This window comes from Camelus dromedarius, chromosome 2, assembly GCF_036321535.1.
Source record: "Camelus dromedarius isolate mCamDro1 chromosome 2, mCamDro1.pat, whole genome shotgun sequence".
NCBI lineage: Eukaryota > Metazoa > Chordata > Mammalia > Artiodactyla > Camelidae > Camelus > Camelus dromedarius.
In genome coordinates this window covers 40,584,423-40,872,780 of record NC_087437.1, presented here as the reverse complement: position 1 = coordinate 40,872,780, position 288,358 = coordinate 40,584,423, and the positions used below count along the sequence as shown (strand labels likewise).

The following is a 288,358-nucleotide window of genomic DNA, read 5'->3' as shown; positions in this document are numbered from 1 at the left end:
TTAATTAAGTGAGAGAACCAGGCAGACGTTATAAATGGATTAAAGAAGAAGTCAAGGAAGCACAGATTTAGAACCAAATTTATACAGAGCAAAGGAATGTTGAAATAAATGAGCAAATGGAGGCGAAACTGCCCTTTTCTTGGAGGAGAGGAAGGGTCATCCCTCTCCTGGACAGAATTCATTTGCATATTTATAAATAAGAATTGGTTTGCATTGCTATCAGTCATCTGCAGTTTTCAGATTAAAATAGCTCCCGTGGAATCAGAATCAGACAACCCAGAAGTGTGCTTTAGACAAGGCAGGCATAGTTTTCCACTGAAGCATAAATTTTTTCTTACACATTTAGACAAAATCCTTCCAGCCCAGGAAATTTACTCACTGGCTTCTCCCGTGGATGACTTGGATGACCTCAGAAAAGCAGATTACAATTAATACCTTAAATATATAACAATCTAGGTTGCGTTAATAGCAATTCAGCTTCAATTGTATTGTATTCAATTCCTTTGTAGCTCTGCTCCTATCAAGCTCCATCCTCCTTTTTTGTTATTGTCTCAAATTACATTTTTCTTTTTACATTGGGCTAAGAGGAAAACTTCGGTCTAACTGCAATTTGCTTAGCAGTTGCCACACAGATAACCCAAGTCTAAACTTGACCCTGTCTAATTTTCATGGAAGGACATTAAATTGTATCTCATGATGAATTAAGTAACCAATACCAAATCTGGCAGTCACAGAAAGAGTCCGGAATCTGAAACTTAGTTTCAGTTTTCTGGCTAAGCAGGTGTGTGATTTCTGAGCTGTGGTTTTCTTATCTGCAAGACAGGGAGGGCAGATTTGTTCTCAAAGCTTTCTTTTTAGTTCCTATGACTCTACATCTCACGTCAGTCAGCTGCTTGCTGTTTTATATTACTGTGATAATTTTACGTGTCAACTTAGTGAGGCCACGGTACCTAGATATTTGGTTAGACATTATTCTGGATGTTTCTTTGAAGGTGTTTTTGGATGAGATTAACATTTACATGGATGGACTTTGAGTAAAGCCGATTACTTTCCATAACGGGGGTGGGCCTCGTCCAATCAGCTGAAGATCTTAATAGAACAAAGACTGACCTCCCCCAAGCAAAAAGGAATTCTGCCTGAAGACTCCCTTTGGACTTGAACTGCAACTCTTCCCTGAGTCTCCAGCCTGCCAGACCACCCCATGAGATTTTGGACTCATCAAACCTCCATAACTGTGTGAGCCAATTCCTTAAATAACTCTGTCTCTGTTTCTCTTTCTCTCCCTCTATCTATAATAACCTATATAGAGCAAGAGAACCAATATATATGCCACATCCTATTGGCTCTCTTTCTCTCTATTTTTCTCTGGACAACCCTGACTTATACAATTACTATGAACAAAAAATGGAGAGAGTTGTTGAAAATGGGCATCTCTAGACTCCTGTGAAATCTGATAAAACCAATACTTTCTGCCCACTCAGGACAGAAGAACAAAGTTTTGCATACAATGTCTACCCCTTCAAAGGACGTTGCAGACTTCTTTCATAAAATTCAGCACATTTATTGGGTAAAAGAAGAAAAGAGCATGTTTGACAGTGAGAGTCCAGGTCTCTGATCATGGATGTTTCATATGTTGACCATGAAGTGGAGTGGGCAGCTGTCGCATAAGTGACCTGGAAAGTCAGGAGACTGTAAGTGCCTTCCCAACTTCCTGGTAAAGTCTGGCTTTCTCCCCAGGAACCAGAAAGGTAGGGTTATTATCCTTGATTTTTCACATGAGACAGGATGAGAATCATCAAGTTTGAAAACACTCCTTTCACTCATGGATTTATTAAGGCTCAGGATAAACAGATGGGATGAGGCTGAAGAAGCTGTTTGGGAACCAAGGGACTCTTTCCTTCTGGCAACACATCAAGACCATTTAGATAATGACACCAAGAGTGCTAGTAATCCCTTATGGACCAAGGGACTCTTACAGCACGGCTTATTTAAGCACAAAACATGCCACAAAGATACTGGGCTCCTGTGACGTGCTACTAGGCTCTATTCACACTTTAGTGCTTGAACAATATCCTTACACCCTTTTCTATCTTTCTAATTGTCTCCTTTTCTTTTCTTTTTTTTTTTTTTTTTAAACAAATAAGAAAATTGAAGGGACAGTGGAGTCAAGTGACTCGCCTAAGGCCACAAAGATAGTACGGAGCGGAGGTGAGATCTAACTCAGATTCTCTGGCTGTAAGCTCCTTCTCTTTCTATTGCATCTGCAGCCTCTCTCCAGTGGCCCACCCTTTCCCTACCACCCCTCCTACTGAGTGGCCATGGACAAGGGCATGATGTAGAATGCCAATGTGAGAAGACAATATTGCAATGAAAAAGAAGGAAAGAAACACCACTTCTCAATGCAGCAATCACTGGCAAGGGAAGCAATGTTGCTGTGAAAATAGGGTGCCCACAATGCCTTATTGGTGGGAAGTTAGAGATCACACACACACACACACACACACACACACACGCACACACGCACACACGCACACATGCACACAAGACTGGTAGAGTCTAGATCATGGAACCAACAGGATCATCTCCATGACTGTTTCTTTTTTTTTCCCAGGGGAGAGTGTGAACAGATAGTCCCTCACTATCACCAATTATTCAGTTAAGCTCCCCACATTTGGGGAAATCCTTGGGGTCAGCACATCCAGAGTGCAACGTATGAGGCTCGCCCTGGGAAAACCACCTTAGTGAGTCTGGTATCTTGCCTGCTGAGTTAAGTGTCCATGACTGTTTCTGACTGAGGAAAGTTCCCCTAAGAGTCCTCTGTGTGAATTGTCTACATATGCCTCCTAGAGAAAAGACTTAGAATTTCACATTATGGGTAAGCTTGACAGTGAATATGTAGGTTTTTAGTCGTCCAGTGGAATTTATTAAGCATCTATTATGGTCAAGACTCTGACCTCAAAGAAGCTGGAGAGGAATTCCAACATAACAGAATTCCTGGGTTCTGCCCTCCAGGAGCTTTTTTATCCAGACTTACCAAGGAAGATTAAAATTAAAGCTGGAAAGAGGTACAACCAGCCTGCCCTACTAACTCTAAGGGAAAAGTGTTTCATTTCAGCTGGGGAATCGAGAGAAGCTTTATAAAGTAGATGAAATTTGAGCTGGACGTTACAGGCTGAGAGCAACTTCAGCTGGTGGAAAATGGAGGGAATTGCCTTTCTAGCTAAGGAAACAGATGTGGAAGTGTGAGGGCATATGGTGTTTAGGGGAGACGGGACCAGCTTATGTGACCAGAGCAGAGGCAAAATAAGGGACGTGGAGGGACATGAAGCTGGCTCTCACATGGAGTTTTGAATGCTAGGATAAGAAATGTGTGGTAGACGTGATTATGGTTCCCAGCTCTCCACTCTTCCTGTAACAGAAGCACACACCTCCAGTCACTGCCGTGTGGTTTCAGTGCCTCCAGCGGGAGTTTACATTTCTGCCCCACTGACACTGGACTTGGTCGTGTGACTTGCTTCTGCCATGACATGTAAATCACATACGCCATGGAAGCCTTAGGAGCCATTCTTTGTTTCCAACGTATCCCTTGCTTTTTTTGTTCTGCACCAGAATGGCTTATCCCATAGAGGACCTGCTTCTTTAGCTGAGTTCTGGAATGACCCTTGTAGCAGAACCATAGTTGACCCCACAATGCCCCATGACTAACTTGTAATGTAAGTAAGAAAGAAATTTTTGCTGTTGTAACTGAAATGTTGGGGTTGTTTGTTGCCACAGCAAAACTGACCAAAAAAAAATTTTTAACGTTATTCTGAAGATAATGGGTTTTGGAAAAGACAACAAAAAATTTCCCTTCTCCCCTCCCTGGCAGTCCCATGAATTTCAGTGGTGAACAAAGCCACATTTTAATTCCTGATTCTATTCAGATTCCATTGCTTTTTCCATATCAGAGATATTGGGGGAGAGAGGATAGAATAACAATTAGCTTAATACGCACTTTTTGTAGCTCCTGGATCAGATTCACCTGGAATCTATGTAAATCTGATAAACTGCACTGTGAGCATCCAGCACTTTGTAGCTGATGGCAGCAAAAACAGCACTTCCTTCCAAATTGTTAAGGATTTTGCCAATTCATCAAATAGGAATAAAGATTTCAATTTTAGACTTGAAGCTTTATTTTCCAATGATGGAATATTCCATTCAGCCTCAGCAAAGAAATAAATGGACAGACGTTTCACGCAGAGATGACCACAAGAGAAGTGGATAGTGCCAGCCACGATGCTGAAATTCTACGCTGCCACCAACACAAGTAAACTCAGAGCAGTTTAACTTCCATTAGGTTAATGAGAAGGATTTGAGAATCCCATCCATTTGTTAGTACCTCCATTTCTGATGTATCACCTAATTGAGCCCCAACAAGGGTCATAATTCATCACATAGTGCGGGAGGGAGCATTTTAGGTGGAGAGAGTAGGAGCTTGGATAACACCAGTAATAGTGACGATCATAAAGAAATGAAAAGAGAAAGAGAATAGGCTCTGGATTCAGTTCAACCTCAACTGCAAAGATGGCTTGCAACTTATTAGTTATAGATTCTGGGGAAAGCTGTTTTTTAAATCCCTGCAACAAAGTTTCCTTATTTACAAAATGGATGCAATAGTAGCTCTTGGCTATAGTGATCATGAGGATAATATAAGATAATGAGCTTAAAGTACTTGGCATACGTAGTAGATGCTCAAGATACGTTGTTGAAGTTTTCTTTATTCAATGCTTAGTTTTTAGCTGCTTGTCAGCTGAATGCTTTCCTAACCCTATCGAAATTCTCCCCATCCCTCAGTGTCTAGATTTACTATCTCATCAAAGTCTTCTCCGACTTCAGTGTGTGATACTCTACCTTGTCTAAAACAGCAGTAAAGGTTACGGATGTGCATTTTTGAATTTATTAATTAATTCATTCATTTATTCAAGAAGTATTTCTGGAGTACTTCCTCTGTACCAGTCACTGTTCTAGGTGCTGGAAATAGAGCTGTGAACAAAGTCTTGCTCTCACTGAACTTATAGTAGGAAGAGTAGGATAATTAATAAATAAGTAAATAAATATGCAGTAAGTCAAATAATGATAAGTGCTACGAAGAAAAATAAAACAGGACAAGAAAAGGGAGTACCAGAGTGGGAAGGTTATTATTATATATCAGGTGGTCAAGAAAGGCCTCACTGAGGTAATAATGGAGTAGAGAGAGTGAGCCATGAGAAACCTGTGGGATGACATCTCAGGGTAAAGGGCATAGCCAGTGCAAAGGCCCTGAGGCAGGAGATAGCTTGGCATGTTCTAGGAAGGACACTTGTGTGGCTGAGCAGAGTAAGCCAGGGAGAGTGGTGGGAGATAAGGTCAGGAAGGTATGATCTGGTAGTTGATGGGAAGGACTCTAATTTTCAGTCTGAGTGAGTTGGGATTCCACAGGAGGGTTTTGAGCAAAGAAGTTACATTCTTTTACTTATATTTTTAAAAGGCTCATTCCATATGCTGTGTTGAAAAATAGATTTCAGAGGAATAAGGACAGAAGGAGAGAGAAAGTAAGGGACTTTTTCAGAAAGAAGTGAGAGACAATGGTAGCTTAGACAAGATGGTAATAATGAAGTGATGAAAAGTGGAGTCTGGACTGATTTTGAAGAAAGAATAAAAAAGATTTTCTGATAGATTGAGAATGTGATGGGAAAGAAAGAAAGAAAGGAGTCAAGAATGATTCCAAAGTCTTTGGTCTTAATGACTGGGAGGATGGGGGGACTGGGAGGAGTAGATTTGGGGCTGAGGGAGAATCATGTTCACTCTGGCATCTGGTGAGCTATCTATTCCATACCCAAGTGGCGATCCATTAGGCAGATGGATACGTGAGTCTGGAGTTAGAGGGAGAAGTCTAGGCTTGAAATACAAATTTGGGGGTAAAAAGCACAGAAGGAAATTTAAAGCTGTGAGAAAGAGTGTTCAGGGCTTGGGGAAAATGAGGAGGAACAAGGAAAGGAGACAGAGAAGGAACAACCAGGGAGGAGGGCTGAGAGTGGTGTCCTGGAAGCCAAGCGATGGGAGTGCTGAAGAAGGAGGCAGTGATCAGCCGTGTAAAATGCTGCCAATAAGATGAACAAAGTGAAGGCTGAGAATCGGCTGTTGCATCTGGGACGGTGGAGGTGGCTGAAGATCTTGATAAGAGCAGTTTGCAAGGAGCAGTTTTGAGAATGAAAGCCTGAGGTGTATTTAGGAAAGACACTGGAGAGAGGAATGGGAATTACTGGGTCCAGAAGGCTCATTCAAGGAGATTTTCGGTAAAGCAAACCAGTAGCTACAGGGGAAAGTGAGGTCAAGGCAGATTTTGCTTTATTTTTGTTATATACGTGGTAATTCAGCATGTTTATATGCTTCTGGGAATGACCCAATGGAACATACTGTTGATCAGGAAAGAAGAGATAACTGCTGGAAATATATTCATGAACAGGTACACAGTGGAGGAATTTGGATTTTACAACAAATTTTTATTACATTTTTTTGTTTGTGGGTTTTTCTGAGGGGTAATTAGTTTTTTTTATTTATTTAATGGAGGTACTGGGGATTGAACCCAGGACCCTGTGCATGCTAAATGTGCACTCTACCACTGAGCTATACCTCGCGCCCAGAACTTGGCTTTAGATAGGAACCCAGCTAGATCATCCAGAGCAACAAGAAGGGGAGGACGGCATTTATGCACAGATAGAGTTAGCTGGGAGAAGTGGGTGTTGGGAGAATAGGGGAATTCTCTTCTGAGAGCTTCTGTTTTTTCCCTCCAGTGGAATAGAAAGCGGTGAAAGAATGGAGGAGATGCTGGAGGTTTGAAGAGAGAAGAACGTGAAAAATAGTTACCTAAGGAAGTTGAGGATGGAATGGATCTTGACAATGGAGAAGGACTGACAGCAGCTCTACGGACCGCCTGACACCGGGAGTCATGAACTTAAAATGAGATTTGCTGTTGTGGAAATTGTCTCCAGCCACAATCAGCTGCTGGGTACAGGTGAAGACTAGGAGGGGAGCTGAATTTAAGCATGGTTTTACCAAGCTGATGCCATGAAAGAAAAGAAGGAAAAGTGACTTTAAGGGAATGTGAAGAAGGACAGGGAATAGAAGTGAGCAGTTGTTAATGACAGACCATGGAGTGTGAGCTGAGTAGAAGGTGGGGGGAGTACAGAACCTGGAGGGGTGAGAGACAGTGACAGGGATGGAGTCAACCTGGTGAGGCTGAAGAATTGTTGCAGCTTGAATGTTAGAGAAAGCGGTCTGAAAAGATAGGGTCAGTTGGTCTTAGAGTGGGATGCACAGAATGGCCACATTGAGGGTATGACTATATGAGGGTAGGACAGTCACTCATTGGTACTACCTGGGTCTAATGTCCCCGGTAAGCCCTTAGAGGAGAGGAGCCATATCTCATAAGTCTTTGCCTTTCTCCTCAAGCATCCAGCACAGTGCCGTGGGTTTAGCAGGGGCTTCATTAATGCTTATGAATAAGTGTTGAGTAAAAAGTTCAGTCATTGAGGACTACAAAAAAAATCAGGGCAGTGAGACTCAGATTTTCTATTATAAACTACCACTTTCTGCATTTCTACCCCCAAATTATTGCCAAGTCATTGGGATCAGCTAAAGGGGATCCCTGGCCTTAGAGGTATTAAAGTCACGGTTTCAATTATTCAAAGCCAATCACAGAATTCCATGGCAGGAGGTCATTTGTACTTCGTGAAAGCATGAATTTGGGCTCAATGGTTTTGAGCTTTAGCTGGTGAGGGTGACTACCTAGTTACTTGATGTGTACATCTCAGTGTGTCTTGTTATTGATAGCTATTATTAGATTTGTAGGCACTGTCTGGAGGAAAGAAAATAAACTATTTGTAAAAATTGCTTAAAATCGAAAGCAGTATTTTCATTGGGGAACCCATAGAGGCATTTGCATACAAACCTCAAGGATGTAAAAATAACCACATTTCACATCCATTATATTCAAATGGACTCACTGCTTTAATCTACATCTTGGCATGTTGCTAAATACCCAGACCAAAGAGTACCAGGCATTGGGCGAAATTTTCTTCAGCCAAAACTAGCAATAGTGACAAGCTCAGGGAAACAACAGGAAAACACCTTTTGGGGTCATGGGCTGGGAGAATGAAAATAAATCAAGGTTTAAAAAAAAAAAAAAACCACACCTTGTCAGATAAAATGTACTGCCTTCCCCAGTACTGGAGGGATAATTGGGAGGCTGAGGCTTATAATAATCAGTCAAATCTGATCACCCAGCAGCTTTGGCAAGAAAGGGAATGGGGACTTAATTTAATGTTTTGGCAAGAGCCTGCTGCTTTCCACTTGCCCTGCTCAGACAGACAAGATCTTCAGAGGAATCCAGCCTAACAGTATCCCTAACCCTCACCCCCATGTAGTCCTCACCCCAGTGTGGTTCTCTGCAATCCACAAATCTCACTGAATGAATTCCTACAACCTCCTTAGGCAAAGATATTAGTATCTCACTTTGAGGTCATGAGTCGGAGGCTCAGAGGGTCCAAGTCATTTGCTGAAGGACATCTAGCCCACACCTGGCAGAGCAGTGATTCAAACCACATCTTCTCCATCCGGTCACGCCCTTTTCACACCCCAACCAGCCCTATCTTGGTGAGAGTTTGACCTGAGGGGCACTTGGTCAGCTCACACGGGGCATTTGTCCTCGCTCACAGATGGTGCATTTCAATCAGGATCGCCTTTTGGGAGGGAAGAACATCCCAGAAGCAGATTTTCAGCCTTGCCTTTAAGAGGCCCGTGTCTTCCAGTGTTACGTCCCATACCTGTTTCTTCCCCTTCTCCGTCCCACTGCCCTCCATTACCTCATGTCAGACTAGCACATCTAAGCTGAACATCCTGCCACTTGTGCCTTTTTCTTCCAAACTGGTTTTCTCACTGATGTAGAGTCACTCTTCTAAGATGCTAGCTTCATTACTGATTTTATTCTTTTCCATTTAAAAAAAAATTGAAGTATAGTCATGTATTCCTTTTCATATTTTTTCATTCTTTTTCATTGTAGGTTCATTATTGACTTTAAAACATTCACCGGCTGTTGTTCTCAGGATCAGGTACAAACTCCTTGGCTTGGTATTCAAGGCCTTCATAATTTGGCTCCAAACTATTTTGTAATCTGTGCCCCACTTCTTCCCTCCCTGTCACCGCAAAGTGTGCATCTTCCCATGTCTGACCCTTTATGTCCTGTGTTCACTCTGCATGTGGTGTCCTCAGCCTTTTCTTACATCACTATGTCCAACTTCCATTCTTTCAAAGCTGAGGTCCAGCTTATCTCCTCGAGCCTTTGTCAGAACATTCCAGGACCTGGTAGTTCTTTCAGGGCTAGTGTCTTCTGTTTGCCCCTCCAGATTCACTTTCCACCCTCTCCAGCCTCCTCCTGACCCGAGAAGGGAGTGCCGTGGACTGGCTCCCTTCCTCCCCAGATCCTGATCTCTCTCTGTGGATTTCCTCCTCCAACACTCACTGCTGTAAATAGCCTGTTTAAAGAATTAAAGTCTCCTCAAATTTCCTGCTTCCTGCCAAGACCCTGACTGACATCTTTCCCTTCCTCTATATACTCACAGGGCTAATTTATTGCTTTAAGCCTTCATATACCATATCAAAGCCTGCCTTGAATTAATAGCTATTTTCCTCTGTAAGTATCTGTTCTCCACCTGACTAAAGTTTCCTGAAGGCAAGAAATATGTATTATATTCCGATCCATGCTTGACTGTCCCCCCATCCCTTACTATCCCAACAGAACTTTGCACATCTTTTACTATTACGTGTCCCTGCGTAAAGGAAACCTAAATGGGTTCGGAACAGCAGAACTATTTAAAGCCTAAGCAAACACACACTTGAAAGTATAGAACTAGAAGGAAATAGGTAGTTGAATGATGCCAGGAGTTGATATATTGCACCTTCCTTCTCCAGGTAATTGGTTCCATTTTAGTCCTGCTCAGAATTAAGTAAATTGTTACAATAACTCAAAAGACCTCTTCACTGGCTTCAGTTTACTTATTTCCTGGCCAGCGAGGGACAGCTACAAAGGATGGTATTCACGTTAAGAATGTGACAAACTTTCTGTTCCTTAGAAATGGCTTCTAAAACACCTGGGCAACAATTTTCCAGAAATAAAGGTGACTACTAATGTTGTTATAAAAGGTGAATTTACCTCTAACCGCTTTTGTGAAGACTGAAGTAAAAAGTATAAAATACCTAGCTTAGTGCCTGGAACATGGTATTACTCAGTGGGGTAGCGTCCTCCTCCCTGATATTCAGATGCATGTACATTACATATATATATATATATAATTATATTAAAATATAGAGTTACATATACAAAGAGTACATAGATTTAATTATAAATGTGTTACATAAATTATAAAATGTAGCATCAACATAATACAGATTGTGCTTTTGGAAACTTAAACTAAGAACAAAATTTATACGCTTTTAACTATAATAAGTATGTCATACATTAAGGGAAATTACCATTTCCCAAAATTCATAAGCAAAAGAATCATTGCCTTAGACAATTTGCTGAAAATTAAATGCAATCTGGACAGTGTCTTTGTGGCTATTGTGAAATGCAGATATGGAAATGTTCTCATTATTTTAATTGCCCTAGGCATTGGAATTGGCTACAAACTTAATCTCTGTAGATGTTTTAAAGATGTTTTAAGGAACAAGACCAGTGAATCCATTGACAAGGAAAGAGAGTTATAAAGAACCAGCTAAAAAGTATCTTTATTCCTTGTAAAAAAAATCTTGTAAGTAATGGGAAATTGAGAAATGGGTTACACTGAATCCCAGCTCTAGATTGGATTGGAGTGAACCCAGCTTTTTCAGATCGCCTCCATCTCTGTTTCTTTCTCTTCCTGTTTTTCTTATTCCTCTGATACTTTGTTTCTTTGGCTTTGCTTCTTTTTAAATTTGTTTTTATTGAAGCATAGTTGATTTACAATATTATATTGTTTTTTAGGTGTACAATATGATTCAAATTTTTTAATAGATTATACTTCACAAGTTATTATAAAATACTGGCTATAGTCCCTGTGCTGTACAAAATATCCTTGTAGCTTATTTATTTTATACATAATACTTTGCACCTCTTAATCCCCCTGCCCTATTTTGCCCCTCCCTTCTCCCCTCTCCCCACTGGTAATCACTTGTTTGTTCTCTATGTTTGTGAGTCTGTTTCTATTTCATTATATTAATTTGTTTGTTTTACTTTTTAGATTCCACATATAACTGATAACATACAATATTTTTCTTTCTCTGACTTATTTCACTAAACGTAATACCCTCTAGGTCCATCCATGCTGTTGCAAATGAACAAAAGTTCATTCTTTTTATGGCTGAGTAATATTCCATTGCATACATGTACCACATCTTCTTTATCCACTCATCTGTTGATGGACTCTTGAGTTGCTTCTGTATCTTAGATACTGCAAATAGTGCTGCTGTGAACATTGGGGTGCATGTGTCTTTTCAAATTAGTGTTTTCATTTGCTTTGGATATATACCCAGGAGTGGGATTGCTGGATTATATGGTAGTTCTATTTTTAGTTTTTTAAGGAACCTCCATACTGTTTTTGATAGTGGCTGCAGCAATTTACATTCCCACTAACAGTATACAAGGGTTCCTTTTTCTCCACATCCTCTCCAACATTTGTTATTTTGTGGTCTTTTTGATGATAGCCATTTTGACATGTATGAGGTGATATCTCATTGTGGTTTTGATTTGAATTCATCTGATGATTAGTGATCTTTTCATGTGTCTGCTGGTGGCCATCTGAATGCCTCCTTTGGAAAAATGTCTATTCAGGTCTCTATTGGGCTCTGCTTCTTTGCAGTTCTTCTTGTTCAAGGCTTCTACTGTCTGGTGGGTCCCCTGGATTCCTCTCCACTCTACTGTTGGCTGAGTCTGTTCTTCTAGAGAGTCAGTGGCCACCCCATAGAGCACATCTGTCAGACCAAGCTCCAGTGCCAGGTCAGCACTAGCACAGAGATGGCTGTTCTGGTTAAGCAGCTGCTCCAGGCTCTGTCCCAGGCACATGTGGCCAGGGGATTGATGTCATGTGATATTTACATTTGAGAAACTCCTCCAAGTGGTCTGTGGATGCACTTGGCACCAGTGTAACTGGCCAAAGAAAATAACCATTCCAGGAGAATGGCCTTTGCCGTCACTTCTAACTCTAAGAGTCTCTGACTGCCAATTCAGAGTAAGACTCAGCATATCCTGGATGACTGTTGCATGCCAGGTATTCTCCCACATACTGTCTCATTTATTTCTTGTAGCAAACCAGGCAGTGTTTTTACCTTAGTTCATTGACTCTAAGATGCCACTAGTTGTAAACTGAATCGTTACTTTATGTACCACTAAAATTGAACAAATATTGCCAGTTAAATTCTGACACAATGCCCTCTTATCACTAAGCTTTTTATTGTGCACATATCAAAAGAGCATTCTTAGACTCATACAGATATAGCTTTTTGTTACATACCATTTTTGTATATACACTGAAAGGAAAGTAATAGCAAAATAAATTAATTAAGGTGTTCTGAAAACCTCTTCCCTATTGGAGTCTGACTCTTCTGGATTACTTTTCCGTTGAGTTGTCCAAGAAAGCTTGTGTTTTTGCACCTTGATACCGTCCTCCAGTCCATCAAGCACATTGGTGATTCTGCTGTTCTTTAAAAGGTGCTCCACTACTGTCTCTGAGATTTTCTTTCATGCTGCTGATACTCATTTTTCAGTTTTGATTCTAGGACACTGGTTTTATGCTATTTGAAGTTGTGGAAAATTTTCTGTCCCCAACAAGGACTCACAACTCTTCCTCTGATTGTTCTCAAAGGGTCAGAAGGAGTCATCCAGTCACGGCACCACAATAACAATAAGTTCACACACTCAAAGGCCGTAATGGCCATGTCACAACCGCCCTCTACCATGAAGACTCCAATTGTAAGATGTTTACATGACAAAAGTTATCTTAGAATCAACAAAATAGGATTATTACCAATTTATAGGTGAAGTTAAGGGTCATTCCACCTGGTTTGCTATGGGAGAGGTGGGAAGAAAATTAAGTTACTGAGCATCTCCTTGTTTGGGTATTCTAGACACCTCCTTTGTGTCAGGTCACTTAATGCTTAGAAAAACTCTTTGAAGTATATGTTGCTTTTACAGATAAGAAAACTAAGGCCAGATGGTTAAAGAACTTGCCCGTGACTATAGGTCATCAACTGGCAGAGCCAGAATATAAAACCAGGTCTTTCTTATTCGCAGCTAGGCCAGTCCATAAAGGTTGGAATGGGAGTAGAAGACTGGATAAGAAAGATGACTATTATTTGGAGAAAGCATTCTTTAACAGACAGCAAACTATATATCAAAGATACACATAAATGAGTGGATGTAGCTCCCTGGTGTCTGAGGTGTGGAAGTTAGTGCTGCCTGTATAGTGGGAGATACCAGCCCCTAGCTTGCTGCCTCTTGTACCCAAGGCTTTCATGGGGTCTCATCCTTATCAGCTCTCCAGGGCCTGGCACATATCACACAGAAAAGTCACACTACGCTGGTTATATCCTGCATTCATTTCTCACTGTATCATCCAGCCTCCGGCACATCTGACTGTGGCTACTGAGTCCAAAGCTCTTACTTGATTTTTTCCGTTCTTTTATTGTTGTTGCTGTTGGTGGTGATGGTGGTTTATTTGGCCCTAAAGTACTAAAAGGATTTCATTTTTTTAGGAGGTATCAAAGACATAATTTAACTGATTTTTCCTTTCATTTCATTCAACAGACAATAATGAAAAAGGAAGTTATCTAGTATAAAAAGAAATGGAGGCACGACTTTCAGTGTGTTGTACCTGAAAGTAAGATTTCCGCTGTGGGCAGAAGCTTATGGCTGGAATATTCTGGGTTATTATTTCAGATTATGTTGTTGCTATGAGCTCCTCAAACTCTTGGCAGGCACCCAGAGGGTTGTGTGCCTAAGATGAAAAGGCAAAGGACAGGAAGTCAGAACAAGATGGGGCAAGAGCTCTCCATGACACAGGTGGGTTGATGAGGTCCACTGTTCAGTTCTAGTTGACCAGATGTTCCCAAGGCATAGCTGTAGGAGGTGGGACCACCTGCTGTTCTATGAAGTCACCACAGACAGTTTAATTCCCAGCTCCATGAAATGCCCTTAGACAGAAGTCACTGGTGTGGACTCAAGGTTGCTCACCCTGTCCTGGACTCCCTTCCCTCCCAGAACAAGCAATTCACAGAGCAGTCTCTGTCAAGGTCTGTGAGATGGGTCAATTTCAACAGCAACAGTAAATAACCACCAGGTATTAAGAACATACGAGGTTTCAGTTGTTTCACACATTTTATCTCATTCAAGCCTCACAACCATCCTATGAATACTTACTATCACCCCCATTTTAAAATAAGGATACTAAGATTTGGAGTGGGTTAAGCAACTTTCCAAAGTTCACACAGCCAGCAAACAGGTGAGTTAGCACTTGAATCAAGGTCTGAGCGACTGCCCAGACTGTCCTCTGTCTGCTGGGCTGCACTGCCTCACCATTTGGGTACCCAGGGCCTGGACTGGTGTTACCTATGATGACCAAGCAAAGAGCCCTACTCCAGGAAGAAAAAATCCTCACTGCTGAGTTAGTATCTATGACTCTTGGCATCTATTTCTTTTGTTCTGAGTTTTCACTGACCCCTATGCAGGAAATTCTTCTTGAAAGGATTCAGCTCTGCATTCTTGGTCATGCTATTATAATGTTCACCAGATTACTTGTTATATGAGTATTTAGCAATGAGTTTACCACCGACATTGCAGTTACTTGTGCTCAGGCTTGTTTTACTCTCATAGGTTATGACACTATGAGGAGCAAGAATCTTATCTTTCTATTCATCTTTCCATGCATTTAGTAGACGCTCAATAAATGTTTGTTGCAGAATTCATGAGTATTTGTTATGTCTAAACGAACGCTGTTGAAGAGTGGATAAGAATTTTCAGGTGTTCACAAATGGCATTCCCTTTGGTAGATCAAGTCCCAAATTGCTGAGCAGTTTGGAAACTGCTTAATTGGTTTGGGCACAGCATCATTATTTCCAGTAGCAAATCCCATTTTTACGTTCCTTTTTACCTGCCAAGAACTGTGTTCAACTTGTAATTTTTTTCTAATCTATTTAGTAACCCTGGATATAAATTTTATTGTTTTCATTTTTAAGATGAAGAAAGTGAAGCTTAGAGAGGTCACGTCATCTGCCCAAGATTACAGAGGCAGCGGGTGGTGTTGGGCTGCTCATCCTAGGAGGTCTGCATTCATCCCCTACATCCTCATACATCTCATAACCAAGGTCTAAGGCAAAAATAAGAACCCCAAAGATTTTTCTGATATGTATTTTATGCAGTGAGTAGCTTTTCTGAAAGCTAAACTGTTTTACCTTTGTGTAGCATTTTAGGATGTATTAAATGCCTATGCACATATCACCTTACTTGATTTTCACCCAAGCCTTATAAGATCTCATCTTTATTTTTATAGTCCAGAGAATTTATAATTTTACTGGATCAGAACGATTGGAAAACCTACCCCAGGACACATGGACAGAAGTAGCGCAGCCAGAACTAATCACAAGATTTTTGTGGTTTCCACTACATGACTCAACATCCCAAAGATAGCAAGGAATCCCAAAAGACTGAACGGAGAAGCAGTCAGCAGACGGGCTCTAGTCTAACACTATGGAAACAGAATTGAAAGTCAAGTATGTGCTAAAACATAATGCTTCAAGCATGCACACTTAAAGAACATATATAGCAAACACATTTCATTGGTGATTGGGCATGGTTTCCATGGCAGTATGACTTATTTCCAGTAGAATTTGTCAACTAAAATAGGAGGTTTCCCCTCATTAAGGAAAACAAACAAAAAGTTCATCAATATTTGTTTTTCCATTATGCAAAGATCACAATGTTTGGTTATGGCGAAGAGACAATAATTCTTACCACAGAACAAACAGGAAATAAGGTCACCATTGTTTGTCTAGAACAAAATGGATTCCTGTTGGTCTCAGGGAGCAGCAGCAAACGAAGGACACCGGCTGCCCAACGTGCTACGCCAAGGCCACTTGCAATGCCAGCAAGTGTCCTAGAATACACAGAAGTTCACATTGGCTTTCCTCAAGTGGAAAAAAATTTTAAGAGAAAAAAGGATTTTTTATGGGCAGGAGGACTTAGCCTTGAAAGGAGCAAGGATGCCCAGAACTAGAAGAAAACAACAAGAATGCAAGCTAACATTTATTGTGTTCCTTCCCCATCAGACATCACTCTAAGGGCCTCCTGCAAATGATCTCAGTCTCTCTTCCCAATCATCCCATGAGGTCAGTACTATTACTATTCCTAAATTACAGATGTGAAAACCGATGCACAAGCTGGTCAGCGTCTTGCCTGAGCTGGGAATGGCAAAGCTAGGATTTGAGTTCTGGAAGTATGGCCCCAGACCTACACTTTAAACCACTCTTCTATGTAGGCAAGGAAATAAAAAGGAGAAAGTTTTGTGTCCAAGATCCCACAGTGACTTAAGTGACTGAACTTAAGGTCTTGGACTACAGGTTCACTGGCATTTCCATCAGGCCAGCTGGCTCCTCACGCACAGGCCAAAGTGTTCGGAGAAGGAAGAGACTCAGGAGGAGCAGAGCGGTCAGGGTGCTAAAGGCACCTGTTTTTCTCATGCTTTTTAAAAACACACTCACCCCTCTAATTTCCAACGGTTCTCTTCAAAACTCCCTGGATAGCCCAAACTCTGCTAAAGCTACTATAAGGATGTGCCCCAGTTTTGGTGGGGCTACAATTTGATTATCTGATAACTACTGAGCCACAGATTTGAACTTGAAATTCCTTTGCCATGCAGCGACTGTTGTGTTTGGAGGAATGGGGTTTGATCCGCATTCCTTTTAGTCAAGGAGTGATGATGTTGTAAAATAGCTGCATTCCACACACCCGCTATCTTCTCTGACCTCGTACAGAAAAATATCTTGATTATAAACGGGGACATTGGCAGCTACCTGGTGAGACTGAAAGCCAAAAAAGTTTGTCTATGAGCTTGACTGTGAAGAGAAACATGGGGGAGGCAGTTTTGCTTAGCGATTAATAATGTCACTTCTGTAAGTGGGTCAAATCTCAGCTCCAACATCTACCAAGTCAGTCATCTTGAGCAAGTTACGTAACTCCTCTAAGCCTCGGTTTCCTCGTCTATTAAATGGGGCTAATGATACCACCCTCACAATGTTGTCAAAATGAGGCAAGATAAGCAATCTAAAGCAGCTCTAACAGCAGCTGGCACACTCTCAGCCTCACCCCCTGCTTCCTTTGCCCCCTGCACTCCAACAATACTGACGTTCTCTCAGTTCCCCAAACGCCATGTTCTCTGAGCCTTCACTCTGCCTGGAAGGCTCTTCCCCTTTTGTCCTCTTGAAAAAATCCCTCCTCATTCTTCAAGTTTAGCTCAAGTGCTTCATGACTCACCCAGGCAGTCCTACTTCTCTCTTCCATCCTTCCATGGTTTCTAGTCTTTCACTGTAATAATACTTATTGAACTGTAACTATTTGCCAGCATGTCTTTGTCTTCACTCTGTTTCCTGAGTGTACATTAACCCTTGGGGCCCAGTGCAGAGCCATTGCTTATTGAATGAACTACATTCAGTAAGGAGTTATTGAATAGATGAAGAGGCAAATACTGAGTTTCAGTATAAAGTCCAGGCTTATATTTAGTAAAATAAGAAAATCTTCTGCACGTATGAGCAATCTAATTTAATCAATCAGGAAGGCTCTAACCATAAAATCTAAAGTTTATTCCCGTTAGAGTTTTAACTGAAATCCAAAGCTTTAGAAATTACAGTCCAAGCATAATTAGACCCAGAAGAGATTATAGATCAGTTTGTGACAGGAGATTCACAAAGCCAGTGGAAGGAGGCTAAGATCATGACCCAACTTGCACCTGAGAAATTCGACAGGATTCAAAGTCATGTCCCAAACAGCAAATTGTCATTGATTTTTTGCCACCTAGTAACTATTCTGAATAATAATGCCCTAAGAGACATGAGTATATAAAAGCACATCAAGAATAACTAGGAATTATCTTGCACACTAAACTCAAGGTCTATGGAAATAGTTATATCCCTTTCATTGTTCCAAAGGGATATCCAGTTCCTGGACGGTTTCACCGTAGTGGAAATAGAGCTAACAGCTAAGTCTGGAAGCCAGCCCATTCATCCAGTTCAAAGCTTCTCTGGTCTAGACTGCTTTAGCAGGCAGGATACCAGCAGACTGATAAGGGCAAATATTTCCACATTTTCTAAATCAGAACTGAGGGACTATGCACTAGAAAAAAAAAAAAACAACTGAAGACTCACTGCAGAATGCCACCTGCCACCTCTCATGTAGCCTGATGACCAGATGGTGTAAAGTTGCATCAGCTCACAACCAGTGGAAAGAGTGGAAGTCAGTGGTATCAGGATAAAGACCAGGTATCCCAGAGGCTTCTGGGTAAAGGCCCTAAAGAGAAGAGGGAAAGACAAAACTTAGTCTGAGATAGGTCCCACAAGAATTTTTCACCTGTAGCTGGATTAGGCAGGATGTCTCAGGCTTGGAGGGGACTCTGAGGTTACATAAATGCTTTTATAGGCTACATTTTCTTGTGTAGACACCATCGGCAGTGTCATGTTTGGAAGGTAGGTGTGTGTGTGTGTGTGTGTTTGTGTGTGTATGCATAAGAACATCACTATATATTCTTCAAGCTACAGGACAATCTGATACTCTTAAAAACATCAATACTGGAAAGGCAGAAGTGTATCCAGACTGAGACCGGCAGAATCCAGTCTACAAGGCTTCTTGTGGCCGCCTGAGGGGCAGCTGTGTATGTGTGCCTTTTGCAAGATGAAAACCTTGGCAATTCCAGAAACTGATGCCTAATTCCATTTCACTGGTGTTAAAAAAATATTTCAACTCTTATACTCTCACAAGTACAATGAATTGTGTACTGGCCACATGTGGAGGCAATGCTGTGATGGTCTTACACTTCAAGTTAAGGTCAAAAAAACTCCAGCTGTGAATGCAACATGTGGATTCTAAATTCTCTCGTCTATTAATTTCCCCTGCCTGGAGAAGCTAATGTCAACTCAATGTGATACTTGCTTTGCACAATAAAGAATCCAGTTTACATTTCTCATCACTTTCCCACTTGGTTGTTTTTAGGTTTCATAGGACAGTGGTTATCCTCCTCCATGGGGTGGGCACTCGATGCGATTGATGCTTCCACTGTTTACTCCCTCACTGATTCCTCCCCAGAATGGAGTGACTACTTTTCCTAGTGGCTCTGGGAGAGGAATCAGTTAACAGGAGTTCAGTCCTTTCCTCTCTCCGTCCTCTAGGGAATCAGCTGCTCACAGACAGAGTGTTCTGTTCTGATTCTCTTATGCTCTAAGTTTTGCAGTCAGAGAGTACCATATGGGGAGGCTGCTGGCTGTCTAGATGAGCTTGTGACCGGGTGGGTAAGTCTGCCTGATTCTGGGGTGCTGTACTGGAAGCTCCTTCTTGCTGCACTTAAACCACATTCACCATGTAGCCTTTACCAGCAAAAGAGCTGATATGTTGGACTCCATCTCCCTGACCATTCTGTATCTCCCAATTGATTCAAAACTGGGTCAGGGACAGGAGGTGAAAGACTTATACATGGAGAACTACAAAACATGGACTAAGGAAATTAAAGATGACTTAAAGAAATAGAAATATATTCCATGCTCTTGGATTGGAAGAATCAATATTGTTAAAATGGCCATACTGCCTAAAAGGCAATCTATAGATTTAATGCAATCCCTATCAAATTACCCAGATAGGGTAATTTGATAGGGTACCCAGTTTTTACAGAACTAGAACAAATAATCCTAAAATTTATATGGAATCACAGAAGAACCTGAATTGCCAAAGCAATATTGAAGAAAAAGAACAAAGCTTGGAAGAATAACCCTCTTAGACTTCAGACAACATTACAGAGCTGCATTCATCAAAACAGCATGGTATTGGCAGAAAAACAGACATATGGATCAATGGAACAGAATAGAAAGCCCAGAAATAAACCAACAGACCTATGGTCAATTAATCTTTGACAAAGGAGGCAAGAATATACAATGGAGAAAAGACAGTCTCTTCAGCAACTGGTGTTGGGAAAACTGGATAGCAGCATATAAATCAGTGAAGTTAGAACACTCCTTCACATCATACACAAAAATAAATTCAAAATGGCTTAAAGACTAAAATATAAGACAAGACACAATAAACCTCCTATAAGAAAACATAGGCAAAACATTCTCTGACGTAAATCTTAGCAATATTTTCCTAGGGCAGTCTACCCAGGCAATAGAAATAAAAGCAAAAATTGACAAATGGGACTTAATTAAACTTATAAGCTTTTGCACAGCAAAGGAAACCATAAGCAAAACAAAACCTACATACAAAATGGGAGAAAATATTTGCAAATGATGAGACTGACAAATGTTTAATTTTCAGAATATATAAACAGCTCATACAACTTAATAACAAAAAACAAACAACTCAATCCAAAAATGGGCAGAAGTCCTAAAGAAGCAATTTTCCAACAAAGACATACAAATGGCCGATAGGCACATAAAAAATGCTCAATATCACTAATTATCAGAGAAATGTGAATCAACACTACAATGAGGTATCACCTCACACCAGTCAGAATGGCTGTCATTCAAAAGTCCATGAACAATAAATGCTGGAGAAGGTGTGGAGAAAAGGGAACCCTCCTACACTGTTGGTGGGAATGAAGTTTGGCGCAGCCATTATGGAAAACAGTATGGAGATTCCTAGGAAGAGTAAAAGTAGACTTACCATATGATCCACCAATCCAACTTCTGGGTATTATATCTGGAGGGAACTCTAATTTGAAAAGATACATGCAACCAATGTTCATAGCAGCACTATTTACAATAGCCAACACATGGAAACAACCTAAATGTCCATCAACAGATGACTGGATAAAGAAGTCGTGGTATATTTATACAATGGGATACTACTCAGACATAAAAAAAAAAAAAAATAATGCCATTTGCAGCAACATGGATGGACCTAGAGATTGCCATTCTAAGTGAAGTAAGCCAGAAAGAGAAAGAAAAAAACCGTATGATATAACTTACATGTGGAATCCGAAAAAAGAAAAAAAAGAGGACACTTATGAACTCATTTACAAAACAGAAACAGACTCGCAGACATAGTAAACAATCTTATGGTTACTGGGGAAAAGGGGTGGGAAGGAATAAATTTGGGAGTTTGAGATCTGCAAATGTTAGTGATTATATATAAAAATAAATTTAAAAAAACCAAATTTCTGCTGTATAGCACAGGGAACTATATTTAATACCTTGTTATTCAATGATCTTTAATGAAAAAACATGAAAATGAATATATGCATGTATATGTGTGACTGGGAAATTGTGCTGTACACCAGAAATTGACACATTATAACTGACTGTACTTCGGTTGAAAAATAATAATAAAGCACCTGTGCTTAAAAAAAAAAAACTGGGTCAGGGAAAGGAAGTATACTTAAAGGCTTCCTAAAACCCCAATAGGTTTGTAGACACAGTTGACATTACCCAGTGTTTTACTACGTTGTCTTTGCCACAGCAGGACAGATGGCAGTGTCTACCAGGCCTCTGGTCCTTCAGGAAGACACCCAGTAATAAACTGGATCTCTAGGATAAAAGCCCTCTGCAGTGAAATCTGCAGTGTTTACTGATTTCTGTGGTGCAAAAACCCACACAGTGGCTGATTTCAAAATACTCTGGGGACGTCATTGAACAGAATTGGGAGGAAATGTACGAAATGTGCTCCCTACAGCCACTAAAGAGCCAGCTCAGCAACTTGGTGCACCTCTCCAGAGCCAGAAAAAGCATCCTTTCAGAGAGGCAGATGGCTGTGGCACCTAGCTAGACACCCACCTCTCAGCTGGAACTCCTGTTTGGTGATAGTTTACTGCCCTAACTGAGAACTGGCTGAACTGCAGGGAAAGGCCAAGCTTTTGTGGCCATATTCAGGGGCAAGTTTTCTATCAGTTCAATAGATAATTAAAAGAAACAAGATGAGAACAAGGTCACCTTGCAGGTGGCCACACCAGGAGCCAGCCCAACCTGGATTAGAAGGACTGTCTTTCTAACTTCTTGCAGTTATACACTCCTTGGTCTTACTTTGGAGTTTGATAATCACTTCCCCATCACATGAGAAAGGTCATTTTTCTATCTGTGGCCCTGATTTCTAAGCAATAGACATACTCGAGTTAGAATTCTGCATACTAGTTGGGTGATCACAGGCTGGTTGCTCTCACCAATCTGATTCTTACTTTCCATATTTGAAAAAATAGAGATTGTGATATTTTCATAGACAATTGTTGGAAATATTATAAATGATGTTTCTAAAACAGCTAGGATGGTGTGTGGCATGTGGCGGGCACAGGGGTGCAGACACAGCCCTAGGAGGTGGAATGGGGAGACCTCCAGTCAGTGCAGCTCCTTTTGATTGCCTTCCTATTTCCTCAATTTGTGATGTTTACAAATTTCATCCTCTTTGCCAGACTGCATGCCTATTGTCCTTCTAACTCCACCTTCTTCTGACCTCCCTCTCAGAAGTCACCACTCTCAAGGAGCCACAAGAACTGTTTGCAGAAGTTTGTGGAGGCAGGGCCCTTGCTCCTAGCAGTGGGTAAAGAAATGTCCTTGACATATTCTATATTACTAGCATTTTTTTCATGTTTTAAAATACACATTCTAAGTGCATGCATAATATTCCATTTAGTAGACAAACCGTATTTTGTCATAATTTTCTTAACTAGATCCTTAATTAGGTTGTTTTCTATCTGTCTATCTATCTATTTATTATTGTATTATTTAATTATTTTTATTTTGGCAGGGAGGAGGTAATTAGGTTTATTCATTTACTGGAGGCACTAGGGATTGAACCCAGGACCTCATGCATGCTAAGCATGTGCTCTACCACATGAGCTATACCCTCCTTCCACCAAGGTTGTTTTCAATACTTCACTACTCACTAAAAAATACTTCGTTGAACATCTATGTGCAGAAATGTTTACCTACATTCATACTATGCCTTTAGAAGAGAATACACACACACACACATATCTTCCGTGAAATGTTAGTGTTTTTATATATAGCAAGCAAGAAATGTCTGCCTAAAGAAACACCTTTGAAGCCATTTCAAGTCCTACCAAGGAAAGCCGGGCAGTTTGCTTAGGTCAACCCACAGTGATCATCTAGATCAATTTCCTCCTCCCTCAGTACTCTCCCATTATTTTCATATATAATTCCTAAAATAATCCAGTAAATCCAGAACAAAAAATTACCTCAGGATCTGTAAGTTTGTTCTTAGGTTGGGTTCCCCAAGAAGCACTGTGAAACAAAGATTCAAGTGCAAGCAGTCTACCTGGCGGTGAAGGAGCTGAAAGGTGAGAAGGAAGCCAGTAAGGATGCCTACGGAGCCAGTTACCACCGTGGGTAACTGAAACTTCACTACGTGGAGGCAGTGTCAATGTGCCTCCTCAGAGATATCCCACTCCAGGCACGTGGTCCTTCCTTTTAGTCACTAACTGAAAGGCCCTGCTGGAGGGCGTGAATACCCTGGCACTTCCTGGGGCATAGGTGAGCAACATGGCCACTTCTGTGGCCAGGGAAAGCCCTCAAGCGAAGGAATGGAGCATGGGAGCTGGAGGTCCACTGCCACGCACTGAAGTTGTAGGGCCGAGAGCATGTGGGTGAGAGACCAGCAGCACCTGCTAGAGGCTACCCTAGAACACACAGCTGAGTTCCTGGAATGTGGCTGTCGCTGTAAGTTGTGACAAACCAGTCCCTAAATGAGGCCGTTCATGATCTGAAATCCATCTTCTCCATCCTATTATACACCTATTGAACACTGGATGAGCTGTGTAAACAGATCACACACAATAGGAGAAAGTAGGTATGACTTCACATCTAGGAAGATGACAACAAGCGTTCATAGACGGCCTTTTAGTCTGCCAGTCTTGATAAGCACTTGAATACACAGGTGAATTCAACACAGTCCCTGCCTGTGAGGAGCTTACTTTACAGGCTGGTGGAAGACCAGAAGGTGGGATCTGAGAGCAGAGGAGACCTGTGGTCTGCTGTCCAAGCAGATAACCTGAGAGGCACCAATACCCCCAGGAAGAAGTACCTACTTGGTACATCTAAGTGGACAGGACCTTGGAGACCCTCAAAGAGTTCCCCAGCCCCAGTGTGAGCCTGAAGTGGAGAATGGTCCCACACAATCCCCAGAGGGCCTGCAGGGTGAACATCATGGGCCTAAGAAAGGCACGAAAGCAGCAGAGAAAATTGTTCGGCATGAAGGGTGTTTGTTATGACATTGAGGAATGCTGGACGTGACCTGGGGGCAGGATGGATGGCTTAGTGGGCCCTAGTGCTAGCAGATGACAACTAAGAACCAGATGCCTCCCCTCCCACCCCAAAGTCCTCCCAGACCTTGGGTGGAACCAGGGAAGTTGGGAGTGAGGCATTCTGGACTGACTAAGAATTCTACATCTGGCAGGATGGGATCTTGTCATACAAATTCTATTGAGTTATAGATAAATGAAGCAGGAATATTTCTTCTATACTCAAATTTGTGGATAAAAGCTGTACTCACTGCTCAGTGATACCCCTAATGCCATGTTGTTTTCATCCACAAATCTCCCAGACCAGTGAAGTAAAGAGGGCATAGTTCCTGGAGTCAGATAGACTTTGATTCAAGTCCTAACTCTCTTGATTCCAGTCCCAGGATGTGTGATTATGGGCAAATGAACAGTATTTAAACGCCTCATGTAAAATGGTGGTTAGTGTAAGGATTAGTACAATAAGATAGAAGATCATTTCCTGGGGAGTCTGGGCAGGGGAGGCTTCCCCTGGGGAACAGGGTGATGCTGAGATCCCCGGCTTCTTGGGCTGCAAGATGATGTCACCATGGCTCATGACAGAGGGGTCAGAGCCCTGGCGGGTGGGCCAGAATGGCTCTGCCCAAGCTTATGACATTGTGAAAACCTCATAGACTTCATGGAGACATTCCAGATGCACAAGCTGAGAGGGGAGTTTGGAAAAGACAGACTCTGCTGGAGGAAACAGATGGCACCGAAAAATCTTCTCCGAGGAGCCATTGCATCATTCTCTCCTTTGATTCTGCAGATGCAATTATACCAACTCCCAAGGAAGAGGGAATTTGCTACAGATCAGCAAGCTTTTCCAAAGAATAAAAAAAATCTACATTTATATGTATATGTTTTATTCTTTGGAAATTTGTTCTTTGTATATATATCACTGGTTTTAAGGGGATGAGTGAGTATTACAAATTCTGATTTTTCATTATGAGAAATTCTATTTGAATGTATTATTTTTGTACACATGCTTATGTGCCTAAAGATTTAGGGTTTTACATAACATGCCATTTTTTTTCCTTTTCAGATACATCCAGATGTTTTTAGTCTATGCAAAGTAATGATGGATACATACCACATTTTTCACTTGATTTGCAAGAAGTATTTATATAAAATAAAAGTTTTAAAGATATAATTCTTTCAAGATTTGTTTGTTTTTTTACCACACCTGGAAAATTATTTTCCTATTATTTTGCTCTTTGGAGTTAAGACACCCAAACTTCAGAAATATTGTTAATCTGGGACAAATCATGTCTCAGAAATTTTGGAAGCAATCACCTTCTGCAGTATCTGGTGTATAGTTAGTGCTCAACAAAAGTTATTTCCCTCCCTTCTCCCTGCATTGCCAGGAGCCCTCTGGGAGAGAACCCTACCTCCTCACCATTCTTGTATATTGGCCTTCCCATTCCTGTTCCTGGTCTGCCTCCAAAACATGAAACATCTTCTGATGTTTCTGCTTACACTGCCCCAGGTGCTGGGAATGCAGGGAGGACTCCACCTCTGCCCAAGACGCTGATAGTCTAGGGAGGGATAAAGACACGCAAACCTTGGACAGACCGTCAGTCTGACACTCACCTGTCTAGATTTAATTCCACAGTTTCCTGAGACATTATGCACCCTGGCCGGCTCCCCCTTTCTTCTTCCTCCGTCCGCTCGATTCGATGATAGGGTCAGCCCCTACAAATGAGGCTGGTCTCACACAAATCCTCCAAACTGCTAAAGATGAATAGCCCTATGGTTAGGCTTGCTCGATTTCTGGAAGAGGCTTCTAAATGAAGGAGCATTTTCTCTGGACTTGAAGAGGGTGAAACTTTCTAAAAGCAATGACTTTAAATTGGGGAGGGGGGTAAAAAGAAAGGAAAAGAAATGCAATGGATCTTTATGTTGCAAAGATATCTGCCTAATCAAAATTTAGATTAATAAAAATTCTCACCCCCTTTCTATTCACCCATCAAAGCTGTCATTTAATAAACATGTTCAGAGTGCCTGCCTTGGACCAGGCACTGTATCAGCATTGGGTTAAGATGAGTTGAACATGGTGTCTGCCCTCAAAGAGGTTCTGGCCAAGTGGAGAAGAAAGGAAAGCAGCAGATGACTAGAGGAGAATGGGACGAGGGCAATGGCAGAGTCGCCCACACGGAGCTTCTAGAATTCAGAGGAGGAGCCCCTCAATCAATTGGGAAAATTTGCTTTTTCATAGTGTGCCCTTGCCAATTAATCTCCATTATTGTAAGAGCAGTGGTCCTGGCAGAGAATAAGAAGTTATTTTTCCTGATTCTAAATAGTTTGGCTCCTGAGTGAGGTGCATGTGGTATGTCTTAATATTTGCAGTCTTCTTGCTATACCTGTAAAGCCTGTCGATACTGATCTCAATCTGCAAGTCTCCTGGACTCTGTGTTCTGTGTCCCTGAGGACGTCTCAGGATGTGGCAACAGCAGGACTGTCAACGGCATCACCAAAGCTCCTCGGGATGGAGCCTGGGATTGGAACTGTTTGTCCACAGTGAATGGAAGGCTACCCCCCAGGATTTCCAGACTTGGCCCATTGGTACCCCCCCTAACAGTTAATGGTCATCATTGCCACCTCCTTGCCTATCACCAGCCCCAAGCTGGATCCAAGCAGAAAAGTCTCCATCTCCTCTAATCCTGCCTTTCAGAGCCTGTTTATTCTCATAGTAAGATGGTGAGTTGAGGGCCTGAAGAGATGCTCTCAGCTGGTTCCAACTCAGAGGACTAAGCAATGTGGCATGTCCTCCTTTTTTGATCCACCATTGCCCTGTCTAAAGGAGGAAGCTGACTCTTGTGCTGCTGGGGTGGAAATAGGACTGGAAGGAAAGATCCAGGAGAGGCCCTGTAATCTGTAGCAGAATGGCAAGGTTGTGGGGAGGGGACCAGCAGCTCAGAGTGCGCCTGGTGGGGCAGAGTTGGAAACCACGAGGAAGTCGCATCAATCAGGCAGAATTCAGTGCGCAGAGGAACTACATAGGATGGTGAGATTTAAAATGCTTAAAAAAAAATTCATCAAGTTCTTAAAATAACATTTAAAAATAAATAGAAATCAAGCTTAAAATATTTTATGCTTTGTAACTGACAGTTGTTGATAATTTTTTTGGTAAGGATGAAAACTCATTGGCAAATTCTGGGAGATGCTGGAAGCATCCTCTCAGATTCTACAGAGGAGTTGTTTATGAATTTAGGGGAGGAGTGAGAGCTTCTCAGAAAACAATCTTCCCTCTGATTGAAGAAGGTTTTTACACTGCTGTGTGACTATCGTGTGACCACAGTGTTACTTTTTCTGGTTTTGCTCTGTGGAAGGAAAAGAGAGGCACCCCTCCAAGGAGGGGAAGAGAAGTGATGTTGTGTTTTTCTCGCTCTACTCACAGTTCCCCAGTTTAATGAATGGCAACATGACTAAAATAACAGAGAGCAACTATGGATTGCTCTAAGAACAATTATGTTACTCCATGGCAGAACTAAGCCATGATTTCAGTGGCAAATCAAATACGGGAGAGAAAAATGCCAGGGTTGTGCCTACAGAAAGATATAGGAAATTTTAGAAACCATAATCAACGAGGCTTAGTAATAAGGTGCTAAAAATATACATAGGTGTTTATTTTTTAAAATCTTGCTCTAAGGGAATAGCATGTTTAAATATAGTGTTCTTTAATGTTCTTATATATTTTTAATAATATTATATTTTATAAGATTATAAGAACCCTGGGTAGAAAAGCAGGGTTTCTTTCTCAATTCACTTGCTTGCTATGCAGACTTTTGACTAAAACTAAGATACCTCAAGTAACCTCACATCAGGATATCCAAATTTCAGGAACACTCTGTAAGTGAGTTGGGATTAGCAGACTCTTAAGTGATGAATTTACAACCTAAATACAAAATACAATAAATGCTTATCTGAATAATTATATGTCAATCTCACAGTGACCAAAACATCTTAAAGGTTGAACTTAAAGCACTGCAGGAAAACCATTCCTACTGAGCTCTGAAAGCAGCTGACGTGAAAGGTCTCTGCAAAAATTTTGGAGGTCAAAGGTGGGCCTCTATGGGATTAACTGTCAGAGTTAGAATCAAAGCCAAAGCAGCCTCTGATAAACATGGAAACCCACAACCCTGAGGATAATGCTGTGATTTTTTTGGTTGTTCTGAGATATGAGCAGATAATTCAAAACCAAAAATTGGGTTCATTTTTCTGGAACATCGTATCTTGAAAGAGATTTGATAACAAGAAAGCTACATACTCCTCTCTTCTCTCATGGCCACTTGCTTTAGGAATCCAGCCGCCATGCTGTGAGGGAGCCCAGAAAAGCCCAGGCACAGAGACCACACTGGGAATCACATACAGGTGCTCTGGCCAACTGAGCCCAGCTGGGGCCCCACAGCATCAACTGCCAGACGTGCTGACTGGTGGCACCTCAGCTGATGATCCCAGTGCCTAACCATCCCAGACATGTGGGGCAGAAACAAGTTGTCCCTGCCATGCACTGTCTGAATTAACTGACTCACATAATCTGTGAGTGTAATAAAATAGTTATTCTAGCCCAATGAGGTTTTTTTTTGGTGGGAAGTAGAGGGGTAAGGGGGTAATTATGCAGAAATAAAAACTGCAATAGTCAGTATCAAGTCCCCCAGACCAGAGACCCTCTGTTACAGTATCCAGAAAATAAATCTCCAGTCTTCATTCAAGATGGAGGAGAGGCACATACCAGTCATTTGGATTTGGGGAGAGGCTCTCCAGATCTAACTGCTTCTTCAATGCACTTTCAGTCAATCTTGTTGTCTTTGATCACACACATGCCCCCACTTTGAAAGGTCTTGGTGCCATCAAATCCTGAGCCCTTTGAGGGGTCTGCTAGATTATTTTTCCCCTCACTTTTTCCTTCTGCCAGCTCAAGAGTCAGCTTTCTCTGGTCTCCTAAGGTCATTTGTCACTCATTCCTTCAATTCCCCAGCTTCCAAAATTTGGTTGCTATAGTCCTCCCTTCCATTTCTTTTCCTTGTGAGTTTATGCTTTAAAAATCATCTTATTGATGTTTTAGTGGGATTTTTGGAGGAAATGGAATTAAATGCGTTATGTTCAATTTAGCATCTCTATTGGAATTTTACTTAGATTTTTAAATATCTTTTCTGAATATGTCGACTCTGTCTCTTTTTACTTATTTAATTAAAATAAATTGCTCAAGAGTACTGGATACAAAAAGATGTGTGTTTTACTGGAAAACAGCAATGACAAAAATTTCAACAACAAAAACTTTCCCACTCCCTTTTTCAAATACTTCAGTTCTCTGAGAATTGTTCAGATGCATGTGAATCTGAAATCTCCCCCTTTCTCTAGTTCTGATCCTCATCATTAAAGAGCTTTTGTGCTTGGTCTTTGTTGCATATTCATAAGAAGTTATAAAAACATAGGCTCATCCCTCAATGAGAAGACAACCTAAAAATAGAAAACAATATAGAGAAAACACAAAGACTGACAAAGAGTATGCCATGCTTGTGAATAAGCAGATTGGATGAAATATTTATAGAATAAATGGGCCAAGGGTTGAGTACACCAGTGGGTGACTTGGTCCCTGAAGTCAAGAGAGCTTGGGGGTTTTGCTGTGGTCATAGCTGTGACCACTTATTAGGACCACTGACATGCTCCTCTGCAGACAGGGCCCTGAAGGCTGCTGCTTCTGCTGCTAGACTTTTCTTGAAAGGGGAGAGTCTCTCTCTCCTGTTCTCTCTATGCTGGCAGAAATGAAAACTCCCTGCAGGACACTCTTCTCTGACTTCTCAGCCCTGAGTCACATCCCTTCTGTTCCCTGATGCAGGTCTTCCTCAGCGTCTCCTCTGGATGGCCACCCAAAGGGCCACAGGGAGAAACCAGCTTCCATAAACTGAGTTGGCCAGCACCTCCGCTGCCCTCTTCTTGATCTGCTAGCACTGGGCAGCCATTCTGCTTTACTCCTACCACGTGCCTTCCACCACAAACTCCAGTTCTTCTCTACATGGGAACCACCCCTCCCCTCACACACATTTAAAAAAGAGAAAGAAAAAAAAAACCCTCATATATATTCTTATTTTAAAAGAGTTAGAGCAGAGACTGGTGTGATTTTTCACGTATTCACTCTAACCAATGGATGTTCAAGCGTTCTGTGATCATGAGAAAACCACAGCTGTTAATTTACAAGAGTTTACCTTGATAGATGGGATGTAAGTAGTCTTTAAACAAATTGCATGTGTTCAAGCAGTTAGTTTTTTGAAGTAAACTTAGAATTTCTTTAAGTGTAACTTTAAGCTGATGTGACTTATTAAAAAATAATTAAAAGTAATGCATAAAAGCATTTGTGATAATTATATGCATCTGTGAGCATACATGTATACAAACACTTTCAAATATTTTACAGTATTTATTTAATCAGAAGTCTAAGCGATTCAAGGAGTATAAGAATAGGTAAAAAAAGGAAAGACCATGAAGACAAAGAAGACTGAAGAAGGTCTGTCAGAAACGAAAAGGAGTGAAATTCCTTAAGACCAGTCAAATATAAGCACCTGATGAGATAACTAACAGCCTATAATCAAGGCACAAGAATGTGACAGGAAGTATGTCAGCTTTGTGTAAATTTCAACATTGACTTCATACATACACACATTTCATTCCATCTGACACAAGGGTACTTCCCTGAGGCAGATAAGACACTCCTTTATATGCTACTGCACACTTTTATAGTGACTATTAACAGATCAAAGGGGCAGATTTTGTTTGTTAATAGAATGCTTATACCTCTGTTTTTTACCCACAGTTATGCATTGATCTCTCAATAATTCTACCATTGAACCTGTTAAGTGTAGTATTGCTTACTGTGGACTGAGATTTTATATTGAAACTGAGATTATACATTAAAACAAAACTGTTTCCTCTACCCTCATGACACTTTTGACATCAAATATGTGGCTTTTTCCCACACTAAGCAATTCTCCAGTTCTCAGCAAAGTGAGGGTCCTACTTTTACCTCAATTCTGACACTAACTACCTGAAGTTAGCCCAGACCTGCAGGTTAAGGTCTCAATCCCACAAGAGTGCTTCTCTACTTCAGAAGGTTTACTTATTATTACTGATTTATTAAAGGATGAAAATACACAGTCAGATGAAGAGATACATAAGGCAAGGTCCAGAATAGTCCCGACCCAGGAGCATCTGTCCCTGTGGAGTCTGAGGCACACCATCCTCCCAGCATGTGGATGCCGTCTTGTTCACCACCCGGAAGCTCTCCAAACTTCCTTGTTTAGAGTTTTTGTGGAGGCTTTATAACTTAGGCATGATTGATCAAATCACTGGCCATTAGTGATTAGCTCAGCCCCCAGCTCCTCTCCCTACTCCAGAGGTTAGGGGGTGGAGCAGAAAGTGTTAACCCTCTAATCATGTGGTTGGTTCCTCTGGCAATCAATCCCCCCATCCTAGGGGCTTCCCAGCAGTCACCTCATTAACAGAAGCTCAGATGTGGTTGAAAGGGTCTTATGAATAACAAAAGATGTTCCTTTCACTTTTATCGATCTGGAGCTAACTCAGAAATGGGGACAAAAAACTAAATATTACCAAAGATGCTCCTATTACTTTTATCCTTTAGGAAATTACAAGGAGCTTAGAAACTCTGGCCAAGAGCCCAGGATGAATGGCCAAAATATGTATTTCTTATTATACCATAATATTATATACATTATGTTCAAATGACAAATATAAATAAATTAAAATTCAAAAATATTTTATGAATATGTTTATAAATCTTTAAATTCAGGTTTGACACTCCAAAATAAATGTGACAATCATCACATCATAGGCAAAACGTAACAGTTCTTCCTCATTTCTCACTCACTTTCCAATCCCTCCTCAGAGGCAAGCTCTGGTGTATGTCCTTCCAGTACTTTTGTATGCGCTTGCACATATATGAGTGTACAAACATTGTGGTAGGTGGAATAAAGGCTTCCCAAAGATGTTTACATCCTAATCCTGGGAATCTGTGGATATGTTAGATTATGTAGCAAAGGGAAATTAAGGTTGCTAATCAACTGACTTTAAAATAAAGAGATTATTCTAGTGTGGGATCACAAGGGTCTTTAAATGTGGAAGAGGGAGGCAGAAGAGATCAGAGTAATGAGATGTGAGAAAGACATAACCGGCCGTTGCCAGCTTTAAAGACGGAAGTGGGCTAGGAGCAAAGGATGCAAACTGCCTCTAGAAGCTGAAAATGATGGGAAAACAAATTATCCCCTAGAGTCTTCAAAAAGGCACCCAACACTGCTGACATCTTCATTTTAGACTGATGAGACTTACTTAGGAATCTGGTCTCCAGAACTTAAGACAACAAATTTGTGTTGTTTAAAGCCACTAAATTTGTGCTGATTTACAGTAGAAAAAGGAAACTAATATGTTGACTTTAGGAGTTCCTCAATAAATGGCCCACCCAAGATCCCCAACAGGGAATTCAGTGTCAGTAAACCCGACATACACACTCAGTTTCCAGTCAGCTCTTCCCCCGTTCCTAATCATGAGCAGACGGACAAGGATCCCCAGACATCTGATGAAACTCTCATAAGGACAGATAAGAGAACAAAACATTTTTTTTTTAAAGCCTGCATGTAGTCCAGTCTGTAGGGCTTCTGGATTTCGTGAACTGACAAGCAAAACTTGCCCTTCTTTCCCACCAAAATGCTGAAATTAGTTTCTTATATTTTCTTCCAATTCTTATGATGTTTCATTTACATTTTGGCTCTTAAATTCTTTCCATCTACAATAAGCCTGAGCTGATGACTGCAGTCTTCTAAGGCATTTACAAATTATCAGTGCCATTATATCATGATCTCCCCCTCCTTGAATAGTTCTAGCCCTCAAGGTTTTGTAAGAACAAATAGATTAATAATTATGAAAGTAATCTGTAAAAATAAATTTTTAAAAATATTAAAATACACTACTCAAATATAAAGTGTTAGGACAATGACAATAATGATTATCAATATTTCCAACAGCCCTAGTCTTTGCCAATCATTTTGTAGGTACCTCTTACCATCTAGGGATGGGATTATCTCTGTATTCCTAACTTTCTTTTGTTCCTTCCTCATTTCTGAAGCTCCCAGAATCCCAGGGAGGAATTCTGCATTGCCTGGAAAGGCCAACTTTGCATCATCAGAAACAGGTCTAGGCAGTGCAGAAATCTTGGAACTCTCACCATGACTCCAGCATCACCATTTGTAACAACTTTGATAATGGTGGAGGCTGCGCCACACAGACACAAGCAGATCATCCTCTGGCTCCACCCTGCTGGGGTGTATTTACAAGGCCAGTATTCCAAACAGAAGCTCCATTCACTTCATCTCTCTTTCAGGCTTCAGAGAGTGGCAGAAACACACCCTCGGCCATAGTTGAACCTGGGTAGGCTTGTTAATCAAAGTTTCTTCAGCTTCATTTAACCACAGGGGTGTGTTGAATAAAACTCCAGAGTCAAGTGTTGGCTCAGCCTCCTTGAAAGGAAAGCAGTGAAACAGGAAAGGCATCCAACTGAGATAAAAGCTAAGCTAACAAATGATAACATTTCCAAAACAAATCATTGGGCTTGGGTGCCCTGGAATGAAATAGAAGAGGAGGGAGTGTCAGAGAAGGGAAAAGGCTGAACTCAGCCCTCTGGTCAGCAGAAGGCAGGGGGCTGACCGAAGACCTTGGTAGAGGATGTGTGTCTTTCTGACAGGTTTTCCAAGAGCCCACCCTGCCTGTATGGTTCTGCTCTTCCTGTTTTCCCCAAATTTCCTGTCTTCTTCACAAGGTACGTGCTGAGAGGACATGCTACGCTGTTGTTCCATGTTTAAAATTACTTTCACTGTTTTGTCTAAGAAAACAATCTGTTGGAGTGAGGCACAGAGTAGATTGCAAAGAAACAGTTTCATCCTTCTCACGTGGACAAAAAGTGATGAGAAATGTGGATCAGATGTGTTGATGGAAAGCTGTTTGATGACAGAGCCAAAATCAAGCCTGGGCCTCTTAGGTCACACACTTGCTCCTATATCCTGGTCAAGCCTCCACCAAATCACTGGGATAGGACAGACATAGGTGATCTCTGAATCAGTGCTGAAGAGACACAGATGGGCCACTGGAGTGTGCTGCAGGAAACCACCTCAGCACAAGCTTTCTTGGTACCTTCTTTGTATCGGGTATTGTGCTAGGTCAGAAGGGGCATAAAGATATGCCCCCAGGGCCACATCATACAGTAGATGAAATGGAAAAAGCAGGAACATGAGACCCAGTCATTGAAGAGCTTCAACAGGATTTGGTAACTGTCTTCATTAATACTTTTGGTTTCAAGGATGAACTTGAACTAGCCTTGAAGTGAGAATGGATTTTATTGGTGCTATATTATGGAAAACTAGAGTATTGAAAAGGGCAATGGAGTCTCAAAGTCAACTGGAACCAGGGACTTGAATGCTGCCAAGAACTATTTTTCTATCTGAAGCATCTGCATCTTTCTTTCCGCCTTTCTCTGTTGACCATCTTTGCTTCTCTAGCAGGGCATTCAATAGCATTCAGCTATTAGAGAGAGACTGTATTCTTTCTTGATTCCAAATCTGAAAGAGCTGGGAAGAGTCTCCATGATCCGTCTCGATTCGTGTTCCCACCTCTGACCAACCTGAGATGAGGGAGCAGATCCATGTAAGAGCACAGAGGCTGCAGTGGGAACCTCACAGCTACCCTCTTCACCCTCTTCGTCCTCTTCACTGGGGTAAATGCTTTGCCTCCCATACTCACGTTGGTTATCTGGCTTCTCTGCTTTTCTCATAGAGTCTTGTATCCAGATGCCCCTCCTCTGCCCAGCTCTTTCAAAATGATAAGTGATTTGAAGGATAAGAAGCTTTCAAAGTAAGAGAAAGACAGAAGATACACAGAATGGGTATTTGACTGACTTAGATGATCAACAGTATTACGCTGCAGGCAACTCAACTATCCAATGGTACAGACTGTTCAGCTCCATGATTTCTCCCTATTTTCTATTTCTGGTTCTCTATTTCACTTCTTGATAACATTACTTTTGGGGACTGAGAAAGTAGATGGGTCAGTCTCATTTTGCTTCCAAGTACTAGGCCTGATTAAAGAGGACTGACTGGGAAGGGGAATGACTAAGGTGCAAAGCAAAGGTTTTTCTTTTCCTATTTATGGATTTTTCTTCATCCTCAATAAAGCATTAAAATTTTACGAAATTAACACAGTTGCTAGGATTCTAAGCAACAAAGTGACAGACTTCCAAGTTTAGGAGGCCAAGGTATGTCAGATTGCTTATTATTCTCTAAAAAGGTCTTTCACTATGGGATAGCCCTTTTTATGTCACCCTGTTGTCCTTTTATTTACACACTTGGCATTTAAACTGTAGCAGGAAATGAACAACTCTACTGAGAAAAGTATATGTCTGTGTTCACAATAGCATCCATTGCCTAACTGCTTTGGCCAGTTCCCAAGCTCCTGAGTGTGTGTCTAAGATGGTTGTGCCTAGCAACTGAGAAAGGATATAACCATAAATTAATATAGCTGTTGGAGGTCATAAATGATTTAGGTAAGGAGTTTCTCTCTATTAATGATGTAAAATCTTCCCCAAGGTTTTGAAGATCGAATTCTGTGGGTCAGGTTATGGTTCTTTGCCAGTCAGGGTGCAAGTTTCATGATGTGTTTTTAATAAACAGCTCATACTAATTTTCTGCAAAAGCCATTCATCATCAGCTTCCGAAATCAGCAATAAAGGAAAATTTCCAGTGCCCTTTAAAAATTTATTTCTTTTTATACATTAGACAATGAGCCAACTAAATGAAATCAGGAGAATCCTTCCGACGAAATAACAACAATCATAATAAAGCAGAAGTAGCAGTCACGGTAGTGGTGGCATCACCCGGCAGCACCAATACCAGTACCACACTCAGGGCACCAGTGCCACTGCCACATGCAGTTGGGCATTTCAGATATGTAGTGACAGGCATCATGGTAACTCCTATGGGTTTGCACTGTGGTAACCCTCACATACCCTACCAGTCTCCTTCACAGCCCCATTCCATATTCCCTACACTTTTCTTTATCTTAGACATTCCCCTCCTGATCCACTCAAGGGATCCTTTTAAATGTGGGGTCCAGCTACCTTAAGCAGAGGGCAGCGGCAGGACTTATACTTCCTGGCATCTGAATACTGCATTTCTTTCCTGCGTAAACTTTTATAGCAATTGCTTTATTAGTGACCTACTTTTTGTTTATTAAAACACATTTTATAGATTGGTTTATGTAAATCATCACACTGTATTGAGAAAAACCTGAAAGTTGAAGGACAAGAGTTTCGGGGGCTGAGATAAATCTGAAGAACTATTTCTGCCTGTGGAGCCATGGCCAGAGAGAGAGGGCACAGGTGAGATAGCTTACTATGCTTAAGGGTTAGGGGAAGGCAAAAATGCGTTAAGAAGGATTAAGAACTACAGTGGAGGAATTTGAATGCAAGGTGGGATCACGAGTAATGTATGGCAGAGAAAAGCAGAACAAAACTCAAGGCCACACATAGATGGAGTATCCCAGAGTACCTTCTTTTCACAATGACTTATGAGTGTTTGGGGAGTAGGAAGCATAGTTTATCAGATTCAGCTAGACAAGATCTATTTAATTAAACATTGATAACAAAATCAGGTGAAGCATTTATAAAGTTCACTTTTATCAGTTGTTTCTGAATATTAAATAATATCTTTGATCCTAAGTCAGGTAGTCATTAGGGCTATTCACAAATTCAGGCATTGCATTTCACCTCTCCTTTGAAATGTGATGTGATCATGTGATTATCTTCAGCCAGTGATTTGTGAGTGGTGGCCTTACAAGTCAAGGTGCAGATTGTCACAGTCCCTTCCTACTGCTGAAATGATGCTGAAAGCATATGTCAAGATGCCTCTTCCAGTTCAAGTCCCTGAGCATCTACAGTGGACTAAACCTTCTTCTGACTTGCTTTGGACATGTAGCATGATTGAGAACTAGGATTCCAAATTGAACAATTTTGAGAGTGAAAGGGACAACAGGCACAGTTAAAAATGTATGGTCATCCTAGCAAGATCTAAGCTTGTGTTAAGTCACTGGGACTTGGGGGTTGTTTCTCACTGCAGCATAACTTAGCCTATCCTGACTGATACATCAAGGTTTGTGTAAACAACAGGCAATAATCTATCTCAAGAGAGCCAACAGATGAGCCATACAGTTCTCACTATAACTTTCCAAGGCTGATAAGGTGAGGTCAGCTGGAGTGTCTCTGACAAGTGAGTAAACTTTGAGATCCAGAGCTCTTGGCTTCCAAGAGAAGACTCTCCTTCTTTGGATCTTGCAAGGAAATGCAAGAGGAGGAGCTGCATTAAGGTCAAAAGTGACTGACATCAGCAAAGGGTTAGTATTGCCCAGAAAGACAAGCCTCAGTCTTGCCTATATGATTCTATATGGTTCTACTTGAAAGTGTGACACCAAGTTTCCCCCAGAGAGCACCTGAGAGCCAATTTCAGCTAGAGAAATATTTAATTTGGCCAGCAGAATATTATAGAGAGGGGGAAAAAAAGAATTTGCATGCCTTGAGGTTAAGCACACACTCTTCGTTTTGCCACTCTCTTTGGCTCCTTTCTGTTCTTATATTCTATTCTTTTCCACGCATTCACTTCAGTTACATTTTCTGCCTGGTTCTTGAAAACATTTGAGTTCAGACCTCTTCAGAGAGGCATTGTGCCCAAGAAGGAAAGACTACATAGGGCCAATGTGCAGGTGCTCAGTGTGACACAGGGAAAAGCAACTTCACTGAGAATATCTTTAGCACTCCCCAGCACCCACCATCGGCTTGGCCTGTCTCTTTGCCATCTCCTCAGCCAAAATGATGCCCAATCCCAAAATCAAGTTGAGCCCAACTAGGTGTATATGAAAAACATCTTGTACATGCCATGGAGTACGAAAAAAGAGGGTAGTCATACATCTGGGAACAGCCAGTAACATCTTCTGCTCTTGCTAGTATATGCAGGATGACTTATTCCTTCTTTTGTGGTTACACAGGAGAATGGCAAGGGGAGACAGGCTTGAAATATTACCAGAATCAAAGCAGGAGGTTCAAAACCTCCTATTTCACAATTAAGCTCCAGCAGCAATGAGTGGACCTAACATCCAGATATTGGTTTCTAATGCCATTCTTTCCTAAAAGGAGCCAGGACTCCTTGGAGAGATGGCTGATTGTAGGTCTGAGGCAGAGAAAACAGAAGATGAGTCTGGAGCATCTTGTAGTACCAGCGAGTAAGGGAGTAGTCAAAAAACAAAAGAACGGGGTCGAGTCAAAGGTACTTGGAGCCAACTAAAAGAGCTTCCAATGGTCAAAGTTGAAACCATTTGAGTAATAAAATTAATAACATAATTATCAGATTATAACCAAAGTACAAAATAAATATACATCCATGAGGCATACTGATATAAATAAGGGATTGAATAAATAAGTGGGAAAGAAGAGACCATTCTTCCTTTATGAACAATATCATTAAACATGGATACTCCCAACTTAAGAACTTAATACTATACTCTCCTGAGAGTGGGATGAACTTAGTGACATGCTTCCAAAGGGTAAATGGAAAGGGGAAAATAGTTTTTAATTTTACAGTGAAGAAATCTGGCAAATGTTATCTTAAACATGTGATGAAGTTTAGTGAGCATCAACAGTGATGCCATTTGGATCCCGCACGTACCCTCTGAAGTGAGGATAAGGACACTTCACCTCTGTAATGTTCTTTCTACAAACCCATAACCCCAGTCTAATCATGAGAGAAACATCAGACAAACCTGGATTGGGAGACACCGTACAGGACACCTGACCAATCATTCCTTAAGACCATTAAGGTCATGAAAAATAAGGAAAGACTGAGAAACTGTCAGAAGTCATAAGAAAATGGGGACACACAATAATTAAGTGTTCCAAGTACCCTAGCTTAGATACTGGAACAAAAAGAGGTGATAGATGAAAAAACTGGTGAAATCAGAATGACGTTTGGAAGTTAGTTAGTTATGTACCAATGACGGTTTCTAAGATTTGAAGCTGTAAAATTAGAATAATTATTCTTCATAATTACTAGTCTTTTCATTTGCACAGAGATCTTTTGCATATGAATCTGAAGGCACTCAGTTCCTTTATTATCTGGGAGGATGTAAGGAACCTTGACTGTGGACTGAACTCGCCAGAATCTTCATCGCTGCTTGGCTGCCCTCCGGCCAGAGGAGGCAAAGTCCCAAGGGGAGCTCTCAAACCTCTCACAAAACTTCAGCCCTGATGCTGACAGCCTGGTGCCCATGTCCCTTGCCCTCACCTGACCATACTTTTCTATTTGTGGGAAGACATTGAGAAGTAACCCAGAAGGGAATTTGAAAAAGAAAATCAATAGGAATGTCACTGATAATAGTCTCTGCCTCTACATGGGGCACAAAAAAAGTTAATCTGAAGGATAAAAAATGGGGGTGACGTGGGAGATGATGAGGAAGCGATCAGGAGTCACTGCAGTCATAACACCAGACCATCCAAAGAGATGTTTTTCAATTTACAGTGGCATTTGCTCTTTGATTAACTTGAGGCTAGGAAGCAAGTCATTTTCCACTTCACTGGTGATAAATCAATATTTTTACTCCAAAGGACGGCTTTCATTTTTTTCTTTCGCCTAAATGAAATTCTTAATTGATTAGTGTTTAACAATGTAAAACATTCAAACAGAGGTGTTAGGAGAACATCTCTCATTTAGGTCAAAGCAATACATGATCAAGAACGTGTTGGCTGACCGCAGAAGTTGTTCTACGTGTGGGCACCTGCTCCTGCAGTCAGAGCCCGGCATTGCCTGTTACAGATAACTGAAGAAGATTCTCTCAGAAACCTTCTGAAGGGGAGAGGGGATAAAGCAGGTCCAAATTCTCCAAGTAAATCCTCAAAACAACTCTGGAAATTGTAACTATTTCCATTTCAAGATTGATATGGCAGGCCAGTGAATAAAGTCAGAGAATAAAAAAGGACCATGAACATCTCTCTTAGAACACCTCTAAATAGATGGGTTAGGTTTTCAATAGAGTTTTAACAAATCTGTTTTAGTTTGAACTATACTTCTATGGAGGGTGGTTTGGCAGTGTCTACTGAAATGTAACTGTACGTACCCCATGACACGACAATCCCACGTCCTAGGACTTACCCTACAGATACATGCATGCCAGCAAACTGTGCGTGCGCACTGTAACCATCTCAGTAGTGTTCAAATAGCATGAGCATGGACGCAAACTCAATGCACACTGATAGTAGACAGGTTAAATCCATTTATGGCATATCCTTCAATAGAAAATCATGCAGCCATTAAAAGAAAGGCCACTCTTTCTGCTGTGGAACAAGGTACAGTAAGTGAAAAAGAAGCTACAGAACAGTGTGAATATTGTATAAACAGCATACATATATTTACTTATATTCATATATTTTATATATTTATAACATTTCTCTGGAAGGATACACAAGAACCTGGTAACAGAGTGTCCCTGGGGAGCTAAGTGGCTTCAGCGATGGGTAATAAAGACTTACTTTTCACTTTAGCCTTTTGAATTTTGTACCATGTGCATGTATTACTTGTGAAAACGATTGTTTTTAATGTTTTAAAGGGGTTTATGCCGGAAACCATGAAAGTCCTAGAAGAAAACATGGAAATAAAGTTCCTTGATATGAGTCTCAGTAATGAAGCTTTTGGATATAACACCTAAAGCACAAGCAACAAAATAAAAAATAAGCAAGGGGGACTACAAGTGGGTGTGGGAGAGCCTGGGCCCATCTCAGGGGGAGCTATCGCTCTCCTCCCTGCTCCCCAGGCCTCAAAAGACCGAGCGCCAGTGTCGCCAAGCCTTCCTAATTTATGTGAAACTCTTCACTTTTTAAAAAAAGTATAGTTGATTTAAAGCGTTATATTAGTTTCAGGCATGCAACATAGTGATTCAAAATATTCATAGATTATACTCCATTTAAAGTTATTATAAAATATGGGCTATACTCCCTGTACTGTACAATATATCCTTATAGCTCATTTATTTTATACATAGTTGTTTGTTTCTACTAATCCCCTACCGCTATCTTGCCCCTTCCCCCTTCTCTCTCCCCATTGGTAACCACTAATTTGTTCTCTACATTTGTGAGTCTGTTTCTGTTTTTTTATATTCATTAGTTTGCTTACTTTTTAGATTCCTCATATAAGTGATAACATACAGTATTTTTCTTTCTCTGTCTGACTTATTTCACTAAGCATAATACCCTACAGGTCCATCCATGTTGTGGCAAATTTCATTCTTCTTTACGGCTGAGTAATATTCCAGTGTGTGTGTGTGTGTGTGTGTGTGTATTTATATACACCACATCTTTATCCATTCATTTGTTGATGGACATTTAGATTGTGATTAATATACAGAAATCTGTTGCTTTTCTATATATTAATAATGAACTATCAGAGGAGAAATCAGGAAAAAACAATCCCATTTAAAATCACATCAGAAAGAATAAAATGCCTATGAATAAATTTAACTAAGGAGGTGAAAGACCTATACTCTGAAAACTATAAAACACTGATTAAGGAAACTGAAGATGATACAAAGAAATGGAAAGATATACCGTGTTCACAGATTACAAAAATTAATACTGTTAAAATGTCCCTACTACTCAAAGCAATCTATGGCTTTAATGCAATCCCTGTCAAAATACCCAACACATTTTTCACAGAACCAGAACAAATAATCCTAAAATTTACATGGAACCACAAAAGACCCTGAATAGCCAAAGCAATCTTGAGGAAAAAAGAACCAAGCTGGAGGTATCACACTCCCTGACTTCAGATGATGCTACAAAGAAATCTCTCTTTTATGTACTGGCTTATATTTTTAAAAAGCCACCAAGCTTCCCAAACAAAAGGTATCTGTGGGAAAGTTCTACCTAAATGCCCCATCGTGGGGGGCGGCAGAGTCGAGCTGCAGAATTTCAGTCTGGAAGTTGAGTTTGGCAGCCATCCTTCTCACATTTTCCAGAATAGTTCCAATTTCATGCAAAATAAATAACTAAATGTGATTTAATTTCTATGCCTTTTATAGGACTTTTCATTTAAATAAATCCACTAATCAGAAAAACAAAAGCCTTTCCCAGTGCCAAGGGTACATATTGTACATTTGTGCCCCGCTATGCTCCCTACGCCTGGCAGGTTCCTTGCAGTTGAGAGGCTGCAGGTGACTAAGACAGCTCTGATCGGGAAATGAGAGATGTGAGAGCGCCATCCTTGTCGCGCTCGCCCTCTCACGAACAGAGACGGCTGCTTGACAAGGAACAACTAATCCCTGCTTTCTCTCTCCTCACCGGTCCTTGGTAGGGGCGTCACGGTGGCACTGCCTTGGGGAAATCTGGGCTCACTGAAGAAAGCCGCAAAAACTGACAAGAGTGATGATGATCCCAGAGACCCACATGAAGCATCTGTCTCGTGGATGACCAGGAGGGAGAAAAATGCACTTTCGGATGAGAGCTGTGCTAGGCTGGAAAGCATCATTCGTGAACTTGAGCAGAGCATCTCCTACCCACTCATGGAGGACAGAACAAGGACTACTGATGAGTAGACAATATAGAAAAAAATGGTAGTGAAAGAACTAGCCTTCAAGTGGCGGCAGGGTGGCAGGCGGGGCAATGAGGATATAGCTAAGCCCTCATCCTTCACAGAATTCTTCACAGAATTCTAAGGGTACAGCGAAAACAGTCATGTTCTAGAGGAAAAGCTTCCAGTGCCAGTCCTGATACTAACCAGCTGCTTGATCTTGGGCAAGTCACCTCACCACCTGGTGCCTTTGAGTCCACATTTGTGGACAAAGGGGATGGACTAACTGACCCCCAAGATCCTCTCCTGATCAAGAGGCGGCACAGCACAGAGCAGAGACTCCAGAGCTGGAGCACCTGGATCTGCATCGTGGCTCCACCTCCTGCCAGCTGTGTGACTTTGGGCACATTACTCATCCTTTCTGTCCCAGAGTAAAATGGGATAAAAGAGGTACCTACTTCATAGAGTTGCTGTGCTAATTAAATGAGATCACATACGCAATGTGTTCAGAAGAGAACCTGGCATATAGAATATGCTTAATATGTGTTCTACTAGAATGGCAGCCACATGCGAGCAGGGATCTATGTCTATGTTGATCACTGATGTGGTCTAAGTGCTGACAGCATTATCTGGCACATAGTAGACACTCAGTAAATAACTGTTGAGAGAATGAATGAACTACTACACACCTATTAGAATGGCTAGAGTCCAGAACACTGACGACGCCAAATGTTGGATGAGGATGTGGAGAAACGGGAACTCTCACTGATGGGGGGAATGCAAAATGGTACAGCCATTTTGGAAGACAGTTTGGCAGGGTTTTGTTTTACAAAACTAAAAATACTCTTACCGTATGATTCAGCAAGTTATGTCTTTATTTACCTGAAGAAGTTGAAAATTTAGGTCCACACAAAAACCTACACGTGGATGTTTACAGCAGATTTATTCATAATTGCCAAAACTTGGAAACAACCAAGATGTCCTTCAGTTGGTGAACGGGTAAATAAGCTGTGGTACATCCAGATAATGAAATATGATTTGGCACTAGAAAGAAATGAACTATCAAGACACGAAAAGACATGGAGTAACCCTGAATACACATTATTAAGTGAAAGAAGCCAATCTAAAAAAGGCTACATACTGTATGACATACTATATGCATTCTGGAAAAGGCAAAACTATTTTGACAATAAAAAGGATCAGTGGTTGCCAGGGGTTGTGGGAAGAGAGGGATGAATAGGTGGAGCACAGAGGATTTTTAGGGCAGTGACAGTATGTTGTATGACACAATAATAGTGCATATATATTATTATACATTTGTTCAAAGCAATAGAATCACCAAGAGTGAACCTTAATGTAAACTATGGACCTTGGGCGACAATGATGTGTTAATGTAGACTGTAATGAATGTACCACTCTGTGGGGGTGTGGGTGAGGGGAGGCTATGCATGAGTAGGGGTGAGGGGTGTATGAGAAATTTCTGCCCAATTTTGCTGTGAATCTAAAACTGCTCTAAAAATAAAGCCTATTAAAACAAACAGAAGTGAGTGAATAAACATTCTGACTCTACAGTCTCATGATCAGGGCTTGCATTTGGGTCTCCTGCCCTCTCCTCACACTGAGGTGTCCCTACAATGTGCTAACCGTGCAGAGCATGTTGAAGAAGTAAGAGAGAATAACAAAATATGTAAATTGCCAAAAAAGGCACTTAGTTACTGTAACAGATTGCATTTTCCAAAAATGGCTACAGGAATATTGTCAGCCCTACATACTCTTCTGGAACCTTGCCACTTGCCCACCAAGAGAGGGAGTCTAGGTGCCCTCTGCTCGAACATGAGCAGGCCCCCTGACTGCCTCGACTAGCAGAGTATGGTGAACGGGTTGCTTTGCGACCTTCCGAGGCTAGGTCATAAAAAGCAATACAGCTTCCACCAGGTCTCTCTCTCTCTTGAAATACTCAACTTGAGACACTGAGCAGTCATGTAAAAAGCCCGAGGCTGCCATGCTGGAGGGAAGCCCGAGCTAGTCCATGTGGAGAGACCCCTCAGAAAAGCCATGAAAACACCTGATGAGAAAGACGCTGGCCAGCCCCCAGCTGCTCCTGATTCCAGCTCCAGCTAGAGCTGACTGACCGTAACTGCATGGGAGACCCTGAGCCAGAACCAGCCGGGTGAGTTGTCCCCTGGTTCCTGACCTACAGAAACTATGAGAAATAATAAACGCTTTGGTTTTAAGTCACTGTTTTAGGATGGGTTTTTTTTCTGCAACAATAGATAAACCAGACAAACTGCTTGGCAAAACCTAACTAAGTCTGGCTCATTCAGACCACTTCTCTCAAGCCCCAAATGGCTACCTAGTCCTTGAGAATGTTGGGGCTTTTCTGGCAGGAATCCAAACACAACTTCCCCCAATCCAGCTGGGAATTCTCCGGGCAGTACACCAAAACCCCAAGCTCCAGCTCCCACAGTTCAAGCCCAGAGCATCATGGATTACTCTAGCCTTGGCTGCCAACCTTGCTGACCCTTGTCAAATTACAAGGAAACCTTCACTCTTCAGCTGGGACCCTGTTTTCTTTCTTTGCTTCCAGTAACTGCCAGGCACCTCAAACTCCTATCTCATTGGCTCTCTTGGAAGGCTTCACAGTTCCTTCCTTTTTTCATCATTCACCCTATTTTCCTCAAGTCTCAAGATGACAGTAACTTCAATGTTTTCTTTTGTCATTAATATTTGACTGATTTTGAAAGTGAACACCTATAAATCCTACATTCACACTGATAAGCATAATAAATAGTGGATCCAAGGAGGATAAGGTACATTTATCGTGATGAGGAAGGAACTATTTATCATAACAACAATTCAGGGTGTATATTTACACATTTTAAAAGAATAAACTATACTTTGGGTAATCCTTTATAATAAAATGTTCAAGGAACCGTTCACACAAATCTCTTCCTTTGATAAATGCAAGTCCTGCCTGGTTTTCTGGGACAGAGACATCAAAGCTCATGTCGGACTTAACACATCTTGGATGTCTGAAGAGGAGTATCCAAAATTGAAATTAGAAAGTAAGAAAGTACAATTCCAAGGTTACCACAGGGGACAAGTCAGATCCGACTTCTCAGAAGCGGCTTACAGCATGGAGGAAAGAGCCCAGAATCTGGAGACAGAAGCCAGGATTCATATTCCAGCTCTGTGACTTACTAGCTAGATGACTTCAACAAGTACCATTTCCTAGGCCTAATTTTTTCATCTGTAAAATAAGACATTAATAAGTCTACTTTAAAAAGTATATAAAAAGGATTTTTAAAAGGTGTTCAAGCAAAAACTTGTGAATAAATCTTCATCACAACATTATTTACAAAATCCAATAGGTGCAAAGAATCCAAATGTCCATCAACTGATGAATGGGTAAACAAAATGTAGTATATCTATACACTGGAATATTAATCAGCCATAAAAAGGGAAGAAATACTGACACTTGCCACAACATGAATAAAAACATGTGAAGTGAAGAAGTTAGACACCAAAGGCCACATATTGTATGATTCTGTTTATATAAAGTGACCAGGATAGGTAAACCCAGAGACAGAAAGCAGCTCAGGGGTTGCCAGGGCCTGGGAATAAGGAGGGATGGGAGTGACTCCTTAATGAGTACTGCATGTCTTTTTGGGGTGACAGAAATGCTCTGGAACTAGATAGTGGTGATGGTTGCACAAGACTGTGAATGTTCTAAATGCTACTAAATTATACACTATATAGAATGATGAATTTTATGTTATGTGTGTTTTAATGCAACAACAAATAAAGTATGTAAAGCACCTAGCACACGTGCCCCCTCTCCCCTGTCATTACACTGAAAAGAAATCAGCAGGAGCCTGGAATGGTTTGTCCCAACCATTCCATCACAAATGGAGATTCCCATTACAAAAGTCCATATCAAAGAAAAGGACAAAGATGTCAGAGATTCTGTTCATTGCTTTGGGTCTAACTGGGGCATGTATATTTTGCAAAATCTCCCTGGTGATTCTCACGTGTGCCCCTAATTAGAAACTTGTTTACTAGATCAGGCAGCTTCCCACCAACAGGCCCTGACCCAAAACTCTGCTTCATACAGAGTCCTGTTTATCACCTGAGTTCACCTACAGTGAAGTTCTCTCCAGCAGAGACACATAGCTCAAAAGACCCTCCATTTAGGAACACTTTCAGGAGGACAGATAAGCCCCTTGGTGGCCCAACTAAATGAAGCTACCTATCTCAAGTGGGCTGAATTGCAATCAAAACTCTATCATTGGCTTTTATCACTGTGAGAGACAGCCATTAAAAAATACTTCTAATTATTTTGCAGAATTGCTACTGAATGCCTTCTGTAGTGAATAGTCGCCCCCAAAATGATACGTCCAAATCCAAACACTGATATGGATGAATGTGACCCTACTAAGAAATAGGGTCTTTGCAGATGTAATTAAGGATCTCCAGATGAGATCATCTTGGATTTAGGGTGAGCTCTAAATCTAGTGACTGGTGTCCTTACAAGAGAAACAAGAGGCAGTTTTGAGATACAGAGGGGGAGACCACACAAAGACACAGAGATCAGAGACACACAGGGAAAAGGCCACGTGAAGACGGGAGCAGAGATTTGAGTGATGCATTTACAAGCCAAGGAACTCCAAGGATTGCCTGCAGCCACCAGAAGTTAGGAGAGAGGCGTGGATTTTCCTTCAAACCCTCCAGAAGGAACCAATTCTGCTGCCACCTTGAATTTGAACCTCTAGCCTCCAGAACTATGAGAAAATAAATTCCTGTTGTTTTAAGCCACAAATTTACAGTAAATTGTTACAGCAGTCCTAGAAACTAAAACACTTAATCTCTTATATCGAACTTAATATCAGGGATTAGACATCAAATTTCCTTCTAGAATTCCGTACAAGGAAGCAGTGTGTCTCTCCAGATAAATATGCATGCTCCCCCTCACCCAGCAAGGAGCACAAGGGCTGTATCCTGACACGTTTTGCACTTTCCTTGCTGGAAAGCGCAGGCGGAGGCTAGGGCTCAAGTGCTGTGATTATCCATGCTGGATTCTTGCTATCAACTTCTTCGTGCTTTGCCATGTTTCTGTTCTTGCTTTCATTTTGAATTTTTTTATTTGCATATTCTCTGTATACGTAGTTTTATTATAAATCACCTTTTGAAAAGAGATGGCTATAAAATTAGAAGCAATAGCAGAGTGGCTAAGAGAGTGGGCTCAGGAACCAAACTTCCCAGGTTCAAACCCCAGCTCCATAACTTCGAGCTTTGTCTGGTGGGGCACTCCATGCCTCAGTTTCCTCATCTGTGAAATGGGAATAATATTAGTATGTGCTGTATAGAGCTACTTTAAGGATTAAATGACTTAATCACATACAAAGTACTTAGGAAATGCCTGACATATAAAAAGTATTCATTCAATAATGTCAGCTATTAACTATTACTTGTCCAGGTTACTGCCTTAGTTAAAACTCTCTACCAGGGCTTCACTGCCTGCAGGATAAAGTTCCAGTTCCCTATCACAGCACACAAGGCTTTCTATGAATGGCTTCTTCCTGGGGCTGCAGGTGTGTCCTGCCTGATCGTCCAGCAATGCTGACCACATTGGCACACTCGGCTGTCTGCTGCGCTCGGGCTGCCCTAGCTGACTCCTACCCAACCTTCCAGACTCGGCTCTGGGTTACTTTCTCCAGGAACCCAGCCTGTGCCTCCCCATCTGTGATACATGGTCTTCACCCTGGCTCCCTGGGCAGCCCAGGCCCACCTCCACCTCCAGTGAACCGCTTCCACAACCTGTTAAGGGTGACTTGCACGTGTCTCCTTCGTCCAGGATGTATCTGAGTCTCCTGATTTCAGTTGCCTCTGTGGGCAGAGAATGAAAGCACTGAAGCCCTTTGGAAGACTGAACTGTTTGGTAGTGGTGAGGGAAGGATCAGTCTGAGGTCTGCATCCTGACTGACAAGACTGTCCCTGGAAGGGGTGAATGGCACCTGACAATTTAAAGCCCGGAAGGTGCCACAAACCCCGTCCAGTCTTATGAGGCTTGGGATAAGAGGCTAGCTTTTCCGTCAAGGCCTTTGCACCTCAGGACTGGTGTTACTCAGGTGGCTAAACGTCATTCTGCTTTTAGCACCACTAACCCTGCTTTTGAGGGAGTTAAAGAGTAACAGCCTCTGGGAGACAGTTTCCAGATGGCTTTGTTTAATCAAGTTTGGAAGTGTGACATTCAGTCCTCTGACAGGTTTGTCCTCATGCCCCTTTTTCTCCAGCTTATTGAGGTATAGTTGATACAATTATAAGATATTTAAAGTGTACATTGTGGTGATTTAATATACATACACACAGTGAAAGGATTCCCACCGTCCAGTTAAGCAACACATCCATCATCTCATATATTTACCTTTTTTTTTCTGTAAGACATTTAAGTTCTACTTTCTTCACAAATTTCGGTTTCCCAACACAGTGCAATCAACTCTAGTTATCGTATTTTACATTAGATCCTCAGATCTCATTCATCTTATGTTGTTGAACCCAAGTTCAGGTGTCTGATGCACAGTGAGGCCAAACGAGCTGAACCATAAGAGTTTGGAGCAGAGAAAGGTTTACTCCAAGGACCACGCAAGGAAAACAGGCAGCTTGTGCTCTAAAGACCTGAGCGTCTCGACGGTTTCTGGGGAAGCGACTTTATAAGCAAAAGTTAGGGTGAAGGTTGCAGGGTATGTGACTTTCTTCTGATTGGTTGGTGGTGAGGTAACAGGGTAAAGCTTCCAGAATCTCAGCCTTCTGGTTCCAGCCAGTCTGGGGTCCATGTGCTTGTGGTCAGCCATCCTCACTGAGCAGGGGTCTTAGTTTTTGCAGAACAACTCAAAGATACACATCAGATGAACTAGCAGTCCTGTGACTCTCTTGTCCTATTCACTGCTTGAGCCTGCTCTTTGGAACTCAGGGAAGGCCTAGGAGACTAAAGGCTTTTCTTTCTACAAACAAGAAACAGAGGAAATGGAGGGTCTTTTGCACCTGGGAGGGCCCTACAGGGTCCTGTTCAGTTTCACTTACAGTTGAAAGTTTGTACCCTTCTACCAATCTCTGCCTAATTCTTCTAGTCCCAGCCCCTGGCAACCACTTTTCTACTCTCTGTTTCTATGGGTTTGACTTTATTCTCTTTCTCTATTGTTTTTTTTTTTTTTTCAGATTTTACATATAAGTGATACCATGCAGTATTTGTCTTTCTCTATCTGACTTAACTCACTGAGCATAATGCCCTTAAGGTCCATAAATGTTGTCACAAATGGCAGGATTTCCTTCTTTCTTATGGTTGAGTAATATTCCCAAGGACCTCAGCTCTGAAGCTCGGTGCTGGTGGTGGTGTGTGTGTGGGTGTGTGTGTGAGAGGGAGAGAGACAGAGGGTAAATTGGTCAAACATTGCCCTGTGGTATCATGGAAACATCCTCATTTGAGAATCAGAAGATACCAAACTCAAGGGGAAAACTTGAGTGCTAGTTGAGCTGGTCCTGTGTAAAACCCTACTCACTGCCCACTTCCCCAGCTTCTCCCCACAGAGTTCAAGGTGTCTTCTCCCAGGACCCCCTAGTCCTACCAAGAGCAGGATACATGGATATGAAGGCTGCAGACCTGGTGTGGAAGGGCCTGTGTACCTCCGAGGGACGGGCCTGAGCCCGCATGTACATGGAGGGGAGGCAAAGCCACCAGGCTTCAGGTTCCCAGACTTTCCCTGGGGCCCTCCCAAGGCTGCACCTTCTGACACTCCCATTCAAGGAAGCCCCTACTGGTCTTTATGCCTGCTATTCAGATGAAGGAAAATCAGGAGTTATTCAGATGCAGAAAATGAGGTGTTGGAGGGTGAGTGGAAAGGGAGCAGAGAATAATTTCTCTCAGGACAAGCCTGCAGCCATCAGCCAGTGTGGAAACAAAATGGAGCCTGGAATCAGGCAGTCTGAGTTAGTGCCTGGGGTAGGAAGAGGAAGGGAAACGGGAACCTGCTACATCCAGGTTGGATTTGGAAGGCCCATGGATGGGTAGCTGGTGCCAGGCTCTCCTCTCTGCATCCGACCATGAAGGCTGGGACCGTGCACATTCTCTTGCGTGCAGAAATCCTGGCGCATCAGCCTCTGCCCCAACCCCACTGGACATCACCAGTGACAAACAGGTTGACAGTCAGTCAATCAATGGATATTTCCTGAGCACCTAGTGTCATGCCCCTTTCCAGGTACTGAGGACAGAGTACAAGCCTACATTACCTACTGAGAAGAAGATGTTGGTGGGCCAAACCTAGTCAAAAGGGGCACCATGGTGCGGCAAGGAACTCAGGTTCTGTCTGGATTTGATTCTGCCTCTTAAATCTGTGACCGTAGGAAAGCCATGTAGTGCTCTGTGCCTCAGTTTCCTCATCTGTAAAGTGGGATAATATGAATGGCAGTCTCAGAGGGTGGCTGTGAAGTTTAAATCAATTGAGTAAAGTGCCATGCATAGTGAGAATGTAGCTCCTATGATCCCAGACACTGCTTTTACAAAAATGCTGGGATGGTGCAATGATTGCACTGCAGAGTATTTTAAAGAGGCCACCAAGGGGCCTGACAGCTTGAGTTCCATCAGTGGCGACAAACTGCTGCCTGGCCTCAGACAGGGCAAGTCACTAATTGTTCTCAGCCTCCATTTCATCCCCCCAGCCAGGGACGGCAGAGGACAAGTGATGGCAGCTTGCTCAAGAGGCACTGGGAGGTGATATGAGGTAACTCCCAGCAGAGACAGGGAAAGCAGTTCTGTGTTTGCCCTGGAGAGAGAGGGTGTGGCAGCCTGATTACAGTGGGGCTTCATCTGGCTGGGAGCTTGGGGCCTCCAAGGTTGTATGTGCTCGAGAGTTGCTTCAAGGATAGCGTCTGGTGTTGCCTTGGCATGATTTATTGAAAGCTGTACTCAAGTTAAACGAAGAGTGAAAAGGTTAATTACTGAGCACCTAGTTTTTGAAATATATAATTGGCTGTTTTTGATGAAGTTGGGATAGGAACAACCAAGGAGAGAATTCAGTGTCCTGCAAATAAAACTCAAGAAGACTTTTGCTATTTGCTCTGATTTACCATCTCTGCGCAGTCTGAAATAATATGTGTCCAGCCACCAAAAAAAAAAAAATGCCCTTTACTGTATTTAGAATACCTGTACTGATCAGTACAGTAGCCACAAGCCATGTGTGGCTATGGAACACTTGAAATGTGCCTAGCCCACGTTAGATGTGCCACATGCGCACAGCCTGGACTTCTAAGACTTAGTGTGAAAAAGTGTAAATATCTCATTAATAGTTTTGTATTAATTAAGTATTAAAATGCTAATATTTTGGCTATACTCGGCTAAATAAAATATATTATCGAAATTAATTCCACCTGTTTCTTTTTACTTTTTTTTAAATGTGGTTGCTAGAAAATCTACTGCTACATATGTGGCTTGCATGATATTCCTACTGGGCGGTGAAGTTTAAATAGAGGATGGTGATTGGGATCTGCTTTCCGCAGCAGTGGTGTTTGACCCATTAATGATCCTTTTTCCTCAAATAGCAAGAAGACTTTGAGATGGAGGAAACACTGGACTAAGAAACTGCAGATCCAAATTATTTTCACGTCAGTCATCAAGTTGCTGCATGGCCTTGATGATAACAATAATAGCAGCAAATGTCTCTATAGGATTTTTAATAGTTCAGGCATCGTTCTCACACGTGTCCATGTCTCACAACAACCCTATGAGATGGGAGCTATTATTAGTTCCATTTTCCACATGAGGACACTGAGGCGTGAAGAGATAAAGAAACAAGCCCAGAGCTCACGGATGGAAAGTGATGAAGTAAGACAGAACCCAGGGAGGCTGGCTCGAAGTTCTGTGCTGTGGACTATTTATTGCCTCTCAAGTTATATAAAGCAGCTTAAACTCCACTTCTTTATCCATAAAATAGAGCTAATGTCTGTTCTGTCTACGTTATGGGATTGTAACGAGGACCAGAGGACGGCACAGGTGACCACAGACTGTAGACATGTAAGGTGGCAGAAGCTTAAGGAAGGAAACTACACTGAAGGAGCTCCCCTCCTATAAGGCATCAAAATCCAGACCCAGTTCTTTCACAGTGTTTTCCCAGAGGCCTCCAGATGGAACTCATTTTCCCTCTTCCTGTGCTCCATAGCAGTCTGCGATGCATCTCAGTCCCTCACACACCTTGTCTTTCACTGCATGTGTTTGTCCATTTCCTTCATGACACTTAAAGTTTCTTAAAGGCAAACTGTCTTGAAGATCAGTGCTTCTCAACTGGAGGTGATTTTGCCCCCTGGGACATTTGGCAATGACTGGAGACATTTTTGACTGTTATAACTTGGCGGGGGTGTCACTGGCATCTGGTGGGTAAATGTCAAGGATGCTTAGCAGCATCCTTCAATGCACAGGACAGCCTTCCTCAGCAAAGGATTATCTGGTCAAATGTCAACAGTGCTGAGAGCATCATATGACCCACTGTGGTTCAGACATGCATGAAACAGCAGGTACTCAATAAGTGATGAAAGATTGATTGAGTGAATAATAAATATTATAATCACTTATCTGCCTTGGACATAACAGTTACATACAACTAGTATGTTAAATACTTACTACATGCCAGGCGCTTGCAAAGACAGAATCTCAAAGATCTAGCCATCGTCTCGAGGAGCCAGAGTCACAACAAAGAGACTGTCGAATAATGTGGCAAATGATGAATGCCATGGTCCTCAACAGCTCTGGGCAGGAGCACCACTCAGGAGCTTGTAAAAAGACAGATGGCCTGGCCAATCGGGATGGAATTAGTAATTTTTTCTCAATTTTTTACTCTGAAAAATTTCAAACACCAAAAAGGTAGAATAATGGTATTATAAACACTTATTTATAAACATATTGACATTTAGGTAGAGAGAGAGAAAGAGAAATATGCACACATACATATTTTTCCTGAACCCTGGGAAATAAGATGCAGGCATTATGATCCTAGCTAAACGTATCAGCATGTGTAAGATAGACTTACTGATTTAATAAGTCTGGAGTAAGCCATCAGCAGTTTTAAAAATTCTCCACTTGGACATATAGCCAAAGTTGAGAACCCTTGCAATAGAGGGATTATGGGGACCAGACCACTCTTGGGAAAGAGGGAGCCTTTCTGAAGGAGACAAAGCCAAAACCAAGTTTTGAAAATAAGCATCATCCAGATAAATAAGACGTAGAGGGAAGTTCTAAGCAAAGGTAATGATGCAAACACAAATTCAGAGGCTAGAAATGCTATGGTGTGCTTAGTACTCCTACAGCACCAAGGTGTTCAAGGTAAGGCTGCAAAAAAGGGAGACACCATCACTAAGGCCTGAGGGGTGGGGCATGAGGAGCCATTGAGCGTTTTAGGCAGAGGAAGGATGTGCTCAGATCTGGCTGCCAGGTAGAGAACAGGTTGAGGGAGGAAATGATGGGGGAAGGTGAGACCAAGTAAGCTATTGCATTAGTCCTAGAGAGGGACTTGGGAGTCTGCACAAGGGCAGAGGTGGTCTGCAAGAGGAAGAGAGAAGGATTTGAGGGGACTTTGTTTAGGAGGTAATCACAAGCTCCTGGTTCCTCACTCCCTTCTCCGTGCGCTGGGCTGCAGTGTTCCCATCTACAGGCTTCCTTCTCCAAGCCTCTAGAGCTACCAGGAACCGAGACAGGGTGATAGAAGGAGCTACTGCTCAAAATCAAATCACTCTTGCTAGGGTCCCACTTCTGACAGCTGCCCAGCTCCCTGTCCCCATGGAATGCCTCGCTCTTGGAGTCTGAGGACTTGCCTTTTTCCTGCCCTTGAGCCTAAGTCAGCAACCTGCCCAGGGACACACAGGCCATCCAAGATGGGAGCCCCTACTAATCCTCCTCCCTTTGTCCTCCTCCCTAAGGCTTTTCACCTGGATCTCTGAGTTCCATCTGCTCCCCAACTAACCACTCCACTTTCTGTGTACCACTGGGCCCCTCATGCATGCCGGCTGTGCTCATGGGAAGTAAAACCTGTCGCAGTGCCTTCAGATGCTTTGCTCTACCTGCCATAACGGACATTCCACTGCCCCACCCACTCACCACCCCGCCGAGTGCCTGCGTCTGCATCCAGGGCCCTTTCCCTTTCACTTGCCACAGCCCTGGTGCATTTCTCCATTTCTGGTTTCCATTTCCATTTCCTCATCTAGGTGTGCACAAGCAAGAGGCTTGCTTGAGTGATCCTCTGGCATCTTGCAAGTCAAACATTGATTCTGATTGGTGATAACATCAGAGCACATGCAGAAAGTCCATACCTTGGCTGTGGCTATCCTAAGACTTAGGCTAGCAAGCACACAATTTCAATATTCAGTGAGAGCGAAGCCATCAGACAGGCTTGTTTCTCGTCAATGTACCAACAAAATATGCATTGGTTGGTTGATTGCACTGTTGAATAATCTTTTGCTAAATATCTCATTAATGCCCTCTTACACTCCAGCATCCTGGTTAATTCTTCACTCTGTTCATCTTAAGTATATTTATCCCTTTCATTTCCCTCAGTTCTATTAACTAAGGCAAAAATGTCTCCAAGCCCCCTCTAATTTCCAGAGAGCCTACAAAGCAGCTACCTTTAAAGAAGTCAAAACAGACAAGAGATGCCACTTGAGTACAAATGAGGTCAGTCCCGGCCCTGGGACTTGTCTCTTCAAGTTCTGTTCTGTTGGCTGTGCACAGAATGAATTCTGGCTCCCAGCTAGCTGTGGTGGCCTGGACCCAGGGACACTCTGTCTGTGGGCAGATCACAAGGGCCACAGCAGGCTTCCTTGTCAAACTCCTCCCAGGCAGGAGGTTCTGAATCCCAGGACTCCCAAGGTGGAAAAGACCTGCAAGTCACATAGGCCAGCCCTCCTATTTCACACAAAAAAGCAACAACAACAACAACAACAACAAAAAACCCCTGAGGCTCAGAAGTACAAGTGCCTTCTCCGAGGTCACACATCTCACTGGGCTGTGCTTGTCTGCTCTCTGTCTGACCCAGGAATTCCACTTCATGGACTTCATATCACAAATCTGCTCTCACCCAGGCACAAGGATGTACAAGCAAGGTTATTCACTGCAGCATGCCGCACAGGGAGGACCGAAACAGCATCAGTGTCCACCAGGAGAGGACCAGCTGTTCAGTGGAATACTAAACCCCTGGTAGAGAGGATGAGGCAGCTGTCCATGTGCTGGTGTGCATAGGTCCCTGAAACAGGTTAAATGAAGAACACCAGGTGCTGAACTATGTGCCCAGCATGTTCCTATTTGCACAGAAAAGGAGGAAGGAGCACTAATCCACTGCGTATGTGTGTATTTGCTTATCTTTCTGGGAGGTAATGCTATGGCCTTGTTTGCCTGGAGAGAGGGAACTGCATGGCTGGAGATGAGACGCAGAATTTTCAATGCAAAATTTTAAAGTTTTTGAACCATATTAATATGTATTTAAAAACTTAAATAAACATATAGGCCATGTGGCAACCTGGAAGCCAGTAGCTTATCCAAGGGGGCACAGCTGGCTGGAGGGCAGAGCTGCTCCTGGGGCCAGGGCTCCTGATTCCTTTTTTTTTTTTTTAGAAGGGTAGGGTGGTCAGGGCATATAACAAGTTGAAAACAATTTACTTTAATCACAGTAGTAATTTTACCTAAAGTTTTCATTTTTCTTTCTTCATTTGAACTTCCTGACCTCTGAAAAGTGAAGGATAATTTTCAGTCATCTGAAAAAGTCGTCTCTAAAACCTCTGAAATAATGTGATGTATGAGACTTGTTTCAATCAAATATCTGGGAGGGGCATGTGGTAGGTGGGGTGGAGATGAACAGCACTGGCCGTGAGTTGCCAATTGTTGAAGTTAAGTGATGGGTCTATGGGGGTGTATCACACTATTCTCTCTACTTTTGTATATATCTGAAAATTTTCAGTGTATAAGGTTTTAAAAATCTGGGAAGGTGGAGATAGGCATTTCTGTGATACAGTTCCTGTGTCTTTTTCAAGTGTTTCTTTTTCTGTTGCTTGAAATATAGACTTCCAATATTACATTAGCTTCAGGTGTACTACCTAATGATTTGACATTGGCATATGTTATGAAATGATCACTGTGATTAGTCTCACAACCATCTGTCCCCATATAAAGTCATTACAATATTATTGACCCTATTTCTTATGCTGTATATTACATCCTCGTGACTTATTTATCATGTAACTGAAGGTTTGTACTTTTAAATTCCCCTCACCTATTTCACCCAACCTCTTTGCACCACTCCCCTCTAGTAACCACCAGTTTGTTCTTTGTATCTATAGTCTGTTTTCTTTTTGTTTGGTTTGTTGTATTTTTTCAGATTCCAAATATAAGTGACAACATACAGTATTTGTCTTTCACTGTCTGACTTATCTTACTTAGCATGATACCCTCTAGGTCCATCCATGTTGTCACAAATGGCAATATTTCATTTTTTATGGCTGAGTAATATTTCATTTTATATCTATATCTATATCTATATGACATTCATTTCATATATATATATATATATATATATATACACACAACATCTTCTTTATCCATTCGTCTGTTGATGGGCACTTTGCTTCCATATCATGGCTATTGCAAATAATGCTGCAGTGAACGTCCAGGTGCATACACCTTTTTGAGTTCATGTTTTTGTTTTCTTTCGGTACATATTCAGAAGTGAAATTGCTGGATCATGTGGTAGTTCTATTTTTCATTTTTTTAGGACCCTCCAAATGTTTTTTCATAGTGGCTGCACCAATTTACTATCTTACCAAAAGTGCAGAAGCATTCCCTTTTCTCCATAGCCTAACACTTGCTATTTGTGGTCTTTCTGATGATAGCCATTCTGTCAGGTGTGAGGGGATATCTCATTGTGGCTTTGACTTGCTTTTCCCTGATGGTTAGTGATGTTGAGCATCTTTTCACGTGTCTGTTGGCCATCTAAATGTCTTCAGGCCTCCTTATTTTTGACCTGTACATACATAAAAGTTCTCCAAAACATTTCTTAGAGCCTGGAAAGAGAAAAATTCAGAAGAGGAGGGAAAAAACTGAAAACAGAAGAAGGGGATCGAATGGAATTAGGTGGTGGGAGAAGACAACAGGGGAGAGGGAAAGGAAGGCAGGGAGGAGAGTGGGAGGTGGGGGATGGGGTGGGCCAAGTCCTGCGAGAGCTGATGGCGGACTTGGAGTCGGGGTCCCTCACGGCCTGGGCATGACTGGAGTGCAGCAGTGGCTCTAACTAGGGCTGGTCTGCCAAGAGCCTGTTGCCAGGGGTCAGGGAGGGGCAGGATGTTGCCAAGCTGCTGCCACAACCTCTGCAGAAGGGTCTTCAAACACAGCAGACCACATCCAAGCCAAGGAAACATCTCCACATACGTCACCCATGCTCCTTGGACATCAGGTCGCCTCACTTCAAACCTTACAGCGTAAACCCTCTCTGAGCAACTGCACCCCACCAGGCTGTGTGAGTTCCAACCAAACCACAGCCTCACCAAGATGGCTGTGCGTCAATCTCTCCAGCCTCCTGAGAGGGCAACACCCTCCGTGTGGCCCTTGTTTCTCACCAGAGTTCTGCCAGAACCTTCTGAAGGCAGTGACTGGGGCAGGCCAAGGGCTCTGCCAGCTTGGCCCTGGGCAGGGGTTCCCGCTGAGTCAGCCATGCACTCTTCCATTGTCTCAGCCTGCCCCACAGTGAGGAGGGCACCGCTGGAAGTACTGCCCTCCTCAGCTCTGACCTTCTTGACCTACTTGCTGTGAGTTGAGCCCTGTGCCGTCTTCAATCTCCCATGATGGGGAGTGAAGCTACAGTTTCCTAAAAGCTAAAGCACAGACCCCAACGCCTGCCCTCCACTCTCACCCTTTGAGATCATGGCTCCTTTGTTCAGTCTTCTTTGACTCATTTGTAAAGTACAGAAGCAACTTTCTGCTTCTGTTTAGACAAGCTAATGCAAATATGATGAGAACTTAGAAGAGACCTCTGCCCTCCTGTGGCCCAATTCCTGCTCTGCACTCAAAGTCATGTCTAAGCACTGAGGCTGAGGGGTCCCGGGGGAACCTGCGGGTGCTGTGTGGCTGCCCTGAAGTCCCACATCCCAGTGCAGCCTGGCTCCCACCAGCCTGGGTGCCCTACCCCTGGCCAAAACTAAGTCACAGGATCTGAGGCACAGGCCTACTGGTGACAACAAAGTCCCTCAGCCTGGGGGGGAAGCAACATCAGAGCTTCAGATGGCTTGCCTTAGTCAATGTATCATCAGAAAAGGGGGGAAGACATCAAAGTTGTTAGTCTGATATAGGAAATCCCTAGGTGCAGTGATGACACAGTGATTCTTCAATGAACAAGTCCTCAGGAGCAAAGCGCCTGCACCAAATCAGCTGGGCACAGAGCGGGTTGTGGTCCCCCAGACCCCTCCACTCCAGGGTGGTGTTGCAGGGCTGAGAGGAGGCCAGGATGTGGTCTCAGCACAGTGTGGCCTCTAAAACGTGGCCAGGTGTCTCTGAAAGGAGAAGCTCACGTGGCGGTCCCCAATAACGTCTCACAGGTCTTGGGAAGGTGCACTTCCTTCGTTCCAACAGGGTGGGAAGGAGAGACGGGGGCCCCATCACAGGGCCATGGGCAGGGAATGCACATCCAGGTGTCATTCCGTGACTACTATACTTTCTTCTGATTATATTTTTTTCTAATGAAGCTGGTCCTTGGAATCTACTGTGGGAAAAATTTCATTCATGAATAAACGTGGAAAGGAGGAAGCACTGGCTGGTAATACGATGCAGAGTAATTGTGAAATAAGTGGAGAGAATGGCATCTAGCAATTTTCAAGCATAGCACAGGGTGGTCTTAACTGCAAAATGAACTCCATCTCCCTGACAACATCCCCACATTCTAGGATGGACCACATCCTACAACAAAGCCCATTCTTGCCCCATCATTTTTCGAGCCTCGATTGAGCCCTAAATTGGGAGTACTTAGTCCAATACCGGTCCTGGGAGAGCGGATTGGCATCGTTCGGATTTTTGTGCTGTGGTGCAACCCTGGCAACCAGCCTAGTTCTAGGAAAACTGTAAGGGTGAGGCTCTCTGCCTCCATCAACCACCCACATGATCTAGGCTCAGCCACTTCCCCCAAGAAATCCTCAAAATTCTCTCCGGCTTAGACCCACTGTTTGGAAGTGCCCCACAGTGGATCTGGTTTGGGCCACCATGTTGCTCCAAGTGGTATTTGTTTTCTATAAGTTTGGTATCCAGCTGATAGCCAGGCATTTCCACATTTCACTCTGAAACTGAAGAGTTTCTTGGGAAAACATGAAGAAACTAGATTCACTAAATTGAGGTCAGTTGGCCCCACTATCTACCAGTGGCCACCCTGTTGACAGCTGTCTTTTCCGAAGCCAAGTCAAGACCTAAGCTCTTTAGGAAGAGAAGGCCCAGATCTAATTTAGCAGGGAGATGAGATGCCAGCTCATCAACACTGCACTTCCAAGTCCCTTATTTCTCTCTGCAGACATCTGCTACTTTTGGCTTCAACATTACAATAGTGTCCGTCAGTAATAGCAATGAAGTTCCTCCTGAGGCTCCAACATTGGACAGACTTGTGTTTATTCATTTTGTTTCTCTTCATTACGAATGGCTTTGATTATAATTAGTACATTCCATGGAGTGCAACTGGGTTTCAGAATCTTTATATATACGCAGTAAAAATATTTCCTTTTCATACCAAGATACTTGATAAATTGATGTTTAGTTGAAGTATAAATTCAGCCTCATAAATAAATATAATTTGCACACAGACGGCAGGTTAAGTCTGGACATCTTCACCGGGTAGGAGCCTGGGGCTGGAAGATAGAGGGTGAGAAATGCCCTGGCCCCTTCCCTTGTTGCTGTTGGCTTGAGTGGCTATGGTTTAGTAAAGCACCACTGATTGGACTCACTTTCTTCCAGAGCAAGGGGGAAGGCATTGCCAGTTATCAGTTAAGGAGCTCTGCTCTGAACTTTTGGCCACGTGCACAAACAACAGGCTAGGCAAATTAGATGGTAATTAATTCCTTTTCCATTTAAATTGCTACTTTAGCTGCATATGCTGTGTGGTGACCAGTTTGGTCTCCAAAGAAGCTTCTCCTGATGTTTGTGGGTGTTGGACTTGAGGAAAGAAGGCAGCATCCAAAGCATTTGGGAATGCCAATCCCTTTTCTTAGTCGCACAACTTGCCTCGCCCAAGAACAGCAGGACAGCGTGGGATCATACACCCTCAAGCCCTTCCGATCTGTGCACTTCCTACCTTATCTGATGTGTGATCTCCCCACCTCACCCCCATTCATCCTACATGTTGTTGAAAGATCAACCTTCCTACAGAATTGCTCAACAAGGGAAATCTTGTCACTTCTCTGCCAAAAACCTGTGATGGCTTCCTGTCTGAATTACAGAATGAGGTCTAAACTCCTTCTTGATGAACTTACTTGAAACAGTACATGGCAAGAGAAAGTTCCCGTTTTTTCATGGTTGTAAAGCTGAGGTCTGTCCCTCAGCCTATGGCTGGGAGGTTTCTCCATTCCCGGTAGATCACTTTCCCAACACATGTCCACTACAGGCTGCCATTTGAGGCAAGGCACGGCTCTTTTAAGGCAGGGTTTCCTCTTGCCTGGTAAATACTATTGGCTACTAGGAGAGTCATAATCATCACACGTGGAAATCTGATCTGGCATGGGTATGAGAAGGGGGATTGATTAATGGCACCTGTTCCTAGTAATTGTCATTCAGTTAAAAAGCCAAGAAAAACAAGTGTGTGTGTGTGTGTGTGTGTGTGTGTGTGTGTGCGCGCGCGCGCGCGCGCGCGTGCGCGTGCACTCCAGGGACAAAGCAGGAGGCAAGCGCAAGCTGAACGATCAAGGCCACAAAAGCAGACTGAGGGAAATTTGAAAGTGAAGCAAGCTCAGACATAAACCACTTCTAGCCCCTTGCTTCAGAGGCCTGGCTCCGCGGGGTGAGCCCAGTCCAGATGCCACAGTATTGGTGTGCTGGGCTCCCCACACCTGCCCTCAGAGGCCAGCCTGCTTCCTCATCATCGGGAACCTGCCGCCCCCACCGCGCCTGGTTCTCTATGTCCAAGTCCTCCCCACCCAGCTCAAACACAAAGACCTTCTTACTGCAGGAAGAAACTGCTACCTTCCTCCTAACCCCTAACAAAGATTTTATTTCTTGCCGCTGGGTTCATCTAAATCAGAAGCCCTCAACTCTGGCAACCCATTAGCATTGACTGCTGAACTTTTATAAAATATTGATGATCTCACCCCCAAAAGGCTCTGATTTTAGTTGGTCTTGGGGGGAACCTGTGCACAGAGCAGCCCAGGTGACCCCAGTGTGCAACTAGGGCTCAGAATAACTGACTACAGCTGCTCCTCAGCCAGCAGAATCTCAGCCACAGAAGACACTCCTCTAATCCATGTGTTTTTCTTGAAATTTCCCAAAGGTTCCTCTCTTAGAACAAAACAGTGGGTTGAGCCCTTGCCACTCCCTCTGCCCCACTGGTCTGAGGACACCAAGCCCACCCCTGTCTCAGGGCCTTTGCCCTCTCTATTCTCTCTGCCTGGAATGCCCTTCCATCACAACTCCATGGCTTGCTCCTACATTCCATTCAGGACTGAAATGTCACCTCCTCAGAGAGGCCCTCCCTGATGTTCCTGGCTAAAAGAATAGCTCCTATGACTCTCTATCCCTTCCTTTGCTTATTGCTATTCATAGTACTTCTCTCTGCCTGATAATATGTTAAATTTCTATTTAATTATGTTTTTATCATGTTATCCCCCACAGAATGTAAGCTAACTATGGGCAGGGACATCTTCACTGTGGTATCCTCAAGTCCAAGGAAGCTCCTAGAATATAGATATTTGTCATTTGAATAACTGACTGATTTAACAGATGAAGAAAGTGAGGCACAAAAGGAGGAAGTGATTTACAGAGTCAGGGAAGCTGCCTAACATCTTGCAAGACACAGGGCGCCCCTCCCCAACAAAGCCATGATGCCCGTGGTGCCGAGTGGGGAAACATTGTGCTCAGGATTGGGTGGGGAGGTTGGGAGTGAACAGGAGACCTTAGAGGTGGACGTGGTATGAGGACCCATGTGCAATCAGGAGGCAGGCGGGAACTGGTGAGAGAGGAAGGTAAATGCCTGGATCCATCAGCTCCCGGCCTAAGACTGCTTTAAGCCATGCTCTTGTTTTGAGCCTAGTGTCCACCCATAAGTTATGCCACCCCAAATCATCTTTAGACATTGTCAGATGTCCCCAGGGGGACAAAACTGCCCTGGTTGAGAACCACTGGGGATCTACCCTCTCCTTTCCGGGAACCTCAGCCCCACCCGACAGGAACCCTTCTTAAAGTTCTGGGTTCCATCTCAGGGTAAGGGTGCTCCTAAACGCGCACATCTCCTGTCTCACTGGACTGTGGGCTCTTCATCCACTATCTTCCTGACTCCCCATGCACACTCTTTTGTACTGCTGTGACTGTTTCTTCACACAGAGGATCAAGGGGCCTCCAGGGGAATCGGTTTCTAAAGCACTTGGCAACCTTTGAAGCAGAAAGGACCTAACTTAGAAATAAGTCAAAAGTTTAGAGATTCTGCCTACCACTGGCTGCCATATAGGTGTGATGATATTAAGCCATAATGCAGATTGATTTGTAAATAACCCTAATATAGTTCTAATATTATAGAGAAGTCTTTTGAAATAAAAGGCTGACAACTCTCTATTAATCACTGCAGAACACTGACTGAAAGGTGCAAAAGGCAGGAAGGACAGAGGGCAGGAAAGCAAGTGACTTGATTGGCAGTTCAGACAACAGTCCCTGAGGGGCACCTGCCAGGATTTAGGACGATGCTATTTAGCATTTAAAGTTGTTGCTATCTGTCCTTCAAAGAGAAGAACAATCATTTTTTTGGTTTGGTTTGGTTTTCTTTCTTTCTGGTTTAAGATTCAGCACATCACCCAGGTTGGTGGATTTCACTGAAATATTTTCCCCAAATGACCTACAGTTTCATTTTCTAATATGCTACCACCCGCCCACAGCATAGAAGTCGACGATTGATATTCTGTAATTCTCAGTAACTAGCTGAAGCTTTCCTGTGCACTTCAGTAATACTGCTGCTCATTACAGGTTAAAAAAAAAGTGATCATTATGCTAGTGGAAACTCAGTTGCAGCTCTAAGATGATGTAACTCTAAATTGTAGAAGGATTACGAATCCATGGCTAGATTAGGCAAGTACAGGTCAGCAATTTCACATTAAATTGCTTATTGCAAAGTGGGATTCTAAGATCCTGTAAAGCAAATTCAATCTACCTTGAAAATAATTAATGAGATGCAAAGGCCTGGAGATGGAAAATTTCTTTGAAATTAATTATTGCTGCTGAAATCTAGCCAGTCTCTCTTCAGCAGCAAGAACAGTCTGCAGCTAGAGATTTCATCTCTTTGAGTACTGCTGAAAGGATCTGTTGGATTCTGATCTAAAATCAGTTCGACATGAGCATTATAGGGAGAAGCCTGTGCTGCACGAGGAGCTGAATAGTCAGAGGGTCAGATGAGTTTCAGAAAGCACAGAGGAGAGGAAAATAGAAATCAATATCTGAACGGAACAACCAAGTCGGATCTGGGGAACTTAGCCCAGTCTAGTAACCCAGGTAACTGTCAATTCCTGTGTGTGGATGAGGAGAGGTGACTGTCTCCTTCCCTCCCCACAGCCAGCACACCCTCAGTCACTGAAGACAGACAGAATGGAGTGACACATCCTATTTCTAACGTGCAGTTTACAGCATCCTTCCTTGGGAGCATTCCAGGCGCTGAGGCAGAAGTTGTGAAGTCAATTAAAATCATCAGTGATGACTGGCAAGGGAAATTGGACAACAAAGGGGCTGGAAGCCCAAGCCCACCCACAGGGTTGGGTCTCACATCCCACCAGGGAGAGGGGTGAGGTAAGGGCAGGTCATTTCACTGCACTGAGGTGTGCTCTGTCCTCTAGATCAGCTTTCATCGTCCACACTAAAGATGGCAGTGGTTAGAGCTGGTTCTGCCCACTGTGCATCACGCGAGGGAGAGGATGTGTTGGGTGAGAGCAAGTCTGCATGACAACACAACTGAAGGAACAAGTGAAAACAAAACACCCAACAACCAGAGGAAGTGTTATTGGTTTGTGGTCTTTCTGCTTCTGTAGAAACAGCCAAAGCAGTCAACATTTGGAGAGCAATGGGGACGCCACCCCCCCCACACACACACACACCTTGTTACTGCTTTTGTGGCTGCAGCTGTGGGTAGAAATGACTCACTCAGGCTACAGACAAAGCTACAGCTCACAGGATAAGCAGGGAGGGAGGGACAACAGCGAAGATGGATCTATCAGCAGATTTTCTTCTTTAAAAAGCTGAGCCTCATATACATACACTCAGCCCAAGGGGCCACAAGCCCACACCCTCCTGTATGTGCATTAGGAGAAGGCCCCTCTCCCCCCAGGGCACACAGGTTGGTGCGCAGACGGCAGGCTGAATTTTAGGGAGCAGCCACTACAACATGCACACACCCCATGACCTTTCATACCAATTGTGTACCAGCAGGAAATGGCTGACACATTCAGATCAGGTAATTCAAGGAGAGTTTAATAAAGGTGCATTCACTAAGGTGTGGGCAGGGTGCAGAGAAGGAACTATGAGGGACAGCACAGAGCTCCTAGGCAGAAGGGATGAGGGTCAGGGGACCACTGGAACCTGGACCAGGCGAGAGCATCACCTGACAGGTGCTGCGACCTCTGGAAAGCAGCCAGCTGAAGGCAATCTCGCAGGGAGGATGCCAAGGAAATCAATATCCCAAGTTCACTCTGTTCCATCCCTCCAAACTCCTCTGGGACTCCTCATTGGCTGAACCCACCCAGAAAGCCACAGGTGAAGGGAGCCCATTGATGTGGCCTGAGTGGGTCAGCCTCCCAGGCAGCAAATTAGGTAGAGGACGGAGAGTGGTTCTGGGGGCACACATTGGAAACAACCACCATCCAAGGTAGGGCAACGCCAATCATTTATTCATCTTTCAAATATGTGTTCAGAGCCACCTCCTAGGCTCTGGAGTTTTGTTGTTATTTGTTTTTTTTGGTTTTGTTTGTTTGGTTTGGTTTTTTGAGGGGAGGAGGGTGTATTTGATTTTGTTTTTGCTTGTGAATCAGAAATCTCCTCTTCCAAAAAGTAGATCCAACAATCTTGGGTAATTCCACTTTGATTAGAGGGGGCTGATGTTATCTTGAAGGCTCCTGACAGGGCGCATTTTATGAGTTTGTCTGCTTTATAAAATATTAACCAGAAAAACATTAAAGTTTGCAAATCCAGCAACAGACTCAGAGGGACAATATTATTATACAATTTTTGATATGTTTTTAAAAACATGAAAAGCACATCTGACAACAAAAGGGAAAAAAAGCAAGAGGAGTCTTTTTTCTCCTTTCAATGGAAACAGGGTGGTATGGGTTTGTTTCCTGCGGGCAGGGTTGATTCACTAACGATTTAAGGACAACTACTGAGTGTTTTCCTTTCTCATTTACAAATGGAATAGATTAAGAAATTACTCAGTCTCTCTGTGTATCTTTTAATGGAAACCTACTTCTCTATATGGAGGAGGAGAATTTGTTTTCCACTGCATGCAGGGGCTGGTTGACCTTTTCAGCTTCAGAGGGTGAGAAATGTGGTCGACACAGTTACTCTTTTCACACAGTCGACCCATGAAATCTGCTTCAACAGAGTAACCAAATTGTCTAGACTTTTCTCAGAATTCAGAACTCATTACCTTAGAATTCTCTTCTCTTCTCTTCCTCTCCCCTCTGCTCTCCCTCCCTCTCTCTTTTCCCCTCCTCTCTTTCTTCATTCCCACCTGGCCCCCGCCCCTGCCACCATCTTCTTAGCACCTTTTAAGTAGACAAAATGCAGCAAGAGATAACATATTTACTAGCCCACCTTCTCTCTATTTGAAAATATGAAGCAAACTATAGGCTGGAAAAAATTATTGGCCCAAATGTGACAGGCAAAGAGTTTCTATTTTCTCATATTAAAATACTAGTAAAAATCAATAAAAAGCAATGATAAATAAATGGACAAAGGACATAACCAGGCAGTGCACTCAGAAATCACAGCGACTAAACAAACACGGGGGCACTGTCCAGCCTCATGTGCTCATTCATTCATTCACCCATTTGTTAAATACATATTTACTGAGCACCCACTGTGTGCTAGGCAAGATCCTGGGAACCTATAGATGAACAAAATACCTTATCTTTGGGGTTCCTATTTTATCATAAGAGATCTAAAAACAAGATCCATGGAGTAGGCTGTTGTGTTCAGGGAACTATAAGCAACTAAAAGCTTAAGGTAGGAAGAGTAAAGATGTGTAGAAGAGGACTCGGCAGCCATAAAAGAAGTGAGAGCTCAAACCATTGCCATTTTTGATGAGGAAATTAGCAAATATTTTTAATGATTACACTTAATGGTGTAAAGCAAGAGTGAATCCGATGACTCTGTGACTATTTAAGTAGTAGTAATCATGGCTGTTTAATTCCATTTCAGGAGTTCCATATTGAAGGTATAATCTGTCAGGAAAGTTATATGCCATAAGAAATGTACATATCATATAAAAATATTGTTATATACAGTAGCAAAAACCTGGAATCATCCTAAACGCCCAACAACCACAGAAACATTCAGTGAATTATAGTAAATCCATTTGCCTGAATATTCTGCATTCATTAAAAATGCTTATATTAACTGAAAAAATGAAAATTACATTAAACACACTAAATAACAATTATTTTAAAATACGCACAGAAAAAAAAACTGGGAAGCAATACATTAAAATGCTAACAGTGATTACTTGCCAAGTATCTTTTCCTTTTTCCTGTGTCCCCACAAGTTCTTAATAGAATGAAAAGTCAAAGTTGTATAAAATAAACAGTTAACAAAGAAAACAAAATCTCACCCATGTCAAGCAGCTCTCTACTAGTTTGAATTCAAACAATGGGAAAAGCAGGGCTATCCATCATGTGTCCTGGATGGTGGGCCTGTCTCTCTAATCACTGTAATTTTGACCAAGCCCCTTACTCTCTAGTTTTGTCTTTGGAAAGTAAGAGAGATGCACTAAATTATCTTTAAAGCTCCTGCTGCACCCAAAATTTAAGAATCTTGACATCCTAGGAGGAAGAGTATGTGCCTCAATTCACTGAAATTACAAACAGGCATTGAAATACTTCTTCATATAAGTCAAGTGCAAAATATCAGGTGGAGAAGACAGAATCAGAAAACAGTGCGTGTTGGTCTCATCAGACATTTCTCAGAAAGGATTAAACAGTATCCTTTCCCCCTGAATTCATTACATCCTCTGGTTCTTGTTTTTATGGAAGTCTTTATGGAAGAGCAAGCTTTATCGATTATTTAACACGTCAAACTATTGTTATTCGGCCACGTGGAGATGGTGCCTTTTGTGTAGCTTGGGGTTTCCTGAGGCCAATGCAAAACCCATCTCTCTAATTTACAGGCCCTCTTGCCTTCTTTTTATGGTCACTCACAGTACAGCATACTCGGAGCCTGCACACTCTGCGATGCAGGTCTCACATTGGAGATCACCCAGGATACAGAATCTACCTAATTTCTTCAGGCTGGGAGGAAGTGCAGCACTAGTCAGGCATTTCTCAGCATACCTGTGCTTCAGGCCTGGAAATGCTCTCAATTTCTTTTTCCAATTAGAGAGGTTTAAACATTGCACTGGTCTTTTCTTAGGATCCACAGCGAAGTCATCTCTTGGATTGAATGAAGGCTGATGAGCTTTGCTTGATCAGTGATTGCTGAAATGAAACCTGAAATACCTTCCATTTCATAGGGTGGGGGCCCGGGTGGGTCAATCCTGTCATTTGTACAATGGGAGGCTTACACTTTTTGCTTTCAAAGGTCCCTTCTGACTCCTTACTTTATAGTCTCACTATAGAGCATCTAAGCTGTGAAGTGCTGACCCACAAGCTACTGGAAGATGCAGAAGTTAGAGCCTGGGGGGGTTCTGGCTCTCAGGGAGGACCCACTGTTGTTACTCATACCCCTGAAAACAGAGAAGCAAATGGCAAAATACTCTGGCAGCCGTTCAGAGCTTCCAACGTACAACTGCTAAAGGTGACAGGCCACAGGGTCTCTAAGCGTGAACAACCTTGTCCACACTTGCTTCTCTTTTTCTCATAGGAGGGTTCCTAGGGTCAGAGGATACCAAGGTTAAGAGAGATGGGCAGGAAAGAAACTAAAATACCTGAAAGGAAAAAATTTCCCTGGATAGTTTCCCAGACATGGAGAAGGCAGTTAATAATGACTACATGATGAATCCTTGGAGAGCCTGAGGTCCCACCAGGTGGGGATTTACTTCTGGTCAACACTGTGCATCTTTGGGAAGGTTACAGGTTCAGTCCTGGGCCCCCTTCACTTCCCAACTACACATTATCCTTCAGGGTCTCATCCAGTCTTCAGGTTTTAAATATCATCAGACTGCGGACAACCCCCAAATTGATCTCAGCCTCATATGTCTAACTGCTGAGCTGACAATGCTACTTGGATGTCTCATAAGGCATCTCCAACTTAAAGATCCAAAGAGAACTCTTGATTTCCTGCCTTTGACTTCTAAATTTGGGGCCCCCTGGAAGCCCCAAAGTCATTATTGACATCTTCCTTTTCCCTCATCCTTCACAGCCATTTCCGCTGTCAGTTCTATCTCTGATGGAAATCCACCCATCCCTTAGTCTCCATCACCTCTGCCACCACTGAGGTTCCAGCCATTGTCACCTCTCATAGGGGTGACACCAACGTCTTCCAAATTATTCTCTCCACTGCCACTCTTGACCTCCCCCCAAATCTATTTTCCACACAGCAGCCAAAAGTTCTTTCTTAAACATGGTTTCTGTTATTCCACTCACCTGCTTAAAACCTACATCTGGTTTCCCATTGTACATACAATGAAATCTAGGTTCTTTCCATGGTGTCCTCGTCATGCATGGTGGGGCTCTGCCCTCCTCCCCACCTCACCCAGGGCTGCCTTCCTCTTGCCCAGCGCACTGCAGTCCCATTGGCCACAGTCAACCTGCTGGGTTTCACCATGCCTTATAGCCTTTGCCCCACTGTTCCCTCTTTCTCCTCCTCTCTGTTGGCTGACTCTTTCTTCTTCAAGCTTCAGTGTCGATGTGACTCACTCAGAGAGGCTTTGCTGATCACCTATCTGAAGGATGCCCCGTCTTCACTTCTATCTGTGATAGTGCCCTGTTTATTTCTTTCTTAGCACTTCCTAAAGCTTGTAATTACTTTATTTGGTTACTGTTCTACACCTTGCCTAGACTGTAAACACTAAGGGAGCAGAGGTTATCTTCTTCTCTATGTTTTCACATCCAGCATATGATAGGTGCTCAATACATATTCTCTAAGTTAATCAGTTAAAGAAGACCATTAATTATTCATAAGAATTGATGGCTAGTTGTTAGGAAGTTAGTCTAATAAACCTAATCTGATTTGAGGAACACAATTCACAATTTTGCTCCCTCCACCTCTGTACAAGTAGAGGTCCAGCTGCAGGAAAGGAAAAACAATGCAGCTTCATTTTCTGAAACCAATGCTTAAAGGAACAGAAAGGTCTATTCCTTTTTCAGGAGGGCAGCTGAACAGTTTCCTTTTCTATAGCTTCTCTCCTAAAATGTTTTGATTTCATAAGATATAGAGAATAGTTGCTATAATTTATGTCAGCTGCTCTCCGTTTTGTAATCAATTACATTGTAGCTCAATAACATTTATATATACTATTAATATGTGTCAGATTGATTTTCTTGTAATCTTTAATTACAGCTCAGATAACATAGTTGTCCATCTTTTAAGTTAAAGGAAACAATACATCAACTGGATAGACTATTATGCAACCATGTAAAACTATTATTATATGAACATAGTAACAAATAGCAGTGCTTATGATTCACTTTGAGTAAAAAGCAGAATACATATTTGCTCTGATTTGTAATCAAAACTATCAAACTATGTATACAAATGAACAAGTACTAGTAGGGAGCAAGGAAAAACACTTTGGTTTTCCAGCCTAGTGAATTTATGCATGATTATTTAAAAATTGTATTATTTCTTGGTACAATATTAATTGCATAATAAAGTCAGAGGGCACACCGGCTATAAATATGATTGCTGGTGTGTACCTGCAGTTACTGTACTGACTAGAAGCACATGCGGTTAGTCTGAGAAAGTCTGGCTGTGACTATTCCCGATTATCTGGACTGCCTAAAAACTGTGCCCTTCTGTTTAATGTCTTCAGCTTTAGTGCCTGATTAAACCATTCAAATATTCCTATCAAGAAATGGCAGCAAGAATGAGCTTCTTCAGAAGTTACATTTCCTGTTTGTGCTCCATGTGGCTATCCATGTGAAGTGTGTAGGTTATTTAGGGAGGAAGCAGGGAGGATAATGCATTTAAAGTAAGTGTAACAAAGTAAGTTACAGAGAATGTGGTGGATTTGGATGTCCTATGTGGAACCACTCCCAAGATATATTGTTAAATTTATGCTCTTTAAAAAGTAGATATATGTGCATTAGGCTATCATTTGTTTAAAAATAACAGAAAAGAAAATCAGAGAGGAGGGTATATATTTATATGTATATATAGTGAGATTTTCATAAAGCATATATGTGCATAAATATGTAAGTTATATATCTATAATGTATGTTACACACACACACACACACACACACACACACACACACACATTTTTAAGCAAGAAGGTATCTGGAAAGACAGACAAACCCCTCACTGGTGATGATGACAGCCTCCAGGAAAGAGTGTGGATGGACTGAGGTGCAAGTGAGGTTTACCTTTAACTATACAGCATTTCACAATGCTTAAAATATTCGCCATGGACCTACACTATCTATTCAAACAGATGATTTAGTCTTTGTTACTGAAGATAGAGAACTGACGGCCAACAAACCGAAATAACTGCATATGGAGTGAATTATGTTAGAGGTTTCATGAACAGATTTTCTTAAATACTAAAAAATAAAAATTAAAATAAATGCACATGGTATTATTAAGTGCCATCTAAATCGTGTGCTGAGCATTCTGTGAGGCACCATGGGGCAGGATGCATCAGAGAAGTGTGTCACTGTCTGCACTGGTCTGCTCGGGCTGCCATAACAAAATACCACCAGCTGGGTGGTTTAACCAACAGATTTTCTCACAGTTCTGGAATCTGGAACCAAGATGCCAGCAGATTTGGTTTCTTCTGAGGCCTTTCTCCTCAGCTTGCAGATGGCTGCCTTCTAGCTGTGTCCTCATGTGGCTTTTCCTCTACGTGTGTCCATCCCTCACATCCCTCCGCACATGTTCTAATCTCCTCTTTCCATAAGGACACAGATTGGATTAGGGCCCACCTTAACAGCCTCATTTTAATTTTATTACTTCTTTGAAAGGCCTTTTCTCCAAATACAGTGACATTTTGAAGGCTTCAACATATGGATTCAGGGAGACATAATTTAGTCCACAGCCCTGTCCTTGAGTTTTCAGTTGAGTCAGTGAGCTAAGCCATAGATGCTTGAAACAATGTTAAAGGCAGCAAATAATTAAATATCAAAGTGAATAATAATATAGAAGCTAATGTGGCATGATTTTCTAGAGATTTCCAGACAATCTCCTATTTTTTAAAAAAAAATTCAGAACACACGAGGGAGAAAGCAACAGTTAGTCTTTGCCACTGGTGCTGTGCACAGAGCAAGGGTCTACCTTCCCTGAGTTTGGGAAAACAATTAGTTCACTAAATTATAATACAGTAGGCATGTTACCAAAGCAACTCACTAATTCAATCAATTTAGTGGAAAAATATTCTCCCTAATGCTATTTGAAATTGTCTAGGCAAGAGAAAATTAGATTGTCGGAAGGCGTTATTTGTTACCAGTTATTTTATGACAAGAACAGGCAAGTGAGATTCATACATATAAAAATACAAGAACTCCTCCATTCAGGAGGAAGTGTTATAAATCATCCATGGTAATCAGCTCAGGCAGCAGATACTGAAGTAAGTGCCCCCACGAGATGCTCAGGTCATTTCTGGCCTTGTGATAGGTCAGAGAAGGGAGTCGGCAAGTCCACCTGATGGAGTGTTCAACTCCGACAGCTGAGCCTCCCAGTTGGTTAAACACTTAGGCGTTACTTTAACACCCCGACCTATCTTCATTCTCTGCTTTCTCTTACCCAATGTCTCCTCCTTTTCTTTCTTTCCTACTTTTTGTCTCATTTTGTACACCCTTTTTATAGGTAAAAAAAGCGTATGACCCAGAACCACACCAAGGCAACCAGATCCACGTGATATGATGGTGAAACCAGTATGTGACTCGCCACAGACGGGCTCCTACTAATATTCTGCTCAACGTACTCTGTAGATACTGCGAGGGTTTGATTAGGCAGTGCATGTAACAGCGCTGTAGGAGCAGTGAGGCCCTCTTCCAATGCTGGCTATTACTACAGTGGAGGAATAAACAAAATGGAAAACTGAAACAAAAACCAGGTTCATTGGAGCTGGTCGGCAGGCCAAGCCCACTATAGCCACTGGGTATCCTGAGATTACTAGAGCCAGAAAGATGCCTTTGTTCCCTCAAATGGTGACACACAGTGAGTGAAACGCTCGCTGATAAATATAGCGGGAGTAAATATACGTTTTGTGGAACAAAGAGAATTTTGGTGTCCTCTTGCTTTTTTAAAGTCAGTTCTATATTAGTGTTGACCCTTAGGTTTTCTACAAAATGCCTATGTTGTAGACATCTCAAAAGGATATAACATGAGACAGAGTAAAATGATATTTTTGGTGCTCTGAATTCCAGGAACACAAAAAAGAGACCCAAGAAACTCAAGTGCCAATCAGTTCCTCAAAACGATCAATCACTTGGGGCAGATTACATAGTGGCTCAAACAGAGTTTAAAAGCAAAACAAACGATGGTGCTGGTGTCCTGCAGGTTGACTACACAGGTCTCCTTTCCATGGTCACAGGCTAACAGCAGACTCAGTCTGCCCTGCTCTCTGTCCCTGGCAGCAGGGCTGCCCCCTGACTGCTGGTCCCTGTGACAGATGCCAGGGCAGGTGACTCTTCAGGACAATTCTCCAGGCCATTGACCCAGGCTGGGTTTTCCCTGAAGCACAGAATCCTAGGGGAAAATTCAAAGAGAGGTTGCCAACTCCATTTTTACAGTTTAAATCCCTGGAGGAAAAATATCACAGGTGTTTGAAAAAAAAAAACAAACCCAGCAACATCAGACCTGTTTTTGGATTAGCTGAGCCAAGCTCTTCACACAGGTTGTTTTGTTTGTCTGTTTCTTTGCTTCTCCCTGCTGACCTGACTTAACCAGTCAATCTAAGTAGCAAAACTCCATCCTGTCTGAAGGCTCTGTCCGGTTTTCATTAGAACACCTATTTGTTTCAAATGAGAGGCACTTGGACCACTCCCCTTCCTACAGGGAGGCACCTACATCCAATCTGGGATTTCCCAGTTACTCCAGGAGTGAGGAGGAAGCTGGGACTGGAACGCTGGCCCAACATTCCAGCCACTGCCTGTCTACAAGATTGCACCAGCTCCCACTAAGCCGAGCCAGAGAGAGCATCTGGAAAGCGCCTGGGCAGCACGAAACTCCACACTGTCATCACTTGTTCTTCCCTCCTCTGCTTTAGTGCTTCCAAGGAGGGGAGGCTGTAAGGAAACTGAGGCATCAGACCTGCTGTACAGCAACATTATATTCACATCTAGGCAGGGCTCCCGTGGGGATGATTGTGCTCTCCTGAAACTTTCTCAAGCTTCCACTGGGCAGTTGTAGGAGGAGACAGCCTAGACACAAAGGGGTTGGGAATTGTAGTCCCTGGTTGGGAAGCTCCTTCCCAGACATCTCTCTACTGTGGAAAGGAAACATCTACCTACAGCTGCCACATCTCCTCATGCCACATGCTGGAGAGGAGGCTCCAAGGGAACCTTTCATGGATACTGGAGGTGCTCACAAGAAGTGATGCTGTTACCTCACCCTCAGATGTATGCTTGTTGAGCTATGGGATCTAAATCCTGCTCTGACATTGCGTTCCAGGGAGGGCCAATGTGTGATGACAGAATTCTTAGGATATCTTGACAGTCAACTGATGGGGAGAGGAGATAACCCTGAATCTAGAGACTGGCACTTGCTTCTTGTCTGGATATTTCTAAAGGAAGGTTATCAGAATGAGACAGAACTATAATGTATCATGACATGTAAGGAAATGATCATTGGGACAGCCTCAGCCCAGGCCCCCAGGACTCTCAGAGGGTGTGGGACAGACCTCGGGGGTTCTGATGACATCATGCAAGGAGCATAGAAACTGCAGCAGGAGGGAGGAGACATATGGTTGTCAAGGCAGCCACTGGGCCACGTGAAGTGATGCCCTATCAGGAGAGGAGGGCAAAGACCCAGACCACCAGCCAGACCAAAAAGAGACCCAGTTGTCTCTCACTGAGGGATTCTTGGTACCAAGGGTGGAATGAGGAGGGAATCAGACAAAATTTGATGCCACTCTCAAAAAATACCTTGAATGGTATTCGTGCAAAACCAGGCCACCAGCATCAAACAGAACCATATCAAAACAGGGCTTGTTCAGGGACATCTCCCTGCCACACTCATGTGGCCAGTGATGTAAGATGACCTCTGCCTGCACCATCTCTCCTTCCAGCCTGCTAATACCCCAGAAGATGGAGACCTAGTAGAGGAGAGGGCAGGATGTGTGCATCTCCCCTCTGCTTCCAAAATCCAGAGGTCACTGCTCCGGCCTGTGCTGCAGGGAGGAGAGAGGATGAGCTTTAATAGACTTTGAAATTGAACTGGACTTTTCATTAGCAAGAGTGACAAGAAAGTTATGGAATCAGCTGAAGATGCTGTTAAGAAACAGGAAATGGAGGACTTATCAGAGCATAGTTTAAAGAGGTAATTGCAAAAAATAAAACTGTTATACTCCACTGAGTTGAATCTCCTCAATAAATTGTTAAACCCATTTCTGAATCATTACCTGTTTGTATTTGCCTGATTAAGGACTAACTTTCTAATTTCAGGGGTGGAATTAAAAGTAGGTTCTTTTTTCTTTAAATAGAGACCATTAATTCAGGGAATATAGGCTGGTAAGCACAGGTAAACCTACCCAAACTTTAAATCTGCCTTCTCCAATCTCCAATCTCAGTCCCAATTTGGGGGATCCCAGAGGAGAGTGGGGTTCTCAGCCAGAGAAGAATAAAGTTTCTTTTCATTGCAAGCAGGATCTCACACTTACAGATGGTGAAGAAGGGATGGAGTGGTTCCAACTGCCTGTTATTTTTCTAAGAACACTAGGTCTGCTTCCTCCAGTCAGAGGAAAGGACACCATGGAAGCTCCTCTCAGAAGGTGCAACATGGCAGCACAGACAGTGTGTGACCCGAGACCACCCTGGAGAGACTAGGTATAGCCCTGAACCTAACTCAACAAGAGCAGCAAGGTCATATCTTGACTAATTCGGCAGATGTATACTGAGCACCCCAGTATGTCCGGCAATCTTCTGCTTCACTGTTGGGCTGTGTCAGTGAACAAGCAGAAAAATTCTTACCCTTGTAGGGCTAAGATTACAGTGAGGGGAGAAACATAAACAATGATCATATAACATATTTTTTTGAATCAAGTGAGGAAGTAGGCTGTGTAGTTACCTGGGGGAAGAGCATTTCAGACAGAGGCCCTGAGGGAGGAGCTTGCCTGTTGTTTTGTGGGTTTTGTGACTTTTTTTTGAAGAAGAAGAATGAAAAGATCAGTGTGACTGGAGTAGGCCTTGAGGGGAGGGGAATTTAGTAGGAGATGTGGTCAGAGAGGTAAAGTGAAGCCCATCACAAAGGACTCTGGCTTGTACTCTGAGTGAAACTGGGAGCCATCAGAAAGTTTTGAACAGAGGAGTAGCATGACCTGATGCTGACAAAAGGATCATTCCAGCTACTTGAAGGATTTGATGATACATTCTAGGGAGGGAAAGTGTGGGTGTAAGGAAACCTGTTAGAAAGCTATGGCAATAATTCAGTTAAGAGATAGTGGGGACTTAGGGTAGAATAATGAGAAATTGGCAGATTTGTGTATATTTTAATGTACAGCTAACATGATTTTCTAACAGATTGTATGTAGGGTATGAGAGAAAGACAGACATCATGAATGACTATAAGACTTTCAGCGTGAGTAACTAGAATATGGAGTTGCCAATGATTGAGATGGGAAGCCTGCCAGGGGAGCAGGCTTGAGGGAACATATCAGGAAGTCGGTTTTGATCATGTTAAATTTAAGATGTCTATTAGATAGCAAGGAAGAGATGTTGAGTTGACAACCAGCCAAATGAGTCTAGTATTTAGGAGAAGGTCCAGGCTGCTGGAGATATAAATTTGGGACTTATGGGAATACGGGTGGGTTTTAAAACCCTGAGACTAGATGAGATCACCAGGGCCAGTCCGTGTAGACAGAGAAGAGAAGGGGACCAAAGACTGTGCAATGGGACACTGAAATGTTGAGTCAAGGAAAAGAGAAGAAATCAATAAAGGAGATGGAGAAGAAGGGACCAGTGAAATGTGAGAATAGCCAGTGGTGTGCTGGTAATTATAACTATCAGTTCACCAGGAAAAAAAAATTCCTAATACGTGGTGTTTGCCAGTTTCCATGATGTAAATATTCCCACCATGGCCAATTACCAAGGTGACATTAACCACTCATGGAGTTTCTGAAAATTTAAAAATCATCATCTCTCATTAACCAGTATAAGCCAGCTTCACTGTAACACTTACATGACTGTTATGAACAACTATAAATCAGTATATTTGAAATCCTAGATAAAATGAATAACTTTCTTTCATTATATAAAATATGGCAAAATTGACACAGAAGAAATAGAAAATTTGTATAAACCAATTGCTATTAAAGAAATTATGATTGCAATCAAAGCTCCCTTTTTCCTCCCCCAAAACATCATACCCAGATGGTTTTGTGTATGAGTTTTACTGAACTTTTGAAGAATAGATAATTACTCTCTAATATAAGGGGTAAAAGTAAAGCTATCAAACTAACTTTATTAGGATTGTAGAACCTTCATAATAAAATTGGAAAAGGGCAATATAAGATTTAAAAATTACAGACTGATTTTACTTCTGAACATAGATACAAAATGCAAAAGAAAATGTTAGTTACCTTATTTTGGGATACCCCAGAAGCAGACCCTAAGATAAGGATTCATGGGCAATGATTTATTTGGAAGGGGACTCAACGAAATACCAGTAAGTGTGTGAAGTAAGAGGATGAAAGAAAGAAGCAAGTGCATTTTCAAGCAAGTTACTATTATGGGCAACTTGCATTTAATCCATTAGGTTAGCAGGAACCAATGTAGAACACATGTCTCAGTTTTATCCCTCCCAAGGGGCATGGAAATAGGGTCCTTTATCTTCTCAATTCCATCAGCCATTGGTTGAGGGCTGCTCCTGGGATAGGAAAAGTGTTAATTCTCTGGTACTTGCAGCCTGACCTGTACAGACAGAGGAGGTTCCAGTGACTAGAGAAAACTCTCAGGCCAAGAATCACAGATACTGGTAGTTGGCTCAGCATGCACAGAAGTGGTTCATCCCAAGTGGATATGAGCAGGGCACAAATAGCATCTACTACATTAGCTAACTGAACTGAATAACATATTACATATAACATTATCATGATCATGAAGGGTTAAACACAGTGATGCAGGGAATATTAGAAAATCTATCAATACCACATTATAGTGCTACCTATGAAAACCCACACAAATATCTCAGTGGATGCATAAAAGGCATTCGACAGAGTCCAACACCTATTCATATTTTTTTTAAAGCTTTCAGGAAAAGAACTTATTTAGCTTCCTTTTGGAGCAGCCTGCATGCATAGATATACATTTCCTCTGCTATTCTTTGCCAACAGATCAGATGCACACGAACAACTTCATATGATAGTGTCAGGAGGTTATCCATTATTGCCTCGACTCTTAGTATCAAGCAGATTTATAGTGAACTGCTGCCCTTCCTTACAAAGAGTATCTATGATAAGAATGAAGTACTCTTTAGCCAAGAAAACATTTAGAAACCCTCATCACTCTCCTGTCACACTCAGAGTATGTGCACTCTTTTCTGTATTTGTGGGTTGTATTAACACTTAAATTAGAAAAAAGGTCTTTCAAAAAATACCGAGAATCTGGCTGTCCCACCAAATTTATCACTCCCATACTGATATAAGTAGCCTTCATTGTTTACCTGGTACATAGTCAAAATGACAGGTCAAATCAATAGCAAAAGAACATATTATTTAGAAGATGGCACTGGGAAAAAATATCAATATGTAGAAAAAATTGAGTGGAATTCCTACTTCTCATGATATTTTTTAAAAAAATGCCTCATGTGGATTAAATACCTAAATATGAAGGTAAATACAAAGAACTAGGCATAAATTTCAAATTCTGAGATTGGAAATAGAAAAAGCATGTTTGCTACCATTCCTCCTATTACACATTGTACTGGAAGTGATAGTGCAATGCATAAATAAGTAAATAAGTAAGTAAGTAAATAAATAAATGTATAAGTTTGGAAAATAAAAGTGAAACTGTTGTTATCTGCCCATGATACAGTAGTGTAGACTTTTAGAATTAATAACTTAATTTAGCAAAGTTACTGGATACCAAGTCACTATTTTGAAAATCAGTAGTATTTCTATATATAAGCAAAATAATTAGAAAATATTTCAATTGCCTAGGAATAATTTTAACAAAAGATGCTCAAGACCTGTACCAACATTAGTGAAATAAGTAACAGAATATCTAAATAAATGTAAGGCATGTTGTGGATTAGAATACTCCATGTTGCAAATAAAATGAGCCTCCCCAAAACTGATCTCAGTATTTAATGCAATCCAACTTAAAATTCTAAGTAGAACAAGATGATTCCAAATCTAATAAAGAAGTGCAAAGTGTCAAGAATAAGCAAAAATCATAAATTATTAAAAAGGAAGTAATTGAATAGATTCAAGACATATGAAGACACAGTTTTTAATAGAACATAGTATTGATTTGGGGATAGATAAATAGATCAATGAAATACAGAGTCTAGAAACAGACCCCCACACATGTGGATGCTTGGAGTATAACACAGATGACACTGCAGAGTAGTGAGAAAGAATAATCTTTTCAATGCTGAGTCAATTATTTATTTAAATGTTTTAAAAAATGAAATGACCCCTACTTCACCTTACACAAAAATCAATGCCAAATGGATTGAGGATCTATCTGGAGAAAATAAAACATTAAAATTTAATGAAGATAATATAGACTAATATCTTCATAGTATGAGATAGAGAAAGATCAATTAAACAGATACAAAAAAGCTCTAATAACAAAGGAAGTGATTGAAAAATTGGACTAAAGTAAAAAAAAACTTCTATTCATCAAGAGATGCCATTAAGAGAATGAAGAAAACAAGCCACAGAGTGGGAAAAGACATTTTCAATTCATATAATGAAAATGTATTAAGAATTCCCATAAATCAATAAGAAAAAGATAAACAACTCAGTAAAAACAAAGTGATCAAGGGACTTGAAGAGACAATTTACAAGAGAAGTTATCTAAATGGTCAATGAATGAAAAGGAGCTCAATTTCATTAGTAATCAGGAAAATACAAATTAAAACTAAAATAAGATGTTGCCATACATTTACTAGAATGACTAAATTTAAAAAAAACTGATCATGCCTAGTGTTAACAAAAATGTGGAATAACTGGAACTCTCATACACTGCTGGTAGAAATTTAAATCAATATAACCACTTTGAAAAACTCCCTGGCATCATTTACTAATATTGAATATATGCATATTCTATGACCCAGGAATTTACTCGAAAGTACATACCCATAAGAAATGCATACATATGTGCACCAAGAGTTATGTCCAAGAACACTCATGCAGTGTTATTTTCAAACTAGAATCAACTCATGTCCATGAATAAATTAACTGTGATATATTTATATAATGGAATACTATCCAGAAATTAAAATGAACAGAATACTGCTATACTAAAAATGAATCCCATAAACATAATTTTGAATGAAAGAAGCCTGATACAGAATGTATATTGTATGATTCTATTCCTATAAAGTTCACAAAGAAGAAAAATGAAATGATATTAGAATTAAAGGTTGTTTTAGCAATGTTTTTTAAAAATTATTTTATATTCCTCCCTTTAAAAGGAGGAGTCTAATTCTCCCCCTCTTGAGTGTGGGCTGGACTAGGAGATTAGCTTCCAACAAATAGAATAAAGTGAAAATGATGATGTGTGACTTCAGAGACTAGGTCAGAAGAAGTCACTATGGCTCTTCCTCCTCTCCCTCTTCTTCCCTCCACCCTGCCCCACTCCAACTCTAGGAAAGTTAGCTAACACATTCTGAGCAGCCTTAGGGTGAGGCTCATTGGTGAGGGACTGAGGCCTCATACAACAGCCAGTGAAGAACTGAGGACTCCAGTCAATAGTCGTATGAGTGAGCCTTCTGGAAGCGGATCACCCAGTCTTAGTAAAGTCTTCAGATGACTACAGTCCTTGATTACACCTTGACTACAGTTTCATGAGAACCTGAGCTCAAACCACCCAGCTAAGCTGCCCCTGGATTCCTGATACTCAGAAACTATGAGATAATAGATGTTTATTATTTTAAGTCACTAAGTTTGGGGAAATTTGTTATAGAGAAATATATAACACCATTGTTAACTTTAGGGAAGAAAGAGGGGTTAGTAAAGAAAAGGGAGCAAAAGGGAGACATTCATAATGTTCTACTTGTCTTGAACAATGAACATAGGAATGTTCTCTTTACGATAAACCATTGAGCTTACATATGATTTGTACAAATTTTTATACCTATGTTATATTCCAACTATAACACAATCTAATATTTTTGGTAAAATTCAATTATTCTATTCAAAAGATTTTTTACAGTGTCATTAAAAAGACACGATAGACAAAATTAACAGAGAGGTGACGGTCTGAGAGAAGATGTTTATAATGTTCATGACTAACAATAGATTAATATCTAAAATACATAAAGAATTCTGCAATACAAACAGGGAAGTAGTCAAATACTAATAAAAATTCACAGTAAAGGAAACACAATTATTTAATAACTATGTAAAGAAATGTTCAACCTCACCAGTAATCAGAGAAACTCAAATACAGCAATAGAAAGATGCCACTTTACATACATAAGATTGGCGAAAAAAAAAAAAAGCAGATAATATGAAGTGCTGATAAGGATGTGTGAAAAGAGAACCCTCTTACACTGCTAGTGGAAATGCAAAGAAGAGCAGCCATTTTTAAAGCAGCCAAGCCTACAAAGCATGTGTGTACTTGACAACTGTAATTCCACTCCTGGATGTATAATCACAGAAACTCTCAGACAAGTGTACAAGGAAACATGTAAATTAATATTAATTGGTTTGAAATAGTAAAAAGTAAGAGTCAACAACCACCAGAGGATTTCATAAGTAAAATTCAATAGATGCATAAGAAGGAAATCTACGCAGGTATCTGACAGAATGAACTAGAGCTGCATATTGCAATGAAAATGAAGCTCAAAACATAATTCTGAGCTTTTGAATAAGAAACAAATGAGTTTTCTGACAAAATGCCATTTCTGTATATTAAAAAAAACAAAACAATACTATATGTTTTCATTTATATACATATATGTAAGTAGACATATGAATAGTAAAATAGAAAAATATTCATAAATTAAGCAAGAGTGGGTATCTTTGAGTGATAGAGGAAAGAAGGGTTGGGATTAGAGAAAAAGGGGAGAAAATATTGAAATAAAGTATAAAAAAAGGAAGGAATTTCTTTGAACCAATGATGATAATAAGGCATGGACTCAGGAGACAGGGAGGTGTGAACTTAGGAATAGGTATAACATACTCAATTCTGTGCTCCAGAATACAAGAGAAGAAAAAGAAATCCAAGAATGGTGAACTCGTTTTAGACTACTTGAATGGGAAATTAGCTTCAAAGCCATAATGAGTTCATTCCTGATTGCCCTAGTCTCTGCCATATACCTACTAGTCGGCTCCTTTCCCAGCAAGAATAAAAGAAATAAAGGTGCTCCAGACCCACCTGCAATGAGACTATATTGGATCCTATTTGAAAGGTAGTATCTTCTAATTCTCTACCCACACACTCATCACCAAGAGAAAAAACAAACAAACAAACAAAACCTTACTAGGAATAGTAATATTTAAGTTTAATAACACAATTTATTAGTCAGGAACTGTGCTGGTACTTTACAAGTGCTATACCTGAAAAGTCTCACTACAATCCCACAAGTTAAACTCCTTATTCCATTTTATAGATTAGCAAACCAATGTTTAGAGAATTAATTTTCCTAAAATCATAAAGCTGGCAAACAAATAACCTGAGCTTCCAGGTCTGTCTGGAACTGACTGTGCTGTCTCCACACTGCTCTTGAGAAAAGAAACAGATACAAGCCCTTTGGGACAGAAGAATCTAGACATTATCTGACTAAGGGATAGAAAGCAGCTCCATATTTAAATGTTGTTGTTTTTTTTTTTTAATGTATACCCAGAATTGGTGCATTTACAAAGACAGTCTCGGCCACAACCCTGACAACAGCTGCTGGGAAAGTGGGATCAGGAACAGCTGCTGTACTTTGTGTTTCCAGACACCCACCCCACAGCTGCCTACACATAACTATGTCATTTGCTGCATCAGGACATGGAGGCAGAGAGCACCTCCACTCATTGTGCTTCCCCCACACTAGTGTGCTGAGCCTTCCTTGGAGCCAGTGAATCATAAAATTAGACAATGAAGGACCTGTGCTCTGTTTCTCAGTGATGACTGCTCACAAACACTTCCTTCTCTATTAGTCAAAACAGAACCTGCCCACATTCTACTTAGCCTGCCGTCTAGGTAAATATCTTCATTCTCTAATTCCAGTTTTAAAAACTAGCATTGTTTATATGATCTGCTTTACCCACACAGAAATAGCTGTTTCAGCACCAAGGACAGCAACCGTTGGTTTACTAGGTTCAAGGGCGGGGGACAGTAGCATTCTAGAACCACACAAAGTTTAAAGAAAATGTCTTCAGCAGGTGAAAGGCACTTAAAAATATTGTCTGGAATAGTGTCGACCATCTCTGCCTAACTGACCCACCCCTACTTTATTTCCAAGTTCATGAAATGAAAGCCATTAACAACTGTTTTATGCAATCCCTGATTCTCTAAGGGCTTGCCAATAGCACCCACCCCAGTGAACTGTAATTTTCAGTGTACTTCTCCACCTCCTCCATTAGATAGTAAACTCCTGGAAGGCAGATATTGTATCTTCTATATTTTTATCCCTAGTAAACAGCATGGCATTTGGTACATAGAGGCCCTATAAGTGGTTGCTTAAATAAATGAGATCTAGAGCCTGATGATGAGTCTAAGTGAAAATCTAGAGGAAGCACAGGTTTTAAAACTAAAATCAAGGACTAAATGCCACTATCACTTCTTTGGTCTTCTTTGGCTTCCTCCCTAACCCCAAGCCTTCCCCACCTCATTCACTTAGGCCACAATCTTAAACTGAAAGAAGAAACATAAAACAATCCTTTTTTTAAGTTGAAGTATAGTCCATTTACAATGTTGTGTTATCTTCTGGTGCATAGCATAGTGATTCAGTTATATATATATATTATATATATATATTATATATATATATATTCCTTTTCATATTCTTTTTCATTATAGGCTATTACAAGGTATTGAATATAGTTCCCTGTGCTATACAGTAGGACCTTGTTGTTTATAACAATTGTTTTTATCCATTCAAAAAATATGGTCCAGGAATTGAGCATGGCTGAAAAGATAGTGAAAGGGAATTTCAGTCTCAATGGGCCAGATGCTTAAGGGGGATAATTTCACTCAAAGTAATGTTAACTGTTGAAATCAAAAGAGAAATCATAAGAAGAAAAAGAAGGAGGAGGAGAAGCATATACGAGTGCTCCAAGCCAAATGAGTCACAAGCAGGTATTGAAGTCAGAGTACAGATTCAAAGTGAGTAAGATGGAAGCAAGAGCAGGCATAAGTGAACATCATTATCTTTGAACATGGAGGCATAAAGGAGAGTCCAAGTCATACTCCATTTGTGGATGTCATCTATCTAGATAGTTTAAGAGAAACTGAATGCAAATACATCTTAGTGTAATTTTTCCAGGAAAAAAATTCACAAATAACCCCTGGCATAAACACAACTTCTTACCAAAGCACTAAGTCATTTCTACTATCACTAAGTAGCCCCAGACATACTTTAGCAGCAGTTCAAATTTAATATGACTTAAGATATTTTAAGAACTATTCACTTAGTTTTGCAACAGCACAGAAGTGCTCTCCTTTAAAATGATGCACTTTTCCATGAAAAATTGGTACTGAAGTATTAAAAGAATCATGAACTCTAATGCAGATTGTTTCAGAGTGAAGCAATATGGAGAAGAAATTCTACTCTTTTAAAATTTTTTTTTGCAAATTCAGAGTCTCTCATGAATGCTCTGAATTTTCAACTATTCATCTGAGAAATAAACAAAAAGCATGATAACTTAATTTATTAGAATTTTATTTCATTAAAAAATCTCCATTGAAAGAGAAAAAATTTTTGCATGGGCATATGGAAGCTTTGACAGGTCATCCATTTGAGTGACCATAACTTGCCATAGTGATATCAACTCTATTAACATATTATTATACACTGATGATTGGAGATGATCCTTTGAATAATGTGTTCTACTACTAGTAACAAATACTTAAAATATGAGTGGCTTAAAAGATTTATCAGTTAATTTTTCTGTCACATAAAAAAATGCTCAGCTCTAGGTAGGAAGTCTGAGGTTGAACTGGCAATTCTACAGTCATAAAGGAAACAGAGTCCTCCAATCTTTCTGTTCCATCATCCCTACACATAGTCTCCATTCTCAAGATCACCTCCTGGTCCAGAATGGCTGTCTGGGCACTAATGATTACATCCTGATTCAAAGTAGAGAGCAACGTAAAACAGAGAAAGACAAGAAAGTCACATATCAATTGTCAGTTCACCTTTCAAGGAGATTTTCCAAAGGCCTTAGTGGCAGAATAGACTGAGTATAGACTTTAATGGCAATTTTCCAACCAGAACAAAAAGAATGTATTGTTACTACGGAAATAGAAAATGGATATCAAGTATGTGAGTAGCCCCTGTTATCTGGATAAGGGAAATAGAGCTCAAAGTGTGTAGCTGGCTTGCCCAATCTCATACAGCTGGTGAGGACAGATTTCTAGACTGGTGTCTGGGCATCCATTCTTTTCTTTCTTCTATTCTCTTAACAAAACCCTGATTTTCTGCAGGTATCCATTCCTCCCATACATGGTACCCTTGTATTGACAGAAGCCTTCCACACATTTAGCCCCAGAGATGGGCTTGATTCATTTAAAGGCCATCTCATCTTCCTTGCTATAATTGGCTCCATACTAGTCACATGATGTCAACTGGGCTAATTAGATGCAAAGGAAGTTTTCTCATGGCTTCCTGAAAAGCCATTGCTTGACCTTCTGGAACAGGTCCCCAGAAGCAATACTTTTTCTCCCTTTTTAATTTTCTCGTAAGTAGATATACGATCTAATTCTAGGACAACTCCTCAATATCAGCATGAAGCTACCATGCAGTGATGACAGATAAAGAAAACATCAGGAAAATAAAGAGTAAATGTATTAAGTTATATAAATTTTACCTACCTTTGGATTATAGGTAGATTCCCTCTTTATTCACAATGATTTGAGTTTGGTGGTTCTGGTTGTCAGTTTGTCAGACACATCCGACATTGGTCCCTACTTGTTTGCCTGCATGATCCGAAAAGATTTTTTTCTTTCTATAATGAGAGCCATACTATTAACTTCTTAGGGCCAGACAGTACTTTGAAAATAACATACAAATGGCCATATGAGTAATAATAAGTTTTTTCCTGGATTTAGGCTAACCCTAAGGATACTTCCATATTTAGCTATTCACCACAGTAACTATAATTAAAATTTCCTTTTTTTCCTGCTTTTGCAGAAATCCATCTTTGCATTCTCTATTGAAGCTTGGTGTCATAGTAAGGGTCACAGCATGTCTTCTCTACCTCAACAATCATGTCAGCTTTGCTGCTTGACACAGATCATGCATCTTTTGACTTTCCATTGCTTAAGTCTGAATACATTCCTCATTGTGTCTGATCTCCAGCTTCTATAACATGTCAGCTGTCTCCTTAAATGTTACTTGCTGGTGCATATTTAAGGTAGCAGTCTAATCAGCTGAAATTGATGCTGCTACATTTTTTCCTGGGGGAGTTTCCATCACAAATACTATTGCAGCTTGAGTGAACATGCCGTGACTAAAGTCCACCAACAGGTTAACGTCTCTCAATGCTGGCTTTTTAGAATTGTATGCAAGCCATCTTTACTGATGGCTATTTACACATTCAGCAGAGTTTGTTGATCCCATGCTTATCATAATTAGACATTTTAAAGCTTTTTTGTTGTTGTGCTAAATATTTTTATGATTAATAGTTAAATAAGGAACAGACCATTAGAGGGTATAAGCAGATGTGTCAACAAATGCATAAATATTGATTAGAGTATTATTAATGAATTTTAGCCAATTGATAGACATCTGCTATAACAGTATATACATAAATAGATAACAATCTCTATAATTGAAGTTATTCATTTATATCAAGATTGAAGAAAGCAATTAATGTAATATTTATTAATAAGGGAAGGTAGCAAATTTGCTCAAAATGAACCTTTTCACATTTCAGTTATCAATACAACTTGCTATAGTCATAACTGCCTATCCAAAATAAGGTACTTGAATCTCAGAAATACTGATGAGTTATACATTTGGAGTTTGTTCCTTACTCAATGGCTTTACACAGCAATTGTTTTTATAAAGGTAAATGTCTTACTTGAAACTAAAAATAGTAAATTTGGGCAGTAACTGTTAATAAATTTGCTACGAGCTGTTTCCAGTTTTCTAACTGTAGCCTAATTAAGTTCTTTATTAAAAACATACACTACCTAGTACACATTAAAATAGAAGCATAAAATACTAAAATCTAAATGCATCTCAGCAATCATTTAGTGCAATTCCCTTATTTTACAGATAAAGAAGTTGAAACAAGGAAGGTTAAGTGATTTGCTCAAGGGTTTAGATCCTACACCTCCTAATTCTTAGCCTGTGATCTTTCTATTAGCCCACAGTATTGGGTAATTATTACTGTTTATAGATGTTTACAGTCATCCTTAAACATGAACTTCTATTCATTTGCACAATTACAACTTTTATTAGAGTACGAAGTCTACGTGGAATTCCCAAATGGATTGAGATTTCTGCAGTATTTCCAGGCCAAGAAACAAAGTTCTCAGGTTCAACCTATAAAAATACCTAGTGATAAGATAGAGTTTGTGCCATGAATACAGATTTCAAAGAATTCAAACAGAACAAAATGCATCTGACACTAAATCTATCTTGAATGTTACTCAATCCATGTCTGATGATTCAGAGGTACTAGCAAAGTCTTGAGAGTCGTCATTACAAATATTAACCAACACTGAAGTATCAATTCACAGATGTACTGGCCAGCATAAATTCCCAGCATATAAAGGCCAAAATTGATTTCCCAAATTTCTAAGAACCATTAAACTTTCTTGAATTTTGAAAATGAAGGATAGCTATTTTCTAAAAAGAAACCCTATAAACTTTTCAAAAGGTAAGAAGTAGGCATAAATGATGGCTACTTGTTTATATTTTATATTCAAATCACTCTGGTAATAGAAATTGACTTGGAAACAGAGAGCCAAGCATGCTAAGACATTTTAAGAAGTTCAGACATAACTGCCTGGTTTTAAATATCTTAGTGTTATCTCCAAATCATTTTTCCTAGTATTAAGAAAATTAAAGAGTTCTATTCAAAACATTTATGAACTTCTGACGCTTAGAGACCTTCAGAGATAAGGTCCTCTTATTACTGTCTACTTACACATTTACCGATTACTGAAGGCAGCCAGAGGCGTTATTATTTAGTAAGTAGCTACTGTGTGACAGGCGCCATTTGGCACTGTATGCCACTAACTTGTAAACTTCCCCTCCAATACTATAGGTCTATATTATTATCTCCTTTATCATATGAGAAAGCTGAGGATCAAAGAGGTTAATGTTTGGCTCAAGGTTACATGATAATTTGGTGTCTATCTGTTCCCAAACTGATGTTTTTTACCTCTGGATTTTCCAAGGGGAATACTAGTACATGCAGTACGTTATACTGCAGAGCATAGTTTCTCCCCACATGACACTATCCTAGGACACTGAACATGTTTCTAAAAATAACTCTTTCCATCATAGAGGCATCCATCTGGTCTTTCTCCAGCTATTCCAAAGTCATTGTTTCCAGTTCTTAGCACCATGTATCTAAAAGCCACTGCTGCTGCTTTTATTCCTGCAACTGGAGGTTTGGGATAGAACCTTTTCCAAAGCAGATCTGCTGCCCTAAGTGATTGCTCTGAAATCTCTCTTCCTCATTAAATGATGCCAGCAATGAAAAAAATAGTAATGATTTACATTTGGATTGTAAACTAGAAAATGCTACTAAATCCATGATCTTTTCTTTGATCACAATAACCTTGTAAGGTGAACAAGGTAAATATTCTCATTTATCCAATAAGAGAAGTTGAATTTCAGATATGAGATATGGGACTTGCCCCAGGTCAAAGAGATGGGATATGGCACCAATGAATTACAAATCCAGTGCTCTTTCTGTTATCCCCAGGCCCTTCCCATTATGGCCCATGTATGCCTGAAATACTTTGTAGAATAAAGATAAACAATATTTCCAAGGAGAGAGAGGTAAAGTGGGAGTGAGAGAGAATACAATAATACACTCCTACTCTAATGGGCTTTCTGGAAGTTGCCTCCCCCATATCCAATTCCCATTTCTTGGTAGCCACGCAGTTCATTCAGCCCCCATATGATTGAGGGGAAGTAATCTCAAGTCTGGCTTCAGGGGTGGCATATTAATGGCATAATCCAAACATCTGGCTCTAACTTTTGATCAGAAAGGGGGCATATGACCTAATCCAGGCTGATGAGACTGGAGAGGGGTTTGCTGGGGGCTCATAGGAAAGAAAGGCATTCTCTCTTTCTGGATAGCATATGATTCAGATGTGAAGCCTCGAGCCCTGGTAGCCATTTTCACACCATGAAAGAACCTCTTTCTGATGACTGTGTTAAGCCACTGAATCAAACAAATCTTAAACACTACCCTACATAGGATTGATCGATTGATCTATCCATCTTGTCCTAAAAAGGGTCTAAGGCAGACATAGGGTTATAAGAGTCATAAATTCCCTTTATTTTCAAGTCAGTTTGAGTTAGGCTTTCCTTTACTTGCAACTAAATGCATCTTCACAGATACATGCATGCATACATTTATATATTCTTGGGTAAAAATGATTTACCCAGTGATCAGTGGCAGCTCCAACTAAGCCATTCCAATGCCACTTCTTTAGAACATAAATAACTACAAGCCTGGACCATTACCTTCTGTCACTTTTCAGACTGACAGCTGGCAGTAATTTGACAGTCTTATTCCTTCTCTTCCTTTGCTAATTTCTTATGGCACTAAAGTAAAAGGTAGTTTCACCAAGTCAAACTTAATTAGCACATTTAACATCTTCATTAAGAGTTTTTGAGTCCAGCAAGGTGACAGGTAGAGTTAAAGGGAGCTGGGAATCAGGTATGATATTTTGACAATTAATAACAAGAAGACTGATGTTTGGTAGCTGAGGTCACTGGGTAATTAACTACAGTTGATAGCATCTCAGAGCTAATGAGATGGTATCTGGGGGAAAAACTTAATAACATGTACAGCACTGAGCAAATGCAGAGTGGTGCTTTCAAGAACAAATTTAATCACTATTATCATTGTCAATATGGCGGTTCCTAGGGGCATATCAAATCAGGCAATGCATTTTTCATCTTTATTTAAAAATAACTTTAATGGGGTCAGATAAGAATCTCTAGGCACAAGACCATGAATACTATGAGATTTTTTTAGGGATCTCATCACTTAAAACTGCATTTCCCCAAGAATGTTCTACTGAATAGTAATCTCAAGAAGAAAAGAATTCTGTGAACAATAAGTTTTAATTTCCATTGTTTTCATCTACCTAGAACCTATTTCCTTTCTCCTAATAACAATGTCTTATCCCCACTCCCAATCCATGTGGCTTATGTGGTAGTAACCCCACCTCCCAGAACCATGGAGGGCAGAGGGCATAGAACAGCCAATTATCACATTCCATTTCCCTGAACTTAGCTATTAACTAAGAAATGGGCAAATGACTTCAGCAGTCCAATGTCAGCCCTGGGACTTGTGCTGGAACTATTAGAAAAGAGATACTCTCCTTCTATTGGTTGTTAACCTGGTAAAATGTAGGTGTTGGGGTCACTGGTGGCTATTTGCCACCCTTGAGGAGAGCTTGGCTTAGGATGAAGCTAACTCGGAAACAAACAGAACTGAGAAATGGTGACAGACTCCCTTGTGATGTTCTCTCAGCTGTTCTCTCAGCACGTGGACCCAGCTGTACCTCAAGTCCCTAACTTTCCAGTTACATGAGCCTTCTATTAGAAAGTCATTCACAGGGAAGACTGAAAAGGCCAGGTCACAGCCATGTTCTCCTTGCTGCCTACTCAAGGTCAGATCACAGCTAAGCTGGCCAAACTGCTGGACACAAATTTCTCCTCACCTCCACCTGGTCTTCATTCACACACATCATCCTAGGGTCCACATCCAAAAAAATTTCTTAGTTCTAAGTAACTCAGTTTTAGGCAGTTCTGTTTTTCCTCTTTTTGTTTATCACAAAGGTCCAGCCTGGTCACTGTGCACAGCCGGCTCTTGGGAAATATCTATTTGATGTTGATTTAATGAATTTTCCACAGGGTGGATGTTCTGAAGTTCTCCTTGAAAACGCGTGCATCAGATTCTACCACTAATTTGGTTATTCAGAGTTTATTTTGACTAATTCAGTCAACAAATGACTGCTATCTATGACCTTCCTGAACCCCATCTAGTCAGCACCCAACAAGTGTTAACCATTATAATTTTTATTTTTAAAAGTCTTCTGGTCTTCTTGACTGGGCTGAAATCATCCCCCCAAAAGACAGTTTTGTACATGCATCTTTCCCATTTTGTTCAAATAAACATCTCCTCCAATAACTGTCCTAAATCCAACCAAGTCTCATCAGGGGAGGTCTCAGGGCATAACAATTATTTCCACCTCTCACATCACGGAACGTTGCTCTCCCACCACACACACATAAACACAAGCTGTACAACTTGGGATTTCTTCATCTTGTAATTCACTTATCCTAGATTTAATTCTCAAAATATTTCATGGTATTCCCTTGACTAGATACACACCTCTCTCAAAGCCAGAGGTCACATCACCTTTTTGAGTAGGGCAAACATTCTATTGTTGCTCTCCTTCACATTGACCCCTCTTTTGTTTTACGAGGATTCCTAACCAGCCAAAAGCATTGGCGTGTGTGAGATGGTCCAAGTTTTATGCAGAGTTCATTTACTAAAGATTCAGGCATGTTCAAGCCACTTATAGAATTCAAAGGAGATGCGTACTTGCTTGTTAAACCAGCCATTGTCAGCATCTGTTCTGGACAAAACAATTAAAGTTTTTAAGCTATTGTGAGATGGGATTATTTGCTTCATTTCCCATTATAGCTTAAAGTACTTGTTCTGATGATACATTAATTGGTACAAATGTTTCCTAGACTAAACCTAGTGAAAAGAACAGCAGCAGACTCAGCCAGGGTAGGGGGCTTGAGAAGTGGGGAGTGGGAGGAAAGATGTCGCCACTGTCCTGCAGGGCCATCATCATCTGCATCACCGTATCTTCACATCAGAAGGTAGAGATCACAGAGGACAGAAGGAAAAGCTCAAGACTGGAAACAGACCTCACGGATGAAGCAAACCTATGCAATTACTTGTCAGAAGAAAGGATAAAAGGAGCCATTCTTATTTCTCATAACAGCATTTTTATAGTTTAGATCAGTGCCTCCTATTTAATCACCATTTTAATAGACTCTCAAGCCTCTATTGAACATGGATATATAAACATAGATCAAAACAAGGAAAAAAATCAGTGTATATCTCCTGTGCAATAAGACCGGGCTTGGCGAGATAATTAAAAGTGGGGCCTGTAGGGTCAGAACCAGTTGGTTCAGGACCTGATCCAAGAGGCTGAGTCATGTTTCAAGATCTGGAAGTTCACTGGTAGTTGCTCCAAATCACTTGGAGAAGGTGTCCCAAACCAAGCTGAACACAGAGCCAACAGCCAGTGCCCAGAGTGATCAGCCAATCTGAAGGCAGAGGGCTAACAAGAAGTGGGATGACTGAATCCTCCAAGAAAGACATATGGATTCTTGCCTTGAATCATCTTAAAGGCACTCCTAGTACCTGACATAGACAATGAGACAAAAAAACCTTAATGCAAAGATAATTAAACACTATAACATTCTGTGGAAGAAAGGGGAGGGAGCAGCCAGTAAACTCTCCCTCCCTGGGGATTCTGAAAACAGACATCTGTGGTTGAGGATTTAGGCCTTCCTCAGCTGGGACCAGGACGAGACAGAAACTGGAGCTTCATTCCCTTTTCCAAATTGTCTCATCACTTTCATCTGATGCACTGGGAACACTTTATAGAGTCTTTGGTCTTCTTAAGAGCTTTAAGAAATGAGTAAATGGAATGAAATAGTCTCATTTTCTAAAAGTCATTGAATTAAACAGGAGAAAGCTTATACACAGCAGGTGAATACGTAAATTTAAAAGGCTGACAATAAAATAATCACTGTTTTACCTGATGGATGCTTCCTCAGAGGGTAGTGATTTGCCTGCCCATCTCATGAAGGGAATCTGCTGTGGACATAATTGGCCCACCACCAGTATAATCCGTCCTCCACTTGATGGCAATAGCATGGGCTGCTGAGACAGGAGTAAGCGAACAATCCCATTAGTGTGAGCACCATTCCTCTCCCTCCAATTTCTCTCTGGTGCTTATTGACATTTTGTTCTGTATTCAAAGCTGCTGCTGTGGCGGCTGCCTCCACAACCACTGCTTCTGTTAGCAGTGTGGCCTTTCCTATATCAGCAAGGGGGCTAAAAAGACCACCCGAGGCCCACAGCCATCTCTATGTTGCCTGTTGTTGTAATGGGTCATCGGGTGGTGGCAATGGCAACAAAATGAAGCCTGCTACTGTCTTAGGCCCAGGAACCCTGCCACTGGGCCCAGAGACTCTTCATCCAGCATCACCTGTTCCCCTTCTCGGTGCTGCATAGGGTACGGCTGCTCACCAGGACCATTCCCCAGCAGCTCACAGGACAACCCCATGACTCCCGGCACACTGAGCTGAGTGTAGGGGAGAGCTCTTAGGAGAAATCTGCTCCCATTCCCTCATTTTTCTGAAGAACAAATGGAAGCTCAGAACAAGAAACTGCCATGGCTAAACTCACTCAGGTAGGTGAAGGCATCTTCTTGTTACCAATAACAGTAAGACTAGCCTTTATATTGAGCAACTACCTGAGCTGGGCCCTTTGTATATGTTGTTTCCAGTCTTCACCACAACTCTGCAGTTAGGAATTGTTATCCCCTTCTACAGACTGGAATACTAAGTGTCAGAGAACTTGAATGATTTACCAAATACCACATCACTAATAAGTAGTTTCGTGTGGATACAAGCCTAGGTCTATGTGACTCCAGAGTCCCTGCTCCCTCTCACCTTGACCTCGCCAGTATATGGGACAGTTCTAGCCCCCATCTCCTTTAGGCTCCAGAGCAAGACTCTCCCACACTCAAACTGACCTTATATCCTCCCCTCAGTGGTTTCAGAAGAAGCTTGGTCTCCCAGGAAGACTGTATAATCCCACGTAGTGGATTCAGGACATTATGGAATCAGGACATTTCAGCTGTTGGCACACATCTGCCATAGCAAAGCCAAGTCTTAGGAATTCCAGTGTCAGTGTAAACAAGTAGTTTATTCTTCAGGACCAATCCTGCCTTGCTTTGTAAGAGTGACTTTCTTAGACTTCCTGGGAAAGATTCTAGGCTTACAGTCTGGCACTGATCCTGGTTTACCCTTTGTGTTGACCTTGACAAGTTATATAAGCCCTCTGAGCCTCTGTTTCCTGGAGTGTAAAACAGGCCAGTAATAACCTGAATGTTATAAGGACAAAATTATATAAATATTCTAATACAGGGCCTAATGTTTAGTAGGCCCTCAAGAAATGGTTATTTCCTCTCCTTTCCCTTGCCTCTGTTCTTCTCTGCCCCTCTCCCCCAGGCTCCATCTCTGCCCCTCTCCCCCAGGCTCCATCTCTGCCCCTCTCCCCCAGGCTCCATCTCTGCCCCTCTCCCCCAGGCTCCATCTCTGCCTCTCTCTCCCCCAGGCTCCATCTCTGCCTCTCTCTCCCCCAGGCTCCATCTCTGCCCCCCTCTCCCCTAGGCTCCATCTCTGCCTCTCTCCCACCCACTTTCCCTGACTGGGCCTGTCTCTTTCGATGCTTCTGCTATCACCAAAGTTTCCTGGCATCCTGCGTCCCCTCTGCCGCTATACTGCCTTTTCCTTCTGTATGATACAGAAGGACGGGTAGGTCCGAGGGAAAGAAGCTAACAGTGGCCCCACTGGCCTGGGGACATTGGATATGGGAGATCCTGAGAAGAGAGAAAAGATCGAGATAACAGAATCAAAGATTATTAGTGATAGAAAAACTATATATTTGGTAAGGACTTTCAGCGTTCACTGTGTCTGATTCGACTCTTATTCCAGGCAGATGGAAGTATTCTTCTTCACCCACTGCCTGTAACTGCAGTTGAGTGGGGCCATGTTCTGGCCAATGGGTCACGGGCAATAGTGGTATGCATCACTTCCAAGCCAGATCATTTGGTTGCTGGTGCAAGGTCCTCCAGCTTTGGTCCTGCCCACTAAGGTCAACTCTGAAGTATCATGTTTAGATGGGGCACCATAAGATGGTATAAAGTGACTCACACTTTATGGAGCAGAATCCACAGTGACCCACAGTGGAGACGTAATGTGAACAATACATATTGTTATTTTAAGCTACTAAGAGTTTGAGCATGTCTGTTACCACAGAATACAGTGGTTCAAACCCTGGCTTTCCTGCCACAGCCTCTTGAAAGAGTGTTTTTTTGGAGCCCAAGTAGCAAGTCAGTGACCATACAGATCTTTTGGAAAAGAACACTGGACTGAGAAACGAGAAGCCTGTGAAATGAGTTTGAGACCTGGCTCATCTAGCAGTTAATGATAGGACATTAGGTTATTTACAGCCTCCAAGTCCTCACTCTTCCCATCTATAAAATAAGAGTTGGCATACCCCCAAAATGTGGGACACACACCATTACTGGCACTTTAGATCCTTGGTTTTCAAGATTGGCCCAAGAACCAGCAGCGCCAGCAGCACTGAGATTGTGTTAGAAATTCAAGTCCTTGGGTTTCACCCCAGACCTACTGAATCCAATTCTGTACTTGTAACAAGATCCCAAGAAAATGCCTATCCCTGTTAAAATTAGGAGAAATACTGACAGTGCTAGGACTCAGCACTAAATGACTTATAATCACACAGTGAGAGAGCCATCCTTTTCCACTTGTCTTTCAATGTTTCTGATTACTTCATGGAGAAAGTCTCAGGTTGAGGCCAATGTGTCTTTAACACCTCTTTAACAGTTGCTAATATTCTTTTTTAACAAAGAGAAAGCAAGCCTCAAGTTCCTGGACAGGCAATAGTATTTAGCTTGACTATAATAGCATTGTTTTATTTTCATTGTGTTTATTTAAGTGATTATCTCATATTTATGGCAATCTGATGCCAGTTTTCTATTTAAAGTAGTGATAGACACATCTTTAAAATAAATTAAGTGGAAAAGTGAACATATTTAAAGAAAATGCATAATAAATGGGAAGAAGTATTTGTTAATGTCTCCTTCCAAACTCCATTGGTTTGACACTCCTGACTTCTTTCCACAGCTTCATCATTAAGGAACTTTATTCCCGCTGCTCGGGGTTGGGGTGAGGAGAGTGCTGTACCTCAATGTGAATTTGGGAGGAATGAAATGAACATGCTCAGGTCAGCATCCCCCTTCTTCCTCTTGGAATTTAGATACCCAGAGAATAATTACTCATAGATAATTGGCTTATAAAATTCCAGTCCAATTGGTAGAATCCTAGCATTGCGTTGTTTATTTAATATATCTTTCTTGTGGGCCTATGAATGCTGGGTTCTGGTTCTGTGTCCTTTCCTCTCCTTTTGTTGCCCAGAAGCCACCTCTCCCTCTGGAAGGATCTTGACCAGCCTCTGGCCAGGTTGTTGCAGTGTTTCTGGTTTCTCAGTTTCTGACTCTGTTTAGAGGAAAAAAGTCAGGGCCCTGATGAGCCTGGGATCCTTCTAGAAGAAAGCGTCAGGTATCCATCATCATGAATCATGAGATAAAAACAGCTGATTGTCGTTAATGCGTGTGGCCAATCTCCTTGTGGCCTAACTATCATCCATGTGGGTCAGTTATGGAGGATTTTAGTGATTACCCTGCTAATGACATAGACTTTTGGCAAAAGGCCTTAGGTAAGAGGTCACTGCTCCTTCCTTGGAAAGTAGTAACTTTTGGGCCCCTGGCATTTGTTTCTGTCAGTTCTGCACCACTCAACCAAACTGGTGCCCTTTGCTCCTTGTTATATCACTCTATTTTGTTTTCATCATGGTACTTATCTCTACTTCTTTGTTTACCTGATTAGGGTCTGACTCAATCCACTAGACTGTAAGCTCAAGGGAGAGCAGGAACCATTCCTGTGTGGTTTGTGGCTGTATCTCAAGTGTCTAGAACATGTTGAATAAGTGAATCAACATTTCCATATTCCAATTGTTGGAAAAAGAAAACTAGGACGCATATTTTCAAGATCTAATTAGCAGTCACTCTGTAGTATCATTGCTTAACCCTGGCACTGAGATATGCATCAACTGTTCCCGCTGTGTGTGGCTCTAAATGCTCTATTACATTTTTATCTACTGCATTTCTATTCATTGGTTCATTAATGCTCTGTCTACAGCTGGAAAGTGTCTGCAGTAGCTCATAAAGGCAACAGTCAACAGGCAAAAGATAAGAGCTTGTAAGTAAAGGAGTAGGACCCAAGGGAAACCTTATCAAGAAATCCTGTTAAAGTGCAACTTTCTATTGCAATCTATGCAAGATCTGTCCCCCAAGCTCCTTTCTCTCCTGTTCTGGGAAAGGTGACTTGGGCATTGAAAACTAGCTTGAAAAAATTATTCAGAGTCCCAGAGTAATTTCTCGTGAAACTGTCCAAAATTTTCTGAAACTTACACTCATCCAAGTAACTGCTCATAAAAACCATTTCTGAGGGAAAATTAAATTATTTCATGCTTATTCTTTCATTTCTCATGTTTCCTCACAACACAGAGTACGTAGGAGTCAGAGGTAGCATTTCACCTGTCCTGGACATTTTTTTTTAATGGTATGTATCTGGACTTTTGGTGTCCTTAAATATAAAGAGGTCTGATTGACACTTGAGGAATATTAAAAGGAAGAATACCAGGAAAGTGGACTAGAGTCTGCTTAGAGGTAGGGGAGTTCCTCAGTGGCTCCTGATTTGCGTGAAGATTTTATTGAGTTTATATGCAGTGGATTAGAGACGCATATCATTATTTGAGGTGTTGATGACTAACTAGAAATTACTCCTAGCTGCTGAATATTTTTTCTTTGAAATCAAACCCATTTTGAATTGTCAACCCAAATCAGTTTTACCTAGGAAAGGCAAAAAAGTCTAAACCTGTTGTCCAGAAATACAGCCACAAACTTATGTCAGATATAAAATACTCATAACCACTGTGATTGTGTCTGGTGTTGTTCTAAAAATGAAAAGCCAGGGGGAAAAAAAAGAGATTTAATCCAGAAATCCATCACAGAAGACAGTGAAAATGTAAAAACACAGCACTCAAAACACCACATCCCTTGAATTATATGCACGCACATTGACTTAAGGAAAAACACTGACATTTTAGGAGCTGCCCATTCTGTGACAAATCACATCTTCCTATCCCTTCATGTCCATAATGCATCTGGTCTAGAATAAATTCAGGGTTTTCTTTAGTCCATTATGTTAATAGCTTGCATTTATTTACTCTTCACCTTTCATGCTATAGCTTCTCATACATTATCCCATTTGAACATTAAAACTAGCTCATGGAGAAGGCAGACATTCTATTCCTGTTGTAAAGATAAGGCTCTGAGAGCTTGAATGACTTGCCAAAGATCACACAATAAATAACCAGCAGAGCTTGCATTAAGACTCCAAATTTCTGAGTCTTTAACTCTATGCCTTTCCTGAAATGTTTCACAGCTTCTTGGGGATCCCAGGAGGTCTGATGTACCCTGCAGGACTCTCATAAGCTTGAATTACAGGGATGTCTCAAGACTTCAGACCTGGATGTTGGTCCAACGCAGTAATGAGCTTAAGCTAGGTGGTCTTTCCCAGACTGTCCTGGCATTGATTAGTCATTTTTCTGGGGAGAACCCAGGCCCTCTGAGCTAGAATCCACAACCTAAAGGTAGATTTGAACTGCTCCATTCTAGGGGAGGGGTGAGGTGTCAAACAGCCAGTATTCTCCTCAAGCACAAGCCCAACGAGTTTGTTTCCAAGGACAGGGAGTTATATCTCATTAGCTCCCATGTATTTTAAGGGCTTGGACCAAACATGCAAGAATTCATGTAGATACTTTCCATCTAAATCAATCTATTCAACGCATGATCAATAATTCATTCTCTGATGAGGCCAAACATGCCTGGGTTTGTACCATCTAGTCCTTATCCTTTTGAGACATAACATAGCTCTGGGATACTCACCTTAACAGAACCAATGAAAAAATATAAGCCTTGTGTATCTCTTCTCCCCACTCAGATGTTACCTGTCTAACCTGATCTCACAGATGCCTCCTTCCAAGTTTACAAAAGATACCTTCATTCTACTGGCACAAATCACAATCTCATTGTTTTCTGAAATTTATTTTAACAGAGACAGGGGAACAACTCTCATTGATTGAGTTCTAAATATTTGTCCAGCACAGAGTTAGGCAATTTTAAGAATATTATCATTTCTAATTCTCACAACAGTTCTGTGAGGGAGTCATTTCACAGATGAGAGAAGAAAGGCTAGGAGAAGTTAGATACCCTTAAGGTCACACAGAGTGGAATTCCTCGTCAGTCTTCAAATTTCAAATCCTGGTTCTTTCTACTCATAAGATGTCGAGAATTCAAAGACAAACTTGACCTATTTGAGCTTTGGAGAAGGAAGAAGGTCTTGTTTTTTTTTTGTTTGTTTGTTTGTTTTTTAGGAGGGGAGGAGATCCCATCCTTTCTTTTCAGTAATGCTGAGGGAGGTGGAAGAAATTTAAGAGCAGCAAGGGCTTGGTGGAGGAGAGAAGAAGCTTTCAGGGGGCAATAAGCAGGTCTGGGTAGCCAGCTTCAAACAGTGCCAAGCCCAGTAGAAGTAGAGCTTCTGGCAGAGGCTGTGGGTTCTGCAGAGTTCTGCCTGGTCCCTTCCCAGGACAGAGAACTGCCCCCATCTCTTGCTCCTCAGTCTCAGCCTGAGATACTGGAAGTGGCACCTGGAGGCTCAGTAGGGCAGGGAGTTGACAGTGGCAGATAGAGAGGTGTGTGTGTGTGTGTGTGTGTGTGTGTGTGTGTGTGTGTGTGTTGGGGGTGAGGGGTGGGGGCGTCTGGTGAGAGGCTTAGGCTCGATAATGTAAGGGGTTGGGCAGCTCACGTGATTCCAGGAAGGCGGAGATAGGCTAGCTGGAGGGACGACTGACAGGCCGCTAGGAGGGGTGCAGGATAGGGGGGGCAATCTGAATAATTGAGGAGCTGTTCGGCAGCAGCGGCTGCATCCTGCCTTCCTTTGCCACCACCACTCCGCATCATAGTGGGAGAGACAGAGCCTGGCGCTGTAAGTGCGGACCGGCCACCAGCCCCAGCAGCCAGTTCATCACCTTCAGCCCTCTGGTGAGTGAACGTCCCCTTCGCCGCAGTCTGTCCCCCTCTGTGTTCCCTGCATCCCAGCTGGGACCCTCAGGAATAGGATGATCGCCTCGCTCGTTGAATGAACCTAGGAGCCGGAGCGACCCGGAGAGGGAAAGCAGGAACATGGCGCAGAGGCTGAGGGCGCCCTCCGGGAAGGGGTCCCCTGGAAGAAGGAAGAAGCTAGGTCAGGGTCTCTAAGACTCTGGCCTAGAATGGGGCCTGACAGCATCCAGGGTTAGGGGACGCCGGGTCTGCCAGGCGGGGCTGGGGCAAATACATCTCTGGCGCGGCGGGAGCAAGAGGCGGAGGAGGGAGCTGCGAGCAGCGTCCGGGCTGCTCGGGTGTCCACAGACGCCGGGCCCGTCCTTTCCCCGCCGCTTTAGCACACACCCGGCTCGCGCAGCTTGGTTCTCGGCCTCGGAGGGAGCCCACTGAAAGGACGAGAAGCTTTTCCGGCCGAAGCCCGAGGGGAGGGCGGGGACAACGTCTGCCTGTTTACCTGAGAGCAAACTCTTCAAAGGGACTGTAGCTGAGCCCAGTGACCTGCCAGGCCGGTGTGCTCTGAGGGACACCTGTCCCCGGAGAGCAGTGACATGACAGGGGCGACGAGGAGGACGTGATGGGTGAAGTGTCCAGGGAAGCTCCCTGGCCAGAGGGGGCAGCCCTGGGGAGAGGATTATCGACTGCACTTCCACCTAGTCAGAGTCTCCTCTCTTCTCCCATTCCAAAGCACATCAGTGTCCTAGGAATCCAGAGGGCCGGAGTAAGGTAGGGTGGCCTCGCTGGACGCAGCCCCAAACCTTCTTCTCGCTCTTGAATCACCTCCCCCCGCCCCGCCATTATTTTGTATTGTGATTGAAAAGTAAGATAGAAGTCGCCAAACGACTAGAAGCGAAGTGAAGGCAGAGGAAATTTATGGGAAGGCTGGACCTGCAGAGCTCTCGCCTGCTCCTGGCATTCCTCACCCAACTACCTGGGTCAAGCTTGGTTCATTGTCTTGAACCAAGAGGTGCAAAGGCATTGTCTCTTGAGGGGGATTCTCGCCGAAGTGATGGGGTCAGTCACTAGCTGGAGTTGACCAAGAAACACAGAATGATAAACTGCCCCCCCCCCCCCGCCGCCTTCTTCCCCTCCGCTCAATAGGGGGTCCAGGAGAATGCCAGGGGCAGGATAGCATCTGTCTGGAGTCTGGGCCGCAGAGAAGACAGCGGGACTGAGCGCTGTCCGCGGTGCTGAAAGTTCTCTGAGGCGGGAGCTTATACTGCTGGGGGACTGGTGGCTCATTGCTGCCAATATTTCTCCAAAGCAGAAACTGCGTTAGAGCGACCTAGAGAAACGCGTAAAGGTGCTATACACTTCCTGGTTCTTTGCCTTCTCCCGGACTTCTCTTGAAAGGAGGTTTTCCACACTCCTGGGTAGAGGAACAAGAGCCGGTATCATTCTAGGATCCAGCTCTGCTAACTTCAAATGGGGATGAATGTGGTGCCTCGTTCTGTTTCACTGCCTACGTGGTGAATCTTCCTGTGGGTAAAGTGTTGGAAATGCAGTTAGAGTTACTGTTCTGATAAACACTTCTGTGGCTTTCAGGAACCAGAGAACTGTGAGGCTGCACAAAGGCAGAGGCTTCATTAACAGAGAGACTGGGTTTCATATTCCTGGCTAAGATTTTTTTTCTCTCTTCAGCACCCATCTTTCCCCACTGCTCATTATTTACATCCTGTAGCTATAGATCTCTAAGCAGTCCTGTGTGTTTCTGACTAGTCTTTTACATTATAGGTTAGATGAGGAACAATTTTGTGTTCAAATAAGCCAATTTTGGGAGACCAAGTTAAGAGAATATTTACTTTAACCTACCATCTGCTGGGTCATATTATCTCATTTAAGCTTCACAATAGCTGCTAACCATAAGTATCACAAAGTAAAGAAAACTGCAGTTACGTTTTCAAACCCAGCACTTGGATTCAAATTCAGGTCTGCTTAACTCTGAAGTCCAAGCTATTTTCATGCCCTTATTTTGGCACTTGGCTTTGGATAGCTGTTAGTGGAGAATACAGCAAGAGTCTAAGTTAGAAGGCCTGCTTTTTCACACACACACTACTCTCTCTTCCAACCCTTTCCTCTTTAATCTGTTCACCCACCCACTGTCACTCACTCCCACCACACCAACTGCTTTTGTGCATGCTGCTTGAGACACCACTGTTCACACAACTTGAGCTTCAGGATAACAGAAACATGTTAGAGGACTAAAACAGCAGGCTTTCCTGAAAAAGCAGCAGGGCTTCAGGGAATCTGGACGACTAGAACCCACTTGTGCTTTCATATTTAGAATTACACCCTTGAGTGAGCAACCTTAAAGACCACTAAGCAACATTGTTTTATAAAAAAGAAATCGGGAACTAAAAGACAGTTATTAGTCTGTCATATGACTGAAGAGTTAGGATTGGAATCCAGTTGACTTGACTCCAAAGCCAGTGTTCTTTCCACTACCCCCATGGTGCCTCCAGTATTCTTCCATGATGCCTTCTTTGATTATCTTTGACAAGAATATCAGCATGAGTGAACTATATTCAGTAATTATAAACATTTAAAATACAAGCAGTCCTCTTACCTGCTTTTTGCTTCTGTTCTTCCCCCTCTGGCCTCAGTATTCCAGTGTCATTTGACCCAGCATAACTGAGATAACTGATCCACCTTCCTCAGTAACTGTTCTCCCTATGGCAGCAATTTGCAGATGTGGATGGTGCTATGGCATTTCTCTGTGTGCCTTTATGTTGTCTATATTTCTACCTATATGATCTATTTTCAACAAATAATTTTTTCCAAACTCAGTTACCCCAAGCACCTTCCTCACAGGTATTTGGAAGAGGCCTCAAAAAGATCTTGGCAGAAATAATCATAATAAGGCCTAATATCTATCAAGTGCTAGACACTATGCTAAGTTCTTTCATGAATCATTTCATTGAATTTTCACAATTAGGTCAATTAAATAATTTCATTATGAATGGTCCTAGAGTTCTAGTCCACTCTAACATACAACAGACCTGATGCTCTGTTCATTTCTCCTCGCTTCTCTTTCAGCCCATTATAAAAATCTCACCTTCATTAATTGGATTTTTATAGCCCTAGTAATCTCATTGAGAAGGAGGAAATTTTTATATCAAATTGTATAGTTCTATCCTGCTCCAACATATAGAATTTAGAAATTCAAATTCAATTCAAATGGCACTATTCTGCTCTTTTATCTCTTAATATTTATCACAACATATTCCTATCATTTGTTATCCTTTACTTAAAGATCCCTTTATGCCTTCTTAGTGCTAATAAGGACATTCTCCTTCAAACTTCTTCTAGAACCAATTAAGGCATAACTCATAATTAAATACATAACTTCTATTGCACCCTCACCAAGTGATCCTGCAAAGATACTGTTCCTGGGGTGCTGGCCTGAGAACCATAATCTTAAACTTTCTGGAACCACTCTGTCCAATATGGTAGTCACTAGCCACATGAAGTTATTTAAATTTTAATAAGTTAAAAATTTAAACATTAAAAATTCAGCTTTTAATCACACAAGCCATATTTCAAGTGCTCAATAAAATCATACGTGGCTAATGACTGCCTTATTGGACAGTACAGATATAGAAAACTTCAAATATTACATAAAGTTCTATTGCACAATGCTGCTTTGGAAAATCCTAAAAACACTCTCACAGCAACTGAGAATGTGAAATTGGGAATAAGGATTTGGGACTTTGCTTTAAAACTTCTACCAAGAAAGCAGAAAAAGCCATTTGTGCCTAGGACATCCCCAAAGGCCCAAATATGCTCAAGCAATAAGGCTAGCAAAGAGAGCACAGGTCTCACTGAAGGAGCCGGTGACCTCTGGAGTTTCCTTCATATGGATTCCATTTTACCATAAAATAAAGTAAAATGTTCCATCCATTTTACTGTCTTGCTGGTTTCCTAAATTCCAGCTTAGAAATAACCTAAAGGTTCTTATTTGGAATTCAAGTATATATATATTAAATATATATAATATAAACTATATATAATAATATAATAGGTAGGTAGGTAGATAGATAGACAGACAGACAGACAGATAGATGAATCAATCTTAAAATCTTAACAAAGGAATGGATGGTAATGTGTAAGATACTCAGCCAGAGAAATAGCTGAGATGTACTCTCAGCCTAATGCTGGTCAAGCATACCATTTTCAGGCAATTCTTGCATATGGAATAATATTACTAAAAGGGAACATAGGGAGATTGTCAACCCTGGCCTCTAGCAGATCATGCTGACTTTAATGATAAACATCTTTTGTTGGGAATCATGGTTTATTCATTTCATGGGAATTGTTTATCTCTTGGAAGGGTCTGGATTTTGGAAGGGAGAAAGTATATTATCTCTGAGCTGAAAAAAGTTTAATTTTCACTATTTTTAGCTTGAGGGATTTAACCAATTTTATGTTCAAGGAAATAAGCAAAACTGACAATGTAGCTTTGAAATTCATGCTGGGACCATACAAACATCTGCTTAATCAATCAAGTAACTGAGGAGTGTCCCATATTAGCACAGAAATGCTGCAGTCACAGGTGTTTGAAACTCCTACAGACTGGCACATGGTACCCAATAAATATTTGTTGAATTCAGACCATTGTTCCAGGTCAGTTCATGCCATACACTCACCTACCCAAAAAATGAGTATTCCCTGTGGCATTTTTCTTTAGTAAATAAACAGGAGACAAATATAGAACATCAAATCTTACCCTGACAACCACACTCCTACCCCCTCTGGGGGCATAGGTAGTGATGGCCAAGACAGACTGCTCCTGAGGATTGTGTCTTGCTGTCCTCCTCCAGGGAATAAGGGACAGATCAGCCCAAGAGTCTTGCATTTCACTATGATGAGGCAACTTCATAAACTTAATACTTAAATGGAGTTGTATGTTATTTTTCACTTTACCTTAAAGAGATATTTATCTCTTTGAGGAAGTATTTGATTGGCCTTCGTGAGTGTTGCAGACAGTTACTATTGTTCCTAAATTCAGAAGGAGCTTAGCTTAGAAAGAAAACACGTACATTAATCAGGGGAGAGCTGAAGGCATCATAGTCTGGCAGGTCACAGAATATTATCCTTCTCCAAGAACAACTGAGCCTCTCTTTAAAAGTTTTAACTGGTGATTAGTGACAAAAATGAAAGAAAAACAGATCATTCTATTCTAGCAAGTCAATAAGCAAATGCCTGGAATTAACTGATTCTCATTTGCCAAAGGCAATGAACTGTCCTACAAATGAGCAAGCTGGTTTCCACTGCCTGTTCATTTTTTTAAATTGTATTTTTCCTTTGTTTGTTTTTAAAATAATTAGCAAATTAAGAAACAATTGCATTCAGGTGTTTGAATATTCTGATGACAAAATGGTTTTCAAAATTGTAAAGACTTAATTGTTCATTAGAGAATATATTTATACAAATATTATTGTGCCAATCATATAACCCAACTCTCTTATTTTACAAACAGAGAAATTGAGGCTGAGAATGGTCACCCAAGTTAACCACAGAGGCAGAAGCAAGACTTGAGCCTTCTCTCTCAATCCACTGCTCTTTGCATCTTTTAACATCGTGCATGTTTTCATTCGTCATGAAAACCTGTTTTTATCAATGAGTTTAGCCACCAAATCTTTACCTGAGCTGCTAAGAATAGGAAAGTGCATGTATCTGGATTTCAGATTCTCTCGCACCCCCCCGCCAGGTGAACTACTGATCAAGAATAGTCAATAGGTAGAAATTTCATGGGTGGAACTGTGAGCCAGAAGAAAAGCACTCAAAACTTCAGAATCCTTGTTGCAAGAATCTGAAGAAGGATATAACTCCTCTTACTTTCATCATCTTCATCTCTAAAACAGGAAATTTGACTGAAATAGTGTTTCAGGTCCTGCAAGCTATAACATTCTATGGTTCTATGAAAATGGGGCCAAGGACTTGAACAGCCCATATGCTGCCACATTCAGCCCAAATAATCAAAAATAAATGAAGATTCTTATTTTTACATCATTATTTATTGGAAGCCCTGACATTTCATGCTAGTACTTCACCCAGGAACAATAATGACGATGATGATAAAAGCTAAGAGTTATTTACATTTACTCTATCTCTACAATGTTGGTAATGTTATTATCCCCTTCTTACAGATGAAAAAACTAGATCACAAAGTAGTTAAATAAGCTGCCCAAATTCATACAGCTAACAAGTTTGTGTTCTTAAGCACCATGCTACACGCCTCTTTGAAAAACACTAGTCTCTCAGATAATTGATGTGTATCATTTTTAGGCCACTTAACACATAAGACTCTTTTCTGAGGAATTTTTACTTTACCTACGTTTTCTGACTAGAACAATCAAGAGGGTGAACAGAACTTCAGGTCTCTGGTTCTGATGAAGCTATATAGGGATCTGCACTGTCTTTCTGCAAGATGGCTCTTGTCGTTTTGCAAATTATGCCATCAATCAGTTGCTTCAACGGTTCGGTATTGAATCCTGATGCATTGCAGGATGCTGCTTTTCCCAGAATGTATGAACTGCCTGCATTGCCAGAAATGAATGAATGTTGTTACAGGATCTAGCACCTTCTAAAGCTACAAATGTCTGCCTGCCACGTCTTCCCCATTCAGTGGAGTTTTCTGGCTTTTGCCTCCACATTTTTGACTTAGATTGACAATCTAGACAACATTTAAGGCAGGGAGGGAGAGCTTCCAGAGTGTCATTTCCTGGTGGTGGGCTTCAGTCAAAAGTAAAACTAAAACTCCCAAAATCATGTGTGAAATTCATTTTCTTCTCTTTAAACCTACTTTACCAAACCAGTCAAATACAATACATCACAATACTCATCTATCTCATTGTGGATTTTAATGTGTACTAAAACTGCCCTATCACAAGAAGGGCCAATGAGACAGCATTCGCTAAAACTTCTTGTAAATCATAAAATCTTTACAAAAGAAAGGAATGGATTTTCCATCCTTTCAGTTCTTCTCAGTCAAAAATAGCTCTCAAGTTGCTGATATCCAGTCCTGAACCAGAGTTGACAGCTACATCAAAGTCTTTAGGATTAAGAAGATCTTAGATCTAAGATTGCATGTCAGGAAAATGGTATTTACGATATGGGCAGCCTCCTGGTTTCTTCTAAAATCAATGGTTCTCAACCTCAGGGCAGTGCTATCTCACTAAAGGGTATTTTTTTAATTGTTACAGACCCCAGGGAAGGGGGTGGGTACTACTACTGGCTTCGGTGGACTGGGATCAGGAATGCTGAATATCCTGCACTAACCCTGCACATTAAAAAGTATCCCCCCTGAAAGCCAACAGGACTCCTCCTCCACTGAGAAACAGTGTTCAAGGTGAGATGCTGTCCGTGCTTCCTAATTCCTCAGTTGATGCAGTCAGGGAGAATTTACTTTTGGCATCCTTCCCCATGTGACATCCAACTACTCTCATGTGAGGTCTACAGCAGCTCAGAAGAATTACTGGGATTCCAATAATTTTACTGAGAAGTAAAATACATTTTCAGAGATCAACAGTTTTCAAACTGGCCTTTAGAAGTTTGTATATGCAACCCCTTTCAAAAAAAAAAAAAAAAAGAGAGGATGTTTGTGAAGGAACCTGGCCCATAAAAATTGCTAAAAAATTTATAAAATCAGAGTTAAATGCTTTAATATCTTACTGCTTTCCCCTATTTTTAGGTATTCTATGTTATGTATATTTTGAATATATCATTTATATTAAAAAAAAAAAAAAAAAAAGAAGCCCCTCCCAACTTCAGCGGGAACTAGGAGTCCCAGTAGGTTAACGTGGCCGTATTGCAAGGCCCAGAATAAAGGCTGGCTGGCTATCTGAGGACCCAAAATCAGTGAATTATGATTCTGAAAAATATCATCTTTGCAGTACATCAGAGGAACATTGGGTTCTGTTCTTACTTTGTGACAAGCATAGGCCTAGCTAAGCACTGGCACAATCCCTGAAATCAAGTCAGCAACATGGCAGCAGTCAGACGTGGAAACTCCACTATTTATGAGACGTGACATATGCTATAACATGTTATAGGACCCTCCAAAAAAGAGACCAGGGAACGATTCACCGCCACAGAGAAATTACAGTTGAACTGTATTTTGAATGACATGTAGTATTTTCTCATGTAACTAAATGAAAGGAAAGGCTATTGCAGAAATGGGAACCCCATAAGCAAATACTAGAAGTGTGAATGAAAACAACATATGTGCAGACTACTATGGTTAAGTAGAGACCTGGCTGGGAATAGTGGAAGGTCATACTGGAAACACTCTGAAGAAACCTGAATGCAGCTGAGCGGATGTATTTATTCAGCCTAGAGTTTATCCTTTGGAAAGGGTTTTTATGAACATTTTGGGAATACCATTGAATCCAAGGCTGGTTCATGACAGACAACAGAATTATGAAGTCTAACCTCACAGCTAGAAGGAACCTCAGAAATCATCCCAGCTGGCCTTCTCCTTTCCCTATGTTTTACAATTGAAGTAATAAAACCCAGAGACGTTAAGTGACTTGCCCAAGGACAGCCAAATTAGTAAAAGGACAAAGACTAGAGCCTAGTCCATCCTCATAGCATTTCGCCCTGCTTAGTACTATCTTCAGGAATTTTATCCATCATTTGAGCATAATCCAGTGTAACACACAATGTGATCATGAAGTATTCATGAAGCCCCAAGTTTTCCATTGCTCCCTATTAGGATATGGTTCCTTCATAATAACCAGGTGAGAGATCAGATTCTAGGCTGCTTCTACACGACAACATTCTATTCAGAAATGCAGACAAGTGGCACACCCAATGCATGGGCATGGCATTCTTCCCCCGCCTCACACACCCTCCCCTGACTCCTCATTTCAAACTGCCAGAGATTACAGAGGCACAGCCTGAACAGAAGGCATCTTAATCTCTGGTGATTCTGTAAATAATATGCTGTTCATGCTTGCCTATAAATGATCACAGCCTCTCTACCTCTCTATTTTCTAGATGAGGGAGCCTTCAGAAAGATGAAGTTGCCTGCACACAGCGCATGTCAGAAATAGGATTTCAGACTCTGGAGCACCAGCCCTCTTTGTAACAGGGTTAAAATTTTCACCCAACTGCACACTCCTAATAATTTATCCAAGCTTATGGTCTTAAAGTTCACTTCATAGTCAAGTTAGTCTCAGAACATGAAGGTTCTGAGATTGCCTATTTTCCACTTTCCTTTCTCTGGCCACTTCTCATCCAATACACATCTAATAGAAGTTATCTACTAATCATTTGACAAGAGATGAAACTGAAAGCCAGAGAGGTGAAGCCACTTGCCCAAGGCTGCACAGCTAAAAGTGGCACTGTGACTAGACTAGATTCTCTGACTCCCAGTCCCATGCTTTTCCCTCCACACCAAGCTGCTGCTTTCCAAGGGTAAATAACAGAGCATTTTCCCACTCTCCACCCACCCATTCATTGCACAATCCCATAAGGTAGATGGAAATGACTGATTATACTGTGCTCAGAGGCTCATTCTAGACCTTGTTAGAATACCTACAATTTACTATCACCCACATTGTACTGGTCCATCTATCATATTATGAAGCTGGTTATGGAGGACACTTTCTAGTCTAGAGGATATATGTGATCAATGCCATCAAGGTATTCTCCTTGTACCACAGAAAACAGTGTACCCAAGAAAAAAGAAGGCAGGGTTCATGGCTCCCATCACTTGATTATGGAGCAAAGTTCACCCAAAATTCACTGTAAATGGCAGGTTATTAGATTTCTAATGCCAGAGACCAGATAATAGGGTTATTGGATAGAGTTAAGCAAGATTGGTAGTCGCCTAGAAAGTTAAAAAAAAAAAAAAAAAAAAAAAAGCAACTCCCAAACCATTTCCGCTTCAGGGGCAAGGTGTTTTGCCTGAATTGATCAGTGTGGTGCATTTAATTTAATGTGCACAAAGTTTATAATGATAGTATTTCTTTTTAAGAAAAATCAATGAAACTCATTTTCTGTTTAAATTCATTCTATGGAACCATATAAAGAGAGAAACAGGTGGTGTTTCAGTAAAGATTATACTGAAAAGAGAATCAGGGAAGAAAAAAACCTAAGAACTGGTTTCTCAGGCAGGGCTTTGTAGGGTCATGATTGTCTCACAGCCTGACCAAGCTTATTATGTATGGAAACTCAGTTTTATCAGTTCTATCCAGAGTCATCTAGTTCTGTAGAATCAAGCCATGCTCCCCAAATCCCAGGAGGCTTGATTTGTTAACTAGATGCCAATATAGTCATTTACAACATAGGATGCTTGTGAGTGTCACCCAGGCCATTCCACCCTGGTATCAGGATAGTAAGAAAACCAAATGAGTGATGGAAGGTGATGGACTCTGAACACAACTTCAGGATCAAAGGAGTTGGACAGACAGCCTCAGGAAGTTTTCCATCCAGGCTACAACAGGGACTAGACAATTCTTCCAAACTCCACTCAAGAATATCTTTCAGGTTACTAGAATAGTTGTGCCCTTCAAATAGTTGTGCCTTTCCCTAGTGTTGGAGAAATTTTGGAAAATTAGTTCAGTAGAAGATAGAAACTTTATCTAGTCTTGTGTATCTACCATCTCCTATCAGGATATTATTTCATACATGTTAAAAATTCTTAACTCACAGCCTATCTTACATTGGTTTCACGCTAGTCTCCTTTAGGGAGTTCTGGTAGATGTCCCAGTTTAACCATCAGTCATGAACAAGCCACCCTAGTGGTTGGGTTATTTCTGGAAGGGGCAAATCTCTTGTACTTTGTGCTGATTCTGTTTATTCCACCTCAGAGGGTGCCATGGTCTGACCTCGCTCTGAGAGCACTGGGTCTGGTCGATCCTTGTCAGTAGTCTTCGTGTATGGACCCTGACATTTAAAACTGTATTCATTAGTCACTCTCAATACAGAAAATACTCACGGGGTGACTGACTCATCCACAAAAATGCCAAAGGAATCAACCCTCAAAAGGTTTTTTTAAAAATCAGACGACGACATCGTTACCTCTGAAAGAGGTCACACAACCATTTTAACTATTTTTATGCTCTCCTTGAGCTGACTAGTTATCCTGGTTCCAAGAAGGCACAAACTACACAGACGGTTTGGGATTCATTTCAAGTTCTTTCCTAGTCACAGACTTTTGACACACTTTCTATTACAGCATCACAACACAGAGGAAGAAAATATCTGAATGAGTAGAGACTGTCGTGCCAGAAATAAATTCCTAATATAGACAACTAAAACATGCCACTATAAAACTTAACTGTCAAAATAGAAACAAGGCTTCTCTGTTTCAATACTACCCTAGTGACTAGCCTGTGTTCTTCTCTTCTGCCCCCAAGTCTATTCCAAACCATTATAAATAATACTATGGTGCCAACACAGCACATTAAGAATCTGGGGAGAACTTGTCAGTTGAGCCTTATGATGTCATCTCCTTACACATGTGACTCCAATATGGCAAGTTACTGAGTGTTCCTAAAGTCAAGGACAATTACATAGCTACATCACAATACCTCCGATAATAGTAACAACAGCTCACATTTACTCATTTAATCCTATGATGTTGGTAGTATTCTACACATGAGAATTATCGAATTTAAATGACTTGTCCAAAGTCTGATAGCAAGATTCAAATGCTGTGCCATCTGACACCCAAATCCTCCCCATCCCTACTGCCTATCCACAATTAAAAAAATTCTCTCTGAAGCAGACCAAGCCTAATGTGTCTCACATGAGTGCATAAATGATAAGAATAACTTTGCAGGTCTACCTTCATGGTCTTGTCAGAGGATTAGACCCAGGGGTCCAAAGACTTGGTGTGGGCCTTTGAGTAAGTCATACCTTTTCTAGACCTCAGTCACTCCATCTAAGAAAGAGAAAAATAGCGGCTCTTTATTCATTTAGTTATTCACTCTTCAACAAATCTGCTAAAAACTGAAGCTACAATGGGAAAAAAAAAAAAAACACTGATTAGGAGCTGTTAATAAAAATAGGAACCACTGTTGAGAATATTGTTACTAAAATAAAAACAATACTAAGTCCCAACTGCCTACGGTTGGAGGACTGCCTTCAAGATGGATCGTTTTGGTTTAGTTTTCTTAATCAGTGAAGTGATTTGAATTCTTCCCATGCAACTGCCAAATAAACAAAAGTACAGCCCCAACTGACCGCTGTAATGCAAGGAACTACTCACACAAACAACGGCCTAGATCCTCAAACTTCTTGTGAACAGTTTCTGAAGACAAATTTGTCCTGAACAGTCAGCGATGCACAATACATCTCTAGGCTTAAATTAATATTCTAGAACTTTGAAGTGCATTTTCATTTGCCTACAGGAACTCATTTTTTTCAGCAAAGGTTGAGATTATGTGATTACCCTAAAGCAAGAACATTGTACAGAAAGACTAATAAGCTGTAATGGGACAACTGATGGCAAAAGGGATATTTATTAAGCAAAACAGAATGGGGGATTTGAAAGGAAGGGAAGTAATTTGAAAGACCAGTTTGTTCAGTTTAAGAGAATTCTAAAGTCTAATCTTGCTGATGGACTAGAGGATATTTAAAAAAATGTTGAATGAGAGAGTTAAAAAGAAAATCAAGTCAACAAACAAGGAGGGGGAAGAGATTGCATTCTTTCTAAAGTACTTTCCCTTCAAAGGAAGAGTTGGTGTGGGAGGCGCAGGCGCATTTACTGGGCAGAGAGAAGTGAGATGCATTTCCTTCCCCCCAATCAAAGTCTTTATCAGTGACCCAGGCTTAAGAACAAGAGGCACATCTCACATGTATATAAGCAGATGGCTCTTTCTCAGTTCTGAATCATTCAATATGTCCCCAATTTTCAGAAGTCACTTGGCAAAAGGCATCATCACAAAGCCATTAACTGATGATCCCAAATTCACCAAGCCTAGAAGTCTAATTTATATACAGGAAACTATTTGGACTTTTAAGGTAATTATCTCCCCTTAAGACAAGGTCATCAGCCTTTCCTAGCGTAAGACTAAAACAAAACAAAAACAAGCTCTCAAAGTCAAGGGGAAACCACTGTCGTTAGAAAATAAAATAAATTTGCCAACCTAATCTCTCATCTTAGCTTGTTTGCATGGCCAGTTTCTCATCAAAAAGCAGGAAAGTATCAGTTATAAATAGAATGCTAAAATGTAAGTTACGGCTTGACTGCATCACATCACTCAGGGTGGTCCATTTTAAACTTTGCTTTAAATGTTAAAGCAAAGACCTCAGTGTTGGCTTTTTGGGGTTTTGTGGGGGTTTTTAGTTGTTTTGTTTTGTTTTTAATGAACTATAAGGTGATCCTCACCAGAATTTGTTGCTCAGTTGCTTGGAGTTTTTTGGAGAAGTATCTCATTACAAGCTTGATGGCTATAAGATTAGTAAAGCTCAAGATTTTCAAACAATAACTAGTATACATAAAATAGATAAACAACAAGTTTCTTCTGTATAGCACAGATAATTATATTCAATATCTTGTAGTAACCTATAATGAGAAAGAACGTGAAAACGAATATATGTATGTATATGTATGACTGAAACAGCATGCTGAACACCAGAAATAATTGATGCATTGTCAACTGACTATACTTCAATTAAAAAAAAAAGATTAGTAAAGCTCCTCTCTCCTGGACTTTGAATGCTGAGCTAAGGAGATTAGGCTTTAAGCCACAGGCAGTGGGAGCCACCAAAGGCTTTGGTACAGTGAAGTTTTGACCAGAAGAGTGACAGAAGACAGTGAGTGGGAAAGATGAGGGACACAGAGAGAGATGGCAGAAATAGAAAAGTCAAGCCAGAGATTAAATTATGTAAAATGTACAAGAAAAAGAGCATTTCATAGCTGTAGGATCAGGGGCCATTGTTGCTATTTCTTGGCTGGTGTTGAACCACGTTGCCCAGATCTTGAGATGAGCACAGCTCCAGGACTGCAGAGAGAGCGCCCTCCCTCCTGGGCTTCACACCTGACTTCAGTGTCTCCCCTCTTCTCTCAACTGCCAGAAGCCCCTCCCATCTTGTGGTAAATGGGTTGGTGGGGGTGGGCAGGAGTGCTGAGACGGGGAAAACCATATGAGCTTTGCGTGCCTTGAACCATGGTGCCAAGGATGCACCACAGGGAAGTGTAAAAGGGGTGGTGGCTTCAGGTCAGCCTCCCTCCAGCCATGTGTGCCTCACCTTGCACAGGTCTCTTTGCATTTCTGGGCCTGAGATGCCTCATCTGTAAGACAGAAAGGCTACCATGGATGATTGCCATACTTCTTTCCATCTTGGATATTTATCACAGCAGCAGTGTATTATTAAAGATGCATTGCATGGACCATATTCAATTCAATTCAATTCCAGGGTGAACCACTGTACAAAATGCCAAAGCTCCTAAAGGCTTGATTTTCTCCCTTTATTTTTCCTCCCTCCATTTCCTATATTTTTCCATTATTTTTCTGATGCAGTATTTTCCCCCACTTCCATTTTTCCCCTTCATTTCCTGGTGACAGCAGGGAAGGGGCTGTTTCAATAGGACAAGAAGCTGAGATCATCTGTTTATTGACAGGACAAGAAGGGGCCAGGGTCTAGCCAGCCAGCTCTTTTCCACGTTTTTCTGCTGGTGCCCCTCAACCCATTACCAGCAAGAAAAGGAAGTTGAACTCAGCCTCCCTCCTAACATATTTTTTTTTTATCACAGCTTTCTTTCTCTGCCAAGCTGCAGGCTCCCAGATGTTCTAGGCAACTCTCTCCCTCGCTGCCTGCAAGCCAAGCAAGGTGATTGTTGTCAACCATTTTCCCTGAGAAAAATCATACAGAGGGAGGAGATTTACACAAGTCTTACTGTAATTTAGCTTGACAATAATTAATACTCACATGTATGCACACAGTCCCAGCCTCCTACCTGCAACTGCTTCTGCTTAAGGCTTGGCCTGCTCAGATCCAGAGAGTCAGCAGAGCCATGGAGGCCTCACTTCCAAGGAAAGGATGGAACCCTGAATTAGTCATTTAGTCTCTTGAGCTACTATTGCATTTAAGAACCATCAACTCCTTGTCTTGCTCATCTCAGCTGAAGCCAAGCTCAGTTCCAGTCTCCCCTATTTTGCTGCCCTACACCACCCTTACCCCCAGCCCAGGGCTCCCGACCCACTACTTGGGTTTCTCACTTCCTACACCAGCCTGGTTACTATTCCAAGGGCAACTTTATTATCTTAAAAGAAAGAGAACCAGGCTGGTATAGGAAGTGAGAATCTACTTCTCCTGGTCCTCATAGCCTAAGGAGACTAGAGATTTCCTCCTAAAAATCCAGGATTCTGTGACAAGAATCAGATTATTGGGTGGCTAGAAATATTTTAAAAATCAAACACTCGATTCCCAAGAGAGGCCTATGTGGGTCTACATGAGCCCAAAGCTGGAGAGCTGAGGAAAGACTTAGGTCCCAAAAAAGTGTTATAAAAAGCGTTAAGTCACTATTAAAATTAGAAGTAGGAGTTGGTCTAGCCCCATATCCTCGAGTATTAACAAGAATATTTGTCTTTTAATCTAGTGTGTACCAGCCACTTCATATACATTAACATGAATTAGTACAATAATCCTATAAGATGGGCGTTTTTATGCCCACTTTTTAGATAAAGAAACCAAGGCTCAGAAAGACTGTAAACTTGTAACAGGTGGGGCAAGGACTCTAACACAGATCTGTCTGACTTCAGAGCCTATAGCCTATTACTTCTACACCGTGAAAACTTAAACCTAATAAAATAAAACCAAGCCAATGAACTGGAGGCAGACCTCTTGGGTCCTGGGACTTCCATCTCTAACCAGCAGTGTGACTCTGGGCACATCTTTCAGGTTACACTTTCCTTATTGATGAAATGAGAGTTTCAGATCCAATTATTTCTCCCAGTTCCAGCACCTGGGAGTGTGCTTTCTCATCCCTGCATGTCTCTGCCACAGAGCCAGCAGCTAAAATCTTACCTCAGCACAACAGATCTCTAACAACAGGAAGTGCCACTTCAGAGGCTCTGGAAATGACTCAAAAAATAATTCTGTTCTCCAGAAAGAACCTGTAATTTATATGACTGTGATTACCCACTGGTCAGGGCCTGCCTAGGTAACATTCACCGCAGTTTATTTCACCAGCATTCCACTTCACAGCACTTTCTGACGACACTGGAGGGAGGATCTGTGCCTAATTTTCTGTCATCTATGTGTTCAAAGGGGTAGTGACTCAAAAATGAAACAGGGATAAAAGATTACACACCCACACACACCTCGTACGTGAAAATCCATTACAAGAACGTGTTAACGGTAGATAGGGCTGGGGTTATTTACCGGCAAGGATTCCTCATTTAATAAAAGGAATCAGCAGGATTCCTAAATAGCTTATGTTTACACTCTGTCAGAGACTGAACTTGATGGAGTGATGGATACTGAATCCAGCGCTGACTGGATTGGGCTGGGTGCAGATCAAAACCAAAGGGGGAATGTGTGTTATTTAATGGGAAAGTAAGATACTCTGTTTGGAAAAGCTTGCTTCACACACAACCTTTAGGAACCGGTATTTGCTGAGGTGATGTGAGTGTCCCTTCTATGTGGCAGGAGCCCTGTGGGTATGAATCTATTCAGAGGAGCTGCATGCACAGTGGAGAGGAAGGGAGGAGGTGAAGTGGAGGCAAGATGGGAGGGAGTCCCATTTCTGCTTAGAAAGGCATCATGGTAGTAAATATTGTATTGACTTTAAACAAACTGAAAGGACATTGCTAGAAGAGAAGATGATATATGGTGCAATTCTTTGAGTTAAACAGCCAAAAATGAAGCTTCATCTCAGCCATCCAGAATATCAACAGGGCTCCTTTGGTCAATATGTTAACCGTTAAAGAGAGTTTGACAAGCGAAAACAGTATTTCTTGTAGCAAGGCCGGCAATCAGACAACGCCAGCATAAAAAATAACTCCCAGGAGGAACTGGGAAATTTTATTACTGACTCTGTGGTTTACCATGTCCTGACCCACAAACAATAATACATTATCAACAAACGCCACAGATAGCCTTTTCAAATTCATACTACTTTTCCACACGGCATTTCTTATTTAATCCTCTTCACAACCCTGCAGGGCAAGTAGAGTGAATATACTGTTTTCATTTTTAGACAAAGAGCCTGAGGTTCAGAAAGGTACACTGATTTGTCTAAAGACACAATTTTTCTAACAAAAGATTAGTTTAAAACCCTGGATTTCTGACTCTTAGTCCAGTGCTCTCTCCACAATACCCCAGTAGGATCTGAAGCTTGGGGTACCCCCATCTATATCAGTTTAAGTAATAGCTTATACATTTTGTGTGAAGATACACACACAGCAATTGCCCACACTGGGAAGTTTGTGAATCAATCAATCAATCAATATTTGTTGCAATAAGTTTGCTAGGTTTTACCTCAATCCTGAAAAAGACTAAAACATGGGTCATGTCCTTAGGGAGCTGACACCTGTGTTGGGCTTAGACTGTGAAGGGACTTGATGTCACAAGATGTACTATCAGAAGTAGTATTAGCATCAATTAAGGCTCAGAGAATGAAGCAGTGAAAGAAAGAGTTGGATGAAAAAAAATGGGAGAGTGAGGGGAAGAGAAGTTGTAAGACCCAGGACAGGGCACCAATGCTTAAGGAGTTGACTTTGAAGGCCCCTGTAGGAGGGACTGTAGATTTAGGCCCACTGGAAGAGAATATCTGGAAATGACACCCCTACTTAGATCTAGGATCTTCAAAGGACCTCATTTGTAGTGGAAGGAGAAACTGAAAAATACTACCCACTGCATCCGTGATCATCAAAGAAGCTTACCTCTGCCCAGTGTTCTGAATAGAGACCAAAAAAAAATGTAGCATGAAAAATCAAAACCTCAAGCCTTTCCATGCAAGGGTTTGGAGTCTAGATTTACACGACTCAACTCAGTATGATAATCCCAAGACTGAGAATTCAATATAAAAAATTGGGCCACAAATACCCATGAGGCATCTGGCAGAATAAAAAAGCAAAACAATTCTGGAAGGAAGCTCCCACAGCCCAGGTCAGATGGGAGGTCCCAGACAAAACAAATTTCACTGAAGTTAAGTCACAATCAAAAATTATAAAACATATAAAGAAATACTCCCCCTTGAGTCCGAATTGAGTTAACACAAAGAACTGGAGGTTATCCCAAGAACCTGAGATAACAGGAAATGTAAAGAAGACTATGAAATAAATGAGTTCAAAATAATTTAAAAACTAAAAGGAAGTGGGGGAGAGGATCACAAAGAAAGAATAAGATGTCATGGGTAAAAAATAAATGGTTTGAAAAAGAACCAACTGAATTTTTAGAAATGAAAATATGGCTATTGAAATATAAAGCTCAAGGAGGAGATAACACACAGCTGGAGAATTGAAATAGAGGATAATGACCAAGGCAGTGGGGACTTAAAAACAAGATAGGAATAAATAGTAGCTAACAGTAACACTGAAGAATGAGGGAAACTGGTAAGAGCAAACGGAGTTAAAGACACTCCTTGCATGCAGAAAGTAGGCAAAGATATTGACAAGCTTCATATTTTAGGTCACAGACATAAAGAACAAACTTATGGTTACCAGAAGTACAGGGGTGAGAAGGGATAAATTGGGAGTTTGAGATTTGCAGATACGAACTACTATATATAAAATAGATAAACAACAAGTTTCTTCTGTATAGCACAGGGAACTATACTCAATATTTTGTAGTAATGAAAAAGAATATGAAAAGGAATATGTGTATGTATATGTACCACTGAAATATCATGCTGTACACCAGAAATTGACACAACATTGTAAACAGACTATACTTCAATTAAAAAAAAAGTTTTAATAAAAAAAGAGTAACTAGAAAAATAATAAATTGTATAATAACCAAATGTGTAAAAAGGAAAACTTCTTCAGTCCTATGGGAAAAAAAAGGAGTATGGGAGAAGCAAAAAGAAAAAAGACATGCTAAATACACAACAAAATATTATAGTGGAAATAAATCTAAATATTATGGTACTCCAAAAATTTAAACATATTAAGTGAGTAAGTTTAAGGTTCTAAGGGTGGATTTTTAATATTTTATTTAAGGTATACACTTGAAAAACAAAAGGCACAGAAAGGCCTAACATTAAGGGATAGATATAATATAATCAACATTTTTCAAATACTAATTAAAAGAGGATGTTATAACTCTGCTAATATCAGACAAAATAATTTTAGATAAAATATATTTATTATAAATAAAAATGATAATAATATGATAAAAGGAAAAACTTATTAAGAATATATAATGATTCTGAAACTGTATATCCCTAATAATATAACCTCAAAATATATGAAGCAAAAGTTGTCAAATGGATAAAATGCCCAAATGTGAAAAGCTAAATTAAAAAATTTTATATAAATGTATAAAATAAAATCTTTATGATGTCAGAATAGGGAAGGATTTCTTACACAAATTACACACAAACATACAAACAGTAAATCATAAGGGAAAATATTATAAATTTGACTACATTAATATTAAAGATTTCTGTACAATAAAAGACACTATTAAAAAAAGAAGACAAGCCACAGATTCAATATAACAGTGCATTATAAGCCACATATAAAAAAATTAGAATGCAGAGTGAATGTTAAAATAGAATTAGTACCGCATCTTCTTTACCCAGTCATCTGTTGATGGACACTTAGGTTGCTTCCATGCCTTGGGTATTGTAAATAGTGCTGCTATGAACATTTGGGTGCATGTATCTTTTCAAATTAGAGTTTTCTTCAGATATATACCCAGGAGTGGGATTGCTGAAAAATAATGGTATGTATATTTTTAGTTTTTTAAGGACTCTCCATACTGTTTTCCATAATGGCTGCACCAAACTACATTTCCACCAACAGAGTAAGAGGGTTCCCTTTTCTCCCCACCCTCTCTAGTATTTATCATTTGTGGACTTCTGAATGATGGCCTTCTGACTAGTGTGAGATAATACCTCATTATAGGATTAATTTGCACTTCCTTAAGAGTTAGTGATATTGAGCATTTTTTCATGCACCAATCGGCAGTTTGTATGTTTTCATTGGAGAAATGTTTGTTTAGGTCTTCTGCCCATTTTTTAATGGGTTGTTTATTTTTTTGTTGTTGTTACTGAGGTGTTTATTTTTGCTTTTGTTTCTATTGTCTTGTTAGACTCCCCGAGGAGAACATTGCTAAGATTTTTGTAATGTTTTACCTATGTTTTCTTCCAGGAGGTTTATAATGCCTTTTTTTTTTTTTTTAACATTTTTTATTGATTTATAATCATTTTACAATGTGGTGTCAAATTCCAGTGTTCAGCACAATTTTTCAGTCATACATGGACATATACACCCTCATTGTCACATTTTTTTCTCTGTTAGTTACCATAACGTTTTGCGTAAATTTCCCTGTGCTATACAGTATAATCTTGTTTATCTATTCTACAATTTTGAAATCCCAGTCTATCCCTTCCCACCCTCCGCCCCCCTGGCAACCACAAGTCTGTATTCTCTGTCTATGAGTCTATTTCTGTCCTGTATTTATGCTTTGTTTTTGTTTGTTTGTTTGTTTTTTAGATTCCACATATGAGCAATCTCATATGGTATTTTTCTTTCTTTTTCTGGCTTACTTTGCTTAGAATGACATTCTCCAGGAGCATCCATGTTGCTGCAAATGGCGTTATGTTGTCGGTTTTTACGGCTGAGTAGTATTCCATTGTATAAATATACCACCTCTTCTTTATCCAGTCACCTGTTGATGGACATTTAGGCTGTTTCCATGTCTTGGCTATTGTAAATATTGCTGCTATGAACATTGGGGTGCAGGTGTCATCCTGAAGTAGATTTCCTTCTGGATACAAGCCCAGGAGTGGGATTCCTGGGTCATACGGTAAGTCTATTCATAGTCTTTTGAGGAATCTCCACACTGTTTTCCATAGTGGCTGCACCAAACTGCATTCCCAGTAACAGTGTAGGAGGGTTCCCCTTTCTCCACAGCCTCTCCAGCATTTGTCATTTGTGGATTTTTGAATGACGGCCATTCTGACTGGTGTGAGGTGATACCTCATTGTAGTTTTGATTTGCATTTCTCTGATAATTAGTGATATTGAGCATTTTTTCATGTGCTTTTTGATCATTTGTATGTCTTCCTTGGAGAACTGCTTGTTTAGGTCTTCTGCCCATTTTTGGATTGGGTTGTTTATTTTTTTCTTATTGAGTCGTATGAGCTGCTTATATATTCTGGAGATCAAGCCTTTGTCGGTTTCATTTGCAAAAATTTTCTCCCATTCCATAGGTTGTCTTCTTGTTTTACTTCTGGTTTCCTTTGCTGTGCAGAAGCTTGTAAGTTTCATTAGGTCCCATTTGTTTATTCTTGCTTTTATTTCTACTAGGAGAAAATTTTTGAAATGTATGTCAGATAATGTTTTGCCTATGTTTTCCTCTAGGAGGTTTATTGTGTCTTGTCTTATGTTTAAGTCTTTAATCCATTTTGAGTTGATTTTTGTATATGGTGTAAGGGAGTGTTCTAGCTTCATTGTTTTACATGCTGCTGTCCAGTTTTCCCAACACCATTTGCTGAAGAGACTGTCTTTATTCCATTGTATATTCTTGCCTCCTTTGTCAAAGATTAGTTGACCAAAAGTTTGTGGGTTCATTTCTGGGCTCTCTATTCTGTTCCACTGGTCTTCATGTCTGTTTTTGTACCAATACCATGCTGTCTTGATGACTGCAGCTCTATAGTATTGTCTGAAGTCTGGGAGAGTTATTCCTCCAGCCTCTTTCTTTCTCTTCAGTAATGCTTTGGCAATTCTAGGTCTTTGATGGTTCCATATAAATTTTATTATGATTTGTTCTAGTTCTGTGAAATATGTCCTGGGTAATTTGATAGGGATTGCATTAAATCTGTAGACTGCCTTGGGCAGTGTGACCATTTTAACAATATTGTTTCTTCCAATCCAAGAGCATGGGATATCTTTCCATTTTTTAAAGTCTTCTTTAATTTCCTTCATCAATGGTTTATAGTTCTCTGTGTATAATTCTTTCACCCAGGAGGTTTATAATGTCTTGCCTTATGTTTAAGTCGTTAAGCCATTTTGAGTTTATTTTTGTGTTATGGTGTGAGGGAGTGTTCTAACTTCATTGATTTACATGTAGCTGTCCAACTTTCCCAACATCACTTGCTGAAGAGGCTATCTTTTCTCCATTGTATATTCTTGCCTCTAAATTCTCTTTTGAAGCAAATTTTACATTGGCTATCAGAGGTGGAGAGAAACAGCACAGGAGGTCTGCATTTCCCATGATATTTTAGCATCTTCCACAAGAAGTCTTACACATGTCTGGAAGCATAAATTTCTGCAACCACTTTAGAGAGCAATTTGGCAATATCTAGTAAAGTTAAAGGTCCCCCCATTTTATACTCCAGCAACTCTAACCACACACATAAGGAGACATATAATGCAAGGATATTCACTGCAGCATTGTTTGTATTCATGGTGAAAAGAGAAATAATCAAACTGCTAGTATTGGGAAAATGAGAAAATAAATTAGTATATTTATACAGTAAGATATTATATCTGAGTTAAAATAGATTATATAGACGTAGAGACAGATCAATCTCCAAAATAAAAATTTGAGTGAAAAGCTAGTTGATACTATTTTTAAACATTATGAACACATACAAAACAATAATCTATAAGGATACAACTTATGGGGTTAAAAAATGTTTAAAACATCCATAGGAAAGATGTATACCATCTCCAGGACAGTAGTTACCTCCATGGAGAAAGAGAGGTGAGATGAAATAGAGGAGTCTTAGCTATTAACTGGTAACTTTTATTTATTTTCATAAAGAGAGATCCATAGCAAAATTGTTAAAATCTGTTAAACAGGAGGGGATGATATTGCTTTCTATACTTTTGTGTATATCTGAAATATTTCATAATTTAAATTTTTTAATGTTTTGTTTTTAAAGTTGAGGCACTGTGCCTAGCCCCATATCAGAGCAGCAGGATGGCCTCAGTGAGGTTTAGGAGATTAGAGAAAAGTTTTCCCAGTAATTCATGAGAGTGGAATTATGGCGGTCATAATCGCATGTAGGGGGATAATACAATCAGATACCACACGCAGGGCTCTCACACACTTTGACCAGCCCAGTCCTATTTGTGCTTGTTTCTTCAGAGACTGGAGATCCCAGCAGCCACAGCCATAGGTGCTTTGTCATGGAAGGAAGTTCCTGGTCCCAGTGGATGACTCAGCCAGGCCAGAGAGTTGGCAAAGACTGAGCTGGTCATTCTCACCTCTGAAGTGCCAGTGGACTAAAAGGGTTCAGTTCAGTTTGGTTGTTAATTACACACCCTATGAGACTGGAATCACACATAATAAAGCCAACCATACTGTGGCCTCCCAAATTCAAGAGAGGGAGAGAGAGAAACTCTGCATGTCGTCAGTTGAATCTATTTGCTTGTTTATAATCCAGGTGTTAGAATTAGTAATTTTTAAAAAAATCTATGGCATTCAATTAGAACAGGGATTAATCAGCATCCCATTCTTGAATCAAGAAAACTAATAAGTGATACAGAGGTGAAAACAATTTTTGCTAGAAAAAAAAAGAAAGGAACAAAAAATTACTCTGCGAATGCTACATCTCTTACGTAAAAATAATTTTTAAACTGGTATAACAGTAGGCATGTTAAGGTATTAGACTACAGGTATTTTTCCTACTTTCTAAATTGTCTATAACGATAGTTAATTATCACTTTTATAGTAATAAGAATTTTTAAGGAAAAAGAGTAACACTGAATTTCTGAAATCGATCAGTTCTACTGATTATGGTAAATAGATCTTTTCTGGTATCTGGAAGAGAATCTTACAATCGCTTAAGAAATTGATTTTAATTAATGCCGATCCACCTTTCTAAATAAAAGAGAAAAGAATTGCATTTTATCTTCTCGCCCTGAACACACTTAAAAATTGAAACAACCCTTTTCAATCAGTAATGTTCTGTTTAAACAGGCACTTTATCACCATTAATTCCGACAATATGTTCTGTTGGTAGGAACATATTAATTAGTAATTTTGTGAGGTACAAGTTGAGAAAGCACTCTGTCATTTGTGGGTTTTATGAAACAGACTTTCATGCAGTTGGACTCCTATATAAACCTCCCAGGACAGTCATTCAGCCAGGCAGTTCCTAGCATGAAAAGCAACAGCTCACATCCTTCAGCTGAACAGGGCCACACGCAGGGAGAACTATTTATATCAGAACTAAGCACTATTATAACAGAAAGGAATTGCCACTCTTTCTGCTTAGGTGTAAGGAGAAGCTTAAACAAGCCATTCTTATACTATAACCGTATATTTATAGCCAGTGAAAAAGCCCAGTCATTGAAATCCAACTTTGTAATTCTCCATTCAGAAGGACACTGTAGGAAAAACATCATGTTTAACTCTGTCATTTGACATTTTTCATACCAAGTGGGTGTGTTTCCTCTTTGAATTTCAGCCAGTCTTATTACTGAGCTACTTACATCTACCATGGTGATCTGAAAATAAAACTGGCTATTTGCCCAGATATTTCGATGTATAAAACACAGCAAGTTAGAAGTAGAATGGGGATTTAGAACTTGAGAATTATAAATCTGAAAGGGAATTTAAGTAGTTAATCCCTCCCATCCTGCCCTTTCATTTTCTAAATTGAGACTACCAAAGCTCAGAGCAGTCCTGCCTGAATTGGGTTGCTGCGTTTACCAGTGACTTTAATACAGCACAGGGGAGTACTGAGATGCCCTGAGGGAGCTCCTCCCTATATTCCAGATGTATCCTCTTTGCCTCCAGTGTGTAGCACAACCCAATTTCCCTTTGATAGTCAGGACCAATCAGCTCAGCCAATACAGTAACCCCCTTCCTCCCATTTTGATTCAGAGACATGAGTCTTGCACAAGATTACAAACCTACGCAGTGGAGAAGAGAGGACTAGAATCAGGGCTCCTACCTCTCAACAGATAGTGATTAAACAACATTTGCTGATGCTTTCTATCAGCCCTGCATTGTCTAAGCAAGTTCCATGAAGCATCTCACTTAATTTCTACAACAGTACTTTTAGGGAAGAGGCTATTATTATCCCCATTTTTACAAAAGGAAAAATCAAACTAAGATGTGGAGAGTTACAAGGTCATGTGGCTGATCGCTGACACAGCTGGGACTTGAACAAAGGTAGCTGGATGCCAGATCTCTACTCTTATCCACTAGGTCTCATTACGTCCTTCCCATCTATGTCTCCCAATCCAGTGACATTTCCACTGCACAGGCTCAAAGAGGTCCCACCCCTTGATCTCCTTCCTCAGCCCCCAGCTCAGCTCCTGACAGAATCAGCACTTGGTAAGGGTTTGAAAAATGGGATTGAACTTCCCTAGGTAACAAAATTAGGCAACTCCAGATGCACTGTTCTTAAAATCAATACAGAATTACATAACTCAGGGACAGTGACAAATGAAGGCTGATTGAAAACTTCCTGGCCTAAAGCCATGATATTTTAAATCATAAAATGCTTGGTCTGTGGATTTGTCTGGGTTTGTTTCTTTAGTATTTCCAATGCCCCTGGACTGGGCATCACACATACATCATTTTATATAATTGCTCACAGCAACCCTGTAATATAAGTGCTATGATTACTCACAGTTTACACGTGAGAAAATGAAAGCTTGGGGGCACCTAAGACTATGCACTAGTACAAGGTAAAGACAGGCTTTTAACACAGCAATGTTTTATTCCAAAGTGTGCACTTTGCTACTATAGATATAAAATGTGTGCTAACCCAGCCATTTTGATGATTTTTCCCAAAATCTTTTTATCAGTTTGTTAATATAAATATTCACATTGAAGACCCCACCCCACCCCTACTCCAGCTGTACAGAATGATCCTTAGGATCCAGCAGCTAGAAGGAAGAAGGCACAAAGGCAGTGCCAACTCAAAAGGGAGGCCAGGCCAAACTCCTCAGGAGAGCATGGTTCTGAAGTTTCCTCTGGGATACAAACAGAAAGGATCTGGGCAACGCCCAGGCAGCAAGCATTTATCTTATTTATAGCCTGCCCCCCACCCCGCCCTCTTCAGCCACACTACCCCCTTTGCTGGGCACAGCTCAGCCCGTCTGCCTCTGCTGACGGGATGCCTGTGTCTCCCAGCTCTGATCCCTGTGGACTTGGGCTCAACTGGGCAGCAGAACCGCTCATCATTATGTGGCGGTTTCTGGGAAAGTGGACTCCACCTTCCAAAAGATGAGCCTCCCAGTGAACCCCCACAACACACCCCATTAGGAAGTCCTAGACAGCCTACATCCAGGAAGGAGACCAACCAATTCATCTCAAAAAAGGCAGGAGTTAGCACAGCAACACACTCAACAGGCGAACTGTGCTGCATAATCCACCTGGAAACCACTGGGAAGAGCAGGTGGTGAGAACCCACTGAGCTGATCCACCTCTCTGACTGATCAGTACTGAGAGACAGGTGAAAAGAAAGGAGTTCTTAGAGGGGCCAGACAGGCCTCATGAACACTATTTCATTAACGAGGCTCCCATTTATTCATTTATTCCTCTGGCCTCTTATAGGCCCCTCCTCTTGCTTTCCTCCTTTAGTACCTTAGTGGTCTTAGTATTTTTGTTACAAGGTTGTGATGCGAGTAGGGGGAGAGGCTGGTAGGCTATATTTCATGAGGATAATGTAGATCTTGAAATAATTTACCTGAAAAAAAAAATCAATGAATTGGTTTCCTTTGCTGTGTCTATGTTTGCCTAGGGTCAGGCAAAATCAATGCCTGGTTCCTCTAGATTTTCTAAGGAATGCTCACACAGGACCTGTGTCTAGATTCTGCTATTAAAAATACACATACAAAAAATAGGCTTATGCAGTGACTCACCATTCACTGTGCCGATGTTGAAAAAGAGGATTAATGCCTTCCTCAAAGAACAAGCCTGGTATATTAGACTTGTGTGCCGTCATGCAGGGCACATGATGCCTGAGTGATTCACTGAAATGTGTATTACAGAAACAGCACAGCAATTAAAACCCACCATTACACCAAGCCCTACATTAGGGGCTTTACCCCCTTTAGTCCTCCCATCAAAGGAGGCATGATTAATAAGTTTACAAAAGAAGACTTGAAATCCCGAGAGGGCAAGGTACTTTGCCCAAGGTCACACAGAGGAGACATGGAAGCCAGGAGGAAGGGAAGATAATCCCATGGACTTCCCAACTTGCCATACTGCCTCCCAACATCTAACCCTGGTCCTTACACAGGCTGCAAGCCATCCTGAGCCCCATGGGACATTAGTTACCTATATGAGAAATGGGCTGTGGTCTCAACTAATTGTGAATAGCATATCTTAAATATATGTTATTAGCTTAAGCCTGAAGGTACAAAAACTTGGAAATGTCATGGCTTAAAAGGTAACATAATTCAATGCTTTCACTTTACAAATAAAGAAACTGAGATCCACAGAGGTGAGCTGTCTTTTAATTCAACCAACAGCTGTAGGTTGAATTACCCACTTTGGGCAGAACTTTGTGCCAGTTTGCACAGGGTAAACAAATACTTAGTAAAGGAGCTAAAACAAATATGCCAATTATTAATAAATAGGCAGAAGAATTATAAGGTACCATTCTCTAGGAAGCTCTTCTAAGTAAATATAAAAAGTGTAGTCAAAGACGTATATGCAAGCAAATTCATTTTGCATTATTTATAATAGTCAAAATTTGGTAGAAACCCAAATGTCTAACAGTAGTAACAACAGATGAATGATTATGTTAATTATGGCACAACTATATCATGAAACATTTCACAACCAATCGAATCATATTTTATAAGAGTATTTTAACAATCTGAGAAAATGTTCATAATATAATAATAAGTGAAAACTGAAGAACACAATATTGCATGTATAGTTTGAGCATCATGTGGACCATTTTGCACCAAAATGTTAACAGTGGCTAGTTCTAGGCAATGGGATATGGGTGATTATTATTTTCTTGTTTACATTCCCTGTATTTTTGAAATTGTCTACAATGAGCATGTATAAGTTTCATAAGTCACTAAACAAGCAATATTTTTCAAAGCAGTTGGCAGCCTCTTTCAAGGTTGCTTTCCACTGGAGCCATCGGAGAGTAACAGAACAGTAGGCTGGAAAGGAGACTGGGGCAAATAACCTGCTAAGGGCATGAACTTGATTCCTTTTGCATCAGGGATCTGTTGAAGGTTTCTGAGCAGAGGTAATAACTAGGGCTGGGCTTTAGGAGCAGCATCTGCCATAGGGCAGAGAGGATGGGGAGGAAGGAGCTGAAAGCAGAAGCCAAATCGGCCGTCAGAAGTGGTCAGGGCAGCCATGGTTCATGAAGGCTGAAGTGCGTGAGGACACTGGGAAGAATGAGGGGAGCCATGCCAGAGACACTGCACAGGCTTAGTGTTGGCCGTTTGTGGAGAAGAAAATGCTGAGCATTGGTTAAGGTTTCAGTATGGCCCCTTGGACTTCATACTGAATAAATGAAACACAGACATAGAAAAGAAAATATTGAATTAACAAACCCCAACAAAAATCATTTCTCCTTAGCTTAAAAAGCAAGAGCTGCCATCTGACTCATGGTTAATTTCATTCTGGTCACTCTGAATTGTGTTACTGACGTCACAGCTGTGCAGGGCAAGATGTAATAGAATCAATACTCTAATCACTCCTGGCCATGCCCAGCATAGCCCTCTGACAGAGGAGAAGAGCTGGCAAACTCCTCACTATTTCTTGTTTACCCTCTTCTTGCTCTTGCCTTATTTTTCTTTTTTAGCTCTGAAGTTTGCAGCTTTCCCCAATGACTATCAAAGTCACCCCAAGGAGGGGTTAAAAATATTAGAAAGAAAGTTACTGGAAGCATGTGCACCAGAGTATTCACAGTGTCATCTGTAGGCAGTGGAATTCATGGTGACGGACACTGTTTCTTTTTATTTAACCATGCTTCTTAAGTTTTTTCCAACTCTCTATTAATTTTGGAACAAACAAAGAGTCATTTTAAAATGTAAAAAAAAAAGTTTTTTCATGCCAAGAAAAGTTTTTTAGCAGTGGCTTGGGCATCAGAGCAGTAGCAGGAAGACTAGTGTCCAAGGTTGACTCCAGTGCCAATGTTTGCAAACAAATAATTTAAACACAGCACCTGCAACTTCAGACAAACTTATTCTTCCAATTGTCCCCTGCACTGTGGCTGCTTTTAGTCCCCAGGGCTTCCCCATCTCTCCATAGCCTTTGCTTATCTTTCATCAGAAATTTCCACTGTCCTGGAATATCTCACACGGGGCATTTGGGTTTTAAACTGCCTCTTTTCTTATGGAACAAAAACGTTTTGCCTCATTAAGGCCATGTTGGAAAGCTTGGATTTCATTTCACAGGGCATAAGGAACTATTAAAAAAAATTTAATTGAAATATACTCAGTTACAATGTGTCAATTTCGGTGAATAGCCTAATGTTTCAGTCATACATATACATACATATGTTTGTTTTCATATTCTTTTTCATTATAGAAGGGGGAGATTATAGCTCAAGTGGTAGGGCACATGCTTAGCATGCACAAGGTCCTGGGTTTGATCCCCAGTATCTCCATTAAAAAAAAGAACTAATAATAAATAGAGCTAATGACCCCCCAAAATTTTTTTTAAAAAGCATTAGCATGTTCTTTTTCATTATAGATTACAAGAAACCTGGAAAGGCTAATATTTGAACCACGTGGGAAATGAGCTGGAGAAGAAAGAGAAGGAAATAGGCTGAAGGCTGCAGAAAGTACCTTTAGAAGAGTGGTTCTCAATGGGAATATTGCTCCCTGAGGGGGGTATTCTAGAAATTTATGAGGCACTGTAACTGTCAAAATGACTGGGGGGCACACTGGCTTTTATTTGGCAGAAGCTAATAATGCTAGATGCACTTGCACAGTCTCATAAATGGAAGAATTGCCCTGCCTCTCACATGACATTTAAATGTCTCACTAGACAGTCATACAGATGAAAAATCTGTTGACAATTGTCTGAGCCCAGAACATATTCCATTTTACATGTAAATACTATGCATAAATTTTACATATGCCATAAAGATAGACATACAAATCAATGGAATAGAACTGACAGCCCAGAATTAAACCCTTACATTTATGGGCAATTGATTTTAACAAAGTTTTCAAGACAATTCAAGAAGGAAAGTATGGTCTGTTCAATAAATGGTGCTGGGGCAACTGTATATCCAAATATAAAAGAATTATCTCAGACCATATTAAAAAATTAACTCAGAATGGATCAAAGACCTAAATGTAAGAGTTAAAACTATGAAAGTCTTAGAAGAAAACGAAGGTCATAAATCTTCATGACCTTGGGTTAGACAATAGTTTCTTAGATATGACACTAAAAGCATAAGCAATAAGAGGAAAAAATAAATAAATCAGGCTACATCAATACCAAAAACTTTTGCATTGCAAATGATACCATTAAGAAAGTGAAAAGACAGCCCCCAATGGGAGAGAATGGGAGAAAATATTTGCAAATCATATATCTGATAGAGGTCTAGTATCCAGAATATATAAAGTACTCAGTGCTCAACAATATAAAGACAAATATTCAATTCAAAAAATGGGCAAGGATTTGAACAGACATATCTCCAAAGGAGATATACAAATGGCAAATGAGCACATGAAAAGATAGTCATTAGTTATTAAGGAAATGAAACGAAAACCACAATGAGATACCAATTTACACTCCCTAGGATGGACAATAACAAGTGTTGGTGAAGATGTGAAGAAATTGGAAATTTCATTTGTGCTGGTGGAAAAGCAAAATGCTGCTGTTGCCTTGAAACACTGTCTGGCAGTTCCTCAAAATGTTAAACATAGAGTTGCCATAAGACCCAGCAACTCCACTCCTAGTATATACCCAATAGACCCTAGAATATTTGTGTGCAAATGTTCATAGCAGCATTATTCATGACAGCCAAAAAAGTGTAAACCACCCAAATGACATCAACTAATGAACAGATAAACAAAATGTGGTATATCCACACCACGGAATATTACTCAGTCATACAAAGAAATGAAGTTCTGATATATGATACAACATGGATGAACTTTGTAAACACTATGATAAGTGAAAGAAGCCAGACACAGAAGGCCACATATACTACTACATTTTCATGAAATGTTCGAAATAGGCCAATCCATAGAGACAGAAAGTAGATTAGTGGTTTCCAGGAGTTGGGGGAAGGGGCCATGGGGAGTTATTGCTCATGGCTATGAGTTTCTTTGGGGGTGATAAAATGTGCTGAAATTAGACAATTGTAATGAATGTTGCAACTAAAACACTGAATTATACACTTTAAAATGAATTTTAGGACATGTGAATTTTAAGTCAATTTTAAAAATTTATATGTGCTGAATTTTTCAGAAAGACAGCTAACATACAAATCAAGGGAAAATGATACGAGGTTTAATTTGGAAGTTTTAGAAAATCACTTCATCTGCAAACTCTCATCAATAGTATTTGGATCGCCAAGAACCCACAACTTTATCACTTGTGGCTGCTGGGATCACAGTGATTCTGGGCAAGTCAGAGTACTTCATTATATTGTGCCTGAACATTTACAGTTTGGAGAGCATTTTTATTATAAATTAATTGCCTTCTACTTCTAAGTGAGACCTACATTGATTTTTCTTAAATAATGTTTGTGGGTTAATTATGTTATCTATGAATTTCATGTCAGGTTAAGAATGGGTGTGATTCTCCACCACATTCATAACGTAATGTGTGCTATAAAAAAAAAAAGGTGGCTAATAGTATTGAGGACACCTGACCTATTTTCACATCAACCCCTCATTACACACATGGCCAGTCACAACTATCATTTAATTATAGCCCAAGATCTACCTCTTTTCCTCTCAGCACATAAAATTGCAGACAGGTGAAACCACAGCAGCCCCAGCTTTGGCATTTCCTTAGATTGAAGCATTCAACTGTCAGGCCTCTGCCCCTGCAATTATAAAGATTTCCCATAAAAAGCTTAAATTGCTTTCCTGTCTTGGCCCTCATTGATTCCCCACACCTCTGTAGGTTTGGGGGAAAGAGATTTTTGCTGATTGATCTAGGTATATTTTCTCCCCTGCTCACGTTTTAAAGTATAATGTGGACATGACCACAGGAACCGCTGTTTATTCTCAAAGGATGCAATCTTCATATCACTGTTCAAGCGTCTCTGTAGGTTGTCAGGTGGGGATAACTGTTAGCATTCTTAATTTCTGAGATCTTACTAGGTGTCACTTGGGGGACATTAAAACAAATTTCCCCAGGTCAGGCTGAGTATAAAAGTGGTAAAGGAGCAGCCTGGAGAGAGGCAGAGAGCAGACAGAAGCCAATGTCTGAGTCTGGACCTAAGCTGGGTCATAATTAACGAGTCACTTTGTCTCCAAACCTCTCTTTTCCGTTTGTAGGTTGGGGATATTAATACCTGCATTTTCTGCCTTACAGACTTAATGACAATTGAATATGAAAATATTTACAAAGTGCTTTATAAGGTATGTCAACTCATTTACTCCTGTGTCCTGTGTGCCACCACTCGCCAGAAGTCCCTGGCTTGGTGCTGGGACCAAGACAGACACAGCTCCGCCCTCATGGAAGTCAGAGACTAAAAGGGACACAGACTCTAATGAATAATGACACAATTAATTCCTATATCCCACGGAGGGCTCCAAGGGAGAAGTGCAGAGCGCGACAACAGCTTATGGGGTGTGACAGAGACAAACTCATTCACAGATCAGAGATGACGCTCAGGGTGAGGCCAGGGGTCAGTAGAAGCCACCTAACCAGCAGTTCCAAGAGTCTGGTCTGTGATTTTGTTTCAAATACTGACTCTTAGACCCCACTCCCAGAGATGTGAATTCAGTAGCTCTGTGGAAGAGCCTGAGGAGCTGGGTTTGCGTTTTCGTTTTTTTAAGTTTCCTGGGTGATTCTCATGTGCAGTCAGGTGTGGGAACAACTGAGCTGGGCAAAGAGTGCACAAGAACAGAGCAGGTACATGACACAGCTAATGCAAAGGCCCAATGGAACCTTGCTGCAGATGCAGACCAGCTGCACAGGTGCAGGCATCTTCTGGAAGCTTCTTAGAAATGCAGAATCTCAGGCCCCATCTCGGACTTATCAAGGCAGACACTATATTCTAGCAAGATGCCCAGTGATATTTACATATATTAAAGTACCCAGGAGCACTGGGTAGGAGAAGGCAAGAACCCTGGCTTATATGTCTTGGTGTTCCTACCACCCAGCACCTATTAGGCACTCTGTAAATGCAGCCTGAATCAAGTTTTACAGATACAAATTTTCATTTTATGGGAACTGCCCATTTCAGAAGCTAAGACTGACAGGAAATAGGCACAGGCATATTATACTGAGGACTGTGTACAGGGGCACAGCCTTTTGAAAGGACAATCTTGCAAAAGCAAGAACATAAAAGACACACACCTAATAATTTAGTAATTCCACCTCTAGGAACCTAGGGTAAGAGATGGAAATGTCTACAAAATATATGTCCACTGTGGCCTTGTTTACAAGAGCAAAATAATGAGAAGAGCTTCAATTTCCATTAAAAGATTAAATTAATTGTTGAATACCGATCTTCTTCTACTTATTAGGGGGTTACGTCCCAAGAAACTCATCATAAGTTGAAAATATCCTAAGTATAAAATGCATTTAATACGCCTAACCTACCGAACATCATAGCTTAGCCTAGTCTACCTTATATATGCTCAGAACACCTACAATTAGCCTACAGCTGGGCAAAGTCATCTAACACAAAGCCTGTTTTATAATAAAGTGTGGAATAGCTCATGTAATTTAATGACTACAGTAGTCAAAGTGAATAACAGCATGATTGTATGGGTACAGGATGGTGGTAAGCATCTCAGTTGTTTCCACTCCGATCGCACGGCTGACTGCCACTGCCCTGCATCATGAGACAGCACTGCACCACGTATCACTGGCCTGGGAAAAGTGATTTCAAAATTTGAAGTAGGATTTCTACTGAACGTATATTGCTCTAACATCATCATAAGTCAAACCACTGAAAGCTGGGGACCGTCTGTATACATAAAGTGAGCAAATCTTGCAGCTCTTGAAAATGATGTATATCTACACTTACTGCCCTATTAACTATGTTAAAGTGAAAAAAGGTAATAAAAGTGTCTCGATTTTGTAAATCGTGATGGGTGTGAATGGGTCAAAAAGAAATACATATATATTTCTAGAAAATGATCTAGAAAGTCACACACCAAAATAGAGTTCTTATCTCTAGTGGAAAATTAGTGATTTTGACTTTCGTTTTTAGATCTCTCCAAATGATCTGAAATTATTTAAATAGGTATATATTGTTTTGTTTACAGGAGATGGAGAATATTATCATGTTTGTAAAAGAAGACAAAACCCTCCACTTCAGAAAGTGGAACCAGCTCTATTGACTTGTTGAGTCACTGCAGGAGATAATAAGAAAGAAAAGGAGGAGGAGAAGGAGGAGGAGGATGGGGTCCTGACGACCTGAGGTTGCTAGTTGCTCCAACTAGGGTCTCAGCCCTGGTTGTGCACTAGAATCACCTAGGAGCCTCCCAGTATCACTGATGCCAGGTTCCCACCTCAGCCCAATTAAATATAAATCTCCTGGGCATGGGACTGGCCATTGTTAGTTTTAGAAGCCCCCCCCCAAATTGCTCTAAATGATTCTAAAGGACTGAGAACCCCAGAGGTCTAACTTGAAAGACCAAGGAGATCAGTGTATGTGATATTATTCATGGTACTGAGGGTCTCACCAACAATACTAGCTCAAGTTCAGCCTTTAGAGAAAAAAATGATTGGACAAGTGAAAGGCTGGTCCAAATCACCTTAAAGAGCCAGCTGCCCATCAGTGTGAGGGGGCTCCCTTCTGATTGCTTTATTGGTGGGCGCACCAGGGAACAGCACAGTTTGACGGTGGAATTGCTCCAGAAGGTGGCTTGGAGGTCTGATTGGGAGTAGAAAGAGCTTCTGTTTAAAGGTAAAATGCTAGATTTCACCTTGAGGAATTATAAAATGCCTTCTTACCCTTTCTCTTTCTGTTTTCCTACCATCATGTGAATTTGTTCCTTCTAAATGAGTCAGTGGAAATGAGAACACTAAATTACGTCAATGCTCTGGATTTTTAAGTACCATCACGGTGGCTGTTGTTGCATAACTCAAGCATCACTTGAGATCCATCGAGTCTAGGCTATGTCACAGAGGAACTGGAAGCAGCAAGGAGACTCAGACACAGATGCCCTTTCTCCCCATTTTTTCAATGTCCTACAAGAGTCCTCCTCAGTTGCTTCTCAAGCTGCTTTCCAATGAACTCCTGCTTTTCAGGTCACTGGAAATACTGGTGTGCTCCTCTCCACCAGGAAACATTAGATTCTGCCTCCTGTCTGGCTGGATGAGTCTTGTTTCCAGATGAGACAGCAATACCATTTTGTGATCCGATAGGCAGGCTGCTAGCTGACGAAGTCACAGCATTTCTTCTCCACTGATGCCAGAAAAGATTATATGGGTGCTTGAAGCCTGGGTGCACCAGTACCTGAATTTGGTTTTTCTTTGGTGAACAGAGTTCTATTTTCCGCATTCATGTCCAGTAGTTGAAGCGAGGTTTCCTACTTCAGATAAATCCTAAGTCACTAAAGGAAGGTAGAGGAAGGCAAATCAATGAAATGCTGGTAGTTGCTGAGAGGTTACTGGGTACAGGACACTGCTCAGCTCACCATGGGTTAACACAGGGTTGGTTTATTCAAAACTATGCTTGAGAGAAGTGACAGATACCCAAATCATACATTATTGTATATTCTTCCTTTAATAACAATATTAGCTAATGTGATTCTAATTGAAAGAAGTTTTTTGTTGTGTTTTGGGGGGTTTTTTTGGTGGAGGTGATTTCAAATTAAATAGCAAGGCTTAGGATAGATATAACTTCAGTACTTTTAACCAAAGGCTGTTTTGATTTGGGAGCATGTATTCTGTTACCAGTGATAAAAGAATTGGGGTTGGTTGGAGGGAAGAATAACCAAAAAGAAAGAGAATACAAAACAGTAGTTTGAGATAAGCCCTTAAGAAAGTTAAGAATAGGTACACGTTAAGAATAGGTACACCATTTACTACCGAGTTAAGCGGTTCCAATTTAGCCAATTAAAATCTACAAGGACTGGGAAGAGTCCATGCTTAGCATGTACGAGGTCCTCGGTTCAATCCCCAGTACTTCCATGAAAACAAATAAAAACCTAATTACCTTCCCTTCCCAAAATATTAAAATTAAAAAAAAAGATACAACATTGTAAACTGACTGTATTTCAATTAAAAAACATTAAAAAAAAAAAAAACCACTCTACAGGGCCATGCCACATCCCCCACATGTAGCATGATGTTCTGTCACAAAGTGCTGTTCTATTGTTACTGTGTTAATAATAGAGGAAGGGAAAAAGAGATTCTGGGCAAAGGAAGAAAGATATGCTTCCCAATCCTGCTTGGAAAGAGATGAGGAGCCCGGACAGTGAATGGGGCAGGGGAGTGCATCTCTGGGGACCAGAGTATGTGGCTTTAGAGGCTGGCTTCCTGGCTTTTCCACTGTCTAGCTTCAGAGTCTTGGATAAATTCCCCCACTCCTCTGGCACTCACTGTCCTCTTCTGTAACGGATACCACCGTATTCCTGATGTTATTTTGAAAGTTATTAAGTACAGACTCTATAGCTGGGGTGTCCAGTTTAATAGCCACTAACCATATGTGGCTATCTAAATTTAAATCATTAAAATTAAATAAAATTTTAAATTCAGTTCTTCTGTCCCACTAGCCACATGTCAAGCACTCAGTAGCCACATGTGGTTATGGCTACTACACCAGACATCACAAAAAACAATTTCATCAGCACAGGGTGCTACTGGACAGTGCTGGTCTAGATGGTTCACTGCTCTGGGCTCCACTACCTGGATTCAAACCCCAGCTCTGCCACTTAGTGTATCACTTTGAACAAATGCCTGAACTGCTCTTTACCTCAGTTTCCTCATCTTTCATTAGGAGATGGTTAAAAATAATATCTCCCTCACAGGGCTGTTGTAGGAATAATATATATAGAATCAGTTAAAACTGTGCTTGGCACATAGTAAGCATCATATAAGTAATGCTATTATGTAAGTGGAGGTTATCCAAGCATCTGACACATAAAAGAAGATGGGCAAATATTTCGACCTCAGGTGTGTGAATCGAGAAGGCAGAGAGGGCAGACCCTCTGCCATTTTAGATATAGAACCATGTAAACTCTCCGTGTGTAGCCTCACAGTAAGAGACTCTTTTTTGTCTATTTTACCCTTTATCCACTTGCAACAGAATGATACCCAGAGTTCAAAATAATAAGGAGGCTGTTTTAATCCTTTTATGTGCCCCAAGGGGGGTTCATATCTTTTTACATGGAGATTCCTCATTAACTGAATGGAATGGGGGTCCATGTCAGACCCAATCCACAGGCAGGAAATTCCACGCTCAGTGTTTGCCTATGACAGGTAGAACCAATTAAGTGTTCTTAATTGTTAAGTGTACCAGACTCTGAACACTGAGGCTCATTTTTTTGGACACTCTTCAGTTGTCAAAATATGAAACAGAATTTGACCCACCGCATTTCCCACCCCATCTTCCTCAGTCCTAGAGAGATTATACTTCCTACATATCTCACTGATGCAGAACATAGTAAAATGGGTCTTCTGTGGCTGGTTCTAAACACCTGACATCATGGCCTTTGCTTCTAAGGGAGGCATAAAAGAGTAGGTCAGATCTAAGCTGCAGTCTCTGGGGAAAGGGAAAGGGTCAAAGGCACCGGGGCAGCAGGTCCACCAGCCTAGCTTGGCAAAGGGAACTTACATTTTCAACCAAGCTTCAGATCTCAGAGAGGGCAACAATTTCAGACAGGTCAGCCCCAAGAATAGGTCAAGGTGCACAGATGACCAACAGTCCAGATGGACCTGAAAGTTTCTAAACCATCTGACCCTCTGCCTCAGGAATATTTTTATTCTTCTTTATATCTGTAAAGCAGATTCTCCCATTTCCTTCTCGTTTTGAACAAAAGGGCATCTTTTCCCCTCCTAGGCCACTCTTTTAGCATCATGGCATAATGGCTTCTTGATGTTGTCTCACACTGACCAATACATGGTCACTTGTAAATATCATTCTTTGATTCCATTAATAGTAGACACCATGTTATGAACGAAAGATGTATCAGCAGGGAGGATCCCCTAGAGGATGCATTCTTCCTTTCAAAATCTGACACTGAAGAAGAAAAAAAAGTCACAAGGGTTTATTCCTAAACAAATGATAGGAGGTCACCGTCAAGCTTGCACATGACATACACACAGGCATGGCTCTCACTTCCGTAAGATTAAATAAGAGGTTTGAGAAGGAGGATGTGAACAACTATGTTGAATGCTTCTGACAGGTCAAGGGAGGGAGATGAGGGCTAAAATGTGTCCACTGAATTTAGCAACACAGAAGCCACTGATGGTGACAAGGAAGATGTAGAAGGCAGAATGGAGAAGGCTGATAACTGGCAAGATACGAAGCATGGAGACAGCCTGAAGGACAATAGCTAAAGTGTGGCAAAACCTAAGACGTTGATCTCCCTGTTTGGGTGACAGCTGTGTTTACTCGGGGCACCCGTAACCCAGATATAGGTGACGCTTTCCTTCATTCCTTTATGCAGGTTTTTACAAGTAATTTGCAACAGTTTTCATTTGTAAGAAGAAATAAAACTGTAAAGAGGTTGAAACTGAAAATAAGAAAAGAAACTGTTTTTTTAAACAATTACAATTATACTGGAAAAACAAACAGATTAATTATAAGCATAAATATTGTTAGTGAGTCACACTACAGTGAAGTGTGAATTTGGGCCCCGCAGGAAACACTCGGTCCACAGCGGGCAATCAGTGTGCTAAAGGGGGCACGGCGTTTGGTGGCAGAGGGATGTTTTTACGTGTTTGTTTTGTAAGATGAACCTGTTGAGAATAATTCAAATTCTTAGAACAGTCCAAGAAATAATCAGGACTAGCTGTCTTTGGGAGATGGGGGATAGTCAACATGGAAGGAAAGAAAACCAATCTACAAAGTCATAGGACTGAGGTATTTGCTTTGGGGCAGATACTTACTATCTTCCCAAACTGGCCTGAGCTTTGTGTAGCAACTGGGAAAATCCCACCTCCAGGCTCCTGGTGATTGCAGTCTGCTGTGTAAGACTGATACAGTAACCAAGTCAGAGCTTTCCCTGGAAATTCCCTGGAAATTCTCTCTCCAAAGTGAAAAGAGTGATAATGATAATGTTGGCTAATCTAATTCCATGGGGGAAACAGATCCTAAAACAGTTCCCAGTAATGGAGATGCACAGAAGTGTGATTCCAAAAGCCAAGCGTTTCTCTTCATGGCCAGGAACAGGAGCATGCTCATTATTCTGGGATCGTCTGTGTTTTGTTTTAATTTTTAATTAAATATTTTCCCCGATTTAAAAAAAAAATGTGCTGACCACAGGAAAGATGAAACTAGAAATCATTCCTAAGCCCACCACCCACAGGTCCCTCCTCTTCACATTTCAGCACTTTGCCTTCAGAAGAGAATGAAATTGGATCATATATTATGCACTAATAATATCCTTTATTGTTATAGCTTTTAATTTAATATATTCTGAGTAATTTGTGTCATTAAATATTACTTTAGGACAGCATTTTATTGGTTGCTTAAAATTTTATTCTTTGAATGTCTCATAACCCATTTAACTCTATCCCTATTTTTGGACATTTAGGTTGTCTCCAATTTTTACCGTAAATAATATTGCAGTGACTGTTGGGAAAAAAAAATTTTTTTGCACCTGATTATTTTCACATGATAGATTGACTTTCCAAAACATTCGTCAGTTCACACACCTAAAACCAGTGCATGGAAGTATAATTTCTTTGACCCATTTCTTTGATCCATATTATTGAATATTTATATTTGCATTAACAGTTGCTCCTTAAAGTGCTCTGCAAGGAATACATTCAAGAACTTGCAGTCTCAAAAATTTTTAATTTAACAGCTTGGAAGCAAGTACTTTTCAGTCAAATAGCTTATAGGTTGGAAATTCACTGAAATGTCCCCAAATGAAATCTGGCAGTCCTCTGTCAGTTAAAGACTGTTGGCATTGAAATATGCTCTTCCAGTTTTCAGATTTCCTAATGAAAAGACATGCTGAGAGTCAAGAAAGGAACCTGCCTCCAAAGAGGAGTTCTCTGGGCTGTGGATCTAGAGCGCACCCTGGGGGCCTGTGGACCCACAGACCCTAAGGGGTGTCATCCTCAAAGTAGACTCAGAAACTAGAAATGAACAGTGCACCCACAGGGCAAAGCAAATGTCTACTTTCAAAAACATGTTAAATTCCAGGCTGTCAAAGGTCTCAACTATTCTTCCCAGATTAAAAAAAAAAAAAGCAATAAAGCAAACTAAAAGATATACTTTCTCTTCTATGGAGCATACTTTATGAGATTTTTATACTCTGATTGGGTGAAAGACTGTTTGAGGTCTCCAAGGAGCTACATGGACTGCCTACATTAAAAACTACAACTAACCTTAGCTAGATTTTAATGTCAAATATTTTAATATTATAATATTGTGGATTTTTAATCAGTCTTCCCTTGATTTAATTAAAATTGGAGGATCGAAAACATAGAAATAGCACTTATTTATAATTAGGTATTATAGATACTTTGGTTTCCCAGAGGGCTTTGTGAAGGCAGTCGATGAAAATACAGTTTTCTCATTTGTAAAATCTGAGATTGAATTAGATGATTTCAGAGGCTTTGTGTTCTTTGTATGCACAAAAGGCAATCAACAAAGGAGGTCATCCTGCATCGTAAGAGATGTCTCAGGAGAGCAGAGATTATTACCAATTGCTATGGTAAATGACATCTTTTATACAGAAAGACTTTAAGCCCAATACTCTTTTTAGCACTGTGCAAAAATCTTCATTCGACCAACATTTGTTGATTACCTACTGTTTGTCAGTACCTGCTGCGGTCACAGACAGGCAAATCCCTACCTTCAAGGAGTTTACAGTATAGAGAGAGGATACACACAATGAAAATGTAAATAAATATGTGCCAAATAGAGATGAATAAAATAAGTAGATGGATGGATAGTTACCTAGGTAGATGGTAGATGACAGATAAATAGAGAAAGATGATAGAACTTGAGAGAAAGACCAGGGCTGCTTTGAGCCCAAGTGGCCCAGAAGGTCTCCCTCTGCAGAAGTGACATTTCTGTTGAGACTAGAATCAGGAGAAAAAGAGAGTCGCATGAACCCCTGAGACAAGAGATTCCAGGCAGGTGGAAACAAGTGCAAAGGCCCAGAAACAACATAGAGTTCAGTGTGTTTCAAGAACAGAGAGGAGGTCAGCGTGGCTGAACCAAAAGGGAGGGTTCAGGCAATGAACTCTGAGATGAAGTAGCCACAAGGCTGCTTAGGGCTCCACAGGCCATTGTAACGAGCTTGGATTTCATTTTCCTTGCAGGACAAAACCATTTGGAGAGTTTAAGGAGATCCTAGCCTTCAGGTGTATAACAATCTGTGGCAAGACAATTTAATATATGCCGAGTTAGGGGTCCCATAGGAAACCAGAGAAGAGGAGGCCCAAGTGGTTAACACTGTACATTTAATGACAGATGGGATATGAGCTGAGTGCCAGAAGAACATGAAAATGTGGGTAGCTTTGGGAGGAAAGGTGGGGGAAACAGCAAAAACTAATGGCTAAGAAGTAAAATCATCGTCATCAGTGGGGAGAACTGAGGTATTCACACTAGGCGGTTACTTCATCATCTAGCATGTCTTGCCGGCCGGCCTGGGAGCTCCAAGAGCGAGGAAGAGCGTCTTCTTCCTCTCTCTGTCTCTGCAGCTTGGACACACGGGGCCAGACATTTAGGCAGTGCTCTGAACCCATTAAAGCAGATGGTGTGTATTGAGAACAGCACAAACCAAGGGTGGGGTTGGGCTGGGTACGCGGTGTCATGCTGAGAACTGAAAGTTCACGAAGCATGGATAATAACCTACATCGATAAAATTAAGATTCTATCCACTTGTCTGTTTATTGCTGTACCACATAGAAATGGCCATTTTCAAAATTTGACGGGTCTGCTTGAAATGATCTGATTTAAAGTGCAGACTCTTTAGAATAGTAGACTTTTCCTTTGGGGCTCTAGAAGGAATCGCAGAGACAGGCGGCCAGCCTCCAGAATAACTGAATCAAAGCACAGAGAGGCCTGGGTATGGATTAAGACACAGTAAACAGGGAACAAAAAAGCAGTTTCAAATATGAGCTCCAAGCCCAAAGACAAAAGTCAGTTATCCAAACTGCAGTCACAGATTTGTAAGGGAGCTTCTCTCACGGGCAACTCAGTTTAGCACATCCAAGGAGAGTAGCTGCAGGGATACATTTACTTAAGGATTTTCCTGAGCATCGCTGAGGAAGCCAGCTGGTTACTGAAAAGCTAGAAGACTCCAATGAGATTCATTCTTCTCCCAAATGGGATGCAGAAATTCTTACTGACGACAAGTCACTAGGAAGAGTTTTGAGGAACATTAAACACCCTTGTCTCTTCCCTCAACTCCTTTAAAGGAACATTACCACATAGACAATTGGGCAAATGCCTCATTTTCCCTTAGGGATCATCCAAGCCTGGCATGACAGTGATGTCATACAAAGAAAATGCAGGCAGCTCTGTTAACCCTCTTAAATATGGAGCAGTAGGAAGAGCACTGGCATGAGGTCAGGGGGAGGACAGAGGGGAAGGGGACGTCAGGCTGTAACATCCTCCCTGAACATGGTATTGGAGGAGAAAGTGGTACCTCGGTGCTGAATAACCAGATCCCTAAACAAGCTTCCCTCACTTCTCCCATTAAGTAGAGGCCAAACATTCTCTTGACAGTGTTTTCCCAACAGTTTCTGTCAAATACACATACAGATAATACTCTCAACCCCTGGAATGTTGCTGACACACAGGGAAGTAGATGGAAAACATTTTTAAACAGAAATACTGTCCTAGATTAGGTAAAGATCAACTATGCTCATAAGGCTGAAAAAAAATTTTTTAAGTTTGTTATTTCAAGCAAATAAAGTTAAAATGACTTCTTACTGTTTTGTTCTGCTCAGAGTTAGAAGTAGATTAATTTTGGATCCGTGCTATTCATTAAAGGAAATCTTTATACCTTTATAGAATTGATTGTGGAAGAAGTTACACAAATGAATACAACAAAGTCTTTTTAAGTTTATTCCTCAGATATACAGTCTTCTACCCATTCCGGGGCGGGGGGACCTCAAAAACAAAATACAATTGCTTTGACTCAAACATAGCAGGAGCTCAGTGAGATAAGTTATATTATCATCACAAATATTCAAATCCCTCCTTATAAAAAAAGTATACAATCTCACTCTTTGCCATGTGAATCACTTTCCTTCTATGGGAGGAATATACCACACGGCTCATTAACTTCAGTCTTGCTCATTTGACTTACTTTAGCCAATGGAAAGTTCGTGGAAATGTCAGTTCCAAGCAGGAACAGAAGAGGCATTTCCCATTTCCACCAGTCCCTTGTTCTTGGCCTGTGCCATGAGAGAATGGCATGGGTCAGGTCAGAATTGCTCCTTTAGCCTGAATTCCAGATTCACAGTCCAGATTAAGGAAAAGACCTGAAGCCAATCCACAGCCTGGAGTAAAGTCACAGCAAGAGACAGATGCCATTACAGATGACCAACAGGCATACAAAAAGATGCTCAGTATCACTATTAGAGAAATCAAATCAAAATGACAATGAGGTATCACCTTACCCTGGTCAGAATGGCCATCATCAAAAAGTCTACAAGTAACAAATGCTGGAGAGGGTGTGAAGAAAGGAGAACCCTCCTATACTATTGTTGGGAATCTAAATTGGTACAGCCACTAAGGAAAACAGTATGGAGGTTCCTTTAAAAATTTAAAATAGTGTTACCATATGATCCAGCAATCCCACTTCTGGGCATATATCTGGAAAAGACAAAAACTCTAATTCAAAAACATACACACACCCAATGTTCATAGCAGCACTATTTCCAATAGCCAAGACACGGAAGCAACCTAAATGTCCATTGACAGACGACTGGACAAAGAAGTTGTGCTTGTGTGTGTGCATGTGTGTGTATGCATATATATATATAATGGAATACTATTCAGCCATAAAAAGAATGAAATAATGCCAGTTTCAGCAACATGGATGGACCTAGAGATTATCATACTAAGCGAAGGAAGTCAGACAGAGAAAGACAAATACCATATGATATCACTTATGTGTGGAATCTTGAAATACTACAAATTAACTTACTTACAAAACAGAAATAGACTCACAGACATAGAAAACAAACTTACGGTTACCAGGGAGGAAAGGGAGGGGAGGGATAAATTAGGAATTTGGAAGTAACAGATACATACTACTATACACAAAATAGATAAACAATGGGGATCCACTGTATAGCATATGGAACTATATTCAAGGTATTGTAATAACCTATAATGGAAAAAATCTGAAAAATATATATACAATTGAAACACTTTGCTGTACACCAGGAACTACACCATTATAAATCGACTATACTTCAATTAAAAAATTAAAAACTTTTTTAAAATTATCAAAAAAAAAGAGATGTCATTGTGGTAGCATATTGAAGTTTAGGGTTGTTACTGCAGCAAAAGCTAATTAATACACTCAATAACATTTTAGAAACAGAAAAAGACAGCAAGCTTCAAAAAGGAAGCTGAAATGATACAACTCCTTTTGCATAGCTATTCAGTTGTCATAGATTCAAACACTCCTTTAAAAACAGACCAAGCAAAACAAAGCCAGCTGTGTCTGAGATCCCACAATGTAAATGGGCCAGTGCGTTGGTAAGTTATGTGGCAGGTGATCAAGAAATAACTTGAAGTGGGTTTGATCAATCAAACACTTAGCATAGACATAATTGGGAAGAATGGCAATCTGAAAATCAGAAAGTCTGGTTTTAAAGCCAATTGTATATCTGGGTGAACTGGTCAGGCACCAGCATTGTATGATTTAGGAGGTACATGGATACAGACACACACACACACACACACAGCCAAGACCGATCAAAAACATCTCCCGCACCACTCTGTTATCCAAAAACATAAACCATGATAAACTGCAGCCTGCCCGAGAAGTACAAATCAGAATGTGATTGATCTAGAAGCTGTACCATGTGAGACACTGCTGATCACTGAAGAAACTAAAGATGTTTAGTCTGGGGAAGATAAGACTCCAAGAGATATGTTAGTTGCCTTCAAAACTTGAAGACTTTCCTGTAAACAGATTCGCTCTAATCTGTACAGCTACAGAGAGCAAAACTGGGGACAACAGGATACATTTACCAGGATGCACATCTCAATTCAATTTACTAGGGTGTTCTGTTCAGACAGGGCAGGCCCTGGGATTCACATACATCTGAACTGCCTCTGGCCACCCTGTGTGAAATCCTAGTGACTGACAGGCAAGCACACCCACGGTCGGGGCACAAATATACAGCCATAATTTGCAAGCTTGGACAGAATAGAAGAGCTACAGAAGCCAGGATCTCAGCAGAGAATCTGTCATCAAAGACTCTGGCTGCATGAGCCAAGTGAGCCACAGGCATGAAGGTCAGAAGGAGGTTCCCTGGATTAACCAAGAGCCAGGAGCTCAGCCCAGAGGAGGAGGAGCAGCGAGTGCACGACCCAGGATACAGCAGAGGGGAGGGGCCTCAGAAGCCTCTTTCAGATCCTGAAGTCACCAGGAGGGGCTCATCAAACCGGCACCTTTTACTCTAACTGTAACCTCCTTTTGCCTGGGACGCTGATTGGAAGAATTTTGTCACAATCCCAACTGTCCAACCACAGGAAGGTATGCTGCCACCAGCCAGTGTTCCCCGCTGCTCCAGATGTTCCAGCAAGGGCTGGGCCTCTGCTCGTGGAGAATGTCATGAAGGGATTTTTGTAATCCCTTAGTGTATTCGCAGAAGCAGGCAGTAATGGCTTCAGGCTGTTTATTGTTTGGTTAGCCTTCGTTTCCTTCCTCTCCTCACCTCCAAAGGCAGGCTCCAACCTAATTCGATAATGCCACCTAGCTGGTGAACTTCTGAGCTGTAATTATTTTCATCCTCACACAAACCTGCTTTTATCGTTATTATTCTTGGAGCCCGCTGAACGCTCAAGCACGCCAGCAAACACCGCAATGACTCCCGTCTCCCAGAGGCCCTGCAGCCTTCCTTAGTTATAGCTGTGAAGTATTTTGAGAAACTTGAATTAAAGTGCTAGAGAAAGCACAACACACATTTATTGCTCATCTTGGAAAGACAACAGCAATGAGCTTCCAAAACTCTCCTTGATTAACATAATCTGGGAGTAATGAATATGGATATTGTCAACAGTCACTTAGAAGCATGTTTTCTTTTGTACATTTTGTTCTCTCCAGTAAATTTCCAACCGAGAAAGGAAATGCCCCAAGCCCCTGTTTGCATCAATAAAGCAAGCTACTCAGAGGAATTACATGGAGGGAATAGAGCCAGGAAAGAATTCTCACTGCCTTCAACCTTGGTTTTGGTTGATTCTCTGTTTTCACCACAATTTCTAATTATCTATCAAATAGAAGTCACCACCTCCTTAACCAACCTGATACTTTCCTCAGTGTCCTTGTGACAGTTTCTGATGAAAGGCTGATCAGGACAAATATCCCAAAGGGTGTCTCCAGAAAGCACAGCATCCACAGTTGCCACCCGCAGAAGACAGTGGCCAAAAGGCCCAGTCACCGCCCAGGAAGAGAAAACAGAAGTACCTGTCTAACGTGTGGCTCCATGTGGAAAATGGCAATGGATCAGTCAGGGTTCCCCAGAGAAAAAGAACCAACAGGATTTACAAAGATACATATGAGGAGATTTCTTATAGGAACTGGCTCACAGGTCATGGAGGCTGAGAAGTCCCACGATCAGCTGTCTGCCAGCTGGAGAACCAGGAAAGCTGGTGATGGAATTCGGGCTGAATCGGAAGGCCTGGGCATCGGGAGGGGCCGACGGGGTGAGTCCTGGTCTGAGTTCAAGAGCTCAAGAACCAGGAGCACCAGTGCCCAAGGAGAGGAGCAGATGGACGTCTCAGCTCCAGCGGAATCAGTGAGTTTGCTCTTCTTCTGCCTCTCTGTTCCATTCCGGTCTTCAGCGGATCCAGTGGTGCCCACCCACACTGACGAGGGATCCTCTCCACTCAGTCCACCAATTCAAAGGTAATCTCTTCCAGAGACACCCTCACAGACACACCCAGAAATCATGTTTTACCAGCCATCTGGGCATCCCTTAGCCCAGTCAGGTTGACACATAAAATTAACCATCACAGGCAGTATCTGCTTTTCCACACCAGCAATTATTCCCAGGGCAGTGGACCCCAGACCTGCCGTGCTAGAATCACCTGGGGAGCTGTAAGGAATCACGTATCTAAGCAGCACCTCAGACCAATTAAACTGGGATTTCTGGGGTTGGGGCCAGGCACCAGTGTTCCCGAAAGATCCCCAGGTAATTCCGCTGTGCAGCCAAGTTGGAGACACCGCTGCCTCACTCAGCAGCAGGCCCACACGTCACTCCCCTTTGTACATCAATCCTGGGGCTGCTTTATCACCCAGCATGATTCTTCAGTTAACAGCACAGCAGCTACAGTGCGCTTTTAAAAATGTAAATCATATTGTGACGCTCCCCCGAAAAAAAACCCTCCCATGGCTTCTCACAGCACTTAGAATCAACACTCGTCTTGGCTTGTGAGAGCCTCAGACGCACCTTAAGCAGGAGAGTAAGCACACGAGCTCGGCAAGTGGGGAAGTGGGGCCAAGCTCTGCCCTTGTGGGCTCTGTGACTTCCGAGGGGCTACCAGACCTCTCCCAGCCTCCTGTGCCTCGTCTGTAAGTGCAGATTGGTTATAAGGATTCAACTGGTTGACAAACTTAAAGCTCTAACATGGCACTCAAATCCTCCTCGTCACCCATCCCAGTCTCACTCAGTTCCCAGAGCAGGCACCCATCTCCCCTCTGGCCCAGCTCTGCAGGACACTCTCCCTTGACACGTGGCATGACTGGCTCCTTGCCACCACTCAGGAGCCAATGCCATGACCGCAGAGACCCTCTTGCCCCTTCCTCACCCTGTCTGGTTTCCTTCATAGCCTGTATTCATGTACTAGGGCCATACTATACTTTGCTATAACAAAGCATTCTGTCTTAAATAGCAGAAACTTATTGTCTCACAGTTGGAGGCTGGAAGTCTGAGATCAAGGTGTTGGCAGGTTGTGCGGACAGCTCTGTCCCAGCGCTCCCTCCCAGCTTCTGCAGGTCTGCTGGCCACCCCTGGTGCTCCCTGGCTTTGAGATGCTTCACCCTGATCTCTGCCTTCATCTTCACGTCTCATTCTCCCTGTCCAAATTTTCTCTTTTTATAAGGACACCCACCAGGCATATTGGATTAGGGCCCCATCCCACTCCAGCATGACTTCATGTTAACTAATTACATCCTCCATGACTCTATTTCCAAATAAGGTCACATTCTGAGGTAGGGAGGGTTAGGGCTTCAACATATAAGTTTGGAGGGGACACAACTGAACGTGTAACATATCCCTTATCCCTCTCTACAATGATCTGATTTTCTTTTTCTACCCCTGTGTCGAATTGTGTTGTCTCTCCTCACTGCATGTCATTGCTTATACTGTCTGATTTTTTTGCAATAGCCATGCTATGCTTTTGTAATAAGAAAAATAATAAAAAGCTTTTCAGGAAAAAACAAAAGCAAAGCTTCTCCCTTGCACTGTGATTTGGGAGTCCATCATCTCCTGTTCTGGACTGGAAGCTCCAAGACAGCGGGAACTACGTCTTTGCATCCCTGAGCCTAACACCATGCCTGTCACATAACAGATTCTCAGGATATGCTGGCTGAGTTGAAATTAAACAGATATATACCTTGATTTCCCCATAAGAGCTCCAGAGCTTGGGTGAAGCAACTGTTCTTGCAGCCTTCCTGGTATAGATGTGATACATCTTCTCACAAATCTGGAAATCTTAAAAAAAAAAAAAAAAAAAAAAAGAATGCTGACACTCTAGGCTTTTGAATGACTCTGGCATATACCGTGGCATTATCCAACTGTACTGATATTTAAGATGTTGTCAAAAAATTAAAGCATGGTATGAAACAATGCTGTCAAATCTAGGAGGAAATTAAGCCAGTAGGTCCATCACTCAACCCCTGTGAACTAAACTGCCACATTTTACCTGATTCTTCTAATTAGGCCGTTTGCAAAGCCTTTAGATGCAGACAAGTGTTACATTAAGTGCTAAGTAGTATTTATTAATAATATTGGTAGATTACATTGGCTGGTACCTGTAAGTGTAAATGCCGTACGGTTATCAGCACAGAACTTGGAATCAATGTTCCAGTTGTCCTTCAAAAATTGTTTATAGAATTTTACAAAGAAAGAAACTTCATATAACCTTGGTGTTTTCTAACTTGACAAAACTTTAGAAATCATCTAATATAATAATTCTCAAGTCCATCAGACCTAACACCCTTTTTGTAATAAATGTTTTGTCACACCCCTCTTTAATATCCTAAAGCAAAATTCATGGGCAACCTACCTGTATATAACATATTTCAGTACGTAAACACTCAGAAAAGTACAAATGAAGTCAGAAGATGCTTGCACTGTATGACAAATCACTGTAAATGTGCCAGTTTCAAGTAGCAGGCTGTTACAGGGGAGCTGAAATCAGAGATGCAGCCCCAGCGGTTGCATGAGAGGGAGCTTTGGTTTCCTAAATTGGTGATGAACTCCTCTTAAGCTCCAAACTAAAGAATTTACAATCTTTCTTCAATTTATTCTATGATTGCCTTCCTAGAAAAGTTAAGGTGCTTGTATATTAAAACCATTCAAAATAATCCCATGTAGAACTGAGTTAGATTTTAAGTTCAGAACATCATAAGCAGAATTTTCATCTACAAGAATGTCTGGTGAGATATTTGAAAATAGTATGACCCCACCCCACACATTGAGCATCTCAGGGGCCCAACCACCAAATGCCACAAACACTCCCTCCACCCCAATCTTTCAAAAGAGCAAAAATTTCTCAAAACATTTTTCATTTCATTTGACAGCAAAGTTCTAAGACAATTTCATGGGGTGGCATTGCTCCTCTTGAGAGTCACAGATTTAATTTTACATCCTTATGTAAAAAATGAGAACTTGTGTCGCCAAAGAACATGCTCAAGGATCACAGACCAAGTCTTGGTGAAGTCAGGTAAGAAGCACCTAGACTTTGACAGAGAGCATTTTCCTCATGCCAGGCACTGTCTTAAGCTCTTTTTAAATATACACTAATTTAACCTTCACACGAACACAAGGCAGGAGGAGGCTTTATTATCCCCCTTACACAGTTGAAACTGAAGCAAAGAAACGTGCAGTAACTTACCCAAGGTCCCAAAGCTGCAGGTGGCAGAGCCCTGACTCAGACCACCCTCTTCAGAATGACTATACGACACAGTGCAAACTCTGGACTGTCATTTAGGACTGGAGGGGACACAAAGGGGTAAAAATGCAAGCCTCCCACATTATGAGTACACAGGACAGAGCTGCTCTACCAGGTCAGTATGCTGACATCCACCCAGGCCTCCAAATCACCTGGTCTCATCTTCCTCTTTCCTGCAGACATTCATGCCCAGGAGAAGACTACTTTCAGTTCCTCTGGACCTTTCCTAAAAGGGAGATCTCTGCTCACTAGATGAGTTCCAGAAGCATCCACTAAGGCTCCCATTGCCCTCTTCCATCAGTTGACCTTCACCACAACCCACATCGCTCAGGATGAGTGGCTTCCTCGCGTCGCTGGACCCCCGGAGAGTGCAGTGGGGGGCCGCCTGGTATGCCATGCACTCCAGGATCCTGCGCACCAAACCGGTGGAATCCATGCTGGAGGGGACTGGGGCCACCACAGCGCATGGCACCAAGCTAGCCCAGGTGCTCACCACCGTGGACCTCATCTCTCTTGGCGTTGGTAGCTGTGTGGGCACTGGGATGTACGTGGTGTCCGGCCTGGTGGCCAAGGAAATGGCAGGACCTGGCGTCATTGTGTCCTTCATCATCGCAGCCGTTGCATCCATATTATCAGGTAAGGGTCTCGGTGCAGGGGAAGGCCTGTGGAAAGCGTGCTTGCCAGCCTGTTACTGTTCATCCCACTCTTCTAGAGTATTTAGTGGTGAGATGCATGAAGTGGCAGAGAAATGGTTATCATGCTCCCTTTTTGCCTTGACTCCAGGGAACTCAGTGCTAGGTTTTGGCTCAGTTGTAGTAGCTTCCTTTTTTTTTTTGGTTTTTTTGATCCAAATAATTATTCTGGTGCCTAGCCATGGTCCAACTTCTCATGCCCTGTCCTGTTCTAATGGCTCTGTTTTTATTCTAACTCTCCCTTTCATGGGAAGGTAGGTCAATCCCTTTGTAGATGGTGGATATAGCCAGGATATAAATAATATAGAATGGATAGGCATAGTCACAAAATGACAAGTCAGTAAATCTGATATGATTGGGATTTGATGAGCCTCAAACTGGCATTGTGATCTCCAAGCAGGAGGAAACAAAGCTAGGAAACATAAAGCCATTGTGAGAATCACAAAGCACCATCTGCCAGAAGCACTTCGACAGAATGATATTCTGCAGAGGTAGCTCAGCTAGTGCCTTCTCTCTCCTTGAGAAAGAATCATAAACTCAGGGTTTTTGTTGTTGTTTTTTTTTTTTTAATGAGGGACCGGGACTTGCATGTTGATAGTTTCTGAAACAGCTCTCCTATTTCCTTTTCCTCCTCTTCTCTTGAGCTGCGATCCATAGTATCTTCCCAGAATACCAGGGATGGGTCAATGGATGACTTGAAAAAGAAAGAAATGGAAAACTTCCTGCTTTTTGATGGTTATATTGCAAAAGCATGAGGCTTTGCTGAGTTTTGGGTGGCAGATCACATGGGTCAATTCATGTACTGGCAGTGAATGTCGTGGCCTCTTCAAATGTGTCTAGGAATGCTAATTTACATCAGGAGTTCTGTGTACTAATGCGTATCATCCCAAGAAAAGTTCTGCATTATATTGTACATTCAGACTAAATAGTCTTCATCCATGTGGGATACACAAACCAGGGTCATGTAACCAGAAAGTGCATGGTTTATATTTGACATTCTTCTAATTTGATGAGGACGGTATTTTCAGACTGATTTTATTTATCTCCTGTCATGGCTCATATCCTTGTTAGTTTTACCATCATCTTTTCCTGAATTCATTCTCTAATATGCATGAATATCCTAATAATTGAGGTTCCTGCAGAACAGAGGATTTTTTTTCCTTATAGATGAAAATAAGTTATTCACATGAATAAATTCTGTGGATGCTTGAAATTCTATTAGCCTGATTGCAATCATTTTCAAACTTATTTGGCAAAGAAATTATTTGGGTGAAGTTGCCAGATTCTTATTCACCAGAAATTTATAAATCTAAAGATGTTAGCATACAGAACAAAATACCAATGTTAGGAGAAAAGGCAGGCATATAACCATGGGTCCTACAGAGGGTAAGGGCAGATGGCTAGGAGTCCTGTCCAGTCAATGCAGACTGCACAGTCTCCTCTATGCCCCATCCTATTACGATCCAGTCCCCCAGACGACGATGCCCCACCGGTGAATCTCGCACATCTTATCTTTCATTGCACTACATTACGTTTAGAAACCAGAAAAAGGCCCAGTCACATTCTGGGAGCCTGACTCCTGACACTGTGCTCGTGGGCGCTATAAACCTAGACTGGGGCTGTGGTGGGAGTATTTACTCCACAGAAATTAGCAAATGCTACAAGTCAGAGTTTGTTTGTTGTTTGTTTTCAGAGAGTGAGTGGTTAAACATTTACCAGCACACCACTGACCTAGCTCCACCCACAGCCCTGATACTGCCCAGTATTTGGTGCCTTCACTACTGCACAGAAACCAAAAGAAAACCCTGCTTTTCCCTCAGTTAGGGACACCCCTCTCTGCAGATGGCCTCATCCATAACACTTCCCTATGCTTTGTAACTGGCTCATCTCCCAGCTGAGGCTGGCCAGAATCCTCCTAGAGCCCCGAGCCAGGCTCGGGACCAAAATAACTGTACCAAAGTCAGCAGCATTTTTAGATCAGGTTTCTTCAGCCAGACTCCTCACTCTATGATCTTTGTCACTAACCCAAGGAAAGTCCCCCTCCAATGTCTTCTTTCTACCCCACACCATCATCTCTGTATCACCTCTCCTTGACCTAACTTCCCACTGCTTCTCTGTATCACAATAATCAAGGCTCCCTTTATCCTCAGACTTTTTAATACATGGTCCTTTCCTCTTTCTGGCTCAACCCTGAGAACGCTGTAGCCTGGAAATGAAAATACGAAGAACATGAAATAGAAGGATAGAAATGAAGACAAAGAATAGGGTTTTTGAAGTTAAGATTTCAGCAGTGATCAGTAACAGTAAGTTCAGGCTTGGAACCTGGCTCAGCCACTGACCAGCTGTGAGGCCCTGAGCAAGTTGCATAACTTCTCTGAGCCTCAGTTTCTCCACCTTGAAAACGGTGACAATAATACCTACTTCATAGAGCTGTTGTAAAGACTAACTGAGACGTCTGTAAAATGCCTGTACAACACCTGGCACGAAGCACCTAATAAGTGGTTATTATTATTTTGTGCCAAGTCTTGTATTAGGAGCTTGACTAATAATCACATTTAAAACTCATAATATCTCTTCAAGGTAGGTTTTATTACCTCCAGTTTTACATATGAGGAAACTGAAGTTTAAATAACAGAACCTAGATTCAAATTCTTTATGCCAGCAATATCTTCCAACCCTGACTACGAATTTAAATAACTTGGAGAACTTGTTTCTGAATAATGGATTGGGGGGAGGGGCTCAGCTTTATTGAGTTGCAATTACATACAGTAAAACTGACCCTTTTAAATAGACAATTCTATGAGTTTTGACCAATACATACAGTTGTGTAACCTCTACCATAATCAAAATACAGAAGAGCCTTTCACCCCCAAATAATTCGTTTATGTTATCTCTTTGTGATTTTCCCCTCCTGCCACCGCCAACCCCTGGCAACCACTGATCTGTTTTCTGTCTCTATACTTTGCCTTTTCCATAACATCATATAAATGGAACCATTCAGTATGAAACCTTTTGAGTTTCGTTTCTTTCACTTAGTATGATACATGTAAGATTCATTCATGTTGTGTGTATCAACGAGTCATGACATTTTATTTCTGAGTAGGATCCCATTGTATGGCTATTCCACAGTTTGTTTATTCATTTACTAATTGAATAACAACTGGGTTGTTTTCAGTCTGGGGCCATTACGAATAAAACCATTATAAATATTTGTGTACAGGTTTTTGTGTGAACACAAGTTGTCGTTTCTCTTGTGTAAATACCTAGGAGTGGAATTGCTGGTTGTGTGGTAAGTGTATGTTTAACTTTATAATAAACTGCCAAACTTTTTTGGCTATATTATTTTTCTCTCTTACCAGCTACATGTGAGAGTTCCAGTTGTTCTGTTCCTTGCCAGCACTGAGAATTGTCAGGTGTTTTTTGTGGTCTGTCGTGTTTGTTTGTCATTTTAAAAGGTGTGTAGTGATATGTCAATGTGGTTTTAATTTGCATTTACCTAATTACTAATATTTTGAACATTTTTTATATCTTTATTTGCCATGACTATATATTCTCTGGTGAAGTGTTTGTTCAGATCTTTCGCCCGTTATTTAATTGGGTTCTTCATTTCCTTAACTTTGAAGAGTTCTTTATATATTTTAGATACAAGTCCTTTATTAGGTGTATGTTTTTGCAAACATTTTCTCTCAGTTTGTGACACATTTTAAAACTTTATTTTAATTTCTGTTTATTTTTTTAAGTGCTCAGGCTTCACTCCCAGAGATTCTAATTCAACTGGACTAGGGTAGAACCGAGGGATTGGTATTTTTTTAAGTTTCCCAGGGAATTCTGACATGAGGCCAAGGTTAAGAATTACTCTATTATAGGAAACAGGACCTACCTCTGCTATACCCATGAACTACAAAAAGAGGAAACATATGTGAAGATGGAGACTATTTGGCCAGCAGATGATAAGGATTTTTTAAATTTTTCAAATTTTCGTCCTAGTGTCATCATCCCCGACACCAGGCAAACCCGCTTATAACATGAAACAAATCTGACTAAGAGAGAGAGCATCTTTCTCTACAATTTGACAAGTAACTTCCCAGGCTCCTCCTACCATTCCTGCCCCAGCACCATAACTGCCCACAGCCCTATCACAGGTGGAGGGAAACTTATCAGAGGAAGCAGCTTGTGCTGTAGCCTTTACCCTTCGTCTAAATAGTCTTATCTACTCTTCAATAGCTCAGCAGCCCACAACCAGACCCTATGCCCATGCCAAACCTTAAAAACCCTTTTGTATATATCAGATTGTATAAACCAGATAGGGGAAATCATTTTTCTTCCTTCCACCTACAGCTCTGTTGAGAGATGAGGGATGGAGGCAGGATGGTTTACAGAGGTTTTCTAGTTCAGCTGGCTTGGGATGAAACACAAAGGAAAGCTTCTGTGCCAGGGAAATCTGGCCACTTAAAGCAACCTGCCCCAAGAGATTCCTATGAACATGAGTGGGGAAATAAAGTTTATTTCTAGTTCTTTTAATAGTAATAAAATTGAACCTCAAACAGAGTATAGGTCTGAATGACTCCTAAGCTCGTGCAGTTTCTACAATATCCCTTCTAACCCATGTCTCAGTTGGTTTTGGTAAGGATTAAATGGCACTATGCATGCACAGCATCAATCCCCTGTCTGGTGCACAATACCAATGATCGTTACCATCTGCTCATAAGAAATACTAGCAAAAATCTAATAAGATATGGTTCAGGAAAGCTGTATTGAGTATCCACCACATGCCAGTCCTGGGGCAGCACCAAAAATAAATAAGAAGTTGTCTCTACCCTAAAGGACCCATCATTTATTGGAGATGAACACTAAACCAGATGAGTAATTACAGCAATAACAGTAATAATAATAATAATAATAATAATAATAATAATAATAGTAGCAGCAGCTCCCATTTATTGAGCACTTACTGTGTACCAAAAGAGTTCTAAGTGCTTTACACATTATCTTACTCAGTCTTCACAACAACCTTATGTGGTAAGTGGTGTTATTATCCTCATATTACAGATGAGAAAAAGGAGGCTTCTGAAAAGTTTGGTAATTTGCTGAAGGCTCTTGCTTAAGAGGTGCCAGAACAAGGAAGAGAGTGAAAGCAGTCTCCCCAGAGCCCACTGCTTACTCACTTTGCTTTCCTGCTCCAGTATTAGCAGGTTAGGATTAGGTTCAATTGATACAGCAGAAAGCTAAAAATGAGAAGTCATTTCACTTCTTTCTTGTATAAAAAGAAGCCTAGAGGGAGGTGCTACTGTGGCTCTGCAGTCACAGGCACTCAGGCCCCTTGATCCTTCTGCTCTACCATCCGATACTTGGCTTCCATCTTCAAGGTGACTTCAAGAGCCACAACGGCTACTGAAGCTCCAGTCAATCTGTCTAAGTTCCAGAAGGAGGAAGGAGAGAAGGAAGTTGAGGCAGGTCATCTCCCACATTTCTGTCCCTTTTTAAAGAAGCTTCCTCAGAAGTCATTTCCTATGACTTCCACTACATTGCCGAAGACCTGCACACTCACACAGCAAGTGAGACGGAGAAATGTTGTCTTCTGACTGCGTATACTGCCAACCCAAGTATCACAGGGGTTCTGTCAGTGGGAAAGAAAAGGAAAACTAGCTGTCACGGCCACATCTATAATGGATGCATAGCCCCTAAGCCCTCCAGTTTGCTGAGGTCAAGTTGTTTCAAAACATATAAGTAAAACTGGTTCTGATTCCCAGTAATGTACAGCTGGAAAATCTAGAGTCTCCCTCAATAAACCTAGGGAGTCACGAGCTTGCCTTCCTCCTACTTCGTCCAACTCTGCGTCTCTGCTTTCGTGGAGTCTCTGTCTCCACTCTCCACTTCATTTTACTTCTGCCTTTTTTATTTATCACATCATCCAACTGGGTGGCAATCCCTTCTCTCCCCCAAGTACCAGCAAGGTAAGGTCATACGTGCAGAGGATTTTATGGAAAGTTTGGGCCAGAGATGGGAGATATAACACAGTCCATCCCAGCAGACAGCAAGCTTACAACTGAGTATAGGATACTCCAATTCCCCTGTCTTTAGAAAATGCCCACCAACCCTCTCTTCCCCTTGGCTCCATCCTCCAGCCCCACTGATGGGCAGCCTTTCTCCTTCAAACTCACCTTCTACTCTTTGGCCTGCTCTCTGTCAAGTCCTAAAACCCTTGTCCAAATATCCAGAGCAGTCTACGTATCTCTCTATCTCCCACCAAGTTTATCCTGGCCATTCTCAAACACTATCATCCTCTAACCAAAATGCTCCACCAAGATAGTTTATTTAAACAGAGTGAGTTCTAGAGGAGGGATTTGGGGGCCAAGGCAGGAAAGTTAGCTATCATTCTGTGGTCATTGAGAAGTTCAGTGGCACAACTAGATCTGTATTTCAGTAACGCAGTGGGGAGAGAATAGAGGCGGAGAAACGGGCTATGTGCCTACTGTACAGGACAGGCAAGAGACGATGAAGCCCTAGGTCCTGACAGTGGTTGTTGACAGGAAGCTTACGATGGAGAGGATCTGGGCATGGCTGGATGAGGGAGGGTGAGGGAGAAGGATAAATGCTCTTTCTAGCTGAGAAAGGACACATAATGTATGAGAATGTTTTTGAGATAATGCCATTAGAATAATGGATTACAATACCATCCTGGTGACAAAAAGTGACAGGAGAAACAGAAAACTCTAGTAAAGAGGATCCTTACAGAACACCACGAGGGACAGTAAACTAATCTTTTTGTGTAGAATGCTGCATACAATGCTTTCATGTAGCACCTCCTTTCCATCCTCACCAACACAGTGGAGCAGCGAGGGGGAGTTTAGTTCTGCCCTCAGATGAGGAGCCAGGGGTTCAGAGGTTAAAAGAACTCCCTGAGAGGCAGGCAGATATTTAGTGCAGAGCCAGAACTCAAATCTAAGAGTGCAGGACTCCGAAACTCACGGTCCTCTACTTCAGCAAGCTGCCGCTGAGATCTTTGAATCCAATCTCTCCTATTAGATGTGGATTAGTAAATTGCAATGGATGAGAGGGTCTAAAAAGCAATAAAGAACCATCACACCGAGTAGTATTTTTCTTGGCACTCCTAGTTTATGGCTTAGCACTAGGATTGATAATTTATATTTCCTGCCATCCTCATTTGCTCTTTTCCATCTTCTGTTTTTTTAAATGACTTATACTTGATTTACAGTGTTGTGTTAGTTTCGGATGTACAGCATAGTGACTCAGTTATACATATATGTATATTCTTTTTCATTATAGGTTATTATAAGATATTGAATATAGTTCCCGTGCTACACAATAGGACCTTATTGTTTATCTATTTTACATATAATAGTTTGTATCTGCTAATCCCAAACTCCCGATTTATTCCTCCTCCCTTTTCCCCTTTGATAACCATAAGTTTGTTTTCTATGTCTGTGAGTCTCTTCCTGTTTTGTAAATAAGTTCATTTGTATCATTTTTTTAGATTCCACATATAAGTGATATCAGATGCTATTTGTCTTTCTCTGTCTGACTTACTTCACTTAGTATGATCATCTCTACTGCTCTTTAGCATCTTCTAACCCGTCACGAGGTGAGCCCTGGTGACGGACTCCCTGGGGAGTTGGTGAGGGAAGCAGAGCTGGTGGAGCAGATGCTTTTCCCACAGATGAGGCTCCCAACCTCCTCCCTGGGCTTGTCTGCAGACCTTCAAAAAGCTTAAGCAGTCTCCCCATTCCAGTGTTCATCTCAGGATGGGTTTTCATGACTAAAGATCACTAAAGATTTAGGGACAATTTAGACAGTCTGGTGAGTTTCCTTGTTTTATTTTTCAGAACAAACCATTTTCCCCTCCTCAAACTGAAGCCAGACTTGACAGGTGCCCACCAGGAGGGCTGGTCCTTTTGTGACCTATTTTCAGTGATCTAAGATCACTCATTCATTCCACAAACCTGCATTTACTTGTTCCCCTAAACATATATGAGAACTTCTTTTAACCATACTGGGGGGGGGGGGGGGAGAGGCAGAAACTTGGAGAGGGTGCAGAGGAAACACAAAGATGAACAAATGTAGGGCAGTCTTCAAGCCTCTGGAAGCCTAGCTCTCCAGAACACTGTCTAAATACACAGCTATAGAGTGAAATCTTAATAATGATAGTAGCTGCCCCTGATGTTTAAAAAGTCTCTAAGACATAAGTTAGTAAACACTCATTAAATGTCAGGCATTATTATTATTGCTTTTATTATTAGGCAAATGCTGTGCCCTAGTATTTGGACAGTGCATATACTTCCTCATTTGATCTTCTTGGCCCCCCTGCTAGGTGGATACAGTGTTCCAGTTGTATGCCTAATCATTAATCATTGAGGACAGATAACATGCCAGGCACCAGCAGAACAGTTATGAATCATCCTCCCAACAAATTCTACAAAATAAGTACCGCTGTCAGATTCATTCTGCAGATGATAAAACTGATGTTCAGAGAGGCTGGATGACTTGTCTGGGGCCACAAAGTAGTCAGTGGCAAAAAGAGAGTCTAAATTAGATTATTCCTGCTCCAGAGACTGTTACCCAACGTTCCTTCATGCAGACACACACCTCAAAACTCACCAGAGAGAATCAAATGAATCAAGGAAACCCTCATTCTTATTGGAGTTTCAAAAGAACCTGTGGCTCACTCTAGTCTACTGATTAAGAGAGCACTTTTCTAGATCAAAACTTCTGTAACCCAGGTCAGGAAAATGACTTCTAAGCTCAGCACCTCTGTCACCTGTCAGCAGGGAGAAGGCTGTTGTGAAGTGCTTGCAGTTCTTCTGTGCAGGGCTGGATTGACAGCCCTGTAGGAAGGATGTCAGTTACTAGTTCAGAAAAGGGGAAGCACAATATAATAGAAATATCCAAGTTTCTCAAATTGCTGATTGTGAAAATGAGTCTTCTACAGCAAACCCAGGAGAATCTGGGCTTCTTTTACATCTTCTCCAGCACCTCCTAGAGTGGACAGTGCATACCAAAAGCACCCAGCGTGGCTGTGGGAGGAACTGGCCGCCTGCTTTGGGTTCAGCACAGCAGAGGTGCTGCAGAAGACAGGGAAGAGCTCCAAGACAAAAGGCTTGGCATCGATGCCAAGAAACAATGCAGGCACACATAAAATAGTCATGAGCACTCAAGAGACAAAGGGCTTGGGTCAGAAGTCAGGACACCTGAGATCGAGTTCCAGTGCTGTCCCTCAGCAGCTCAGGACCCTTGAGCAAGTCATTCATATCCCTTGACCTCAGTTTCCTCCTCTGCAAAATGAAGAGTCTGGATTAAATTGCCTGTATGAGTTAGGGTGATAAAGAACCCAGAGAAGGGAAAGATTTGTAAAGAAAGGTCCAATGTCTCAACTCTCTGCAGACACATCCCAACACCATGTAACATCAGAGCACTGGGTGCAATCAGTCCCGGAGCTGATCTACTGCACCTCAAGCCCTGTGCTGCCGTTTGTGAAATTTGGGAAATGTATTTAACCTAGAGCTTCCTAAGCAGGTTGTCAAAAATTACAGGTGTGCCAAGGTTTTGCTCCCTCAGCCCTCAGGGCAGCAGGAGTGGCAGAGGCCCCAGGTTAGTCACCCCTACCTGTGAACAACCTCATCCCTTTACACATGACCTCCTTCCCACATCCATACAAATGTCATTTTCTAGATTTATTCTGTCAAGTGAAGCAGATGGGGAAGTCCTCATAACCTGCCTAGATCTTGAATCTATTATCTATAAGTGGAGATAATGATAGTGTCTGAATCGTAACTATCTCATAAAAACCAAGATCATGTATGTAAAGTGCTTCGTAGAGCTGGTGCACACAGTAAATGTTTAGTAAAGTTTGTTCTTAATTTATCACTAGTAACTCTACTGTTGGCCACATCTCCATCCTAACAAGGCTGGGTTCATTCTTAGTGCAAATGAGAAGTAGATAGTTCAGATTCGGAAGCCCCTCAGCATTCAAACACAAAAACTAGAGCTGGCATGGAGAAGAAGAAACAGCAAGCAATAAAATGAACCTTTGATATAACACCCCAAGGAATGCATTCACCCTGGACAGTCTGTGTCTGTGCTTTACTGAGTGCCCACGTTGGCTGTATGTGTGGGAAGAGCAAAGATCTGCTAACATGCATCACAAGCATTTCACACTATACTTTACCACTGGCCATCTTCATGGATCTGGCCCCAAAAGTCCCTTGCAAAGTAGATGAAAACATATATAGAAATGTATACATTTACATATATGTATGTATATACATACATAAATATATCTTTATAGTCTATCAACTCAAGAAATTTCCCATTTTGGAATAAATTCAGTAATAGTTCTTGGTTATATTTACTTATCTTGAGACTTTATAAATACCCCAGTTTATAATTTCTTAGGAATTTTAAAGAAAATAAACAATATAATGAATTTCTCCTATATGTGAAAGATAGATACAAATGCCTACTCCTTTGCAAACATTTCTAAGCATGTTTTAATTATGATGAATCGGGCCAAGAGTCCTCAGTGTTTTCCTTGGTGGGAGTGCCTCTGTTAGGAGACCACCAACATATACAAGTGATTCACTGTTCTATTCACTGCAGTTGTCCTGTAGAAAAGTCAGCTAACATCCTACCACTGCTATTGCAATCGGTAGGGGCTATCCAACTGGGAACAATCCATCAGGACCATCTAGGTGTGAATCTAGGAAGAACAGTAGCCCCGGATCCTGCTCAGAAGTGTTTACCATGCATACCACCCTTCCTTCCTCATGGACCAGTAGGCAGCAACACTCATTCCTTAAAATACAAATTTCACACTTATGCCCTGCAGAAAGCCAAATTCTTCTAGAATTTGAGGGCTGCGGAGTAGAAAGGGGGAAGGAGAAGGAGGCTAGGTGAACGTGGTAGGTGTTTGTATCCCAGGAGGGAGGAGAACTAGAAAGAAGTAGGAGTTGTAACCAAATCCCCACACCCAGAAGATTCTCTCGAACAGTCTTCTACATCCTGAGTCTCTGGCCCAGTGCTGCCCTTCCTGCACAATGGCCTCGTCTGGGAAAAAGTCAAGATGGCACCCCTCTTATGAGGGGTTTCTCATGTCTCTGGGAAGGTCCTCCTCTGAGGCCCGTGGAAGATTCTCTGGGTCTCACTCTCTTGGGCATCTGCTGAGAACGCAGCCTGTCCCACTGGAATGTGGTCCCACCTGCTCGTCAAATGGGCTGAGGCGGTCACAGAGGGGCTCAAGTGTGTTATCTTAGCACTCACTTTTAATCCTGTCCACTAAATTCTCAAGCCAAGGGGAGTGGTGGTCTGGTCCCCTCTCAGAAGCTTTTTAGGACTGCCATTTCTGTCCATACCACTTTCCTCTGTAGAGACACTGCCTACTCCTGGAGAGTGATGAGCTGGAAAACCTTTGACTGGCTGTCACCTCAGCAACTGCTCCCCTTGCCTTTCTGCACAAAGCCTTTTGGGCCAGTCATCAGAGTCATCTGGATGAGGGGCGGTAGGCCTCATACAGGAAGGCTGAGCGAGAAAATGGGAACTTTCTCTTCACCCTCACAACTTCTAACTGGACTTGTAGAACAGAATAGACGTTTCTGGGTTAACGATTTAAAACCTGGAAATAAATTTTTCCAGGTTCTGATTTCAAGAGCATCAAGCACACAGAGGGCTTGGTCAAGACTCTAGATAACTTCTGATATCCCTGCCAATGCTGAGTTTCTAGAACCATCAGCCAACACTACTTGCTTCCAACCCTCTTTTATTCCACCTTCGAGGCAGGGCTCCTGCATAAACACTCCCCAGAAACTACCGCTAAGTAAAGCTCTCAGATTCTTTTTCCTCAACTGTAACAACAGCCATAGCTCCTACTAGAGGAGTACCTGCTGTATGCCCAGACTCACGACAACCTGCACAGCAGGCATCACCATCACCATTTTCTAGATGGAGAAACTAAGATTCAGTGAATGAGGTGACTTGCTCAAGGCTGCAGTTAGTAATAATTCTGGTTGCCATTTATTAAGCTCTTAGTGTGTGCAAGGCATTGGGCAAAGTGATCTGTGTGCATTATCTCATTTAGTTGTCTCTGGGTCTCTCTCCAGAGGCTTTGTGGCTCCCATGACACCTCACAGCTTCTCCTAAAGTGAAGAGGGGCTGTTGATGGAGGCCCCAGCACTCCCTCACAGCTTACCTGAACATGAGATGAGGAACCATGTACAATGGGCCTAGCAGAGGTAGATGCCCCAAAACATACGCCTTTCCCTTTTGTAACACCTTTTCCCCTCCAAGGATACCTTTGATGTTAACACAAGGTCACCTACATAAAAATATTAGGAGCCGAGAAAAGGGCAGTTCTAGCCCACCTGCCACCTCAGCAATGAAGAGGGACCAAGCTGGCCCAGAAGATGGGCTCAGGGAACAGCTAACCCTGTGGATTCTTTAGTTGAAAGCAACCACGTTTATTATTACCCTCTTTATTATCATTTGATAAAGCAATCAAATAAACTAATGTACACTAATGACAACACTAACAACAGCATGACCAGACAATAGATACTGGAATTCATCATGTTCTGGAAACTGTACTTCCAACAGCTCTAAAATATTTTCATACAGGGAGATCTGGACAAGAAAGTAAACAGATAGTCTGGTCACATTTAATCAGTAAATTATTAAACTTCCTTGACCTATTTTTTTGGGGGGGGTCACTTCTCTGACTATGAGAACAGCTTCTTTTTTTTCTACTTATATGTTGAGACACTGGCACTGTGGGTTGGGGAACTTTCCAGTCCTCTGTTTCCCACCCAACTTTAACTGGAGCCCTGCCATACACCCCCTGACTGAAGATGCTGCCCATCCCCTAAACAAAGACTCTTACTGTCCACCTGGGGCCTGCTCTGGCAGAAAAATTATAAGTCTCTTCTCAGACGCAAAGAACAGGCGTTCCCAGATAAATTGGTTTTCTTCCAGGCACATCTGTAAAAATTGCCTGGCTTCACTGACAGGTGATGGAGTGACCAAGTTTACTCAGGTAGAAGAGACAGTCGAGGTGGGAGGGAGAGAGAGCCTGATGGATTACTCCCTGGAAAAGAAACCCACAATTTTCTTGGCTGATCAAGAGCATTGGGAAAAGGACAATGGTGCAGGAATGGCAGGGTCCTGCTGCACATGACAGAGGGCTGAAAAGATGATTCTCAGAATCCAGCAACCTGTTTCTCAAAGGGGGGACAGCAATGATGGGGACACTTCTTTACCCACCACCTGGAATTCAGTGCTTCAGTGAAAACAAATGTTTCCAGGAAAATTCACACTCTATTTCTCTCTAAGATCCCGTGATTCTCCTTATACCCTACTCCCAACCTGCACATAAGCAGTACTAACTACCGTAGCAATATATACAGCAGGTCTGGCCCTGCTGCGAAGTTATACATGGGACGGAGATGTTTTAAGAACACCAAGAAAATGAGAAGGAAAATGGATAGCAACCATCTCAGCAAAATGCTATCTTTGGTGAAGTCTGCCTTAAAGACACATTTGGGCCTAAGTGGTGAGTTGCACTGGTGTTGTCCAATGGCTGATTCCTTCCTGAGTCTGGGAGTCAGTAGATAATTGGCATTCAGGAGGAACTGACTTCAAGCACGAGGACTCACTGACAGATACAGCTTATTCCAAACAACCAATCAGGTCTGGTATCTATGACCCATGGCTGGTCACCTCAGGCGGCCTGACAGACCCTCTGAGCAACATGCAGGAGATGGGACTGATCCCAGGGCCTGAATGACACTGTAGAGTTGACTAATAGTTTTTTTTTGGACACTCCTCTCCACTCCTTCTCACACCTCCTGACACCCTCTTTCCCTATGGACAGTCCTTCTGGCTGTGCAAAGGCCTCACTTCAGAACTCAATGCTGCAGTTCTTTGAAGCAGCCCATGCATTTTCCCCACCCGCTGCACCTAATATGTCCTCTCTTGTCTTATAATAACTGTTGTTTCTCTGCTCTGTCTTCTCCACTAGACTATCAGACTCACAAAAAAGGAACTGTATTCTTCCTAGTCACCTCTAGGTCTCTAAAATCTAACACTAACAGAGATGCATAGAGATGGTACCTTCCAAACATTTTGGATAAATGAAGGAATGAATTGGAAAGCTCCAAGAACAGGGTATCGGGAGGCTTCCATTCTAGCCCCAGCTCTGTCATTACCTGAATATGCAGCCTCAGGTCTGGGGCTCAGCTGCATCTATCAGGTAAGAGAACAACCCCAATGAACAGCCAATGCCCCTCCCCACACCATGCTCAGTACAGCACTGTGAGGCCACAGAGGATGCTCAGAGATTTGGGGGAGGCATGGGTTGGGGGAGATCCTGGGCAGACTAGCCTCAGGTCTCCCACTCTCTCCTCAGACAGAGCCACCCTTTTACTTATTTATGTGTTAGGCTCTCAAATCAGACTGTGTGTGCAGAGTGGGTTTTACAATCAAGACAAAACTTTACAACAATAGTAGATGAACTGTCCAGACCTTTTCAGCTAGATTCCCCCAACCTATTAAATATGTCCCACGCCCTCAACACTTGATCCCAGGCCACCTCTTGCAGACTCGTCATCCTCAATCCCCAAAGTAGCCTGCATATGTCATCCCTGCTATGCCCCTTCATCTGCCTGAGACCAGTCTTTCTCATTTTTTTTCTGCCTGGCAAAGCCCAGCTCACTCTTCAAGATGAAACTCAAAAGCCTCCCCACTTCCCCAGCAACCAAAGACCCATGCTCCCTAAGAACCACACTCATACCACTGGGCTCCCAGAGCACCTCATAAATACTCTATAGTATTAAATGCCAGCCTGTGAAATCATCTGTTTATTAAATTTTTTCCCGATTGGAATATAAATGCTTCAAGGTCAGGAGATCTGCTTTGCTCACCATTTATGTCTCTGATATTCACCTCAGTGCCTGACTCAGTAGGCACTGAAGGAAGGAAATTAGAAAGTCAGAAGTCATTCGGGAAACTAGTAGCTGCATTGATAAATATGTTAGGGAATTAGTTAGTAAGTTGAACCACATGTTAATGGGAAAACCTCTCTATCTGAGTAGAGTAATTGGCATTCAGGTGTAAATAACCATTAGATTTAAACTTTCCAGGTGAAAGCACACTTTTGGAAAGTACTTATTTGTCTGATTGCTCTCTGTGGTGGAATGAAGAGGAAAATGTATTTCTTGAGTGGAGAAACCCTTCTCTACCTTTCGCCTACTCTCAGCTGGGTGTTTCTCCTTTACATCCTCTTAGGGTGGAGAATCTGCCTCCTGGTTCTAAGAGGGAACCAGAGAACCAGAGCAGGCTGTGAGTGACAGGATGACATTAGAAGGGGAAGAACATGTAGTGATTATGTTTACTATTGGGCCACGCTCTCTTAGGCAGTTTGGAAAGTTCACCCTTGTTTGAAAGCACTCTGGGAGAATCTAACCAGAGGCTGGCCTAGTATATCTATATATGACAGAGCCATAGGCCTTCTGAGCTAAAAAGAAATTCACATGGAAAGGAACCAAATTTTTCTGAACCTCAGATCACACATCATTTGGGGTACACACAAGGGGACTGGTAGTGTTTCAAATATGGAATGTTCTAGTGTCTTGTCCCAACCCTCTTTTCAACGTGTAAATCCTAAATTGCGCTAATTTTTAGGCTGGTAATTAGTCAACTTAACCAAAACTAGTTCTAGGTATAGAAATAAAACAAAACAACAGGGATATTAAAAAATAAAACCAGATGTATGTTTATATTTAAAATGTGGACACTGAAAAGGATATCTGAGTTGCAGGCTATGAGGAATCAGTCCCACTCTCTCTAATCCTGCTGAAATGAATCCCCCAATTTCTTAAAGACCTAGACTTGCCACCTTTGAACAACTCTAATGGAAAGACTTCCATCATGCTGTCTGCAGCACGCAGTCACTCGTTCACGGTCATCTGTACCCCAACGTTGTTCTCTGTATTGATTTTCTCCAGCTACGTGGTTATTCTTTTGGAATCAATATGCCTTTCCCTCTCGAATCACTTGATGAATAGCCAAGGAATGCAAAATCACTTTGATAATAGCATAAGGCAAATATGATTAGGAAGGTAACTCTGGGGCAAGAAATTTTTAAATGCATTACTAAATTGAATAGAGATTATTCATGAACTATCTCTCATTTAGAATAGTGATTCTCTATCCCAGTACACCAAATCAACTTTAGATAATAAGTACTCTGCAATTCTTTTTTTCTATTCTGCAATGCAAACTAGAGATAATGGTACCTTCCTACATACTTAACTTTAAAAAAAATCATTACGCCTTTTGTAGGGAAGATAAATGAAAGAAAAGTAATTTCTAACAAAAATAGTATCTCAATGTGTGAATGCGGGGTCATAAGGACATTAGGGGACATACTGAAATCATTGGTTGCCTGCTGTCATTTATAGAACCACTACGAATGCAATTGCTACAAACGCACACTCACACAGGTGTGCTGTTTGGTGCTCAAAGACCATGTCTTGAGCCACTGATGATGTGGTTTTCCCAAATGATGACCAACTCCTGGCAAATTCCAAACAAAACAAATTACAACTGTCCCTAAATTCACCCAGTTATCGCAGCCTGGAAAATTCAATGTATATAAAGCCATGCCAAATAAAAGTGCTTAGTATTAATATGTAAGATGAAGACAGATTCAAGCTCAAAAGTTACAAACAGGTTTTGACTTACATGAAAGTCCACTGGGACCTTCAGAATCATGTAAGACACAAGACGGTGCCTTGTTCAGTGGGACGGCCCCACACATGACAGAATGTCTAACAGCCCAGGCACCTGCCCATTTAATGCCACGAGTGCCCACGATAATCATAAGAACCACAGACACCCTCACAGACTTCCAAAATTCCCCCTCGGAGACAGTGCCACCTTAGCTGAGACAGCTGGCTTGCAGTGTTTTCTTCAGGACTTCTCCCGTTGACCCAAATGATTACGAGTTGATTCTAGCTGTGAAACCAAAGAACCTGAGCACTAGAAGGAATCCTGAGGCTCGTCTAGCTGCCCCTCCTTTTACCCGTGTGAGGCAAGTAAGTTGCCTTTGGATACTCCGTTACCACAGAATCTAGAATAAAAACCATATAAAAACCCTTTCCGTGGTTTTCATTTCTTACTACAATTAGAAAGATACCCTTGAAATGTGTCTCTCTTATACACGAGATATTCTGAAATAAAAACTGAATGACTGACAACATTTTCCAGGCTTTTCCAGGACACTTGCAGTTGAAATCACTGACTCGTCACCACTGAGCTTTAGCACCAGGCTGGATACTCTCTAGTGCCCACTAAAAGCTTGGATTCTTGCATACAGATAAATCAGGATGCCAAAATAAAATCTTTTACACTATAATACGTTCAAAATCAGAATGTGCCCCAAAGAATTGACTTCTGGGAGCAGAAATTGTCCTATATGGTTAGAGGCTAATTGGTTTTTTCCACTATTCTCCCCAGACTCCAGTCATCAGGAACCAAGCAGGTTTTTGGAAAATGAACAACTAAGATTCTACATGCACCTGCACTGTGCACAGCACAGGGCCTCTTCCTCCAACTTAGGACAGCAAGGGGCTGGTCCCTTCACAAGACCTAAGGAGGATTTGGCAATCTGCTAATTACCCTTGGTGAAAGGGTTCCGATGGTGAATTGGGTGTTTTTAAATTTAATTCGGCAGATCAAAGATCAAGGAGAGAATGTTTGATTACCCAAATTCAACAATCCTGATTCTCCAAATTAAATCAGCAGTCAAATCAATGCCCATTTCAAAAGCATTGCTTGGAAAAATTCTATGTATAAGCCTTGCACGTTGTCAGGTGGTAAAGAAGGATGGAGAAAAGAAGTCATAGTATATAAGAATTATTGGGTATAAAAAAATATGAAAACGAATATATGTATGTATATGCATGACTGAGACATTGTTCTGTACGCCAGAAATTGACACATTGTAATTGACTGTGCTTCAATTTTAAAAAGAAAAGAATTACTGGGTAAAGCTGTAGATCCTACACTGACAAGGATAAGTTACTTGCCCCCTAATCCACTCCTCACACTGCACTTAAAGAGAAACCTACTCTGTACATGCAAATTCAATGCTCTTCAGGAGCAGAGAACACACATGTCCCCTAAGCTTCCAAGAAAATGTCACCAGGTCCTCACACTCAGCGTTTACACACTCTGTACTTCCCTCATGGAGGAATTCCTCCCCTCAGGCCTTCCTTCTGAGACCACTTCCTCTTAATTTTAGACTCACTCTAACCACTTAAACATCAAGTGCTAGAAGCAGCGATTTAGAAAAGGAGGAGTTTGGACTGTGACAGCAACAAGAAGAAACAATTGACAGTCTGTCCTCCATGAAGGAGATAGAAAACCATTTTACAAAGTGGAGGGAAGGGGGCTGACATAGAAACTCAAAATAAACAGCAGCCTAGGCCATTCAAAGTAGGGACTAACAGCTTTGCTAGCCTTGAGAGCATCTCCAGGATACAGAAAAATATAGTAATGAATGTAAAAGAAAAGTAAATTATGCTCAATATATTTTGTAGCAAAATTCAATATAACAATAGAATCCTAGATTGTCAGGGTAGGAGACCCTTAAGAAAGCGTCCTGGCCTAATTCCTTTACTTTACAAAGAAGGAAACAACGTAACAGGGTACACAGGTTCAAGGAAGAGAGGTAGAGTTGAGAGGAGAGCGCTGCCCAGCTGGTCCAGTGCTCCTTCCATATGGACACCCTGACACGGATGCCACCGAGGGGAAGGAAAAGAGTAACTGCATCACATTTAGTCACCCACTGTGTCATTGCTGTTGACATCTCTGTTTTTGCTTCCTTGCACTGATTTCACTCCTTTCAAAAGGAAAAGAAACCTGTTCCCTTTAGTCACAATAGAGTGAACCATTGTTCCCTGATTTGTGATGAGAGAACCTCAGGGTTGGCCCTTAACAAAACTAGGACTGAAGGTAAAGTTGACTTTGAGTTCCCCTCTACATCCTCCTACAACCCTTTCCTGGTGTGTTTCCTCCAAGCTGTCTTATGTCTGTCCTCCCAATTGGTACCCCACCCTCTGCCCCCAAATTCAGAGTTCCTAGTACAACGTAGAATACTCTTCCAGCTTCCAGAAGTTTGGTGTATTCCCAGTCTCTTTCTAATTTGGTCTCTAATTCTATAAAAAAAAAAAAAAAAAAAAAAAGCAATATATCATTATTTTTCACTGATACAAGTGGGGAGCTTGTTACAATGCAGACTCCTGGTCTCCACCTCCTGTAATTACAACTCAACAGATGACTCTGGTGGAAGTGGGCCCTAACCTAACCCACTTTAGAAAACACATGGCTTCTGCTTTCTCCAGCCTCGCCACCTCCCAGTCCCCCCATGCACATCTCGTGCCACCCAAAACTTGTCTCTCCCCGCCATTTCTTTGCCTCATGTTCCACTTTCTGTGTGCAATTAATTCCTCCATAGACCTGAAAGCCAGCTGATGTACATGTCTCAACTCTGCTCTCTTTGTTCCTATACATCACTGCATTGCTGAGCTCACACAGTCTGGTACAGATCCCCTAGAGGGCAGGGCCATGCCTCACTTGTCTTTAATTCCCACCAATTGGCACCATGCCAAGCACACAGTAGGCACTCTAAAAGTATTCCCTAAATTACATTTTTCATGTGCTAAATTTCCTAGTTAATAACTAGGCATTGATTTATATTTACATTTTTATTATCCTCTCCCCAGATATACTACAGGATTTTCAAAAATTGCTTGAGGTATCACTCTCAAATGAGAAGCACCCTCTGCAATAGGTAAAAATGAAAGAGAAGAGTGCTACACATAATCTAACCCTGGTGCCATCAACTGTGGGGGTCACAATGAGTTAGACCCATGTTCACTCAGGATAGCTGACACCTAAGGAGCAATGACAGAGACACCGCCAATAAATGGGAGTTTTTCTAATGAAGAAGATCAGTTTCTGATAGTTTCTTAGAATTAGTTCTGGCATTCAGGTTAAAAAGGTTTTCAGAAGTGAAACTGGGAAACATTAGAACTGACTTTGAATTGATTCATATACATAAACTTTGTGTATTTGTTCCAAGATCCAGAGATTTCCAGTATTTTCTACCCAAGATGGTTAACCACCAAAGGTTGGCTCCTCTCCGGAAATCCATCGTCCATGTGTGTTTGTCCCATGCAGGCGTCTGCTATGCAGAGTTCGGAGTCCGTGTCCCCAAGACCACCGGGTCGGCCTACACCTACAGCTACGTCACTGTGGGGGAATTCGTGGCATTCTTCATTGGCTGGAACCTCATCCTGGAGTACCTGATTGGCACTGCGGCGGGCGCCAGTGCTCTGAGCAGCATGTTTGACTCCCTGACCAACCACACCATCAGCCGCTGGATGGTGGACAGTGTGGGAACCCTCAACGGCCTGGGTGAGACTGCCACATCCTCTAACCCCAACGTGCGAACTTAGCCAAATAAACGGGGTCCTCCTTCAGGGTGCAATCTGGCAAAATGTGTCCAGGGCCTTAAATACCTTTTTTTTTTTTTTTGCCAAGTGTTCTTCCCCTATAAATTCCCATAAAAGCTTTATATGAAAAGATGTGCATCCCAGCCTTATTTATAATAACAAAAAAAATCAGAAACAGCTTAAGTATTCTACAGTGGAGCAAACAATTAAGTAAATTATGGTAGTGTGTTATGTAGCTAGCAACTAAAAGGATGACCAGGAAGACTGTTGTAAAAACATGGAGTATGGGGGGAAGGGTATAGCTCAAGTGGTAGAGCACATGCTTGGCATGCACAAGTTCCTGGGTTCAATCCTCAGTACCTTCATTAAAAATAAATAAACCTAATTACCTTCCCCACCCCAGCCAAAAAAAAAAAAAAAAAAAAACCCTAAAATAATATGACAATAAATAAATAAAAATGCTTGAAAATTTTTTCAAAAAAAAAAAAAACATGGAGTATGTTTTAGATGTAATGCTGTATGACAAAGGATACAAACTGTATGTGCATCATGTTAATAACTATATAAAAATAAAACTAACGGAGAAAAAAGAACTGTAAGGAACTTCTCCAGTGGTTTCATCGGAAGATTTTTTAAATTGTTCAAAAACAAGCACACATTAATTTTTGAATGAGAAAATATATTTTTAAAAGAAACAAAATGAGTGAATACCAAACAATCAGAAGCTCACATAACAAATACCTTGAGGCTTCAGGTCTGCCACCCACCTTCCATCCTGATAACTATCCCTTTACATTCATGGGAAGCTACACAGTAGATAAGGAAACTCTGGGGTCTTCCCCAGAACTTCCAGGGACTAATTCAGTGGCTGTGTGCAAGTCACTTGACTGGTGTCCCTATCTCAGAAGAATTGACTGAAATGTTGAGCACCCAGATATCATGAGAAGATAAAAAATACAAAGACCACATTTTCTCAGTATACTGATTTCACAGAATTTCAGGTCTGAAAGGGTCCTCCAAAATCAGGCAGCTGAACTCTTTCACTTTACAGATGACATCCAGAGAAAGGAGGCACTGGCCCAAGGCCACACAGCTGGTTAGAGGCAAGGGTCCAGCTGAAACGCAGGAGGCTGACTGCCGAGGCAGTGCCGTTTCCACTCTATAGAGGGCAGGAGTCCACTGACCAACAGACAAGACCAAGCAGGCGGGGCACGTTCACTGGTGATTTTCTCTGCAACCATGTACACACAAATGGAAAGGACACCCTTCTTCCAATAATTTTCAAAGACACTTATTTTAAAATTTGCTAATAAAGAGAAGACTGATGGAATAAAATGGAAAATGTATGGGCTATAAAGTAAACAACAATGAAGATAAAATGGTTCAAATAACGTGTTAGACCCATATATGCATCTGAATGTCCCGGGACAGTCCTGACTTGACATGTTCTATGACTTGGTTCCATAGGCACTGCTGTAATTGTCATATCAAGCACCCCAATTTTTGGTCCAGGATATCAGGTCATCTCACCTATATACCAAAACCTTCCCATATGCAAATAGACACTTGTGGACCACAGTGGAGGTTCCCGCACACGCACACACATGCACACACACGTGCACACACACACAGAGTTCCATCTCCCTCCATGACAAACTGACCACCCTTCTCAGAGCTGAGTACAGATGCACTTGGGTGGGCCTGGGAGTCTGCATGGCCTTTTTCCCCCTAGACAATATTAACCCACATCTTTCCCCTCTAGGGAAAGGAGAGCAGTCGTACCCGGACCTTCTGGCTCTGGTGATCGCGATTGTCGTCACCATCATTGTCGCACTGGGGGTGAAGAATTCTGTGGGCTTCAACAATGTGCTCAACGTGCTGAACCTGGCCGTGTGGGTGTTCATCATGATTGCAGGCTTCTTCTTCATCAGTGGGAAGCACTGGGCTGGAGGCCAGTTCTTGCCCCACGGCTGGTCAGGGGTGAGTCCATTCCTACATCCTGGTGTACCTGATGCATGCTCTGCCTTCCACCCTGTGACTAGTCTAAAACATATTTTCAAGAAAATGCTGCTTGTCTCATCATCTTCATGGCACCCTCTCCAACACCTTTTATCTGAATTTAATTGGAATGTCCCAAAGAAGTGGTTCTTTTTAAATTTATTTGTTTGTTTCACAAACATTCCTTGAGATCTTATTTTATACAAATTTGAAGTATTGGTCACTTGCCATATGCCTAATACTACAGTAGGTGCTCTGCATATAATACGTCATTTAATCTTCCTAATAACTGCACAAGGAAAATATTTACATTATAGTCTTACAGAGGAAAAAACTCACCCTCAGAGAGGTCAAATGGCTTGCTATTAAACACACAGTATAAGTGCCCAAGTCAGGACCCAATGCCACGACTGTCTGACTCCAAAGCCTGTACATGAACTGCTCAGTCATTTAGAATCTCTCTACAGTCTATTCAGAGGGACAGACAGTCCATAAATAGGCAACGCAGTATAGGATGCCAGGTCAGTGGACGGGTGAGGAAGGGATGAATGTTGCTTGGGAATGGAACTACGAAAAAAACAGCTTTTAAATCTAATCTCAACGTTTGACCCAAGGTGGGGAGTCCCACTGCAGTCAGAAGGCAGATGAGCAGGCCCAGTGAGCACTGGGTATAGATCCCATTCCAGTGGTGTGGTCTACAGCAGAGAAGTCCACCTGGTGTGGTCTGGGGGTTGGCGAGAGAGTGTGCTGAACCAAAAGGATATTTTTAGTCTCATCCCTGTGATAGGGTGGTGTGGTTTCTGCTAAAGAAAAATGGGAAGGTCAGAGCGGAAATTCTTTATGCTAATGAGCACTAGTTCTAAGATGTACCCGGATTCTTTCCCTAGTATGACTAAGATTCTTACTTTATGGATTTATTGGTAATATTCACCAGCTCATTCTTTTTTTTTTTTAACAGTAGAACATAAATCAGAGAATTTTGAGCTAGAACGGATCTTAGGTCACCTGGTCCCATGCCCTCATTTAACAGGTAAAGAAACTGAGACCAAGAGATGCAAAGCCTCCCAGGATCCATGACAGAAGCCCATGCAGGATTCCACCAGTCTTGCTTTTGTAGCTTTTGCTTAGGCTGGTTTTTCTTGAAGAGGTCCAGGGACCAGAAATCACTTTTGGAGAACACTCAAAGTAACTTCTGTGTATTTTAAACTATGCCACACTGTTCAATGCAGAGAAAGAAAACAAGGAAGCAATTTAAGCCAAGATTTCTAGTCTTCCGCTTATCTGTAAGAATTCCACAGGACCATGGAGTTCATCCCTCCTCCATGAAAATGAATAAATCCTGAAACTGGTTAGAACCAGAAGCAGAGACAAAGAAACACTGTTGATGACCCCATTCTGGGTTCCCAAGTCTATATTTTTTTATGATACAAATTGTTCCTTTCCTATCAAATAAGAGAAACAACAAATTATAAGACTGACAAAGAAAGAATGTTTTCCCGAAACTCAGTTGCATTTTCATCATAGCACATGAAAGTGTTCTCACCATTTTCTTAACAACGTAAAAATTACTGGGTCATGGACTTACTGTAAGACTTTGGCCAACAGTTAACTTCTGTACTTTCAGGTTTCCTCATCTATCAAGTGATAAAACTAATTGCACCAAATATTTGGAAAAAAAAGAATAAAATCTTAGATGTTTTCATGTGCACATTGTGTGGTTTGCAATAGCGATCACATTGGGAGTAAGGAGCTCGCATTCGTCCATACCTGCTGGGTGCCCAGCTTTGTACTCCATGGATATCAAAACTTTACAGAAGGTGCTGCTATCCCCAAACTTACAGATGGAGAATCCAAGGCTCAGAGAGGCTGGATATCTTGCCTGAAGTCACTTAGCTAGTCGGTGCCAGGACTGAAATCCCCACCCAGCTGTATATATGGCTCTAAAGCCCCTTCTACTACATTGAGAGCCTCGTGTATGATGACCCCTCCTTTCTGAGCCTTTCTTTAAAAAAAAAAAAAAAAAGTAATATGGTAATTAATCTGACAGGTTTCATTTTCATTTCCTTCAAGCCTTCACAAAGTCTTAGAGTATGGGAGCTGGGAGAAGCATTAAAGCAATGGATGGTCTAGGCTTTTATCAGATGGGAGTATAATTAAGCTGGCTCAGGCCAAACGTGCATTGTTTACTGACACATCATATCAGAGCAATTTGAAAACTTTTTTTAATTACTCAGATCATGTTTAATTTTCAGACTTTTCCTAACAAGCCTATTTAAATGGTACACACTGTAGTCTAGGCCCCATGTGAAGACTAGAAAGAGCTAATATGCTCTGTGTGAATACCCTCTGCCCATGCTGAAGAAGATGAGCAAGTCTTTGAGACTTTCCCTTTGTTCTTTGTTCTGGGGTCTTTATTTCCCTTACGGGGTCTCCTCTCCTCCTCAGGGGCTTCACATCTTTACTCAGTCGGGAGCTGCCTCATTAAGGAAGGAGCTGATCAAGCTGAGCTTAAGGGGTCCTCATCTACCCAATTCCAGGTTCTCACTAGCTTCTGCAGCAAGAGAAGAAGATCAGAAATCAGGCATAAAAAAGAAAGGAAGGATGCCATCCCTAACACAGCCTTCCTTATGACACACTCTTTCATATATACTTTTCATTTAATCTTCACCACAGCCCTGCAAGACAAGTACAATGATCTCCAGTTGTACATCAAAATAACTGAAGTTTAGAAAAGTTAAGTCACAAATCTAGATCATAACAGAGTTGAGATTCAATGCCAGTCTTGGATGAGCAAAAGCCTTTATTTATTCCTCTACCCCTGGGTTTGGATATGTGAGACCAACTGTCTTTTTCTGCACCTTTGGCCACTGACCTCACTCTAACCCAAGCCTGCTACCTGGAGGAGGCTTGTCATTGGCCACCCAAAAAGCTGGCTGAGATTTTGGATTATTCTTTGCCAATCCATTTTCCCTGCAGGAAATTCAAATATATGTCCCAGTGGCTGTGACTAAAAACATCATCTGAGCACAAAGGACAGCCCAGTGGGAAGATGATGCTGACTCATCCTGTCTGCTATCTGCCTGGCCTTGGATCTCTGCAGTGTACATTTCCCCCCCAGCAAACTGCCTAGACCTGTTCTTTCTCAGCTTTGGTTTCAGGTCAATTTTCCGGTCCAGCAAGGCCACTTTGAATACAGATGCTATTTTTTAAGGTCTGACACCTTTTCATGAGCATGCCATCCACCAAGTGAACAAACACACTCCCTACTCTGTTATCGAATAATTGTCAACAAAAGTGAGTTGTCTACTTGGCAGCTGCGTGAACTTCACTCCTGAGGGAAAACCTGACCCCTACCTGGCAAGGGGACCATTTCAGAGTTCCAACCCACTTTATTCTTCAACCCCTTCAGGTAGTATGGGATGGAGGGAACCACTGTGGAGGGAATGGTTTATAAGGACACTGTGACATGACTTGAAACACAAGTCTCAAGGACTTTGAAAGAGTTAATGAGCAATCTGTCCTCTGGCCATGGACCCCTCAGAAACCTACTCTTTCACTGTTCCAACCACTTCCTTCCAAAGAAAATAACTTAAGGAATGGTTTACTCACTTACAGGTTCTGGGTCAAATGCTTCTTTGGTCTTGAAGAGCTTAAGAACAACAAACACTTCTTCCCCTATATCAAGTAACTGCTGGCCCTCGGCTGAACCCCTGCTTCCATCTGCAATTCCTCAGCCCCTGAACATTGTTGGATGTGTATTCGCTGTATGTTATTTGTTCTTGATGCTATCTTACGGCTTCTCTTTAACCAAACAAGACTCTCCACCAGCACAAATAGCTCCCAGGAAAACAGTTCAGAGCAAGTATTTGTGGGGAATGCTGACAGCCTCCAAACAAAGGAAAAGTTGTTTTCCATGTCTCCACATTTGAATCCACTTGTTGGAACCTATTAGCACATTCCACTGTCGCTGTGGACAGGCTGCTAATAGATCTGGAGAATGAGAGTGGTAGGAAATGCTGTTAAAGTTGGAGTTTTGTCTTGTTACCTGGGGACCAAATTACATAAAAGTGCCTAATTTTTTCCTAGGCATCTGGCAGACCCGCCAAGGCAGAATATGGAGAGCTGCCTCACCCTAATGCCTCTCAAACATCAGCAAGGCACAGGGGACAGCTTTTAGGGATTCCAGACACTGAGTAGCAGGCCACAAATGACACTCTTTTGACAACTAATTAAGTAGCAGCCCTCCAGCAATTGAGACATGAGCTGCTTCCCCACAAAGCTCTGTAGAGGGGAGGACAGACCTGGATCACCCAGCTGAGCAGCTACCAGGTTGATTTTGGAATAAAATTGCCATTTATGTCACCAAATTAGAAAATCAATACTGTTTTTTATTTACATAAAACATTAAAGGAAAGTTAGGATAAAGTACCGACTTACCCAGAAACACACACATACATGCACACACACTTCACCCACCACTTTTATTCACAGATGCTCACCCGTTGGTACCACACGTTCTTTCAGGCATGGAAAGGTATCCTAATCATAAATGCCAGAGGCCAGATCTGCGATCTGGAAAAGGTGAAGTGAAAGCAGTGTCAGTGGTTATTTGGGTAGAGACACACCCATACACAGTTTCATTTCATGGTTCTTTTGTAGTTACCAGTCAGGGATCATTTGCTTGCAAGGAAGAAAAACTCATTCAAACTAACTTCAGTAAAAAGGTGAGCCTATTTGCTGATTGTATTATCTTCTCTTTGATAATCTGTTTATTTAATCTGTATCTCATTAGGCCAGGGTCTGTTTGATCTTGGCAGGTGTGCTGGTTTTCCTCCATTTCTTCCACCCGCTCTCTACCCCTCAGGCTCTGTTCTGTCCCCCAGAAGACCCCTTGCTGGTTGCTTCCTGTTGGGCTTAGCCAGTGGGAGACATCACCAGGAGATCAGAAGGTGAGAAAACGAGGCAGAGGTATTTCTTCCTCAGGCCCTCCTGGCCTGACTCCTAGAGCCCCTTCACTGAAACCATTTCATCTGCACCATCCGAGTGAAACTTCGTGTTCTGCCTATCACAGAACCTCTAGCTCTTTGACATCCGTTCAGTCACTCTTCAGCCTCAATTGCTTTCGAGCTCTACATAAGCAAATTCAAGCTAACAGACCTTCTCTTTGCAAACTTCTTCTTTCTCTTCCAAAACTTATTCTCTCTCTTCCCAACTTGACCATAGTTAAGTTTCTGGTATCTAATCATTATCAGTGATTGCCATCTATTCTTTCACTCATTTGGGAAATAGTAGCGTCTGTGTTTTACAAATACATAGTCTCTATTAATCTTGTTCAGTCTGTTACCACAGTCGAGGTTACATTTTGAGTCCTGCAATGTCCTCTAGGCTCCAAGCCCCAGCGGGTCAAGTCCAGAGTACTTTTGCATTTGACTGCATCCACACCACCAAGCACAGTTCCTGGTTCATGGAAGCAGTTAATAAAATGCGTGTGAAGTTTAAAAGAAAAGTAATAAGGAGGAGGAAGAAGAGGAGGAATCTGTTTGTGCCCTTAGGTTCATCTGTTCTAGAAAAACTTACAACAGTAATAAAAATATTGCTAATAAGAGCAATATTTGTAAGTACCGACTGTATTCTATGACTGTGGTTGACTATATTATCTCATTTAATCCTTGTAACAAACCAATGAGCTAAATAAATACGATTTTTATCTCCATATAAGTGATAAAGAAAATGAGCTCTCAAGGGGTGAGGAATTTGTTCTAGGTCACCAAACTAGTATGTGACAGAACTAACCTAGGTCTGACAGTCTACAAAATCTGCACTCCTAACCAAATCCTATCCCACCCATATGCATGGCCGTGGGATTCCCTCTGCAGCCTACAGTGTACCTCTCCTCCAGCTGCTACACAGTCCATACTTCAAAACTGGGAAGTGTCCCTCCAATTCTGTCTGGAGGCATCTTCCACTGAGTCTTCTCTTCAAGTTAGATATCCCCAACTGTTCAGTTATTCTTCATATGGCATGGTTTACAGACCTCTCACTTTTTTCTAGGGTAGCTTGGCCCTAAGTTCTTATTTAGCACCTCCCCACCCTTCTGTCCTCAGCAGGGACCTCTTCTAGTGTCAGTAACCTTTCCATCCAGAACTGATCACACCAAGTTGGCATGGCACTGTAGACCTGGGATGTCCTAATTGGGAGCAATGCATCATCAGACTGATTGTCATAAAAGGTCACTATATGATTTACAAGAGTTGTGTGTATGTGTGTGTATGTGTTTAAGGCAAGAAAGATGCTAAAGGAAGAGAAAGCAGGACCTGTATTCTGAAAGCTGTCTTTAAGCAAAGCTTTCCTTGATTGTGGCCACTTAGCGAGCCTGGAACCCCAGAATCCATTCATCCTTGAACACCAGAAACATCTTTTAGACAAATGAGAACAAGCACGTTTCCAAATCTGTGAACCTCCGTGTACAATAAGGTGAGATCTGTCTGATCTCCTTGTCTAGAGATCAAAGACACTTCCCAAGTCCTAAAGTGAAGGACTTCACTGGAGTGAAATTGGGGGTTATCACCTCTCCCAGAAAGTAGCCCTCTGGTGTCAACTGCTGGTTTGAGAAGTTCTTTCTGCCTGAGTTATTAGAATAGATAAGGCATTCACAGATATTTTTTATGCGTGTGTGCTGTGGATTCCTCGACAGCCTGGTGAAGCCTATGCACCCCCTTTTGATGACTGTGTTTATAAATGAATAATCTAATTACATAGGAGTTTCAAAGAAATCCATTACAGTTGACCCATGAACAACACGAGTTTGAACTGAGCTGTTCCACTTGAGTGGATTTTTTAAAATAGTAAATACTATGGTACTTCACTGGCCAGGGGTTGGTTGAATCCACAGATACAGAATCACATACACAGAGGAACTGAGTACATGGAGGAACCATGGATACAGAGGGCCACTGTAAGTGAATTTTCGACCATGCTGGGGTCGCACCCCTAACCCCCACGTTGTTCAAGGGTTAACTGTATACTGAAAAATAGTTGTAAAAATATTTTTAAATTGTGATATAACAATGTGCTTCTTTATTAGTGCTTTAAAGATTAATATCTATATCTAATAACCATCATAAATTGGAAGGAGCAATGAGCACAAGTGGTGTTTCAAGATGTCTGCAACAACTAACATCATAGGAAACTGATTCTTATTGGTGACAAAGTCACAGGTTCTGTTAGTTTGTCACCTACACTTATAACTGAAAGAAGTGATAACCTTCAGGTGGAGGTTAATGAAAATAAAAAGATAATTTTTCTCAGCAAAATTCTGAGACCCCCTTGAATTGTGTGGACCCCAGAATGAGAACCCCCAGTTAAAGAACTGAAACATTAGAGTCCTAACGGGAAAGACTATAGAAGAAACTAACTCATTTTACAGATAGGCAAAGTTGCTTTGGGAAGTTTGAGATGCCCTTCCATTTTGTGATGACCTTGCGGGTTCTAGTTCTGAGTGTTCTGTCTTTTACTTATTGAGAAGTCAGTGGGAAAGGTAAGAGTGAAAATTTAGGGACTGGTTTCTGCTTGGCACATGTTTACAATTTTATCCTTTATAAACTAAATACGGAGAAAAGAAAAAAAAATGGTCCAGTCCATAAGGAGCCTCACTCCCAGACCCCTGGCTAGAGCTTGCATGTTGCCAAGTCCCCTCACCCCATAAACACAAGCCCAGAAAAATCTCTCTCATCTTCCCCTAGAATGACATCCCCAAGCATTCAAAGAGGCACATTTCTTACTTTCAGCTGATAATAAGAATGCTAACTGGGGGAAACATAATTTAAACTTCAATAGATTCTTTGGAAGAAAGTCACAGACTCCTAAGTGAAAGATTTTCACTGACTTCTTGACTTGTCAAGTCCCAACCATCCTTGGAATCACATGGGCTCCTGTGAGATAGACATCCAGCAAAGGTCACTGGATACCATTCCCTAGCTTCACACGGCCTCACTCATCTCCTCCCCTGCCTTGTAGCCCAACTAGGTCACTCAAGCCCCCAAAAAGAGCAGGAAAATCAAATCATCTCTACCTGTCTTCCCATAGAAGACAACAGAATGTCTGAAGATCAGAAAACCTTTTATACAATTTCAGACCTGAAAGTTGCCACGGAGACGATGGACCAGGGTCACTAACGGTAATCTGGGCAGGATAGTTTGCACAAAAGCATCTGAGTCTCCTACACTAAATGCCAGAAGCACCCACCTCATGTCTCTGTGACAGTCACAGGAACCTCCCCACATTTCCAAACACTCCCTAGGGATAGTCATACAGCCTGTGATTGTGGTTGAGAACCACTGAATGAAAACAAAGCACAAAGAAGTTAATGAGTTCCTAAGATGTAGGGATAGCCAACTTATTTATTCATAACCCCACTTATTTCCAAAACTGATTTGAATGTGTTGAGTGACCTAGTTTTATTTGGCTATAATCCTTATCTTCATTTTACACATGAGGGAACTTCCCAGAGTCACACAGCTAGAAAGTAGCGATGAGAACTCAAGCGTTTAGCACAAGTCCCACCATGTTAACCCCTCTGCCACTCAGTAGTGTCTGCCGGGCACTGGGCAACTGTGGGCACCACATGTCAGGCCCTGGTGCTGCCCTGACACTGAGTGTGACAAATGTCTTCATCCCTACAGGTGATGCAAGGAGCAGCCACATGTTTCTATGCTTTCATTGGCTTTGACATCATTGCCACCACCGGAGAGGAAGCCAAGAATCCCAACACATCCATCCCGTATGCTATCACCGCCTCCCTCGTCATCTGCCTGACAGCCTATGTGTCCGTAAGTACCAAATGCTTATGGGGCCCTCCTCATGGTCTTTTCATATCTGACCTTAAAATGTGACTCTGGGGCTGGGTTTCCTTCTGTCAGGAAGTAATCCTTTCCTTGTGCCTTCTTGGTGTTTGTATGCGTATGTTTCGTGTTGCTCCCTCTTTTTACACTGGCTCAAGCTCACCCCACCCGCTGAGGACAAGAAGAAAATCAGGGCTCCAAACTGGAGACGGGAGAAGCCTCAGGCCCTCACTTCAGCCAGGGCCTGCGCCCCTATTCCTCCCTCTGCAAAGGCTCCTGGTGTCAGCTGCTGCCCAGGGGATAGTGTGCAGGGAGTGGGCTGCCGTCCAAGGAGCTCAGATCATAGGCTGGCAGTAACGGGTGGGTGTGCGAGCAGAGGCATTGTGGGCCTCTGTGCACCTTCCTCAATGCTCCTCTGTCTTCTGGGAGCTTCCCAGCAGCAAAGAGGCAAGGCTTTCCCAGAGTGGAGGGAGGGAACACATCGTCCTCTAGAGGTGCTCTTCCCCTAAGTCTAGGAGGGGGCAGGGGGATGCAATGTCTTCCTGCTCTTGCTCCGTATTTTTACACTGGCTCAAGCTCACCCCTTCAGGTTTCCCTGCTAAGGGAAGTCCTCAGAATGAACCCTTCAGGCTTGTCTCCTCAGGATCACGCCCCTGAGACACTCCTCACACTTCTGATGTGTCATCTCACAGCTCCCACCCCAGAATCTCTCACAGAAATAGTTCGGCCCCATCCAACATCCCCTCAGCCCCTGGCAACAGCAAGAACCAGCTGGTAAGCCAACAGGAGTGTGGTCACACAAATCCCCCCAAGTCCTGGGGGTCCCACCCATTCAGTCACCACAGTTAGGAAAGAGTCACCAGCCAGGGTGCGCCCTATCAGCCCTGCTGTTCCTGCGGCCATAGCATGCGGCAAGAATCTCCTTCCCACCCAGCACATCCACCTCAGCCCCACCAAAAAAAAAAACCTTTAGCAACAGCCTGAAGAAGCCAGGCCAGTGGACCACTAAGGCAAACAGGACTATCCTGGAAGCCAAAAGAAAACACGAGAGCAGTGCTGCATGCGGGCCGCCGGCCACGTTTCCGGCTAGGTCAGTTATCACCTCCCCATGCACACACTCAACCGGCTTCATCTCGTCCAACCCTGATTCTCTCTGCAGACTGTGATCAGGAACAGCTGGGCTGGGGGCAGCAGAGACTCTCTTCTGCATTTCCCCTGCTGTTCCTCCCTCATACGCCCCCTCCTGCAGGGGTCAAGCACTGCAGCACACACAGTGACGTTAATAATCACAATTCCTTCCCTAGAATAGTGCTTTATACACTAGAGTAGTCTATGCACCCAAATTTTGGCCCATCCTAATCTAACGCAGGCAAGAGACCCAATGAGAATTGCTGTAAGAATCAATCCCACTCTCCTCCAGTGTACCCCCCAACATCCCCAAAGGGGACATTGCAAGTGGTGACGTTGCTAGGACAGATTCCCTTTCAGAATATACGGGCCATAACCATGCCGTGGAGTGATCAGGTCTCGTGTTGGTCAGCAGGCTGCCGCTCTACCACCAGGAGAGCCAAAGTGCTGCCTGTGGCAGTCCATGCCATCCTCCCCAGTGGCCCATGGCTTCACTGGAGGATCTTGGCTTTTGAGAATATAGGCAAAGAAGTGATCTAGAAATGAACCACTCTCTCCTTTTCAAGCTCTGGACTCCCTCTGTGATGCCAGCATTGGCCTTCACAGGCCGGGGGGGCACCTGGCCTTATGACTGCTGGTTCCATTGCCTGGGGCCAATTATGAAGGGAGGGATGTTATGGCAGATCTATGAAATATGAAGAGAAAGAGGCCCTGATTAAGCAAAGCCATAGTGGTGTTGTAGCCCGGAGTAGAACTGGATTCCATCCTGATGCCATAATTTGTTTCTTGGCCTGCCTGGTTCCTGGGACAGAGCTACAGAGAGGGAATGGAAATATGAGTCCCATCAGTTAATCAGCTGTGGCCCTACTATGCACTTATCTTCAGAGTTTTGATCTCTGGCCTTTGGGGTAAGAAGTAGTATGGATAAGACCCCATGGGACCCTGAAAGTGTAAAAGAAACGAGTCTTGTCCATGTGGGCAAGGTGCTCAAGGTCACTGCCAGGTCCTGGCTGCACTGCCTTTGGCTGCAGCTCCTCCTACCTGATAATATCTACTTGAACCCTCAGTGTAGCTCTGCTTTCATGAAGCTGAAACACCTGCAGATTTATTCCTCAGATGTGAAAGGGCCAGAGGGAGATATTAGTAATCACCTGGCCCAATCCACTAGATTCACATGTGGGGAGAAAATACTGAGACCAAGAGCTCCAGAGGCCAAATAACTGTTCTAAAGTAAAGGCAGGTGCCAAGAAGAGGCAGATCCGAGCTCCAGTGCAGGCCTCTTTCCTCTCCTATGGGACACCCATCCATGCTTCAGTCCTCTCCACCTCCCACCATGTTTCCTCTTGTTTTAACAGGTGAGCATGATCTTAACTCTGATGGTGCCATATTACGCCATTGACACAGAATCCCCACTCATGGAGATGTTTGTGGCTCATGGGTTCTATGCTGCAAAATTCGTAGTGGCCATCGGGTCAGTTGCAGGACTGACAGTCAGCTTGCTGGGCTCCCTCTTCCCAATGCCGAGGGTCATTTATGCCATGGCTGGTGATGGGCTCCTTTTCAGGTAAGGGCTATGCTCCATGACATTTATTCTATTCTTCCATCCCCGTCCAGGGACTGTTACCCACTGTCAGCCTGACTATAATTTTCATGTGAGTGTCTGTCACATAGACCATGGGACTTGTCAAATGTCTTCGCAAAGAATTTGAGTGAAATTAGCTTAGGTCCTAAAACAGCCTCTCAGTTTGATTCTGGGTCCCTCAATGTAGCACACACTGATATGTTCTCCCAACTACCCGCTTCCCTCTTATTTGACATCATGTGCTCCTCTGTAAAGATGATGGGTACCAAAATGCTGCACTGGGTGGCCTCCAGAAGGAAGAACCCATCCCAGGGGCATCTGAGGCTTGCACTCACATTGAAGCCTGGTAACTGTCCCTCTGAAGTTGAAAAAGTTCGAAGTTACAATCAAAGAGAGAATAAAACCCTCTGAACAGAACCTATTAGTAGCAACAGTCACTGAAAATACCTCTCTCTAACAAGCTCCAAGGTGATGCTGACGCTGCTGATCTGTGGACCACACTTTTGGGTAACACAGGTATAGAGGACCTCCAAGAAACTGTATGACTTCTCCAACTACCCTTTTTTCAGAGCAAAGCCTGGGCTTCAATTTAGATTTCTGAAATACCTCCTAGAATCAATCAATCTGTCATACTACATAATGAAGTAGGAACTTTAATAAAGAAGTCTGTCTCAAAACCAAGGAATTAAAGGGAATTCTCTAAATTATATTCCAGGAACCAAAGCCTGGGGTAGGAATAGCAGCTGTACTTAAAGCAGTGGTTCCAGAAGTAAACTGGAGAAGCAGGACCAGGGGGTGTTAAGCCATGCTGAATCTATCACCGTGCATAGCCCACTGTTAACCTTCTGCTTGCCTCTTCCTCCAGGTTCCTGGCTCATGTGAGCTCCTACACAGAGACCCCAGTGGTGGCCTGCATCGTGTCAGGGTTCCTGGCAGCCCTTCTCTCCCTATTAGTCAGCCTGAGAGACTTGATTGAGATGATGTCCATCGGCACCCTCCTCGCCTACACTTTGGTCTCTGTCTGCGTCTTGCTCCTTCGATACCAACCAGAGAGTGACATTGATGGCTTTGTCAAGTTCTTGTCTGAGGAGCACACAAAGAAGAAGGAGGGCATTCTGGCTGACTGTGAGAAGGAAGTTTGTTCTCCTATGAGTGAAGGGGAAGAATTTTCCGGCCCAGCCACCAACACATGTGGAGCCAAGAACTTACCATCTTTGGGAGACAATGAGATGCTCATTGGGAAATCAGACAAGTCAACCTACAATGTCAACCACCCCAACTACGGCACCGTGGACATGACCACAGGCATAGAAGCTGACGAATCTGAAAACATTTATCTCATCAAGTTAAAGAAGCTTATTGGGCCCCGTTACTACACCATGAGGATCCAGCTGGGCCTTCCAGGCAAGATGGACCGGCCCACAGCAGCCACGGGGCACACAGTGACTGTCTGTGTGCTCCTGCTCTTCATCCTCATGTTCATCTTCTGCTCCTTCATCATCTTTGGTTCCGACTACATCTCAGAGAAGAGCTGGTGGGCCATCCTTCTGGTTGTTCTGATGGTGCTGCTGATCAGCGCTCTGGTGTTTGTGATCCTGCAGCAGCCAGAGAACCCCAAGAAGCTGCCCTACATGGCCCCTTGTCTCCCCTTTGTGCCTTCCTTTGCCATGCTGGTGAATATATATCTCATGCTAAAGCTCTCCACCATCACATGGATCCGGTTTGCAGTCTGGTGCTTTGTGGGTAAGCAACTTCCCTTGGAACCTTGAGCATTCCCTTTTAAGGCCATAAACAGGCTTATCCCAAAATCACCTCCTAGCTGGACTGGGCATCTCCATTCCAAGAGAAATCTTGCTGATTCTGTGGATCTTTCCTTTCTGCTTCAGAGTCAAAAAAGCCAATTGTGCCCTTTCTGCCTGTTACGATCTTGGTTGTTGGTTCTGAAGAATGATACTGATCAATCCATCACTTCATTGAATACTATTATACTATTACTGGACATTCTCCTTGTGGATAATTAGTACTATAAAAAGTCCACTTGAAAATGAATCCACATCTTTTAAAAAGGAAAAAAATAACATATAAAAGTGAGGGTGGGAAAGGCTGATTGGAATCTATAGAAACTAAAAATTATGACAAACTAAAAATTATGAAAAATTGTATTTATCTTGCATTTGACAAAATTAAATTAGAACAGCAATCATTCCATATTTTTAAATGAGCAAAGTATGAGATAAGTATGGGGTTTTTGGCACAATTTTTTGACAAAATTACATTATGGCACCATTTAACAGCCCTAACTTTTTATTGACTTTTACAAAATATTCAAGAGTTTTTCACTTTTCCCAAGGTCTTTCTTCATCCTTTGATATTCCAGTTATTCTGTTGGGAAGTACCCAGCACAACATCATCCTTGTTGATTTTCTCTTCTTCTGTTGATAACTGGTAGGACTCTGCCAGGTCCTCAACGTCCACAGCTTTGAGTGAATTGCAGTTGCTTTCTCTAAACTCACTTTCATTGCCTTCAGGAAGTCCTGTATCTTTCCCAAGATTTCTAGTTTTCCTTGGGGATAAATTTATATTATATTCTCATTACATGTTTATCATATATGACAATCACTGATGTTAATGAAAAGTCTGGGGATTGGCGCTCATGATAACTTGAGAGGGATGTTTAAGGGAAGACTAATTTTAAATTTCCTTAGTTACTATTTTTGTATTTCCCTGGAATCTCCAATAACAAATACTTAGTTAAAGAGGGTCCTTAGGTGCTTTGAGGAATATAAGAGCAAGGAATAAGTAACCCTGCCTTAAGGGAGGCAAGACAAATACACATGAATTGGCAGTACAGACGCATTGAGTTGTAGCCTACTGACTCCTTGAGGTCAGGGATATGGGTGTTCAGCATGGTGACCACTGTGCCTGGAACACAGCTCGTGCTTAACAACACTTCTCTATGATTATAAAGCACCCTTCAGATGAGAAAAAGGAAACTTCCAGCCAGAATAGCCAGAAAGGCCTTTGAAGAGGTAGAATTTGAACTGAGCCTATAAGATAAGATTTAGGTAGGGGGAAGTAAGGGGAAAACATGGTACTCAAAGGAAAGGGCCTATGTCTCCCAGCAAATTCTTCACCTCTGAAGGCCATACTATGCCTTCCTGTAAGCATTTTGTACCAATTTTTCACTACTCTAAGCCTCATCCCTTGTTAGTCTTTAAGGGATCTCTTGAAAGGACCCCACTGACTCGTCAAAGTTCGAAGCATTTATAAGATTTATTCACAATCCCTCTTTTCTGTTTAAACATTTTTTTCACTGGAACAAGAAGCTAAACAATAGGAATATTCCTCTATGGGTAGAAAATGAAGTGATTGGAAATATTAGAGTCATGTATTTGTCAAATGAATGAAGGCACAGATACAAATACACATGCATTTATTCATCTGCTCCTGGACTATTTAGACTAGAAGAAGCCTTCAGCACCTAGCACAATGTTACCCACAGGGTGGTGACCATTCCATTGTTAGTATCTGGACTGATTTGAGACAGTATATGAATGAACTTTTTAAAATATAGTTATTATACCCTTTCACATATACTAGAAAAATATGCACACTCACATGAATCTAGCAATTATTTTTAAATTTTAAAAGTGAATCAAATTAAAGAAAAAATATTAGTGCTAGTACAGGTGCCATATGAGTCAAAGTAATCATTAACACTATAGCACTCATTATATAGCAGCCATCATTCCAAGGGCTTTGCATGTATTAACTTATTTAACCCTCACAACCATCTCCATTTTACAGATGAAGAAACTGAGGCCCTTGACTGAGGCTACACAGTTAGAATATAGCAAAACCAAATTAGAATTCAGGTGGTGTGGTCCAGAGTCCACGATCACAGCAACTGTACTAAAAATGTGGTATAAAAATGAAATATATCAGAGTTTGAGAAACACTGACATGGTCCACCACTTCCTCACTTCTCCCTCTCTCAATTTTATAGATAAGTAAACTGGACCTCCAAGAGGTTAAGTACCATGCTCAAGGTCAACAGGAATAACACAAAGTTATGCACAGGGCTATTACTACAATCCAGAAGCTCCAGGCTCAGACCTGGGGCTCCTACCTTCCCACCAGAGTGCCTCTGAGCAGATCTTCCTATTTGCTCAGAGTGTTTGATATGTAGTCTGTGCAGATTAACACATAACATCAGAGCTGGCTTCACGGGTGGATGACCTGTGCAGTCACACAGGGCCTCACATCTGGTCTGATGCTCTGGTGCTGTCTTCGTGAATCCCCAACAGTTTTTTAACAAGAAGCCCCATGGTTTCCTTTTACACTGGGACTCAAAAACTATGTAGTCAGTCTTGCATAATATCTATGTTTCTGGAGCACGAGATGAATTTTGCAAAAGTGGTGACGTGGCAGGGGCCCTTGCCTTTGGAGTCAGACAGCCCCAAGCTCAAATCACAGCTCTGCCACTTCCCTGTGACCTTGGGAAGTTCTCCTTAGTTAAGTGAACTCATCTGTAAAAATGCAGATAATTCTACTAGCCTTGATCTGGTTGCTGTTTGGGGATTAAATAAGAAAGTATCGGGGAAAGCAATAAAAACTATTTATTTCCTGCCTTTCTTTAAAAATCTAAAATGATTCATTGTCCCCCAGACTAGCTATCACATGCCAAAGTACAGTGTGAACCTGTTCTGACTCAGGCTGCTTTCCCAGTTATCAGGCAGAAGAAAACTCCCAGAGAACCTTTTGTAATCTTGCCGATAGCACAGACTTCAAACTGGCTCTGATACAGAAACTGATACTCCCTGACATGGGAGCACGCCACCCTGCAGCCTGAGCTGGCCAGACAGAGGGCACCGGAGCCTGCAGTTCAACAAGCACCCCGCCGCCAGCTGCTAACTGCTCTGGTATCACGATCTTTGGTGTAGGGGTCAGTTTTGCTGGAATAAAGATTCTCAACCCTGACTACACATCAGCATTACCTGAGTTGCTTCTGAAACGTTCTCTGCCCAGTATTCCCCAAGAGAGACATCCTGGTTCAATTTATCTGGCATGGCCAAGCACTGGGTAGTTTGAAAGCTCCCCTAAGTAATTTTAATGAGCAGCCAGATTTACAATGATATAGAATGGTGGTTCTCAAACTGTGGTCCCAGACCAGCAGCATCAATATTACATGGAAACAGTTAGAAAGACAATTTCAGAACTACAGACAGAATCAGAATCCCCGGGGGCAATTTAGGTTCTAACAAGCCCTCCGGGTAATTCTGATGCTTGCTCAAACTTGACAGCCACTGATCTAGAGAGAAGAATAAGAAGATATTAGCAAGCAGGGCAGATAATTTAACCACAAAACTCCCTATTTTGGCATATATAAAATACATCCACCCCACAACTCCAAATTAGCTTACAAAATCTTTGATAATCTTATAGAATAAATATCCCATCACTATACTTCTGAGCTTCCAAAATGTCAGGTTTTTCTTTTTAATCTATTTATAACATAAATTTTCTGGGGAGAACAGTAGATTTCTAAATGGAGCTTTTTGTGAAACACCAGCTACTTTTTTGTTAAGATTTACATGGTTAGACTGAGTCATAACTTTATAATCTTCTAAGACACATTTCCCCCCAACCTCCTCTAAATGAATCTTAATTACAGCATTTTTGTAACAATGTTTTGCTAAGCTCTTGACCTTCAGAAGAGCACAACTCACAGAGTAAAACGAGGCACAGTCCCAACAAGACTACCCAGCACTTGTTTCTCTTCCTTCAAACAAGAGAAATAACACAAATACCAAATGTTTAATAATCCCAACAAAATGAGCACAAAGCAGCCTTCATTTCCTTCTCTTAGATGATGCAGTTTTGTAAAAGAACACCTCAACGGGTTGGGCAGAGTCTCAGGGAATATGAAACTAGCAGGGACCAGTGAGAATACTTCACGATGGTGTTTTCCAGTCATCTGCCAGGTCTACTGGTCCCTGTGGGCCTTTACTGTAAATTAACCATCATTTAGACCAGCTCACAGGCACCCTTACCTTGGGTGCTGCCAAGTTTTCATCGGAATTTTTTCAGTCCCTTGAGGAAAACAAATTCTTGTCTATAGCTTTAGAGGACAGATAGGACTTGTGATTTGGGCAATGGATCTCATAAATCCTACACCAAAACATAAATATCCCACAGAGAAGGCACACTTTATGGTCTATGCCTGAGTGCTCATCTGAAATCCTATTGGAAATTGACTCAAAACAGCCATTGTGATGATAGGAAGAGGAGGGAGAGAAGGGGGCCATGAATTGAGACTGGAGAGGGCACCAAGACATGTTCCGTACCTAAGTGTGAAATTCTCCTTTTAGGAGACGAGAAAACAATTGGCAGGTTCAACATCAAAGTCACACTCAGAAAAATCATGGAGGCCAGGATGAGGGTGGCAACAGGGTCAGGGTGATTCCAAGAAGGAGGGGGGATGTCAGTGAACCCTGTGGAGGCTGCAGGCTGGCAGGGTGCTGGGCTAGACAGGAAGATGCCTGGGGAGGAGGGGGCAGAGTGACCCATGGCCCTGCACCCAGTGGCAGCTGAGAAGGAAAAGGGGCACATCACAGTGAACGCCCTGGAGCAGGCATGTGTGGTGCACCCAGAAGAGAAAAGCCAGGAAAGAGTGGGCTATGGGCTTCCTGCCCTCAACATTACCTCTGCGAGATTCACCCATATTGTGCTTGTAGTTTTAGTTTCTTCATTCTCCTTGTGGTCTAGCCTTCCGCTGTGTCAATGTACCACAGTGGATTTATCCATTCTGGTGTCCATGGACATTTAGCATGTGTCCAGTACGAACAGAGCAGCTATCAGCATTCTTGTACATGTTTTTGGTGGACACGCAAACACATTACCCTTGGGCTTCTGTTGAGCTAGAAGTGGGATTGCTAGCTTGGATTGCTGGACTTTTTCATATTCTTTAACAGGACTGCATTCTGTCTTACAGGCATTATACTCCTCAAATAAAATAAGGGTCGCCAGGTCCATTTTGCAGATGGGAAACTGAGGCATAGAGAAGGTGACTTTATGTTAGATCAGCTGCAGGGCCAGGAAAGAAGCTCCCCTGGTCCCCATTCCATCCTGAGCCTGCTCTTCCTGGCCACGCCGTATTAAACAAACCTTAATGTTATTACAATCAACAGGGCTTGTGGTGGTATTTAAAAAATAACCAGCAGAGTGGGAGTTGGTGGGGATTGTGCTGGATGGGAGGCTACCTTCTCATTACCGTCCAGTCTTCATTTCTGCATAAGCAAGTGTCTGTTTTGGAAAGTTGATCCCAGAGTAGTAAAAATAAAAAATAAATTTAAAAAAACCTCTGGACATAACAAAGTGCCTCAGTTATCTGCAGCGGGCAGGGCTTCCTGCTGGAAAGCACGCCCCAGGAAGAGACAGCTCCACCCAGCCGGAGGTCAGGTGGCCCACCTCTTCTGGCCCAGCTGCCCTGAGCGTGGAGCCACGGGCAGAGGACAGAAAGCTCCTGGGGGACTCCAGAGATCAGGAACCTGCTTCACAACCTGAGCTTGTGCCTGCAGGGTTGGAAATTTGTCAAGCACCAGGTCACTCAGCCTCTTTTCCAAACTGAATTTTTATTCTAGGATTTTTCCCATATGATCTAGAGGGCCCACTACCCTACCCCTCTCACTTATAGGTTTGAGGTCTTTTGCTTAATTTGCACAGGATGCACCAACACTGGGGGAATAAGCAGGCATTTTTCCAGCTGATGCTGGGGTGCCTGGCACTGAAGGCAGCTTGGCAACCTTAAACCCTCCCCGGAGGCCACTGGGTGGGATGGGAGCAGCCCTCCATCCAGACTCCAGAGATGTGAGTTCCAGTGCCATTTTTATCACTGGTGTATGGTGCAGTTCTTAACTTCTCTGGGATGATGGACGAGAAAGTGCGTTTCTATAAAGGGCTTTCCAATCACAAGGTGTTCTGTCACATAAAGAAAACCCATTCAATTGCTGAAGGCATGATTCTTCATCTTATCTAACCCAAACCTCTCACAGGCACATTCTCCACTGAAGAACTTTGGCCTGGAAAAGAAGCCAGGGCCTCCCTTTGAATATTTCCCTTCAACGCAAACAGCCTCTCACGTGACTCATGGCCATTAGCAGGTGCCCAGTCAAGCAGTGTTGGTTGTTAAAATATTGAAACACTTCTGTGCCTGCTGCTAACTAGTTGCTGCCTTGAGTGTCCCCTACTGTTCATGATCCATCAACTAAAAAAATCACTCCAGTCCAGCAGGGGGGCCTCCATGACCCAGCTCAGCACAAAAGCTGATTCCTGTTTGATTTTTAACATCATACTTGACTTTAAGTTTTTCAAACATCAGATGTGTAACTACAAAACAGTAGATCTAAGTTTTTAAGGAATAGGAGAATTAAATAATCAAATAGAATAAATAATATTATTTACCAATTAGCCATCTTATTCTTGAGGCTTATTCTTGACTTCTGGCTTATGCCAAAAGTAAGTCCACTCTCAAAAGATAAAACTTTACCATCTGTAAAGGTTTACAAAAGATATGGTGCCAATCCCAGCAACAACCTAAATACAGGGTCCAAAAACTATTTCAAGCAATGATAGCATCACTGGAATAAGTGTATAGCCTCAAAAGGTGAAGAGTTTATCTCCACCTGTATAAAATTCAGGGAAATTTTAATGCTGCTGGATAGCAGATGATATTAAGGAATCATTATTTGTTTTTAGATGTGATAATGATACTAAGTTTTTTAAAGGGGTCTACTTTAGAGTTAGATACTAAAATATTTACAGATGAAACAGGATGCAAGGGATTTATTTCAAAATGAGCTAAAGAGAAAGGGGCAGGGGAGGGGGCGAGTGATGAGTAGAGGGCCTTCTTTATTCAAGTCTCTCCACCTCTGTAAGTTTTGAATTCTTCAAAAGTAAATTCAAGCAAAATTGTTTCTGATCAATCTCTACCTCACAGCCACCCCTGGTAGATGGGAGAAATAACAGCTGGAAGTACCCTGGATTAGGACATGGAGGGACCCAGAAGGGTTTTAACTGCAGCTGTGGAAAATTCTGTATTTTGTCCTGTGCCCCAAGTTTCCTGCCTGTGTAATGCATATAATCATAACCTCCCCCACCCCCAACACACACACACACCATTCCCAAACAGGCTAGGAGGAGTCTAAACAAAATAACATTTGCAGAACATTTTGGGAGAAAGGTACGACATAATGATGTGATGCATCATCCTAGGACCTCAGCACCAGAGGCGCTGGGTGAAGTCTAGTTCAGATGATTCAGGATTCCCAGAATCCCCACAGATTTTTCAGAAACTACCTCATGCTAGTTCTCTAAGCCAACTGAAAAAAGTAGCAGAAACAAAACACCCTGCTTCTACACAGCAGGCTTTTAGCGGCTCTGTTTACTCCTCTGACACAAAGCCCTTGTTGATGTGTGACAGATGGTAATACATGTTTGTCTCTCTTCTCTCTCTCTCCTCTGCTTCCCTCCCTCCCTTCATTTGTTCCCCTTCCATTTTTCCTTGTCTCCAATTCTTCTCTACCACACACCACTTTCCTGAGTTGACTCAAAGGCCAGCAAGAGGGATGAAGGCAGACAGGATGTCAAGACCCAGGAGCTGCGTTTGTCTGGCCAGCGACCCGTTCTGTCGGGCTGCAGGCACACAGTTCCTCCTTGGCTCATAGCACTCATATTTGAAATGCATTTTTGAAGACAGAATAACACACCTTTGAAACTGTAGGGGGCTCAGAGCAAACATTAAAACGCCCATAAATATTTATGTGGCAGTTTTCCATGGACTGCTTTCCCAAAGTAATCACAGTCGACACATTTGTGCACAGACACATATACACACATACACACACACACACACATACTCGTGTTCCTTTCAGGCCCAGCCACTCCAAAAATAAGACCTAACCTCATACTGAATATTTACTGCACTAGGCACAGTTCATGGCCCAGCCGGGGCGGGGGCGCGGTGGAAGGTTGGACGTGCTAGAGCCTTTCCTCTGTCCACACGGAATGCTGGGGTTGCCCTTCTCAGAGCCACTCAAGTGACTTAGTCTTTCCCAGCTTCCATTTCTTCTTCTGTAAAATGAAGGTAGTCAGATAGATAAATGACAGAGGCTCTTTTCCAGCTCTAAATAGCAATTATTTTATGCATAATCACACCAAAGGCTCTCAGAGAATTCCCATAAATCAATCTACCTGATACCCCAATACCTGGTCGGGGCAGAGGAAGGTTTGTCAGAACAGACGTCAAAGCAGTGCTTGAATGATGACCTGTGTAGTACAGAGGAGAGAAGTTAGGGACAAGGGGGAAAGAAGAAAATGGTATTAAGCTTAGTAGGGAAGTAAGTCTTATAAATAGGGTCTGAGAAGGAGATCAAAGAGGAAAGAATTGATATAATAGATACCAAGCAGGAAGAGAAGGCAAGCTTTGGCACCTGCCTGGATGTCTAGGAGAAAAGCCAGCAAGAAAGAAAACCTGGGCAAATGGAGGTGTGTGCCTGATGATAAACTTGGTCTTCTGAAATTTATTCTCAGATCTCAAATGTGCTTCCAACAGAGACATTCTCCAAGAAGCAGCATACTGGACCTTTTAGAAGAGACCTTAATTTGGTGCCTTGTTCTATACAAGGATAATAACTATGCGCTGTGGCCACTCCCCACCCCCAGACAAGAAAGAGTAGATCTATAGTCAGAAAAATGAAGTTGCTATTTGAGAAGTAATAGCTACATCTGCAAATGATTAACTCCAGGATTTACTACCAATTAGAACTATAAATCTCTGCTTACTTTGGCTCCTGGAAAGTTGATTTCACAGGGGGAAGGGGGAGGGGAGAGAGTCATTTGAGACAAGGAGGGAGAAATCCAAGCTTAAAAAGACACACTTCACATTCAAAAGGGAGCAGGATCCCTCAAGCACCAGAGCAGAAAGCAAGCTTCACCTTGTGGTTCTAAGCGAACAGCCCGGCAGATGCCCGCAAGGTTTGCAAAGTCAAAGAGACTAGAGCCACCCAAGAGGACATCGGGGCGTGGAAGGAGGGTGCGTAACCCAGGGGCCCCCAGGGGCCCGGCCACAATATGGCCAGAGTTGGCGGTAGAGCACATGCATCAAGAGATTTAACGTTCCTGATCTCAGGGATTCTCAGCCTTGGCTGACCACTGTAGTCACCTGTGAAGCTTTAAAAATGCCTATGTTTGGGTCACACTGCAGAGTAATTAAATCAGACTCTCCAGGCAGGAGGCTCAGGTATCAGGATTGTTCCAAAACTTCCCAGGTGACCTTCCAGGTGCAGCTAGGTTGAGAACCACTGCTTATCTCATTTCCTCCTCACAGCAAACCCATGGTATAGGTACAATACTCTCATGGTTTCATAGAAGAGAAAGCTGAGGCACAAAGAGGCTCAGTAGCTGGTCCAGGGTTACACAGCTCATAGAGGTGGAGGCAGGATTTAAACCCAGAGCTCACTCTTAACCCTCATGTCTCCTGGCCTCCAAGGCTACGGTTCTGTGTTCGAGGCCCTGAGTTCTCAGTGTTCCAGGCCCTGAGCCTTCATGGGCTTTTCAAGGTAGAAAATGGGGTCTCAAACTATTCTCATTTTTTTCCTAAAAATTCTAATAGAAATGGAATATTGGTCTACATTAATGCGATATATTTAACTAGGCAGGCAGGTTTCTTTCCTTTGCTGGGAATGACATCAAAACAAGGCGGCTGCACTGGACTTTTCATGCTCATCAGGAGTTCTCATTCATTCATTCAACAAACGTTAAGTGCCAATTTTCTGCAGTCTATAAGATAGAATCACACACTAGATGTTCTAAGGGCCATAACAGTAACATGCACTAGACACTCTGAAAGTCCACAAAAGAAAGTGGACAGCTCTGAACAGCAGTTATGTATTATGACACTGGTAAGTAAAAAATGGCAAAGTAAATTGTAGGGCAATATATGCATGTTTCTAAGTGGTGAAATAAAAGATGGAGTCCCTAAGTAGAGGTGTGGGATAATAAAATGCTATGAGAAGGTTGGGAATACACTGTCAGTGACCCATAACTATTTAACCCAGTGTAGAAAATGCAAATTCCTGTCTGGCACCTACGTGAGTATAGTGAGCTGGATGTCAAATAGGAGGTGGGGACAGAAGAGACCTCAAGAGCCCATATCCTGTCTAAAGAGGCAGCCAGTTCTCACCTCCAGCCAAAAGTCTCCAGATAGGAATGTGGGTGCAGTGTTGTCAGACCTTCTGACTTTTTTAGGGGAAGCTGTAAATATGGGTTGCTTAACGCAAGATCTCCCAATTTTTAAATGGCATCTAATTTGAGTCTTTTCAAAACACTGTAGACCAAAGAAAACACATCCACCACCAGCTCTGCATTCACCATCAAGAGTGATCTCCCTGCTTGTCCCATGGATCCCAAAGCAACTGCTTATTCACCTGTGCCTCCCCCTCCCTCGCTGCAGGTATGCTCATTTATTTTGGATACGGCATCTGGAACAGCACCCTGGAAATCAGCGCCCGAGAAGCAGCCCTGCACCAAAGCACGTACCAGCGCTACGACGTGGACGACCCCTTCTCGGTGGAGGAGGGTTTCTCCTACGCCACAGAGGGCGAGAGCCAGGAGAACTGGGGCGGGCCAGCGGAAGACAAAGGCTTCTATTACCAGCAAATGTCAGATGCGCAGGCAAACACCCGGACAAGTAGCAAAGCGAAGAGCAAAAGCAAACACAAACAGAACTCAGAGGCCCTGATTGCAAACGATGAGTTAGATTACTCTCCAGAGTAGGAGTGAACATGCAAGAAATGTGTAGAAATGATGGTGATTTATTTTTAGTAACTTAACCTGGGGCTAGAAGGTGGAAACTTCTTGGGCTCTCATTTCAAAAATCCAGCCTTCCCCAAAGTTAGTCCCCAGTCATAGCCTGTCATTTGCCACCTCTGCTCTTCAGGATAGCTCTGTCGAAGGGTTTAACCAGGGTCCCGTACTGGTCCCCTTGTTAAAAAAAAATTAAACAAGAAGCTACAAGAAATTCTATCTTAGGTGCAACCATCAGAGCTGATGGCAGCAAATGTTTCCCAGGCCTTTGCTTTGCTGGTTGAATCTTTTTGACTTCTTACTATGACCCCAAGAAGCAGGGTCTTGGGCCACACTGAGGCTGCAGCTCCTCCTGGAGATGTGCCGAAGCAGGTGGGGGGGGGGGTGGGCACAAGGCAGCATTTCAACCACCTGAGACCATGAGGGCACAGCTCTATTCTCAGCATGCTAGGCTGAGAGTCATTCCCCAAAGTCAGGTGGCATTTGGCACTTCCTCAGCTCAGCAGGCAACATTTTGTCCTGAAATCTCACAAAAACAAATTAAATGAGATGCATACTTCTTTTTATGCGCCAAGGTTCTCACAGGTCTCCAAACCAGAACTTTAGGATGTGGCAAAGGTCAGGGACTCTGAGACCAGGACCCTAAAGATTTCAGACTCACTGTAAAGCAGTCATGCAGACCCAATAATATGGTAAGAAGCACCATCAAAGCTCTACCTAAATGCCCAGAAAAAAACTAAATAACCATCTCTTACAGTGAAGACCAGAAGGGCACTGGCAGAAATTAACGCTCTGTCATGCCTTCTCTTATCCCAGACTCTAAGCTCCTGCTGATACGATGAAGAGGGCAAAGTGGGAGCACGATTTCATGGCACTAATATGCCTTGAAGAAGTAGGCTGTTTGTTCTATGATCAGATATAAAATTTTACAAGGAGAAGTGACCCAGCCACTGAGATCACATTGCAAATTCTATTGCAGATTTCTAAAATTATACATTCTGTATTTTTTTTGAGATAAAGCAACCACTTGATAGGTGGGTGCTACTCTGAAAACAAAACTGTTGAAGCACAGCTACTTAGGTAATTGCATTCCATGAGATCGCATTTCACTTCTGAACTTTGTTTCCCTGGAGTAGCTCTCTTTTAGACATGTATCTTTCCTACTATTTCCCAGAGCAGTTTCACTGAAATCCAGAGAAAAATCTACCTGGTAAGGTCTAAATTTGGGCCAAATACCTACACGTATTTTCTCAGAAACAAGTCAGAAGAGAAAATCTGCAACAAGAAAAAACATATGGTCTGTGCATTATAGTCTTCGGTTACAGGGATTCCAACACTGCCCTGAGATGTGTACGCATGTATGTGAAGGAACAATTTGGATCAAGCTAAAATATTTATGAGAATTTCCTAAAAGGGGATCAAAATAGCAGAATCTTTGCTCTCTCTGTCTACTGGATCTAGCATTATCCGAAAAATTTTCCAGGAGATCAACTAATGTTTAAGTCTATTCTTTCTTAAAGGTTGAAGTTTGTACCATCTTGGCATGCTTTGGAATTATAGAGGAGGCAAACTTTTTTTTATGAAACTAACACTGATCAAGAATGTACCAAGTCCTAAGTGATGCGAATAAAAAGAAATGTAACATTTAAACCCTGGAGGCTCACAGCCCCACGATGTTGAATGTAGATAAAACAACCAAGCCTTCCACTGTATCAGCTGTTAAGAACTCTGGTTTCCTGAGGTCATTTTGTCATTTTAATGTAATGCTTGGCAATGGCGTGTTTTCTCTTCCCTAAACTTAACCATAAAGATACAGCGCCTGGTGTGTGAAATATATTCTTGGGGACTGAATTAGTTATCAGCAATTTTTGTAAAAACAAAGTTCTGAACTGGTCTTAGGACTCTACAAATCTGCCTAGTTTAAATACAATCTGTTAAACTTGAGATACATTCAGATAGATGGGGTGGGGCTATATTCATTAAAAGTGTTCAAAGGGAAAGATGAATGCAAAATAACAAAATCTTAACGTGAGTGAAAGAGCTTCCTTTCACTAGTGAGGTGCAGGTATTAGAGTAACAATTGTCTGGTGGGAGAGGTATGCGGTTTCTGTAGCCCAAGAAGAGAGAACACATGCTTTGGTTAACCCTACTGGTATTAATTTCATGAAGATCCTCTCTACTAACTACTCTCATTTTTGGAGTCATTTCTCTCAAATAGCATCTCTATATTTTTAAAATAACTTAGTTTTATTTTATTTTATTTTTGGAAGGGAGGTAATTAGGTTTACTTATTTATTTTTTTCAGAGGAGGTACTGGAATTGAACCCAGGACCTCATGCAAGTTAAGCATGCGCTCTATCATTTAAGCTACGTACTCCCCAGCATCTCTATATTTTTTAAGCTTTGCTCTCTTTATTGCCCTAAAGTAAATTAGTCATCTCACTCACCAATGACCTGAATGTTTTTTAATTAGCTAATATGATAGAAAAAGTTTTTCAAGATAAATAGATATGTTTTTCCCTCACATTTATCAGCCTCTGTGAAACAGTCCCAGATTTCACAATGCAGTTTTCAAATACCATTCGTCACTAGAATGATTATATTAATGTTTCCTAATTAATTGTCTTAAGACCACATTTGTGGGACTATGTTAAAAGAAAGATCACCCTACAATTACCTCAGAAACTTAGCCCCTTGAACAGAGTCCAAGGAAGACCTATATTTTATTGAATTCTCTATAGCAAGGGCTCTTTCAGCGAGATTTCATCATGCGGATTTGTGGTTTGGAGCCAATAACTTGATTTTTTAAAACTGTATTCTATTTATTAGTACCCTGTTTCATTTCAAGAGGATGTGAGGTGGCTATCAAAATATATATAATACAAAAGAATTCAGTGAGGAAACTGGGACAAATAAAAATATAAATAGAAAGGCTAAGACAAAGCTAGGAGTGTATTTAGTGTACAAATGCAGATCCCTGCTATGCATTGCTAAATTTGCCAATGAGGGGGCAACTTAAAAAATAAGGAATTGTTGGTAATGACAGCAAGAAGTATTCCTGCATGATAAAAACAAGTCGTTCCCCATGAGGGCAGAGAACTGCAATAGCATAGATCGTTGAAACCCACAGATAAGCTTCAGAGCTAGATTTTACCAACGACATGTGACTGGCATATAGAGGAAGTTCAGTAAGTATCTGATGATCAGATGGGATGCACAGGTGGATGGATGAAAGGAAAATGAAATATTTATTTAACAATCTTTTTGTGCAGAGCTTATGTGCTGTGGCATAAGAAATAGGGGAAATAGGATACGTAAATAAAGAACAATAGTGAAAGTGACAGGCGAGCTGAGGGAGTTATCATGGTGGGGGTGGTGTTCAAATATGGAAAAGACCTCCCTCCACTGGAAAGATTATAGAGAATGCAGCCCTTGTGTTGAGCCTTGTGGAACAGGCAGAATTTCTCCAGGTAGAAATGAGGGAGAGGCTTGCCAAGGGGAAGATTAGCATGAGTAAAATGTAGGCTGTGGCTGATAGCTGTCTTCTGACTAACAATTTGTACAGTGCCTCCTTCAAGGGAAAACAAGAAGCTCATCTGACAGGAGTGCTCATCTGACAAAGTGATTTATATATAGAACTACAGCCAATATTGCTGAGAAAGCAGGTCAGGGCTCACACACAGGTAGATGTGAATGTTGAAGTAAACTGGCTGGCTCTCCTTGGGTGGGGAGGCATTGAGGAAATGAAAGTATGAATCAGGGAAGGCTGGACTTTAAGCTGGGGCAGTGGCTTCATCTGCCAAAGGCAAGGAGGAAGTCAATCACATACACACTCAAAGCAGACTTAATGTATTAAAGGGGGAAAAAATTGTCCATATCAAAGCAATGTATGATTCTTCCTTTGAGTCCTGTCTGATTTCATCAATAACATACGAGAAGTATGGTCATTTAACACGTGGACAGATGACACACACTTATTCGCAGCCCCTTTAAAATTTTCAGCAGTTAGTTTAAACAACCAAACCTAACAACAGTTTATATCTATCTGATGTAAACAGTAAAACCTCAGCTCCAAGGTTTACTCAACTTAAGTGCAAACCCATTTAAAACTAGTGAAAGGAATTGAATGACAAAATTAGGTGAAGTTCTAGTTCTTAGTAACAAACAAGTATCTAACCAAATGTCCACATAACGCTCATGATGAGCCTGTTTAATAAACAGGAAAAAAATTGTTGAATTTAATGATCCATCCTTCTCTAGAACCTGTGGATGGGTCAGGATACAAACCCACTAATTACTGGGAAACAGAATACAAACTCCTTCAAAGAAATGTCTTTCCCTTATTCTCCTGAAAAGGGTTGATAAAGTTGTCCTCCTTTACATCCCACTTGGAAGTCCACCTTACAAAGGTAGACCTCTTCTCCGCGTTACAGAGAAGCTACAAGAGACTGAGGATCAGCCTAAAACACTGGAGGAAATTGCTGTCCCCTTTTCCACCAGCTTTTACCAGGACCAAGATGTCAGTGGAAGCCCACTGAGGGTCAGCCACAGGTTTACCAATTCTGTATTTCAGATTAGAACGTCTTGTTGGGTGGAGATGTCAGAGATCAGGAAATGTGTCTGAAGCCACGGCTAGGGTCAACTCACCGAGTCCGGGCAGCGGTTAACAGTCCACTCCTGGGTTGCGGCCCTTGGGTCTGGGAGCACTGCCTTCATTTCTTACGCTGGCGGGGAGGGCAGAGCAAAGGAAACACATGCTCCAAATTCGCCTCATGGAACTCGCACTCCGTTTTCATGCCGTTTAGAGCTCGACTTGTCAAGGAGGAGTTTCCTAGCCAGAATTTTCGCGCAGGCCCGGTTTCTCCTGCGTGCAGACGCCTCCCTGACGCGGAGGACACGCTTGTCCACAGGGCCCTCTGGGGTCCCTCAGAGAGAGCGAGGCGCCAACTGGCCCCCGTGGGGGCGCGGCCGTCCCAGAGCCAATCATTAAACAGCGCGCAGGCGCAGAAGCAGCACCCCCCCCCCACCAGGCCGCCGCCCGCGGGACCCCGGGTGGATGCTGTTTCACCCGGGCGTTTACTTTCCATTTTTCAACGGTGATGAGTAGCAAAAAGCTCCTTTCGTGTACAAAACTGGTATTCCTGTGTCTACTTCTGTTTTCACTAAGCTTTTAGAAGTGCGGCTGTTGTAATATTTTTCACCCTGAGGAGCAACCTCGTTTCCAAAACGCTTTCGTCATCTTGCCCGGCTTCAGTGACTCAGGCATCGTTCTGAAATACCTAGGCACTTGCCTTTTGCCAAAACTACTTCTCTAAGAAAATGTTTGGGGTTTTCGTTTGTTTGCTTGCTTTGCTTTTGTTTTTGTTTTTTAGGATTTAAGGCCCGAAAGGGATTAGCGGAAATTGTGAAGCCCATCAAAAGTGAACGTATATTTTGTAGTATCAACTAAAATAGTATTAGAAATCATTAAACCGCATGCTTTGTGCATGGAGTTACAAAATTCACACAGGGCTTTCACAAAGACAGCTTTGGGCTTAAAGTCTTCCGAAAGCGTGTAACTGTAATTTCCTACTGTACAAGAACACTGCGTGCATTTTGGTATAATAAGGAAAGAAAATGGCTTTATATTAGAACTAGGAGACAGGCAGCCTGCATTTTTTTGTTAGGGACTCCCTCTGTGCTTTTTTCTTTTCTTTTCTTTTCTTTCCTGTTTTCCTGACATTGGCATTGATGACTGGCCAAAGGGAATTGTGGAAGTGCAGACTAGGAAGAACTGTGATATTCCAATATTGGGGTGAGGAGGCTGTTCCTTGCACATCTCCTATTGATTGATCTTGACGGTTGCCGATGCTTTGTTTCCCACACTCACCTTAACACTCCGAAGGCTAGAATCTACCCTAGAATCCCTCACTTTCCAAAGCAAAGGCACAGTTAATGCTCCAATGGCGCATAAATACCTCAACCGTCTGGGCTGGTAGAAGGGGCTGCAGGTCTTTTAAAGAGCAGCTACAGTCCTCATCCCATGTAGTCACACCATCTACAACAGGACTCACGTTCTAGCTTTTCTCACTGTGGAAAGGAAACGTTACTGTTTAATTCATATCCAAAGTTATAAATACAGCTTGTAAATTTTACTAACTTGTTTCACTTTTGTTTGGTCCTTGAGAAGTACAACTTGCTTTTTGCAGATGGTAATTTCTGGTGGTGTTCTCTGCTTTTTTTTTTTTTTTTTTCCTGGTATGAACTTGCTGTATTTGTTAAAGTTTGTTTGTCTTGTGGTTTCTAATTCCCATTGGTGCACTGTACAATGGGGTGTGTAGTGTCATGAAGAAAGAAATAATATGCAGATATGTTATAAAGTGTGTTTTATTTTTAAATGACTGTGGTGTTGATAATATATTGATTTATCAAGAAACTAAGGGAAAATTTACCAAAATGTGTATATTTTAATAAATGCATAAAGCTTTATTGTGTGCCTTTAAATTTTAAAGTGGGTTTATAAAGCAAGTCAGAAACAAAAGTGTCTTAATATAAAACATCCATAGTAATGTAAAGCTCTTACACAGGAAATGACCAGAAGGAAAAAAAGAAAAGGAGCTTTCCCGTATTTTGTTAACCTTAACCAGTACCTGAAGTCTGCTACTTTCTTTCCATTCTAAAATGGAGATGAATAAGTGAATCTTGCCTTAAATGTTTCAATTATCCTTTGTAGAAAAGCCAGATAAATGAGCTCATTTTTTTGAACTAACGGCATTATTGTGGAAAATTCGTTTTCAGAATAAAAATATTTTAAAAATTACAGCTAATGGACTATTAAAATTTAAACTTGAAGAAAGTCAGTGCCATCTTACCTTTTTAAATTCACTTTATGTCCATGAAGAAACTGAAAGTTCCATTTTAACAGACTCTTGGGAGACCAGGAAGTGGTTCTATCTCCCTCTCACTGTTTTCCTTCTAACGAGGTACAGGACTCTACCTGGAACCCTGCTGACTACACTGCCTTGTGAAATTACCCCATCCCAGTACAGACACCTAGTCACAGCCGCACACCGCTTCACCCTCAGCACCACAGAAAATTCAACTCATTGCCTGCATTCATTTTATGGACAAGTGGCAGGAAATTACCTGCCTGTAGTCTCAAACCCAATTAATGACAGTAGCATTAATTTATTTTACTTTTTGAAGGCACCTGGAGAAAAGGCAGAGGGGCATATCAGCGTTACATATTTTCCACACCAAGTGAAATGCGAAGAACCTGCCATGTCTTTATTTCCTACAACTCTTCGATCTCCTTTGCAAAGGTCCACCCACATGAGTAGCAAGGGAGAGAAAAACAAACTTTGAATGTGTTCATTTGTGGAATCACAGTTGTCTTCCAGTTTGGTCTCTTTTTAGGTGATCAGATCTCTTTGGGATAAATCCTCTGTCTTTGGGATTTCCTCCCCTCCCCCTTGCTTCTCTCCAAAATGGCATCTGGGAACAGAACCTATATGAGCTCCTGCTGGGGAGGGGGGCCTGCCCATGAAAACCAGGGTGCTCTGGACTCTTAATGGATACTGCTGCAGAATGGCCATTGGATGGCTCCATGGACAGGTGACCACTGAAGAAGGTTGTGCCCATGGTGACATTCACTTCCAAAGGCCATAGGCCTGGCTTTTAACTCAAGAAGAATTCCTTTTAACTCCATCAAGAATTCCTTGATGCTTCCCATATGGACTCCAGGCCTTGCTGGTCCACTTGAGGCCTCAGCACTTCTACATCAGAACCCACTGCATCCCTCCCACCCCAGGGCCTGGGGAACCAGGAGCACCACCTGGGGCCCAAGAATCAGCCACCAGGAGCCTCACTAATGAGGCACTCTCATCACTGGGCTCTGCTCACTGAGGCTTACTGCCGGTGGTGTGCGGCAGCCAGCTCATGAGAATGGTTGTCAGCTTTTCATGACTTTTGGGAGTCAGCTGCTGAACACAACCATTATTAAAACTTAACTTCTATAAACTTAACTTCTTAAACTTAGTTATATTGGAAACAAAGGTAATGAATACTCAGAAGTAACTATTTTACTACCTGTAACTGTTGTCTCTGCTCCTGAGGTTATTTACCACTGTTACATCTGTCTGGGGAAATGCTACGTGATCATGTGCTATGACACATCTCTTCCCAACTCCATGTTCAGTGAGTTTGCATTGGTAGCTTGAAATCAGTCATGGTGGGAGTATTTACACCATGCGAATTGCAAAATGCTGCAAAATAAGAGTTGGTTGGTTGTTTTTTATCCCAGAGAGCTGTCTGTTAAACATTTATAAGCACACCACGGCTTATATCCTTTCCGGCTAAGTATAACCATAACCCAATATTTCGTGTTCTCACTCTTATCACATCCTCACCCACGGAGGGTGTAGGGGTAACCTGGACAAGTACTTTTCCCTCTCCCTCTTACCTCTGTTCCCCCTCTCCCCGCCATCCAGCAGGACCAGCATGGGCTGACTTTCCACTCTTCTTTCAGTCTAACAAGGATTCCCTTACATATTATCTTCCTTCCTGGGGGCAGTAAGCCTTTTAATTTAATCTTACTGGTAGGAGGGTTGCCCATTTGCCTGTTTACGAACAGTCTCCAAGAAGAGTCACAGGACAACATGGAACTGGCAATTATCAGGATCAAAAATAATTGGATTACTATTCCAAAATACAACCTCATCACATGGGTCTTGAAGTTAAAAAGTTGTTTAATAACAAGTACTGGTGACTATATGGAGAAACTGGAACCCTTGTGCACTGTAAAAGGATGCAGCCACTGTGGAAAACAACTTGGCAATTCCTCAAAAAATTAAAGATAGAACTACCATATGATCCAGCAATTCCACTTTTAGGCATATATCCAAAAATACTGAAAACAGGGTCTCAGAGGTATTTATTCATAGCAGCATTATTCACCATGGCTAAAACATGGAAGGAACCCAAGTGTCCATCAGTGAGTGGATAAAGAAAATGTGGTCTACACATACAATGGAATATTATTCAACCATAAAAAGGAATATAATTTGACACATGCAACAACATGGATGAGTTTTGAGGACATTATGCTAAGTGAAATAAGCCAATCACAAAAAGACAAATACTATATGAGTCCACTTACATAAGGCACCTAAAATAGTTAAAATCATAGACAGTAAGAATGGTGGTTTGGTGGCACAACATTATAAAATGACTATAACTCAATAAAAAATGTTATTTAAAAAAAAAAGAATGGTGATTTGGTTGCCAAGGGCTGGGGGGGAGGGGCAAGTACAGAGATGTTTAATGGATATGGAATTTCCATTCTGCAAGATGAAAAGAGTTTGGGATTCTCCAAGGAAGAAATACAAATGATCAATAGGCACATGAAAAAATGCTCAATATCACTAATTATCAGAGAAATGCAAATCAAAACTATGATGAAGATCATCTCACACCAGTCAGAATGGCCATCATTCAAAAGTCCACAAATGACAAATGCTGGAGAGGCTGTGGAGAAAAGGGAACCTTCCTACACTGCTGCTGGAAATGCAGTTTGGTGCAGCCACTGTGGAAAACAGTATGGAGATTCCTCAAAAGACTAGGAATAGACTTACCATATAACCCAGGAATCCCGCTCCTGGGCATATATCCAGAAGGAACCCTACTTCAAAAAGACACCTGCACCTCAGTGTTCATAGCAGCACTATTTACAATAGCCAAGACATGGAAACAGCCTAAATGTCCATCAACAGATGACTGGATAAAGAAGATGTGGTATATTTATACAATGGAATACTACTCAGCCATAAAAACCGACAACATAACGCCATTTGCAGCAACATGAATGTCCCTGGAGAATGTCATTCTAAGTGAAGTAAGCCAGAAAGAGAGAAAAATACCATATGAGATCGCTCATATGTGGAATCTAAAAAAAAAAAAAAAAAAAGAGTATAAATACAAAACAGAAACAGACTCATAGACATAGAATACAAACTTGTGGTTGCCAAAGGGGCGGCGAGTGGGAAGGAACAGACTGGGATTTCAAAATTTGTAGATACTGACAGACATATGCAGAATAGATAAACAAGATCACACTGTATAGCACAGGGAAATATATACAAAATCTTGTGGTAGCTCACAGCAAAAAAAAATGTGACAATGAATATATGTATGTTCATGTATAACTGAAAAATTGTGCTCTATGTTGGAATTTGACACAACATTATAAAATGACTATAACTCAATAAAAGATGTTTAAAAAAAAAGAGTTTGGGAGAAGATGGTGATGATGGCTGCACAACAATATAAATGAACTTAATACCACTGAACTGTACTCTTAAAAATGCCTAATACAGTAAATTTTATGTTATATATGTATTCCCATAATTCTAAAAATTGGCCCCAAAAATTAAAAGATTATTCAGGGTATCAAAGCTGTTTTAGAGGCATCCTCTCCTTAAGCTGTAACTCAAAATTATTTTAAAAACTAAATATCCCATTTGAAGTTTAAGGAATCCCCATATGCCAAGCATTAAATTGACAGCTCTTCCATGTTTAATTTCTAACAATCAGCAGTTCACTGAGAGTCCTTTCTGTGTCAAGTTCCCTTCCTCTCCTTAGCCCACATGCATCTACCTGAGGATAGTTTCCTTCCATTCTCACAATGGCCTCAATCAAATCAGGAAAGATTCTAAACTATGAGGCTCAGAGAAAAAACTGCATGCCCCCATTTCTGTGACCTAGAAATTTGAATTCTCCAAGCTTTTATTACAAATATGTGTAAGCCTGATGCTTACCCATCAGAGCCATTTAGAGTGTTTTCAAGAAGGAATGAGCCCTCTGGAAGTCAATTAACTGGATGAGATAAGTACTGTGTCAGGCTTTCCTTCAGAGAAGGGAAATACAAATGATTTGTGACTCTAATTAACTTCAAAAACAGCAACGGGAATACAATTTGGAACAGAATCCAAAGAGGAAATAGTCCATCCAAATTCAATTCTGGTGACTGGAAGACTGTAATTGAATTTCCTTCCTAGCGGAGACACTCCTCAGGGCAGGTGGGGAGGGGGAAGGGAGTTTCCTAGCAATGGGGTTTCCCTGTTCTACAAAGCTCTGTATCCAAAGCAGCCCCTTTAACGTATTGGAAATAAGTTCAAGGTGCAGATACAACGTCCTCAAATCTCTCACCCAGGCTTGTCAATCTTGTGGTTAAGAAGGTGAGGATTGGGCTAACTAATCGTGGTGGAGAGGGTATGGGAAGATGTGCTGTGAGCCTTAAGGACCAGCAGAGGAAGGTCACTTCTGTCCTATCTGCTCCCTGACACCCAAATGCCTCCACTAGAAACAAAGTCTGGCATTCCTCAATAAGAAAGATCTTTGAATGCCTTCACAATTAACTCCCCTTGGAAGAAGGAACATAGTGTCTTAACTTACTGACATTGAGATATGAATGACTGATACCAGTTCCTTCCCAGAAAGCAGGTTTTCACAAGTCATGAGAAAGTTATGAGGTCTCTGGGTGCCTGAGAGAGGGTTGGGGGACTACAGGAGCGGAAATGGCACAGAAGGGAGAGGTCAGGGCCCCAAAGACACACTTGGCCCCATTCACTTTGCAACCTTGCCAAGAGTTAGATCTAAATATAGCAAGGGCAGAAGATGCCATAAACCAGCCCTGAGCTGATGCCCTCAAGATCGCTCTGAGGGGAGATATGGCTGGTGAGGTGCAAAGAGGGTTGGACAGTGGGGTGCAAGAGAGAAACCTGTATTCCAACCCTGGCTTTCCACAGGCTAGGTAAACCCGGGCTCTACACTGGCTGTGTAAACATGTGCAGACCTCTTCCCCTGTTTTCTCATCTGTAAACAAGAAGATGACCCGTGATTTCTAACTTTCCAGTGCACTGCCATGAGGGCAGTGAACACATCTCTCCTGCTTCCTGCTGCACCTTGGCACCCATGAGATGCAGGAGGCTTTCAATGAATATTTGTTGAAAGAATGGATGAACAGAAGTTAAGTCTTCTCTCATCATCCAGAGGCCCTCCCTATACTTTTGCCAAAGTGGAGAACAATTTCAATCACTCTATTTAAAGATTCAACTGTTCACCTCCCTGACAGATTTCAGATCCTTGGAATCCCTTTGAGAAATTGATCCTAAGAAAATAAACAATCAAAGATATGGTCAAACATTTATGCCAAAAAAGTCTCTATAATTACACAGAAAAAAAAAACCCTCAAAATGGAATTAATCTAATGTCCCAAACTTGAGGTTGTTTAAATAAATTACAGTGTAACTTTAGAATTCAACACTGTACAGCCATATAAAAATGTCTTCAAAGAATGTTTCATGACATGAGAATCTTCATTAATTATATTACATTTTTAAAGCCAGATGTAGAGATTATATATGTCTTTAGTTTAGCAAATGCATATATTTGATATATGCACATAGAGAAATATTTAGGAGATTGTATAAATTATTAACCATTGTTACCTCTAAGAAGTCTGATTTGGGGTAGTGTTGCATTTTCTTCTTCACACTTTTCTATTTTTTCCAAACGTTCTTCAAAATATATTTTACTTTTATTTTCAAAAATAAAATGTAATTAATGTTTATTTCCTATGATATATGGGCCCTTTAAATTATCTGTCATGTCCTAAATGGCAAACCAAGAAGGCACCCTGGCACCTCCCCACAAGCAATGACACAAATAATAGAAGGTGCCCTCTCAAAGCCATACCACAGACTTCTCTCACTGCACTGGCACTTACAAATTTAGGATTTTTATATTCCTTCTGCAAAAGGAATCCATGCTCAAGTGGAGTTTATAAGCTTGGATACTTGGCTCACATACGTATTGTTAAGTATTAAGTGCTAGTGTTAACTCGTTCCAGATGACAAGGATGTTGAAAAGACATCACAATGCTAAAGGATTAATGAAGATATTTGTGTATTTAATTGCAAATATTCAGCTTAATCCTTCTATCGAGTAAAATATGTGCCAACATACATTCGTGTGGCCTTGGGGATACTGTCTGTCACACAGAATATGGTCAATAATTATTTGTTAAATCAGGTTAAACAGAATTTCACACAAACCTGCCAAAAATGTAATTATTTTCAAAATATACATATTGTTCATGATTTAGAAATGAAATCCATCCTTCGCTAAGGTCATTCTGCTACTTAAAATCTCCAGTGGCTCCCACTGGCCAACAGATCAAAGCCCTTCACAGCCTGCACCTGCTCCATCTCCCTGGTCTCATGTCTAACTCACCCCCAGGCGTCCAGTGTTTGGACCCCAACAGACTCCTCAGTGTTTCCTGGGCACACTCTCTTGTTCCCTTGTGTATCTTTGAATGCCCTTCACCCCTTCTTCACTCAGCAAACTCCCATTCGTCCTTCCAGCTCGTCTCAAATGTATCTCCCCTCTGAATTTCCTGAATTTAACCTCTGCCCAACTCTCTCCTCCCCCACCACATGTTCCCCTAATATTCTTTTTTTGTGTACGTAGCATTTTACATGTTGAATCCAATTGTTTATGTCTCTCTCCTGCTATAGAGCAGAAGCCCCCAAAAAGAGTAAAAAGAAAATATTAGAAATATTTTAATCTAAAAATTAAGAAGAAAATTAAGCAGTATATCAATATAGCATTATATAATATTAACATATTATTAGATGTTAATAACAATATATTATAATATGTTGTTATAATATATTATAATGTGTCATTTATATATTAACATACAATATGTTCGGTGTGTTAAATATGAAGCATAATTTGGTTTGTATTACACTATGAAGTTTACTATGGATGCTGCTGAGCCACATATTCAGCAGGCATCCCTCTGAGGGACTACTGGGCATCTGGGTCTTCAAGAGCTCCTGGAGACAGAGCATCCTCTTCAATGAGGAGAGGTAAACGGCACCACCCTCACCACCTTTGCTATTTTGTTTAAGTTGCAATATTTTATATGGTACCAATACCCATTTAAGTGGATTTATCTGTTTTTATCAAACTAACCACACAAAAAGAGCTAGTCATTTTAAAAGATTCCTACAAAGAAATCCAAAAAACCATCACAGCAAAAATAGTGAAGCCAAAAGGACAAAAGTTTGCTGTCTAGCAAGAATTTTCAATAAACACTGCTAATCTATGATCTTATAACAATTCATGAAAAAGCAACTATTTTTTGAAGAAAATTAGTGCAATGGAGAGATCATTTTGAAAACAGATGTTTGTTCACTTATGTGATTTTCTTACCAAAAATAATATGTATCAACTATAAAAAGTTCTACTGTACATACAGAAAATTTTTCATTTTTAAATCTGATTAAGAAATTTTACAAAGAGTCTCTATGGGTCTTGAAACAATTTTTTAGAAGTAAAAAGAAAATTGACCTGATTAGTTTGAAAAAACAACTGAAAGTCACCAAGGAAGTTGGAGAATTGCCAAATTTTAATACAAATCTTTGCAAAATTGGTGGAGGAGATTGACACAAGAGTATATTGATTGAAGAAGGTAGTCAGTGATGGTTCTATGCATTTCTGTAAGGTACATTTTTCCAGCCAAAGTAGCTATTAAAACCAAATAGTGAAATTAACTGAACTAAGAATCAGACTTCTGAATGCTTTTATCTCAGTGTTAAATAATGAAGTAGGTTCAAGCTCATTGCTCTCATGATTACATTATTACTAATATAAAGAGAAGAGTTTGTATCATTAAAAAATATGAAATAAAATTAAAATGTTATTTCATTTTCCCCATTCTTTTAATTTTTTGTACATTTTATACTGCACATAATACAATAATACCATTACTCATCTATAGAGGTAAGTAAATAAACATACACAGGTATACCTAGAAATAGGAGAAAGAGTTAATTAAAGTTTGCAGAACGAAAATCTTCTAATAAGATTTAATAGCAGAGATATAAAAAGTGTCCATGGATCCTGTGCACAGTATGTGAAAAAGACATAAAAAGGGGGGGGAAAACTTTTAGGTAGGCATGGTCTGTTTATTTTGTAATAATCAAAAGGAGAGAAATCCTCTCTAAAAATTTTGGTGTCCTACAATTTAAACTATAGCACTGAGTAGACTAGAATATAAACTGCAGCACTGAATAACAGATAAGAATGGGAAACTATATATCTAGCTAAGAAAATGTATGGGAGAGAAATTAGACATTGAAGTTAAGTGGCATTTTCTGGCAAACTCTTAAGATCTCATTATTTAATGAATTCACTTGACCAGACAAAGGCACGTGTTAGTACCTTTCCTAAGAACACACTAATTTGAATTCATGAATATGATGAAATTCTGTTTTCCAGAAAATACTCAGCCAGTTAGTGAAAAGAACATAGAGGGAAATTAGAGGCAGTTTTATCACTTATCATTATGTAGCAATGTCGTGTTTTGAAAATGAGATTGAAACATGCTTCGTTGTCTTCTCTCAAACTCTGTGGAGCTTTTGTTTAACAGATTAGAAGATGGATGCAAGTGAAGCTAGTTCACTAGTTGCAGTGCCCAGGTCTTCGGTAGCTGCAGAGTGCTTCCCCTGTCTTTCTCCCCAAGCTTGCATCTCAAAAGCTGCTCCTTCTCCGGCGCTGAGATCAGTTTTTCGACCTATGGGAGGAGATGAGCAAACTTAGTGGTGACCAAAGGAACCCTTGATGAGATAAAGCAACAGCCTTACCAGAGACAATTTGAGGACAAATAAAAGCAATAAGTCATTTCACCCTGGGTGGTAAACATATGGAACAATGTTAACTCCAAGTGACAGTGCTCACCGAAGCATAAATGGGTTCAAGGAGGGTTCAGACACACTTGGGGAGAATTACTCTCTAAAGGGTTATTAAATAAAATTAAGTTTGCTTTGGGAAACTTCCAGGCTCTGGAGACAGACCTCAAGGACTCAAATCCCATTCCTCTGTCCTCAGGGCGCTGCAGTGACAACACCTGACACAGAGCAAGTTTCTTTCGTTCTTGTCATGACATCAGAACTAAATTCCAAATTCTGTTACACAGAAGGAGTCTTTGACAGCTTCCCAGGTCTTGGCACTGCCCGCTGTCCTTGGGCTGGTGAAGAAAGGATCTGACTAAGAAATCAGAACCCTGCTTCTCCCTTTCCCATCCAGATAGACTTTTTAAAACAAAATCAAGGCCCTACTTCCCTTCGAGGGGCCTTTTGGGATTGAAAGTAACTCAGAAAGACCTCCTAACCTACAGTGCTCTTTTTTATTTTATTTTCAAATTTTAAGCCCAAACTAGTTAACTTCAAAGAAGCTCTGTGCCAAAATCACAGCTTTGTTTTCCTAAGGAGGCCTTATTGAATGATTGATATTTTGAAGGTTTTCCAGTCCAATGATTTCTTTGCTAAAAACATGGTTTACTCACTCATCTCGGCCTTTGTTGCAAACCAAACCCACAGTCTGGACGCTGTCCCCTCACCCCCTTAATGGTGGAACTGCTAACAAGCAGTGACCACAGTGGCCCATTCCTAGTAAAAGGTGCCCCTCTGAGCTTTGCTTTTTACATGCAGATTATGAGCGCTGTCATTCATTAGGACTTCAAAGCCTACAAGAGAGTTTACTCCCTTTGGTAGCTAATTTCCCTTATTTCCTGAAAATCCATTTGTGGAGTAGTGGAGAATATGAGTCTACACTTCCTCTTTCCAGAGGTAGAAATATTCAATAGCCTTTGTACCATAGAGAAGCCTGAGTTCCCTTTATTTTCCAACTGACCACAGATAAAGGATCCCTTTCTAAGAACGTTTGTTTTGAAGACTAGCAGGTCCAGAATTTAAACCTACCCCTAAACCAACATCTTCAATTGGGAGAATATTTATGTTAAAGAAACTTACGCTAATTTTGAATCTGTCCTTTCATTAAATGGCTTTCCATGGTAATTCATTCCACTTTCTTAGGGAATAAATTCCTCTTGAGAGCTAGAGTGGTGGGTAATACTTCAGGTTTACAGTCAGACTTGCAAGGCTATGGAACCTTAGACAATATGCTTAACCACTCTGTGCCTCTGTTTTTGCATCCATAAAATGGGCATATGATAGCCCTTAACTCATGAAGTTGCTGTAAAAATTAAATGAACAAATACATGTATGGTGCACTCTATGTTACAATTTTAAGTAAAATGAATGTGTCTCCTTTTTTTTTTTTTTTTTTTTGAGGTGGGGAGGGAGGTAATTAACTTTACCCATTTATTTACTTTTTTTAGAGGAAGTACTGAGGATTGAACCCAGGACCTCGTGCATGCTAAGCACGCACTCTACCACTTTGAGCTATACCCTCACCCTGCTTCTCTTTAATACCCTATAAGAAAGATGCTTAATTTTGACATTTTGATTCTACCGTATTTTGTTAAACATAATTTGGTTTTGTTTCATAAATTCAAAGTATGCTGTAGCAGTATGAGAACCGGCCTCAGCACTGGAAGAGATGGGTTCAAATCCCAACCTTGATACTTACTAGCTCTGGGGCCTAGACTCATTACCTTATCTCCCTGAGCCCCAGTTTCTCCACAGAAAAAAGAATGATGCTGGTAGCTGAATGGACTGAATGTGTGCTCCCCAAAATTCATCTGCTGAAGCCCTAATCCTCAGTGTGATGGTATTTGGAGGTGAGCCTTTTAGAAGGTAATTAGGTTTAAATGAGGTCATGAGGGGAGAGCCCCCACGATGGAATTTGTATCCTTTTAAGAAGAAAGACTACAGCACACTCTCGCTTTTTCATGCTCTGTCTCTCCTCAACCCCCGCCAACCCTGACCAAGTGAGGACACAGCCAGAAGGCAGCCCTCTGCAAACCAGGAAGAGTCCTCCTCAGACTCCAGACTCAGACTTCATCAAAATTTTAGCCAGGCACAGAGCCAGATAGAATAAAGGCCAGGGCCAGCCTCATGGACATGCGACCTATATAGCCTCACAGGCCCCACAAGCAGAAGGACCCTGCACTTGGTTTAATTCTCTGCTGTTGGCATCTTGGATTCTTCATAATTTTATCATGAAACCTGTGTTTTGTAAGTGAAGTCTGATGGGACAGTGGAGCGTGTGGTGAGCAAAGAACATACGTGTGATGCACGTGTTCACCATTTCTTGCCACCTTATCTGCACATGGTGCTCACGATGCCCTGAGAGCATAGGGTTCCGGTGGGCCACAGTACACAGGAGTCAGGAGGACTCAAAGCAAGTTCAGAGTCAAGTGTGTGTTATGAGTTTCATGGTGAATGTTTGTGTTTCCCCAAAATTTATATGTTGAAATCCCAGCTCCCACAACGGACGGTATTAGGAGGTAGGGCCTTTGGGAGGTGCTTAGGTCATGAGAATGGAGCCCTCAGATATGGAATTAGTGCTTTTATAAAGGGCCCCACAGAGCGCCCTCCACCATGTGAGGACACACGAAGAGGGCGCCAGCTCTGAACCAGGAAGAGGGTCCTCATCAGAAGGTGACCATGCTGGTGCCTTGATCTTGGATGTCCCAGAACTGTGAGAAATAGATTTCTGTTGTTTATAAGCTCCCAGTCTGTGGTATTTGTTGTAGCAGCCTGCACAGGCTGAAAAGGAGTAAACAGTGCACTGACAGTCCCCAGAGGCCACACTTACCATTCAAACCACAACTTTCTTCTAATAGAAAACAAAGGCAATGGAGCTTGAAGACACGTGAATGACCAAGGAACATTGTCCTTGTGTTAACTTCCTGTGTTCACCAACCTGTGTTTACAATGAAAATGATGACATAGAAGGAAAGAGAAAGATAGGGCAACTTATTGCTCCTATTTCTTTCAGTCCTTCCTTCCTCATCGGTAAGCTGAAGGTAGAGAGTGTTGGCAGAAAGTGTGCATATCAAGAAGTGAAATAAAAAATAATTGAGTTAGCTTTGTAGGAAGTTTCTGCTGCTCTCATAAGAAATCCTAATATGTGTACATGCTACCAAGTACAAAGTGTGGAATTTCAGTGTTTCCACATAAAAGTGGCATGCTCTTTTATTTGCATTTAAAACAGACATTGCACAATAGAAAGACTGGTAAAATTCAAATGCTAGTAATTTAAAATTTTAATTTTTCTTTACTCAGAAAAAACACCATGACAAGTCAAGAGAGAGATCACAAAAAAGGGGGAAAGCTTTACACTTTAAGTACCTTTAACACTTCTGTATTTTGTAAAAGGAGCTACATGTTTTCATTTTACACTGGGCACTGCAAATTATGTAGCCAACCTGGATAAAGACCATATTTCCCTGGCTCTCTGGCAGCTACATGTAGCTTTGTGACTTCCTGCAAACAGATTCCTGTGGCAGCTTCAAAAGCTTCAGCCTTTGCCCCTTTACTTTGATCCTTTCTCCACCTGCAAGGTAGGTGCTTCCATCTTGGCCATGAGTTCAAGAGCCCCACCCCCACCCCCAGGGTTGGTAAAGCAGTGAGTTGGGAGAAGCCAGGGTCCCTGAGGCTTTGTGAACAGGAACCACCATACAGGCCAAGCCTGTGCGTGGAATGGATTCCATGAAATGACTCGTGTGAATGTGTGTGTCTATACCAGTCACTCAATGAATGCCTAGATTTTTGTTTTTTACTGTTTGTTTTTTGGTGAACTAAGAAAAGAAATATTATTCTTCATATCTTTCTTAGGAACAGTTCAGCGCCCTCAGACCATCTGCCATCCCCAGCACGGGGGTCACTGCTGCAAGTCCCCACTTCCCTCTGCTCACAGGACCCGGCGGTGCCTTTTATGCAGATGTCACCTGACTACGCTGTTTCTGTGGCACCTATCACAGTAAAAGCTGAGCTCTGACACCTGCAGGGGGAGTTTTTAAGTCATTCAGACAAGAGAGTATTGACACCGTCTACTAAATTACAGCTCTAAGAAACAAGGTGCTCCTCTGCAGAAGGTGTCAGCAGGGCATTGTGCAGAAGCCTGGAGGAGCCTTTTCTGCCATTTCCTCACTGTGCTGCACAGAATTAAATCGACAGACTTTAAGGAGTCAGGATTGGCTGACTTTCAACACTCTTAAAAAAGGTGCCAAGTTGGGAGGAGATCTGGTCATGATGCCTTTATATATCAAACATCCGTAAGCTCTTATCTTTAATCAGTGCACTAATATGCTTCTGTTGGTATTTTCTTTTCCCTCTCTGTCATGGTATATGTTTCCAGAGTAGATTAAAGATGACAATGATGAGAAACTCACGGCATCATTATTCACGGTGTTCCTGACTATACCTCTAGGCTGTGAGTTAACAGAGGGCTGGGTTGACTTTGCACTCCTTATTTATATCTGGTGGCTAGTGTGTGGCTGGCACCTAACAAATGTTCATCAAATGTTTGCTTAATTAACTACTTAACAAAAGAACCAGTGAATGAACAAATAATTTTAGCAGATGCTCCTAAAACCCATTTTAAGACGACCAAAGTTCTAAGAGCTTGTAAATTGTCTTTTTCCACAGGGTTCAAATTTTCTGATGAACATATACCATTTCAGATGTGAGTCCAGACCAACAGCATCAGCATCCCCTGAAAGCTATGGTTAGGTATGAGAGAGCTGGTTAGCTATGCAGAGTCCCAAGCCCCACCCCCGACCTGCTGAGCCAGAATCTGCATTTTAACCAGACCCTTAGGTGATCTGTATGCACATTACAGTTTTAGCAGCAAAGCTGAATACAACTCAACATAATACTTTCATTAAAGAAAGTCTCAGACAGTGACCACCGGGTGCTCGTTGCCATTTGGAAGGTAATTTTGATGTAAAGGATATGCAATTCTTACCTTCCACAGTCCTCTAGAAACAGCTTAACATTTCCTTATTTTTTCGTTTCAACAATGGGGCATGGAGCAGTGACAAGTCCCTCCGTCTCCACTCCCTCCCCCAGCCCCGGGGCCACAAAGCCTGAGCTCTGAGGTTCTGCGTGAGGTAGAGAAATATAGATTCCTCAAGAGCTGCTATTCAAGTCCTAAGCAGCATGTGCCAATGTTCCACCCACAATTCTGGTGCAGTCTCCTTGAAGCTGCACATCTGGCTGTCACACACTCTTTTGTGGGGACATCTCAATGGCAGCACTGATGCTCCCTCTGCCCGGGGCCAACCCTACAGTGGCCTCCCTGTCCTCCCAGCATGTGATGTCATGAGCATGAATGTCCTGCCAAACATTTAAGATGTTGCAGTTACATTGTGTACATTGTATAGAGAAACACTGACACGCAGATTTGAAATTAAAAAAAAAAGAAAAAAGAAAAAACAGGGCAAGATAAAACCAAACCTTGTTCTATTGTTATCCCTAACCACCAATTCAACACAAATATGTAACTTGTATTCTTAAAGGACACAGTCTTCTTTTTTTTTTTTTTTTTTTTTTTTTTTTTTTGCTGTCGTTGTAACTGGCATTCATAGATTCAGAGATTTCCTTGAAACATTCTTTCTCTAATTCGGTTTCTATCAAATTCTTAGATAGCGTGAGCAGAACTAGTTCATTTCAAATCAAAGATCCCCTGCATGCAGGTCTCTTCAGAACAGGACAAAGACTCAGGGGAAGCTGGATGTAACTCTCAGTCATCTTGCCTCCGAGGACCATCCAAGAGGGACGAGGGACGGGATTGGCTGCACTACAGAAGGACGTGAGAAAGAGGCCTGCCCTTCACTGTTTATCAAAGTGTGGCATGGGGACCACCTCGTCAGAATCACCGGGGATGCAGAATAAAAATGCAGACTCTTGGGTACCAACCCACATCTATTGAGTCGGTGTACTGGGTGAAGAGAGAGAATCTGCAATTCACCTGATGTCCCAGTAGTGATTCTTATACTGGAGAACAAAGACTTCACAATTAGACTTAAATCCAATATTAGCTCTATATAGGGGCAACTTGACCTTGACAAATAACCTACACTCTCTACATGTCATTTTCCTCATCTATACACTGGGGACTGTGGGGAGGATTTTAGCACAAAGAGGTCTCAAGAGCAGGACTTAAAAAAAAAAAAGAGCAGGACTTCCCTTTTTCCTGTTTTTCAGGAGGAGCTCCTTGGGTCTGCTGTTTTACCTGTGACTGGGGTTACTGTCTTCCTCTGGTGACAATTACTGTCACTGTAAGTGCCAGGTTACAATGGAGCTCTAATGAGGGCAGCTAAAACCATCAAGGCTGAGTCCCCCTTTTGTTACTGAGACAGAACGTGTTGTTCTGTAACCGTGCTGTCCAATCCAGCAGCCACTAGCCATCCATGGCCACTGAGCACTTGCAGCATGGCCAGTGTCAATGGAGAGGGACTGTAAGTGTAAAACACGCCCTGGAATCCAAAGACTTAATACAAAAAGAAGAACATAAAATATCCCATTAATAACTGACTATATGAGGATATGATAATATTTTGGATGTACTGGATTAAAATAGAATATATTAAAATTAATTTCATTCATTTGCTTTTAGTTTTAATGTGGCTCCTAGAAAAATTTTAAATCACATGTGTGGCTGATGTTATATTTCTACTGGACAGTGCTCTTCTGGAGGAACAGCTAGCCGCCCCCCCCCCACCGCCCCCCGCCTCGCTCACACTGATAATAAAACCCTGCGCTGGAGTTATGGCCTCCAAAATGGGATTCTCTCACTAGGCGGGCAGCGATCGCTAGGAGAGATTGGGAGCGCCTCTCCTCCTGCTGCAGGGGAAACTGGGGCTCAGGCAGCACACCCCCTCACGTGAGAAGGCAGGCAGCAGCCTCAGAGAAGGAGGCGGGTGAGTGGGCACACGCATCCGTAAGAGGACACTTCCCATTCAAGCCGGCGGTTGTGAGGAGGGCAAGGGATGTGGGGACCTACAGCCCTCCTTGTCCACACCCCTCAGTGCCTCTTGCTCCATTCGTGTCCACGGCCATCGCACTCTGACAAGTTTTTAGGAGGCAGGGACGGCCCTCCAACATCATCACGTAACTTGTGTCCTTACAAACACTGTATCATAACTCAGCAAATATTTTGGTCAACATGAAGATTGTCTTCTCTCCATAAGTAATTTAGAAATTGTTTCCACTAAGCTATAATCTCCTAATGTACACAAATATCTACAAAAAAATGACTAACCCAAATGGATATTTCCAAAGAGGAAACTTTTGCCAATTATTATACTATCAGCTAACAAAATTAGTACTTTTGGAAAAATACTGCCAAAATAGATTGTAATCTTTTTTTTTTTCTTTTTTAGAGCAGACTCATAACTAGACAGAGTTTCTAGAATAGAAAATAAACAAAAATCAATTCAATATATCTGTCTTACTTCAAAATTCCCAAATACCTACACGCATATGTTTAAGTGAAATGCATGAGGTATTTTTACCTAAAGATCCAATAAAATGAGATTGTTTTATAGTTCCCTTTATACGTAGGCAATTTCTTTACTAAGCGTTCAGAGCAGATAAAGGAGTTTAGCGTGTAATGCTCGGCACTTGGTACACAATGGCTGCCTTTTTATCTATGACAGAGGAGCCGTAACATCGCTCCACTTAAGAAACCTAGAGAGCATTTAGGTTACACTTTTATCACCATGCATTACCACCATGATACAGTGAATAAAATATAACTTTTTAATTATTCAGGGCAGTGCAGAATGACTTGTTCTTGAATCACTGTCCAGGTTCCCTATAAATTACTAGTCGAGATTAATGAAAAAATTTCATATTGATGGATGATACCTCTGGATACAACAGAATATTAAAGGCCAGTTTTGCAGACAGTCTGTTATTTTATTGCACAGATTTCATTTAAAGAACAAAATGCACCATCAATGTTTGGAGACTTTGGGGCCTCAGATACTGATACGCCACTAGTGTTTACACCCGTAAAGCCAAATTCAACAGTACAATTTATGTTAAACAGTATCACTTCAAGACAGCTAACAGAATGGAAATAGAGAGAAAGGGGGAAAAGCTTTAAAAATGTGTTAAGTTGAAGCATATGCAAGTGTAGGATTAAAAACTACATCATACAAACCTGGAAATCAAACATGTTTTGTGGAATGTCAGAGTTATACTCACTTGTACAGTTACTTATGGTATCATTAAACTCTGTTTGGTTCATTTCCTTCATACTGACGAGTTGAGAATTTCAGGAAAACCATGGTTATAAAAATGATCAATCTTGAAAAAGTATGTACAGAAAAATGTAAAACCACAAACTAAAAAACATCCCCACCCCTTGCCCTCAACTTACAAAAGGGAAACTTCCCCGTGGAGGGAAAGTTCCACGATTCCCCTCCCTCCCCCGCCCCATGTCCCCAATTCTGTCTTTTTCTGTTGCTTACAACTAAATGACCTTGGAGCTGAGAGAAGGGAGGGAACAGAGAGGCATCTTTATGCAGCTCCCATTGTCATCTGTAACAGTTTGAAAGTGTCTTTTATTTCTCTACCCACACCCAGCTCAGCAATGTTTGCAAGACATTTAAAATTTAAAGAGAGAGAGGAACTTTTTCTTCATATATATATATGTATATGTATATATGTACATATACATATATATGACAAAAGAATACCTAAGAGAGAAGAGCTAATAGTGGGCAAGACCATGAAAAACATATGTGGCATTATTTGAGCTAAAGATTTCTTGTAAGGCAACAAAAGGAGAGTGGGGTGTTAAGACTACAAAATGCCAGATAGGATGCTTTTTTAGACCTTTGGCTTTGGAGCCTAGCAGAGGAGTGGGCTTCCCACCCCCTCACTGTGGCAAGCAAACCTAGGGCCAGGGGCCCAGTATCGACAGCACCTCCGTGGGCAGGCCAGCAGCTCTCTTATACATGGGCACTCTTGGCATGAGTAGGGGAACTGGAGCCGGAAGAGTAGTAGAAACGGTTTTCACCAAACGACTGGGCATCTCCAGCGCAGCAGACGATGACACAGCCACCCACGAGGCACAGCACAGCACCGATCCAGCCCGCGTACAGGGAGTAGCCAAAGCTCACGATGGTGGTCTCACGGTGGGCGCACACGGGAAACCAGATGGTGGCAACCATGGCACAGAGAGCTGGGGAGACATGGAGAGGGCTGTGACTGGGCATACCCATCACACACCAAGCCGCGAGCAGGCTCCCCTTACTCCACGTACACACCCCTCTGGCTTCCAACCAACTCCCAAAACTCAGTACATAGAGCTCTGATCCCTCAGGGGCAATCTGAACCTAAAGGTTTGCACCTACAGAATAAGCAGATCAAAAGCTTGTGTCAGACTGCTAGGTCCGTATTTTTTCAACAGGTGGCAGAGACAAAGCAACTCCAATGTAAAAACCTAGAAACAAATCATTTAAGTCCAAAAAATATGTATTTGTATTTACACATGTATCTTGACTATATATACCTATTGATATAATTTTATTATTTCACTTACCTAATTGCATTATAATTATCTCTTTACAAGTTCTGAGTTCCTTGAAGGCCAGGCCCATGTCTTACTTATGTTTGTAAAATCAGTGTTTAGCTAAGCAAGAAGCACATAGTATGTGCTCAGTGTATACCAGTGACATGATGGATGACCTAAGCTATTTAGAAATGAGAAACAAGATGGTGCCCACTTCAATTTGTACTCCATCTTTTCATTTTGGTCAATTCACAGTACAAAGACCCAAGGAAGCTATGCAAATTCCCTTGCTGTGGTGAATACTGCTGGACATCAGTGGAGTATCAGCTAAGAATCTGAGTTTGTATTATGCTGTTCACAATCACAAGATATCAACACACACGAACAGTTCTGAGTAAAAGAAGTTATCCATTGAAGGATTTTTATAATGATGGTATTTGTTGTGGGTCACAATGGTAGAACTTTATGGTCTTGCACCAACCAGCCTAACTTTCAGATTTGGTTTAGATTTTAAAGAATCAGATAAGAAACAGCCTCTGCATCATTTAATTCTTCCCCTTCTCCTAAGCAAAGTAACAAAACAGGGCAGGCAGGAGTCTATAAAGACTTAAAAATATTTTAAACCTCTACCCTAGCACTGTCAAATAGACAGTGGGCTACGTGGGCTACTGAAGGTTTCTTATGAGGTAAGTGAGACTGAAAACCAAATTTTAAACTTTAATTAATTTAAATTTAAATGACCACATATGCCTAGTGGCTAATGTACTAAACAACAAAGCTTTAGACAAAGTAACTCCATACTTTTTTTGATATCATCTGATTTCTCACAACTGCAGCAGAACAGAAATTTTAGTCAAAGCTTTAAGTTGGGATGGCACATTAAAGTTGACAGTCCAAAAAAATAATAATGATGATGATGATGATGATGATGATGATGATGTGTCCAATCATTATTCAGAAAGCCTTTAGTAAATTCAAAGCAGTGGGTTTGCTCCAATTGGCTTTCTAACAGCCTAAATTCATTCCATTAATTCTAAACTATTCATACATTTAAAGAGTTTGTACAGATTATCTAAGAAGCTAAAATCTACCCATGTGTTAATGGCTTCATTTTATTTAAAGAGTAAAACACAATCATGCCAGTTTCTGTAAAATTTTTATATGAGGTATCATGAGAAGATGTGTTTTCTTCCTACAAATAGAATATTCTCAAGAAGACCAGTTGATCTGGTCGATTTCCAGCCCAAGGCTTTGACTATGTTGAGGTACAGGAAAAGGTATTTTTTTCTCTCCTCCTCTGGACACGGATTCCAAATCTGGCACTCTTGGAGAAGCGCTTGGCTATTGTCATGGTTACACTCTCAACAAAGCATAGAGAGATAACTTTTCTTCATCAGCCAGAGACAAGAACTGTTCTAGATTCTTCATATCAATACACAATCCAGCTACACACACCTATAAGCCAAAAGGAGGCAAAAACAGCAACCTAGCAAGGGTTTCCAAACACTCAAGCTTGATTAGAGGGAAAAGGTGGGGAGAGAAGAGCTGAATTCCATAGGAAAAAAAAAAAAGACTTGATCCCAAATGATTTGGTTCAAGTCAATCGATTTTTCCTATAAACAATTAACTTGTTTCAAAAGAGGTTATGGTTCAAATTCAGTTTTCTATTTTTCAATTACTGTGTATTTACACATACCACACACACACAAAAGCATTCTCCACATTTCATGTACACCTCACCTAACTTTCAGATTTGGTTCAGATTTTATAGAATAAGATTTTTTTTAATTGCCTGTAATTTCACTGAATTCTTCCCCTTTGCCTAAGCAAAGTAATAAAACAGGTTATCTTCAGGTAGGGAAAGAATCATCCTCAATTTTCCAAAAGTAACCTTCAGGGATTTTGTTAGATTTTATTCCAAAATAATTCACTAGAAAAAGGGAAAAATCAGAAAACAGTCTAAACATTTAAATAATGAACCGATAGGACTGGATGAGTGAATGGGTGGATGGATGGACAGACAGATGGAGAAATGAAAGACCGTCTCATTTCTAGTCTATTCTCCACCTCATCCACACCAAAACTGACTTCCAAAATTATAAAACCTTAATGTGACTTTAACACACTTAAAGCGACAAGCTCTCGATTTACCTCATTGAAGATTTCCTGCTTTTACAAGGCATGCAAGACAAGGCAAATGAGTGCCAGCAGGCTCTTTATTTCCTAGTAGATAATTGAACTCTGGGTGGAATTCCTGTGGCTCTCAAAGATGGACCACATCAAAACCACTGAAAGATGACAGACCGCCACACAACATGAAGGGAAATGAGGGGTTTGCTGGGAACAGTGACCTTCAACTGAACTCACAATGAAGAATGTTTAAAAACTAAAGAAGGAAAGTTTACTCAGCTTCAGCATGATTTAAAGGGAAAAGGGACTATATTTCAATCAGTAAAGTTAAAAATGCAAGTCATACCATACTTAACTAAAAGATGTGAAATATTAATAGAACTGGCAATAATTTTTGGCTTTCTTAAAGACATAGAAGGCCTGCTAGATTTATTTCTATTTGCAGACACACACACACACACACACACACACACACACACACACACACACACACACACACAGAGTTTGTAATGATTCTCTACATATTTGGGGAAAAATAAGAAAATGTTCTTTAAAAGTCACAGCTACCTATAAGGTAAGGAAAATTGAAGGAAGATAAAGGGAATTTTTGTTTCTTTTTATGTCATGAGAATTTATTTTTAAATGAAGTCTTTAGAAATAAAAGTAGGGGAATTTTAACATGCAAATTTTTCATTCTTTCTCCCCTTCTACCTTCAGAAGATGCGATAGTTAACTGCACAAGAGGGAAAAAAAATCTGCCACTTGTGGGAGGGTAGAAAGTGAAAATTGGGGATATCTTCATCGTAAAAAACAAAAGAAGAAGGGGGGAAGAAAGCTGCACTGTGTAGGTATAGATCGATCTGGACTGGGTCCTCTCACAAGCAGAATTCCTTGCTTTTCATAGAATAAAATTGTTTGCCTCTTTTGATAAGTTTCAAATAATCTAATGCAATCAGTACTTTAGTTGATAGAAAACAACCTTACTAAAAGTTAGCAATGATCTTGATGTAGCCAAACACAGAAAATATTTGAAAACGCAGTTTTCAAGCAATGAAATGTTAAGTGTAGCTTTTCATCTCTTTAGGGATTATATGACACATGGTACTACATGGAGCTAAATAAATGTGATGAAGTTAAATATAGTTGGTACAGGTATGTTTGGTTTTGGCAGTAACAACTTACAGAGATAGCCAGACAAAGAAGCCCAGAAAGACAGAAGAGCAGTGGACCCTCACATTTCTTCCTTCCTCCAATGAACACATGTCTTCCAGCTTTTGTCACTTTCAGCACTAAGCATTGAAAGGACTTTTAAAAACATCATTTCTAGCACAAAACACTATTTTCATTGAAATCACTTAAATTATTCTGACTTACATTAGTAATACTGGAGGAAAAGAAAAAAAAATCCTCCTTGATCTCATATCTGAGATTGGCTTCAAAAAAAAAAAACATCTGGGGATGGAAGAAAAGGAGAAGTACAAAGACCAAGCACATTGGCCGTGAGTTGATCATTACTGGGAATGAATCTGGGTTCCTGGGCATTCATTATACTATGCTTTCTATGTTTGTGTGTGTTTAAAATTTTCCACAATAAAAACTTTTTAAAAAATCTCCCTCCATTTAACATTTACAATGCACCGAATGCTGTCTTCTATGACTGATGCTATTACATCCCGTGCTGTAACTACCAATTCACTTTAGCTCTTCACAAAGAGGTCAGTTGACTCAAGGCAACAAGCAATGAGATCTCTAACGAGTTGTCGGTTGGAGTCATATGTATTTGTTGTTTTCCTTATAATTTGAAACCAGAGGATTTTTATTTTTCATTTGTCCTTCTCTAAATTTTGACTGAAGAAAACGTAGCTGCCAAAGGACCCACACCTCTTAGACAATGACTTTTATGAAGATCTAATATTTATAACACTCATCAAGTCAGTGGAATATTTGAGTACATTATTTTCCTGGCCTGCTTTCAACATTTTCCCCCTTTATTTCTATTCCACACATCATTATCTCTTTTTTTCCTATAACACTTTTTCAAAGTCAGCTTTGTGGTTGTCAATTAAAAAAAAAAAAAAAACCACAGAATTTAGAGACAAGAGAGACCTCATAAAGCAGTTAATTCCTCCAGTTTCACTGATAAGGTCATTTTAAGCCACAACCACACCAAGATGCCACATACTTTTCTCTACCCAAATGGAATTTGATTTAGGAACTTGTTTGTGTAAAGCTAATGAGTTTGGAAGAAGACTTTTTCTAACTATTGTCTTAATGCTCCAGGATTAAGGGCATCACTGTTTATTCCACACCCAAGGATTCCCAGTCCCTGAGGACATCTTATTTTGTGTGCATGACAAGCTCAATTTGTCCCACATTTGCATATACCCTTTATTTCACAGCAATTTCATTATTAAGCTATAAGTTTCAAGTTAAAAACTTTTTTTCCAATGCAAATAGGATTCCTGGGGCCATGTTTTTTAAAAGGGGAAGAGAAGACAAAGGATTCCACTTAAGAAGGAAAATACATTTCCTTTCCTTTTGTTCCCTACCCCGTCTCCCCCAGGAACACCCAAATCAAGTACTTCTAACTTACAGCAAAGTGAGAATTAGACTCAGTCAGAACTAAGCTTGAGAATTTTCAGCTGCGTAGCTTATGGTGGCTTTTCATAATGGAATAAGCAAAAAACTCAAAACTATTGATCCTACACTCTGGTTTCTACAAAGTAAAGCAAGGAAATAGTTCCATTAGACTAGGCTGTGACCTGGTGTTTCCAGGAACAGCTCACCGTCTCCCCTTACCAGTTCCACGTGTGGAGATGACTCTGCAGAAGTCAGACAGACGGACTACCAGTTGCCTTCTAGGTTAGCTCTCTATTTCCTCTCACTAACAACAGCAGTAAAAAAGCCACCTTTTGCTGAGGACTTATCGCTTATATACATCATTTCCCTATTTTTAGCAACCTCAAAAGTAGACAGTATTGTGCCCATTTTATCTAAAGGCTCAGAGACATGAAGTAACCGCCCCCATTCACACAGCTAGAAAATGGTAGTTCCAAGATCTAGCGCAGTTGGTCTGACTCCAAATGATAAGACACAGCACCCCAGGGCCTAGGTACCTCCTGCCTTGGCAGGGGTTCTTGAAAAGTCACAGATTAGCTTGGCCTCAGATCCATCCTGGATCTGGAAGCCTGCTGCTCCTTGAGCTACTCATCTGGCTTAAGAAGCCGGCAGCATCAGGCTCCCAGTCCCTCCCTCACAGCAGGAACCAAATCCAAACACTGCTGAACTGAGACTGCCAAGAAGATAAAGCTGACATAATTTTTTTAAGCTTTCAGAAAAACAATTAAAGATTTTCAGGCTCAGAAAGAATTGATTTTAATTAATAGTTCTTACAGTTTTCAGACCAAGATGAGTTTTCACCCTGTTTCCAGTTCCCAGGCCCCCACACCCCAGTATGCCTGGTCCCCCTTTGGTGAGGGACCACATCTCAAGTGGAGCACTGTCGGTGACCCCTAGCACCCAGCACTGGCTTCTCCGGGGGCAGCGACAGAGCCCATCCCCAGCACACAAAGGGAGCCTTCACTCTCTGGCTCCTCCCACCCCCTGCCAGCAGGGGAAACAAGGCACTCGGGCTCCCTGCAGAGAAGACCCAGAGAAGACCAGCAGGTGCCACACTTGAGACAATGAGCTTTACATTTCCAGAGCTAGCTTGGTCCAGTCAAAACAACATCCAACCCAAAGGCAGGTGGTGACACACTGGGAAATAAATCTGGTCGGGAACAATCAATGAGGACATAGGTAACACTGGAGACACAAGGCTACAGGAGGGCCAGGTGCGGTGCTCTCGTCCCCTCCTAACAGCGAGTGGCCAGAACGGGGCAGCCGATCCCTGGGGAATGGGTAGCAGTCACTCAGCACCCCCTCTGTCATTTCCTTCCAGGCAGCAAGCAGAGGAACTCACAGCACTGCCTCCCCTCCTCTCACTTTACTCTCTATGATTCTGTCTGTATCCACCAACCCCCTTGAAAAAGATAAACTTTATTTAATTCAGCTAGGAAGTTCCAAACAATTGGTTGCTATTTTTTTTAAGTAACCCTTATATTCAACTGGACAATTCAATGGTTTTCAGGCTTTTTAAAAATATATTTATTTTATTTGGGGGGGTTATTATGTTTATTTATTTATTTTGATGGAGGTACTGGGGATTGAACCCAGGACCTCATGCATGCTAAGCACACACTCTATAACTGAGCTATACCCTTCCCCCAGGCTTTTTTAAAATACCAATTTGTATGTATGATTTTGCTTTTATATCTTTCTTTTCTACTGGATTTGGGGTTTTTTTTTTAATGTATTCTCTTACATGTGGGTATTCTGTGACTCTCATATAGAAGGCTGGAATTTCTAAAGGTGACTATTCACCCAACACAACAGACCCATCCTTTGGCTTTGGCTTTGGCTTTGGCTTTGACATCCTCAAAGCCAAAGAGAGAGCCTTGTGGGGCTTCTGTTGGAATGTGAGGAAAGTTACAACCACCAATGTCTCGGATGAGAAGGGTTTCACCTGGATTCTGCAAACCAGTTTACTTGTAGAGCTTTGGTCTCCCTACTGGAAAGGGAGTTCAGATACAAAGATCTGACCACCAAAAAGCATGATGGAAATGGACCCTGTGAGTTGGATGAAGCACATAATGCTGACAGTGTGTTCCATGTGGCACTCACACACACATTCTATGCAGCTGGAACCAAAATGTCCATGCCCAGATTCTCCTCTGGAAATTACAGGTTTTCTGGTCTCTTCACTCCTTTTCATACATACACATCTACACAGACACAAGCCCCTCCTCTAAATTCTCTATGGCTTCACAAGCCCCTAAAAATTTCCATCCCTTTGCAATCAAGGGAAATGGCACCCCTACCTCTCATGTCCCCTCACCTCGGTGTCACTGTGGGTTACCTTCACTAAGTGGCACTGACCCACACAAAACCCTGACTCCTTACCTTTCCCCCTCAAACACATGGCCCAATGCCAGCTGGGGGATGGGAATTCCTTGTCCCAGGAGAATCTGACTTTATATCTAACTCACATCCAGACTAACGTCTTCTCACAGAATTATCAGTGCACTCTGCAACAATAGCTGCTGTTCTTAAAATGCATATCTTCTATTAGGATTTAGAATGTGCTGGTGGAATTAGCCTTCAAAAAAAAAGACTAGAGAGAGATGAAATCACTGATGACAGCAGAGCTAGGAAGACCCTCCCTGGGTTGTTAAATCAAGCCCCCTGCATGCAGGTGTAATCAGAAAAACTGAACGAGCACACACTGTGTCCTTGACCTGGGCTGTCCCTCCCTCCAATCCATGACCTGACCACCTTCTCTCCAACTGTCAAAACTCATCGCTGGACTCCTCTGCTCTGAGAAGCTCCTCTAGTCTGGGTCAGGTGCCTTCCTATGTGTGTGCACAGCCTGGGTACCTTTTATAGATGAGCACATACCACACTCTACCAAGATGTCCAAGTACATTCAAGGCAGAGATGGCTTTCTTTTTTCCAATATCCCCAGAGCCCACCAGGGTGCCTGGCCCTCAGCAGGTGCTCAATGAATGTTTATTGAATGAAAGATGGAATCATCACCTAGTGATCTTCCACCCTCAACATCTGACTTTTCTCCTGCCCTCCTCTCTCTTGGGTCTTTCTTTATATGTTAACTGAACTTCTCAACCCTGGCTGCATATAAACGTCATCTAGGAAGCTTTCAAAAAATATCTTTGCCTGGCCTGATGCCCAGAGATTATGACTCCATTGATCTGCTGTGGGACCTGGGCATGAGTGTTTCCAAAAAGGGATTCCATCGCGAAGCCTGAGTGGAGAACCACTATGTAACTCTCTTCCGTCCTTCTGGTCTCTCTCTTAGCTGTGTCTCAAAATCCTTTTATTTTTGTTGGTTTTTTAACTTATTTTCATGTTCAGTGACCCTTACAGACTACTTATTTCTCTGCATCAACTGCCTAGGAAACATGAAGGGATATACATTGTATCCATGCCTTCCTTGTGCACATCTCTTGAGCTCAGTGAAGCAGTAGCAAAACCTGAGATTCTTTGGGTTCACTCGCAGTTGGGGTGCTCTATAGAAAGCCGTCTTACCCAGCAGAATGAGCATGACGCCAGCCAGCTGGGCCCGCCTGTACTTGGCCACGCCTGGCTCATGGCCCATTCGGATGAAGGGGAGAACTGTCAGCAGCAGGAGAATGGCCGGCAGACCCAGGACTGAGGCACCGATCATCAGGGCTCGGCAAGCCTGCACATAGCCTGGAAACAAGAGCACAGATGAGGGGGTTAGGCCATGGGTCCCCTTGGATCCTGAACCCTGCCCCTCGGTAATTCAGCACCATTCGCCTTCCTCCCTCTTGCCCCACTGCAGGACTTAGAATATGTTAAATGGGGTCCAAGATCCCCTCACATGTTCAACTATTAAAGTGACTCTGACAAAAAAGGAGGTTGGGGGCTGGAGAGACAGAAAGGGGATCCCTGGTTTAGACCATTCATCCAAGCGTCCAAGATGAAGGGGCCAAGAGACCAATTACACTATTACATCACCTTGTGAAAGATTCAGATTAAAATTCATATCTTCCAAGCAGTCTTCTGGGATGATCTGTGTCGATTCCAGCCTGCTGTTGATAAGCTCTACCTGTGTGACCTTGGGCAAGTTACTGAACTGCTGTGTCTTGACACTTTCCTCATCTATGGAGTAAAAATAATAATGGTACCTACACTTCTTCCATAGAGTTTGATGAAGATTAAATTAGTTAATTCATGCAGTGCTCAAAACAGTGCCTAGCACATGCTAAATACTCCAGAAAGGTTAGCTATTATTATCGGTATTACTGGCATTATTCTGTGTCAGAGCAGTAGTTTTATCTCCAGGTGTACCACACGATTTTGTCCCTTAACCATGTGCTTTTAATTCACATTGTATATAAACAGTGTGTGGTCCTAAATAGACTAAGCTAAGACTCAGTCTTCCTCTCCTGGTATCTCTCCACAGGCTGTCTTGCTTATGAATCCTGCCCCTATAGGACGTCAGGCTCCATCTCCTGCCTCCACCACTGTGCCCTGGGCCTGCTTCTACAATGATCCATTATCCCTTAAAGGCATGTCTCCAGCCCCAGGGATTCCTGGAGGACAGACACCTGCCTTGGTCTTCATGAGTTAACATAGTGGCCATAACAGATGATGTAAACACACAATTACGAATGAAGGAATTAACAAGTTGAATAAAAAGCATGAAGCAAAACTACCTGAACTTTATACTGTCAAATAAAATGCCAAGTAACTACTTTATTAAGAGACAGATTATAATATGCACAATATTTATGTGAAATAAATCTGATAAGATGCTGGGAGAACATGACAAACTTAAATGTATTGTTTCTCATTAAAACACTCTCCCTTCTTCAAAATAAAGGGGGGAGTTGTACTTATTACTCTCCGTCTTTACTCAGAAAAAAGGAGAGCTAGTGGCCTGGAGGAGGCAGAGTTCATGGCAAAGCCAAAAACGAGCCCCAGCTTCCGCCACCCGTGCCAGGACCCTCATACCAAACCTGGCCAGCCTACCTTGTGCACCAAGACCCAACTGCAAGACTGTCTCTTAGTAGGATGTGTTTTGCCAGAATTTAGACTCCACAAGGACACTCTTCCAACCATTTCCCATCTCAGTTTCTTCTGAATTAACGGTAATCAATCAAGTATTTGTTAACTTGAACACCCCCAGAAAGGAGCCATAGGGTGTCTGACACAAGACCTCTAACCATAGTTCTATGCCACTGTGGCTGGTCGGAGAGCCAGAGCTGGGACAAAGGAGAGAGTCAACTAGAGACCTGGGTTCTGAAATTCACGGTGCAGGCTATCCACATGCTAGGTGCCAAAGCCATGTCTGAGAATCTAAAGATGGAGACTGAGATCTGTCCCTGTCCCCACCTAGAGTGTGAGGGACGGGACTGCAGGAAGGGATAGGCCCTCCCTAAAATGTACTCCATCTGCGGGATGGTCTATGTTCTCTGAAAATAAACCACTTGGCACTAAATGCTCAGCAAACTTAACTTCAGGAGAGGGAAGCAGAGAAGAATTTTATGTGACAGTCAGAGTCCTGCAAATTCCATGCCCAGATTTAATAAAAATTATAGCTACCATTTTTAGAGCATTTACTACATCTAAGGAGGTTAACATTTCTCATCTCGTGTAATCCTTCAAACAATTCTGAAAGACAGGTGGTTGGTTTGATTTTAATTTTTAAAAGAAGACAACTGCAGTCCATAGAGGTTAGTTTCTTGTCCCAAATCCTCAGACTGTGAGCACTGAGACAGGTCTACCAACAGCAGCTTTAACTTAAGGTGGGCAAGTTAAAGGGATCTCTTGACCTCTGTCATCCTGAAAGTTAAAAATGCAGGGCAGGGCAAAATGGAGCACACACCTGCCGTGCATCAGGGGCACTGCCGGTGCAGGGGAAGATGTGAAGAGGGTAGGAAGCCATCCATATCTTTGGGGAACTTTAAATGCGGTAGAACTTGACTCACAAACAACGAACAAAAAAGTTGAAACGTGCACTGATGGGGATAAGTGTCAAACACCAGGGCAGCAAGGAGGAAGTGGGGATAGAATACGACTACAGGGGCCTGGAAATAGGAAGCACTTGAGGGGAGGCTTAAGGAAGGGCAGAGTCTCAGGAAGCTAAAGACTCATTCGGGAGAAGGCGCAAAGCCAGTGGCTTCCAGACTGCCGGCCTCAGGGCCCAGTTACTCTGCTCGTTAAGAAAACCGGGATAGGCCTTTAAGGGCGCACCATCGTTAAAGGCTAGCCGGACAGAAGACAGCCAGGCTTAGGCCCAGGACCGGGATAAACCAAGATTCCAAGCAGAAACCCGAAGGGGCACCCCCGACCTTGCCAAATCATCCAACTGGCTCGAGGTTTAAATCTGAATTGAAACTTGCCCAGAAGTTTTCAACGGGGCATTAGGTGAGGATAGGGCCCCCGGCTGGCGTCAGGGGAGTGAAGACCAGGCAACTGTCTCTCTCTTCCTCACTCCGAGGCACAGCTGGAGGCGAGGAGGCGGCCCTTTCCCCAGGGTGAGGGGGCCCTCCCAGGGGCGCCCGCTCTTCCCTCTGGGACCCCGGAGTGTGGGGGCGGGAAGGAGAGTCACCGCAGGCCCGCGGGCCGACGCCCCCACTGCGACGGCAAAGGACTGGGAAAGTGAGATAGGCCCGGGGTCTGCGGGAACCGACCTGATGCAGCTAGGAGGGCCCTAACTTGGACAGGGAAACAGCCTGCGCCTGTTCGGATCGCCGGAATGCTTTCCTCTCGTTCCTCCTCGCCTCTGCGGTGGATTCTAAGGCGGGATGAAGCACTGCTAATCCATCGACAGTGGGAGCATGGGGAGGCGGGGCGACGGTAAAAAACTGGCACGGAGTTCCAACTATGTGACTATGTCTCAGTTCATTACCTTCTCAGGGTGACTCGGCCAGTGGCCACCACTGTCATCTCAAATTCCAGATAAGAAAACCGAGGCTGACAGAAGTTAAGTTCAGGGCTGCCTAATTCCGCCACAGCAAAGCGGAACTGAAGGTGTCAAAATGTGCCCCAAAGTCTTCCAGCCCCCAAATGTTTCTGTGAACGCCGCCTAATGCCCCCTCCCCCGTCTGCCTGGAGAGTAAGGGTTTAGGAGCAGCCACTTGCAAGGCGGGGTCCTTACCCGGCAGGATGAGAATATCCACCAGGGGCTTGCAGTGGTACAGCCCAGTGGCCATGACGCAGTCGGCCCACAGCCCCTTTGAGCCCAGCTCGTCCAGCTTGCGGCAGGTGGGGATGGTGTAACCGCAGGTCACCACCCAGTCATTGGTGGACGTGGTAACGATGATGCCGATCCAACCCACGAAGCTCGTGACGAAGCCCACTACCAGCAGGCATGTGGCCACCATCGTGGCCAGCGTGGAGTCCCCACGCCTCGCCGCTCACTAGCTGTGCTCGCGCCCGGGATGGACGGCGCCTGCCCTGGTCCTCCCGCTCCCGCGCTCGCGAGCCGCTGGCCGGCGACGGCGCGATGCGGGACGCTGGAGGCGGCGAGAGGCCACGAGACGCTGCGAGCCCAGCTGCGACGGCGCGAGCGGCGCACGGCGGGGACAGCGACGGGCGCAAAGCGGGGACAGCAGCTAGGCTGGGCAGCGCACCCCTGCCCCCCTTCTTAAACCCCGCAGACCCGGCAGGCGAGCGCCAATCCGCGACGGCCTCGGGTCGAGACGGCCAATCGGGGGGCGGGGTCCAGAGAGGGGTGTGGAGGGGAGCCGGGTTAGGCAGGGGGGCCAATCCCGCAGCCCGCCCGCCGGCGTCGCGCGGTTAGAGTTGGAAAGTAAAATATTTCGATCCAGGTCCTAGCAAAGGAGGGCCCGCGTCGGGCGCGAGTTGTATTTTGCTGCGAATTATTTCTCTTCTTGCTGCTTCATTCTCATCTCAGTCCTTGAGTCTCCGCTTCGCTCCATCCCTGCTCAATTTCTGCCTACCCGCTCCTTCCTCCCAGCTGAGAGCAGGGACCGTGGTACTCCCTAGGGTGCCAGTTTCTCCTCGCCCAGGATTGTAACTGATGAGATGAGCATTGCCCTAAGGAACAGATGCGAAGCATTCAGCACACCATGGTTATTGGTAGAAAGAAAATGATCCTTTCCCCGTGGTCGAAAATCTTTAGAGGCGGCCATGGCCATGGTAATGGTAACAACAATAGCAACTCACATATATGCATCTGTGTCACGTACTGTGTGCTTGACTTTGTGTATTATCTCATTTAATTCTCTTAACAACCCTCTGTGAACAAATGTCACACATGATATTCATGGACAAACAGCAGAGGGTAAGTTGCCCTAGTTCACATAGCAAGGAAGGAGTAGACTCCAAGGGCCCATCTCACCCCTCCTCACTAACCATTCCTGGGAACCTGTCCTGATGATCACTTTCTGAAAATTCCTAAAGTGTTCGATTTCGACATTAAAAGCTACTTACTATAAATAAGTTAGTATCTGTACTCCACTGAGAACACTGTGTAGCCTAGAGTGGTCTGCAAGGGTAAGCTATCATCTTCATCATCACCACCACCACCACCATCGTCGCCATCATCATCAGCTTCAAGACACCTTTTCTCCATGCATTCAAATAAGATCCATTACATGTACTTTTGTATCAAGTGGAGAAGTCCTCCTTGGGCTATATTTACATTAAACAGTTTTAACTCCCTTTGATACAGTTGGGTTATCAACAATCATGAGATTTAAAGGTGAGAAGGATTTCAGTAAGTATGAAACTTCCTACTCAACACTCTGAGAGATGGATCATAAATCACAGGTACTAACCTTTCCTATATTTATGCTGAGTGTCAGGGCAAATCACCCTGTTTTCCAGGGAAAACTGGCCTCGAGGAGACCCCAAAGAAACCAGGTGCACAGACTGAAAAGGCTCTGTAATAGATGACAGAGTGTCAAGAACCAGAGCAGCAATAATCACCCAGGAGAGAATGCAGGCCAGGCTGCCTGGCTGCAACTCCTGTCTCAACCGTTTACTACCCGTGGGTTCAAGTTACGTCACCTCTCTGGGCCTCAGTTTCCTCATTTGTAAAATGAGAATTAAAATCGTGCCTAACTCATAGGTTTCTTGATGATTATGTGATTATGTGTGCACATACAGAGCTTTAAACAATGTCTGGTACAAAGTAAGGCCTCAGGGAACCTGGGCCACTATTACACATGATATACAAATATGATGATTCAGAGCTTTTGCTTTTGCACTCTTATGGATTCACACAAGTTTGATTTGTGGAAACTACTATATTACAGGAAGATGTCCCTTTTTCAGCGAGTCATTGTGTTCGGGGGCATTTCATCACCAGGGTCTATTGACCTGACTGTTTTCAGGTATTTCCTTACAACATAAAAAAAAGAGCTTTGGTATGAAGTACAACATGAAATACAAAACAAAAGCAACATCAGTTTATTGAAAAAGCAGGTCTGAAATCTGCACTACTGTGACTCCATGAGCATTTGATATTCTAATGATAAAAATTCAACCAATCATAATTCAGCAAAGCCCAGATCACCCACAGGTCACACACAGAGGCATCTGTAGAGTCAGGTTTCAGAACTCAGGCACTAACTGGCAGAAAGAGTTGTGAAGTTAAGATCTTGGGTTGTAACTTCCTGAGTTCATATTCCAACTTTATCAGTTGGGCTATCCCTTAACCTATGTGACTGTCGGGTTTTTCATCTATTAAGTCAGAATAGCAGATGCTCTCATAGGGTCATTGTGAGAATTATTAAGTGAGATAACTTTTACAAAGTACGTAGCACAGTGCCCAGCACAGGTGGGCACTCTTTAATGTTGGCTACTGTTGGTATTATTCATAAGCAATACAGAAAGATTGGAAATATGAGTTGCCTTTGATAAAGACTAAAACTAAAATGATTAGGTTATTATTATCATTATCTATTAATGGGAGAAAAAATCCCAAGATGAAGGTCTAAACGATCACAGCATAGATATACAAAAGGCCACTCAAGGGAGGCCAGCAAAGTATACCTGTGTGACTCAATTAGCCATAAATAGAGTGTGTCCCTTGGAAAGGAAGTTGGGCAGCCATGGAAGCACAGAGAAGTGGCAAGAAGCAGAGAGGCCCTGAGAATCCTCTACTGTCCATAGGATGTGGAGGCAACATTGTGGCCACAGAATCTGAGGGTGTGGTCCCTTTGGCAAGGTTCCCTGTAAAGTGGGGATGTCCCTCAGGCTGTCTTAGCCAAAGGGCTTTTCCTAACAGCATCCACATTCTTTGGCTGTGACTCTACTTCCCTAGCCCTCCTTGTGGTTAGAATCTGACTTCCCACATAGCATAACTTAATAAACTGACATTCCAGGTCTACCACAGTCCCAGGCACCCCATTAGTTGTGAGAATCAGTCTCTCAGGGTCCAGTTACCCCTGATAAATATCAACAATGGATCTGCAGACCTCCCAGACAAAGGCTTTTCCAGTTAACTTTCTCTTAGAAAATCCTGCCATGCCATCTCTTCACATTTCTATAGTATATATCAGAACTAGTAAGGTATATGTGAAATCTAATTCCAGGCCTTCCAATCCTAAATTCAATGTTCTTTCCATTTTGGAAAATCTAAGAAGCATCTTTCCTATGGGCTTGAGCATAAATTCCTCAACCTTATTCTTATTCAAAGAGCTTTAAAGGGGAGATTTAGAAAGACAGTCAGTGTCCTAAACCCCAGATGTGCACTGAACAAAGGAAACAGACTGGTTAACTGTTCTTTCTACCATTACACCTAAAAATAGTTAATAAAACTAAGTGTGAAGTAAAACTGAGTGAAGTAAGCCAGAAAGAGAAAGAAAAAATCACATTGTATCACTTATATGTGGAATCTAAAAAAAAAATACAAACAAACTTATTTACAAAACAGAAACAGACTCACAGACATAAAAAACAAACTTATGGTTACCAAAGGAGGAAGGGGGTGGGAAGGGATAAATTGGGAGTTTTTGAGATTTGTAGATACTAACTAATATATATAAAATAGATAAACAAGTTCATACCTTATAGCATAGGAAACTGTATCTAATATCTTGTAGTAACCTATGGCGAAAAAGAATATGAAAACGAATATATGTATTTTCATGTATGACTGAAGCATTATGCTGTACACCAGAAATTGACTCAACATTGTAAACTGACTATACTTCAATAAAAATACATAGATTAAAAAAAAAAGAAACAGCCTGAGCGTTGGAGCACAAATGCATGTCATACTGGCAAACGTGTTTGCAGACAAGTGCTCATTGAAAGCAAAGCTTGGGCCAAAGGAGTGGACTCACAGTGCCTACTAGTGGTTTTCTTCTATCATTGCATAGCTGATAAAAACATTTTCTGTGTAAAAGGGCCTATGACTTGTAGGCAAACATGATTAACCGCAAATTCCAAATGTGTTATCACTATATCCAAATGGAATGAAATCTGTGAAAGATTTCCTCATATATTAAGAAAGATGCATCTCTTTAGGAAACTAAGCATGAAAACATAGGACATACATGGGCAAGGGCAGAGGGAAGACCTCTCTTGGTCTCTGAAACCATCTGCTGTGCTTGGTAAAGTGGAGCTTTCTTCAGTAGGAGGGATGTGTGCTACTCGGGTCCCAAGCAGGAAAAGCTCTGATTACCTCGAGACACTGACATCAGTCAAGGTCTCTCCATCAAGAGAAGAGCAGCACATTCACAAATAACTTCCATCTAGAATTTCAAATTCCACTAGTGAAAATTTTGTCTTTTTAGGGTCCTATTTCTTGGCCTTCATGGTGCAATTAAAATACCATTCTTTCAGAAGCCATATTATTCCAAATTTCCCCTTTGTCCACTTGGAGATAAAGCAAAATGATGAAAAGTTTTACTTGGAGTGTTAGGTTTGAGTCTTTTCCAGAATGTTTTATCTCTCTGCTTTCAAAGAGCCAATTCTCTTTATCTGCTTCTCTACCAGAAGTTTCAGATGGTACGATGTCTAATCCAAGCAATGAGATCACACTTTCTGAAGAGCAGTAAAAGTCCTTAGTTTTAGCTCAAACTGGAGGTCACATTTTCTGAAAATATAATAGAAATATGGTATGTAAGGATGAAAGGGAAATTAACTAGAAAGTCACACCATTAAATTTGCTTGGATATCAAGAAGAGGTGTTTGCATTTAGCTATCTAAGACAACAAAACGCAGAGCAACTTGTCTTTAAGTCTTTGACTGAAAATGTATGAATTATAAAGTGACTAAAACTATCACGTCTCCTCTTATTATTCACTCAGTACATAATATAAAATCACAAATTATGTTACCAACACTATACTATTCCTTAAAAAAAAATGGCTAGAAGAGAAGCCCATGTCTCAATTATACCAATAGTTTTGTTTCTTTGTTTCTTACATAAATAAAGATCCTATTTTATGAAATTAGCCTGAATGGGAACATTCATGGACACTGAGATCCAAGGGGGATATCAGAGCAGGGAGGTCAAAGGCACTGTATTGGAATCTTGGCTCCATTACTTACTAGTTGTGTGGCCTTGGGCAAGTTATTTAACCTCTCTGTTAAGTAACTCTGTTTAGTAACTAATGTTCTGTTTCCTGCCAGTAAAATGGTCTTTAAAATAGTAATTTTTTCATGATAGCTATGAGAATTGAATGCATTACTGCATGCAAAATGCTTGGAGCAGTGCCTAACACAGATAATATTCAATAAATATTAGCTTTTATACCAAAACTAGTTAATCAGTTGATTGTAAACCTACCTGAAATCAATATAATCTTAACCTTCATATTACACAGCAGTGAAATTTAAAACATTTCATAGTCTGATAGCAAAAGTACAAGAATTTGAAAGGAAAGCAAATGCCATTTCTTCCTCTAATTACAAGGCCTTTTTAACAGCTAAGATATTTCTAGTCACTCTCCTTTTTTTGACATTAAGATTTGACAACTAAATAGTTCTTTTTTAATCCACTGATGATGTTTTTGCAGGAATTAGCTCGGCCACTGGGGGGCTCTCACAGTCTCTCGTTAGTGCTATTTAAAAGTGATTCACTGAAAATAAAACAAAGAACGACCGTTACAAAATACCAGTAACACAACTGATAAACCCCTTTTCAAAAGTAATTCAGCAGCATATAGCAAACAGAATAGTATACGTATATTCTTTGACCCAGCTTCTAAAATTCTATCTAAAAAATTATTATGAAAGTGCTCAATTAACTTTTTCAATTTATATTTCAATTCAGTGTTCAAGAAGTAGATGATCTGTTACAAAACATTAATTTCAAAATGTAAATTTTTCAATTTTATTTCAAAATATCTGTAGAGTTGGAGACTGGTTTTTGAATATATAGAAATATATTTGGAAAATAGATACTGAAATATGAACGAGCAGCTCCTTGGCGCAGCGAGACTGAGGGGCTTTTCCCTCTTCTGTCCTTTAGGCGTTTTCCAATTTTCCATAATGAACATGAGTTGATTTTAAAGTGAGGGGAAAAAAAGTTTTTCATTTAAAGTATTTTTGATATTTTAAAGTATTTTATAAGGGACTACAGAGAGTACTCATGTGACCATCCTGATAATTATGTTACTACCTCACTGGTGGTCCTCTTTACCTTCAGCAAAGTTCAAACCCTTTAGGATGGAACATCAAACAGGCCCTTTATGACTCAAACCCCTCGACAAGCTCCCTTCCACCGTGCAGCCCCTACTCCAAGCAGTGTCCACACCAGTCATAAGGAACTCCTTGGCAGTTCCTCATAGAGGAACGTCACACTTTCCCATCCCCTACGTTTTATACCTGCTCTTAATTCTGTAAGAAGTGACCTTTTCACACAGCTACTTTCCAGTCAGCCAAAATTAGCCCAAGAACCTCCCATGACAGGACTTTCCTACCTCTTCCTATGAAGTTCTGAAGGGTTCCCATAACACCTTGTGCATGCATTTATCAAAAGATAAATTACCCAGATTATCCTATTTAGTTTCTAATTTAACCGTGTGAATTGTCGTCTCAGAAAGTATAACTTTGCATTCATTACTAGCCTCCAACTATCCTCACGCAGATCCTTCTGCCTAGAATTCTATCCAACATGGCCACAGCCCTCTCTCTCCAGCTCACATCCCTCAAAGTTCCATCCAAAACTTACGTGGAATAGGAATACTTCTCACCCTCCAGGTGGAGTGAAGTCTACTCCTCCTGTCCCCCTAGCCCTCTGTATAGGACTTAGCCATGCTGCTTTAAAATTATCTATTCAGCTGGCCAGGAGATCCTCAAAGGCAGAAGCTGTGCCTGACTCATTCCAGTAAGTCCAACATCTAGCAGAGTATCAGTGACAGACCAGAGCAAACAGTAATCATTGTTATCTGAGCTAAACACCTTCTTTTAAAACTTTCCAAACTAAAGTTCTAGTTTTAATGTCTAAAACACTGTGGTTTTAACCAAGATGATTCTGGAGGGAAGTCCTGGTCCTGTCCTGTGGTAAGCAGCCTCTAAGATGAGTCCCAGTGACCCCCACCTCCTGATTGTCACACTCTTGTGTAGTTCCTCCCCCAATGTTCCAGGGTGAGTCTGTAAGAACAAGAGCATAGGACAGAAGTGATGGTATATCACTTGCAAGATTAGGTTATAAAAAGACTGTGGCTAAATAAAAGAGTGGTAAGAAAAATGATGAACTACGAAACTCCAAGCCCTCATTCTCCACAGCAGCATCCAAAAAAGAGAGAGACAGAATGCTGGGACCAACTTTGTTGATGCTCTGGAAAATAGTCAAAGGTTTATAGCAATCAAACCAACACACAATCAAGGAAAAGCCATTCGTAAAGCTAGGAAATACAACTTTTTATTTCATAATTAGAGCTAAGATTTAGAATGCAAGCACCTGAAGATAGAAACAGTGTTTTATTTTACCTTCACACTGAAGTACTTGGTGAGACAGAAAGAAACCTGACCAAGGAACAGGAACACCAATTTTCCATGAAGTGAAAGAGATTCTAAGAGTATTGGGTGCTTAAGCTCAGAGTCAAGTCTTGGCATGTCAGAATCTTAATCAGGAATAAAAATTCTTCCCCGTGTCAGTAAGCAATATCCCAGGAAGTTCCCTACTTACAAATGGTTTGTGTTACAAAGTTTTGTTTGGAAATTAAAATGGAGAAACAATCATATAAAAAAAATTACAGAGCCACTGATGAAATAATTGAGAAAATTTGCAATGCAAAAACGTTATATACAAAGCTCTGAGTCAGGGTTTCTGCTGAGCAGGAAGGTGGTGCCTTTTTAAAAATTCTTTTCCTAATGCTTGGGGATTATTCTGATTTCTGGGGCTTCTTCACAAGGTAGAAGGCAGAAACTTGGTTCCCTTCCTTGTAGCAAGGGTCTCAGATTTCCCCTCCTCTCTATTTATATTCTAATGAGAAGGACCTGGGGAAGGAGGAGGCGTGTGGAGCACATTCTGGTGAACCGGGCAGCAGTGAGGTCCAGCTTTAAAGAAGCAGGTATCTGGGTGGAGCCCGTTACCCAGCTCTGGTGACTGGGGGCCATTCCCCTGAGCCCAGTGCCCGGGACAGTAGGACCCCCATCAGAGCAATGGTGGTGTAATTTGTCAGCAGTTCCTGACTGCATAGCCTCCTAACCTGACTTTGAGACCCTCTCTCAGACATTGTACAAACTGCTGACTCTTCTTTAATCAATTACTTTCATATTAAAACTAACTAGAGTGGGTTCCACTATTTGCAACTACAATATCTGGTGTAATTTCTTCCCCAGTGATGTTTGGGATGACTCGCTTAGCAGCGGGGTGGGGGTACATGATCTTTTCCTTGTCTTTGCCCACAAGCTACATTGATTCCACACACCAGAGTTAAACAAAGTTGCAGGTATTTTTGCGTCAGTCCCAGAAGCAGCCTGTGAAATGGAAAGGACATTGGATCCGGAGGGCAGGCCATGGCTCTAGTCTACCTTACCACTCTCTTGCTGCAGTGGTTTTCTGCAAGTCATTTCTTCTGTTTAGGCCTTAGTTTTCTTATTTGTGAAATAAGAGAATTATACTCAACAAACTCTAAGGTCCCTTCCAATTTCAGCAGCCTGTGATGAACCGCTTTGGTGTTTTTATTATTTGAGAGTTATTTCTGTTGTCCAGATCTGCGCTATCTGATACATGAGCTACTAACCACATGTGGCTATTTAAGTTTAAGTTGACTAAAATTCAACAAGTTTACAAATTTAGCTCCTTAGCTGCACTAGCCACATTTTAAGTGCTCATTGGTCACATGTAGCTACTGGCTATCATATTGGACAGTGCAGATATGGAACATTTCCATCATCGTGAACATTCTCTTGGCTAACACTGGCCTAGATGATAATGCCACTTGTCTACTTCCTTTGTTGAGATGCTGGGTGTTCTATTGTATTTCTCCCTGTGTACTTGGAAGATCAACATCCATTGTATTAGCCATTCAGCTTGCCCCAAATGGAACTCCTTATCTACTCTTCCCTCTCTCAATAGCCCCTTTGTCCCAACCCTACTCTCTCCTCTATCTTAGGGAGTGGCATCCCACCCACATTAACCAAGGCAGAAACCGTGGGGTCAGTCTGGAAATGTCCTTCTTCATCTCCCCCCACATTCCCCATTTTGGTCCCTGAATTCTGTCATTCCCTCCTATTAAATATTAAGTGAACATGCCCTGTTTCCTCACTTCTGTGGTGTCTGCCATCACCGAGGCCCCCCTCATCTTCTGCTTCCCTTCTATTATGAACCTCACCTTTACTTTCTTCCTCATTCCAGTCTGTCCCCTCAATTTACACCCAGGGGTATTGAATTAAAACAATTTGCAGACAAACCAACAAAAGCCAGTTTCAATTCACCCTTCTCCTTCCTCCACAGCCATGTATTCAACTGCCTTTTCCAGACTTAACATTTAGTCCATGCACAATCGCGGTTAACTTTTATTCATTTCCCATTTTCTTCTTTCATTCATTTTCTTCTTTCTTTTTGTGCGTGCTTGTGCCCCTCTTCCTGTATAGGCCTTCTCAGCATGCGGTTCAGAGGTCACCTCTTTTGCAAAGTTCTTGCTGACTCCCCTGGAAGATTTAGGGGCCCCCCATGGGGTGCTCTGCCATCCTGTAGGTAAGGGTCAGTAGCTGGGGCTCAGGCTCTGGTGTCCAGCTGCCTGGGTTTGGATGCCTCTTGCATCACTATTTACTCTATAACCAACTTGACAGCTCTGTACTTGACTTTCTGCATCTGTAACATGAGTACTAGTAATAATACATCCCTCCTTCATGGGCCTTTTTTAAGAATTACATGACATATATTTAAAGTGCTTAAAATTGCACTCAGCATGGGGGAAGCACCTAATAATTGTTCGTTGTTGTCATCATCATTATACTCTCTCTTGCCATCTTGTTCATCCTCTGGATGTTAGCAGACTGAATGGCAACGCTGATTTTTTTTTTTTTTTAAGAGAAATCTAGGATTCTCCTTTCTCATGGGTTTGATGAATTATATGTAAGCTCCTTGAGAGCCAGAATCATGAGGTTGCTTTCTCCTACATTTTCTTTGAGCACCTGGCAACAGACGGTGTGTCCACAGGATGGACGTAAACAGGTGGAGCTGGCTGCAGCCCAAACCCACCCAGCTCTCGCACCTACTAGCTGTGTAACTTGATTAGCAAGTTTTTTTTTTCATATCACTGCTGCTTTTAGGAGGAAAGTCAGACACTTCAAATGTCTGAGTTAAACCAAGCAAATAAATACCACACAAGTAAGATCAGTCATTCTAAATGTAGGGATCCACTAATTTATCCATCAGATTGTTTCAGTATTTGCTATGGCCTAGAAAGCCTACTCAGTACTTGGAACACAGTGATAAGCAAAGATAGACACAGTTCCTACTCTCACAGAAAGAAAGGAAGAAAGAGAGAAAGAGAGAGAGAGAGAAAGAAAGGAAGGAAGGAAGGTAGGAAGGAAGGGAAAGAAAGGAAGAAAGAAAGGAAGGAAGGAAGGGAGAATCTTCAAAATAACAGGAAAGTTTGGGGGCATTTTTATTCACACTTTTGCCTCCCTACTCCAGTGCAGCAGCAGTTTTGAGGTTGAAGCAGCAGCAGCCCAGTTTCCTCCCTTGAACAAGAGGGAACAGAGCAGAGCTTACTTGAAAACCATCAGTACATCTGTTCTGACCTGTCTGGGGCATACTTGAACTAACACAAGACTCTCATCTTCAGTTCACCCAGCTTGGAACTTAGATGGAGAAAGCAGTAGGCACTGCTTGTAAAAAATTACAGACTCACAGATGCCTGGGACAAGAGATTACAGGTGGAAACAACCAATAGACTGTCTAAGAATTGGAGGCGAGTTAGATAAAATTCTTCAAGAAGTTAGGGCATTCAAAAGCAGCTCTCTATAGGGGGGATTTAGAAAACTACATACATGCCCAGGCAAGATGTGTACCCAGAAAAGACCTGAAAAGGCCTTAAGTTTTTACTGTGGGCTGATTCCTAGGATCAGAGTAAGCCTACCTAAGTACTAAAGGAGTGTCTTAACACAAAACCAAGCTGCAAAGACTGGAAGAAGTAATTGGATTTTTTTGCTTTTCTGCTTCTCTTCTTTAAATTTTTGTGTGTGAGTTTTTGTTGTTTTGTTTGTTTAGCTCCTGGCATTCAAGGAATCTGTCAAAATATTAGCTGAACATGAGCTAAAGGAACAGACAATTCTGTGACCACACACAATAAGGAATAGTCTTTGCAAAATAGTGTGGAAAAAATAGTGGAAAAAATCTCAAAGCAAATAAACTACCACAACCTTCAGCAATAATAATTTTTTTAACAAACTGCAAACCCTGGTGAAGAGGGTAAATCTGATTTCCAAAGTTACATTATAATTGTCAAAAGCTTAATTTTCAACAACAAAAAATATCACAAGGCATACAAAGAAAGAAAAAATATAATACATTCCAAGGAACAAACAAATTGACAGAAACCACCCTTGAAAATGCCCAGTTATTGGATTTGCTAAACAAAGACTTCAAAACAACCATACTAAATATGCTCAGAAAAACTAAAGAAAAATCTGAACAAAGAACTAAAGGAAATCAGGAAAGCAATTTACAAACTAAATAAGAATGTCAGTAAAAGAGAGAAATTATAAAAGCAAACCAAATAGAAATTCTGAAGCATTATGGGAGTCCTAAAGAAGAAAGGGGAGATTATTTGAAGATTCGTTGAAGAAATAATCTGAAAACTTTGCAGATGTGATGAAACACCTAAATCTACAAATCTAAGCAGCTCAGTGAACTGCACATAAACTCCCACACCAAGAAACGTTATAATTAAACTGTTGAAAGACAAAGGGAGAATTCTGAAAGCAGCTGGAGAAGTGACTCCTGAATATGGAATCCTTAATAAGATTACCAGCAGACTGCTCAGCAGAAACTTTGAAGACTAGAAGTCAGTGGAATGATGAAAAGTGCTGAAAGAAAGAACTTTCAACCAAGAAATTTATATCTGGCAAAACTGTCCTTCCAAAATGAGGGAGAAATTAAGACATTACCAGATAAATAAATGCTGACTACCCCTAGACCTACTCTACAAGAAATGTTAAAGAGAATCCTTTAGATTGAAACAAAGGACACAAGACAATAACCTGAAGCTGTAAGAAGAAATAAAAATCTCCAAGAAAGGTGAATACATGAGCAAATATAAAAGCCAGTATTATTGCAATTTTACTTTGTAACTATGTTTTATTTCCCAAGATGGAAATTTATAGCTATAAAGGCATCCACTAAAAAAGATCTCAAATCAATAATCAAACTGTAAACCTTGAGGAACCTAGAAAAAGAAGAGTAAACTAAACTCAAAACTTGTAGAAGGAACTAATAAAGATTAGAGTGGAAATAAAGAATATAAAAACAAGAGAGAAAATCAATGAAATAAAAAGTTGATTCTATGAAAGTATCAACAAAATTGACAAACACTTAGATACACTTAGGGGAAAAAAACTCAAAAATTCCTAAAATCAGAAATGAAAATAGGAACATATTAACCTATTTTACAGAAATAAAAAGGATTTTAAGAGAATACCATGAGCCATCAAATTAGATAACCTACATGAAATTGATAAATTCTTAGAAATACACAATCTACCAAAAGCGACTCATGAAGAAATAGGAAATAGGTAAACCTGTAACTAGTAAAGAGATTAAGTCAGTAATCAAAAACCTCCAAACAAAGAAAAGCCTAGGACCAGATGGCTTCACTGCTGAGGTCTACCAAATATTAAAAGAAGTAAGACCAGTCCTTCTCAAACTTTTCCTAAAAAATCAAAGCAAAGAGAACCCTTTCTAACTCATTCTATGAAGCCAGGATTAACCTCATATCAACACCAAAGACACTGCAAAACAAACAAAACCTAGAGACTAATATCCCTTACGAATATAGATGCAAACATCCTCAACAAAATCTCGGCAAACCAAATTCAGCGTATTAGACTATATATAAATGTATGAAATCAAACATGTTGTACACCTTAAATTTATAGAATGTTATATGTCAAATGCATTTCAAATAAATAAATAAACAACAGCATATTAAAAGGATTAGATACCATGAGCAAGTAGGATTTATTCTTGGAATGCAAAAGATAGTTAACTTATGAAAACCAAGCAATGTAATACATCATAGCAATAACATGAAGGAAAAAACTACATTATCATCTCAATTGATACAGAAAAATCATTAAACAAAATTCAATGCTACCTCATGGTAAAAAAAAAAAAGTACAGAAGAGAACTTCTTCAACATGATAAATAGGCCATATATGAAAAAACCCCAGCTAACATAATACTCAAAGGTAAAAGACTGAAAGCTTTCCCTCTAAGATTAAGAACAAAACAAGGACACCTGATTTCACCACTTCTATTCATATAGCATCAGAGGTTCTAGCTAGAGCAATTAGGCAAGAAAAAGAAATAAAAAGCATCCAAATTGGAAAAGAAGTAAAATTACCTGTATTCACAAATGATGTGACCTTATACATAGAAACTCTTAAAGACTTCACACACACAAAAAAGAGCTCTCAGCTAATAAATAAATTTAGCGAAGTTCCAGGATACAAAGTCAACACTGCAAAATCAATTGCATTTTCTACACATTGGCAATGAACAATCTGAAATAGAAACTAAGAAAACAATTCCAGTAAGAGCTAAAAATATAACACTCTTAGGAGAAAACATGTGAAAAGCTTCATGACACTGGATTTTGGCAATGATTTCTTGGATATACCACCAAAAAGTACAGACAACAAAAGAAAAAATAGGTAAGTTGGACTTGATCAAAATTTAAAACTTTCGTGCATCAGAGGGGAGGGTATAGCTCAAGTGGCAGAGTACGTGCTTAGCATGCATGAGGTCCTGGGTTCAAGCTCCAGTATGCCATCTAAAATTAAATAAATAAATAAAACTAACTACCCCCCTCCAAAACACATTAAATTTAAAAATTTAAAAAAAAACTTTTGTGCATCAAAGGACACTATTAGAGTGAAAAGACAACCTAAAGAATGGGAGAAAATAGTAAACATCTCAACTTAAAAATGAGCAAAGGACTTGGATAAGCATTTCTGTGTGTGTGTGTGTGTGTGTGTGTGTGTGTGTGTACATACATACACAATGGCATATTATTCAGTCATAAAAAGGAATGAAATTGATACATGCTACAACATGGATATAAACATCATGCTAAGTCAAACAGTGCAAAGTTAGACACAAAAGGACAAATATTTTTATTCCACTTATGTGAGGTACCTAGAATAGGCAAATTCATAGAGAAAGTAAAATAGAGGATATCAAGGGCTAGAGGGAGAGGGAATAGGGAGTTATGTTTAATAGAGTTTCTGTTTGGGATAGTGAAAAAGTTCTTGATATAGTGGTGACAGTTACACAACATTGTGTAATGTACTTTATGCCCCTGACTTATACATTTTAAAATGGTTAAAATAGTAAATTTTATGTTATGTATATTTTGCCACAAACAAAAGAAAATTTAGAGGATATGGCAACTAAATTCTAAGATAGCCCCCAGTGATCCTTGCCTCCTTATATTCAAAAATCGCCAATTGAGCATGGGCTGGACTCAGGGACTTACTTCTTACAAACAGGATAAGGAAAAAGTAACAGTATATGACTTAAAAGAGTCTAGGTCATTAAATAAATTGTGGCATCACTCTTCTTTGGATCATTCATTTGAAGCCATCCACTAAGTTGTAAAGAGATCCAAGGACAGGTGCATACAGTGATGGGCTGAGCACCTGTCAATAGCCCTGTGAGTAAGCTGGGAAGCAGATCCTACAGCTGTCAGTCATATGACTTCAGCCCCAGGTAACACCTTAAATGAACCCACCTAAGAGCTCCTGAGCCATCGCGTTAAACTACCCTGACTCTGGATTTCTGATCCTCAGATACTGTGAGGTACCTGTTGTTTTAAGCTCCTAAATTTTGGAATTTTTTAATGCAGTAATTGATAACTAACACCAGAGATGGGGGTGAGGAAAAGATGTTAAAGCAAGAGTCCAAGTATCATGATAAAGAATAATCACAAAATGCCAGTATATTCATCACCTAAAATTTCACATTTTACAATTTACTAAAGTTTCTCAAGTTAGTCACTTGCTGTGTTAGACTTTAAAGGAACAAAAGGAGAAAATGTCAATCTTAAGAAATACGAAAGTTGAGCTCACACAGGATACCAAGATGGCTTGAATCAATTCCATTGGCATTAAAAGTTTTTATTTGGAATTTAATCCACAATCTATACAAGTTATTTACAAGGCATGAAAATGGAAAACAGCGCAAAATACAATTGAGGTATAAGCTAAGAGCACAGTATGTCATGTTTCAATAAATATAATTCAAAATTTGTAAACTAACTGACCAGATAGATGAGTCTTGTTTTATAGTAAAACCATATAAAATATTTATTTCACGTGAGGTAGAGGACAGTTTTGTGTGTCATGTAATGCAACCAACCACAGCAATTTTAACCATAAAACTGTACATCATTGGCAAAATTTTAAATTGAATTATGGTCAATGTAGTCAACAATTTGTGTCAATAGTTGCACAACAGATCTTGCATTTACCGCGTTCACAGATTAGAAATTCAGAAATAATTTAAGACTACTGTGTTGGCTTAAAATTATCAGGATAAATAAATACTTCTAATAGGATGGTTAAAAGCAAATATATTTTATTTCTTCCAAACTATAATTCCCCAAAAGTTGTTCAAGATTTAGCAATTCTTTTAGTAGGATTTTTTTTTTCACTAGAACTACTTTAAGTATGCTGTGCTTTATTTTCAAGTGAGGTATCTATATTGAAGAAAAAACTTTGTAAATTTCTTTACATTCAACCAACTTAATACACTATTTTGTTTTCTGGGCTTAATTTTTAAATTTCAATTTTTACATTTGTTCATTTTAATTCAAAAACAGTAGCACTATATAAGACATTTAAGTCTATCACTAAAGAAACAAGCTCCAAATTGCATTATGTAATTTAGAAACCATTGAAAATGGGAAGATTTTACAAAAGAAAAAAAAAAAACTGTCCTTTTAAACAGGATGCAATATAGACTACCCATATGAATTTCTTCCAATAATAGAAATAAATTTAAGCTGTTTAAATTATTCAATCCCACAATTTATAATACAGCAGTAATGTGTCCCTTATTGCTGACAGTTTCAATAAAAATAAGTAGTTTCAAGCACAGAAATAGATGTACAGTATGAGCACAACTTTCCATTATATTAATTTTTAATGTCCTGTCACGCAGATTAAATGTATAAGAGCAAATAAAAACGAGGATTCTTCCCTAAGCAATCAAAACATAAGTCATGGACAACAAAATTTTAGAAACTGATCAAAAACCTTCAGCACCAGCTTTCCTATTACTTTCAGGGAAATAAAACATGTTTTCTGTTACTCGAGTTGCCTTATCATTTTACTTTCCTTCAAACAGAAGCCATAGATGTGCAAATAAATTGGCTATTCTGTCATGACTTCTAAAATATATGGATAACCTGCAAGTATCATTGTACTCAGTCTATTATTTAGTAACTGATTTTTAATTCAATATGTACACATGATTTTATATCTCAATTGGTAATATATTAAATATGTTATAAAATTAGTTCAAGAAGCATAAAACATCCCAACTCTTCTGGACACAGAAATTCAAAAGCAAAAGAATATGCTTTACAAAACTAAAGCACAAGCCAAAATTACATTGTTGGTCAAATCCTTTGATAGTGTCCTAAGTTGTATTTGTGATATCAGGGTGGTTTAGAGCTTTCTCAATGACAGCAGGTTTTATGTTTCTATAGATTTGGTACCTTCTTCTCATGAAGTTTAGAGTATAGAAACTGTCGTCACCCAAATTAAACATCACTTGTCACCCAGTAAACTAATATTCTATCTTTTCTTCTTTTTAAAGATGCTCTAGCACTCTTGATAGGCCATTCCTTTAACACAGGTTTTTAAAGTAAGTATTTTTGTATTTTTCCTACAAAGAATAACATTATAAAGTCTGAGGGGAAAATCTGCTTTCCTGATGAATTGGCACACAAAAACTAACACCAAAACAACTAACACCAAAACAAACTTCAGGCTAGCAATCAACACACAAAATGAGCATGCCAAGAATAAGAGTAAGTTTATATGGGTATTTTAAGCAGAGGCCACTTGTAAAGTATTACAAAGTCTCAATAGTTTCAAGCTATGTGGTACAAGTTTAACTTAAAATGACTTTTAACTAGAATAGGCATAATATTTACAATTGACTAAAAAAACTATTTTCAAAGAAGTTAGACAGAAACCTATGGCACATCAATGTAGCTTCTGGAAAATAAAGACTATACAATTTCACGTGGCAAGTTTCCCTTATGTGAAGGACCAGAAAAAGCAGTTCTTTACTCAATTTTAAACTAAGAGTTTATGAAATTTAAAGGTAATTAAGCACTGCTTAGAATTTTCAAATAACATATTTCAAAGATTAGGCAATTTATTTTAGAAGTTTTGAGTTAAAACCTAGGTAAGCTAATTATTTAAACTAAGTAACATAAGTAGATTTTGAGTGAATCAGAAAAATAAATGAAATTACAGGGCCTTGAGTTTTGTCTCCCAAAAAGCTTAGCTATGACACAGCTAATTTACAACTAAAATGAAACTATGTCATAAAATGTCTTTGTGATTTTTCTTTCTCCAGATAAAGATAAATAAGAGGTAATAGGAGGGCATGTCACTTTTAATATTTGTTCCTATATGTCATTTTAGACATGTGTTCCTCCTTGAGTAGGTTCCAATAATCAACAAAGTAAACTGCAGGGTTAATATAGTAAAATTTGAATGGAAAATAGAAAATAAACACCTAGACCACACTCTAGTGAAGAAACTATACTTCGAGAAGTATAAAAATTCTTTTAGGATATATTAAGTACCATTAAGCAAAATATGAAAATAACTGGTTAAATGATAACATCTTTATTTTTGAAGTTCTATATCATTAGAGTATCCATCACCTATGGTGGGAATAGTAAATAATCTTAATCCTAGCTGAATTATTTTAAAAACAAATTTAGGTCTCAAGTTATTTCATACAATACCTTACACAAGAATATAAACATGAAATTCATGGGATAATAAGGTCAATTAATGGCAGATTCTGGAAAAGTCTTTTAAAAAATACATACTAAGAATTTTACCTAGTACCTGTTAAGCCAAGATTTAAGTAGTATGAAATTTGCTATTAAAAGAATGACAGGCTTTCTGTGCAAAAAAAAAAAAAAAAAAAAAAGTGCAGAAGTTGCCCCTCCCCCAAACTATGGAATTCCTTTGTCTTCTAAAAATTATCTAAAAATCTTTTAGTAGCAATAACTAAACACTACCAGCTGACTGTATATTCCTGATTTTGATATTAAATAGTAACTGAAAATGGTCCATTCGTGCAAATTTTGGTAAGACTTGACATTTAAACATACAAAAGTCCAAAATAATCTTCAAGGTGTTTAATATTTTACAATTTAAAGGAAAACAAATCCATTAAGGAAAACAAATCCATTATATAAATTGTAGTAAGACCCATAACTACATATAAAAACTGTACAGGAGGATTATGGATTGTATAGAAACTGATACACATCAATGTTATCAGTTTTTCTCAAGTACATTAATATTCTCACACCACTATTAACAACATAAACAGAAGCTCAAAAATTATTACATTTTATTCCCTCTCCTGAAGTTGCTGCATAAAAATTTTTTTCTAAATATAACCCCATTTAAACAAAAAAAGCTAATTATAACTGCTTCTTGTGTTTAGCAGCAGTGTGTAAGAAAGCATATAATCCTTCCCCATGGGGTGTGCTATAACCCTCTATGGACAAAATGTCTCTCAGGAGACATTAAATAGAAGACAATCAGTGGAAATTCATTCCACAATATTAACAAAAGCAAATTTTGATTATAATAATGAGATTACTACATCAACTTAGACAGGAGACTGTATTAATAAAAAACATGGAGATTCAACTCCTTGAGTGGCTCTATAAATGAAATATGAAGCCGCCATTGTATCTAAAATTGAGTCTGAAATATGGATAACAAAACTGACCACAACTATTTTCCACCACACAATGCAGCTTTTAAAAAGTATGCAACTGCTAAATTTGCATTAGAAATATAGGCAGATAATATTATAGTTGAAATCATATAGTACTGTTACTAAGCTAGTTGAAAAAAAGTTCAAAGAAACATACACTTTCATTCATTTGGAAAATGTAAAAATTGATGTACCAATATATAATCTCTTCACTTTCTCTGACCTACAAATGGATAGAATGCCTAGTTATTTCATGCAGATAAATTGTTCAGAATTCAATGACCAAGCAAACAAACAAAAATAAACCCTGTTGGGAATACACAGATGAATCTCTTTAAAGATTTTTATTCTTTAACAGTCTTTGATGATTTCAAAATTTGCAGCTTTAGTTCTTTTATCATCATCTCTAATTTCTGTCTTGCCTCCCGTTCCTGTCTGAGTTCATCCTGGAGTTCTTGCCTATCAGCCTCTGCATGGTCCAATCTCTGTCTCAGTTCTGCCAGCTGTGTGATTTAAAAGAGTGTGTCAGTTTTCACTTAGTTTTGTTTTTCCATTTACTCCTCACATCATGGCAAAGATCTACTTTCAAATTACTTTTTACAAAATGAGCTGTTTTATATATACTGCAATCTCCTGAACATCTAATACTATTAATCTGACTTTGACATAACCTTAAAATGAGGGAAAAACAAAGGGTCAAGAGAACTGAACCTAGAGCACGTTCACGATGCCGTAATACTTCAGTACCCCTCTCATCACAGCCTGCTCACACTGAGTTATTTGTTCATCTTCCCCAAGTTGTGAGTTCATTTTTGCTCCAGGGCTTGTGAACACAGTGGGCAACAGTTCATGGTTGTTAATTCATTGATTTGAAAGCCCATATACTACATTAAAATCATATAACATTTGATATTCAGACAGCTAGAGATTTAGACAACTCAATTACAGAAACCCATAAAAGTTTAAAGTAATAAAGCAATCAAGGTCAAAAAATCATCTTAGATGATACAGCATTAAGTTGTATTTAATGGAATTCTCTATTTTGAAATCTAGTCTAATGAAACAAGCTTGAAAAAAAGTAATTTCTTTAATGAGTAAAGTAACAGCTTCAATTTCCACACTGAAAGGGCAACACTATACAAACTGAGTAATTCTTACCTGCGCTGCATATTCAGCCTCTTTATCTTTTTCTAAATTTGAGTCACAGGTACATTTCTGCTTCATTACCTGCTCCAATTTTTTCTCTAAGTCCTTCTGTTCAACATAAAATTCTTCCATTTTATGAGCATGTTCATTCTGCAAAGATTCGAGCTCTTTCTGTAAATTCTGCTGTTCTTCAGTGAGCTCCTTCATAGCTTTTGAACTACTCAACATTTCAACTTCCTGTAATTTAAAGAATCACAATACAATTTTTACTTTACTTCCATCATGTTAAAATTTTCAAGTCAGGAAAGAACAGGACAGAAAAAATCTAAAATTCCACTGTCATATCAATTCTACATAGAAGTAATTATCTAGAAAAATTATTTTCTCTAAAGATTTAAAAGTATATTAATCTTTCTGATGAACGTAAAACTGAATAATCTTAAATACATTTGCAGCATGTTATCATGACTTTTCTTAAGAATACGCAGAAGTATCTTTTCACAATGGACTATTATTTAGATAACAATTTTACCATCTGAAGTTGTTGCTTCTTCTGTAAAATTGAGTTCAGTTTTTCCTGTTGTTTTACGTAAGTTTTCATTACTTCCTCCATGATTTTTCCCTTATCATCCTCACAAATGACATCTTTGACAAGAACTGGAGATGAAGCTACAGCATCATGGTCAGCTCCCACCTTGCTTGTGTCCCTGGTTGAGTTGCAGGTAGTAGACTCAGGTTTCTTTTTACTTGTAGAATTACTCGAAACTGATGGATCTTTGAGAGGCAAAAATGAAGTAAGAGTATTAATATCACTCTGTTAAAAAGTAACTTGAACAATCCATAAATGAAATTAAGACGATAACCCCACTTACAAATAAAATAAAAGATAATAAAATACTTACGAATGAATTTAACAAAAGAGTATAAAACATGTACAATGAAAACTATAAAACATCATTTAAAGAAATAAAAGACTAAAAAATGGAAAGGCATCCCATGTTCGTGGATTGGAAGACTTAATATTGTTAAGATGCTATCATGATCTGAATGTCAGTGACTTTCAAAATTCACATGTTGAAATCGTAACCCCCAATGTGATGGTTTAGGAGGTGGGGCCTTTGGGAGGTAATTAGGTCACAAGGGTCATAAGAGCCCCCATCATGGGATTTATGACCTTAAAAAGAGATTTCAGAGAGCTCTACCATTTAACCACGCAGAAGACAGTGAAAAGACAGCCATCTATGAACCAGGTAGCAGGTCCTTGCCAGACCAAATCTGTTGGTGCCTTGATCTTGGATTTCCCAGCCTCTAGACTGTGAAAAATAAATGTTTGTGGTGTCAGCCACTCAGCCTATGGTATTTTTGTTATAGCAGCCCAAAGGGACAATGATAAATGGTAAAACACCCCCAAACTGATCTATGTTTTTAGTGCAATCTCTATCAAAATCCCAACTGGCTTCATGGCAGAAATAGACAAGCTGATTCTAAAACTCATATGGAAATAAAAGGAAGCCAAAATAGCCAAAACAATCTTGAAAAAGAACAATAAAGTTGGAGGACTCACAATCTCCAATTTGAAAGCTCATTACAAAGCTACAGAAATCAAAACTGTGTGCAGTACCGGCATAAGGATTGAGTCCAGAAATAAACTCATACTTTTATGGGCAACTGGTTTTCAACAATGGTGCCAAGACAGTTCAATTGGGAAAGAGCAGTCTTTTCAACAGTGTTGGGACAACTGTACCTATATACAGAGAATGAGGTTGAAGTTCATACCTTACATAAAAATTAACTCAAAATGGATCACAGACTTAAATGTAAGAGCCAAAACTCTTAACTGTAAATCTTTGTAAGCTTGGACTAGGCAATGGTTTCTTAGACATGACACCTAAAGTAAGCAATCAAAGAAAAACTAAACTGGACTCCATCAGAATCTAAAACTTTTGTTCTTCAAAGGACACTAACAAGGAAGTGAAAAGGCAATTGACAGAATGGCATATCATGTAGATAAGGGTCTAGTACCCAGAATGAATAAAGAACTCCTATAACTCAATAGTAAAGAGACAAATAACCCTACTTAAAAATAGGCACAAGATCTCAATAGGCACTTTTCCAAAGATTTGAAATGTTCAATAAAAGCATGAAAAGATACTCATTATCATTAGTCACTGGAGAATTGCAAATCAAAACTATGAGATACCACTTAACAACTACTAGAATGGCTATAATCAAAGACAAACAATAACAAGTGTTGGCAAAAATGTGCAGAAATTAGAATCCTGAGAAGCTGCTGGTAGAAATGAAAATGGTGCAACAGCTTTGGAAAATAGTCTGGCAGTCCCTTAAGACATTAAACATAGAGTTACCATATGATCTAGCAATTCCACTCCTAAATACATACCCAAGAGAAATGAAAACCTATGTCCACATTAAACTTGCACATAAGTCTTCAAAACAGCATTAGTCATAACAGCTGAAAAGTGTACATCCAAATGTCCATCAACTGATGAATGGATAAACAAAATGTAGTATATCCATCCATACAACAGAATGTTATTAAGCCATAAAAAGGGAAGAATTACTAACACATGCTAAAACATGGACTGAGAAAACACTATGTTTAGTGCAAGAAGCTAGACAAAAGGCCACATGTTGTATGATCTCTCTTACAAGAAATGTCCAAAACAGACAAACCCACAAAAACAGAAAATGTATTAGTGGTTGACAGAGGCTAGTGGAAAAGGGAGAATGGAGAATAACTTCTACTGGATTACAGGTTTTCTTTTGTGGGTGACGAAATGTTCTGAAACTAAACGTTGTGATCATTGCATACCTCTGTGAATTTACTAAAAACCACTGAATTGTACACTCTAAAAGGGTAAGTTTTATGGTATATGAATTATATCAACAATTTTTTTAAGTCACTAGAATTAGATAATTTGGCAAATATAATGCAAACATGGCATAATGGTACATTACTAATTATTATTTGACATATTTAAATCTAAGGGAAATTAAGTTTTAGAAAACCTCAAAATTGAAGTACAGAAACCCACTCCCAAGAATCTCAATTATCTACAGAAACAGGTACATGACTGTTCTGAGAAAGCCGTTCCAAGAAAGCTGAAAGAGCTGTTACACTCGCCCAAGCTATACGCAAGGTTTTGCAGCTACGCAGAGGGTAGCACAGGCAGCATGTGGGCAGACGTGTCTTGCTTGGTCCACGGTATTTTAAAAGGCACTGTGAATACACAGTTTTTTGTTTTTGTTTTTTGATGTCCAGCAGGCATTCTGCATTTATGCCGAATAGCCTGGCTCCCATGGCTGTGAGTTTTCAATCCTTGCTTATTCCATAACCAAGTTTCCCTGAGTCCTATACCTAACTGCTCTTACATACCCTTCTCTCTTTTTTAAATTGAAGGATAATTTACAATATTACATTAGTTTCAGGTGTATAACATACTGATTCAGTATTTTTATAGATTGTCATATACTTCTTATATTATCAGTTAAATGGGTTCTCAGTTCATAGCAAATTGGAAAGACAATAAGGACCTTCTGAAGAAATCTGACAGCAAAGAAAAGGCTGGAAGAATCAAAAATAATCAGACAGAAGCCACTTGCAGTATGCAGCCATCTAGCCTGTGTATCTATCTCATTAGCCTCTACAGCTATCACCATGCTAGTAGAGCAGCTGAGCTTCCACAGAGTCACTCAAGAGTTCTGAAACATGGTATTTTTTTAAAGACAAAATCTTTAATTACCTGGAAAATTCTCCTAAACAGAAATGCTCTTTGAAAGTGCTGAAAAAATGTGTCTATTAAGATATTTGATTTTAAAAGGTAAATTCTGAATACTTACCTAAGTGACTATATGATTCTCTATTTGTTTTTAAATCCATTTTCTCCTGTTCCTCCAGTGAGACATCTGGATACGACACTGTTTTTTGATGTTTCCCACTACTGTGTGGCTTCTCTGACTGTCTTGGTATGGATCTGCTTGCCTCTGTCTTTGCGACCTCTTTAGGCTGGGATGCAGCAGAAGTAAGCGACACATTTGGGGCGACCACTTTATCACACATGTATAAGTAGTAGCTGAAAACAAAGAATGGCAAAGTAAGATACATATTACATTTAGGTAAAAAGCAAAATATATTACATCTATTTCTACGGTTAAACTTTTTTTTTTTACCAAAAGAGACAACATAACAACCCAGAAAATAAGGGTCACAGAAAAGAATTCTTGAAAAAGTTAGTAGTTGAGGCAGAAAGAACACAAGTTATTAGGATATTTTTGTTGTTTTACAAAAAGTAATTTCTGAGCACTAAGAAGATACTCTCTGGAAAAGAAAATCAGTCTCTTCTCTTTCCCTCAAAACCATATGAGAACGAAAACCATGAAGTATCTTTACGGAGTGATTCAACAGCCCTGAGTAGGTAAGGTTTATGCCAAAAAGAAAACAGACCATATACTACTTTGGAGGACTATTTCCTCGTCCGCCCCCCTCCAAAAGCAAGGCAGTCCTGTTCTTTGTGATGGTGAGGCTGATTCAGTCCCACACTGCATGGCTATGGCCTGATTCACCGCAGCCCCAGTGAGGAGCTCCCAGGGCCCTTCTTAGATAGCTCAGGGAAAGAACTAGCATTCTGAATGCTGTCCAGCTACTGGGATCCAGTCCTCCGTGGATCAAACCCCACAGAGCAATCTTCTGAAAACACTGTGGTATTGCCTACTTACTTGATAAAACAGCAATAATAAGTTGTGCAAAACTAAGATCAAAGGGTAACTACCCATTTTGCTCACAGCTCACATAAAATTGTTCAGGAAATTATGTGAGAGACTCATGGAACAAATTTGAGCTAGACATGTAAATACCATTTTACTAACTATAATCTGCTTATCCTTTAGCCAAAAGACGCAACCATTTAACTGACCTAACACTTCATTCTCTGAACTCTAAATAATCTCCTCTTATATCACATTTTCTTTGTACAGGACATCTGTATTTTTCCTCTCTACTAATCACATGAATTCTGAGGATGAAAACTCAGTATTCTGCTAAGAAAACTGACAAGCTTAATACTGCCCAAAGACTTACTTCAAACACAACAGGACTAGAAGGAACTGTAAGACTGAGATTCATCATCACTGTGCTTGGGGAGAATATACATGTACAGCAGCAGATTAAAAATTTAGGTTCAATAAATTAAAAGTTTATAATCCATGGTATATTTTTATTGAAAATATGAAAATTTATTTTGAGGGGTATTGTTACTATGAAAACTTCTAAGTTTCAAAAAAGTTTCTTTTTAAAATATCAAAGTTGTACACCACACTCTTGAAGAGTTGGTTTATCTCTTGAAGGGAAGTAAGGAAATTAAAAGAAAACTTTCATTTTTTTCACTTTGGGGCAAAAAGGAAATGATCTATTTTTTAGAAAAACATAGAAACACACAGAAAAGGTTATTTCAAATATGCAACACAATTTATAATTCATTTCATTGATTAGAAAGAAAGCCTAAAAATATATAATAAATTCCCAGGACCTAGAATAGTACCTGATGTATAGAGGTTGAACGAACGAATGAATGAATGAATGAGCCAATACCCACTCACCTGGGGTGTAAAAATGAATGTGTCTGAGAAACATGGTCACCTTCCTGCTTTATAACAGGATACCAAGAGTGTAATTCCATTCCTGGTGGTGTATCTATCTGTAGAAAAATGCAGAAGGGGAAAAGTTTACTAAAGGAAGATATGATGGTTAATTTTGAGTCAATCTGATAGAGCCATAGGCTGCCTCTGGAGGACATTGATGAGTAAAGAATTATGCTATTTAAGAATCATCTTCCTATTAAAATAGTAAGAATTCTCGTTAGAAAAATAATAAGACAGTCTTTCCTTAAACTACCATGTTTAGTCACTTAAAACTCAAGGAGACTGCTACATGAACTGTCCCGTCACAAGAAGGGCTTCAGTCAGCATGAATGTTAACATGGAACACCAGAAATGATTTCATCAAATACCATACTTACAGAATCTATTTTAAAAATCCATTTTAAATAATAGTACTCTGCAAATGTACAGCATTTGTAAGCCCTGATTCTTCTTCTTATTGCTACAATCAGCTAGAATATACCACCGTTCCTACAGTGTTTATTAGCATATTCTACTGAATAACATTCTACAGCAATAAATACTTTGCGAAACTTTGAAACCACCTTGTCTGCTAACGCTTATCAGGATACTACATTTCCTCGTAACTATGAAAAGCTCTTTCTCAGGGGGACGGAGGGTGGGAAGAGATAGACTGGGATTTCAAAATTGTAGAATAGATAAACAAGATTATACTGTATAGCACAGGGAATCACAGAGGAAAAAATGTGACAATGAGTGTGTATATGTCCATGTATGACTGAAAAATTGTGCTGAACGCTAGAATTTGACACAACATTGTAAAATGATTATAAATCAATAAAAAATGTTTAAAAAAAAAAAAAAAAGAAAAGCTCTTTCTAGTCCTAAAGGATGAACTGTACCTGTAAATAAAGGAAAAAAAGAAAGCAGCTGACTACTTAATGAGCATCTACCTCAAAGTTCATGATAAGAACTTTATACATCCTGCTTAATTCTAACAAATATTTCAAGTAGGTATAATTATCTCCATTTTACAGATCAGAAAACTAAGGTTCAGAAACTAAAAAAAGGATAAATAACCTGTGTTAACTAACTTCCTCATTTCATTTGTTTTGTATTTTGTCTCCCCTCCCCCCAAAACACATATTGGTAGGAGATAAACATTTTTATTAAGAATTACTGGGCAAGGAATTTGAAAGACTAACAAGACTACAAAATTATAGGGAAAAGAGTAATATTTTGAAAGGATCTGAGAGCTGAGTATTCTGTGAGGGCCTCTAGACTGTATGAGTAGAATTTGTTTTACAACCTCACAATCCTGATCAAGTATTCTAAAGAAGTTCAGAATCTGCGGCAAAATCAACTGCTTTTTTATAAAATAAAGCAATCACTTGTTTACATTGTTTGTCAGCCTATAGCTTAGTTCTACCATAAATCAGAAATGGAACTGACTGCTGGCAACAGAAATACTAAATGATAGATGCCAGGTGCCAGCTGACAGCCTAAGGAGAGAAGAGAATTACAAGACATTAACACAAAAACTGATCCAAAAAGCAAGACAATCTGAGGGTTTTATCATAGGCCAGGGCAAAAATTTAATACATCTCAATTTTTCCCTATACTTATCACAACAGAGTAATTAATGTTTCAGAAGTCTTGAGTCAATATGACACAGTTAAATTACAATCTATATTTATAGACTGTATTTTATATTTACTTATACCACATAAGTAGTATACCACATACATATATATACCATACGCATATACTTAGAAAGATTGAAAACTATTTAAGACATTTTAGAATTCATAAAAAAAGGTTTTAAAGCTTTAGTTTTAAAAACAGTGCTGAAAAGAGTAGTTTCATTATCTAGAAAACTCACTTAGGCATAACATTTTTCACACCAACACGGGGACAAAAGAGGTGCGAATGAGCATGGGTAAGCTCACTCTAATAAATCAATAAAATGTAAGATCGGCTTAAATTAAATGAGAATTTTCTTTTTTCGAAGGTATTTTTAAACTCATTATTTAGAAAATAAAGAAAGTTCCACTTTAAATCAGTTTTATATCTGAAATAATTCTGGATGTGCTGCCCAAGAAATAAACTGGTTCCAAATTTTTAAAATTAAAATTGCTAAAATTGATTTATATATTTAAAAGTTCTTCCTACTATGAATATCTGGAATCTCAAACTTCAGAATAACAAATTCTAAACTTCTTCAGCCAAAGATCTTGACTTGAAATCTGATTCAATTTTTATCAAGTTCATTTCAAAACTCTACAGCTTGATTTGTTTTACTTTTATTCATGATCCAAACTCAGTGTATCTTTGTTTCTATGATGTCTCTAAACTTCAAATGCCGCCTTAAATAATTGCTAGCACATTTGTTCATTTTTAAACATCCATCCCTTTCTAGTTTCTGTCCTTTATTTCGTTTCCTATTCTTGCACACACCCACTAAGGCAGTCAGAGGAGGGGTTCTAAAGAAACCCTCCTTAAAGACCACTTGGTGCAGTCCTCTAGCTAATGTCTGAATTCCCTATACAAAATCCCCGACAATTGGCTATCTGGACTCTGTCTGAACAGCAGCTTGAGGTCAAGGGCTGTCTTAATTACTTTTGTATTTTCACTACCTAGCACTATGCCTGGCATGTAGTAGGAACTCAATAAATATTTGCTGAATGAATTCTGACTGACAGTGTAGCTCATTAATTTCTAGGGTGGCCTCTTTTAAGGTTACTGTGCTACCACAAAACTCGCAAGATAGTCTCTTTCACATTTAATACCCTTCTGTTCCATGAAGTACTATGAAGTGCCAAAGAATCCCAACAGTCTCTGGGATGTATTTTTAGAGATCAGATCTACAAAGTAAATGACATAAATGATGGGGAAATGCACAACACTAACCATGATAAAATGCTGGGAGTTAATTTTACTTAATATGCTGTGGTAAACCATAAACACATTTATAACAAATTATCCTAACTGCATGTTAAAAACAATTAAGAAAAGCATATATTATACAACAGAATATTCACAGGCATGCCAGATTTTCTCATCTACTCTGCATTTGTGGCAACATACAAATTAGATCTTCAAAAACATAACAATATAATTAAATGGCACAGCAGTAATGCTACTACTGATCAGGAATAAAAATTAGACACCAAGATACAAGCATCTACTGCCTTTTATTTTACCTTTCAATAAAAGACTAATTTATTCTCTTTATGTATTTAAACGTTAAAATAGAATACACTACATTACTTGGCAAAGAAGAGAGGCAGATCACTTAGTAACTTAAGTTAGAGTCTTAACATTTTAAAATACTCCTATTGTCCAACGTCCCCACCATTATCTACCACAAAATGAACAGATGGCATCCTCATCTGAAACACGTAAGAAAAACTTCAGACATATGATTTCATTCCAAAACCTCAAAACAACAAATAATGTCTATGAAAGCAAAATTTAAACAATCCCAAATTGTATAGTAGAAGAGTAAATTTTAAATAAGTAGAAATTAGAAGATGTTTTATTCAAATTTCTCTAAATTTCAACTTACTATGTTATGTATACAGAACCCTTTAATAATCAGATTTCCTAATAAAGAACCATTGTATTTTGGTACAATGCTTATTAGTCTCACAATGACAAATAATTTAGAGAACTTGATTTCATTTATAAAAAAGACCAATCAGCAATTTTATTACCACTTTCTAGTTATAAAAGCAATTCCACCCACTCAGCACTACTCATATACAAACTTTCCAATTTGCACTTAAAAAAACCAAAACCAAAAATAAAAATAACACAAAAATCAAAACCCTCTAAAATTTCCAGACTTATCTTCAATAATAAACTTGGCTTTTCATAAAAAATAAAATTTTTGCAGCAACATGGATGGACCTGAAGATTGTCATTCTAAGTGAAGTAAGAAAGAAAAAGAAAAATGCCACATGATATTGCTTATATGTGGAATCTAAAAAAAGGACACAAATGAACTTATCTACAAAACAGAAACAGATTCAGACATAGAAAACAAACTATGGTTACCAGCGGGTAAAGGGGGTGGGAAGGGATAAATTGGGAATTTGAAAATTGCACCTTTTAGGGAGTGATGGAAATGTTATTAACTATCTTAATCGTGGTGGTGGTTTCATGGTACACATCTTTCAAAATTCACCAAATTGTACATCTGAAACATTTATAGTTTACTGTACAGGACTCATACCACAATAAAGGTGTTAAAAAACAATAACAACCTTGGCTTTTAAGTGGTATTCCAGTTTGTAATTATGATATCAGATTAGTATTATGATCTTTAATTAAATCTTAATGACAAACATTGACTAACTAAAGAAATCCAGACAATGCCTTAAAGTATGAATGGGATTTCAAACCCTTCCCCCTCCAAAAAAAATAATTAAATTTTTTTAAAATATGTGGGAAATTATTTTTAAAAACAAAATTTAGAAAAACAATGATTTTTACATTTTGATATTTATATACCAGTAAGCATACAAAGCACTAGTAGATTGGTAAATTTCAGTCTATCCTTCTATAATGGTGTGATTACACAAAAAATAAAATATAATGCATATCAAATACACATTACTTTGTATGAGCCAAACATAAATCGTTAACCTCACTAAATACATGAACGAACACATAGTTAGGCAACAACTCCTTGGGTATAAAGCAAATATACTTCCCAGGCTCCTTTTACTGTGTGTAATACTAAGACACTCAAGTGGTCCATAAATGATTTCAGAAGGACACAAAAGACGCCCTACCAGACAGCTGCCAGCGACTCCTACTGAAAGAAACTGAATCTCTTAGAATAGGATCAGCTTTCCTCAATACTTTCAACGTGTTGTGAATGAGTGTTTCAACTACTGAAACAGGAATAGTGTTGCAAGGTAGCAAATAGCTACTTAAGAGATTTTAAGGCTTAGTTTTAGTGCCTGGCTTCATTGTAATTATTAGAATTAATCAACCTAATGCAAAACTGGAACAATATGATCCAAGCACCTCCACTAACTTACCAAAGATGGATCTGCAGGAGTCATAACAATGTCTGCTGCTCCTCCACGCTGCAAGATCATACCACCTACCTCACAAAGCCAGTTTTGGGGTTAAAAGTGATTAAAAATGCTCACAGGAAAAGCAAAGGCCCATGTTCCTACAATGTGCAACTATCATTTTAAATCCTTCATGGAAACAAGGCCATGTAAAGGCAGTAGCATGGTATCACTTACTCCCTTTAAAACTTGAAGGAAAAGGAACAAACTGACAAAAATCCTGTTAATTCCTGGGGCTTTATAATTTTTTTTTTATACTGGAGTTCTATAGTGTCCAGTCTATTTTATATTGCAATTACTCGGAAATTTCCATGTCATATATATCTTTTCATTAAAATATTTGTTGTCAAAAGTTTTACTCTATATAAGTCTAGGGTTTTGCTTTTCTAGTCCATTTCAGTAATATACACTTTAAAAAAATTTATCTCAGTTTCTGGCCTTCAACTAATGTAAACTGACAGTATCAAAAGGTAAATTAATTTTACTATATGCAATGAACTGCATTTTTCATTTTACTCTATTTCATATATTTTTTAAATGCTGGTGACCCACTAAATTGACTTCTTTAATGCCCCCTTCCTCCTTCTCAGCTGGGCTTCTCAAGAGAATTAAGCCCAACTGCTCCAAAGCTTCCATTGTATGCAATGAATTAACTTCTCTCCAAAGCATTTAGAACGGTACTATATACCACCCCTTCTGTAAGGCTTAATTCTCCTCTCATAGATGCCTAGATGAGAAAGGCTGCATGGGTGACACACTGCAACTGGTCTATTGCTCTAAATTTGTAATCTGACACTATTCTAAGTGCGCTGTGCTAAAATTTGCCCCAAAGTATTATTTCAACAATTAATCTTAAATTAATAACATGAGTGCTCTACAGATGCTTTTTGCACAGATTTACAAAGTATCACATATGTAAAGGAATAAATTCCAATGGTGGTTATCACTCCATGGCGAAATTACAAGAAAACTCTGTTGTTTTCTTTGTACTTTTTAAGGATTTACTATAATGGGCCTGTATTGCTTTCTTAATCACATCAAAAAACTTTCTCAAAATGGAATAAAAGTGGTCTTTAATTAAAGTCTTTTTTTTTTTTAACTTTTGTATTCCTTGTCCCCATAAGATAAACAAAACATAGACTTTTAAGGTTATTTGACATCTCAAAATAAATTCATTACCAAAAATGAAAATAAAATGCTACTTCAGTTTAAAACTAACCCTGTTTTTCTCCTTGAAAATCACTGGTAGCTTTCTAGGGCTACTAAGGGTTTTCATTCACTTTCATACAAACCTTTATTAAGCATCTACCACGTTCTACATTCAGAAACTAGAAGAGGATTTCCCGCCCTAGGGAGCCTCCACCTAGTCTTTACATACGTGTTTCTGTCACCCATCTCTAAGTCTGGAAATTAAAATGAGTTTTAAACTAATTTTGTATCTTTCCTTTTCATTCCTCTTTCTGCCTAACATGGCGGTAATACTTTATTGAGGGATGGAAGCAAACCACACCTTTACAAAAGAGAATGGCTTAATTAATTATATTCTTTATGCGTTTTGTAGTCTAACAAAATCCTTACATTATTTTAATGTATATATATAACGTACATGAAACCTCAACAGAACAAAATGCTATGTGTGGACAAAATCAGGTTCAAGCCATTACTAACACACTATTCCCAAACTAGTTCTACCTCTTTACCTGAACAAATTGAGTTCTGGTTCCACACTTTCTACTTCGAGAATTCTAAAGGGATTCAAATTAACCCAATTCTTGAGTTCTTCCTTGTTCTCCTAGTGGCATAAATTATAAGTACGCAGGGCTGTGAGAACACTACTAGCTGGCTGCACGTTGATTCAAGTCCATCCTTTTTCTTTTCTTCCTTTAAGTTTCTTAATTTTTTTCCCATTTCTAACATCAAAAGGATACATTTCTAAGTTTTTTATCATAAGCCTTTTTCAAAATGTTAACATTTTTAAATGTTTTACCATTTTTTAATGGTAAAAATGATTAAAGACTCCCTATTTCCTAAACCATGAGAGGGCACTATTTCCAAAGTCATTCTGAAGATTTCACTGAAATGTCCTTCTTCAATATATTTTATAACAAACCTGTTCTGCATACTTTCTTCTTGCATACTTCATTTTAGTAAGTAAACAAAACATCCAACTAGTATAACTGTTGTGTACAAACAACTAAAAGGTACATCTGAGCCCAACACTTAGTTACCTCACTTACCTTAGAAATATTTTCAGATAATTCTAGATAAACCAAGAAAATGTTTGGGGAGAGGAAAAATCCCCAAAAACATATTAGTAAATATTTCAATCATAGTTTGAAGTACTAGCCTGTATTTCTAGACTCTTAACTTACAAAATTCTTTTACATCCATTCTCTCATTTGATCTGTTGTCTTACTCAACAGTTTATTTGCAAATTACATATGTTTACCAAGGGTTAAAACCACCTTTTTTTTTTAATTCCTTAACTCATTTAAATTTGCACTAAGAAATACACTTACAAGAAACAGCTTACAAGAGGGGAGAATTTTTTGTACTTTTATCTTTATTCAAATGACCTCTGCAGAAATGATGAACTGTAAGGAAAATGCAAAACTAAAAAAAGTGAAATGTTTAATAGGCTTTAAGAGGAAAATTTTTAAGTTGATATCTTAGATCATCTATTTGCATCACAGATAACCCATAGGGTTTTTTCCCTAAGCAGAGTAAAAACTGTTATTTTACTTACCTAAGAGCAGTCAAGTCTAAATGTTAGACATCTAAATTTTAACTTCTAAAAAAAATAAGGGCATAAGCCATCTTTATCTAGTGGAGATTGTCAGCCACATGGTGTTAACAGTAAAGAATCACCTACACTGATCTTATCAATTGACTACAAATGTGCTTTTCTAATGTGCTTGAAAATAATCTTAAGTAAACATCAACCTTCAGATTTTATTTACAAATGATCAGTTTGCTTAGTAACCTTTTTTCCATAGATAGAAATGTAAGATTCAACAAAATCAGAATTAGATCAAGTATATAATACCCACTGAAGATTTGGGGAAAAAAATCAAGAATATAATATTCTTGTATATATTTGTGCACTGTAACATACAGTCATTTTTCTAATAAAAAACATGAAACACTCAAAAGATCTGAAGAGACAGTTTAATAACAACATTTTACAAAAAAACCTAGGCAGATCTAAAATCAAGACCTGTGGTGACCTGAGTAAGAAAAAGTTCAAAATACTATACCTCTGGTGTCTACAAAACAGTCAGTTCTTCACTTAGAGCACTGACCTTATACCACTTATTTCCCCATCTAAATATAGCTCCTAACTATGCAAAGTAAATATAGTTTTTAGCTAAGCAAATAGTTGATGATCATTACTAATATAATTTCCATCCTTAGAAATAATTTAACAGTTCCTGTATTTCAAACAACTGCCTACTGAGTTTGAGGGTTTTTTTAATTTGAAAAAAATATTCTAACTACCTTAAACATATCAAATTACATTCATGTTCACACTAAACATCAGGTCCTTTAGATTAGAGATTAATATATTTAGTATATTCTTTAATTTTTTTTTTTAAGTGCCTGCTTTTACTTTTTAAAGTGAGTTCCTCTGGATCTGTTTGGTTTGTTTGGCAATCAACTCAGTGACTCACAGAAGGTAAAATGTTCCTCAGTCTAGGACTCTCTCCTTGCCCCCTTCCCAGTAAAAGACACTAGTCTACACCCAAGTGAATAGAGTCTAAGAACCATTACAGTAAGGTAAGTTGATAAGAAAAGTTGTTTCTCAAACTTCAGTTTCTTCTACTGAGTTTGCTTTCAGCAAAAGTAGTGATAATTACTAGGCTTCAAGTCAGAAGACCTCCATTCAACTCCTGATTCTACCTCCTACTAGATACACCACTAGGAGCATATGACCCATCTGGGACTGGTTTCTCATCTGAGAAACCTTGTTCACAGATTGTCAAAAAAGAAATTTTGAGGAATAATTTTCAAAATGTGAAGTGGCAAGCACAGTGAAACAATCACACAAGTATGTACTACATGTGAACCCCCCCCCAAAAAATCTTTCTTAACGGTTTGATTACTGGTAATTTTCTTAAATTTCCTTAAATTGCTTAAAATTCAAATAAAATTGGAAAAAAAAAATACCAAAAGTACACCAGAAACATCGTAGCAAACACTGTAAAAAATAACATAGTAAAAAGATGGGAAAAAACCTCACACCTTCCCCAAAAAAACTGAGTAGAAATTAATAAATTCTGAGACAATAAAGGACTACATACAGATGAAGAATGGTTTCAATTTTAACCAAACCCTAGCACATTCAGTTTCAGTTAAGTAAATTCATCACCTTTTTTTTTTAACCTTTATCATGGTTCTCAGATATTTTTTCTCACAAATAGAGCAGGAATAATAGGCAAAGTAATTTATCTCCAAAATGTTTATGTCAGAGCAATCAGGACTGGACCAAGATTATCTGGCAAATAATGTGGCCACCTGTGGACATGCAAGAGTACAGCTCCTCATCAGGTTGGGGCAAGATATTAAAAATATCAAAATGGGCATTTCACATTTTGAGAATATAGGTAATTCTAAGCACAACCTTCAGCATCAGACCAGGCCAGCTGTAAGTCCAGCAATGTGAGAACTGGCTTGAAGTCAATCCTGCTTTAAAATCAGTTAATAACTGCGCCTGAACAATATAAACTTACCTAGTAGCCACAGGAAAAGAATTTCGAAAAAGTACAGACCCTTGGGAATCAGCAAGTAGCAAACTACTCTGAATTCACATCTGAAATTACCGCCATTAAGCTTCAGAAGCAAATCACTGTCTTAAAATGACACTGTAACTAAATTTCCCTCAAAACATGAAAGGCACCCTATTACAGCACAGAACACCAAAACTTAGGTTCTTGCCCAAGCTCTTATCTTGCTATAAATAGCCTTCAGTCATTTAATACACTTCATTCATTTCTTCTGCGAAGTAGAAAGGGTGAGATTATGTCAAGAAATAAAAGCTAATAGAGAAAAAATTAGATTCTTCAGATGAAACGCGGCCAACTTTCTGTGGTACCAATCAAATAAAATCATGTGTGAAACTGCTCAAGAACAGTGCTTGCCACATTTTAAACACTTAGTGTTAGCTACTGATCTTACTCTAGTGGGAAAATATTTAAAAACCAGATCAACAAACTGAGTATTTAATAGCCTAAACTTTGTCTATTAGCTAGGCATTCAAACTCTTAAAATGAAGTTTTGAGTTTAAGCCTATTAGATAATGCAGTGGGCAAGTAAGTTTAAAATCTCTCTGCTGATATTAATATTTATTTACTCTAAAGTAATCTTTTCTTTATTCTACCTGTCATAATTTTTTAAATTATTTTATTCTTTAAAAATTCTTGGTGACTAGAATCATAAATTCTTCAGATAAATCTGTCTTTTCCATTTGTTTCCAATACTGATCAAGTCTGAATATCCAATTACAGAAACAATGTCAGAAATCCTAAACGTACCTTTGAAAAACGCTGTTTGGAACCCACCACCAGAACTGTTTTGGCTAGCTACTATACCATTTGCAAATGGAGATAGCACTAAAGTGTAAATTGTCTTGAGTCCTAGGAAAACAACAGATTTAGTCATCAAAAAGCAGGATGTGTGAAAAAGAAAAAGGACATGGCTTGAGAAGGAAGTCCCAAATCCTCCACTCCCTGGCTATATAATCTTGGGAAAGCCACTTGATCTCTCTGAGCCTCATTCTCTTTATCTGTAAAATGGGAATAATCCCACTTCTCTCAGTAGGGTATTTAGAAGATCAAACACACACAGGAAAGCATTTTATACCCTAAAATGTATAACACAAACATATTACATATATCAATATTTTTGTTGTTGCATGAGCAGCAAGATTCTTAACACACAGCTTAAGTTGCATTCTAACAGACTTGATTTCAAGGTAAACCATAACCATTATTCAAAATTACTATTAAAAAATAAAATAAAACTTGCCTTGGACTGAGTTCTCTTCCCATTTCTCATGCTAAACTTCTCCTTCATTTCTTCTAAAATTATCTTCAGTTTCTTTTCTTCAGGTGTCCCTAAGTATTTTTGGTTCACATGAAGATAGCAATGCCATTTGGCTGATTCAAAGCCCCAGTGGCAAGTCCTTTTGTCGGGTGATCTGTGAGAATGCATCACAAATGTCTGGGGTGCAAACATTCCACAGCACTCCAGACACTGAATACATGGAGAATCAGGCTGAACATAAAACTGGGGTGCAAATAAACCCTGACATTTGCCCAAGCATTCATGTTCCACTTCAAAGGCACTGCCAGTTTCCTTTAACTGGGCCAATGAGTTTTTAGCAGGAAGTATACTACCGTTTTGAGGGAAAGTGCGTGGCCGCAATAAAGCATTACATAGTCTTTGTGCATCAGTTAATGTGATCAGCCCACAGGATGGGGCATTGAATGGAAGTATTCCCAGGACCTTTAAGATATGAAGCTGGTCTGATGTACACCTTGAACAATAGATGTACAATTCATCACACACTGTATTTATTTGCTGGAGTGAAAATTCTCGGAGAACAGAATTTAAGACTTGGGGCAAACAGAGTCTCTTTTCTCCTCCAACCTGAAAACAGGAAATAGACTCCCCTTCCAACACAGTCTGGGTGAGTTCTGTGGAGCTATCAGAAGGGATGAGCAGTGGACCAGGAAGAACCTGAGGAGATGGAAGAGGCAGAAATACAGTAGGTGACATGCTTTCTTGGGAATACCGAGCAGAAAATGCGGCTGGTCCACCCAGAGAACTCTGACTACTTAAATGGAACTGTGCCAAAGTGTGTTTCAAACTGGGATTTAAATGTAAAGGTTCAGGCACAGAGGCACAGGTTCGCTTGACATGCTCTTCATCAGTTTCCATTGGCGCTTCATAGTCATCCAAGTGTTCCTTCTTTACTGTTGGCATCTTGTTTATCATCATTTTTCCATTTGCATGAATGTCCGTCATCATTTTTTTCACTGGAGGGCTGCCATCATCTCCCATTCCATTCAGTTTTTTATTTGAGCCCTGAACCAAGGGAAAATTTGTTTGTAGGTTTTCCATTGCTAAAAAAAACTACTGGTTTAAATAAGGAAGTCTGAGATTTGCATTGTTATTTAGTTGCTTATCTGAAGAGAGAAAAGCAATGTATACCAATACTTATGGTAACTTACTCTCACAGAAAATTTAAGTTTCCAGAGAGATTGCCCTAAACTACTCAATAGATTTTGCAACTTTGTTTTGGTTCTGCTTATACTGTAGTGTAATTTCACTGCAGGTACTATAAAATTTCTTACTTTATGTTTAATAATAAAGAAAATAATTTTAAAAGGCACACCTCCAAGGAAGCCTTTATTTCTAATTCTTCAGATATATGTATTAAAATAAAGTTACCAATTCTCTCAATTCAAGACGTCCAGGTTCAACGCAATGGTTTGGTTTGGTTTTAAGCACAACATGCAAAAAGTCTATGCAATTACTTGTGTCAAAATAATGCACTCAAATTTAATTTTTGGCACCAAGGACACCAAAGGTGGGGGGGGGGGTATTTTCTCCAAAAATGATGATCTGTTGGTCTGTGTGGACAAACTGAAGACTTGTATAAATCTTCACACCAGCAAGAAGAGCCTCTGACTCTACTTGAACGTCTACAATTAAAAATGAAATCTAAAGAAAAATTGTCCAGTTATCTTCAAGGATTACTGTTAATTCTTCTTTTAATTAATCTGGAAGAGAAGAGGGGTTGGGGGGAGAGTTACATTTGAATTTGCTCCAGAGGCCAAAGGGTCAGTTTGAAACTAGTTTCTTAATCTTAAACTGAGTTCACTTCACCAAAGGTGACACTTGAGTGATTTCTTTAAATCTAACAGTTAACTAGAAGAATCTTCATTTAAATACGAAAGCAATTTGAAATGGGTAAAGGGAACAATAATATCCCTCAAAAGGGTGAGGACTATTCCAACTCGGAACAGGAAGAACCTCAAGCAGAACATCTCACCCAAAATTCAGTACTACAGGCTTTCTCAGTTATGGCTTTTTAACTAAAACAATCTATTACTTCATCTCTTAATTAAAAAAAAACACCAGTTTCTTCCAAAAAAAAGAGATACTAGTTAACATATCTACCATATGTAACTAAATTACAATCTTAAGTGTATAATTCCTCTAGTCAGTGTATGCCATTTTTCCGGAATGACTGTAGGCAAAAATTAACCTTCCCTTTAAAAGGTTAGAGAATTTGCTTAATGGAAGCCAAAAGCTATAGACTCCACTCCTGGGAATCTCCAGCCTTGAACAAGACTAATCCGGGACAAAAACCACAAGGCAGACAGACCTCACAAAGAATGCAAATGGAGGAAAAGGGAAAAAGAAAAGATTCTTCTTCCACTTCCTTCTACAGAGAAAATCCAAAAGAAATTCAATAAATAGAAACGTATGCCTCCCAAACTCCGAGAAATTTACCTTAAAACAGACAAAAAGGGTTAAGGGCCAAGGCCACTAGCCAACGTACTGACTTTCGCCCACCACAGGAACACCTCAGCCAACGCAGGCCAAGGAAGAGGGCAGAAGGCATGACCTAGAATGGGGGAGCCCCCAAACCGTGAAATCCTCGGCCCACACAAAGCCACTCACCCATTTCATACTCCAGGGGGAGGCGGAGAGTGGAGGGCAAGGGAACAGTCCCGCCTTGGGGTATGCAAGGTGGCAGTGGGAAGTGGAGGAAGAGGAGTCCCCCAACCCCCACCTGCGGTCTCGGAACACCCCAGTGCCCTCCCAACATCGCCCCACTGAGGGGGCCGCGAGGAGGACTGTGGAAATCCCCCGCGCACCCTCTCCCCGGGAAGTTCTCGGGTGTTACCCCAGCACCCCTAAGTCTGCGCCTCCCCTCGCCTGCCCAGGGCCAGAGGCAGAGGGGTCAGCGCGCGGGTGGGGCGCGGAGCCGGGATCCCCGCGCCGCCGGGCGCCGGCCGACCCGATTCAGCCCGGGGCATCCCTGCGGAGCGCAGACGGGCGGCGGGGGGAGGGGGGCGGTGACCGGCGTCCGGGTCTCCGGGGTCCCGACGGCTCTGGTCAAGTGCAGCGCCCTGCCCCTGCCCGCGTCCACCGTCCGGGATGGGCGAAGCATTATCTGCCGTGGGACACCCGCCCCGCGCCACCCCATGGCCCCGACCCCACCCGGGACCCGCGCATCCGGACCCCCGACTCCGGCCTCCAAGCCCGAGGAAGCCCGAGGAGCTTTGTTAACTCCCCACTACCCTCCGACGCCGCCGTCGGGCACCCCAGGGGCCGCGCGCCCCTTGCCTCCCGCCGCGTCACCCCCGCGAGCCGGGGCCGCACCTGTGCCCGCCGCCGCCGCCGCCGCCGCTCGCTCGCTCCCCTCGGCTGTGCCGGCGCCGCTCCGAACCCCACACACATCGCTACACACAGCCCTCTGACGTCACCGAGCCCTCGGCCCGCCCACGTCACTGCGGAGACACACGGCTTCCCGCAGACGCCGCCGCCGTCTCCGGCCGCCCGGGGGAGAGCGAGGGCGGCGGGGGGGAGGGGAGGGGAACCGAGCCAGCAGCGACACCGTGCGCGCGCCCTCGCCGCCGCCGCCGCCGCCGCCTCGCGGCTTCTTGCCCCTCGAGGACGCGTGTGCCGTCTGGCCTATTGTGGCTCCGGAGGGTACCCCCGGCCAGTCGTCTGGCGCGCGCGCGCCCCTCCCCCCAGGCGCGCGCCCGGCGCTCCTGGCCCCGCGCGCCGTCTGGGCGGCTGGCGCGCGGCGCTGTCTGCGGTGCGCCCGGCGCAGACAGGATGTTCCCTCCCCGCCCCACCCCCACCGCCGCCCTCCCTCCTTCCTTCCTCGAGTCGCCCAGCCGGCTGTCTGGGGCCGCCACCGCCCCGCCCCCGTCCCACCCGCTGCTCGGTGGTGACCGGCCAGACCCGGGGGCGCCCTGGTCTCTCGGCTGCCGCGCGACACGGAGAGAGGGGGCAGGGCGGCCGCACGGTGCACTGTGCACGACCCCAGCAGCCGGCAGGGCGGAGGCAGGGCCCGCCTGGCGGAGCGCCGCCGCCCGAGGTCAGGCACGGGCGACCCTCCCCCAGCGCGGCCGCAGCTGGGCCGCCCCGCCCTGGAGGCAGCAGGGTGGCGGCCGCCCAGCCGCGCCCCCCCGTGTGGGCTCTGCGCGCGGGGGCTGCCCCCCGCCCCCGCGGGGCCTCCTGCGGAAGGGCCGCCCCGCCAGCTGCCTGCGCTGCGCTCCGCCCCACCCCGGCGGCCCCCGCCTGTCCTGGGTGGCCTCCGCCCAGACGCCTTCGCCAGGCTGACCTCCTTCTCTATCGGGCCGGGCCAAAGGACTGACCAAAGTTCCGGCAAAACCGAGAGACAACATTTTTGTCTCTACTTCTCAGCCTCCCTTCACCCCCACCCCCTCACCAGACTGCTCTCTCGGTTCCAAAAGGGACCTAGAAATTACATGTTTCTACAGTGTTTACTGAAGGGTTTGGGGTTTTGTTTTGGAGGAGAACACGAGATGAGACTAGAAAAGCAACGACTTCAGAGCTTTGGGCTGTGACCCTGAGGGCCGAACAGAGTGGTGTCCTGGTCCGTGTTCCCAGGCTAGCCAATTAGCATATTGAACTCTGCCGAGCTGCTCCGTCATATTTCGAAACACCAAGAAAAACCCCTTTTTTGCACCCCACCGCAAGATCAGGAACTGAAACAGTCCCCCAGGTCTCGGTGAACCGAATTCAGAAGACTCGAGCTTTGTCTCCTACCTTTTTTAATTTTTTTCTTTTTGCTCATTGTCGTCCAATTTCTCCTGGTTTTACTGCTTCAAGGTCACTCATGTGGGGTCCACATTTTGAGGCGGCCAACTGGGAATGCTCCTGTGCTCATAGGTTTCCCCACCCCCCGTTTTCCTCCCAACGGGCCTACCAGAAGATCAGAAGCCTCTTATTCCCTCCACTCCCAAGTTCCGTGCCTCACACCCCCATCGCCTTGCTCCCAGGTCGTGCCCCCTCTCCCACCCCCCACCACCTTCCCCTCCTTCTTGACTGCCTCCTTTCCAGAACATGAATAATTCCGCAGCACTTCCCATCTGTTATTGCCATAGAGACAGAAGCTCAGCAAAGATAATGATGTTCTGTGCAGAGCCAGTGGGGGGAGAACAGCATCTGCGAGTCTGGGGAATAGATTTTCTAACCTCGAGGATATTCAGAAGGCCCGGCTGAAGGTCTGATGTGGAAGACGGGACAGTCCTGAGACTTGGCATCTGGTCAGCTCTCAGCACTTGGCTCCTGTCTAGCGAGAAAAAAAAAAGCAAACAATTTTTAGAAACCAAAATGACAGATTTTTAAAAAAGTGATTTCAAACTGCAGTTAATGGTACACGTTCAGTACTCATTTTATCAGCCATAAAAATTAATTACTTGCTAGCACATCCAAGGACCAAAAATCAATTGGACAGTAAATAGATTTTTGAGAAATCAAACACATTTTCCCCTCCCCTGTTCTTTTGATTTGCTTTCTCCAGGAATCTGTTTTTTGAGGGGAGGATCTTTTGTGCTGGTGATTTTATGTACAATGGTTTGAGAAATAGCGACAGGCAAATGTGACTAGAACCAGTCAAGCTTTGAGGGTTTCTTTTTTTTTTTTTCTTTTTCTTTTTTCATTATTCATCAAAGTACAAAATGTACCAAATTAAAATTCACTTTGCCCTTGAATTCCCAAGGTCTTGGCCTCAAAGATACAGGTTTGAACTCAAGCGAAACTAAGCAGGGTACATTTACATAGATCTGATGTAGATGGGGAGGTGCACGTTAACCCACATTTTTGCAGGTCTACTTAAGGATTTTGGAAATTATCAGTAAAATTGATTGTATAATATCAAACAAAAGCACTGAAAGAAATGGTAATGGCTCTTTATCTCAGAAACAGAATTGAATGGACACAGAGAATACAGGCCTTAGAAAAAATAAACATGATGAGGTAATGAATATTGTAATCCCCACCTACTGATGGTCTTCATCAATGTTTAAAAGTCAGTGTGAAGTCAGTTTATGTATTGGTTAGTAAATATTCTTATTCTTTTTTTGTTTTTTTAATGGAGGTACTGGGAACTGAACTCCATGCGCCCTACCACTGAGCTACACACCCCCAACCCCTCCTCCCCCCAGGAAATAGCCATTAGATAGGTTTTGCATGGCCTCCTACCTCACCATCTCGGCTGCCAGCAGGAGTGAGAGTGTGTGCCTGTGTGCATGTAAAAATTCCAAATGACTGGGGGTGGGGGTAGGGGACCCTACCCATTGTCTCAACTTAAAGCAGACAGAGAAGATACAACCAACTGGTACTAGGTGGTCTAGAATTTCTTCAGTAGTTATGGACGTCTGGTAGTAATACAAGCAAGAATTTAGAGATTATAAATTTGAAGACCAGTTCTGCCATGTGGCCTGATAAATGGTTTGCGGCAAATGTTTTCCTCTTGTCTCTATTTACTAATCTATTGATAATGACTTGCTAATATCAGTTATTAAGAATACGGAAGCAAAAAGGATAGGGTAAAATGCAAACATTCAATGTAAATTCATTTTATTTTTATGCAGGAGTGGTAAGAAAAGTCAAATAAATGTTAATCGAGCATACCAACAGGCTTATGATTTCCTTTGCACCTTCTGCTCTTTTCCAAGAAAGAGAAACTAGTTGTAGGTTGATGGTTCCAAAGCCTGCTCTTACCCCTTCCTTGATTCTCAACAACAACAACAAAAACTTGTTTGAAATATTTTTAAGCAGCAAGTCAAATGCTACAAGATCCTTCAGTTTCACAAAAGACTCTCAACTGTTTCCTTTTCCATCCCATTTTTCTCTGTAGCTTTTCATTTATTTCTGCTTGTGAGAATTATGACCATAATGATGCTCTTTAACTTTCTCAGAGCACTTTTATCTTTTTCCTATCTATCCTCTTCCCCATGCACTTTACTTCCCATATTAGCTTAATGCTACTGTCCCTGCCAGTACAAAGTTACTTCCCCTCATTGACTAGACTTTCTCCTTGGGGCTCCATTCTCCTCTTACCTGCCAAATCAATACTGATCTACAAGATTCCAATTCCTATTTTCATGCTTTAAATAAGATGAGAACCAGATGCTTAAAAACTACTCACCTCCTTTTCCTGAATAGTGTCACATAGCACTTCTTTTCTTCAAGTTTTAACTTATGTTCTGTGGAATTGGAATGGAAGTAAGAGGAAGAAAGCAAAAAGGAATAGCCAGAAAAGATAAAATAGGAAAGGCTGATGTTAGGAATGTTTGAATTTTCAGGCTTAAATTGCAATAAACTCTAAAGTGAATGTAACAGACATATTAAGTGTATTTCGTTGTCAATGCATTTTAACCTACAGTTTAAGAAACAATGTATTAAAGAATAATAATCAATGTTAACATTTATATAGTGTTTACTATTGCTAGGCTTTGTTCTATTATATTTTACAGATAATAACTCATTTAATCCTCACAACCCTATGAGGTAGTGTCTATTATTATCCCATTTTATAGATGAAGAAACTGGCACAGTGCTGTGCTCAAAATCACATAGCTAGGTAAATCTTTCCCTTCAGATTATAAAAAAAAAATTATAAAAGATTATGCATATACTCAACTGATTTCTATGTAGGATCAATCTGAATGTAAAAAAATGGGATTAAAGTTTTACGTTATGTGATCTCAGGGTCACTAAAGTTTCTATCTCCCCCATTGCCTTTCTGACACAGTATTTGAAATTCCCATAAAATATTTTATTTCCATTAATATTCAAGTTAAACTGAAAATGTATTTAGAAGGGAGTAGAATTATTATTGTTATTACTATTATTACTCTCTAAACCTCAAAACAATACCCCAAGCTAATTAGACAATATCCCCATTTATCAAATGAGAAAATGGATATTCTGGGTATCAGTTATCTGAAATCTTTGCTACAGTTTGCTGTCTATCAGAATAATTGGTCATCTAGCAGAATTCTATTATAATGGTACACAAGATTAAAAAAAAATTGCTCAGAGGAGGATGTAGAAGTAGAATATACTCATGGTATAATTCAGCGATGGAAAGATCAGGTAAATAACTAAAGAGGGGAGCCCTGAGCCACCAAATGGTAGACTGAGAATTTCAGTGGCCTCTTGTAGGGTTGGCTACCAAGCTCTGTGTCTGTTCCTGGCTCCTGTCCCACCCTGTGAACCATGTGGCCATAGCAGCAGGGCTTCATGCCGCGATGGTTGACCTTGCCCCCAGTCATAGCCAGTTGGACCAAGAATGGATACCCGAGCCAAGCTAGGCCAATGAACACCTTCCCAGAGATGACTGGAATGTACACTGAAAGAGTCTAGCCTCAGCTGGCCTGGCATATTGAATGGAAGAAATATAATCTTGGGAGCTATTGGTGGTCGTACTTGCTCTATCATGGAGAAGAAAAGCACTGTAAGCTGCTCTGTAGAGAGAAACCAAAATGAGGCAGATGCAAAGAGAGGAGCAGATAGAGTGCTGATAAGACCGAAGTCTTAGGTTCCAGTTTGGTTCCAGGCTGAGCTGCACAACTGTCCTTGGAGGATCCTGCAACTTTGAACTATATCCTCTTTTTTAGGCTTGAGCTTGTCCAAGTGGGTTTCTGTTACTTTCAACCAAATGAGTCTGAGAAAGAGGTGTAAGGATTGGCGGAAAGACCCACACACTTCAACTTTATGTATCCTTGGACTTAGTTATAACTGCCAAATCTCACTAGCAATACAGTCCTCAACAACAACAACAACAAATCAACTAGTTAAAATACTCTTTTTTTTTTTTTAACTTTGGCATATGAAATATTCAAGGATCTTCTCACTTCTTTTAAATGTAGGAGTCTGTGGACTAGTGCTGTACAGTAAAACTTTCTGCAGTGATGAATATGTTCTATATCTGTATTGTCCAAGAGAGAACTCTTAGTTAAATGTTGAGCTCTTGAAATGTGGCTGGTGCAACCAGGAAACTGAATTTTTAAAAATATATCTAAATAGCCACTGTGTGTAACCAGTGGCTGCCATGTTGGACAGCACAGCTCTCTAATTATTGAAAAGAGATTTTCTTCTGTAACAAGATACAAATAGTAAAAGTTGGTTTGCAGTGTTAAGATGAGAATTAAAGAAAGTAGGGAATCAAAAGAGAGTAGGGCAGCAACACTAGTGAACAACTCTGAAGGATCTGACCCAGTGATTGTAAACTACATCCCTACCTCCCACTCCAGGCAGTAACTTGGGAAAAGGATATTAAGATGGATAAAGGGTAATAAGAATTACCTGTAAAATAAACAAAAAGGAAGAAAGGAACAAAGAAAGGAAAGAGGGAAGCAAAGAGAGGCAAAGTCACTTTGAAGAGAAAAAATTAGTTCTCTGGTCTAAAATTTAACTGATAGCATTAACAAATCTTTGAAATAAATGTATCCCTCAGAAAGCTATCTGGTCAGCAAGACTAGCAAAGCTGTCGCACTTGTGGCAATGAATGCACCAGCGTCAAGATATCCAGAAAGCAAATCTTGTATTGAACTCCCCTTATTCTGACCTTCTGATCTTACCCAGGAAGCAAACTTCTGACTGTAATTGGACTTGCCAAAGCACTGGCATGCGGAGAGTTCCTTGCAATGCAAATATTCCAGTTTCTTTCTAACTATAAACAAATGTGTGGCAGGTTGGTCATGTGCACCTAGTGCTGTGAGTTTGGTTAAAGTGAACCTGCTTACAGACTAGATCCAGCCCTGTTTGTTGACAAAATCAAGTATCTGAACCTTCAAGGCAAAGAGCCAGGTTCTACTTAACCCAGATAACATCAGCCTGACCCTTTTCTGGTAGACAGCCAAATGACCTCCCCGCATACTCCCTGACCTGTCCCAGGGGCTTGTCTTCAAAATACTAATTTCTAAAGTAGGATCAGGAGAAACTCTAGAGCTCCTCAATGGATTCTGGCACAGTAAGAGCTGGTGTACAGCATAACGTTTCAGTCATACGTATGCACGCGTATATTCATTTTCATATACTTTTTCATTATAGGTTACTACAAGATAGTGCTATACAGAAGAAACTTGTTATATGTCTATTTTATATATAGTTGTTAGTATCCGTAAATCTCGAACTCCCAATTTATCCCTTCCCACCCACTTTCCCCATTGGCAACCATAAGTTTGTTTTCTATGTTTGTGAGTCTGTTTCTGTTTTGTAAAAAGTTCATTTGTGCCTTTTTTTTTTTTTTTCAGATTCCACATATGAATGACATGGTATTTTTCTTTCTCTTTCTGGCTTACTTCACTTAGAATGACCATCTCCAGGTCCATCCATGTTGCTGCAAATGGCATTATTTTATTCTTTTTTATGGGAAAAAAAACCTTTTAATTTTCATTTCCTCCCACCCAAAAAAACCCCATGAAGTCCTCAGAGCCATTTTTCTCCAAGTGCAGTTTATCAAGCACCTGTGCCAGAGTTACCTGAAGAACTTGTTAAACATATGGATTCTTGGGCCCCAGAACTACCAACTTAGAATCTCAGGGGTTGGAGCATAGGACTCTGTACTTTGAGTAAACTCCCAGGGGCCTCTCTGCCCTCTCAGTTTGAGAAGCTCTACACCAAGGGAAGTATAAAGAAAATCACAGGGAAGATTTCTTCTCTCTGAAGTGTGACTAGGGACATCCCTCAGACCAGCCCTCGGGCAGGCAGGACAGAGTACAAATGCAGACTTCCCTGAGAGAATGGCTGAGAACAGCCAGGCCTGGCTTTCCAAACTTCGTCAGCTGTTCCACCACCCTGAGAGCAGTTTGGGTTTTTTGGGTTTTTTTTAAGTCTTTTACAAAATTTGCAAAATTTTGTGAAAAACAGCACCTGGAATTTTATCTTTCTCTTTTTCTTGGATTGTGGCCTCTCTAGCAGCAGTCAAGCTGCCCTAATCTTTTCTTGAAGTAAAAAACATTCTAGAGATATGAATATTTCCCAAAACAACATCAAAATTCTTCCATAAACAGTTTCACAGAAAATCAAGAAAAAGAATAAGATTGTAAGGCTCAACCTCTTTTGTGAGCTGATTACAGAAATGAAACTTTTATGTCTTATAGGTTTACACACATGGAGAGAGGAAGTTAGTATTATATTCTTGGTGTTCAGTAAGTAAAATATTAAGAGATCAAGAGAAATATAATGGTAAAAATATGGCAGGATAGGTAGAAAAATTAAAAATTTGTATACCCTTTGAGTCAACAGTTACTCTTCTGAAAATTTATCCTAACAAAGTTAGTGGACAAATGCAGAAAGATGTATAACAAGGATTTGTATCAGTGTAGCTTACAATACAGAAAGATTGGAAACCTCTAACATGAAACACATCAATCATAATGCATGCACCTCCTCTATCCTTCCATATCAGAATCCATCCTGCTCACAGTCCCTTGCTGTGTGGCTTCAGATTTTTCTAGCAAAGGGTGATCACTGAATGGATCAGGAGTGGGGATCTGAACCATAGGCTGGCCAACAACCTAGACTTAGCCTGACCCAAAAAGCCCCGCCCAGAGGCCTAATTAATTAGGCCAATTAGATATTTTCCTTTTACAATTCAACAGAAAAAATATAGAATTAGCCAATTAGAATGGACATATACATTTTTCTTTATACATAAATTATAAACTTATATATTAAAACCTCAGGCAGTAAAATGGGTATTTGCAAATATGCCTAATATAAGTATAAAAGTTATTTTCCTGAGAAAAATATTAACAACCCTGTTGTTTTATCCATTAATATTTCAATCATTTACTAGTTAAATTAGTTACAGTAGTTACTATTATTAGTTACAGTTACAATATGGTTGACATATTCTTCTAACTGACAGCATGGGAAATAAGTGTTGATTATAAAGTCTTATAATCATAAAGTTAAATATCTTGGATTTTAAAGCTCACTAGAATTGGCCTCTGTGGGCTCTGAATATTGGCTCTGTTACCAAAATCAGAGACTGGATTGCCAATGAATAGGTTTTCTTTATACAGGTAATACAGATTTTAAAGAAACCACATGGGCTCATTAAAAGTTAATACAAATGTGAAATTACTGCCCTAAAGTTCCATTAGCCACTTTGTTGATTTTTAAAATAAATCAGATTGTGAAAAAAGCTCTATATAATATTTTCCTCATGTGCTTTAGTCTCTTTCTCCTGGATGGACAAGTGCCAGGCATTCGGTATGTTTTACGCATTTGAAAATAGATAAATACTGAATTAGCATAATTTTAGGAAAATGAAGAACAACTTGCCAATAAATGTTACAGAATTATTTATTTGTAAACAATTCATCCACAATGATGTAGCCTAGCCTCAGGCCCTCCATAAAGTATACACCACAGAGATCACAGTAGGACAAAATAAATAGGAAATGAGTCCAGTCTCCCACAGGCCTCTATGACCCCAGCAGTAGCCCCACATCTCCTCAGTGTGTGTCCTCAATGTGTGACATTCAGTGAGTCCTCTACCTAAACTGGGAGATCTTCTAGTATCTCCTCTCCAGGTTTGCCTCTTGCTTCCAGAAAACAATGCCAACTCTAACACCTGCTCTGTTGATTGTTGACATATCAAAATATTAGAAATATGCATCTGCTGTTATCAGCTGTATCCAATTTCTACCCTTCAAGATGTAACCTCTCTGCCCTTTAATTCTTATCAAAACACACCAAACTCTACCTAGTGGAGTGAAAGGCCATCCACTCTTCTTAAGCTTGTTATGTTTTCTCCCCCTTAGATTTTTTTTTCCCTTGGATCAAATCAGCCAACCAAAATGTTCATACTTAAAACCAGCAGCGTTCCCCTCCTTAGTAGGATTTTGGTATTATGTTCTCCATTTGCATAATGAATTTTCTAAGAAAGAGCCACCTGTCATTTGTTGGTTGAGGATAATGTGGCTTTCTCTTTACGAGGACCCGTGAGAGAAATTTCTGTTGGGCTTTAACTGTTTCGCTTCTGTCTCACAAAATACTAAAAAGGTCATTATTAACCATGTTTCTACCCAGCTCTTTGGAAGGTCAGAAGCAAATCTGTAGGCTATATCCAGCTAGTTGTGTGTTGACTCTACACCTAGTTTGATTTTATCTCCCACCTTTACTTTCTCATTGCTCTCATTTCATCCATGACACAAGGAAGGAGGGCGGGTGAGAAAGAAGTTGGAGGTAAAACAAAGAGAAACTGGAAGTTCTGGCTAACTTATGCCATTTGTTGATTCCTGTCACATACAAATGTCGGGCAACATCCACCTTACAACTACAATTCAAGGCATTTGTACCAAGAGAGTCTCGGAGCTAAAAGAGAAAAAAACCGAGTTCCTATGTCCATTCATCTTGTCCATATAATTTAATCAATGATTTGGTTAAAGAAGAGTTGTCCATTCCACTTACTTCAAGTCACTTAGAGGTAGAGGATTATAAAGGGGACCTTTTACTGGAACCAGAGAGTCCTCAGACTCCTAGGAAGCCTGGTACCACCTTCTCTCCTTCATAACTTTGACTTACACATGGCATCATTTCACTTGAGCTCTTTCATGTGCTTACATTTAAATTATCAAGAAGAAGACTTTCATGGGCTCAGAATGTCTTTCTAAGCCAGGCTGTGCTAGTCAGGCCACACCTGGGAGTGACAGTCCTGGGTCAGGTAACCTCCTCTTACCTAACCTGGAATAGGGGGTCGTGGGTGTTAAAACATGACTGCCTGCAAGAGCCTTTGGACAAGGCGGCTTCTTTGTAAGGAATGT

At 41.0% G+C, this 288,358-nt stretch overlaps 3 protein-coding genes and 1 non-coding gene across 4 annotated transcripts; 1 reads left to right on the top strand and 3 right to left on the bottom strand.

The window, feature by feature from the left end:
* Positions 1-2,608: 2,608 nt before the first annotated feature.
* LOC116155841 (U1 spliceosomal RNA) lies at positions 2,609-2,775 on the bottom strand. The gene has a single exon (XR_004139735.1). It is a non-coding gene; the product is annotated as a U1 spliceosomal RNA (small nuclear RNA).
* A 98,512-nt stretch (positions 2,776-101,287) lies between these two features.
* SLC7A14 (solute carrier family 7 member 14) lies at positions 101,288-200,152 on the top strand. The gene is made up of 8 exons (XM_010976301.3): positions 101,288-101,572; positions 152,524-152,980; positions 173,284-173,520; positions 175,321-175,538; positions 184,238-184,384; positions 186,880-187,088; positions 187,972-188,849; positions 199,618-200,152. The coding sequence occupies exons 2-8, from the start codon at positions 152,677-152,679 to the stop codon at positions 199,938-199,940; spliced, it is 2,316 nt and encodes a 771-aa protein (XP_010974603.2). The 5' UTR covers positions 101,288-101,572; positions 152,524-152,676; the 3' UTR covers positions 199,941-200,152.
* Positions 200,153-223,666: 23,514 nt separating this feature from the next.
* Positions 223,667-237,619, bottom strand: CLDN11 (claudin 11). Its single transcript, XM_010976302.3, has 3 exons — positions 237,166-237,619; positions 233,565-233,729; positions 223,667-224,960 (listed from the first exon to the last, which is right to left on the bottom strand). The coding sequence occupies exons 1-3, from the start codon at positions 237,389-237,391 to the stop codon at positions 224,728-224,730; spliced, it is 624 nt and encodes a 207-aa protein (XP_010974604.1). The 5' UTR covers positions 237,392-237,619; the 3' UTR covers positions 223,667-224,727.
* A 15,150-nt stretch (positions 237,620-252,769) lies between these two features.
* On the bottom strand, positions 252,770-275,969 carry SKIL (SKI like proto-oncogene). The gene is made up of 6 exons (XM_064492722.1): positions 274,544-275,969; positions 263,416-263,509; positions 261,661-261,893; positions 258,332-258,573; positions 257,812-258,036; positions 252,770-257,156 (listed from the first exon to the last, which is right to left on the bottom strand). Exons 1-6 carry the CDS (start codon positions 275,643-275,645, stop codon positions 256,998-257,000), a joined length of 2,055 nt encoding a protein of 684 aa, XP_064348792.1. The 5' UTR covers positions 275,646-275,969; the 3' UTR covers positions 252,770-256,997.
* Between the last annotated feature and the right edge of the window lie 12,389 nt (positions 275,970-288,358).

Coding starts and splice junctions, on each gene's coding strand:
- SLC7A14 (XM_010976301.3), top strand. CDS start 152,677: ATGAGTGGCTTCCTCGCGTCGCTGGACCCCCGGAGAGTGCAGTGGGGG. Junction 184,385..186,879: donor GCCTGACAGCCTATGTGTCC/GTAAGTACCAAA, acceptor TTGTTTTAACAG/GTGAGCATGATCTTAACTCT. Junction 187,089..187,971: donor GGTGATGGGCTCCTTTTCAG/GTAAGGGCTATG, acceptor CTCTTCCTCCAG/GTTCCTGGCTCATGTGAGCT.
- CLDN11 (XM_010976302.3), bottom strand. CDS start 237,391: ATGGTGGCCACATGCCTGCTGGTAGTGGGCTTCGTCACGAGCTTCGTG. Junction 233,730..237,165: donor GGATATTCTCATCCTGCCGG/GTAAGGACCCCG, acceptor TCTTGTTTCCAG/GCTATGTGCAGGCTTGCCGA. Junction 224,961..233,564: donor CGTCATGCTCATTCTGCTGG/GTAAGACGGCTT, acceptor ATGTCTCCCCAG/CTCTCTGTGCCATGGTTGCC.
- SKIL (XM_064492722.1), bottom strand. CDS start 275,645: ATGGAAAACCTACAAACAAATTTTCCCTTGGTTCAGGGCTCAAATAAA. Junction 263,510..274,543: donor GAGAACTCAGTCCAAGGCAA/GTTTTATTTTAT, acceptor TTCTACAGATAG/ATACACCACCAGGAATGGAA. Junction 257,157..257,811: donor AGGCTGAATATGCAGCGCAG/GTAAGAATTACT, acceptor TAAATCACACAG/CTGGCAGAACTGAGACAGAG.